This window comes from Protopterus annectens, chromosome 3.part1 (genome assembly GCF_019279795.1).
Source record: "Protopterus annectens isolate FY-2018-M chromosome 3.part1, PAN1.0, whole genome shotgun sequence".
Lineage (NCBI taxonomy): Eukaryota > Metazoa > Chordata > Ceratodontiformes > Protopteridae > Protopterus > Protopterus annectens.
Genome location: NC_056732.1, coordinates 193,971,075 through 194,259,432, shown reverse-complemented (window position 1 = coordinate 194,259,432; position 288,358 = coordinate 193,971,075).

Sequence of the window (288,358 nt, the reverse complement as noted above, 5' to 3'; positions counted from 1 at the left end):
CATCAGTTTTTCAGTGCTTTTTTTACTATTAGCTAAGGGTTCAATATCTAATGCAAATAGTAAAGGGGAAATAGATCCCCTTGCTTTGTGCCATTGTTTAAAGTGAATCCTTGATTATTGGAAAATCCAATTTTAACATATGCTTTGGTGTCTCCATACAGGTTTTTAAATATTCCAATTAATTGTTCTCCAAATGCAAATGCTTCTAAAGTTTTAAACAAGTAGCTCTGACCTACAGATTCAAAAGCTTTCTCAACATCTATGCTAATTAGGACCAATTTATTGTTCGTTCCTTTTAATAAAGCTAAGATAGTTACTGCCTTTTTATATTATCATACGTTAATCTACTGACTATAAATCCTGTTTGATCTTTATTAATCTACTACATCTCTCACTCTTGTAGCGAAGAAAGAAGTATTTTATAGTCTATGTTTAATAATGAAATAGGTCTATATGAAGTAACTAATTTATTATCCCTTCCTTGTTTAAGTATAGGTGAGATTACAGAAAATTTCTATGAGGGAGGAATTATTTTGTCTCTGAATTATTCTAAAAATGTCACTCAATAATTCTAAAATATTTAATGGAAGCAGACTATAGAATTCCATACTTAAACCAAATAACCCTGGAGCTTTCCCATTTTCCCTTTTTTAAAGCTTCCTTAATTTCTATTAGGGTGATAAGCCTATTCAACAGAGATATTTGTTGGTCATTAAATTAATTAGTAACATTTTTATTTAAATATTTGTTAATGTTCTAATTATCAGAATTACTATTTTTATCTTTATTAAGATCCTCATGGATTGTTTTTAATATTTTTTAAATATTAAGCATTTACTCTATGTCTAAAGTAAGCTTATTAGTGTGAGGATTATGGATACTATTGATACTATTGATTTGTGATTTTTTTCCTTAACATCATACTTCTATTAGCTAATCTATGCAGATTTTTGAAGTCATTGCATAACTGTGCAATTTTAATTTTTCTAAAGATATCTCCACTTTATGTGTTAAAACTGTTTGCTATTTTGTTATTATTTTTAATTACTATAGTATCATCTAATTTCTTTGTTTATAGTTCAAACTTTGCTTTGCATATTTTATCTTGTATTTCTAACAAATCTTTATCCCACTCTTTTATTTTATTACTAGCCCATCTTCCCATTCTATTTTTAATATGACTTAACTAATCTCACCTTTATCATTCAAAAATAAAAAAAAAACTCTCAATTTGTTCTTTAAAGTAACTCTTATTTTTTTAAAGTTCATCATATATACTGGGATTCTATAAATAATCTGAAATTTCCTTATATCCATTAATATAGTAATACTTAGTGCATCATGGTCAGATAAAGGACAAGGACTTGTTTAAAAATAATTCACTTTATTAAGTAAATGTGTAGAGGCATACATCTTATCAGTTCTAGTTTGCATCCCATGTGAATACGAATAATGAGTTATCTTCTGCTTTTACTATTAAATCAACTAAATTAATATTACCAATCCATCTGTTTAGTGCTTTAGCTGATGGCATAATTTTAGGTTTCTTTGTTCACTGGTATCCTGTATAGTAGATATACAGTTAAAATCCCCTCCTAAAATTAAACTACCCATTCCAATGACTCTGTAGTAGGTTTAAGTGATCTTAAGCCACTATTGCACCTATTCCAGGGATCCAGTAAAAATTAACTAGTGTATAGAGTTTGCCATTGTATTTAATTATTACAAATGTATGCATTCATTTGGGATCATTAATGGATTCCATAACCTTAGGCATTACAGTAGATTTTCTCCAAAGTATAATAGTTTCTCTAATTCTTTTGTTAAAGTTATTTAAATATTGTATATATCTTTCTCTATCAAGTTAGTCTCTTGCAAGAATATAATGTCTCCACTATTTAATTTTAGATATCTCTTTAGTGATTTACGTTTGTTGTCATTATTTAATATATTTACATTAATAGATAATAGATTAACACTATCCATACTGCATATTGAAAAAAGATTTATTTTAAAATACTATATGACACATTTATCCAGCATGTTAATTTAATTGTGGATATGATTCTAATGATTTCCTCCAATAATATCTTTACATTTCATATTTTTTTAATTCTCCTTTCTAGAAACTAAACTACTAAAACTCATAAATAACAAAAACAAGTCTACAAGTGTAACTAACTGTATATATTACTACTAAAACGCAACCTACAATGAATGCCAAAGTTCCAAAATTGCCCATTGAATAGAAAATTTACTATATTATCGCTCTACCTACCTATAACCTAAATGTTCATCAAAAAAAAAAAAAAAAAAACTAGCCAAAAGCTACCATGACATAAATAATTTATATATTGTTATACATAAGTTACAAATAATAACAGGATATTAATTCAGTTATATATTTTGTCATTTAAAACTATTCCCACAATTACTATAGAAAAGTTTAATAATCCTCTTATATTAATCACAAATATTACATAATCCAAGTGTACTAAATACCTATTTATGTAATAGTAATATAAATTATCCATTAAATTTTCCTAAATTATTCATTCATTCCATATTAGGATAACTAAATCTATAAATAAATAAGAAGAACAGAGTAGGACCTGAAGAGATAAAGAGATCTGTAAACTTACAGATGACAAATAATCTTATACTAAACTATTATACAAAAGGAAAATTAATATGCATGTGTATTCATCATGCTAAAATATATAGGGTTCCTATTACATGATCAAGTGCTAGAAATAGCAAACGATCGTTTGTCAAACCCAAATGCACAAAACCTTAGAATATCAAAGGAACGGATCAGCAATTTTTTCCCAGGGTAAATAATGCTGGGCCTTTCTCCAGACTTTGCTGTTTTCTTCACTGTGGTGTGATCTCGGAGTTTATATATTTAAGGTTGGGAGGTGTGGGGAGTGATGCGCCCGACTCTATGTTCCCTGTACATTTTTTTTTTATCAACGAATTTTTTTTTTCCTGGGAAAAAAATTACTGATCCATTTCTTTGACATTTTGTGGTTTCATGCATTTGGGTTCAATAATAAATTGATCACTATTTCTAGCATTTGATTATATAATATGAACCCAGATATATATACCTATTTTATAGATCTAACAAAAGCTCTTAATTAATTTTAAAAGTACAAGTGTTTCCGTCTTAATTTTTTAACACTCTTAGTATGATAAATATCAAAATATTTAATAATTCTTTAGCATATTAAACTAATTCATAAAATATGTACATTACTGAGGTCAAATAGGATGTCTTGCTATTTCTATGGACTAAAAAATATAGTCTATATTGTGTTAGAAAGTTACAATGTGCTTAATTCAAAACACTTTCTCCCTTTCTGGGTTCAAACGTATTGAAAAATCTGCTTTACTTTCTAGCAAAATGGATGTACTGATTCAGCAATATAGCATTCAGATTTCATCTGACTTATAATTTGAGTTATTTCAGGTAGTCTTAGTGAAGCTAATAACATATAATATGCAAAATGTTTCAACATTCACATGACTAAGCTTCACATTTCAGCTTTTCAGGATATTTTCAAACATTTTAATACAATTTTCGATATAAATTCTATGAGATCTTGTACTTTCACATTTCTGCCATATGCAGATATATGTAATACATGTCTTTCTTATAAGCAGTTTATTTATATATATTTTTCTATCTTATTTTCTCACTAATATTGTATGTTATTAAACATCACTTATATTTCTGAAATTTCCCATCAAAGCGCTTTAATCATCAGTTCTCTATTAGAGATTATATTATGTCTATATATTTCTTAACTTATTGATACTACTCTTTTATTAATCTTACATAGTAGATATTTTATTCCTTGTGCATGTACATATTATTCATAAGATGTTTATGGTTCTTTTTAATTTTTGTATTACAAACAATCTTGACTATATATATATAAAATATTTCCTGCTTGATGAATGTGAATGTGCATTTTTAGCCATTGTAAATAGCTGTTCTGATTCAAACTTCAAATACTGACATTAGAATTTAATTGCAGCATATAAAAATTATAACTCACAGCACACAACAGCTGCTAATTTCCTCTGTAGGTTTCTCATTCTTCTTAATTCATTTAAACTGTTCTGATCAGTAACAAACATCCCAATTTTGATTCTTTCCATTAATTTGTACAGTTAGAGTTAATAACACTCCGGCATAAGCTGTTAGCATTTAGTAAAATCTAAGCAAATTATATGTCAGCAACAGCTCAATACAAAACCTTACTATAGCTTTTATTTTACCAAATATTCCCATCTAAAAATATTTAAAAAATATGTTATTTTGAGTAGTTTTCTCACATATATACTTATAAAAAGAAGAAAAAAAGAAAATTCATTTTTATTTTTATTGACATCAGTGATGAACTCTGACCTAGATTTTCTTCAGAACAGCTCAAGGTGGGAAGCAAGGCAAGCAAGAATCCAGCATTCTGACTCATCTGGAACACTCTTCTGTTCCCAAGCATTTTCTAAGCATTATTTGCCTCATAAATGACCTGTGAAAGGCATGTGTCTTACTAGAACAAAGAAAACAAAATCCCCAGCACTTTAACATTTCCAATTAGCATATTACTTAGACCTGATGTTCAGTTAACCCAGCAATGCACATACTATGCAGAGTTAAACAAATAAAATAAAATTCTTAACTTATATGGTCTTAAAGTTACCAATTCTATTGCTTATAATTTAATGACATTCATTTACAGAAATATTTATTTAACATTTATAAAATGCATTCATACGTTTAGTTAAGTTAGTCATTGTAAGTACAGTAAAACAGTAAATCTAACCATTTATAGTCCTTGTCATGAAAAATGTTTTAGCTTAAAATACAAATACATATATTTTGAAGCTTAAAGTCCAGCACAAACCTTTTACTTAAAGGGTAAATCTATTGTTTCAGAAAATAAAAGTCCTGCACTCAGAGAATAAAAGTCACTTGTTTTTTTAAGATTTTTAATTTTAGAAGCCGTTTTCCAGGAACTCAGCTCACTCTGTCTCTTGAAGGATATCTATTTCTTCAGTATTATTAAGGATTTTATTTTTGTTAACGAAAGTGGATGTGTCCTCTAGTGTGTCAAATATTTTAGTTCCTTCAGAGAGAAATAATTTGATGTTTGCAGGAAAAACCAAAGTAGCTTTAATATTGCTCTTTTTAAGTTCCTTAATCAGTGGTAAGCATGAGTTATTTTATTCATTACTATACTTAAATAATAATTGTCAAATCTGATCACATGTTCACCTATTTTAATCTGTGGGCTGGACCATACTGTTTTTAATAGTTGATCTTTTTCTAAGCTGGACATACACTTAACTATAATTGAATGTGGTGGTGAGATTTCTTCTTCAAAGGTACTCTCAGGGGATCTATGTACCCTTTCAGTATCAAAAGATATAGTTTCATAGAGATTGTTTTATGCAGCCAGGTTTTTAAATTTACTTATTGTCTCCCTCATACCTTTCAAGTATGCCATAAATTCTAATGTTATTTCATCTCAGTCTCTTTTCTAAAACATTAACTTTATCTATGTGCCCGTTATTTTCTTTTAAAATAAATTCAATCTGAGACTCTCGTTCATGATGATTTAAAGCTTCTTCCATACTGCTGATTTGTGTACTTTGTTTTTTCATAAGAATTTCTAAATGTTCCATTTTATTTCTGGTCTCTTATTTGAAGCTTTCTAGTTTGGTATCCAGTTTGTCTATTTAAAGTAATACATCCTGCACAATAGAGATTAGTGACTGGATGTCTTTTTTTAACACAAGAATCTGGAGTACCATTTCTTGAGTAGGTCATGTTGACGTTGCCTTTCTCTTAACCAAGCAGGTGACATTCTAACAGGAAAATTATAACTTTTGAAGAACTTGAAGCTATAAATCTTTTCTCTGACTATTAGTAAATAAAATTAACTAATGTGTATATCCATATTTTAATTTTTTGATTATATTTTCTGTCAGAGAAAAGTTTCATCCACAGAGCTTTCACCAATTGCTGCACTCAGCCATATTGGACATGCCCCCCCCCCCTCTATATTTTCCAGCTAAGGATGCATTTGTTACTTAAGTTTTACCATTTTTAACAGTATTAGTTTCTCAGTTTGTTGTTGCTTATTTTAGATACAAAACAAGCAGACTGATGACGTTCTGTCTTTTTAGAAAGTGTTTCCTTATTGTTTTGTGTTCTGTAATTAAACACAGATGTTCTCATTCATGTCAGATTTATGCATATGTGTGTGTGTGTGTGTGTGTGTGTGTGTGTGTGTGTGTGTGTGTGTGTGTGTGTGTGTGTGTGTGTGTGTGTGTGTGTGTGTGTGTGTGTGTGTGTGTGTGTATATATATATATATATATATATATATATATATATATATATATATATATATATATATATATATATATATATATATATATATATATATCTATATATATGTGTGTGTGTGTGTGTGTGTATAAAACAACAAAAAAATGTATTCAGCACTAGTATAAGTATCTCTAAAGTCTGTTGTATTGCAGCATAATGCAAAAAGAGACCATTTCCATTATAAATTATCTCAAAATGCTGTTATCAAACAGAAAATCTGGGTGAAAAAATGTAGCCAAAAACTTCCTTTTAAATTTCCCAATAAATGTAAATAATCTTCAGAATTCTTGTTGTCTTCAGCATAAAATAATGTATCCAGAAGCTTCGAACAATCTTCAGAGCACTTACTGCTTTCAGCATAGCATAATGTATCCAAAGGCTTCCTTTTAAACTTCCAATAAATGTAAACAGTCTTCAGAGTACATGCTGTTTGAAAACAGTTAATCCAGCATGAAATAATGTATTCAGTGCTGCTGAAGAGAAAAACAAAACAGCAGATCAGTTCACCTCATTGACATCTACAGCAGCACTGAATAGTGCTGTTTTGAAGTTTGTCTGATGCCTGCTGTCCTAAATGTAACCATTTGATATAAGGATGTCATTTTAATATATGTTGTGCACTGGTGAGATTAAAAATGGGAAGTTTAAAAGAAAGCTTCTGGATACATTATTTCATGCTGAATTAACTGTTCGAAAACAGCAAGTACTCTGAAGACTGTATATTTAATGGAAGCTTAAAAGTAAGCTTTTGGATACATTATTCTGTGCTGAAAGCAGTAAGCTCTCTGAGGACTGTTTGAAGCTTCTGGATACATTATTTTATGCTGAAAACAGTAAGCACTCTGAAGACTGTTTAAAAGGAAGTTTTTGGCAAAATTTTTTAGATGCAGATTTTCTGTTTAATAATAGCATTTTGAGATTATTTATAAAGGTAATGGACACTTTTTGCATTATGCTGCATTACAACAGACTTTAGAGATATTTATACTAGTGCAGGATACATCTTTTCCTTGTTGGTGTTGTACTTTGAATCTTTGCACAGTAGTGGGTACATGCACCACTTATGAGTTGTGCTGTATGTGTGTGTGTGTGTGTGTGTGTGTGTGTGTGTGTGTGTGTGTGTGTGTGTGTGTGTGTGTGTGTATATATATATATATATATATATATATAGTTTACTATTAAAATGGCAAACAGACATGCTCTGCAGATGGAAAACTCAAAACATGGATTTTCGAATGTCCATCTTGCTGAACATCTCCGTGTTGAAAGTTCATATCAGGAAATGCACAACACATTCACTGATATGAACACAAAGTACTGTACAGAGATCAAGGTACAGTGCTGTTTGGGAAATTCATCCCTTTCCTCACTCTAGTGCGATCTCGGAGTTGGAATATATAGTTAGCAAGGGTTGTGAGGGCACAGGGGGGCTTGCCCCCCTGCAAAACATGATGTGAGATGTAGGAGTTTAGTTTACTTGCACTGGTGTTTGATTTTAATGTCGAATCTGCTGAATTTGTTTAGCTGATTCAACATTGTGATTTGTTGAATTTTTTTTTGTACTTCTTATTCGGTGCGGTGGTGGTGCTGCAGTAGCATTGTCGCCTCACAGTAAGACATCCTGTTCGATTCTCAGCTAGAGCGTCTTCTGTGTGGCGACATGTGTGAATGGGCATACCTTCATTGAAGGTTGTGCGTCAGGGCCGGCAACTTGGCACATAAAAATCTACTGTCAATCATTAGTGGACCAGAGTTCTGCTGTGGCGACCCCTAACTGGGAAAAGCCGAAAGACACAACAACAACTTCTTATTCATTGTTGTGAGTGGGAAGTATCTTGTCCCGCAACATTTTCATAGTAAACCTATATATATATATATATATATATATATATATATATATATATATATATGATTGTGTATCATTTTGTTGAAGTTATCTTTGACTTGAAGCACAAATGGGCAAAAAAAAACATGACTGAAAGTAGATTTAACTGAAGGTACATCTGAGTGAAAAGCTATTTTACTGAATACAACACATATACATTCATTTTTTTTTTTGCAGGGAAGCAAGTGCCTCTTCATACCCCAAAATGGAGTTTCTGACCACCATTGTCTCCTTAGTTATACATTGTAACTCAGTAGGTACATACCAGTGTAGAAATATAAAACACCACGCAAGGTAAATCAGTGATGTCACACAAACATAAACATTTGTAAATCTGGAGGTACAACATGATAGTGGGCATTGCCAATCCACACAAATCTTCTAAATTATGCCACTGAAATACTCCAGTGAACAAAAGCAACACCAAAAATACCACCTATAGACATCTACACTTTTCATTAAAATGGCTTTTAAGTCAAATGGAGTTTCAGTCATTTTTTTTTTCAATCATTTGTGCATCAGTCAAAGCTACCTTTGATGAAATTATATAATCTACCAGAACAGTTGTTACTTTGTTTCTGAACACATTCCTGTTTGAATTGAATGCAATGAAAGCACTTAAACTCAATTGTTTTTAAATATTAAACCTGGTTTGCAGTCTAAGTGACATCTGGTATGGCATTCTTTTTATGTTTTGGTTACTTTTGAAGAAATGATAAACAATCATCGATAGATACTTACACACACATACACACACACACACACACACATATATATATATATATATATATATATGTATATATATATATATATATATATATATATATATATATGGTATATACGTATATATTGATATAGCTATAGATGTATGTACACACACACACACACACACACACACACACACACACACACACACACACACACACACACACATATGTATATATATATGTGTGTAGATAGATAGCAATACAGCACCCAAAATAGAAGCTCAAAACAATATATTATAAACAAAGCATGCTCAAAAGAAAAATATAAACAAACCAGGTTCCCTCCTCAAAGATGAGCTTCTTCTGTACTACTTGAACTTTGTAACATAGTCACCTGTATAATTTTTCTGGGGGAAATAGAAAATGATTATCATATCTAAATAATTAAGAATCCATCTTATAATGAATTTATATAATTGACAAACAATAATAATTATACAGTCACTCAACCTAAATAATAAAGACTAAAACACTAGTATGAACCTATAGTTTTACATGACTTGTATACTATTCAGAAACATGTATTTAGGAATTTTGGTTACAATCTCACATCTGAGTCTGACCAAAGAACTGCTTTCAAGATTTAAAAAGTCAACAAAATATGGTATTGGCAAATGTTGGTAAAGGTAGGGGTGTGGTGTTATGGGCTAAAATAGAATATAAATTTGAAGCTTATAAATAAAGAAATGATTTACAGACATGTTTAAATTTAGATTTGGATCCATCAGATATGTTTAAAAAATCTTTTGACATCTAGTGAGGAAATCTAGTCAAGTAACATAGCAGATGATTCAAAGATCAGGGCTATAATCACTAACTCAGAAGAACATAAAAACAATGCAGCATTAGTTAGATGCTGTATTTGGTCATCCAAATATAACAGATTGGTGTTTAATCAATAAAATTTAGCATATTGCAGTCTGGTAATAAAAATCAGAACTACACAGATGCCATGGATAATCACATAATACCAATGGAAGATACAGTAAGAAACTTAGGGGCTAATTACTGACAAAACTCGTAAAATAGATGCTAATGTTTCAGCCATGGTGAAAAGATGCAACAGCATTTTTGGAGATATTTTTAGAACAACAGATGGAAGAAGCAGAGAAGCAAAGAAGTGCTACTGCCCTTATTCGGAAATTTGGTTAGACCAGTTATTGAATATTGTGGTTTAGTCTGTCCATACAGTCAGGGTAGTTAGGTAAAACCCAGAAATCAATCACCAGAAATACTGCAGGAATGACAGTATTATTATTTATTATTTATTCAGTTTCATTTGTTGACCATGGAAGTCCAACTGGGTGTAGAACCCCTTTTCAGCAGTGGCCTGAGGAGAAAAGCACCATTGGTACTATATAATGGAAATTAGCACAGGTAAGTTAAACATTATTGTCATCTGTGACATTGCAATATTAGAAAATTGTACACAGTAGCATATATTGAAGTGGATGTCATTGCATAAAACAATATGGAATAAAATAATTCATTCACAGTAGTACAGGCACACTGGTATAATATATTAACATTGGCATAATCAGAATATTATGTTAAAATGGAATATATTATATACTAGCATTTGGAACAGCTATGAACATGGATATGCATGCATAGACATATAGACAGCTGTATTAAAGTGCTAGTGAAACAAGTCATGCAGGTAGCACTAGGGTAATGCATTCTTTAGGTGGTAGAGTAGTAAGTAGGTAACAGCAGTTCAAATAAATGTTAGTGTAAGAACAGAGGGTATTGCAGTAGTTACAAAAGAACTATATATATTTTATTTACAACTGAATAAGATTCAATGTTTATTACTAAGGCCCAAGAGAGATGCAGAAAAATGCTGGTAAGAGAGAGGGGTTGTTTTTGTTAGAGTTAACCTCATGAGGAACAAAAACATAGCCAGAGGTACTTGAGATGGTCTTTTAGTAGATCTTTGAAAGGGAACCAGTTGCTTGTTTTCTCTTAGTGTTAGAGGTATATGATTTTCCTGTATTGGTGTAATAAATGATTCCTAACATTGCAGTTGCATTAATATGCAATTTACTGAAGTGAAAGCAGATAAGCAGATTGTAAAGTTCAGTATGTCACATCTGTTAAACATTGTGTGCAGGAATATGTGATCACAGAATGCAAGCAAAAACATATACACTATTTTTAATTACATCTTTGCTATGTATGGAGAATATTATAATTCATTTACTGGCTTGATATCTATACAAGAACAGTACAATATAGAAATGAATGCATAAGTGACTCCAGTTATGTGTCCAGTACAAAAAGTGCCAATGATACTAAGAGAAAATTTATAGTGGAATTGAAGTGTATGGTAGGCATTGGTTTATTTCCAGACAAACTACACTTACCCTTGGAATCAGTAGTATAGTGACTCCTGACAAAAATGTGGATGTTTCTTAATGCACAAGGCCTGAACAAGGGAATTTTAAGGAAATATCACCACTTGAAAACAACTGTAGATGTGGTGTAGGTAATGACCAAAGTGAAATATTTTCAGAAACAAATACCAGTCAAGTTTTAGGCCTAATCAAGTTGGAACCTTATACGTCCAGAGTGAGCACCATTAGTGCCCAATGGGAAATTATAGCTTGCTCTCCATTTTGAATTTGTTCATCTGCAGGAGTATTTCACTGAATTGTAACAGAGTTTCAAATGTTCGGAGTGTGACATAAACATCTCAAATGGCATCTTGGTGTGGTCAAAACCACAGAAAAATATGACACAAAACTAAAAAGACTGCTTGGCTGATAAATCTCAACAATTTAAAACTAAACAAGGGCAAATGTCAACTATGTATAACTAGTATTCATCACATCTGTAAAAACTATGAGAAAAATCTAGCCAAGCTAGAGTCTCCACTGTGTGATTCCTTACTGTCTTGTTTTATTGGCACATGGGATATATGCAAATGACCCGTTAAGGACATCAGGTGTTTCAGTTATATGGCAGTTCTGAATGCTCATGACTTCTTTTCCCTTTTTAAGTCTGTTATGGACAAATTCAGGTCAATAAAATCAAACTCCACTAGCTGTGGACATGCATGTTTCAGCCTTCTTATGGCCTCATCAGATGTCCACAGCTAATGAAGTTTGGCTTTATTGGCCTGAATTTGTCCTTAAAAGACTTAAAAAGAAAAAAAAGTCATGGGCATTTGAATTGCCATATAACTGAAACATCTCCTGTTCTAAAGGGGTCATTTGCATATACTCCATGTGCCTCTGTTACAAGAGGTTTAAGGAATCACACAGTAGAAACTCAAGATTGGCTAGATTTGTCTTGCAGTTTTTGCTGATTGTTTTGTTTTTGTGACCTTTATGCTCATTGATTTAGTATTCAGTGCATGGAATAAGTATTAATTAACCAAGGACTTCAAACAGTCTGGTAACTGGTTTAGAGGCTTAAGGAACTGATAAGCTGTTTTCTGTAGGACAGTGGTACAAGGTTCCATTATGTCAGTTTCCATTGCCTAACTGTGTGACTCTGACCAAGTTACTTAACCAGGCACTGGTCCTAGGCTGAGTCTGAAAAAGCTCCATGGAGATCAGAGAAAAAAGGATGTTGAAATACATGGAGCATCCTTCCAATAAGCATTCCCAATATAGTGTGACACGTATCCCTATTCATTCCAAATATGTTTTATGTATCAATGGTACTAAGATTTTTTTTTCTGAAACAGCTAGTGATTGAAATCAGTTACTATAATACTATGATGTAATCACTTAGTGGTGGTGCAGTTGATACCAGCCTGTCTGATACGGGCACAGTGCTGCTACAAAAGTGCAAGCCTGTTATTTCTGGCTGTAGAACCATGACAAGATGAGCAGACTTAATACACTCAGATTCAGAGAAGTAGTTGGTTATAGCATATGGGTGGACAAATTTTATGAGGACATTTACAACATGTCTGTCACTGTGACATCAGAATATAAACCATTGTAGAATGTATTTCACAATCCATTATGCTAAGTTTCACTGTACCTGCAAAAGGTGGCATTGTTATTGCAATATTTTGACCTAAATGTATTATACAAACCAGCGAAAAATGAGTATTTCAATAGCATTATTTAGATATGCCCCAAGGGATACAAGGAAGATTGTCTGCATCATGATTTAGAAGTTGTCTCAACTATTCCCTGTCTCCTGATGTCAGAAGACTTTGCCTATCATACTTAACTTCTTCTTTCAGCTTTTCCCGGTTAGGGGTCACCACAGCGGATCACCTGTCTGCTCATGATTGGCAGTAGAGTTTTACGGTGTTGAGTTGCCAGCCCGGCACCCAACCTTCCACAGAAGGCACACACATACATGCATTCACACCTAGGGCCAATTTAGAGTGTCCAATCCACCTACAGTATGTCTTGGGATTTGGGAGGAAACTGGATCACCCGGAGGAAACCCAAGCGACCACAGGGAGAACATGCAGACTCCACACAGAAGGCATCCCAGTCGAGGGTCGAACCGGAGAACCTCTTGCTGTGAGCCAACAACACTAACCGCTGCACCACCATGGCCGCCTGCCTATCATACTTAACAAGATATGAAATTACAAATGAATATATTGTGGTGCTCTCAGTATGGCTGGATGAAAAGAAAACAAGTTCAATTACCAGTGTGGACATATTTTACCTTGCATGATAAGAACCATATGTTGCAAGGACTGATGTTGAAATCCAAATGAATTTACCAAACTGAGTACACGACAGACTGCTGAACAAAGTCCATGAAGTGCTTTAGAACATTGCTAAGCAATAGGGAAGACACAGGAAATAGCTTTTGACCTACCATGTCTCATCAGATGGAACTCATGGTAAAGAAATGACAAATTTGCAAAGTTTCACTAAAGAGACTCTAAGGATGAGGATGATATGCGACTTTATAAAATACCAGATAGTCCGTTTTATAAACTAAACGATTTGCTTTAGCTCAAGAACAGCCAGTAGTTGATGTATGTAGACTACAAGTCAATTCAAAATAGTCAGAAGTCATGAAACTAAGATATCCATCTTTACAATCAAGAATCAGACTGAGGAAATCCATTTTTTAATGAAATGGCATTTCTCTTACTTTCATCCTAGACAAAGGTCTATTGTTCATCAGGCAAAAAGTTTATGCATTTTCAAAAAATGTGAATTTCAACATAACACTTCTGCTCTAAAGCATCCCCAGTCACATGGATTGTTTAAAGAGTCATATGGTCATACAAAATAAGAACAATTTAATTCCAGTTCCGAACAAAACTGCTATATAACTCTACTTGAGTATAAAATATACCTTTACAACCAATGGGCTACTGATGAGAAGGAAAATGAAGACAATGTTACCAACCTCACTGGTTCTAATTTAGCCACATAATATGTCAAATGTTCAGTCTTTCTGGCTGAAGGTTCAGTAAAAACAAGAAACATAAAATGGCAGATCACCTAAATATTTAAGGTAGAGAGAGAGAGAGAGAAACAGAATACAGAATTTACCTGACCAATACTTGTTACAAGAAGCTGTTGTGATTTGTCAAGCAAACACAGAGGGTTCCTGTAATGCCAAGGGTAAGGATACCCTAAATCTTAGACATAACTGAAAGCAATTATACAGGACTGGAGTCTTCTCAGTCCAGAATGCTGTGCTACCTGTAAGAAATCCATTCAGTTTGTGACACAATTCTAAGAGGAAGAGACTCTTCCTGGCTTGTTCAGCAGTCCTGATCATGACCCTATATCAGCCAGTATACCTAATGATTAAAGGGAAAGCTTTAAATTATTTGATGATGACAGACAGGACTGTTGTACCCACTGTGATGTCTCCTACTAGCAGTCATTCTAAAATATTTAGATTTGATAGACTGATAAGCCATCTAAATGGAATGATTTGGCAACATCTTATGAGAGCCAGGATGGATTTATATGTCTGCTTTCTAGTCTTTTAATGTCTTACCATTGCAAAGCCTTCTTGCATTTTAGTTGTGTTACAATGAAACTCCATTATTCAAATATCTACAGTGCCCTGTACTACTTTAATTCCAGCAAAAAAGGGTAGTTAAAAAATTCATGATAAAATTAAAACTTAGTACATAAACTGCCAAATTTCTTGATAAAATTAAAACTTGGTAAGTAACCTATAATTTTTAGTATAAGACACCTTCATTTCCTTCTTAAAACATAGAAAATGAACTTTCTTAAAGTACAAACATGTAAATTCAGCCACACAAGACTTTAATGCAGTATTTCTAACAATATTTAATGAACAAGCCCCATTAAACTCATCAAGGCCCAACCTGTCCCCTGGTTTACTAAATGAGCCAAACAACTAAATAGAACTTTGAAAGGATGGCTTTTAAGGAGAAAACCACAGAATTATCAGAAATACAGAAGCCTGTGCAAACCTACAGAAATCTCTCATAAAATCAGTTAAAACACTTCTATTTTAACCTTCTAGAAAAACAACAGCAAAACCCCAAAAAATCTGGTCAACCGTACGCAACTTCCCATAATCAGGCAAGGCATTCCAGATCAATCCATATCCATCAGGTGCTAATGAAAGTATCGCTTCTAAATTCAGTAGTCATTTCATACAGACAGCAACATCTCTTCTCAAGGATGATACACCAACTCTACTCTGCAACCCCAAAATAAACAGTAGAATTCAAGCAACTCTTTTTCTCTCAAACCTGTTTCAATCTCAACAATGACAATATATCTTCTTAAACTGAAACTGGCTACCCAAAAAGTGAAAACCTTCCCTCACATTATTTATTTATTTATTCACTGGCATGTGATTACTGGGAAAGTCTGATTGGGTAGAAGCCCATTTTCAATGGAGGCCCCGGAAGAAAAGCTCTGTATTATAACAAGACATTTTAAAACAATAGTTTTGCAATCTTCAAAAATAAAACAAAAATGTTTGAAGCTTAAATAATTATAACAAATTAGACATAATATATAAACATTAGTTAAAAATCAATGCAAAGTATATAACAATCACTTAATATTTATAGAAATTGTAAAGTTTGTAGAGAAATTAAAGGTAAATTAGTTTAATCCAAATAGGAATTGCAATATAAAGTTAGGGACAATAGGCTTATGGTATATTTAGAGAGAAAGTCAGAGAAGTGAATAAGACAGCAGTAAGGATGTAAGTGAAGAAGAGAGAGTAAGGAAGTATAAGGGATTAAAGGATACCTGTTCACATTTAGGGATATAGTTTATCCTGGATTTGAGCAAGAGCAGAGCCAGATTTTAGCTAGGAAGTCTTTCAGAGTAGTCTTGAAAATGGGAGGAAGAGTACAGACCTGATGGATACGAGTAAGGACTTCATGCCCTAGCAACCTTGTAAGAGTACAGACAATGCCCAGCAGATTTGCTAGGTGTGTAGCCAGACAGGAGTTTTTGGTCACTGGACTGCAATCATACCTCTCAACCTCTTACAGCAAGAAATATGGACAAAGCCATATATAAAAGTGGGATAAAAGCCCCAAAATAGGGACAATGTTTAAATATTGCTCTTATAAACTTAGAACGTTGATAGAAAGCAGGTTTTCAATAAGCATGTATTTTCTGAAGGGTATAAAGTCTGAAATTCAAATGTCTGTCATTATTTTCTAACTTCAGTGTTTAATGATGTGCCACTAATTTGCCAGAAAAATGCAATTTTATGAAAAACAGACCAAAAATATGAGGCAACAATCTGGACATTCCGCAAAAATCTGTACAGTTGAGCGGTATGATTCACAATGACTGACTGGGAACATAGTTGTGTAGAATTTTTTTTAGTGCTGGATGCTGGATAATTTTATAGGTGGTAAAAAGTTGTGCATATGTTAATTGATGTGGCAGTTGTAACCAATTTAAGCTTTTCAGTGTTATACAGTGGTGGGTTCTGAAAGGGGTATGTGCTGCAAATTTAGCAACTTTGCTATAACAATGTCAATGTTTTAATGTTTGTGAAGCCTGAGGCCTGGTAAGAATGGGAGCTCCATAAAGAAGAGTGTGGAGGAGAAAAGTAGTGGCAAGGGTAATTTTAGTTGTGTCACTGAGAATTTTTTTGGCTCTGTAAAACATCCCTTGTTTTTCATGAGTTTTTCTTATGCAATTTTGTGTATGCAGGTCAAATGTAAGATTATCATCTACTATAAGCCATAATAGTTTTCTATGAGAATTGACTCCAATAGTTGTATTATTGAGAGACAGGACTTTAAATTTTGTTTTTTTCATGAGAGAGGGATTTAGAAAAAAAGTAGTAATTTGGTCTTTTTTTGGGTTGAGCATGAGTTATAAATTATGAAGCCATATTTCAGTGGCTGTTTAAGCTTCCTGAGTAATTTTTTGGAGGTGCAGCATATTGTCAGATGTGCAAATGAGAATGAAATCATTCATATTGTATTAGGGTGGCCTGTTATGGGGAAGTATAGAGGGTGTTGGTGAAAATGTTAAAGAAGATGGGACCAAGGACAGAGCCTTGCGGTTCACTGGTGGTGACTGTGAGGTAAGGAGAGAGCATGGAGTCACATTTTACTGATTGATACTTATTGGACATGTAACTTTTGAACCACAGAAGGGTGGGCTAAGAAAGACTTATTGAGGACATTTGAAGTAGAAGTTTGCTGTGACAAACTGAGTCAAAGGCTTTAGAGAAGTCTAGAAATAAGGAGAAGACTAGTTTGCCATTATCTCTAGCTTTATTGACAGTATCAATATAGGTTTGAAGGGCAGTGCTAGCACTATGGGAAGGACAGAAGCCATGTTGTGTATGGGATTAGAGTTCTTCCTGCAGGAGACAGTCTAGCAATTGTTTTTGAATACATTTTTCAAGTATGTTGGTGAGGGGGCAATAAGTTTGGAATAGGTCTAAATTATTAATGTCTGTTGAATTTCTTCATTTTTGCAGAGGGATAATGTGTGACTTTTCAGAGAGATTGCACATGGGATTCCTGGACTGACCTATTTATAAGGATTGAGACAGGATAGGCAATTCTACTGGCTGCTATTTTTAGGTACTCATTTAATGGTCATCAGCTGAAGAAGAGCACAGTTTAAGTTTGTTTAAATTGTTACATCTGTGTGCCGCCTCCAGGTGCATGTGCAGTTAACTCCTACTGACACCTCTAGGTGTCAAATATTGCTTGTTCGTATTTGCATCAATAATTCCAAAACCATGCTATGTACAAGGTTTTAAAATATTTCATCTTAAAGCCTACACAATGGCAAACTCAACTGTATTAATATTTGATCTTTGTCTAGTGCAGAAAAATATATATTAACTATTATTTTTCTGATATTAATTTATATAGATATAATTTTCACATTTTTTTCCAAATATCTCAACAACCAAGTAACACAGACAGAACTCCTTAGCCTCATATGAAAGCTCTTTGTAAGATGAATAAAATGCTGCTGACAGTGTGTGTAACGTGAGTGGTTGCTGAGATGTTGTAAGCTGCTTACAAAATATTACAAATGTAATAGCTACTGTCTTTACTGAGACTTATAAAATCCATTTTAAGACCTAGAACCTAAAGAATACTACCACTATAAAAACACTTTGTGCTGAATAGTTGGTCATTTATACTTCTTACATAACCCCTAGGGTTCCAGAGTGAACATTTGTTTGAAATGTGAGGACATCATTTGATTCTGTCAAAAGGCTCAGGCTCCACCCACTGGAAGTTACAGTGCAAACTTCCTGAGCTCCATTGGAGTGAATGTGTTTAGTGTAGTTTTGTATGGGGTGTGGGTGAAAGTGAATGTGATGATATGTGGCTGTTTGGCAAGGTTGGGATTAGATGTTGAGGAATGCCTAGTTAGAGATGCTATACTATCTATGAAATAAGAGTTGGAGTGTATTGCAGTTTCGAGTGGTGAGTTATCGGGAGACAGGTTTGGGTTGAATTTGTAGCCAGGATGTAAGATTTCTTTAATGTATGTCCAAAATATTTTAGGGTAGTGTTTAGTATTATTCTGAAAGTTATTATAGTATACCTTTTCCCTTCATTTATTTGTTTTATAGTACAAATTAGTATGTTTGCAAAGCATTCTGATGTTTTCAATATATTGAGGTGTTTTATAATTTTGCCATTCCTTCGATGCTTTTTCTCTATCCTGCATTAGCATTCCACTCTTTTTGGATAGTAAAATTGTTTTCATTCTCTTCCCTTCTGTCTGATATTTACACCTAATTGATACAGCTGAATTGATCCTTCTATTGCTATTTAATGTCTCTGTTCCTGCAATTACACAGATCCTCCTTTCAATCTATCTAATTTCCTTTCTTAGCTATTCCACTTTTTCTCCTTTCCTTACATACTTTTCTTCTATGTTCCTGGAAAATATTATGTTGCCACCCTAAACTCTCTAAAAAAAATGCTATCATACTATGCAGCATATCCTTTTTCCTTACTCATTTTTCTTTCTTTCTTTTTCTCCTCTTTCTTTGTCTTTCCTTGTCTCACTTCCCCTTCATCTGCCATTGTTGAAACTCATCACCATTTCCTTACTTAGTCTATACCGCTACAATTAAGATAGAACTTGCTTTTCTTATCTCACTACCTCTTCTTCTGCCATTGCATTCTCTCATCAGCATTTCCATACTGATTTTGTACTATCTTAATCTTTATTAAACCTACTTTATCACCCTCTAACATTTCTTCCAACTAATGATTTGTATTTTTACCTTCACTCTAATTCCCCATTTGTTAATGTTTCCTACCACCACCCTATCTTTATATTAATACATAGATCAAATCTTATAATGACTCACCTTGATTTTGTACAAAATTGCATACCCTTATTATTTTACAGTTTTGCATTTATTCAAATGTATCTATTGGCAAACTTTGTAACAGCTTTAACTTAATTAATTTGTTATAGTTCTTCAAATTCCATCCTTTATTTTTATAATTACCTAAAACTTAAAAGTGCTGTATTGCTTTTTGTCTAGTGTATGTGTGTTTAACATATTTCCCCTTTATTATGCTTTGTCATAAGTATTTTTATAATTGCATTGTAGCTATTATCTCTAGGCATCCACCGAAAAGGGGTTACTTGTTGCCAGGTAGTATATTCCAGTAAACAAAATGGAAATAAATAATTTGCTAAAAATGAACTTTAACTACAAGGTATAGTTTGATACGTTATATCCTTAAATGTTAAAACTAGGAAGTTATTTATTATGAAAGCCCCTGGGTTTTCTATACAACTTTATATTAAGTGCTAAGACCATTTTTCCAAACTGAGAGCATGCATAGACTATCATACTCCCAAAAGTGCCATTTCCTACTGTAGCTAGTGATATTTGGCTGATTACAGATATAGCCTCCATTTCTAAGTTTTAAAAACAATTATCTATGATCAATCCCTGCATTTAGAAATATGTCTTATTATCTGACAAATATTATCAATGTTGCCTAAAAGCAACATTCCAACAGCAGTTTGCTCTCTTCTGAATCAAATTGTAAGGAATATGGAAGAAGGCCTTCTGACAGGGGCAATTTTTCTTTATCTAAAAAGTGTCCTTGAAGTATCAATCACCTTAAAGTACAGAAAAGGCTTTCTTGCTGTGGATTCTCTATAGAAGTAATGTAATTGTTCAGCAACTGCCCTTCAAAGAAGGCACTCAGGTTCATAGGCTATAATATTGACATTGATACAGGTAGACATACTAATGAATTTATTCAGGGATCACAGATTAGCCCAATGTTCTTCAGGAACAATTTGCACAGAGACATTTTACAGGTCAACTGCATCATATATGCTGATGATATTATTATCACTTATCATAGATCCACCCTCATAAACTGCATCATATATGCTGATGATATTATTATCACTTATTGAAAAATGTATTTTATGGTTCCAAAAGCACTGTGCTGTTACTCTGATGCTTACTGTGATGGATTTGAAGTCTTCTTAAGACACTCAGTCTTGCTGGCTGGATTCTGCTGAAATCAAAGTCTGGTTATAGTTGCATTCACAGTCTGTTGCATACAGAAACTTGTAGAATATACACTGATGAGAGAATATACTTTGCAGCACCTGTCTATAAGAGCAGTAGCCAATAACTTTTATAATAAACCACACGTACTTCTGTTACAGCTTCAGAAAATGTTCTACTTTATTTCTCATATAGTACAGATGATGTGAGAGATATAACATTTACCTCAGGACAAAATGTGTCCCTACCATGCCCCTAACATAACTAGATTTAATGCAGACTTTGTATATATTTTTAGTTAAACACACACCCTCTTGGTTTTGGAAAGATACTACCTTGATGACGCAAATGCTGACACATCTGTTCTTGTGCAAATGCTGATAAGTAAACTGTCTTCAAGGAAATGCCTTGTGGATTAGAAAAGCACATTTTTAAACTTTCTTAGAAAAACATGTCCTGTTGTCAGTTCTTTAAAGAAAGCAAATTGCATTCTTATTATGTCTGTAAGAAGTCAGCTTTCTTGATGTGTGTGTGTAATACACTCATATGCAAGTTCCTTATTTTTTAAGCCACAGTCATTTAGTATGGATACTAATCACATATTATTAAACTATGTTTCTGCATTTAAGTAAGCTTTATCTTATTCTTATTTATGTTGCATATTTGTAGCAAAGTTACATTCAACCTTAATATCTTGTTGAGCAGAATCTTACACTTATCATAGATCCACCCTCATAAACTGCATCATATATGCTGATATTATTATCACTTATCATAGAACCACCCTTATATTAAAAGCAGCATTTCAAAATGACTTTAGCTCAATCTACAACTGTTTGTCTGACAACAAATTAACTATCAATCCACAGAAGTGCTACAGAAATGCCACTTGGTATCCATAAAAATATAATATGCACATATTTTAACTATTAATGGCTGTTTGCCTTTTTTTCAAATGCAAGTCAACAAAGGTATTTAATAGTTTTTCTTGACCAAAATCTATCCGTTCATTAGTATTCCAAAAATCAAGCAGCAACACTAAGTCGTTTCAATATTTCATACACATTTCTTCATCTTCTTGCAACAAGATAATTGTTTCCCTATTATATGATTGAAGACGCATTCTTTCAAATGTGTCTTGATTGAACCTGAAAGCACAAAACGGCAAAATACTGAAACGGCATATAAGCTAATTCTTTCCCTGGGAAAGAAATTGATTGGCTGCCTTTGTTATTTTGCCATTTTCACCACTGTAGTGCGATTGCAGAGTTGGTATATTTAAGTAGGGGGGTGTGGGGGCACAGCCCCTGATGTATGGGATGTGGGGGGCACAGCCTCCCACTTTATGTCATGTTTTAAAGTTTTTTTTTTCTTTTTTGGAACAGTGATTTTTTTTCCCTGGGAAAAAAATTGCTGTTCTAAGTGTTCAGGATTGTAAGCTTTCGCTTACATGAGGTCGATAAATCAGCGTTCACTTTTTTTTTTTTTTAAGCGTTTGCTGATTTAATATAGACCCAATAATCTCATCCAATTAACATTCTACTGTCCACAGCTTAGTATTCCCTGCCTATAATCACCTTGCTCTCTCTCTCTACAGCATTTATTCACATATTTAAGTGCAGAAAACACCACTGGTTGAAAATGAAAATGAAAAACCTTGTAAAATATAAAGGATGATTACTTGCACATCTTAACTGTGCATTGATATGTGCTCATCTTCATATTATTGTTAAAGACTAGATGCTTATTATTTAAAAAATAACTATGTGATAAATTTTTTCTGCTTTTAACATTGTAAATTGTTTGCATGTGTTGTAACCTTGTAAATATTCACTTCTTAATATTTGCATGTATTTTAATAACCGTATACTGTTATATAATGTGTTTACACAATGACTCAGGCAATGGCTGAAAAGAGTCTCCAGTAAATTACAGTAAAATATATTTTTCAGCCAGTTAAGAAATGTTAAACTAAATACATTTTAAAAATTGCATGGCATTATTTTTGTCTGTTTTTAGACTACATACGATTGTATATATCATGTGATTTCTATAATTTAGAATACTGTAGAATACTGTACATTTTTGTGTAATGAACAGGCATTACACTTTAAGGAAGGGATGTAATATACAGTGCAGCCTCTTTTTATGTGTCCCATATGGCCACAGTACATGCAGAGTGTCATGTGATGCAGTCTTGCTTCTTCAGTTGCTGCTATGATAGTAAACTGCATTGATTCTTACCTATTATGTCCAAAAATATGCTATCCTTAAACTTCACTGAGTTATAAAACAATCTCCCGGATTTACTAAACTTCTGTGCAGGAGTAGCTTAGTCCTGCATGGAAGCACCCATTTAGGAGCAGGACGGCAGCGTACCATGCATATTAATAAGGCAAGCTGCCCAAGCTCCTAGGTTTACATGGAGCGTGTAAGAGTGCAGGGGGTTTGTATGAGAGCAGAGGTCTCAGAATAAACATGCCCCTGCAATGTAGAACAGCAGAAAGGGTTAAGGAATGAGTGAGACCACTCATAGATGTCCGCATATCCCCACCAGCAGTCCCCCATGTATGCAACAGTACATATAAATAAAATGAAGAAACCCTTTTAAATTTCTTTAAAAATCCAATTAAAGCTAACCACAGGTACGTGGGTGTGCCCATCATTTCACTACGGTTAAAGCAGCTTAAAAGGCTGAAGAGGATAACAAGGAAGTTATATGCAAATGAAGCAGCTGAGCAATAGTGTAGTGGGCAGAGAATTTGCCTTATGCGCAGGCATTCCTGGTTTGAGTCCCATTGCAGCACATTCTGTTTTCCATGGTAAAGCACGTTATGATCAATATTTTTGTTGCAAAACCCACTAAATAACATATATTTATGAAGTGGAGTACTGCAGGAAATGCACATGTGAAGTGTCAGTGTCATAATGAATAAGGCACTAGTAAGCAGGTTTCAGCACAAATAAGCAGTAGTAAGCATATTTAAGTACTAGTAAGTGGGTTTAAGTGTGTTTGCGCAGGGCTAAGCAATGCCTACACGGGCTAAGCAATTCTGAAGCTAACTCTCTGTAAGCAAATGCAATGGCAGGTTAGCAGTGCTTACCATTGTGCATACCTGCTTATAAGTGCTCAAAAGTACATTAATCACTCTGTATCCAACAGCCCTTGTTCTGCCCATCCACAAAATAAATAGTCATGGAGGTCTCGAACCCAGGATCCTATACACAATATTCTCAGTAGTTATCCACCAAGCCAACACAGAAGTACAGAAGAATGAGGTAGTAGTAAACATGTCCTCACCATAGTATAACCAAACTGAACCTGTAAAAGGCACCTGTATACAGTCATATGTGCCATAACCCACTACATAACATAAATATGTGAACTGGAGTACAGCAGTAAGCCCAAACATGAGGTGTAATTGTAATAAAGTGTCGAAGTCCCCAATTAAACACAAGGACCCCACAGAGTGTACGTACACATCAATCAGGGATAAAAGGCATACATATAAGGTGTAATGAATAATAACATAATGTCAAAAAGGCATTAAAATGAATGTGTAATGTAGGCAACACTAAGCATTGCACAGGCCAGCTTAGGAGGTGTGAGCAATGTGTAGACCAGCTAACTCTTAGTGGCCAGTGGTATACCCCTTTAAACAATGCCAACCTTAGGTAAGCAGGTTTGCCCATAACTTAGCCTTTTCAAAACTGGCCAATCATGGAAAAGTGTGGAATATTGGCCCTACTTAAACCCAAGAGGCATTAATACAGATCATAACTGGTTTTAGCTTCCCCTTGCAGGCACTATGGCAGTAAGGGAAGAAGGAGTGTGCTTCTGGGCACTGCACTGGAGCATCCAGGAGTCCAAGGTCATGGCAGGACTCCTAGTTAAAGACCATGCACAGAGACTGCTGCAGGGCCAGTACCAGGGCTCTCAATATAAGATGGAGGCCTGGGACTGTCTCACCCATGACCTCATCAGTGCCACTGGCATACTCCGAACTGGTGAGCAGGTCAGGCACCACTATGCTGACCTGAAGCGGCAGAAGGGGGACCTCTTGGAGGAGTGGCTCTAAGAGGCTAGAACATCAGGGGATGTTTCAGACATGCTCTGCCTAATCTACAATGTATGAACTGTACCTGTATACTATGTATGTGTTCTGCTTATGTTCCAAATATCAGCTGTACATCACAAATCTATTAATTACCTTTATTTTTAAATTAATATTTTTTTGTTTGTCCTCGCCACTGTAGCTGTTGATGTGCTGCATACCACTGTAAAAACATGTCTTTTGTAATTTGTGTGTATACTGATCATGTCTAAATAACTAAATGTATCTGTCATTTTTTCTTTGTGGACCTTTTCTCCCTGGGCATCTACTGAAAAAGGGCCTTTTCGACTCAGTCAGAAACCCCAGATTAACAAATGTAAAATAAATAAAAATAAATAAATGTGTAAGTATCACCCAGTATGTGTGTAATAAGTGCCAGATCAGGTATATCATGGAAAGGTATGGCTAAATATTCCTCTTATGTCCCCCACAGCTGCAACAGAGCAACCCCTCTCCTTGGGGTTAGAGTGTCCAAATCTACCTCCAAATTCAGTGTATATGCACAGCTGTTGCTGTAGAAAAAAATGGGCTGCTATCGACCTTCCCTGCATCCTTCCTGCACATCCCTAGCTATTTTCCCTACTGTCTTTCCCTCTTTGCGTCCCTTTTGTCACCATTTTCCTATCAACCCCTTTTTCTTTTCTTTTAAAATAATTAGCTCATGGGTAAGTGGCAGTAAGCATTTTTAAGCAGCAGTAAGCGGGTTTAAACCTGTTTGTGCAGGAGTAAGCAATGCCTACACATGTTAAGCAATTTAGAAGCTGAGTATAAGAAACTGCAACCAGAAGTTAGCAGTGCTTACCTCCGCACAAACATGCGCAAACTCACTTGCAACTGATTTAAAGTGCCTTAATCACTCTGTATCCAATGGCCCGTGTTCTGTCCAGCAACAAAATAAACAGCCTCTACAAGCCTCGAACCCAGGACCCTGCACACCATAGACAAAGTGATTTACCACTAAGCCATACCAGATATACATAAATCGGATGTTTTCAGAGATGCATCATCCAGCCCAGTCATGCAACAATAAAGAGAATGTATACCAACATCTAGATGCATATGTGTGTGTAAATATATTAATATCTAAACAGATACAACATATCTATATATGTATCTATATATATATATATATATATATATATATATATATATATATATATATAAATTTAGAAATATATACACATATATAAATATGTATGAACATATATACATGCAAATGCCTACATCGACACATATATATGTCTACACCTATATGTCTACATATATACAGCAAGTTACATACATGTAAGCAGATATATATATCTATGTAGGTATATAAGGACATAATTATATATATATATATATATATATATATATATATATATATATATATACATATATTTATGTAAGCTATATATATATATATATATATAATATATATATATATATATATAATATATATATATATATATATATATATATATATATATATATATATCCATATTGGTATATATGGACATACATGTGTAGATATGTATGGAAGATTAACTAAATCATAAATGTCCACATGCACCATTAATGGGGTTGAGAGGCCCCAAACAATATACATCTTGTACGAATAGGTATACTCCCCCACAGCCAAACACATCTGCCTGCAATACACTACCAAGTGTTGCAGATTCCATAACCAGGTCCTGACACGTCATGGGCACAAGATGTTAACCATACTACATCCCACCTGTATGATCAGACTGGTATTGGTAACATATCATGCAGTACAGTCTGACTCCCATAGGAAATGTAAAATGTGGAAGCTAGCAACATCCTCAGGATACATATACACAGACACATATATGCAGATACAGATACACACACACACACACACACACACACATATATATATATATATATATATATATATATATATATATATATATATATATATATGGATCCCCTTCAAAATCCTGAAAGCTCAAAATCCTGAATCTCAAAATCCTGAACTCAAAATCCTGAAAGCTCAAAATCCTGAAAACTCAAAATCCTGAAAACTCATAATACTGAATCTCAGAATACCGAAAAACATACAGGACACCAACGCAGACTGTATTGCAGCAACACTACACTGCACATACACTACTATCTATCCACTTACCCTAACCCAGACCCTAACCCTAAGGTCCATCACTATCGCACACTCACCTCACCTGTGCCCTAACCCTAACTCACTTAACCCGCCCCTAACCCCAAATTCTGTCACTATCGCACAATCACCTCACCCGCACCCTAACCCTAACTCACTTAACCCGCCCCTAACCCTAACATCCATCGCACACTCACCTCACCTGTGCCCTAACCCTAACTCACTTAACCGCCTAACCCCAAATTCTGTCACTATCGCACAATCACCTCACCAAGACCCTAACCCTAACTCACTTAACCGCCCTAACCCTAACATCCATCACAATCACACTTACCTGACCTGCTCCCTAACCCGAATGTCCGCACAATCACACATCAGTGTTGGTGTCCTGTATGTTTTTCAGTATTATGAGATTCAGTATTATGAGTTTTCAGGATTTTGAGCTTTAAGGATTTTGAGTCCGGGATTTTGAGATTCAGGATTTTGAGCTTTCAGGATTTTGAATGGGACCTATATATATATATATATATATATATATATATATATATATATATATATATATATATGTATATATATACATGCACACACATGTGACTACACATACATACGCAGAGATATGTACATTAAGAAACTCATGTAGTAGGCGCACACAGTATGGAACAGCCACTATGCCTACAGTTAACACCGTAACAACTGGACACTGAATGAGCCTCCCATACAAATGACATATGTTGCCTGCAACATATACCCACAGAGAGGTCATAGGATAAAACACCACACACAGGTTTGCATAAATGCAATACCTTTATTTGTGTACTATTACAGATGTATATGCCATGTCATATAGCTGTTCAGACACTGACATCCATATAAACAGAGTAATGCAACTGTGAAACAGTTCTACTAATACATTAGTCTGGAAAGGTCCACAACTGTTGCTGTCCAGGCCAAGCCCTTCAAATCATACAATAGTAATGACAGACTGGGCCACAAGATACCACACAATTAGCAGTAAGTGATGCAGATGTATAGTCCAGCAGCCCCTATCTACACTCTGTACACAATCACTAGGTGGTACAGATTTCAGCTGGCCAAATGGGATGTAACAGATAAATAACATGGCATAACTGACACCATCACAGACACACTGGCAAACAGAACAGTCTGTATGGCAGAAGACAGTAAGCCTGTAGTAACCCACTTTATGTAAGTAATGTCAAGATAGGTGAAATGTATGGTACTGTACATCCAGATACCTTATGGCAGCCCACCCCTGATACCCCCACATTTTGTAACAGCCTAGGTTATGTATGGTGCATCCCCCCTAGACTCAGTACTACAGGGCCATATACCACTTTACATACACTGGCCTCTGGAGTGCATATGGGCACACATGTATTGTGTAGGTGAAGCCCACACATATATGGCTCCAGCCCCACCATATGTGTGGTGGATACAACAGCAGTGGACTGCTAGCAGGAATGGCAGTGTGGTATAAGTATATGTGTATATGTATCACTATCTGCATATGTGTAGACATATAATGCTCTGTATATTTATATATCTGGGTGTGTATATGCATATCTATGTACATATACACACCCATCTATATATGCCGATATGTACATGTGTAATTATCTATATAGATATCTGGATAATCATATGTACATATATATAGTCACCATATGTCCTGAACATGGGGTGTAGCACTACCTCAGCCCTTATAGTCCCAACCCCGTAGTCCAAGGGGATGTCGGTATGTATAGCAGGTATATTAGTAGACTACTGGTACTGTAATAGGGATTGACTTCACAGACATGGTGTGTGTGAGAGGTCACATCTGCTTTTCACATGTGCACCATTGGCTACTGACAGACACCCTAAGGTCATCATAGTACAGTACCGCTGCAAGCACGTAATGCTCCTGTGGACTACAGCAGAGATATTGGCCAATAGATGTGGGCATTCTGACACACTCTGTACAGTCTAGAGGTATACACAGAACCCCTTAGTGCAGAACTTGTGGACCAAGCCTGACAATATGAATGTTAACAACCATGTAGATGGGCATTACACATAATGACTGGTATACATTTGCCCCCATAGGTTATACATTCACACACCCCTGTCTGTCCTGACACATAATAACTGCAGGCACAGAGGTGCCATGGCCACATACTACCCACTAGATATTGACATACATCTGTACAGCATCCCACCGCTCCATCTGACATCCATGACTGTTAAGGGAGGCCTGGCAGCAGTATATCTGGCAAGTATCTGCACATGACATCTCACTGGGTAAGTACACCAAGCTGCTAGGCATGTAACAAAGCACTGTGCAGGCTACAGGCAGACTGGCTCAACACTGGCCTACATCTCCTATGGGGGAATGCACATGTGCCTGCATATATAGCAGGCTCTACAGGCATGTCACAGCACAGGGTAAGATACACCTGTATGGAAGTACATAACCACAACAAATGTGAACACAGCCACAGCCACATTTGGTAAGCTAGTATAATATTACAGTATATGGACTATCTGTTCAACACCATCCTCATATGTGCCACTCACACACTAACCCTACATATACTGGGCTGCTACACAATGTGGCCTGATGCCTGTCTGTGGTATGGGACATGTGTGTGTATGGCCCTACAAACATGTAAGCCAATACGGTAACATAAAGTGGAGCAGCATGTAACATCAGATAGGACGGGACCTAGAACGATGATATCTACCACAGTCTGTACACAGGCCAAGGTACATATTGACAATACACACACTGTCGTCATTCACCATAAGTACACAGACCTTAGTACTGTACAAACAATCACAGAATGTCCAGGTTATGTCATCAAATATAACCCCTACTGTACATAACATGTGTAACAGTCTGATATCTCACTGGCTTGTTACCAGATATGATGACACTAATTATGGTGTACAGCACATATGCACCTCTTAATGCATGGCATATATACAAAGGTTGACAGAGTTGTGGCTGGAACCACATACACAAGGCCAATATTCACATGTTGCTGTGATAACATTGTACATTTACTGTTTTAACAGGGTTTGTCGCAACATATGTCCTATGTGGGATATGAATTCAGTAACTGTCTCAGCTTTCAACATCTACAGACTGCAATCCTCACACTACCTTCTGCAGTTCACAGATACATGCTCTGTGGGTAACACATGAAACCAAAGGCACCACACACTGCCCAGTCTGCAGATGACCCTACAGATGGGGAGTCCTCATAAAACAGAACTGACATGACAGGTATTAATACCTGTGGAACAGCCATATCCGCACACACCCTGTTAAACCAACAGTACTCTGAATGCAGTATAGCAGCACTTACACTCTATAGTCAGGTCAGGCACATCCTTCTCCTGTGTGTTGGCTTGTTTCCACAGTGTATGTTATCAGAGGTCAATCCCCAATCCATCTGAGATGCTGTTTGCCAAACAACAGCTTGAGTTCCTGCTCACAGTGAATGGAAAGGCCCAACATCAACATGATGTTCCTAGATAGTGGAGTGTGTTTCCATGCAATTGGCTATGGGAATGTTACCACAGCTGTTCCACATGCAGTCAGCTAGGGGAGGGCTGCAATTCATGCAGAGGCCATCAGCTGATCATAAGCATCACTTAAAATGCACATGCTCCTGCCTAAGCAAAGCAGGTGTAGGTCTCCACATCCACCAGTGAGGGAGTGAGAGAGGCAGACAGAGGCAATGACAAGTCAGGGAGTGGTGGGAGAGTAAAACTTAAGCATGTTTGTGTCACACACTTGCCAGCACAGGGTATCAAACCCCTGATGACTATGTAGTGCTATCACAGTCCTATGCAGTTATGGAATGCATCACATAGGTTATCTGTTGTGGAGTCCTCAGAACATATATGTGATGGTGAGTGACATCTGCAACAGGGATATGGCAGCTATACGGTAGGTGAAGTACATGTGCCTGTCCGCATGAACAGGTGACAGCATCAACACAGCCACACTCTCACAGGGATGCACACATATTGACACACTTGGCAGGGCCAGGGATACAGCTCATCACCAGTGAGATTGCCACAACACATTATTGTGTATGTATCATATGCACCACATGGGTCATACGGAGGTTATATCGGCAAAGGGTATGGGGAGGTGTTTGACATCAGACAGCATGCTTCAGTATGCAACTGGGGGTTGTAGTGGGTGTGGATGTGACCATATGCATCATACACCACACACACAAACACACAGGGTGCCAGTACTGACATGCATGGGTGCATTTCTGCAGGGGTATGTGATGGTCGACTGTGCCAGATGGCTGCTATACAAGGCTAGGTGATGGGTATACCTTGGCATCAGGCCACATGACAATGGTCTGTATTGTGGCTCCGGGCTGTGGTTTCTGCATTTGCCCTCACAGGTGGGTATTGTATCCACCGTCCAGTCACCTGTGTGACTATTGCATGTGGCCAATGCTGTGCATCACTTGCCATGTATGTGTTCCTAAGTTCATAACATGGACAGTGTCTGGGATGTGCACACCTTCCACATGCATGTACAGTGACATGTGGAACTGTACCTGGGGTGTCTGGACCATGTTGTATATACAGATTATTATCAGATGTGCCAGTCTTGGCCACCTGTGGCAGGAACTGGTAATGGACAGCAGGTTAACCCTGCACCTACATTGATAGTATGCTGATGGCATTCTCTGGTGTCAGTGGCATCTGTCCATACAGGGCATGTTTTCAGGCATGGTATGTCCTTTGTGGGTCACATGTGATGACACCACAGGTGTTGCAGGTGTCTCATGGGGAACATGGGGAAGGTGCACTGTCTGCATGTATGTGCCTATTGGACAGATGAACAGGGTGCCATGCCCTCTGTAGGCCACTGAAATCACTCCATAGTTACTATCGGTCGCTAATATGTAGTGTACTACACACATTGCCTCAGCATGTGTGTGTGTGTGTGTGTGTGTGTGTGTGTGTGTGTGTGTGTGTGTGTGTGTGTGTGTGTGTGTGTGTATGCATGTGTGTGTGTGTGTGTGTGTGTGTGTGTGTGTGTGTGTGTGTGTGTGTGTGTGTGTGTGTGTGTGTGTATGGGACATGGGTTAAGAGTTTTCTCTGGGTAATACTGGGGTTGCTAACTGTGATTGCCTGGCCTTGATGACACATGTATGGGTATGGATTTGCACCCCAGCCTCTTGGCTATTTCACATCTGTTATCCCAGTACAGTGGACATTGTGATATACACTATGGCCACCATATAAAACATTTGCAAAACCGACACCACATTGGGCCCTAGTGTCACACACTCACATTCACCTCCACACAGGACACAAGTTACAGACACGCACACACCTACCATGTCCGCAAGTACAACCCCTATCTACCTATTTTATTATACTGTAGCACTATGCAGTTATAGTACGCACCACAGATATAACTGGAATACTCCTTCCCCAAAGGTGTATATCACATTGGATGACATCAGCAGGATTGCCAAAGTAGGGTATTTGACATGTACTGAGTGTGACTAGCCTAAAATGCATTGCTCCCTACACAGAGATTGAAACACACACAAAACATCCACAACTGACATGTGTGGGTATAGGTATAGGTATAGAACCCTTCACAGGGGTCTATATCACACTACAGCATGGAGCTGTAATAAGACGCACCACAGGGATTACTGAAAAACTCCTTCCCCAAAGGTGTATTTCACAATGAATGACATCAGCAGGATTGCCAAAGTAGGCCATTTGACATGTACTGAGTGTGACTAGCCTAAAATGCATTGCTCCCTATATAGTGATCGTAACACACACAAAACATCCACAACTGACACGTGTGGTTATTGAACCCCTAACAGAGATCTATAACACACTACAGCATGGCTCTGTTATAGAATGCACCATGGGGATTACTGAAGAACTCTTTCCCCAAAGGTGTATTTCACAATGAATGACATCAGCAGGATTGCCAAAGTAGGGCATTTGACATGTACTCAGTGTGAGTAGCCTAAAATGCATTGCTCCCTACACAGAGACTGAAACACACACAAAATATCCACAACCAACATGTGTGGGTATAGAACCCCTAACAGAGGTCTATCGCACACTGCTGTAGTATGCAGTTATGGCACTTGCGATGGAGAAAACTGGGCTACCTTCATCCCATAGGTGTATTTCTACGTAGAGGACATCAGCAGCCTTGCAAAAGTAGAGCATACTGAGTGTGTCTACCCTAAAAAGCATTGTTCTTTACACAGGCAGGGTCAGACAGACACACACACACTTGTCAGGTGGATGACATCAGCAGCCTTACCAACGTAGAGCATTTAAATTGTAGGGGGTGTGACCCCTAAAAAGCATTGCTTTCTATACAGACAGGGTCAGACAGGCACACACACCCATACACACACACACACACACACACACACACACACACACACACACACACACACACACACACACACACACACACACACACACACACTTCCCAAGTCTGGGATTAGAACACCTACCTAACTAATTTTTCATACTACAGCAGTACACAGTCATAGGACATGCTACGGAGATTACTGGGCAAAAACCTCCCCAGATGTGATTTTCTAGGTAGATGACATCAGTGGCCTTACCAAAGGAGAGCATTTCAGTTGTAGGGAGTGTGACTACCCTAAAAAACACTGCTCTCTACACAGACAAAGCTAGACAGCACACAGACAAACACACACAGTTGCCAAGGCTGGGGTTAGAATTCCTACCTAACTAGTTTATTATAGTACAGCAATATGCAGTTATGGGATGCGCCATGGATATTACTGAGCTGAAGCTCTCCCAAAGGTGTATTTCACAGTGGATAACCTCAGCATGCTTGTCATAGTGGGGCTATGGGGCGGGCAGTGTGTATGCATGGGCCATAACCCATTCATCTAGGGGTTGACACGCCACATGTGGGCACAACCTGGGTCACATTTCACAGGTACGTGTATACAGCTGCTAGATGACTACTTCCTTGAACAGTCATGTTGCACAGCTGGCACGTGCACCATATACTCTGTAATGCTTTCAAATACCGGTGGCTAGTATCTGCAGTGAGTGACATCTGACCCTCGTGTGGTTGTGGCCCTTTGGCTGTGTGCTGGGTAGGACAGGCCTGGATGGCTCATTGTCACAGTCACCCTCTTCCACACATCTATGTATGTTTACCTTTGGCTTATTATAGTGTGTTGTCCTTACATATATGACTGCATTCCTATCCACTGTGTGTGCAAAGCATGAGTGATGCATACTGAGGAGTGTCTGCGCTAACATCTGCAACTGCCAGATATGTCTGGTCCACTGGTATTTGCAGACATGGCCTTCATGTGTGTGAGCATGCCCAGTATGACCTTTCAGTATGTTGTTGACTGACATTGCCTTCATTTCTCTAAGTGTGTGGGCATGCCCAGTATGGCTGTCTGTATGCCCAGTATGGCTGTCTGTATTGAATGTGTGGATTGAGTCCAGGTCGTTTGTACTGCAGTGCTGACCTTTGTGCTGTACACCTACAGGTAGCATGCTGTCTCTGCATTTGGCATTGACTGTTACTACATTTCTGCATAGGATGGGGGGGCACACCTGACTATTTCTTCATTTCTACACAGGATTGGGGGGGCACATCTGACTATGACTACATTTCTATGTAGGATGGGGGGGCACACCTGACACTTGTACACATTTGCTAGGACTGTACTAGTATGTCAGGTACTCCATTTCAGTCTGTAGTCTTACCTATCGTGCTGACTAGAGACGTACCTGTGTACTACAGATCTTAGCTTTTAATTACCTACATATTAGTTTCTGAATTCCTACCCTTCAGAACTGACATCCCACTGCCTGACCTGCTGTAGTCTGTCTGTGTAGGCCTCGGGGGGGGGGGTTCATAGGCCTCATTCAGAGGCCATAGCACAGCCTTTGTTTGTGTTTGTCTACACATCTCCTGCTGGCTGTGACTGTTGTTGGGTATGTGAATGCCCCTGACTGGGATGTGTGAATCACTTACCTTGTGGGTGTCCCAGTATTTAGGGTGGTGCTGCAGGGCTGTAGGATGCACATAGTACACTCCCTACACATGGTTAAGCACAGGTAGTGTAAAGTTTGGCATCCGTTTACTGTATGTGAGAGTCAGAGAGAGGTGTTATTCCCTGGGTTCCTCCTATGTCAGTGCTTGTGCTATGCATTGCCTTTTTGACAAGGCCAGAGCATACTGGGCATGCCTCCTTCTGCCTACTGTGCAGGCCTTGACAATGGTGGGGGGGGGCTGTGTGACTCTGCCCCGTGCTGTTCCTGCTGCAGCTGTGTGTCCAGGCACCAGAACTGTGACTTGAGCATCCCAAACACACACTCTACTATAATTCTGGTCTGTGCGTGTGCCTCATTATGGAGTTCTTGTTCGAGTGTGTGTGCATTTCTGATGGGTGTCATCAGCCATGGCCCCAGTGCTTATCCAGCATCCCCACTAGGTGACATCAGGGATGTCCCCATTGACAAATCTTTGGTACAGCTGCGTCAGATGCCAGATCTGGGAATAGTGATAGCTTCCAGGGCAGCCAGCATACACATTCATTATTATGCCCTGGGCATCGCACACAACCTGGCAGTTGATGGAGGTGAAGTCCTTGCGGTTGATGTAGACCCTACCCCGCTCACCGGGTGGTGCTTTGATGCATATGTGAGTGCAGTCTATAGCACCCACTACCTCAGGATATTCTGCTATTTGGTGGAACAGCGGCACGTTGCTGGCCAACGCCTCATGGGTGTTGGGGAAATATATGTACTCACTGACATTTGCTGACATGTTATCCAGGAACTGGTGGAGTACCCTGGATGCTGATGCCTGTGAAATCCCCATCATATCCCCAGTTGACATTTGGAAGGTACCTATGGCTAGTATTCATAGGCCTACACATACCTTGTTATCCACTGGGATGGGTTCCCCTCTGTTAGTTCTGTGTGTCAGGCATGGCCGGCACAGCTCAACAATTTGCTGTAGGAGGTCCCTGTCCACTCTATAGTGCTCCACTATCTCCAGCTCATGTTGCCCCTTGTAGGTTACCCTGGGTCTGTACACTCTTCTCCATCTCCTCACTGTGGGTTGGTCAACAGCATTCACATCCTCACCACCCTCAGCCTCCTCCACACGTTGTTGTATGATAGCTATTGCAGCCCCTATCAATTTGCTGTTGTGAGTGTTAAACGTTCCCCGCTTGTTTACACCGGTGTGGGAAAAACCAGAGGGGAAGGCGTTTCCATAGTTTATAGTACTGTTCTTGGCTGGGCTGGTCTACTGTTTGTGTAACTGGCTGATTCTGATACATTTCACTTGCCAGCTAAGCTAGTTCTCCTTGATTAAATTCCTACTGCTGTTTTCCCTTCCCATTGCCTCCCTGTTTAAGCTCATGCACACGCCGCTCAAACAGAGTGCTCAAATGTGCACACTGCTGCTATTTCCTGGTTTAACTTCTTTTTTCTTCCTGTAAAACCCAGTGCATGGTGCACACACCCACTTAGGCTTTGTAAAGAGTGCTAGGCAGGTTTAGACACACCCAGAGCACACCCGAGCCACAAGGCTCCAATCTGCTTACAGTATGCCTGACACACACCCCCATGATGTCAACTAACTCCTAGGCTTGCACCAAGCTATTCCTACTCTTACACTGTTGGGACCTGGCTCACATGCTGGGGAAAACTGGGATTCACTATCCTTCCCCTCATTTGCATAGAATTGCTTGCTAATGCAGTTACATGTCTCACACTGATGCAGTTACATGTCTCACACTGAACCCCCCCCCCCCACTTAGCAGCCACTACTCACTGGTCATGTTGTCTTCTGCATGCCAATGACTTGCATGGCAGAATACTGATTTTAGTTAGGAAGCTTAATGTAGGTTCATTTTGTTATTTTCCCCCCGATCCTGTTTGCGTGCCGCTGCCCTATGCTTAAACAGCCGAGATCGGCTAAAAAAAATAAAAGTTGATGTCTGTATTTTTTTGTGTTTTCAATGCCAGTGGCCTTATACTTGGCCATTGGCATGCTTACTACATGATATGCAACCTTTATCTGGAGCTGTCACAGCTCCGTTTTGGATTTTGCAGAAATGTACTCAGTTACTAACCAAATACATTTCTGCAGATAGCACTAGTCCTGCACGGACTGATGCAAGCTTCCTGGATTGCAATATCAACTCATTTGCATAGATTTCTCCTGCAAATGGGGTGATTTGTATACCAGGGTTTAGTCCGTGCAGGATTAGTGCAGGAGCGCTCGTGCACGCCCTTGCAGGCTGTTCCTGGATCGCATGGCAGACATATTGCTTGCTTGAACTCCTGCACCGATCTTGCACGCCATACAAGCTTTTGAGAATCTGGGGGAATGAGTTATGCCTTTCTGAATATTCTGTTCCAAAAAAAAAAGTTTATATAAAAACCTTAGAAAAAAGAAAAGCACATTTAGTTCTTTTTTTTTTTTTGTATTTTGTAGGTGGCAAGCCCCCCAGCATCTCTGTGTATACAAATTATATGGTCACATTGTAGTGTAGAAAAAGAAAGAAAACACCAAAAGTGCTACTGACTCACACAGTACAACACTATTATAAAATATACTGCAGTATTAAAAAAGAGCAACAGATGTTCGATTACACATGCCTCAATGAAATGGAGATACACTACATAATGTCTATGCTTTGCTATAAACCTGAACTGCTTCAGCCAAAACTGAGCCAAACATCAGTTTTGCAAACTAAGCATGATTTCAGTGAATGTTTAATTGTAGTACAATGACAGGTTGTCATCTACAGCAAAGTGTATAGTATTCTTCATGCAGACTTTGTTGTTTTTGGAGATTGGACATATTTCTGACTTTCTATATGATCGTTTTAATGTGCTCCCCTCCATAATTTGTGGTTGGGCTTTGCAGCAGCAGTTCTAAATTTGTTCCGTCATAGAAACGTATCAAGAAAGGAAGTTAATAGTGATTTCAGTTTCAGAAGGAGTATGATGCAAGCAGCAATTTCTTATTGCAAAGGGATCCTTTGTCACTCAGCTGGTTATCAGCATTGAACTGAGTACATTATAAATGCAGTGACTTCTTTGTTCTGTCTTCAATGACATGTTGCTGCACTGCTTCTGTTTTTAGTTTTTAAAGAAATTTTGATATAATTTTGAAAATTTTCCCTCCTTTTTGTATCATCAACTTTTTTGTGTATTTTGTATCTTTTTTTGTGTTCATATTCAGGATTTAGAAGCATAGAAAATGCAATGCAATTAGGTAAAGTGTCTATGCCTTGAAGCACTGTGCTGGGGATGGTACTGACAATCTGTGATTAGGAGAACATATGGTGTAATTTCATAGTATAACACAATGAGGCCTGATGGATTTATGCTTTATTATGCAATGCTTCTCACCATAACACAGCAGAATGATAATGAGCCATGCATTAAGCTGACATTCCATATGATTCACAAAAGAGGGGGTCACATACCTCTATGACCAGTTACATACTAATATTTTGTAGTGTACAACCAGGCAGTGTTTTCCCACTAAGTCAACAATTCCTCTAGTTTCTGCTAAATATTATGCGTGCTGCTATATTTTCTTCAAAGTAATATTATTCTATATGTTTTTGTAACTGTTACCTTCCACTTCTTTCATTTAACTTGCCTCTTTTGCCTCATCCAGCCTGATATTTGTGTCCTTTTCTTCTCATTTGTATCAATTATTTGACTAAACACTTAAAATTTGATGAGACAGGCTAAGATTTTTCTCCTGCTTATCTATGCCAATCCTTCCCTGGTTAGATTACATATTTTCTGATGAAATGACTAAACCGAACATTTAAGATTCTGTTTACACCTCTAGAAACAAGCAAACAATATCAATATTTACTTGATCCCCTACATGCCTGCAAATTGATGCTCAGTTCACAGTTATACCAAGGCTTTGTGCTTTCAGCAGTAATTCATCCAAATGGTGAAACCTATGTTACACAATGTTATAGATAGGTTGTACCACAAGCAATGTTGTTATGTATGGAATACACTAGACAATCTCAAAGTACTGAAATGTCGAATTTCAGTACTTTGAGAATGAATAGTCGAAAGTGCAGTTACACAAAACTGCACTATGTTGAATGCGGAAATGTCAAATCCGCTATTGTGCTGTCATGTTCATGACGTGCGGTGCGGTTTGTGGATTTATCTGGGATTGCAGAAAAGTGGTGCTCTGTGTAAGGGTATTGGGTAGGGATTTTAGTGTGTGTGAGTGTGTGTAGTGATGTTTTTTGTGTGTTTGTGTGTTTGTGTGTTTAGTGTGACCTCGAAGTTAGAATATATAAGTAGGGGGGTGTGCGGGGAGCAGGAGGGCTTGCCCCCCTGCTTATAGGTAGGGTAGGTGTGGTTGTGTGTGTTGTTTTGTTTGTTTTATTGTAGTTAGGTAGGTGTATGTGTGCGTGTTTATGTGCTGGTTTGTGTGTGTGTGTGTGTGTGTGTGTGTGTGTGTGTGTGTGTGTATGGCTGCGATTGTGCTATTTGCAGTTTTGGGTGTTCGGGTATGTGGGTTTTCGACTATTTCATCTCGAAATACTGAAATTCGACATTGCAGTATTTCGAGATTCTCTAGTGAATCCTATGTATGACATTTGTCCAAGTCCTGTCCCTTGATTTATACATTTATGTAGTTCTTCCTGTGCTTTTTCAGCCAGGCTGGCAATTCCTATCTGGCTAATGACAGACAAAATACTAAGAAGGCATGTGATCTCTTTGTTGCTCCTTCCTCAAGATCTAGCCACCTGATAATGGAATTTTCTGTCTGAGATTTCTCATTTACTTTCTTGGTCTCCTTGCATTCATCCTGCAGGTGTCCCCTGAAGTTGTTTATCATTAGATTACTGTTGCAGTAGTTTCCAACTATATGGGATGTGTCCTACCAAGAACTGGATGTCTGACCAGTATACAAAAACTGGATGTCTAACCAGTATACAAAAACTAGGGTTGTGCACCTTCCTTTTACCCATATGTCTGTTGGAACACATATATAAAAGGGGACCACCAGTGTGAAAATTCAGAGCTTTTTTACCATAGAAGACTTAAATCAGACATTTGTCTCCACTGCAGATTCAATTCAGCAGTTGAATAGTACATCAGCCTTTGGCAAGATAAAATGCCCCTCAGAGGACCTTCCTTTTATTTTTGACAGAAAAGTTGTGATAAATGTTTCTTATGTCTGTCAGAAAGGGATTATCACATGGTTTATCTTCTTTATTTAGAAGAATCCCATGAAGTCCAGTCTTGTGAGATTCATTGGTCTTTACAGTTAAACCTACTCAGTCAACTGTGTAGCCCAAATATTTATTTTCTGGAAAGTGGCACCTAAATGCTCTTGCTCCTTCTGAACAGAATGTTGCTGTCCATCAGCTGACATCTTCCTTCCAATGAAATGGAAGAAAAAGTTTTCAAAAGAGGATTTTGAAGCAATCCTTCCTGAAGTCTCTCTTCTCCAGTCACAGACTAACAATTCTGCTGCAGCCATTTTAGATACCTCAGACTATCGATTAAAGGTTCCCAACCTCTTTGGCACTGCTCTTCCTAGACATTAGGCTGTCACAGAGAAGGAAGAACATTGTTTGCAGATACTGGAAGGTACAGAAGGTATTCTTCAGAATTTAGTGTGGGAGGAGATGGCTAGCTCTCTTAAGGGGGTGCAAGCACTAAATACTCCCAAGACCATTAATTTATATACCCCCATGAAAAAAAATCTCAAAGAAATGTTCCCGCTTCTTCCACTACATCTATTGCAAAGTGTTTTCGGAATGAATGGTATAATTTTGTTAAGGGGCTTTTCAAGATATTCAGTCTATGCAGCCTTCTTTTTTTGTTCAAGGGGATCAATGTGCAAAGAACTTGGATCAAATATCAAACAGAAACATATAAACCTCTAGAAGATGATGGCTTTTGTAAAAACATTAAGAGCCTTGCAAAGACTATGGACTACAGGATCACTGCTTGTTATTACAGACAACATCACATTGATGTGGTACATAAACAAATAAGGGGGATCAGGTTTAACACATTTTGCAGACTGGTCATGATCACCAAATAACAACCCAGCAGAAGCTCTCCCTTCAGGTAACCAATATTTCATCAGAGCAGAACACTTAATGACTCTGAGCATATCTGAGACAGACTTTCAGGAATGGATGTTACACCCAGAGTTCTTCAAGAAGAATGTCCAACTGTGAGGAAATCCTTAAGTTAATCTGTTTGCCTCTATTTCCAGCAGGCAGTTAAATAAGATCTGTTTCAGAACACCTTACAGAAAGACCTGGGAAAGGGGATGCAGTTAATTTACTCACAGCATTTTTTCAACTGCCAATAGATTAACAAAATTGTAGTGAAACACCGTTTGGTGACAGTGGAGGTTTCCATTTTTTCACTGTTGTCTGGGTGCCAATGAAGGGTTTGTCTTCCACATTGGGAGGGGGGTGCATTGGAGCAAGCCACCTTGTAAAAAAGTTTATTTCCAAAGAGTGTTGAAGGTTGTTTCAGCAGAATTTCTTTGATCTAACAGCAGTCATACAAATGTCTGTTGATAGATGGACATGAATCCTGGAAAACAGATGCTAACTCTTTTCTGCACATAGGACTGGACCTCTCTGTTCCCTCCTTTGTTTCCTTTGATAATCAGAGGTCTTCTAAAGATACAGAAGGGCTCTCCAAAGGTACTTCTATTAACTCCCCCTTGGCCCAGACAACATTGGTTCTCCTTTCTCATGAAACTGGCCAAGGGAAATTACCACAGTCTTCCTCACACAGGGGGCTTACACAGGCAAGGGGGTCACTCATCCACATCAACCTGCAGTCCCTACATGTCTGGTTGATAGGATTTTGTTCCCAATTAGGCACAGTTTTTTGAGGGTGTGTAGTAGGTGTAAAAGGAGGCTAGACTATAAAACCTGCTACAAAAAATTATATTTGACAAAATGGAAGAGGTTTTCTAGTTGGTTCTAAAAGAGAGGTCAATATCCATCCAAGAAGTAGGTCTGTCTGCCTGTCCAGTGCTTGTGTGCATTGCTGGGATCAGGCTTGTCTTACACTTCTGTCAAGGTGCATTTATTAACCATTTCTGCTTGTCTACCATAGGTTTCTCCCTTTCTTCCATGTTCCAAGTAAAACAATTTCTGAAATGGTGTTACATATCTGTCCACCTAGAAAGCAGATGGTGCCATTATGGGATCTTAACTTTGTTCTGGAAAAGATAACCCTTCCACCTTTAGAACCAGCTTCTCAGGATGACCAGAAAGTCTTAACATGGAAGCCTGTTTTGTCCACTACTCTGACTTTGGCTAAAACAGTATCTGAATTCCAAGCTCTTATGACTGTCCAACCCTTCTTTATCTTCCGCAAGGGAAACCCTTCATTTATGCCCAAACTAATTTCTGAATTTACATTAAATCACTTTATCCAATTCTCTGTTTTCTTTCTTGAACCCGAAAACAGCGAAGAAAGGTTTCTTCATACTTTGTGTGTCTACAAGCAACTCAGACACTATTTGGACAAGACTAAGAACTTCAGAAATTTTGACCAGCTCTTTATGTCATTTGAGATATAATAAAAAGGACTTATGTTTTTTTAGATAGTTTCAAAATGATTACCCATGTCTAGCTATTATTGTTAGTCCCATCATGAAAGTGCTCCCCTTCAGACAGTCAAAACTTATTCTGCTATACCTGTGGCTACTTCTGGAGCCATTATGAAAATGTTAGATGCCAGAGCTATTCTAGGGGCAGCAACTTGGTCATTTGTACACACTTTTACTAAACATTATAACAATGACTTTTCTTCTAGGGCCAGACTTTCCTTTAATAGGTCTATTCTTCTTAGGTTCCTGGATTTCAGTCTTACTTCCTTCCTATCTAGGCTTTGACAATTGTCCCATATAGCTAAGAACTACAGCAACAGTGATCTAGTGATGAACAAAGTGCAGTTGTGTCAGTAAAACTTGTCATAACAGTAGATGTTTGAATATATCACTGTTGCAGTAATACCATCTTACCAGTCCATTTCCTAATTTTACTGATTTTTTATTCTTTTTCCAATACTTATATTTCTTATTATTTTCATTCCTTTGGCTGGGGTGGGCTTCCCTTTCCTTCTTTTTCAGCTGTGACATAGATTGTCTCTTTACATCATCTTTTATGTTGAGCACAAAGAAAACACCCAACGCCAGTTATTGAAAAGTGGCCAAACGCCTTATCCTTGGTAGAATATTTTCTATATAGATAGACATTTCTGCAACAGTCATCTGTTTGAATATCTGCTGTTATGGTAAGTCTTACTGACATGTGTGAAGACATCAGAGGAGGTGTGGTCAGGAATAAATGGAGAAGTGTGCCTTTCTACTACCACCCCCAGGCTATTTGAGACAACTACGCTCAGATTCTTCTAATTTTTGATAATTGGCAGTGGTAATGAATGCTGTGGCTTCTGTGTGTGAAAGAAGTGAGTCATGGCCAGTTCCGCATCAGAAACCCGTAATTACTTTATTACTTCGCTAGAAAAGAAAACAAGGAGCCAGTCCTTGGAGCTCCTAAACTGTTTTCACATGAAAATGTGCTTTAAAAATAGTGGATTTAAAAGTAACAATTTACTACCATGATGTTAACAATATAGAAATGAGATGCAGCAGTTAATAAAATACTGTAATCCTAGTAAATATTACTACTTTTACAACAATACTCCATTCGTCTTGATATCTGAGACATGTAGAAGGAATTACAATTTGAAGAAAACAATTGTTCTTCCAAGTATAGCACTATTAGCTATGAACCCATAAGCATCTCATTGTAAATCTAAGTGTAAATATATAACTTTTTTAACCTTTCTTGTTTAAAATTAATTTCAGTTGTTCAAAAAGGAGGACATTTTCAGGTTGTGCTTGCTCTGCTGAATACCATTTAAAGTATGCACGATATAATTGCATTTTAACATAGGTACAACTAGAAATAAGAACCAAACATGCAGCCTAGATTGTCTGAATAATTGGGTATCATGCAGGATAGTAATCAGATTCCCTGGTGTAGAAATATAGAATTTTTAAAACAAACTGCCTGATAAATATTCTGTGCTGGGATCATAAACTTACGCCTGGCCCATCTTCAGGCACAGATTGGCATATCAACTCTGTCAAAGTTGTAGTGGTGGTAACCACCCCCAGCTGTATTTCCACTTTATCCTTCTTAGTTTGCACTAAGCAGCTGTCCATTGCCCATACTGTTATTTGTTTTGGTATTGGAATCATTGCCCAACAGATTAAAGGAACTAATATGTCTTAACCCGACTCTCAACATTCCTGATTGTGACAAACTACTGCTAAATGAGTGAGTATCTTACATTCATCAATGAACTTCTACAGGGGTTTGTAGGTGTTCAGAAAGCAATAGCAAGTTTTAAATATTTCTCAAGCCTAAGAGAGCTCCACTTCCAAGAGGGAATGCTTTTATATTCTTCCTCTATACTAGTGGTTTCCATAGCAGAATGTCATTATATTGGAGGTGTCATATGGAGGTTGCACTGACAAGAGTTTTGCAAAGTGAATTTTATGATGTTCTGAAATAAGCTGGGGAAATAATATAGTACTTAGAATTGGGTAGTTCCTATATTCACAGCCACAGTTGTCCATTTGATTGCAAATCAGCTAGCCAACAGATTCTAGTAGGCTGAACACTATTCTCCACTCACCCACTGATATTAAACAGCTTCTGCAAGGGCTGAAATATGCACATACTGAGTGTACCAAAACTTGTGTAGGGCTAAAGGCAAAAATTATATCATAATAGCATTTGACAAAACATCAGCTCTCACCTTGTGTATTATAAATGTTACTCCTTTTCAGACAGACAACAGCTTAAGAGGCTTGCTTATGTGTCCAGTTCTCTCTCATCTGATCATCATGTTTATACCTTAGTCACAAAATTTTTCCATCTGTCTCAGTTAATTTGGAAAAGAATCACTACAGAATACAAATAATTCATCCTACTGCAGTACTGTTCCCTTACCAGACCCAACATGGAATAATACACTTCCTTTAGTATGTACATATTCAAGCATATCACTCAATTGGAGAAGCTCCACAGATTTCTAACCCAGAAAATGAAAGATTGTGAACCCTACAACTATCCTGAATGATTATCACAACCTTTCTTATACTCATTAGCCTGCAGCCTTCTTCAAGAGGATCTATGTCTCAGTTTTCAAGTGATGAAAGTCCCAAACCTATTGAACTTCCTGTTTCTTCACAAAAACTAGTGCCCTTCCAAACATCTATACTAGGGACCTAAAGCTACATTAACAAATAAAAAAGAATTAATTGAAAGATAGGCTCCATAACTCAAAGTATCCCTGAACAATAAAATAAATTGTCACTGCAGGTCAAAGAAAGTAAAAATTTGTCTACTTTTAAGACTATTCCTGCTGACGACATGGATGGACAGAAATTTCTACCAGTGTTGTAATGTATGGCCCTGCTCAGTCTTGGTAATGAGTACAACTAATGTGCTTGTAAAGATGTTTCTACTTAAAGGTGTGCATAAGGTGACATGTTATGGTCCCCACAATCTCTTGCCTGTGTGTTTAATACGCACTGCAGAAAACTTTAGCAAATCCTCTAAGGAGAAGATGGTTCCCATGCATAAGAAAGACTTCCTTAGCTACAACATTCTTCACAATTGGCCTAGGTCAAAGTTTATCAAGTGAGTTTTGTCACCAAGAAATTCATAAAAAGTTCTCAAGGTGCACCCACCCCAGGACTCCAAAACATTATTATAAATACTGGTTCAGATGGCTAGCAATCTGATAATTGTGAAACAGAATGCAGGATGCATCCAGTTTACATGAATGATGGTCATTGCAAAAAAAGCCAGTAGTATGGCATAGCTAGGAAATGGTGGTTACCGTGGGTTCAAGATTACATGATGTTGGGAATTGCTATGTGTGGTGCTATCTGAGCATGTACTGTGCCGTAATTCCAGGTTCTCCTCGTTATTTACTATACTATGTAGGAAAGACTGTGGGGACATTTTGTAAATGACTATATGAACACTCTTATGGCATTGCCACAAAAATCAAGCCAGTGCATTGTGTAGGCACATTACAAACTGCTGCACCGATGGCTTTCATTTCTGTATCCTTGAAGAAGTTCCTACTGACTCCAGATGTGGACACTGGGAATTAGGTTTGAAGTGCACAGACTAGCATGACAAATACACTGAGATGCTACCAACTCACCTGGGTTAACTCATTTTGGGTTTAGTAGCAGAATACTGAAAATTAGAGCTGTCAAACTGTGACAACTCTTACAGGACATTTTGGTAACACTGAATATACACTGACACCCTCCAGCAACCAGGATTTGTTTTTCAAATTTACCACATTCATATGCACAAGTGGTAACAAATGGACATTCTAATGCAGCTGGTCCAAATGGAACAAGTCTGACAGGATTGGTTTTGTCAGTTAATGCAGTAGCTTTGACTTTGACATTTGGATGCATTCTAATGCCTTTTCTTTTACTTCGACACCCAAACAGGTTGATGCAGGCCATACCAGTTTGATAAAAATTTTGAACAGAAATTATTTAAGGTCCACAACCAGCAACTAGACAATATGTACTTTCAGGAGTGTGTACAATGTAATATAGTACCAAAGGGGCTTAGGGCTTGGAAGTGCACTAATGGTGTCAAGCTGAATTTGTGTTTTTACAATGAAGTCATATTGCTTTATAGTAACACAGGCATTCATTTACTTAAATTAATAATAAAAGAAAATTAGAACAAAATCACAGTGCTTGACGATGATCTCAGGTCCCTAAATGAGTGTATAAGGGCAGATATTTCTTTCACTACCAATAAACAGCAGTTCTTTGGAATTTTTTCTGAAGTAGCCACTTATGTGAGTAAAAATAAAAACTGGAAAAATAAGAAGTTAAATCAGGATAAGGCTGATTATGAACAGAGTAAGACCTATCCCATTACAGGAACAAGAAGGGGTAGCTGGGTTGCTTCAGTCCATGACAATGAGAGTGCAGACAATGGAACTGAAGACATTTTGAATAATGATGTTTTGTTTTAAGATCCCCAAATAATAGGAGAGATTAGCCAGTTGCCAACAGAACTGCAACCATGGCTTAGGGACTGATTTGAAACACCAACACAGGGGGACATTTATTTATCCTCAGAGCAGGGGCAGAGGTCGGGGCAGATACAAGCATTAACTTTATATGAATTTGACTGTCAGATGCTCAAAGATTACACTATAATGGTCATTACTGGAACTAAAACTTTTAAAGTGTATAATCTTTCTAATGTGCAATTGTCTGATACATGTTAGTCATTATTTAAGAGATGTTTTTCATTCATTCCTAGTTTTAACTTGCATGTGGTAAATGCCTTAATACAGCTCATAATTCTGACTAGGCATTGTAATTTAAAATTATTTTTTGCTGGCAGGAATCATAATACTGATGTAGCACATACAGGGCTTGTAGGGCAAGAGTATTTTTACCACCCCCCTACCCTATGGTTACAATTTTTGAACAGGTTTGTGAGGGACAGTTCAGACAAGTATATTCATATCTTAAAAGAGTGGGATCTTTCAAATCATGAAAGGGAACTTCTTTCTAATCTTGTAAAAGATAGGAGTATTCGGTTTATGAAACTTGACAAGGGGGGAGGGTGGTCATTATGGATAGTATGGCTTTCTGACGTAAAATGGGCCAACTTTTACCTAATGAGAACACATATAAAAGGGTCAATTTGAATCAGATTAGTATTGCTTATGCAAGACTTGAGTTTGATTTGTAGGATATGGTCATGCAGGGTGAGATGACTAATGAGGAGTGGGAATATCTTAAGATTGAGGAACCTAAAGTGGCATCCATCTTTGGAATCCCTAAAATACACAAAGATTCCCATGACCCTGCCCTCCAACCTATTATTTCTGCAAAGGGATCAAAAACTGAACCCTTGGCTAAATTAGTCATCCTAAAGTGTAAACTTTAATATCCCAGGAGAAATATATTTTAAAAGATTCCTGGCAACTGCTGGTATTGTTACGTTCTGTTGAATACCTTGACTCTATCATTTTTATTACAGTGGACGTATTTGACTTGTTCACAGTAATTCCCCATTAAATTGGTACTGAGTGACTCTCTACTTACATTTTTGAACACTCAACTATGTCATTGCATGATGCTTGGATAGTTACTGCATTACTGGAGATGGTTTTAAATAATATTTTTTTTTATTTTTGAAGGGGAATTTTTTCATCAGGTTTCTGGTGTTGCAATGGGCGACCAATATTGTCCTTGCAATATGGGAGAAAACTTAGGTATTCTCTCCTAGGTTCCTTTCCTTTGTTCACAGATACTTCTGATTTTTGGACAATGCTTTAATTTTATGGACTGGAACTGTGGAACAATGGTGCCATTTTTTGAACTTATGTCACAACAGTCTACAAGTTTTCTCAGGTTCTCCTACACTATTAATGAAATTAGTATAGATTTGTTAGACATCACATTAAGGAAGGACTTGGAGTCTAAGTGTTTTTCTTCTACCATCTACAGAAAAGAAACATTTTCTAATCCCTACCTCTACTATGATACTTGTCATCCCCACTTCCAGGAGAGATCAGTAGTCAAAGATCAGATGGTTAGATTATCTCGGTTAATTTCGATGATTCCGACTTTCAACAAGAGATACACCACCTCATTACAATGTTTAGTGGGAGGAGCTTTCCTTTATGTTTTTTAAAGAAAAGCTGAAGTAGTAAAACAGTGACAAGATCGATTTGCCCCAGTACTCAAGGGGAAGGTTGAGATCAATGCTAACTTGAACGAGTCTACCGTGGGAAGTAATTATGAACCAATCTTTTATTGTACAATTTAGCAACACTACTCAGCATTACATTAGTGTTGTAAGGACATTTTGGGATCTGGTTTATAGTACAGAAATAAAGAAAGTCTTAGGAAATGTTCATAAAGTAGTTTTTTCCAAGGGCAAGAATTTGAAAAATATTTATGAGTCTGTTACGAATAAGGTTGTGTGAAGTCACAGTAGTATGCATAAGTGTGGTAGCTGTAGATGGTGTAAGTTTATTCACGAAGCTCTTTACATAGTGATTCATGATTATTACAAAACTATTCTCTGTCCAGAGAAAGTAAATTGTAGCACTGGACATTTAGTGTATGTGGCATTATTGAATACCTGTAAAGCATTTTACATACAGAAAACTACTAGAAGATTACGTGATAGAATCAGGGAACACATGTACAATATTAAAAAACAAAATCTACTAATGCACTGTATAAACATTCCTGTATGTATACTAACTTTAAGATGTTTACTTTTTTGCCCTAGATAGGGTGTTGGTGTCCCCATTGTGTGGTGATATCGAGTCATTGTTAGAGAGTAAAGAGTTAAGTTGGCTGCTGAGGCTTAATGTCTCTCAACTGCCAGGTACAAATTATACTATTTCTGTTTCAAGTATATTGAAAATAAGAGCTAACTACCTCACCATAAAATTTTATTGTATGGTTTCTTCCATAGTCAGATTTTATTATGTTTATTATGTCTGTTACAGAGGGAGGTTCATTATTTAAAATACATTATTTATTCACAATATTAATAATATACATATTTAGAATATTACTTATTTATAACATTGGTTTTAAGATGTTTTAATTGCTTTTCAGTATTTTTCAGTGTATAATAAGCTGCACCTTTAAGAGTTTAGCATTTGTTATTAGTCACTTTCATCGATTGGCTGTCTATGTATATAAAAAGACTGTGGGCATTCAATTTCAATTTAATTACTCTGATGACATCTTGCTGTTTCACGTAAATAATGAAGGAATCGCTCAGTAACTAAGTTCTCGGTGTGCGAGTCTCATTGGTGACTTTTGTAATTTTTGGGTATCAGTGAAGTGTGACAACTGGGGGTGAAGTGGTCAACATAAAGACCTACTCCTTGTGCTGTTGCTCTTTAGGCAGACAGGTATGTGCCACCTATAGAGCCATAGCTGACTCATGAGGAGCTTGGTGTCTCTCCCCAGTCTGGTGCCCTTCAGTGTCAGAATAAGAAACAAAAAAAAAATTCTGTTCTCTGGTCTAGCACTCATTCCTCTTCTAAGGAGGAGTGACAAGTCCTAATGCCCTCCTGGTCTACCGTCCACCCTTACATTTACATCAGGAGCAAAAAAAATTAAAAAACAAAAATAGATCTGCTAATAACACCTCTGAAACATTGTACACAAGGTGGCTAACCCCTTTGCCCCACCATTGCTATGCTTCTGGCCACCTGTATGTAAATATACAGACTTACCTAGTATAATTACACTGAAACACATAGTAATAGGCCAGTTAGTGTACTGATACTCTGACATGGATTATCACCACCTCTGCATATGTAAGCCCTTTAAAGTACCCCACCACAGATATCAATTATATTTGACAGATAGTCTTACAGCAGGAACAACACATATCTGCAGGATGCACTCTAGTTTTGTCGCACATTCCAAAGACATGCAGTGGATGGATTGAACACTCTACATTGGCCATAGATGTGAGTGTGTGTGCAAGTGTGTGATATGGAAGAACAGCAGTTTCAAGGCTAGCCACCTGATGGTGTGAACCTTGGATCTATTATATTGTCACTGTTGAGTTGACATCCTGATCCCATGTAAAAAACTGGAAAAGGGGGTTGTGGATGGATGGACTAACAATATTTCCCCTTGCCACCTCTTCCACAGATATTATATTATCTCAACTTAAATGTCGGTGAAATATGGTAAATCATCTTTACAGGCCACTGACAATACCCCCACAAATATAAACATATATAATGAAAGACACCTTACAGTTGGGGCTAATCTCTGTTTTTTTCACTTCTACAGGCCATCAGGGTGGCATCATCACAGGTCATTATATTTGTGCTTGCACTGCTGTCCTGATCTGGATATGTCAAAACCTTGTCCTGGTCATACTAGGCATCTAGTTTCTAAAGCCCTTCCTGAATCCTAGATAGCTCAATTGATAGAGCATGGGACTGAAGCTCAATTGGCAGAACTAAAGATATTCAGTGGCCTTGTAGCTTGGGGTCATGAGTGCAAGTCCTCAGTGAGTGCCTTTAAGTATGTTCTGTGTTCTGTAGTTATCATGTTTGCTTCACATGAAGAGGGTGCTGGGTTCAATCCCAAATGAAGCAATTAAATTAGCAGTTTTTTTCAGAGGATTAAGGCTATGAGCTGCTAGCAAACCGGTTCATGTAGCCCAAGGTTTGACTCCCTCAACCTCCATTTACCTACTGTGTGACTCCAAGTAAGTTACTTATCCGGACAGACTCTATAAAATCGTGCTAGCCTTATCAACGTTTTTTGGGATCTCATGCATCATCAGACAACCTCATCATCCTCACCCTGTCCTGGCTGTAGAGCAGATGCTTTATTACTTTGGTCTATTTCATGCACTGGACAGCATTTTTCACTAGGCATTAGCAGAAGTAGGTACTGCTGAAGAAGAATATTTGAAAAATGTCAATAGTTTCACAGGGTATAAAATAGCAGCTAGTGGATACAATGAGTAGACAATGTGATTTATGAATTTTGAGTAACAGATATCATTGATGCACAGTTGCATGAGAATTAAATGCCACACTCACACATGCATGTTTCCTGCATCAGCATGCTGTCATTATATCCCCGATATGTGTTTTAGGGACAAGCAGCATTATTTGGCTTCCATACAAAATACCCTCATTAGATGTTTCAGAGGCATTTGTGGTAAATGGTCTCACTGGTCCATATACTACACACTTAGGAATATAACTGCACAGTTTGAGAAGAATGAATGGAAATGCACTATACAAAATATATGAGAAAACATATGTATGGTTCACAAATATGGAGCAAAGTACAAAAGGTGAAGGATTTTTATTTGGAAGTGTTTGTGTTCTTAAAGCTGTGCACTTTTTAATGATTTTCAAGTAATCTAAGTAAGAATTGTTTTGGTTTGTACTCTAATAAGAGTGGAGAAAGAACTTACCAATTTCCAGGCACCTGAGTGCTTGAAGAGCATCATGCTATTGGCCAGTGTGTTTGTTTGAATATTTTCAGCTTTTCTGTGTTGCTATAAATTGCCTGCATCTGTGCAGCCCATAGCTCATTTGCTGCAAGCTGCTACACACTAAACTAAAAGGCTACTAATTGTTGCAATTTTCTACTAGATTGACTAAAAGACTTGTCCTACAAGACCTTGGATAAGTACTTTTGTGTTCATACTGACATTTTACTGTAATAGTATGCTTTTTGTGACTTTTTTAGTAACACAGCTAAAAATTGCTTTGGTTTGTATTCTCAGGAGAGTAGATAAATAATTTAGCCATTTATATGCCTCTGATTGCTAAAGTGTGAAAAAATATTGTTTTTCCTATTGGCTAGTGTGTTTCTTTGAATATTTTAAGCTTTCCTGTGTTATTATAAATTTGCTGCATTTGCACAGGCATGCTTGTTACACAGACACATTAAACTGTGCACTGCACAGATGCAGGTATTTTGAGGCATAATTTTTCTATACCAAGTAACCTCTCCAAATCTTAGTGTGATTAGAGATCTGTATGTTATGAATGGCAGTGCAACATGCACTGTATGGATGCAAGTATCTTGACTGATAACCTTCTATATGTGATCAACCTCCCTCACTTTTTATTACAGTGCAACGAAGGGAATCCAAAAGTAAATAGAGCTAGTCGCATTTGAGATATGAGCTGAGCTAAGCTCCTGTTGTCTTTCAAATAATCCTAAGCAGCCTACTGCTGCTATACGATATCCAAATCAGCTGACAGCTGTTGTAAATTGCCCAAAGCAGACCGTAGCTGCTCTATGTGGATTATACTCTATAGCTCCTTAAAGGCACTGCATTGTCCATTGGCACAACTACCAAGTTAAGTTAAACTTCTTCATTTATTTCAGATAGGCTGTATACTTCTAACAACAAACCTAAATTGTATCATTTACTTCGTTAATAAATCTGTATAATATTCAGTTAAATTCTCCAAATCTCTGGACTATAATGGAAGGCCAGCCAGCTTGTCTTAATTCTCTTAGCAGCCTCATTGCAGTTGGCATCCTTAGACAGAGTAACAACTATCTGATGCTCATAGATAATGAACTTTTACTTAATACAAGACATTCTGTTTCTGAGAGATGCAAGTATTCTACAAACATGCAGGCCTCACTCTACCACAAAAGGCAGACTGTGATTAACACATACTTCTATGATCAGAATATACTTCTAGAACACTCTACACCAAACTACACTAAAATATGAATAAGCAGTGAAAATCTAACACAATATCATCTTCTGGACACTTACAACAAAGAGTCAACAAGATGTAATTCATATCCAGTTGAGTTATACTAGACCATCCCACAAATATAGTGATCTCTATAGTCAGGCATCAAGGACAGGGGATAGTGACCTGTGTTTCAGGTGCCAGGATCGCTTATGTCTCAAGTGTCCCTAAAGGTCTTTTACCTGATAAATACAACTACAGCATGGCGGTGGTCCATGTGGTGGTGAACAGCGCGGCACTCCAAACCCTGAGGGATCTGTAGAGAGGCATGTCAGAACTCACCATCTATATCATAAATGTAGGTAAGACTCTGGTCCTGACAAGAATCCTTTATTCTTGAAGAACGATGCCAAGGTATCACAAGATGGTTTTGGCAAATTGCTAAATAGTGGCATAATTCCATAGGGAATCAGTATGTATCAGCATGATACAGGAGGCTCAACAATCCTACATACTTTTGTAAGGATGGCCTTTAATTGCTGATCAATAAACTGGAACACATAATACTGCAACTGTTGGATATGCACAATAGTTCTTAGAGTTAATAAACAAAAACTCCTTGGACAAGATTGGTTAGCAGCCTTCTAGAGGGCATAATGTTCTTGACTTAGTCCTTGCAAAAATAGTTTCATAATGTACTTTTCTTCTGTTATCTCCTTTCTTGATTAATTTGGATCATATTCTACAGATCTTCACCTTCAAAATCTCTAAACCTGCTGATACCAATGTTGCAAAATTCAGAGATTTCACATGTGCAAACCTCATCAAATTCTTTGATGAAATTTCAAAATTCACTTATAGCAGCATCATCCCAGAAACTGCCACAGAAGGTAGCCTCACAAAGAGATAAATGCTCACTAAGACAAATGAATAGATCTGGCAGTCCCAATGAGATCTAAATATAATGGGAAATGTAAATACAACTGACATAGTGGTCCATCAGCATAAATAAACTCTAATATAAAGGGAAAAATCCTTCAAGTATATAGCAGCTCTGAAGACTCTCAAATCAAGAATAACATCTGAAAATTGATTAAGAAATTAACAAATACTATTGTTTACTAAGGCAGCACAGGTTAGCATCTGAAGCTAAAAATAATTACAAATCCTTCTTTGGCTGCATTAGAAAACTAAGAAATATCACCCAATATTGCTCCGAAGTTATTCATAGTGGCACTACTTATTGTTACCCAGTAAATACTGACAATATACTAGCAGACAAATTCAGTATGAGTTTTAATCATAGGTTCATAGGTTCATAGGTAGGTACTAGGCTATCGGCCCTGGGGACTATATAAACCTAGCCAAAAAAGTTCCCTGGCTTTCGCCACCCAAGGAAGTTATTTTCCTGTGCCCCTGTCTAGCAGAGCCACAGAAGTGATCCCTGGGGTAAATTTCCTATTTCCCATTCAATTGTCGAGATTTTTCTTAAAGAGGGCTAATGAGGAGCTTTGCTTGACATGAAAGGGTAGTCTGTTCCAGAGCATGGGAAGTCTCTGGGACAAGAACCTATCCCTCCAGCATGTTCTGTTTATTGTAGTGGCAAGGCTTAGGTCCCTGGAGCATGTGGTTCAGAGGGATTGGGATTTCTTTAAGTGTAGCATGTCCAATAGATCTGAGTTTGACATGGGTTTGTATGTTAGGCAGAGGTCACCTCTGAGCAGGCAATAAGCGATGGAGCAGAGCTGGAGTTTTTTTGAGACGGTCTGTGTATGGCATGTGTTTGAGGCCAGTAATCCTTTTACTGAGGTATTTCTGTGGCCTTTCTAGTTGTTATAGATGTCTTGCAAGGTACATGCCAAACAGGGCATTAATGAGGGATGAGTAGAGAGGAGCAATGACTTATTTTTTTCTGGAGGTGAACCCCTTTGTGATGAGGTGTGCCACATAGAAGGATTTCCTGACTACTGTGGCGATATGATTATCAGAGGAGAGACTACTGTCCACCTGTCTCTCAAGGTCTCTTATCACACTTTTGGTGTTTAGTAGGCTACTGCCTATGTGGTAGCTCATGGGAAAAGTGTTTTTCCCAAAGGGGATGACAATGCACTTCTTGGCTTTGAGCTTGAGGCCATGACTTTTACAGCAAGCATCAGTCTCAGTGAGGCCCCTTTGTGGAATTTCCACATCATTAGGCGATTCTATTATGGCACCTAGTTTGCAGTCATCTGCGACTTCATTAGCCAAAGACCTGCTGTATGAGCCTGGACTTCTGAGAAGCAGATGCTAAACAGGAGAGGACCTAGGACTGAGTCCTGTGGTACTCCACTTGTCACTGGTCTGAAGTTGGATTTGGAGTCGGCTACTTTCACTGTGTGGGTTCTGTCAGTGAGCCAGTTGGCCACCCATCTTTATGCCCAGTCTAGTGAGTTTATCTATAATTCCAGAGTGGGTGATGGTGTCAAAAGCCTTGGCAATGTCAAGCTAGGCTGCGTGCACCACCTTACCCTCTTCCATGGCTCTGGTGACTGCTTCAAGGAAGTCAATCAGGTTTAGGAGACATGACCTACTTTTTACAAATCCAAACTGAGTGGGGTTCAGAGTTTGGAGATTACCTATGTCCTTGTTTATAAGCTCCAAATGATACATTCCATGACCTTGCATACCAGGCTCGTCAGGCTAATGGGGCAGTAGTTCCTGGGGTCCATGGTGGTGCCCCATTTGTGGAGTTGGACAACCATTTCTGTACATCATTCAGTAGGCACAAAGCCTGAAGTGAGGCTATGATTGAACATGGTACTTAGGTGGGGTGCCAGTTCGTTCTGTAGTTCATGCAGAATGCAGCCTGAGATGTTGGAGGATAGAGTATTGGTTCTGTTGGGGATTGCACAATCCATGCACTCATGTATGTGCTTATACAGTGCATTTGTATAGGATTCAGCAGTCATACCTCTATTTTCCATCTGTATGCATGTCATGAAGTTTGTCACTTCTGTCATAAGTAGAATGAAGTTGGCTTTGGAGATGTTTTTTATAGTGGCTTCCTTAATGGGGGATGGGAGCGGTATATTGATGTCTAGGGTGATTAGCTTGTGGTCGGATCTGACCAGTGGGAGTTGACCTTTGGCATGGAACATCGGTTGCCCATACTGGTAATGACCAGGTCCATGATATTGCTGCCCCTGGTAGGGGTATGGGCAAGCTGATCCAGGGCATTGAAATTTATAAATTCCAGAAAGTGTTGAGCAAATGAGTTAGTAAATGAGTAGTTTTCCCAGTTGATGGTGGGGTAGCTGAAATCGCCCATTATTAGGGTATTGGGCTGTACCTTAATATTGCCCAGTATATCAAGAAATGTGGAGTGGGCATCCTGGGCATGGCATGGGATCTGTAACACGCTACAACCTGGATTGCAGTCTTTCCCAGTGTTAGTTGCACTTGGATAATTTTGGATGCATTATGTTGAGCAACTAGCCTGGAGGTGTGGATATCCTTAATGAATATGGACACACCTCTTCCTTTAGTGTTTTGATCCAGGTTAGGTGGCTGAAAGGTGTGGTTTGAGTTATAGCCTGGTAATGCAGGGATGCTCTCTGGAGCCTTGAACCAGGTCTCCATCACTGCACAGATGTCAATATTCTCCATTTTAAGGAGTACCTCGAGTGAGTAAGTTTTGAGGTTTAGACTTCTAGCATTGAGTAGCATTATCCTCAGATTTTGCTTGCGTATACTTACTACTGTGGTGAGTTTGTCATTTGAACCTTTCCTAGAAAAGGCACTATAGGGATGGCAAGAGCCTTAGCTAGTATCCAGTATCCAGAATCCCAGGTGCGACATTTGCAGGCCATCTCTGGCAAAGCATCATGGTCTGGCGATCATGTCATCCCAGGCAACAGACACTGGATCCCCTTAGAATGACACCAGAAGCTTAGCCAATTGTTGAAGTCAATCGTTTTGTCCTTGTATTGTGGTATCATTCTAGGAGATGGCAGGATGCTACTCAGGGCTAGGGTCATACCTGCCTGGACTACATGATCCGAGAGCTCCTCCATGTCTCTTTTCATAGTCCAGGGAGGTACGTCTCAGGTCATTCACACCAACATGGACAATGATAGAGTCATATTTGTACTTGTTGTGGAGTGACCTGAATGCTTGCCCTATGTGGCGGATCCTGGCACCTGACAGGCAGCTGACAGTAACTTTCTCCTTGTTTAGCCTGATGAGTGGGACATGAGTGTGGGGCAGCCACGGTAGTGCAGCGTTTAGCATTGTCGCCTCATAGCAAGAGGTTCTCCAGTTCGATCAATGGCTGGGGTGCCTTCTGTGCAGAGTCTGCATGTCCTCACTGTGGTTGCGTGGGTTTCCTCTGGGTGCTCTGGTTTCCTCCCACATCCCAAAGACATGCTGTAGGTGGATAGAACACTCTAAATTGGCCTTAAGCGTGAGTGTGTGCATGTGTGTGCCTTCTGTGGAAGGTTGGGTTCTGGGCTGGCAACTTGACACCATAAAACTCCACTGCCAATCATGAGTGGACAGGTGATCCACTGTGGTGACCCCTAACTGGGAAAAGCTGGAAGAAGAAGAAGTGGGGCATGAGTCTGCCTGACTATAGAGTCACCTGTGACTAGTGTGTTGGGTACGTTGTTTTGCCTTATGGGCTAAGACTGAGTGGCACACTGATTTTGTGGGCTATGTGTCATTTCAGTAGTGTTGGGTATGGTGGTTGCTTGCATTTCAGCTTTGGAAGTCTCTGTTGTTTGGGCAGATTTTTACTTGAGAGCCTCCTGCGAATGCAGGTGTGTGTTTTGTGTTATTATGTGTGGGTTTAGGTGGTGTAGGTTTTGATGGACTATGTGTTGAGTGTGGTGTAGTGCAGATGTTTACCTTCTCCTCTTGACTGTCTAGTTCAGTCTTGGCTGGAGAGAGCTTGTCTTCCAGTTTGGCTATATAAGTGCATCTCTCACAGTTTGTAGTGTTGGGTGGTATGAGGAGAGGGTTGTCAGTGTACATCAGGCAATTGCTACATTGCCCCAAGATGCCCAGATTCATCAGGTGGATGGGGAAAATACTGGAAGCTGACCCTTAGACATGCCTGGATAGGTGCTTATTAATTTAAGTGCTAAAAGCTGCTTTCCTTGTAACAAGTGAGGAAAGTTGAGTGCTGCAGTAATTTGTAGATTATTTAGTTCTTGGAATGAGTTTTGAAAAAGTGCTGAGCACAAGGAAACAGTTTTGAGTGCTAAAACTAGAAAACTGGCTAGTGTTAAGGGAAAATTAGAAGAGCAGACTTTCTGGCACCAGGAATAATTTAACACTAGCTAAAATGGCACTGTGTGATGCGCAAAACTGCGCAAACATGGGGTTTTAAACAGAATGATGAAATGGGTAGACATAGCCCAAAATGGCCAGTAAAACTACAGATTCTGAGCTGAAAACACTCCTCCAGTGACAGATAGGCTGCTTAAAGCTCACCGCTCTCACTGATGAACTGAGAAACTTCCTTCTATCTTAGTAAGGTCTGGGCAACACAGAAATTACAAAACAGCCTAGAATTCAGCAAAATCTGAAAACCGGACTCTACTTGTTATAGAAAGGTGGGAAATGAGTAGATAGATAGGATTTATTTTTCACAATTTAAAACAGATGCAGTAAAACAAATGCTTTTAACTTCAGAGATGACTATCCAAAGCCCACTAATCCCCAAAGATCTCAGATACCCCATTATCATCAAATAACACATACTAAAGGTACTTTCCAAGACAAACACTTTCTCTCTCGGACCTCATAATAAACTTGGCTGTTTAATAAACAACACTAAATGAACCCTGTCAGAATCACTCCTTATGCTATTTAACCTAAGTTTAGTTACTAGTTTTGTCCCTCAGGTTGGGCACAAACCAATAGTGATGTCACTCCATAAGGGTGGCCCCATCACTAACAAGGGAGTTAAAGACCCATCAACCTGACAAGTTTTATTTGCAAAGCCATGGTGCATATTATAACTAACCTTATAAACTACAACATTAATAATCTCATGCTAGACCCACAGCAGGTTGGCTTTGTTGCATTTCTTACTGTTGATGATGTCTGCACTAACAACAATTTCATCTATATCTTAAAAATGAAGAGAAATACTGTTTAGGGCACTCAGTAAATCATCTGCATATATACGTGTTTATGCAAAACATTCTGTCACTTGGTGTGCAACTTGCTAACTTTATTAGGGGACGTCAAACAAAATGCCATCCCTATAAATTATAGCAGATCAGATTTTCCACATTATAATTAAAAAAAAAAAAAAAAAAAAAAAAAAAAAAACAGAGCAACGGAAAGCCACTTAAACCTGATGACATCCATTCTCTGACTACCAGTTTAATCCATTTTGTGGTTGTGGGATAGACAGAGGGTATCATTTGAGTCAGTGGTAAAAGGCAGAGAAACTACTGCTGGTTGGAACACCAGCACATCAAAGGATGCACCATTATACTCACTTTCACATGAAAGGATGTACCCACACACTCACTTTCACATCAAAGGATGCACCCGCACACTCATTTTCACATGAATGGATCCACCCACACACTTACTTTCACATGAAAAGATGCATCCACACATTCACTTCCATATGAAAGGATCCTCCCACACACTCACTTTCACATGTATGGATTCTCACACGCACTTATTTTCACATGAAAGGATGCACCCACACACTCAATTTCAAATGAAAGGATGCTCCCACACACTCACTTTCACATGTAAGAATGCTCCCACACACTCACTTTCACATGAAAGGATGCACCCACACACTAATTTTCACATGAAAGATACTCCCACACACTCACTTTCACATGAAAGGACGTTCCCAGACACTCACTTTCACATGAAAGGATGCACCCCACACACTCATTTTCACATGAAAGGATGTACCCACGCACTCATTTTCATATGAAAGGATGCTCCCACACACTCACTTTGACATGAAAGGATGCACCCACAGATTCACTTTGACATGAAAGGATGCACCTATACACTCGCTTTTACATGAAAGGATGCTCCCACACACTCACTTTCACATGAAAGGATGTCCCCACACACTCACTTTTACATGAAAGGATGAACCCACACACTCACTATCACATGAAAGGACGCACCCACACACTCATTTTCACATGACAGGATGCTCCCACACACTCACTTTCACATGAAAGGATGCTCCCACACACTCACTATCACATGAAAGGATGCACCCACACACTCATTTTCACATGAAATGATGCTCCCACACATTCACTTGCACATGAAAGGATGCTCCCACACACTCATTTTCACATGAAAGGATGCTCCCACACACTCACTTTCACATGAAAGGATGCACCCATACAGTCACTTTTACATGAAAGGTTGCTCACACACACTCACTTTCACATGAAAGGATGCACCCATACAGTCACTTTCACATGGAAGGTTGCTCCCACACACTCATTTTCACATGAAAGGATGCTCCCACAACTCACTTTCACATGAAAGGATGCACCCATACACTCACTTTCACATGAAAGGATGCATACACACACTTACTTTGACATAAAAGGATGTGCCATCACACTCACTTTCACATGAAAGGATGCACCCACACACTCACTTTCACATGAAAGTATGCGCCCACACACTCACGTTCACATCAAAGGATGCTCCCACACACCACACTCATTTTCACATGAAAGGATGCACCCCCACATTCACTTTCACATGAAAGGATTCAACAACACACTCACTTTCACATCAAAGGATGTGCCCACACACTCCATTTCACATGAAAGGATGCAACAACATACTCACATTCACAACAAAGGATGAACCCACACACTCACTTTCACATCAAAGGATGTACCCAGAAACTCACTTTCACATCAAAGGATGCTCCCATACACTCACTTTCACATAGCACATGCACACCTATGGACAATGTGGAGGATGTCCAATTTACCTACACCACATCTCTGGAATGCAGAAAAAAAAAAAAAAACAGGAAAGTCTGGCAACAAGCCACCCAGAGAGGGACAATACAATTCTCTCTGGGTCTAATCATTGAGTGCCCACTAATCTAGTCCCAATACCTGAGTGTCCCGGATCTTGATCATTTCCAGAGCTTGCAAATCCTGATAACTGAAGTGATAGTGTAGCCTTTTTTTCTTTTCTACATGCAAGACTGTGCAAGCATAGAGGAGATGAAATGTATTACATTATATTATATTATATCGTCTGGCTCCCTTTTTCTTGTTTGTGGAATTTTGAAGATAATATAGAAAGGGGGTATCTTCTTGCAAAAATGCTTATTTGTGTTTTTTTGCATTATAACTTTGCAGGTAATTTTTGTGGTTGCTCAGTTACAAAGTGCACGGGCGTGTGTTTGTGCACGTGTGTGCGCACATGTATTTGTGTGTGTGTGTGTGTGTGTGTGTGTGTGTGTGTGTTTATGTTTGTGTGCATGTGAATTTCGGGTGATGCACTCAACAAAGCCTTCAACGTCTGTGATGTTGTGATAGTAAGCTGTATTGTTGTGTTGGTTCCTGACTGCATGTCCTATGATGACTTCTCCTGATCACAGACAGAGATAGAGCAAGCAGACTGTGCATTGAAGGTACATTAGCCTACAAGTGAAGTATAGAACTGACAAGTCTTGTTATATAGTTTTAATTCCCATATACTTGCTATGTCTGAATAATGTCTAGCGCCACAAAGAAATAGCAAAGAAAGGAACTTAGGATATTTATACAAAGGAAAAATCAACAAAAAGAACTGTGAGCTGGTCATTGTACACTCATGCACTAATAAAATACAACCTCAAGAAATAGACAGCAATTTTTTTTTTTTTCGGGCAAAGTCTAAATAATCCCTAGAAAATCTCCTAAAACAGCATGTTAATAATTAACACCTGAAACAGAATAGAAAAAAAATCTATAACATCCTGTCATATTTAAAAGACCACTATAATACAAAGAGTGTACTTCTAGATAAATTGAGTAGACCCTGTGTCTGACAGTGAACGTTGTGATGTCCCCAATCTGGGCCAGTAATCAAGGAGCCTGAATCCTCACCACTGACAATGGAGAGGTACGTTCACTTTGATCATAAATGGATACACTCAGTATTTCCAGATATAGACCTCTTTACATCAAGCACAGTTTCTCTTAATAGCACGCAGGGAACACATTGAGCCTGGAGTCTGGATTTCCCTATCTATCTCCCCCCAGGTCCCCAGTATGACTCCTCACGGCACAGCTTCAGACTTAAGTCCTCAGCTGAATGCCCAAGCGAAGTCCTCCACCAATCAATCTGTCAAACCAGTGCTTCATGTCAGACACTCTTTTAGATTTAATTTGCACACACACACACACCACACCACACACACACACACACACACACACACACACACACACACACACACACACACACACACACACACACACACACACACACACACCTAGGAAAGGCTGGGACAGATTACCTGCTCTAACAACTTTGCCCAGGCTATAAAGTAGATTCACTGCCACAAGTCAGTTGCTAAAAGGCTCTTAAAAGGGTATCCAATTATACTGAGTGAAATTAATAGTAATACAAATGGCAATGTTGACCAAACAGGAAGGCTTTCAGGAGCGCCAGAGTTATCACCAAATAAATATATGCAAATACTCTCAAAACTTAAATATTTTTTCTAAAGGGACCAGCCACAATGAAAAATTTAAATATATTTAATAATAAATAATAAAAGAACATGAAAATACTAAATATCTATTTACAGTAAACATCAGAGTTTCAGTCAGGAAATATTACAGTATCACAGATGAATAGATTCACACAGTTATAGAAAAACAGCACTTCTAATCAAACTATATTTTTCTGAGTAATCTAAAGAGAATTACTGTTCCTACTTATTGAACAGAGCAAGGCAAGATGACATGGTTGAGGGTCTTTCTAGTCAGGTTTCCAAGCACAGACTGCCCTTGAGACTTCAGTCTCCTCTAATACTAACCATTATTTCTGTATAGCATGACATCACATACATCTGGTCACCTGACGTCTGGTTCTGATGCTGTCATCAACACTAGAAGCTGACAAGATTTTAGCACCTATGTGTTACCATACACACAGACAGAGATTTGCTCAGATCTCCTGGAAGTCATAAAGCCATAAAACACTTCCCTTCTTCCTACAGGTGCTAATAAACCATACTGCTTAGAGAAAGTGCTCCTCTGGCTTCATTCAAAACTGTGGGATAACATCTTTATGACTTAACCAGTAAAGTAATTTCAGATATATTTTAAAGTTTGCTGCAGCTGGATTGTGATTAACCTCTGCTCTCTCAGTATCCTCTGTTGAAACATATATATTTAATTCTGTTACAATAATTCCTGCATATTTCTTTTCTTCCAGCAGGGCACACTGTTGATACATTTTAAACACAGAAATTTTACAAATAAATTTTCAACACAAGCATCTTTACAAATCAGTTTGCTACACAAATGACATATAATTATTTGCAAAATTCCAGCTAGCTGTGTTGGCATATGTTACACATTCACTGCCCCATTTCCCCTGGCATGGCTGGTAGTATCTCCCATTGTCACAAACTTACTATCAAATTTAGGTCACTGGCAGCAACAATTGACCACAACTATGTGAGATACAACACAACTACTTCAGTAGCTATTCAGTAGAATGGATACTTATAAAAACACCCTGGAGCAAGTGACATGAAAATGCAGAGCCAGGCAATGAAGATCACCTCACCTCAGGATCACATTGCATATAAACACATTCCTGTTACAGGAGATCATATTCCCATTTCCATGCTGCTTCTATATTAGATGCATATTTGCCTCACAGATAACTGCCACTTGCATTTACATGTTTAAGTTATTGCTACATCTCTCCTGCATTGTGTTAAGCAGCCTTTCCTGCCACTTTGCTGTGTATGAGTTCCTTCTCCTCATGTTGTTCATGTGTCTTGTATTGCTGGATCATTCATTGATTTTCCCCTTAAGCCAGAGATGGATTATGAGGCTTCTGGGTTACATGGAAGCTATAACCTCTCATAGCAAGGAAGCAGTATCAGGTAGGACTGAATCTTGGATGGAACATCAGACAATTGCTGGACATGTGAACATGTAAACACATCAAATGGCAGTTTCAGATGTTACCAAATCACTAACCTTCATGTCATTTGGATGTGGATTAAAACTGGAGATTCCAATAAAAACATTTCTGACATAGGGTCAGCACTGCACTAAGGCTCCACAGTAAAAAAATGAACTAGAGAAGCAAATACTGTGAGATGCACTGGTACAAACAGGACTTCTGTTCTGTGGTTTTCTACTGTACTTTTGTGTTGCGCCGCTTCTGAATGACTGCTTGATACTGAAGATGCTACAGCTGTCTGTCAAGTATATTAATAATGTGTATGGAAGTTGTGGTTTGCATGCTTAAGGTCCCTGTGGTTTTGTGTGTCTCTTTAACTTGCCTTTCACAGCTCTGTTTTAAATGTGCTATAGATGATTCCTTCCACATCTCCCTTGCAGCTACTGCACATTGCAGCTTATCTGTGATATTTCATTATACGACCTTGGCATTGTCTTACTGGTCTTAATATCCTGTTTGTATACTTTATTCTGACTGCTTTGTCTCATGCTGCTAGAATATGTTGCAGTACTGATTCCATTTTGTGTGTTTTATGTTGCTATTTTGACAAGTCCATTTGCTGAGTCTGACTACTATGCCTTATTATAGTTTTGTCCTGGGGTTGATGTTGGTTAATTTAATTATATTAGTATCCTTATTTATTTATTTACTTTATTTATTTTATATTTGTTGACTGGGTTTGTCCGACTGGGCTACGATTGCCCGTTTTCAGTGGAGGACCGAGGAGAAAAGCTTCAACAGAAAAATAGAAATTGTACATATTGAATACATATAGAATACATTCATCAGTACCACACATTACTGCATTACATTGTCATACATTACACTGTGGCAAATGAAATACATATAGAAATGCATTCATCAGAGGGATACATTCATAATTACATATTATATACATAATAGTGCAATAGTTACATAGCTGAAATATTTTACTAGTTATGTTTGTACAGTGAGGTAGCAAGAGGAGAAGATAAAGTAGTAAGCTTGTTTATTGAAGGGAAGGAAGAGAGAAGGGTATTAGAAAATTTTAGGGAAGTGTTTACAGGGGATAATTACATTGGCAGGTCTATTTTTCATGAAGGTATTTTTTGTAGCGGTTTTGAATTGATTGGGATGTTCAAGGGATCTTATATCTAGTGGTAGGCTACTCCAAGCCTTGGAAGGGTTAAAGCTATAGACTAGGTGACCCATATTGTTCCTTGGTTTGTAGATTTTTAGTAGGCCTTGTTCAGAACTGCAGAGTAATCTAGTGGGTAGGTAATGACAGATTAGAGATGAGATAGTTGGACAGAAAGAGGGTTTGTAGAGAATGGAGTGAATAATCTGAAACTGATTATACTGAAGCAGGTTAGGTAATTCTAGCCAATTTAGTTCTTTTAGTGAGAGACAGTGATGAGACTTGTAAGAATGGTGGGCAGCAAATCTTATGAGTTTCTTTGTTTTGCATTATTGTATTATTATTCTGATAACTGTACCTGCTCTGCTTTGCAATACCAAGAGACTTGCAGTCTATATGGTAAGTACTGTAAAAAGTAAAACATAATCATCTTCTCATATGTTCCTAGCTTAAATGTTGTTATTATCCTGCATATAGAAGGTTGTAGTATGTGTAACCACATATAAATGCAGGGATAATACCACCAAGGTTTTGGTCCTGCCATTTCCACCAGTGGTTTAGGTTCAGTTCCTGGTGCAGGTAACTGGAGATGCTGACTGAGAAGATGGGAGTGAGGGAGCTGTGCTGGCTTGTCCATCTTTGAGGGAATGCTGTGACAACATCATGCTAGGGGGAGGATCTCCTAGGGGAGGCAAGAAAATAACTCTGTTCCTTCCATGGTACACCACAGCCAAAATATACAAGCAAGAAAAACATATGCATACGAATGATACACATAAAGAACAGCACCATGTATACATTACACTTCATGGCCTAAGTTCATACAGAGGAGAAGAATGGTTTGGCACATATGAAAAAATCCTACCCTCCTCGGCTTTATGAAAGTCAAATTTTCCCGGAAATAAGGCCCATCACTATGGCATAATGCTAAATATTTATAGTTGTATACAAAGAGGTTTTAGCTTAAGAAATCATTATTATAAGTGGGTAGAGTGAATGGGAAGACAAATAAATGAACACATGATAAATAATAATAATTTAAAGCAATTATACTGTGGTACATTTTTAACTAAATATGTGTAAAATCTCATTTTAAATGAATGAGTGCAATGCTGTGCATTTTAGAGTATGATTCATTCACCATGCTGCACAAAAGGCTTATTATTAATGTAGTCTGTTTTCTAACCTTTTCCATTCTTTTTCTCTATCCCAGTTAACCCACTGCCTACTCCCTCGGTTACTATGTCCACCCAACCTTGAATCATTCAATTATTCCTTTCCAAGCTACACTTTAACTGTCACCGGAGGGCCCATGTACTCCTCAGAAAGTCAGGCTTGTAGTACTCTATAGTAGGGAGATTCCATGGAGAGCTGTGGTCCCTGGCACCATGTGCAATAATGTCACAATGCGGTGTCCTCCCCTTGTTAGGTAGACTAACTGGGAAGCTTCTAGTTTCCATCAGAGGTTTCTCCTAGGCCCACCATCTTGTACAGAAAAAGGTGATGTGTGACTACTTCACCTTATCTCCACAGACAACCTTATCCTTTAGATGGAGCCCGGTCCTAAACACAGACCCCAGCAACATGGACAATATACCCTAATGCATTGGCGATAGATTTTTATTTTAGGTACTTATTAAACTAACACAGTTTGCTTATAAGTTTGCATGTTATTGTTCTTGATGGTTGGAGTTAATGAGTTCCTTCAATGCCTGCTTGTTTTACACTGTTGCAATATTAGCTATAAAACTGGGAATACAATTTGATTGTTTTCAATTCACATTTTATACCTGTCTGAGTTCTGCCCTGCTATTATCATCCAAAGGTAGAGTCTGAAGAATTCACTAGCTGAGAGTGCTTCATTTTTCATGTTTATTCTAAATGAATCTTGATAATGGAGGGATATATCAGGTTTTGTTTAATCAATCACTGTGCAACACATTTCATAGCATCACATCAACAAAAGTTAAAATCACTACATTTTTAAAAAGCATTGAGACACCCATTTCTTAAAATATTGGAGCAAGCAACTTATACTAATATTATTTTCCTTGAATATTCTGCATTTCATGGCAATTATGTTACCAGGTATGCTTTTAACTTACTACTGCTACTACAATAGATAAGTGGGCTTGTTTTCTCTTTTAGAATTAAGGTTAGTGTACTCATTAGCAGACTGAGAAACATTTAAATAACACTTTAAGCCTAATTTTATTACTAGTGAGAATTGTAGTATTGCAGTCTATCTCACAGTACAGAACACAACTAGCACACATGCTTGCCCTAGTAACATAATATGCTCATACCTTGTACTGTATTTATTTCTTTTTCAAAATATAATGGCACTAATATATTTAATGGTGAAGTGAGTTTCTCATCTACCTGTGTACTTTGATGTTACCCAGTAAAAAAAATGTTTAGTTCACTTTTGACTAAACCAGTGGTTGGTGGAACAAAGGCATACAGAGCATGTTTTGTACTGGCTTCACTAGCTGAATATACAGAGAAATAGAGACATTTGACTTTAGTCTGTAGCTTTTCTCTTTATGCAAAGCATTAAATATGCTTCTCTTTCACAAGTGTAGAATTTATTTCATGTTGATGTCCTGTTGTTAGTGAATTAGGGTCACTATTATTTTGTTCAGAAGTTCTACCGCTATGATGGTTCAAAATGTTTAGGAATCTGATTAGTAGCGCAACAGTAAGTAACTACTGGAACAGATGTCTTGCAATTCCCCTAGCATGATTTTTTGATTTTATTCTTAATAAATAGCACCGTATTTACACTTCTATTCTACTTTATTAGTCAGTAGACTTTAACTGTAATTGTTGCATACCTTGCATTTACTTACCTAGAGTGATGCAGGTTGTTTGGCTTATTTTTGTCACACATTTATGGCAAATCCCATGGATTCAGAAAGAAGTTGTGGACCAAAGAGACCATTTCTGCTGTGTGGGAAAATCTGAAAGAGACATGTTAGCCACAATGAGGAAAGACCTTATTACCAGCTAATATGCTGTCTCCAGGCTGTCTGTAACTACTGCAAGTGCAAATCAGCACATTCTTGTAGTGGTTTCCTCTGGTAACCAGTGCATGTAGCTGGTTCATAACTCTGGGGCAGACTAAAGCAATATATACCATATTAAAATAATGCATACCATCCTTCACCAAGACTGTGCTCTTCCATGCATAGACTGGCAACTTTGTGCATCAGATATAGGCTGCCTAATTAACAGAGCACAGAGGTCAGTGTACAGTTATCACTATTTGTACCAGTGGGAAGGTTGGAGTGTCCAGTGTCATCTATAATGAAATGCGTGTGTCTAATATGAGTGAAACAAGCTTGCTGATGTGAGTGTCAGATATGTGGAGCTACAGTGAATTGGGCTGGAATGCTGTATGAGTGTGTGTATCCCGGAAACACAGCCTCAGTAGATGGTTCTACAGTGTGGTGAGCTCTTATAGACACATCCAGCCACAGGAGATGTGTGCTTGCAAACAGCACATGCCTTTCTCCACAGGAGTGGTTTCTTTTGTAAGGGTCATAGGTACTCTCCATCCCTTGCCGACAGGAAAAAGTGTTGTGTGAATGTCAATTATGGCCTGTGCTACTCCCTGTGCATGAATCCATGGTATCATGGATGCCCATATCTTACACTACTTCTCTGCACACTGGACAGTGGGGTGGAAGTGGTGGCCCTACATGTGCTTGAGCATTGCCTCCCCCCTTCTGCAATATACTTCATCACTGGAAACTGAGGTGGAGCAGCCATGGAAAGTCTGCTTGGATTACTTCCTATTTGTACAGGTTGGCCTGTGTTATGCAAGCTTCCTACTGAGCATGCCTGTGATGTTACATATATGGGACACACACTCCCTTAGGTAATCACATATAGCCCATAAAACACCAGTCATCACAGTGAAGACTTATGTGTTGTTAGCCTTTCTCTCTATGATGGCCCTGCATATTCACTGTGTCTAGACATTGAGACAGCTAGTTCAGGTGCAGGATGTTCATAGGATCATTGGATCATAGGATAATAATAGGCTATCAACCCGGAGGTCATTTTAAGCCTAGCCATTTCATCCCAATGTAATAATGAATTGATGGCCTGTTCCAAAGATGCAGCAGTCACTGGGAGATAAATCTGTCCCTCCAGTATGTCCTACTTAAGTTGCAGGCCATAACTAGATCCTGGAATGGGTAGCCCTATTCCAGTTTGATTTATGGATATGCAGCAGGTTCATTAGGTTTGGGTCTTGGATTGCTCTGTAGGCCAAGTATAAGTCCCTCCAAAGAAGTCTGTATGATACAGAATATAGTGACAGGGACTTTAGTCGGTCTGTGTAAGGCACATGCTGGACTCCATTGATCTTCTTTGTTAGAAAAGTCTGAGTCCTTTGTAATTGCTGCAGGTGCTTACTATGATACATGCCAAATGGGGTGTTACACTCAATTATGGACCAGATAAGTGCCAAGTATAGGGGGTTATAACTTCTTTTACTCTTGAGGTGATGCCTTTACTAATCAAGTGTGCTAAAGCTTTCTCTTACTGCAGTAGACACATGCTAGTCGAAGTTAAGGTCGCAGTCAACTTGTGATCCCAGGTCCCTTACCACTTCATGGGTACTTAGGGTATTGTTGATTTGATAGTGTGAGGGGGCATTGTTTGTGCCTAAGGGAATGATGATGCATTTCTTTGTATTCAGTTTGAGACTGTGACGAATACACCAGTTGTTGGTCTGAGTGAGATCCTCACGGAGTATACTGACATCATTTGGGGATTAAATGATTGCACTTAGTTTGCAGTCATCTGCAGACATGGTCAGTTACAACCCCTTAGTTTTGACCTGAACTTCTGAGAAGTATACACCAAATAGTAGGGGGCCAAGCACTGACCCCTGTGGTACCCCACTGATAACAGGTCTGCTGGTTGATGTGACATCACCCACTTTGATAGTGTATGTCTGGTTTGTGAGCCAGTTGGCAACCCATGTTACAACTAAGGGGTTTACATTCAGTTTGAAACTTTTATCAGTGATGACTGAATGTGGGATTGTATCAAAAGTCTTGGCCAGGTTGAGGTATGCTGTGTGCACAGATTTGTCCTCATCAATGGCCTTGGTCACATTTTCAAAGAAATCCACCAGAATTAACAGGCAGGATCTGCCCTTCAAGAAGCTGCATTGGGTAGGATCCAGGGTTTGGAGGTCACCTATGTCTTTATTTATGAGGTCTACAATTATATGTTCCATGGCCTTACAGATGAGGCTGGTCAAGCTTATTGGTATGTAATTACCCGGGTCTGTTATTAGGCCACCTTTGTGGAGGGGAATAACTGTTGCTGTTCCCCATTCTGTAGGGGCAAAACCTGTGGTTAGGGTATGATTGAAAAGGATACTTAGTGGTGATGCTAGTTCATGTTTTAACCTGTTTGGAAGACAGCCTGGGATGTTGTCTGGTCATACAGAGGCCGTGTTTTTTGCCTTGCTCAAGGCTTTGAAGACTTGCTCTTCAGATATGTAGGGTGAGGGGGGTTGGGGAAGGTTTGTTGTAAGCTAGGAGGGGATAAGGGAGTAAAATTTTCACCAAACCTATCCGCTAGCAGGTTTTCTATCTCTGTGGAGTCAGTGTGTGTGATACTGTTGGCCACTAGTTCTGCACATGCTTGGGTCCTACCCTTTAGGTTATGTAGCTGTAAAAGGCCTTCTGGTTACCCTTGGCTGTACTTGCTACGTTTCTCTCAAAGGATCCCTTGGAGGATTTGACATTTGTCTTATTTGCCTGTTGAGACCAAGGAGGGTGCTTTTCCATTGCTGCGCCATGCCTTTGCTTTCTTGGACAGTAACTTTGGTGTAGTTACCACTTCCAGCTTGAGGTGGGGCTTGAAATGCATTTATACTTTCGCTTAGGTGGGTATAGTTTGCCTTGCTGAAATGTTTTAGTCTGATTTCACCCTTTGTGAGTTATGGTGTGAGTGCTAGCTTGAAGGTGACTGATTTGTGGTCAGTTTTAACTAATGAGGGTCTGACAGTCGCGGCAGTGCATCTGTTTGACATGTTGGTGAGGGCCAGATCCAGAATGTTTATTCCCATTGTCAGGGTATGGACAATTTGTTCCAGGGCATTTGAATTAACAAAGTCATGGAATTTTTGCACTAGTGAGTTAGGGCTAGCACAGGTTTCCCAGTTGATGGTGGGATAATTGAAATCCACCATAACCAGTGCGTATGGGAAAATTTTGATTGTCTCTGGTTTGGTCAAGTAGGCTTCATGTGCATCATGATCCATTGGTGTCTATGGCTTTTGACCCAGTTTTCATCCCTATCTTCCTGTTGTTTGGTGGAGCTTGCAGCAAGCAACTGGGACTGCACTGCAGGGAGATACAGCCCTTACCAGTTTGCTCGGTCCACAACTTTCTATCCTTCTGTGTTTTCTTGTGTTTCTGGGTTGCATTTCTCAGGCACTGAGACATTGTCCACTGACTAGGATAGTGATCTGGACTCCACATTACCTGTAGCCAACTTTGACACCATTACCCCTGGCTGTACCTGTGTTCTGCTGCCAATATTGTCAAAGTCTGAGTAATCTCAGCCAGCTGTATCCATGGTGAAAGAACCTGATAACATGTCACTTGTGAAGATGTGTTTTGTTTTGCTGCAATATTCAGGATACATCCATGGCCTCATGAGGACTCAGGAAACCACCTGCCCATTCAGAGAGGTAGGGAACTCCTCCATCTCAGATAATGGTGGTTTAGTTGACAGACCACCTCTCACCGCCCTCAGCTCCTGTGCCGGGCAGCATTAATCATATCAGTCTGACTTGCTAATAATTTTTCGCCTCGGCTACCAATAGCATTTATGTTATACATCACAAGCATGTTCCTGAAAGTGCAGGTCAGATTTCTCATAGACGATCATTCATCAACCACAGAGTTGGAGATCCTGCAGTAAGATCTCATACACTGTATAGAGAACTTCCATTTACTTAGTTTGCCTTTTCTAACAATCTAAACTATCAGGAAAAAGAAATGTTAATGTAAAGATAAGCACATCATTAGATATCATACACCCACCTCTCATACAATCTATATTTGTTTCCTGTGTGCTGCATCTAGGTGACCCTAATGCATATCTGCAGATAGTATCACATAGACCTGCATACCCATGAGCACTCTTTGAATACTTGTAGTACAGTGGACCCACCAAAAAAAAAAAGTACAAATGGCAAACCCTGCAGCTGATGGCATCAGGAAATGACCTGCAACAATACTGCATAGTCAAATACCACCCAAGTGATGCATGCCAATGATCGATCTTCCAGAGAGCATGCTTTTGATAACACAGCTAGGTAACCATAGATGGCTGTCATGACTACATGAACAGAAGTGTAGCAAATGCAGAAACAGACAGAACTTGTTTAAGGGGATATTTGCTTCAGTGGCACTGCAGATACCTCTTTAAATAAGATGAAGCTGTGTGTTTCAGCTGCAGGGCATGTCATGCAGATACACAGATATATGTATTTATGGGCTACGGATGTTCTGATACACACTTCACTAACAGTATCCATTTTGTTGGTGGAATACGTACATAACAACCTGTAGTGTAGCTAATGTCAAGTAGGCAAAGTATACATACATAAGCTGTAGTGCAATCTCTCCTACAGCTGCTGTCCACCTGTGCTGTATCATTCTGTTGTATCCAGCATTATTATGCTTGTGAAAGTGTCTTTGCTGCCCCCTTCACACCCCCAAAAATCCTACAGATACTATCAGTATATAGTACAGGTTTGATATGAAGGGCAAGAGTGGGATTACCTCGCTCAAGAACTACTTGTACTGAGGGTTAGCATCCCACACACAGCCTTACACACCATATTTAGTGTAACTTGTACTCGTATAATTATTACCATTACTACCATTTGCACATATTAACACAATACATGCTGTAGAACTTTATTGTAGATGTGCTGATGGCTGTGAACCCTTCTGTGACAGGGTAATAACCTGTTTTTTGTAAAAATTCACAGTATTCTGTATGGATGCACCTCTAACTTAAAAAAAAAAAACACAAATGATTTCAGTAAGCCCATTAACTATGCAGTTTTAACCAGACATTTTAAAGGCAGCAAAGTGCAATATTTGAAGTCTCCATTAAACCCATAAATAAATGTAGCCTTTAGTAAAGTTTGTAAGGCAGTTAGAAAAACCTCTGTGATTGCTTGTATGTAATTTTGAGTTAGTATGGCTGCTGGGATTTATATTGTACAAACTAGAACAGTTCTGCTAATTAGGAACCGGATGGTGAATGTTACAGAGTAATTATTTCATGCATTATGTCTGTGGACCATGTCATGCTAGGGGGCTCCCTCAGTTTCATGCACTCACATGAACAACTGCAAAGTGCACTGAACATGCATATGCATGCATGGGCTGATCAATGACCCTTATGGGGGTCTGGGAAAAAACTATTTTCCCTTTGTAGTTGATGGAGGTGACAAAAAGCAAAACTGATCTGTTAGACAATGCACATATACCACACATTTCATGCCATCTTTCACACCCTACCACCACCCTACCATTTCAGCATTTTGTGCACTACAGCATGTTAACACATTCATATGTGATGCATGTCACATAGCAAACAATGTCAGTGTGCTGACCTTGAGAGGCCTACTGTAGTTCTGCATACTATGACTAATGAACAGCCATGGATTCAATGGCAATGAGTGCGAGAGTGGTCCCTGCTGCTGCAGCAAGGAAGCATAAAGACAATTGGGATTGCCCGACTGAAGACTCTTACCCATCATAAAGGGATACCTGGCGCAGTCTTGCCAGAGTGGTGTTTGATGCCAGTGCATGGTGTTTGATGCTAGTGGCATACCCTGCTCTAGTGAGCAGCACAGTTACCTCTACAGTGACCTGAGGAGTCACCATCTGTCCTCTTTGGCTGGTGAGAAGAAGAGGTCAGATTAAGGGCACACCAGATGTACTGCATCTGCCTAGTCTGGACAGACGTTGGTTGTTTGGCTGATAATTTGATGACTTTTTTCCTTCTGAGTTCAGGAGTCTATAGAGGAGAATAGTTTTCTATATTGGATGAGAATGGAGAAGCATTCTAAGTGCAAGTGTGTGTATTATTTCTTTTCATGTGGCAATTATAATTGCTTTCAGAGTGTCTTACTATACTGCTATGTGTCAGCAGGATGAGTGTCACTCTACAGGTAATACTGTCTATCTTAATGGAACAGGTATAACATACTTTGTCATATTCTGAATATGAGCATAGAGTTATACAGATTGTTTGTATGTTTAGACTTTGTGCTTTTTTTTTGCTGTATTCATGCTACACATAGGAGAATAACAACAGTCTGGCAGATGTACACAGAATAACCATGGTACAGATTGATGCTGTCTATAGGCAAACCATTAGTCTTTCCAGAAGATTACATCTCACATTTTTCCATTTCAGGACTAATGCCTGTGTTCCTCTCTTTTTCAGACAGTACATCCCTAGCATGCAGGCAGTTCTATCATACATGCAGCAGTTATGAGAGTGCACTGATATATAGTTTAACTGCCATAGTAATATTTAGCCATAGTAGTTGACTTTATATAATATGTATATGTGCCTTAAGCAAATGCTTATTTCTATCACCCCTCCCTTCCTTTGTCACTATCCTTTCTGTAATAATTATTTTCTGTTTGTTATTTTATTTTTCTCCATTTCTGTTTCTATTTTATGCAGCAGCTACTGACAATTTTTGCAACCACAGTGTCTAGCCCCTCAGTTGGGTCATCCATCCCATGCACATACTCCAGCTGCACCCCAGCCTGCCTTCCTGGTAGTTGCAGCACAGGGCAGCCAGGACCCCTCCTCTCTTGCCTCTGGTTGTGCTTCTCTAGTGGGGTGAATCATCATGGTACATATGTGAATTTCCATCTAGATGATTGATAACTAAACTTGGGCTGCACTACACTATAAGCTTTACCTAGGACTGGCACACTGTGGTCACACTAAATATGCTTCTAAATCCCATGCATGCATTAATGGAAGATTAATACATGTGGAAAGAGTTAACTTAAAAAAAATAATTTAATAAACTTGAATTGGAAGATGAAATTTTTAAATCAAAACACAGATTCACATTGGCCGAAATGTATAAGTTCTTTCCTAAGTCTACAGTTCATGGACACTCATTTTAGGTTAATAGTTTGTGGTAATGCAGAAAAAAATAATTAGAAGCAATAAACAGGGCTCCCTATTGAAATGCTGGCACCTGAAATACTGAGTACCGGCAAGTGAAAAAAGAGCAAAAACATAAGAGAAAAGCGAATCTTGAAAATAGCTCTTCTCCTTAAAACTTCTTTTTGCTTGCGGGGGGGGGGGGGGGTGCAAGCCTCCCTCACACCCTCCACCCCAAACATAAATATACCAAGTCTGAGATTGGCATACCGCAGAAAAGAGGGAATATCTCTGACTTAGTATATGTAAGTCTGTTCTTTCAGCCATTCAGTCTCCACTTTTCAGGATTCGCTCTAGCAGGTTCTAACATTTCAAATGGTTACTTGTAAATAGTCTGCAAGAAGGAAAAAAAATCTGGACTGACTGGTTACTGATTGCATAAGCAAGGAGTTCAATATGCACACAATTTATTAAGCAGCATTTTAAGATAACACAGTTTACAGAGTTAGAGAAAGCTTGACTTCCATTTTTTAATTTGTTCTTATTTATCTATTTAAACCTTAACTGCTGAAGTATTGTGGAACCCATGTGTTAACTTTTATTTTCCACGTTTAGCGTATTCTATCATTTAACAATGACTATTCACATTGAAGATTAAATCCATTAAGATGATTAAGTTGTCATTATCAATAGTACTTCTAACAGAAAAAATAAAACTCTTACAGTCTGGCAAAACTGTAATGTGCACATATTTAATTTGCAGTTAATTTTATACCTGTTCTCCTTAACTGGAAAACAACTACTCAGATGATATTTACATTTCTAGGACCAACAAAGTAGCCTGGACATCAAAACATCTATTAGCATTTTCTTCCCATCATCTAAGATACTAGAAATTGCATAAATCATGTGCCGATATTAGAACTTCATGTTAAGCTGAGTGTGTAAACAAACAAGTCCAGTCACAATAAATATTCTGTGTAAACCTTGACGAACAGTGAACTATACTAGCATACTGTTGGTAACCAACTATATTTTTCCACTTGCTTTCTACTCATTCAGTTGTATAGGAGCTTTAAGATCTAACACTACTTTATTCCTTGTCTTTTCACAAGTAAAATTTGTACCTATGTACCCCATGTATTACACATCAACTTATTGCGTTTGCAAATAGATGTGAAGAAATTAGTGGAACAAGGAACACCTTCTTTATGTCAAAAATGTTCTTATCAAAGTTGTCTTTTTCTCATATTTGTAATAATCTTAATGTTCCATGCCATACATAGAGGATTATGACTGGGTCTCCAATCATGACCAACTTATGTGCTAGAGATGTGGATGGCAAGTGTGGAGTGAAAATTGAGGGGAGACTCTGCACATTCATATTAAGAACACATGACAAGTGAGTTAGGATCAGAAAGACCTAATCATAATTCTTTTAGTACATTACTTTATTTGTTTTTATGTAGTACTAGCTACTGAGAAAAGCGTGTAGGGAGCACAAAGTGGTTTAGAACTTTACAAGGTGTAACGTACTTAGTGTTGTTTCACGGACTACAGCCAGAAATGAAGTGCATCTCTGTTACTATTAAAAGCTGTTGTACACTTTATGCTGATACTATCAAAAGAGAAGTGTGGCAATAATTTACAGCTTTTAAAACTGTTTTAGTTTCTCAGTGTTACTCTGAGGTGCCCATGGTCTATGCTCTAACAGGAAACTATAGACTTAACTGTTTTGAAAAGTCTTAATAAAACTTTATTCAGAAACTTCAGATGGTTAAAATAGCTGTGTTTTCCCAAACTTAAATTTAAATTGCAGTGCTCGATGAAGTATGATCAAATTCTACACTCTGCTGATAGAAGACCTGATCGTAGAGGCTTTTTAAGGTGAATATTGACTCTTTTTATACACTTATACAGCTGTTATTATCTGATATCACATTGCAACACACATGGCAACTACTATAGAACTGTCCTGGAATCACTTTGGCAGTTTTAAAAGCTGTAATACACCTTTGTGCTGCCACACTAATAAAAATAGGCTGGCTGAGTGATGTCTCTAACAGCTTTTAAAACTTTTATACAATACATATCATTCTTGGTGATTGTCTTTGTGGCAGTGATAAGTGTTTTAAAGCTATGCTGTAAATCACTACATTCTCCTACATTTTTTTTCTGTAAAGCAGCACATCAGAACAGCTGAAACTTTGTATACTGCAAATGATTTTGATCAGGTTTCCATGATCATAACTGCTTGCTTTTGCTCTTGACAGATGTTAATAGTCATCTGACAAGCTTTGTTTTCACTTCACTGTTACGATTAATTTCTTGACATCCATATCGCAAAACACATAAGTTTGATATGATTGAAAAGCTGAACATACTCCTGTATATTTTGAATACAAAGGTGATCACAATGTTCTGTATAGTGCATAGGCAGGGATTATTATGGTGAGAACTGATCAGTACAACACCTTTGCTGTAGTTTGTTTTTGTTACAGTAACTGCTGTTTTATTCACTTGTAGTTGTCAGATCCATATTGCTAAGTGGTGCAGGTATCAGCTATACATGTTCATGTTAAACAAATATATTGATCAGAAACTTTAACAGCACAGCATACACTCTAAATAAAAAAAAATATGCTGAAATTACATGCTGGCACTGTGACTGAGATGGTTGCTTTAAAACATTCAGAGGAGGTGGTTAAATTTCTAAACAATCCACAGTTGTGTTTCTTTCTAAACAGCTTGAGTATGACAAGATAGATAAACAGATGTTTATTCGCCTACTGATGTTCTCGAGTTTGATGACCCTGCCATTTTTTATATAAACAAGTTATGCAAAAAGAAGAAGATTTAACTCTCAAATTAAGTTTTATGTATTTTGTCCTTACTACAAGCTTCTACTTTGTTTTTAACACTGCACATTATTTTTCCACAGTCATTACTGAATTGTTAGTATGTATAAGGAATATAATGCCTCTGTCTACAGTTCTAAGCATGACTGCATGGACGGTGGTGAAATAAGATTTAAATAGTCATTTGTTGTGGGGGGTTTTGTCTCACACAACTCCAGCACAAACCATTTTGATGTTGTGCTTCTTAATTGGCTTTTCTAGCTCCTTCCTACTCTCTAAAATGTGAGGGTAAGAGCCCCACCTCCCCTTCCCATGCATGGAATTATATTGTTTGCAATTACTACTTTCAGACTAATGTTTCTCAGGTGCTGTGTAATTCATAGACCATGGGGTTCAACGTAAATAGTTTCCAGCCTATACTCCTTGAGTCTTGTCAAATGGCAAATTAGACAAACAAGATGGAATGTCTTTAAAAGGAATTACTGGTCTTAGAAATGGATTTTATTGGTTCAGGCTCCTTGTTACTACTCAGAGCAGTAGGGGTTTTATTCATACTGGTCCAAAGTAAATTCGTTCAGTTCACTTTTTCTTTCATCTGGGTTGTATCACTAAGCAGCATTACAGGCAACAGTATTATGTAATAGCTGTAGAAATATTTTTTTTGTGAATCCTGAATCCATTTCCTGAAGACTTAGAAAGTCTTCAGTGGGCATATGGGGCTATAGTAGTATATAAATTATACAACTGTATAAAATTTATAATGGGAATCAGATACCATATTATTTGACAGAAATAGAAATAGTAACCATCATACAGTATGTAGAGGATATTTGTCATAGAAACAGTAACAATCGTACAGTGTGTAGAGGATATTTGTCATAGAAACAGTAACAATCATACAGTGTGCAGAGGATATTTGGCTTGTTGTACTTACAAAGCCGTGGTCATTTCAAATATTACTGATTATATATTGCATTTTTAGATGTACACCGATATTGTCAAGATAGACAAACAGTGTACTGTACACAATGCCTATTACGTCTGTGGGTTTACTTATCATGAAGACTTAGATTTCTTGCCTGACCTGTTCAGTATGATGCTGCTGTGTGAATATATGTTCAGGAAGATGTTTGGTTTTATGACAAAGACTGAAGCCAAAGAATATCCAGTATGTAAATCTTGATATATTTGTTTATAGTTAATAATAAGGTCATACATGTGTCACTCTGTGCTGCAAAGATCCACTGGAAATGTTTATATCTACTGTGAGAGAGCCCCCAAAAGGCTTTTGGTTTTCAGTGTAGTGAAGTTTGCAGTTTTATTTATTCAGTAACTGTTAGAGGACATCAGATGTTTTATTTACTGATTGTTAATGCCATATTACCACTTTGCACATCTATGCAGTTTACAAATAAATTGTGAGTAGGTACAATGTTATATAGGGAATGGAGCATTGCAATTTCTCTCCAAAATCATGGAAAAGACAGGCACATTAAGCACCTTTCTAACATTAAAAGGGTGCTTATCAAGCATCTGTTAAGTAGGCCTCACTACTGTTGAGCTTTATTTTCCCTACTAGAACATTAACAGTTGTTGGCAACCACTACAGAAGAGGGTCAGGAAATACAAATTGTTTTACAATCTATTAAACAAAACACTCCATTCAACTCCCAGAAGGCAGTGTTTCATAGATGAATAAAGATTTTAACAGCTTTTGTGTTTCATTGATGAATAAAGATTTTAACAGCTTTTAAAGCCACTTGTGCTTCCCTTCTTCTTTGCTGGCACCTATCTGTGTGACAGTGTTTAGTCTCTTACAGCTCTCAAAGCTGTAAGACATGTAGTGCTCCTGCACTTTTTTTACACTACAATGAAAAATTATCATAATGCAGCTGTTCTATCTTCTCAAAATGGATGTTAATTTCACTTCTTAAACGTTGCTCTTCAGATGAATTATTCGATATGCATGTCTCAAATTACTAACAAGCTGGCTATGATCACAGACACAATCATAATCATCTATATAGCAAACTGCGATTATCTTCTCAGTTTTTATAGCACAGAGAGTTATTTATTTATTTATATGTATTTATTAATCAGATGGATGGAGTAGTCCTTGAACCCTTTATAGCCATGACTCAGGTGCATGCCACAGAAAAATTCCACAAATGTCATCTAGCTCATTTCATATCACCAAATTACATATAACTCACATCTTTATTTCAGGGCAGGATGTACAATATTCCACTCAAGTGAAATTAATGAGTTTTAATAAGGAATATGTAAAGTACTACTAATGGACAGAGGCAACTCCTAAATACTTTCTCCTTTGCATGAGTCCCCATTCAAATTCTTTGTGGTATGATCCCAGTTATTCTCATTAGGGGTAATACATAATTATTGACCATAGGATGGACAAGCCTAATCTATAACCAAATGGGATAGGTTATTTCAAGCAAAAAAGGAGGAAATTGGCTAGGCTTAAAATGGTCTGCAAGTGCAGCTAGCCTAGTACTTACCTATGAACCTATGAACCTATAAGCATGAGATAGAACATTAGAGATCTGAGCCAGCTATAAAGTAGCTATTCAATTAATAGTGTGGGAACGTACCCAGCCTATCTTTTGCCAATAAAGCACAAACATTTCTTTTAAGTGGTTAAGATGCTTCCTTTGAAATTATTTTAGATCAGTAGTTTGCTCATTTTCTAATATGAGCCTATCCCAACTTGCAGGAATAATTTTACTGAAACTTTTCCACCCATTTGTCAGATTGAATGAGTGCCAGATTTTTGAGCCAAGTTTTCTGAGAGCATCTTGCTGAAACAGGTAAGTAATTGGCATTATGAAATGAGACGCAGTGGTCTTCATAGTAAGGGGCTAGGCTGATGAACTAATGGATTGCCTTGACAGTTTTCTGAACTAAGTCAGTGTTGTGAGTTGAGTGCATTGAAAATTAGGGGCACTCCATACTTAAGCTTATGAATAATTACATTGGTAGCCATGCTAGTGGGCAGACCGCTGTTGAACATTGGAATCTGTGTTAATGGGTGGACCATCACACATGGCACAGCTCAATGTCATGTTTCACACCTTTATTGCTGTCTGCTGTAAGTAGTGCCAGTGTATCTGCCAATGGCTCTGTCTGCTTACAGTTGCACAAATGCAGTTGGTAAGGCTATATATGTTTGCAGAATACCAGTAAGATAAGATATATGAATTAGTGCCAATTCAGACATAGTTTGTAAGCTTGACTTTTGCAGACATGGCTGGTGATGGAGAGAATCATGATAAATGTAGAGTACAAAGATGGTGTGTTGAGGAGTCCAGGATATTTGTGGCATTTCTCATGAAATGCGGCAGTTGTAAGCTGTTGCAGGAGTATTTTACCAGGTCTCAGTATAAGGCTGGGGCTTGGGATAGTTAGCCAAGGCTGTCTCCAATGCAACTGGCCTTCCACAGAATGGAGAACAATGTCCTCACCACTATTGTGACCTTAGAAAGTGCAACCAGGACCTCGTAAGCCAAAGCATTGTGACTCATATCCTGTGTATGGCATGGCAGTTCCTAAGCCAAATCATTGTGACTCATATCCTGTGTATGACATGGCAGTCATCATGTAGCCAGCTAACGCACGTCCTCATTATGCTTTGCTATGTATGTGTCTTCTTTTTGTTCTCTACAGCTACATTGCTACAAACCAGGAGGTGCACCAGGGGAGATTAACTTACCTCAGGGAGGCACAGGGTAAGTATGAATCAAGTAAACATTAAAGCCGTAATACTATTTTCCTTACCTCAAGCATATGTCAGCATTCATCTGAAGCATGCATCAGTTCCCAAATTGGCAATAAGCATATCAGCTTTACTGTGTGTGGGTTCGGTACCCAGAGGCAGCATTTTTTTATAAGGTGATAATTATTTATAAGATTTTACCAGCACTCTGTCAAGAAGAATTACATTATGGTAATTTGTAATTATTACGTCAGATTGTCCAATCTATCATAGAGAAAGAAAGGCAGATATTTATTATATTGATCAGTGATATCTGTTTATTTAGTACCACATAAATACCTTTCTATCGTATATGGATGTTTCAAAGGTAAGCAATAGTAAATTATCACAGTTGTTTATGTATCATCAAATAAAAGTTTGTTTACGGTATATAGTACTGATACATGACATTTATCTAAATATCTCTTTTTTGTCTCCCTCACAACCTTGTCTCTTTCTTTATTGGGGGGGAGCTTATAATTCACTAATATTCTGCTGTGTGCATAACTTGGTGCTGTAAATCAATCATCAACAGCACAGAGAAGTACCCTGACTACTGTGGCTCAGCCTGCCATACCTCCACAGATGGCAGCACAGACTCACAGCACTTCAGAGTCACACCCTCGCAGTGTTTCCTGCGCAACACCTGCCATGCCTGCTCCAAGTACTTCAGGTAGCTCTGCCCTGGCTGTTGGTGTGGTGGTATCCTTCAGAGGCAGTAGTAGTAGAAGTGGTGATTTTACCACCCAGCAGAAGCTGACAGGGTTGGTGGAGGATTAACGGAGAGGGTCTTCAGTGCACATATTGGCAGTGTTGAAAGGGTCCTGCTCACATTGCAAAGATGATGGCTTGTCCAGTACTGATCTAGGGAGGAGCTGCAGGAGTCACTGATGACAATTTGAGAGTAAGGACTAGAGTCTCACTGTTCTCATACTGGATGTTGGTGCACCTCATATATGGATGTTTCAAAGGTAGGCAATAGTAAATTATCATAGTTGTTTATGTATCATAAACAACTACCTATACCTAATAATGGTGTCCCCTGACATTTTGTCTCCATCACCATCCCTGTATGTCTTGTATGCCCTGTATGTCTGCAGATGCTTCCTAACCTTCCCTACCTACCTGGCCCTCTCATCTCTTAGCACCTTTCCCAACATTCCCCGTTCTCTCCCAAAGATATGTAAAAAAAATGAGCACCTTTCCCTCAAACAAACTGAGCCGATACATAGCTCTCCACATTGCCTATGTGTCAGTCTAAAACAATTGATTTGGTCCAACTGGACATCAAAACTATTCCATTGTTGTCACACATCACTGGTGTGGTGACTCTGCTGAGTCATAAAACTGAGTGTAAAATTGTACATTGATGTTGTGAAGAAGTGGATAGTTATAGTTCTCTCACAAGACCCTCCTGCAAATTATTGTATTTTTTTCTTTGTGAGCTATCCTCTGCCTGCCAACGTCATTGTCACCATTATCCTATCCACTCGTTTTTTACATATTTAATGTGACCAAAAAATAGATTCACGCACAACACACTCGTGGTCAGAAATGGCACATAGAAAAGTCTTCATTTTATGTCCCTGGCAATAGTTTGGAGCTTGACATAGAGCAGCAATGCTAAGTGAAAGTGAATGCTGTTTAACCTCGTATTGCAAAAGCTGATGATCTTAATTTAATCCGCAGCAGTCCGGTTTCTTCCATGCAAATGTGCTTACATCTGCTGCACTATGGGAATACAGATTAAAGCCATACTAAAGGCATTACTGTGGTACAGCTAATGTAGCATTTATTAGGCTGCTGCATATATCCAACTAGCAGTTCATATGTCATATATTGTGATAATCATCTTGTTTGCAGCCTGCTTTTTTTGTCATAGTGTCATGAGTTTGATTACAGCAGTATGTCAGTATATTACTTTATGACAGTTTACATTCCCATCATATATTTAATTGCAAATGTTTGTATTTCTCTACATATAACACATTCCTTTAATGTAACTTTGGAATAATTTAGCAAGACATCATTTTCAAAAACACTGCAGCCTCAACAGGGGCCAAACCTTATCCTGATTAGGTAATCCTGTTTACTGCACTCCTGCTTCCCTTATTTGTACCTGTAGTAATCAGTTTATTGTCCAGAGCAGAACTGATTACTGATGATGTCATAAGTAAGACTAACACACTATGCAGATGTTCCTACATGCCCTACAAGACATATCTGTGCCATTTCTCTCTGTTCACCCCTTCTTTCATACATTTTTCAATGTGCTTCAATAGTGTTATTTTAAGGCTGATAAATAATTTCTTTGTGGCAGGGTGAGCGAGTCTCTAATGTGAAGTAAGTTTTTTTTATATAAATGGCATGAATTCTACTCTGGCCATCAGCTAATCGTTAATGACTGTTTTTAGTTCAGTAATGTAGTTGTATCTATTGGCTACAGATTGTTGTGAGACATCATCATCCTTCTTCGTCACTAAATAATTTTGTCGCTGCCTCCATGTCATCTTGACACTGTTTCATCCCCCTTCTGGATCATTATTTTTCCACCTCGAAGAATGCAGCTAATGCTAAATCGGGTTAAGATGCTTATAGCAATATATTTGAAACGGATTGCTTTCACATGCTTTACACTGTCTCATATCTCATTTTGTTCTGCTGTACAAAGCTATGTTTATTCAGTTTAATGTAAACTGAACAAGATGAATAGTTGGATGTACAGATAACCATGCTCAAAAGGGTGGTAAAGATGATTACATATAGTCATGTTTGCTGAAATCAGCTGTCAGCTATGACCTGTCACAATATACATTTATAATCATACCTCTCAACCTCTTACAGTAAGAAATCTGGACAAAGCCATAAATAAAAGTGGGACAAGGGCCCAAAAATAGGGACAATTTTTAAATATTATTCTTGCAAACTTAGAAAGTTAATAGAATAACAGGTTTTACATTAGCATGGATTTTCTGAATGGTATGAAGTCTGAAACTCAAATGTCTGTCATTATTTTTTAATTTTAATCTTTAATTTAATCTTCAATGATTTGCCAATAATTTGCCAGAAAAAAACACAATTTTGTGAGAAACAGACCAAAAATATGAGGCAAAAATCTGGACATTCTGCAAAAATCTGTACAGTTGAGAGGTATGCGATACTGTGCTAAGATAATACTCAGGTCTGAATTGCTTAGTGAAATGATGAAAATGTTTGGATACATATGATTGACAATGTGTCATTATGTTGTATTTGACTACTGTTTCTTTGCATATTGGCTGAACCCCTTTACTTAGCATATCATTTTCCTGCTGCTACACTAACCTGCCTGCTACCTGTTGTAAATGCTGTCTTGTAAAGATCTTTGCATACAAGTCAGTAACACAGCATACTGCTTACTACTGTTCTACGTCCAACACTTCAATATATGATTATGCATGCGCTAACACTTTGCCATCAGCAGTGCAAATCAGTTCAACAGTACTGCACTTAAACAGTAGAAGAAAACCTAAGAAGGGAGCATAGAATCATAATTTTCTGTTACACAAAGTTTCTATATCTGTATTACTGTTGTCCAAAAATGAAAATTCTTTAAAGATGTTAACTCACCTAATTAATTTTGGTGAAGTACTGTGTCTGCTCTACAGTGTTTACATTTGCACCGTGTTACCAACTTGGTTAATGTGTTCCCACCATTCATCACTGTCATTCTGCAGTGCACTGTCCTGTGTCAGACTTGCATGCTTGTCCTGCCAACGCACACAAGTATGAGACAATACAAGCATGCAATCATTACGACATGATGTCACAGGAATTTTTGATTGATAATCTAGTGTTCTGCAGCAGTCAATATTTATGTCATCCCATTACATATAACATGTCAATGTCTCTCACAGTATCACAATGTACAGTAAGGATCATCTGTACATTGCATTACCAAGGTATGTCATTACATGTGAAAATCACAGTGATATTACAGTTGGCTGTGCATGCGCATGCATTTGTTGCATGACCTGGGATGCACAGTACTATCTCTTCCAAACAGAGATCTTTGCAAATATTCCAATTTCACAGAGCTATTGTGCATATTCCCTGGTGGCGCTTGCAACTAATACATTGTTCTCTAGATTGTGTAAGTAGGTTAAGTAGGAGGTTCAGTGCGACTTGTGTAACACTGTGTGTATCATTTGGTGGTGAATCCACTTCCCCTGAAAATAATACATTTAAGGTTCTCTCAGGTCCCTTATCACTAATTTTATAGCCACATCATCTCTGGAACACACTGATGGAGTCATTCTTGCAAAAGTGCAATCTCTTCCATGAGAATCCAGGAAATCATACTGTTTAACCAATCTGGAGGTGCATTTATCTTTAATGAATATTGATATACCACCTCCTCTAGTTTTCACACCTTCCATTCGTTGTCTGAAGTGTGGTAGGAGGTGTAACCTGGTATGGCTGGGCTGCTCTCTACTGCGATGAACCAGGTCTCCTTGACTGCATAGATGTCAGTGCCTTCCAAGGTGAGGACTACTGCCAGTGAGTGCAGTTTCATGCTAAGACTCCTAGCATTTAGCAGCATAACCTTGAGGTTGTTTTTCGATAAAATTTTTACATCGGGAATTTTGTCCTTGTGACATTGCCTAAAAAAAAGCTATATGGGAGTGGCAAGAGCCTTTGTCAGTAGCCAAAATCCCAGGGGTGACAGATGAAGACCATCTCTGGCAAAGCATTAAGGTCTATCGATCATGTCATCCCAGGCTGACAGAAATTAGATCCCCTTAGAATGACGCCAGAAACTAAGCCAATTATTCAAGTCAATAATTTTCTGTTTATATTGTGGCATCATCCTAGGCAAGGACAATATGCTGCTCAAGGTGAGGGACATTCTTGCCTGTGACACACAATCAGAGAGCTTGATCATGTCTCTCCTCATGTAGTCTAGGGTGGTAAATCTCAAGTCATTCACAACAACATGTACTATGACTGAATCATAACTGTATTTTCTGTTGAGAGACTTGAGTGCCTGCATGATCTGATGAATCCTGGCACCAGAAAGACAGCTCACCATGACTTTCTCCTTGTTCAGCCTGGTGAGGGGGATGTCTGTGTGTCTCACTATAGAGTCTCCCATGACTAACATATTTGGAGTGGATGTGTGTTGCCTTGCAGGCTTTGATGACGAGACGCTTGTGTTTGTCATTATGTGTATTTATTGTACAGTTTAGAGACTTTTCATCATACACAACCAGCTTATACACAGTGGTGATGTCATCCATTTAACTGTGTATTGTCTCAGTTATACCTCAACAATGTCATGTAGCACTTGCATTTCAGGCACAAAAGTTTAGTTTTGATCTTGGGTAGTTACTTGAAATCCATCCATTAGTATTCAGGGTTATTGCGACTACACATGTTACTAAAGGTATTGTCATGCACATTGGCTTTGTATACATCCAGATGTTGGTCCCTCTTTATTGAGTGTAGTGACAACATGTCACATAGTAATGCTTTTATTCAGAGAAATGATGACATTGGCTTCCATTTTCCTTATGTTACATACACAGGAAATGTTATCCTGTATCACAAAGAAATGAGCCACCATGCTGTCTGTTGTTGACATTTTACAGCAATTACAGGCATACATATCCCTTGCAGGAAGTACATGATGTCATGCCTTCACATAACCATATGTCACACTTGTAGTTACATTTCTACCCAGGTGTATTCATTCTGGGAAATATCCATGCATTTTCTGTTGTTAAATGCTCATGTCTTCAACATCCATGTTCAGTGCCTACTACTACTAGCATTGATGGGGCTTATACTGTAATGCATGATTGACATGTATCACAGTTATAATTTGTCCAATGGCATTGTCACCAAAAAAGCCGCAAAGACGTTTTCAAATGCAGTCCACAGGTTTATTTAAAATAAATATAGCAACAAGTTAAAATGCACGCTTTTGTCCCACTATTACATTACAAGAAACTTTGTCAGATAAAGTAACCATTTTACCTAATTTATTTAAAACTTTCTTCATTCAATCAGATTGATCAAATTCATACACACCCTCATAAACAACCAATAGAAAATGTATGTATAAACATCCCCCCAAAGAGCCGATAAATTGCATTCAAAACTGATAAAAAAGTAAAAACCTTTTGAGTAGTATCACAATAAAATGATCATGTAAATCAAAGTGTAATAAATAAATAAATTATCTTCTTATAGCCTTCAACTTTAGAAGACATTTAATACACTCTGCTTCATTTAAACCTTGCCAGAAGTGGGCATTGAGGCATAGCTGCCAAACTAACTCTGCTTTTTCTAAAGGTATTGGTCATGCCCCTCCCCGTTCTGAAATTTTCAATGTTTCCAACACAATAAACCTGAATTCATGCCCATTGTTATTCATTATGCGTTTAGCCAAGGAGTTAGTTCCTTTCCATGAGCATATGTCACACAGGTGATCTCTCATTCTATTCTTTGGTTTTCGTTCAGTTTTGCCCAGGTAAAAACATGGGCATAATGAACAAATAGAACAGTACACAACTTTAACAGAATTACAACTTGGTCTACCTTGTTCTTTAATGTTGACATCATTAATAGTGATTTTACTCACTTCTAAAATGTACCTGCAGTACACACAGGTACCACACTTAGTCATAATCCCTGTCTTTCTCCGTTCAACAATTTTCTCAAAATTTTTTTTGAAATTCATATCCTTTTTTGTATACAAACATATGTTTATCCTGCACTCACTTTCTCACTTCATTGTCTCTCTCCAAAATTTTCCAGTTCTTAAATATAATGCCTCTAATATAATAACGATCCATGCTAAAGGTAGTTATGAAGGCATTCAGAAAATAATCATTTGAGTTTCCACCATTACTTGTTTGCTACTTAAATTAAAAGTGACATTCTCGTCTATCAAAGCATGTTTTGTAGGCTGTGTATCTGCCTGCTCAGAAAACACATTGTTATTGATCTTTTCACCCAATATGGGATTAAAGTGGCCATTGCCTTTCAAAACATTTCTGCTGTAAATCTATTTGTTGGTATGTCTTTCTTAATAAGGACATCCAAATATGGAATTTGATCATAATTCATCATGTGAGTAAATTTCAAAAATGTCATAGTTGTATTAATATTTTCTAAAAAAATCATTACTTCCTCGCTAGGGCCCTTCCACAAAATGAAAATGTCATCCAAAAAGCAGGTGTAGGTATCGCAATAGGAGAAAAAGGGGGAAGTGAATAAATAATTTTTCTCCCATTCTAACATAGCAATGTTGGCATACAACCCCCCACAGGAAGAGCCCATAGCTACATCTTCCTTCTGAAGATATAACTCTATATCAAATGTAATAAAATTAGCTCTCAACACCATATTCAGTAGTTGTTCATAAGTGTTAATCTGGTCCTGTGCCAAACCTCTACCTCTCAGGTAGTCACAGAACCATTCCTCACCAGTGTTGTGAGGTATAAGGGTATACAAATCCTTGACATCTATGGTAATAAATAGGTAATCCTTATTAAATCTAGCAGTGTCCAATCTTTTAAGGAAATCTCACGAGTTGACACACAAGTGGGGCTCATTTAGTACAAGCTTTTTAAATTTAAAATCCAAGAATTTTGCCAAATGATGTGTAATAGAACACCTGGTGTCCAGAATTGTGTGAATTGGGGGTTGTTTCACATTCGTATGGATTTTAGGTACTTCAAAGATGGTTTGAGTAATAGGATAGCTCACACTCAAATACTTATATTCTTCAATATTAATGGAATCATCTGTAAGTAGGTCTTATAAAAAAATTTTAATCCTACCATGAGTCACTTTAATTTATGTAGTACACAGAAAACAAGTAATGGTGGAAATTCAAATGATAATTTTCTGAATGCCTTTATAACTGCCTTTGACATGGAGAGTTATTATATTAGGGGCATTATATTTAAGAACTAGAAATTTTTGGAGAGAGACAATGAAGTATGGGAGCAAGTGGGGAATAAACCTATGTTTGTATACAAAAAAGGTATGAAATTCAGAAATATGTTTCAGAACAGTGCTGAACGGAGAAAGACAAGGATTATGACTAAGTGTGGTACCTGAAAAATTTCAGAATAGGGAAGGGCATGGCCAATACTTTTAGAAAAAGCAGAGTTCGTTTTTCAGCTACTTCTCAATGCCCGATTCTGGCCAGGTTTAAATGAAGCAGAGTGTATTAAAAGTCTTCTAAAGTTGAAGGCTATAAGAAGATAATTTATTTATTTATTTATTACACTTTGATGTGGGAAGCCGTGGTGGTACAGTGGTAGAGTTGTTTCCTCACAGCAAGAGGTTCTCCTGTTCGATTCTTGGCTAGAGTGGAGTCTGTATGTCCTCCCAGTGGTCGAGTGGCCTCCAAAAGACATGCGTGAATGGGCGTGCCTTTGCTGAAGGTTGGGCATTGGGCTGGCAACTTGGCACCATAAAAAAATCAACTGCCAATCATTAGCGGACCGGAGTTACACTGTAGCGACCCCTAACCAGGAAAAGCTGAGAAGACAAACAACAAATATTTATTACACTTTGATTTGCACGATCATTTTATTGTGATACTACTCAAAAGGTTTTTTTTTTTTTTTATTATTTATCAGTTTATCGACTCTTTGGGGGGATGTTTATACATAAATTTTCTATTGGTTGTTTATGAGGGTGTATATGAATTTGATCAATCTGATTGGATGAAGAAAGTTTTAAATATATTAAGTAAAATGGTTACTTTATCTGATGAAGTTCCTTGTAATATAATAGTGGGATGAAAGTGCTTATTCGTATCAACTTGTTGCTATATTCATTTTAAATAAACCTGTGGACTGCATTTGAAAATGTCTTGGTGGCATTTTTGGTGATATTTTTGTTCTGGTGTTTGGCACCATTTTGTTGTTCAATGGCACTGTGACAGACCTACACGATCCCTTACAGCCCAGATATTAGTTACCACACATACAGATGATGTAATGGTGGTTTGCCATACCAGATGTACAACTTCCACTGTGGTACATGAGGTTCAGTCAGATGTCAGTAGTCAGCAGACTCACATCACTTGCTGTTCAGTTCCTGACAGAGGCAGCATTATATGAATATAAAGCCATTAAAAAATGTATCTTATTTTTCTTATCCATTTTTGTGTTGAACAAAGACATACCATCACAGGTTGTGATCGCGTGGCATTGAAATGTTTATTTGGGGTATGTCATGCTGTGAGTCCTCCTGTGGCATGTGCATTGAATACTGGCATTTATAGCATACCTACACAAATATACTTATGTTCATTTCTGGGACAGTGTGTGCATCCTACATAATGGAGGTAGCTTCCTTGTCAAAGACAATCAGCTGTATCATAATGCTGAGTTTTGTGAGGACATTAACATGTGTAGGTCGTGTCTGGCATTCTGATTAACTCTGATTGTTCATATTATATGCATACTTCATGTGCTGACAACCACATTCAATATAATTTATTTTTGACAGCCTCCACTGTTATCTGATGTGACACAGCAGTCAACACAGGGGTCTGAAGAGTGCCTTGTATAATAGGCAGGGGTATGAATCTGCTAATATCTGTCTATCAGAATAGAGTGGCTTGTACACACTCACAGGCCAGCTTTTTCATGCATTGTCATGCCATGCATGTTATCAGTGTATCTTATATGGTATGCTAGAGCTGTCTGCAGTTGGTGCTCTTCCTTATGTGACTGATATGGATATGTCTGTGGTCCCTTGATTGTTATGCATCTCTCTGATATCTTTTCAGGCATGTGTTCTAACATGACATAACACAAATGTTTCTTAGGTCATTCATTGCTCATATGCATTACCTATTCACAACATAATTATGACCTGTACTGCATGTCGTCCTCTAGACATGTGCTTAATACTGCCATTGTTTCCATCACAATATACAGCTTAATGGCAGATGCGTGATTGCATAAACGTGTCTATCTGTTTGGAATGTGGGGTGACCATCAGGAGGTGTGATTGTTCCTCTGTTACAGCAAATTCTATTGCATTGCCAGTGTTTGATTGCTATGCTGTTACTGTTCCCTGTAATTTCATGTGAGTAAGCCCAGTATTAGTATGTCAGACATGTTTGCAAAGCAGCAAAGGTGATGCTGGACAACTGACATGTCATCTGCTCAGTCTTGACATTGTTCACTTATGTATGCTGTTCGTTATTAGATTGCCAGGTATTATTTACATAAACATATGACACTTGAATGTCTGTTACATGCTCATACATGATGAACCCCCTTTCCTTTTGTTGCCACAGTCATTTCTTTGCATAGACATGTTCATTTCTGAGTTACCTGAAATTACAGCTATCATGTCCTTTTGTTTTCACTGGTACTGTCAGCTTTCATATATCAAGTCCCTGTATATACATTCTTATATGCTATGAATATATTCTATGCATTCACCCCATAATGTATCTTCCATCCATAAGAATTGTTATCTGATGTCAACCATTTAATTAACATGAATGTCATAGCTACACTCCCATTTGTTACAATGCAGCTTTATGTCACTATCCTTTATCAGTAAATCGGTTATTATTTATTTATGTACCTGTGGTATTGACTTTCCTAGTAATTATCATTACATCAGTTTTGCATGTTTTATGTTATTAATGCTTCTTATACAATTTCATCACATTTGCCTGTGAGATGTGAGTACACTTTAAATATTTCCCTTCTGCAATATTACAATATGTTATTATATCACATTTTTCTGTACTTACTCCCCCATTTCACTTCCGCTCATTCTGTATTGTATCCCAGTACTTGCCTTATGTATGTAGAGGCTAAAATGTGTGCTCTTATCTCAGTACTACCTGTATGTGATCCTACATTGGTTGCTGCTGCATGTAAGCACCTTTCCATGGCTGCAAACACTATAGCTGGCCATGGCAAGGTGCTTGCATCCATGTAGGCCTGATGCGCAGCATGCATATTCGATTAGCGCTGCTGCAGCTGCTCATCTCACTAACAAGCTTACTCCATGTAGGTGCCATGCGGCATCTACATGATTGTTGATGAATCCCATAGTCTTCACAAGAAATGTTTGCCCAGAGAGAAGTCAGTCACAAATACCTTGTTTTTGTTCTTTTACTTAATATCATCAGTGAACTATACATGTTCATTAACTGACTTTAGGACTTTATCTGTACATTTCATTTTATGCTGTTTTTGTACACATTATTTTTTGTCACTAATAATAATCATGAAATATTTATAATGTATTGTGTGTTTCACAACTATCAAAATTCAATGGAAATACACACATTCACTGTATTTCATTTTGGTTGCAGATTAAGAAGGTGAAAAGGCATATACTTAGCTCTTAGTTGTGAATCTTTCACAAACACATCCACTTCATGCTTCAATGACTTACTGTGAGATGCATAGTATTCTACAACAGCTTAAATTCATAAGAATCTTTTGAAATTACATTTTATGTTAAGAATAATCATGCTGTTTATCAATATTTTTCCTAATGAAATTCTCTCTGTGACAGATATTATTCAAGTGTTGTAAGACTGCCAATTAAGAAAAAAATTCAATAAAACAAAACCTATACATAGTTTATTATGTGCTTTCAGACATAAGAATGTGGTGGTTTCCTTCTATTCATTAATTCATGTTTTCATAAAGCAGGGTTATAACCTTTAGCCCAAAGAATTTAGTCTTTCTTTTAATAATTCTTGCAGATATACAGATTTATTGCTGAATTGTTTGCAGTCAGTCAAATCGTGGTCATTTATTGCCAGAAATAACCTATTTTCTCCTTATTGTCATACTCACTGCATATTTTTGTTTCAGAATCAGTTGCAGTCAAACTTCTTTTGGCTAATAATAAACATCATTAACAATAAACAATTGCAGATGCTACCTTTGAGTGACCTTTGCATGCATACAGCTGCTGTAGTATTTAGACTTAATCAGTGTCAGATTCAAGTCAATGACAGTGAGCAGGCCAATGGGGATTAGGTAGATATCTTTATTGGCAGTATTAAGCTTGTATTCAAGGCTTACATTAGTTTAGATAATCCTATCATATTTTTCAAACGGTGGCTTCTTCTGATTTCACTAAGGTCCAAACCTATAGCTAGGATTCATGAATGAAAACACTATTTTTTAAGTATCTAGGCATTTTATTTGTTCAAGGATGGTAGATAACTACTCTTAAATCCACAAAACACCTCCTACAATACTGCCCAGTAGATGTCAGTCGGTCATTCTGGAAAGAATGCAGAGAGGACATACCAAAGAAACTGAACTTCTCAGTGCCTATGCACATTAAATGAGACATCACAAGTGTACTGCCTGCTGAAGGTTTGGAGGTGGAACAATGGAATAGTAAAACAGATAATTATGGAGTTTTGCTATGCCACAAGACCCGTGCTGTTCTTAGACTTGTAAAACTCCTAAATGAAAAAGGAGGAAAAAGTGCCTCAATTCAAACCAATAACTAAAAAAGTAGGGCCTCTTATGTAACTGCAATCTTATGTAATTGTATATTCACTTTTAAGACATTCAGTTTTATGAGTATCATTTAACATTATGCATTTTATATGTTTTATGTGCACATTACAGTTTTATTTGTACTCAAAGTACTATATGCACTTATTATTAAGTTTTTTAAATGTTTTTAAACAAGGTTTTTACATCTACTGCATTTTATTCCCATGCACTTAACAATGTTGTACTGTGGCTTTGAACTTGGGATTTTTGTTAATTGATTAATCAAGGACTATATAAAAATGGTGGTAGAGGGTGATATGCTCATCTGATGAAGTTGTACTGACGAAAACGCGGTGATTCAGTTAAGGCATTTGTTTTGTTGTGTTCTCATAGTTTGTATCTAATAAAGTTCATGGTTTTATCTGGTGAACCTTCCAGTGCCTTGTAAAACTTCTGCCAGCCATCAAATACTCATCCCCTCACCAAAGAATTGTCACAGGTGCATAGCGTTGCTTATACAGAAATACAAAGGAAAGCCTTGGTTTATAAAGACACTCAATATCCTGAAATACAATCTCGTAAGACATTCCATAGGGTAATGGCCAGAGAAATGATAGTGCAGGGAGAAGCAAGATAAAAATATAGGTAAATATTATATACTATAAATGTACACTGATTTGTTCTATGAGAAAATGCAAGAACCTCTGATTTTGTTTATACATGCTCCTATTGTTGTACTTGAAATAAAGGATTACAGCACACCATGAAAGCCATTAGTGTCCGAGTCACAGATTCCACCCAATATGTAGTTTATCTTACTTTTAGTGAATATTTTTTTTTTGTTTGTTTGTTTAATAAGGTAGATAACTGCTCAAAATGTACAAAGTTTAGGATCAGCCACATATGGTAAATACAAAATATGCAAACAGTACAAGGATACAAAACAAGAACTTATAAATAGTACAGAATGAAAAAAGTAACATTATACATTGATAAAAAGAGTGATATACATTTGTACAGGAAATGGTACAGAGAAATGATAATTAAAGTGTAACCTAAACTGCCAGAAAAAAATAGTAGGGGTATATAGGGTATATAGAAGAGGGAAAGCAGGGCTTCCCTATTAAATAAGCGAACGTTCAATATTTTGAATGCTGCTATATCGACAGCTAAATGTCGAAAATGCCAAATCCCGAACAAACAAAACAGTGATTTTTTTTCCTTGGGAAAAAAAATCACTGGTTCGCAAAAAAAAAAACACAAACACAAAATAAAGTGGGGGCCCCCCCCAATGTGGGGGGCTGTGCCCCCACACCCTCACTACTTAAATATATCAACTCCGAGATCGTACCACAGTGGAGGAAACTACAAAGTCCCAAAAACAACCCAGTGATTTTTTTTCCCTAGGAAAAAAATTGCTGTTCCATGTTTTTGGGATTTGGCCTTTTCAACATTTAGCTGTTGATAAAGCGACACTCGCAATATTGAACATTCACTTAAATAGTAGGGAACCAAAGCAGGTGTATTCATAGTATGCAGGATGTAGAAAGTGCAGTATTAAAGAAAGAAAGAAGTATATAACAGAAATGTAGCTAACATGGTAAAATAGAAATTCTGTACTGGAAATAGAAGCATTATTTAATAAGATCTGCTGTGAAGCAATTGTAAGGGGTATCTTTAAGCAGATAGATTTAGACTGAGCTCAAAATTTGGAGTAGGAGATAAAGTTCATTAATGCTGGAAGGTAGTAATTTCCTAATGCAGGCCCTTGAGTGGAACAGCTGTGTTTAGTAGAGTGAAGGTTACTTTTGTGTGTATGCAAAATTGGACCTGAATTTATTTGATTTCTCAAGAGGTTAGGAAAGGAACCTCAGTGTACTTTTAGTTCTAGAGTGAGGAAGCTTTCTAAATATATAGACTTAAATAGTTGTGAGTCTAGGTAGTTAGTCATTGTTTGATTTCTCAAGTGTTAGGCATTGATGACCACAGTATAGGGAGGTAGTTATTAAATGGCATATTTTATTGCTAAGAGTCTGTTGTACTTTAACATTTTCCTGTGAATTTAATGCAGTTAGAGGCAGATCATATTATAGTTGTGCAGAAGAAGTTAGAGGTATTTCTGGCCCACAAAAGTAGACAGTTAATTTTGTATCTAGTTGTGGTTAATTAAAAGTTGAGGGATTGTTTCAACCAGATTACAAGATACTTGTATATGTTAGTTGTCTCAATGCGTCCAAAGTTCATAGGTGATTAATAGGCTAACAACCTCTGGGGGGTCTTTTTAAGCCATGCTTTGCATGCCCAAATGTATCTGGCAGATTGATACTGTAGAGTTGTGTTATGGGTCATATTTAGACTTGGGCATGGGTTGTCAAGAATTTACATGCTGCGATTATCTTTTAGAGACATAGGTTCTAGACCAGGAGTAAGTTTCTCATGTCCCATCCACTAATCCCAGTTACCCTTGAACTGGGTTAGGGAAAAGCTATGCTTGATAAGGAGGGGTAGTTTGTTCCAGAGAAGAAGTTTCTGAGACACATACCTGCCCTCAATCACATCCTATTTATGTTGCAGGTGAGGTTTAGGTGCCTAGATCAGGTAATTCTGGTGCTATTTGTGGATATCCAACAAGTCCATCAGAACGAGATCAAAGGATACTTTTGTAAGTCAGGCACAGATCACCACTTAGCAGCATGTAGGATATCGAGTACAGGGACACGGCTTTGATGCAGTCCATGTAGGAATTGTTGTGTATGCCATATATCCTTTTTATAAGGAACCTCTGTGGATACTCCAGTTGTTGCATACACCTGGTCAGGTACATATCAAAGCAGGTGTTGTACTCAATGACTGAGGTGATGAAGGCTGAGTACAACAGAACAATCACATCCTTGGACCTAGATGCCATAATCTTGTTTATAAGCTGCTCAATATAACATGGTTTACTTACTACTACAGACACATGACCATAGTATCATAAGAGGTTACAAGGCTAATGGCCCTAGAGTCTTTTTAAGCCCAACCATTCATGCCCCGATTTTCCCAGTTATCAATACCAACAGACTAGAATGACTTTGGTATATTCTTGTGCCTTAGGGAATCTTCAAGCTGTCCCTGTCCATAAGTGTCACAGGTGACAAGTCAGGGATGAATCTGAGATTTCCCCATCCATTGATCCAAATAGCATTTGAACAGGCTTAGGGAAGAGCACTGCTTTAAATGAATGGGGAGTCTGTTCCAGAGAAGGGGTTATCTCTGAGACACATACCTGTCCCTCCAACATGTATTGTTTATGTCATAGACAAGGTTTAGATTCTTTGCTGAAGTAATTCAAGGCTTTTTTATTTTGCGAATTTGCAGCAGATCTATCAAGATGGCTCAGAGAATGTCTTGTAGGTTAGGTATAGATCACCCCTCAGCAGTCTTTAGGAGAGTGAATACAGGGACAGTGCTTTGAAGTGGTCCTCATATGACATGTTATTTACACACTGTATTCCTTTAGTGAAGAACCTGTGTGGCCACTCCAGCTGTTGCAAATGTCTGGTTAGGTACATGCTGAAGGGTGCACTGTACACAATTATTTGCCCATTATGATGGTCACAGGTCAGGTTGTCTTTTGTATGCATTCCTAGATCCCTGACTAGGTCTACTGTTAAGGTAGCTGTCTCCCCAAAGGTTAATATTATACATTTCTTGGCATTGAGTTTCAGATGCAGAAGCAGACTGGAGAGCTGACACCAGTTATTTGTTTGTGTCAGGCCTTCCTGAAGGGAATTTGTGTCAATGGGTGATTCTATGACTGCACTCAGTTTACAATTGTCTGCAAACTTGGTCAGCCAGAGGCAATTGACATTGGCCATGGCTTCATAAAAATAAGTGCCATAAAGAATGCCCCAGCACCAAGTCCTGAGGTACTCTGTTAGTGACTGGCTATTTGTGGAGTTAGACTCCCCTACCCCAACCTATTGGGTTCTATCTGTGAGCCAGCTGGCTATCCAGTGGGTGACATAGTGGTTTATACCTAATTTCATGAGTCTGTCAACAATGTCCCAGAGGGGTACTCTGTCAAAAATGTCTTGCTCATGGAAGGCAGCTTGCACTGTTTTCCCATCATCAGTTGCTTTTTTTTTTACCTTGAAGAAGTCCATCAGACTGAGTAGCTAGATCCAGTGACTGAAGTTTTCCTGTTTCATTGTTGATTTCCACTATTTTCCAAGAGCTTGGAGCATTAGACAGTTTCTCTCAAGTTTTAAAAAACATTGGGAGTATTTAGGAGCAGGAAATTAGTGTAAATCCATGTAATAAATGTGAGAAAATCTTCCTGAAGTTGAATTTGAATATTTGAAGCCAAGCTAAAGAAAAAAATGTTATGTACAGAAAGATGGGAAGTGCCACCATAGGAAGAAGATACTGTAGATTGGAAAGTCATAGATATACACACACATGCACAGACAGACATACGCGCGCACACACACACACACACACACACACACACACACACACACACACACACACACACACACACACACACACACACACATGCACGCACGCACGCACACACACACACACACACACACACATACCCACAAAGAAAAAAGAAGGGGAGGTGGTGGTGCTCATTCATATGACACAGGATGCACTGAAAAGATATACTTAAAGAAAGATTTGTCTAACAATAATTTGACAAATTATACACACCAGCATGATGTGCACAGCTGGAAGAGAAGATGTCACAAGTACATGAAGACCATGCAGACACAGAAAGGATATATATGTATATGGATTCATGTCAGTCCATCGACAGTTCAAAACAACGAAAGTCAGTACTGTGAAACGAAAGCATCGACCATTGAAAACATCGACAATACAGTCACGTAAAGTAAAGTAAGGTAAAGTCACAAAAACAAGTGCTAACATGGGTCCTGCAAGGGGGAAGTAAAGGATATGATATTGCGGAGTTTAGTATGGGTACAGTATCATATCATATCCTTTACTTCCCCCTTGCAGGACCCATGTTAGCACTTGTTTTTGTGACTTTACCTTACTTTACTTTACGTGACTGTTTTGTCGATGTTTTCAACGGTCGATGCTTTCGTTTCGCAGTACTGACTTTCATTGTTTTGAACTGTCGATGGACTGACATGAATCCATATATATATATATATATATATATATATATATATATATATATATATATAAAGAAAACTGACACTGGCAAAAATAAAATATTTAAACAAGAGAATGTATAAGCATTGGATGATGGCACAGCAGCTCCATGGTTAGGGATACTGCTTCAAAGTGCTTAGCTCTCCAGTTTGTTTCTTAGCTGTGGTTCCTTCTTTGTGGAGTATACATGTCTTCTTTGTGACCCTTGGGCATTAGTTGCATGTATTTGCTTCCTGTCACTTTCCAAAGATTTGGTAAGTGACCTGGCAATTCAATAAATACCTAAAAAAACAAAAAATGAGCACTAAATGTTGCGAATCCTAAGAAACAATTTATTGAAATAAAAGTTTAGCGCTTTCGTCAATTCAATTGACTTCTTCAGAACAAGAAAACATCATTCAAAATAGGTTTAAATAAGAAATACTATACAATAATTGGTTTTCCTTCCATGATAATATAACTTAAGGTTCCTGTTCATGAATATTTAATACAACTCATGAATATTAAATATTAAATTCATGGTATTTAGAGACATCCCAAAGACTGGTTCTTATAATACAATAATTTCAAAAAATATAAAAAAAGTATTTTTTTACAAAATTCTATGAAAATTGACCTGAACTCTTGAAAAGATTACTACAATATATGCAAACATTCAAAAATGCCCTCATTAATTTAAAAATATTAAAATATATGTATTATTACATATTGTATATGGATAGAAATAATAATAATAGAACTGTCAAACTTGTCCTGCCTTCTCTTTGAGAATAGGCAGAATGGTCAAATGTTCATTTACACCTGGGGGGAAGTTGGCAGCTAGCCTTAACTGCCATAATAATAATTCTTTTTTGTTAAAGATATTTTGCCGACCCCCCCCCCGGCTTCCACATAAACAAAATCAAGAATAGCAAACTTAAAGCCACAAAAATGAGCACATGACATACTATGCTTGTATAAGGCATTAGTTTCCTTCTTGCTTTTTATGTCATATAAATGTTCATATATCCTGGTTTTGAATAGCCTCTCTGTCTTTCCAACATAAAAGAAGAACAGGTGTTGCACCTAGCAATATACACCAACTTACTGGAAAGACACTTACCCCTTCTCAGAAATACAATACTTTTATTCTGATTCTCAATGTTAATAAAGCTATCCTGCAGAATATATGAACAGTAAGAACATCCACCACAATGTCTACTCCCACTTGATTTCATATGTGCACCTTGATGTTTGGTACCTCTCTCCAAAACTGATTTTAAATTGGAACCTATTTTAGTGGAAAAGATAGGTTTATCACCCACCACCTGGAACACTTCACTGTTGGTTTTAAAAATGTTCCAATTTTTACATATTATTCCCTTTACCTGAGAATACAGTGGACTATATTGGACAACACATGCTTGATGGAAATCAGTTTTATTATCTTTGTCAATCTTTATAGTTGTGTTTTTTGTTGTATTTAGTCCTTTACCCAACAATGGTGTGTATTTTTTACCCCATTCTTCCAAGACTCCTGTAAGAATATGATCAATAAACTCCCCTGGATAGCCCCTTTCAAGGAACATGTCCGTCAAAAATACAAATTCCTTGATCACATCACTTTTTAAAGATGTCATTCTAGCAATCCTGATTGTCTGACCTTTAATAATGCTTTTTTTCTCTAATATAGGGTGGTGACTATCAAAGTGTAAATAACTATTGCAGAAAGTATTTTTACGATAAATTCTGGAAACAAATTTATCTTGGTCCTTTAATATCTTGATGTCTAGGAAGTTGATCTCTTGGTCATGAAAATCAAAAGTGAATTTTAGAAAATTGGTAGTCTCATTTAAGTATTGGATGAATGATGGTATAGTTTCAGAAGTACCTTTCCACAGAATAAAAATATCATCCAAAAACCTGCTGTAAAATAATACATTAGAAAGAAACTCACTTTGAAATACATGCTCCCTTTCCCAACCTAAAAGGACCAGATTAGCGTACAAAAGGGCACAAGCCGCTCCCATCGCAACTCCTTTTAATTGTTGGAAATATTCTCCCTCAAAATATACATAGTTATTTTCCAGGATAAGACTCATTAATTCACATGTTAAATTAATTTCATCAGAAGTCAAAGAGGAACAAGTAAAGAGTATTTCTTCAAAAAACCTTAATTCTTCCTGTTTTGGAATACATGAGAATAAGTCCTGAACATCTATAGTGAGAAAAAAGCAGTTGGAACACCACAATTCACTTTTGAGTTGACCAACAAAATCCCAGGAGTCCTTTATTAGATGTGGAAACTGTTCCACAATATGTTTTAACTTCCTATGTACATATACCACCAAATTGTGTATTTTAGATCCTGCAGCTGCTACAATCGGCCTAAAGGGTGGTTTTTCAAGATTCTTGTGTACCTTAGGTATACCAAAAAAAACTGGAATTTTAGGATGTAAATTTAAAAGAAAATCATACTCTGTTTTAGAAATCCTTTGGTCCATAAGGTATTCATACAAAAAAACTATCCATCCTTTGGTATGAAATATGAATCTCATTTTTGAAACATGGAGAATAATTTTCAACATTGAACAGGATATCCTGCATAACATTGGTATAATCCTCGGAATTATATAATATAATTTCTCCACCTTTATCAGGTGTCATAATGCATATACTCCTGTCTTCTCTTAAATTTTTTAACAAACTTTTCTCTTTTTGACTTAAATTTGAAAATATTCTTCTTTTCTCCCCCTACATTTTGTAAATATCTTCCTTGACTATTCTTTCAAAAGCAGTGATAAGTGGATGGAAAGGGGGGTTAAAAGTATGACTTTTCTTAAATGTTTTATTAGGACTCTTGCTAGAATTATTAATATCCTTATCTGAAAACATTATTTTTAAATGTAATTCTCTCAAGTACAATTGTAAATCCACCATTGTTCCTGCTATATCCGGTATTTTAGTGGGGACATATTTAAATCCCTTAAAAAATAGGGTAAAAAATTCCTCAGTAATGATAGTTCCAGTATAATTGTATATATGAAACCCATTTAATGACTGTCGAACATTATTTTTTTGCTCAATTGAATCTGGTAAATCTACCACCTGGGAAGACCTTTGTGTTGCTGTACTGTTTTGCAATAAGTTTGATATGTCTCTTGTTTGCGACTGACTATTCTTTCTGAGCATCTCGGAAGTGGAAAATCCTGATAATCCACTGAAATGACCACATCCTCCTCCCTAAAATTTCCACCTTCAAGTGTTAAATCAAAATTTCCATTATCAACATCACCCTCGTCATGTGGTACATGAATTATGTAGCCATTCTCACCTTCATAACTGAAAACTAATTTGTCTATAGGATACACCTTACATTGCTTATACTGTCTAAAATCTCTATCCAGCTTTTTCACTTTTTTGTTAAATATATTGTCACATTTCTTTTCAACTCTACTAATAATTTTATAATAAAAATTCTCATATTGGGCAAACAATAAATCACTGAAAATCTTTTCATTCAGGTCGTTAACTTCCTTCTGAAGCCTTTTTTCCAGTTTTTCATAATAAAATATACTTTTATTAAATAGTTCCAACCCCCACTTGTCAAGCATGGTGGTAAAAGCTTTGATAATTTCAGTATCATAAAAAATTCCAAAAGGGAATTTAAAAGCCCTTAAACCTTGTGGAACCACGTTGTTCCTAATACATTCATTCATATAACAAATTTCCATCTGACACATTTTAAATTTAAATAACTTTTTTTCAAAGGTATAAATCATGTCCTTTAATGATTTTTACCTTGAATGTCCAGTATCTCTATTGTCAAAGGTCCAAGTTGCTGTTTTGGGACTCGAAGAAGAAAAAGAAAAATGTTTCTTGAACAAGGCGCCATAATGCTCTTTAACTTTGTTTCCCACGGAAGTATCTTTGGTACAAACAGTCTCCTTACAGGTACATGCAGAACAAACTGCGAACCAGCAGAACAAACCTTCGTATTTTGTTGAATATAATTATTGTCACCAGAATTTGGCTCTTTATTAGAGCGAACAAATTTACCAGTAGCATTGCAGTTAAAAACATGAGTACCTATAGGATGAATATCCTCTGGACGTGCTGAATTCAAATTAGCATTGTCGTCTGGTATAACCTCTATCTCTTGGTCAAAATGGACTGCACAATTATTTTTGGAGATGTTCCTAAAGGTAAAAGGAGCAGAACCATCTCTGTTTCCACCTATATGACTTCCCTCACAAGGGGAACACCATTCGGATTCACCGTGGTGGACCTGTACTGCCGCAATGACGTCACCACGTCCATTAAAGCGGCTAGGCGATGTGTTAGAACTGCAAGCTAGATTCTACTCACCTGCACATACATTGCCCTTTTTAGAAACATTTGTTTGAATAAAGCATCTAGAATCACAATGCCGTGGTTGAGAAAACTGTTCTATAAGCCGAGTTAATTCTCCCTTCAGGTCGGCCACATCCTTTTTAATTGATAAATGTTCATCTCGTTGGCCAGAATCAAAAATAGGAGATAGGTTTAAAGATTCTGGGGACTCCATAATGACCAGCACCACTAGATAAAACACCAAAACCAAACAAATGGTGCAATAGTGTTGAAAATTCAACTAAAAAAAACAAAAATGAGCACTAAATGTTGCGAATCCTCAGAAACAATTTATTGAAATAAAAGTTTAGCACTTTTGTCAATTTAATTGACTTCTTCAGAACAAGAAAACATCATTCAAAATAGGTTTAAATAAGGAATACTAAAAAATAATTGGTTCTCCTTCCACCAATAATATTACCTAAGGTTCCTGTTCATGAATATTTAATACAACTTATGAATATTAAATATTAAATACATGGTATTTAGAGATATCCCAAAGACTGGTTCTTATAATACAATAATTTCAAAAAATATAAAAAAAGTATTTTTGTTTACAAAATTCTATGAAAATCAGCCTGAACTCTTGAAAAGATTACTACAATATATGCAAACATTCAAAAATGCCCTCATTAATTTAAAAATATTAAAATACATGTATTATTACATATTGTATATGGATAGAAATAATAATAATAGAACTGTCAAACTTGTCCTGCCTTCTCTTTGAGAATAGGCAGAATGGTCAAATGTTCATTTAAACCTGGGGGGAAGTTGGCAGCTAGCCTTAACTGCCATAATAATTCTTTTTTGTTCAAGACATTTTGCCAATCCCCCCCCCCCCGGCTTCCACATAAACAAAATCAAGAATAGCAAACTTAAAGCCACAAAAATCAGCGCATGACATACTATGCTTGTATAAAGCATTAGTTTCCTTCTTGCTTTTTATGTCATATAAATGTTCATATATCCTGGTTTTGAATAGCCTCTCTGTCTTTCCAACATAAAAAGAAGAACAGGTGTTGCACCTAGCAATGAGAAGGGGGTAACTGTCTTTCCAGTAAGTTGGTGTATATTGCTAGGTGCAACACCTGTTCTTGAAATTCCACATTTGTCTGCATACAGTAATTTATTTGATCTGCCCCCTCTGGCCAGTTTGATAATGTAGTCCATCTTCAATATGAACAACAGTGGGCTCGGATCTGAACACTGATGCACACCCACTCCCATTGGGAACCCCTGTATGAGCCTGAACTATGCTCATACTTGTGTGATTTGATCCTTTTACATGGCTTGCTCTAATTTTACCATTGTCTCTTGGACTTTGAACCATCACAGGATTGCCCACATTAGCTTTTCTGTGAACCTGTCATATGCCTTCTCAACATCTAAGAATGCCCAGTTGGACTCTTTCCCCAGCTACAGCTTCTTCTCCATTATCTGTGTCACTGCAAACTTGGGGTCAGTTGTGCTGCATCATGATTTAACCTATCATGCAGTGTGAAAGGAACTTGATACCTGCGTACTTCCTGCAGATATCAGTGCCCCCTTTACCCTTGGACACTGTCACTAGAATGCTTATTCTCCAGTCATCTGTGATACACCTTAAATTAATGACAGTTGTATTTCTTTTCTTTACAACAAGAAATCAGATCAGAAATACAACTAGACATCTTTAAAGCTGTTATGACAGGGTCATTCAGCACCCAGCAAGGTTGTCTATTCAAAACAATTTAAAATGCTCACTTCCTTGATGTAGACTTTAATAACCTAGATCACTACCCAGGCTTAGTCGGTGAGCTCTCCTTAACGATCATTCAGTAAGGTCTTAGGCACCAACGCAACGAAGCTACTGTACTTTGAAGAATAAATACCAATAGAGCAAGAGATGTCTCAGTTGATCCGTTATATAAATATGATTCCTTTCATAATAAACTGTTAACTCTTGAAGCAATCCTGCTTTTAGACATAAGTTGAAGTCTTACTTTATCAAGCTTTCTAAGTTTAGAAGCTTCTGTCTATTTTAGATTTTGCTAGAAATTCTTTCAAATAAAGCAGTAGTTCCTCAATTGTTTTCTACATCAATATATTCTTCTTTGCCTATAATAAACCATGTATGCTTCACAAATGGATCTTATTTTGAGAAGGGTCACTGTAGCAGTGATTTTCAACATTTGAATCACTCACCAGCAAAGCTATATTGGTCTGGGTATTTTTTCATAGACGTCATTTTCCTTGTAAAAGGGTCATTCTTGGATATTTGAAGGAAAGGAAGGAAACATACTTTTTTATACGGCAAGTAGACTCCAAAAATTGTCTTCTCAAGTGAATAGCAAATGTTGGAGGTGTGCAGGTAACAAAGATGTGGCTGGGAACTTATTTTTGGGGAGTGCAATAAGCTGGCCGACTCAAGGGATTCTCTGCAAACCGCTCTGTTGGAGATGCTGGGTGAGTAGATTGGATTGACTGTGGAGATGATTTTTTTGAGCTATTATACAGAATCAGAATTGCCTAAACACAGTAAAGCCTTGCTGAGTCTAATTATGGTGGCTGCCAGAAAAACAATTACTAGAAAATGGAAACCATTTTACTCACCAACTTTACTAGAAGTAGTGAATATAGTAACAGAGATAAAACAACTGGAATTGAATTCTTTAGAAAAGGGACGGAGCAAACCACACAGAAAAAAATGGGGATTGTGGGAACAATTTATGCAGAGAAGGAACAAGGTTTAAGAGGCAGGATTTGAATGAGCCATGTAATGCAATGATTGGATAGATTATAAGTAATGTATAATGTTTGCAACTACAGTTGTTTCAATGGTGTCTGTGATGTATAATGTTTGCAACTAAAGTAGTGTCAATGTTTGTTTACCATTTATATAAATGTAAGAGTGCCTGTGCCATATGTGATAATTTAATAAATATGTTTAATGAAAAAAGGAAGAAAACATAAGAATTATAGTAAACAATCCTTTTCATAATCCCACTCAGCATAGACACCATCACAAAATACATACAAGACATAGCAGGGCACATCCTTCTCTTCTTCATCATATAAAGTGAAACACTAACAGCAGAGAAGATCCCACTGACCACAGTTTATGTATTAACTGAAGGCGTGGGTGACCAATATATAAGAAGACTTGACATGCACCTTCTTCTATTGTACTTGCATTGAAAAAGTGTTAACCACATTTCACCTGTTTATAGTTTCTCATTAATAGTATAACTAGCTAGAAGTTTATGAAGAATGTTCATGCATACATCTTCACCTGGGAATTCATCAAGATGGTATTATTTGCCTTTGAAAGCTATTAACAAGTGTGTTTATGGTAAATAAATTGACTCTAATCATGTTGACACCATTCTTTGTTTGGTCAGAGATCTGGTAATAACAGAACATCCTATAAAGTTACTTTAAAATGTAATGAGGCAGCAAGGTTGAAATGAATTAAAGCTGTTACACTATGTTTGATAAAAAAATTAAGTTAGTAAACATTCGAAAAAGAAACATCTGAAAGATAAAAGTAAAAAAGAAAAAAATAGAAGAGGAAAGGGAGAAATGAGTGAAAACCAATGAAAGTAAGAAATAAGTAAGAGAAAAATCAAAGCTATCCAAGTCCTTTAATGGAAATGTCACGTCTACAACTGGATTCCATGTCAGTGGTTACAAAGCTGATCACAGAGCCAATAAAGATAACCCACCAATGCCAGTATAAGTACTTATGAAAAAGACTACACTAACACCAGCACCTATGATGGTGCTTCAAAGGAACATTTCTGAATCATTATCGCCATGCACAGCTAAGGGAAGCTCTTGTGACAATGCTGATGGCTCAATCTTAGAAGAAGAGAATGACCTTGATATCAGTACAGTTGTCCTCCATTTTACAGCCTATTTTCTGCCTATTTCAGTTACAAACAGTTTGCTAAGCTGCATTTTATAAATTGGATAGTGAATAACAATCTGTTCTGGATCTTTCACAGGAAAGGGGAAATGTATTTCTAAGAAAGAAAGAAATTCGCCTCATATGAATTTTGGACATAGCAAGAACATTTATTTATATATCTAGTAATCTGTTAATTAAAATTTTATATGACCCTGCTCATTTGCTGACATATAAAATCTCATTGTTAAATTAAAATACAAGAGAGTATTCAAAATATTCTTGAGGGAGAAAACAAGAAAATATTTAAGGAACTTACATCATGTGAAATAGGTGCAGACTTGTTAAAATATGTATACAGTGCTAGTGATGCAATCCGTGGGGCATCCACTTCTGGATTAACACAGATAAATAATATCTGGTTTAGACCTCAGAGGCATACTAAGGGGGTACCAAACAGCAGTTGCTACATGGACCAGTGTCATGTAACTCACTATTTGGTAAACCTGTGCATGATATCCTTGGAGACTTGAGGAAAAAGAAGGAAAAATAAGAAGTAGACAATCCTTTTCAAACTTTTACTCACCACTAAGTAGACACCATCATAAAATGCATACAAGAGATAACGAGGTGTGTTCCTCCCTCATTCATCATATAAAGGAAAACACCAGCAACAGAGAAGATCCCACTGATCAGAGCTTCAATACATCTGATACTCCTTCCTCATCTATACACCTGCAGCAACCCTTTATTTTTTTTCTTTTTGTGTTTGATTAAATAAGTACTACCTCAGAGTGATGTGACTTTCATACAATTTCAAAATGTAATTCACAGGTTCATAGGTTCATAAGTGTGTACTAGGCTAATAGCCCTGGAGCCTTTACAAGCCTAGCCCATAGAAGTGCCCTGGCTTTGTGCCGCCCGACGTTAGTTCCCAGTGCCTCTCTCAAGTAGAGCCACTGGAGTGATCCCCAGGGTGAACTTTCTATTTACCATCTACTCATCAAGATTTCTCTTGAAGAGGGCCAGTGAGGTGCTCTGCTTAACATGTATGGGAAGTCTATTCCAGAGCCGGGGCAGTCTCTGGGTTATGAACCTGTCCTTTCAGCATGTTCTGTTGATTGTGGTAATGAGGTTGAGGTCAGTGGAGTATGTGGTGTGGAAAGACTGGGATTTCTTTAGATGCAGTATTTCTAACAGAGCTGGGTCAGACATGGCTTTGTAAGTCAAGCAGAGATTGTCTCTTAGTAGACAATATGAGACAGAGAATAGCTGGAGTTTGAGTCTCTCCATGTAGGACATGTTTATGGCCTAGGATCCTCTTTGTGAGGTACTTTTGTGGCCTTTCCAGCTGTTGCATGTGTCTATAAGGTACATGCCAAATGGGGCATTATACTCGATGATTGGGCTAATGAGGGAAGAGTAGAGAGAGAGGATGACCTCTTTCTTCCTGGATGCAAAACTCTTGGTAATGAGATGTGCCACATAGAAGGACATTCTGACCACAGTGGCAATGTGGTGGTCAAAGGAGAGGTTGCTGTTAACCTGTGTCCCCAGATCTCTTATAACGCCTTCAGTGTTCAGTGGGCTCCCATCGATGTGGTAATTAGTGGGAACTGAGTTTTTCCCAAAGGGGATAATGACTCATTTTTTGGCATTAAGCTTAAGGCCATGGTTTCGACACCAGTCATTAGTCTCAGTGAGGCCTTTCTGTAGGTTGTCTACATCACTTGGGGAGTTAATAATGGCCCCCAGCTTGCAGAAGTCTGTGAACTTGGTCAGCCAGAGTCCCTCCATGTTGGCCTGAACTTCTGAGAAGTAGATGCCAAACAGGAGAGGACCCAGGACCAAACTCTGTGGGACTCCATTCATGACTGGTCACCAGTCTGACTTGGAGTCCACTACTTTCACACTGTGGGTTCTATCTGTGAGCCAGTTTGCAATCTACCTAGTGATATAGGGGTTGATGCCTAGTTTGGTGAGTTTATCAATAATTCCTGAGTGGGGAATGGTATCAAAGGCCTTGGCCAGATCGAGGTAGGCTGTTTGAACTGCCTTGCCCTCATCCACATCTCTGGTGATTGACTCAAAGAAGTCAACCAGGATGAGCAGGCATTATCTACCTTTCACAAAACCAAATTACGTGGGATCTAGAGTTTGGAAATTCCCTATATCCTTGCTAATTAGGTCCATGATGATGCACTCCATAGCCTTACATATCAGACTCATCAAGCTAAAGGGGCAATAATTCCCAAGGTCTGTAGTAGCTCCCCCTTTATGGAGAAGGATGACTGTAGCAGTGAGCCATTCGGTAAGGACAAAGCCTGTGTTGAGGCTGTGACTGAACAGGGCACACAGATGTGGTGCCAGTTCACTTTGCAGTTCATGTAGAACACATTCAGGAATATTGTCGGGTCCCATGGAAGCTGTATTCTTGGCCTTGGACAATATAGCTTTAACCTGTGCTGCAGTAATGCTGGGTGCCTGGCATTCCTCCTGTATTGTGATTGGTCCTTTAGGGGGTGAGAGAGGGGTAAAGTTGGCACTGAGTCTGTTGACCAGTATCTTGGAAATATCTGTTGGCTCAGTATAGGAGGTACCATTGTGCATTAACTCAGAGAAAACATGGGTACTGCAGTGGAGATTCTTGATATAACTATAGAAGGATTTGTGATTGTTTTTAGTGTTTTCCGCAATTCTGCCTTCATAGTTGACTTCAGAGGTTTTGATGAGGGATCTCAACTTTTTGTTGAGGTTAATAAGGGAAGAGAAGCTTCAGGAACTACCTCATACATCTGTTAGACATCAAATATCACCTCATCAGAAGCAGGTTGTATAAAGAGTGAAAGACTAGTTGCAACTGAAAAAGGCAATGCAGTGAGTCCTCCTCTGTAAAAGGTGATGGTACACAATCTGATCAATGAACTTTGTGTTTGCCAGCAATAACAGCAATTCTATAACCCAGGGCTCTGAGACACATGTCATCATGCATCCTGATTGTTCATTATGCAAGACATCATGAAAGAAAACCTCAGTGGGTATTAAAGAATGTAGTAGATTAGGTATTTAGTTTGTACGGCAGAGAAGATGCTACTTTGGTGACAGGATCTCCTTAACTTAAGAAAGTACATGTCACTTCACTGTTCTCAAAGCTCTTTTGTAAACAATATCTGGGCACGATGCTGTTAAACCAATAATAAGGAAAGGTTCTGTATCTAAGACTGAAGTCATACCTCAGTCTTTCATCTTATAGGATTGCCTACTATAAAAGCTATGACCTGTTCTCTTCAGAAATATTTATCATTCCAAAGAAGACTAAAAGGACTGGTACAAGGAATATGTTCAAAATCAGTAAATGTTCATGATTTGGTCATCATCACAGGGTCAATACTCACTTAACTGGCATATTACAAGAATGACAGATAATTTTAATCATAATGTTGAAGCTAATCTAGCCTAATTTTCAGCTAAAGCAGATGTTTCTGTAATATTAGAACCCCTTCCTCCATCTCCCTCTCTCTGTTTGCAGCTGATAATTGACATACTAGCCTTTTATGGAGGGGTTCTACACTTAAGGACACTAAACCAGATTTTATTCACCATCCTGGGACTTTAAGTTTTATTTTGGAAAAACTGATGTTACTCTATCTGAATAATCAGATTCGCTGGACCTGATTATTACATATGGGATGTATAGCTTTAAGTTGGGGGCTGGGCATAATGGTTAAGGTGCTTACCTGAAAGACACAAGGTACCTTGTTTAATTCTCACCTTTGGGTTGGGGGTGTTATAGTGGTTACAGTATTACCTCACAGACACAAGATACAAGGTTTTTTTGGGGGGTGGGATAATAGTTAAGGTATTTTCCTTATGGACACAAGATACAAGGTTTGATTCAAACCTATATAAATATAGATCTTGGACAGGATTAGGTGAATCTAAACTCTAACATGATAGGTTAATTTTGAGCAGCAAATGGGATAATTGGCTAGGCTTAAAATGGTCTGCAACTGCAGGTAGCTTAGTACTAACCTATGATCCTATAAATGCTAATGAGCAAGCAGTATGTCATGTAATATACTTTCTCTACAGTAATCAGTTTGACATCTTCAGTGTCTCTCCTTTGTTTACCTACCATCTAGTCATCCTATTCTAGCAGAGTGAAAAGAATGTATCCAAAGGAGTGAAGAAATGCATTTGCTTTCATGTATTTTCTTTCATGTATTTGGAAGTAAAGAAGCAGAATACGTGACAAAAATGCTTTAACTGCATCCACTAAGAATTCCTCACTGCAAAGAAAGTAAGCAGTATGCTGGAAGCCTTTCATACCAAAATTCAGCTTCTTGAAGCTTGAAAAAGTTCTGTTTGCTGCATTTCTGTAAGCCACTGATGAAGAATCTTGGCCTGATGGTGTATGAATCTTTTCATAGGGTCATTGATTCATAGACTAATACAAAACTATTGATGCAGTGGACCATTGATAACCTAGCCATACTATCATAGGTTCATAGGTTCATACTAGGCTATCTGCCCTAGGGCATTTATAAGCCTAGCCAGAGTGTGTTTGGCTTTCGCCACCCATTTTAAATTAATTTTGCTATGCCCTTTTTCGAGGTTAGTATACTGTGCCTCTGTCTAACAGTGACACAGAAGTGATACCCGGGGTAAACTTATGATCCCCCATCCACTCATCAAGATTCCTCTTGAAGAGAGTCAATGAGGGACTCTGCCTAACCTGGACTGGGATTTTATTCCAGAGTGAAGGGAGTCTCTGGGTTATGAATCTGTCCCTCCAGCATATCCTATTTATTTCAGTGCTGAGGTTCAAGTCTCTCGATCGTGTAGCTCGATGGGATTTGGATTTTCTGAGGTGCAGCACGTCCATTAATTCCGGGTTGGACATGGCTTTATACGTCAGGCACAGATCGCCTCTGAGCATGCGGTATGCCACTGAGTAGAGCTGGAGTTTCTTTAACTGGGCAGCATATGGCATCTGTTTCAGCCCTTTGATCCTCTTGGTGAGGTACTTTTGGGTTCTTTTCAGTTGCTGCAGGTGTCTGCTAAGGTACATCCCAAAAGGGGCATTGTACTCAATTATGGACCTGATGAGGGATGAGTAAAGAGGCACGATGACCTCCCCTGATTTATATGTGAATCCCTTCATGATTAGGTGGGCTATATAAAATGTTTTTCTAACCACTTTGGCCATGTGGTTGTCAAATGAGAGATTGCTATCAACTTGGGTCCCCAGGTCCCTAATTACTTCTTCCGTACTTAATGGATTACCACTTATGTGGTAATTTGTGGGCACTTTGTTTTTGCCAAAGGGGATGACTATACACTTTTTGGCGTTTAGCTTGAGGCCATGGCTCTGGCACCAGTTGTCTGTTTCTATGAGGACCTTTTGGAGGATGCTTGTGTCGGCTGGAGAGTCGATTATGGCACCCAGTTTGCAGTCATCTGCGAATTTGGTCAGCCACAGTCCTTCCATGTTGGCCTGTACCGCTGAGAAATATATACCGAACAAGAGAGGTCCCAGGACTGAGCCTTGTGGGATGCCACTTGTAACTTGTTTGGAGTCTGACATGGCTCCAGCAATTCTAACCATGTGGGTTCTGTCCTTGAGCCAGTTTGCAACCCATCTAGTGACATAGGGGTTTATATTTAAGCTGGTGAGCTTATCTATAATGCCCGAGTGGGGTATTGTATCGAAGGCTTTTGCGAGTTCCAGGTAGGCTGTGTGGACCACCTTCCCCTTGTCAATGGCATTGGTGACTGTTTCAAAGAAATCAACCAGGTTTAAGAGGCAGGATCTGCCCTTAACAAAGCTGAACTGGGTAGGATCCAGTGTCTGTAGGTCCCCAATATCTTTATTTATAAGGTCCATGATGATCCTTTCCATAGCTTTGCAGACCAAGCTAATCAGGCTTATGGGGCGATAGTTTCCAGGATCCATTGAGGCACCACCTTTGTGGAGAGGGACCACTGTTGCTATACACCACTCTTTGGGTACATATCCTGTAGTAAGGCTGAGATTGAACAGTAGTTTTATGTTTGGGTTTAGCTCTTCTTGGAGTTCATGTAGGACGCAGCCCGGGACACTGTCTGGTCCCATTGATGCTGTGTTTTTTGCTTTGGAGAGGGTGGCTCTTACCTGAGCATCTGAGATGTCAGGGGGGGCAGCACTCTGCTGGGATAGATATTTGCCCTTTTAGTGGGGAGGGGGGGGTTTGCACTGAACCTGTCAGCTAGGATGTTGGCAATGTCTGTGGGTTCGGTGTATTTTTGTCATTTTGGACTAATTCTGAGCATATCTGGGAATTCCCACCCAGGTTCTTAACATAACTAAAGAAAGCGTTGTGATTATCCTTAGTGTCCTGTGCAATTTTTCTCTCAAAGCTGGCCTTAGATGATTTTATGAGTGCCCGTAGTTTTTTGCTAGTACTGATCAGAGATGCCTTCCCTTTTTGGGATTTTGCTCTATCATGTAGTAGCTTCCTCCTTCTATTGTATAGTTTGTTTATGGCTGGGGTCCACCAGACAGGACGTCTGCCTTTGGAGGATTGGGTCTTGGTTTTATTTGGGATTGCATGATCCATGCATTCCTGAAGGTGTTCATAGAATGCGTTTATAAAGGATTCTGTGGTCTGGGCCGTATTTTCCACAGGCCCGGGGGCTTTGAAGGATTCCACCTCGGTTTTGAGGAGTGTGAAATTTGCCATATTGTTGGCATCCATTGCCATAAATAATTTATTCCTAGCTTTAACCCATTTCAGTAATGGCTTGAGAGGCCAGACTCATGTTATTTACATTGCCCATCCATTCATCCAGGTTATGCTTAAAGAGGGTCAAAGAGTTCCTTCATTTTATATCCAAAGGAATTATATTCCATAAAAGACTGATTCTGTGGGATATACATCTAACTTGCCAGCATCTTCTATTTATGTCTTGACTGGACTTATGATCTCCTTAGTGGTTCTTTAGGATATTATTATTTTATGGATGCAGAGAAGGTTGCATAAGGCTGGATCTATCGAGGCTGTATTTGTTAGGCAGGGGTCACATCTTTAGAGTCTGTAGGAAACAGAAAAGAGAGAGAGCATTTTTATGGTTTTCTGGGTAGCTCAATTAAGATAGTTCCTTGATTATCTTAGTGAGAAGCCCTTGTTGTTTATCAAGTTAGGTCATATGCTTAGACAAGTACATACTAGAGGTACCATTATGCTGTATTATGGGCCTGATGAGGGAGAATAGAGAGGGGTCTTAACTACCTTAGGTCTAGAAGAAGGACCTCTTGTGATTAGTTCGGCTAGGTAAAAAGATTTTCTAACAGAAGTGGATACATGGAGCTCAACTGATGGTTCATTGTCAATGAAGTGCCCAGTTCCCTAAAGATTGAGTCAAGTTTAAAATGGGTATTGTCTATTTGGTAGGAACATGGGTGTCCAGTTTTGCCACACAATGCTGCATTTCTTGGCATTTAGTTTTAGGCTGTGGTCCAGGGACCACTTACTGGTATATGAGTCCATACAGAAGAATCTGGAATGTTGATGGGGAGTTAATGACAGCTCCTAGTTTGCAGTCCTGCTTCACACTGATGTAAATAGCATGTACAAATGCTGTACATAAAATTGTCGCTTTAATAATGTAGATTATTTTTTATTAGAGAGGATTCATGCATGTTTCAGTCAATTGAACCAGTTATGTAATTAAATGGTATACAAAGATGACAGTGGCGGCTGGTGGCTTCAAATCAAAGGGGGGCTGCAGGAGACAGCTGAATGGGTGGGGCCAATGGGAAGGGGTGTGGCCAACTAGAAAGGGGTGGGGCTGTGCTAAAAACTGCAAAAAATGGGACTTTAATTAAATATGCTGACCTGGGTGCCAAACCATCATCATGAGAGTCCAATCAAGACAAAAATTAAGTGTAGAAGAAAAAAAATATTTTAATGCATTGGCTACATGAAAGCTTACTTAATATCTAGATGGAAACAGAAAGGTTGTGAGGGATGAAAAAATAAATTACTTTTTAAATAAATCACTGGAATGCCAGTCAAAATCAAGTATAAAAAACAAGCAGCACTCAACTCAAATCACTTCTCCTTGCAATGTAGTTCTAATTATAATTTACATTCAGCTTTATAAAAGTACCAAGTAACATGCTGAAAGTAGCAATCTCTGTGATACCCCCCTTGTAAAAATGCTTCTTAGCCAAAAAAGACCTGCTGCCTAACAACAACTATCTACTTGTTGCATGGGGAAAATATGATCAAAGTAAAAAATGAACAGCAAACAAGAAACAAGCTCATGATAAATTGCTTAAAGGATTACTGCACAGGTTATGGTCCACACATGATAGACTGGCATTCTGTTTAGTTAACTGGTAAAGCCTGCAAAGATGACTGCAAGTCTCCAACAAATGTAATGAACTTCTGAAAATACTATAATCCTGTTCTTTATTACAGATACTCTCATATGCATTTCAATACCTAAGGCTTATATGCAATCTAGTTATGTAAATAATCTCTGCATGGCAAAAACAAAAAGGCTTTCAATGTTGGTAGTTCTTTAACAGTATGCTTATTAAAGCTTACTTGCATCTTACAGCCTCAGACAAGCTTACCTGATGATCATTAAAGCATTGCTACTTAAACACAGAGCAACAGGCACTGCAACAACATGCATTTTCTGAATAAGAAGAAGCATAAATCAACAGTATAAAAATATGACAGAAAACCAGAACATTCTGCAAAATCAAGGACAGATGAAAAGCCACTGTAGCACTTGTGTCTACCTTAGATGGGAGAATACACTGCACACTTACACTGCATAACTGCTCCTTGCCTTGCTTGGACACATCCAGAGTCACTACGTGGGGGAGTGGGGTGCAACACTCCCCCACGTAGTGACTCTATGTGTCCAGAGTCACTACGTGGGGGAGTGTTGCACCCCACTCCCCCACGTAGTGACTCTGGATGTGTCCAAGCAAGGCAAGGAGCAGTCAGAGTCACTACGTGGGGGAGTGGGGTGCAACACTCCCCCACGTAGTGACTCTGGACACATCCAGAGTCACTACGTGGAGGAGTGGGGTGCAACACTCCCCATGTAGTGACTCTGGACACATCCAGAGTCACTACATGGGGGAGTGGGGTGCAACATTCCCCCACGTAGTGACTCTGGATGTGTCCAAGCAAGGCAAGGACGTGGGGGAGTGTTGCACCCCACTCCCCCATGTAGTGACTCTGGACACATCCAGAGTCACTACATGGGGGAGTGGGGTGCAACACTCCCCCACGTAGTGACTCTGAATGTGGGGGAGTCACTACGTGGGGGAGTGTTGCACCCCACTCCCCCATGTAGTGACTCTGGACACACAACAAGTATGTCACAATTTGAAATGTCTCTGGTTGATGGTGATGGCCCTGACACATTTGTCATACCTCTCAACCTAAGAGCAAGAAATCTGGACAAATCCATAAATAGAAGTGGGAGAAATGCCCAAAAATAAGGACAATTTTTAAATATTGCTCTTATAAACCTAGAAAGATAATAGAATAGTAGGTCCTGCATTAGTATGAATTTTCTGAAGGGTATGAAATCTGAAACTCAAATGTCTGTCATTATTTTCTAACTTCAGTTTTAATGATTTGCCACTAATTTGTCAGAAAACCAAAATTTTATGAAAAACGGACCAAAAATGTGATGCAAAAATATAAAATAGCCACACAATATAGCTAGGAACCTATCAAAGAAGGGACACTTTTTTTAATATTAGTACTGTTAACTTGAGCAGCTGACAAAATAAGAGAATCTACATGCATTTCTGCAATTAAAAGTAATATATTACTCTGATCATTACAATTATTTATTAATTGTAAACCCTCCATGTTTTCTTCCAAATTTGCCATTTTGCAGAGGGTTTATTAGGGGGAGAGCAACATTCTGAGCCAAAATCAAGGACAGTTGAGAGGTTTGGATATACCTAATTCTATAAAGTGGTTTATTTACTTGTACCTCTCAACCTCTTAATGCAGGAAATCTGGACAAGGCCAAATATATTGGGGGAATATACAAACAGTACTAAAGATTGCTCTTGTATAAACTTAGACAGTTGACAGAATAACAGGTCTTGCTTTAGCATGCATTTTTCTGAAGGGTATGAATTCTGAAACTCAATGTCTGTCATTATTTAGTGACTTCATTCTTAAATGATTTGCCAGAAACCCACAAATGTTATGAGGAACAAACCAAAAATAAGAAGCAAAAATCTATTCATTCTGTAAAAATTTGGACAGTTGAGAAGTATAGTTCAGCCGGGGCTGAGTTTGCTGCCCTTCCCCCCTCAGAAAATCATGGTTGAATGGGGCTTCCCCCTGCAGTTATTCCATTGTCCCATTACTTGGCTATTTCACCCCATTTACCATAAACACTGTAATGTGTATACTGCTTTACTTCTAAGAATGTTTTGGATTTCATTTAAAAGTTTTATTTTACATTTTACAGTACAAACACAAATAGGCATCTGCTAAACAAAGCAATGCAGTTTCACAATGAAAATAGACTTAGCATTAAAACTTCTCTGCTCTTGAAACTCACATTTATTGAAACAGCATCGCAACTCACATTCAAAGAAAATACATCTGGCCACTGGCAAATAAATATTAACTTTGGGCTGTTTTCAAATCATAGGCTCCTTGCACAGGATACATACATTTATTCTTTGATACACTTTCCTGATTGTAATAAATTATATTCCTTGTATAATACAGTACATTTGTTAGAGGGCATTTTTAATGTATTGTTTTGAACATTTTTCTAGTAAACAATGAAACAAAATGCATGCACCAATAATGACAAAACTGTCCAATTCAGAACATTTCCGTCATAAAAGTCTACTCAAACTTCTACAATCCATCATTATCAGTAAATATGCACAATTTCTGCAGAAGTAAAAGTCATCTAAATAATTCCACATTAAAGAGATCTGTAACTGATGAAGAGGTTGCTGCTAGCACACAACTTTATATTTCATTGTTCCATCTACAAACAAAGTGCCTGTTGCTCTTGAGGAATAAATTGCCTATGCTACATTGAAAAAATGATAAGCTAGTAATGTTGCAGTAGGGAATGGATGGCAAACTGATAACATGTTCATTGTTACTGGGTATCTCCACCAAAGAGGACATTCTCAGGACTGCAGCATCCACTCCCTTTACAAGTACAATACAATGCAGTATCAGTAATGCATCTATATACTGTGGGAGTAGAACCCACAGTCTTCTGCATCAAAAGCAAGTACATTACCTGTTGTTCTATTAACAATGCAAGCTGACATACCATAAGCAGAACTAAACTTCTCTTCAAGCTCTCAGCACCTTGTAAAATGCACTCCACACTCAACTGTATGTCTCAACTTTGAAGCACAAGAAATCTGGAAAAAGCCAAAATTTACTGGGAGGGGACAAAAGCCCCAAAACTAAGGGCACATTTTAAACATTGCTTGCATAATCTTGGAAAGTTGCTATAATAAAATGCTGTTTTACCACCATGCATTTCACTAACAAGACTTGAACCCAGGACTCTGCATTACAGTCAGAGCAACATATCACAATGCCAAATCAGCTGCTTTTTGAAAGACCGGTAGACTGAAACTTAAATGGCTATCATTTAGTGAATTCAGTTCTCACCAGAGCTCTCAACTTCTTAGCACAAAGCACCTAGACAAAGCCATTAATGGGGGAATACAGCCCCCAAACATATTCAGTGAATTCATAGCTCTCAACCTGTTAGCAAAAAACCTGGACAAAGCCCATAATGGGGGAATATAGACCCAAAAATAGGGACAAACTTCAAATATTGATCTTATAAACAGAAAATTGCCAGAATAAAAGGCTTTGTTTTACCATGTACTTTCTGAAATTCAAATGCCTGTCATTATTTAGTGAATTCAAAATCCAGAAAAAACATAGATGTTATGAGGAACAGAGCAAAAATATGAGGCAAAACTTTAACAAGTGGTGGTGGCTAGGGAATTCAAGCTCTTGGTACCTCCTCCCAAGGTACAGGGTTTGCGTCTAGCCATCAGGTACATTTCCTGACTTCTTTCTAGCTACTGGGGCATTTCACACATGCACATCCTTCTGTTAGTATAAACAAGTACCTGCAGAGTTTCAGTCCAAATGCTGCAACTTCATTAATTCCAGCCAAGCTCCAGTTTCAAAATGAAAGCCCCATGGGAGCAAAGTCCTGTGTCCTTCCTGCAAGAGCAGGCTCCAGCCTGCAGACGTTACAGTCTGATCCCCTTCCAGTCTTTGCAGTTGTAACTGCATAGACTTCTGGGATCTTTGCTGTTGCAGGCTGTCTTCCTAATCTGGACTGTCTCACGAGCAGTCCAGATTCTGTGCACATGCTCTGGACTGGTTCAGTAGCAGTCCAGACTTGGGAAATACCACAAGTGTGCATGCATGATTTCCGGGACTCCCGTTTCTTGTTTTTATTTTTTTCTTTTGTTTTTATTTTTTCTTTCTTTTGTACAGCTGGGGGGGGGGGGCTTCAGTCTTGCAGCCTAATAGCACAAGCCACCCCTGAGACATGAGCTATAGGAAACAAGAGAATTCTCATAGAGGGGGAATGTTGCCTTGTGGTGTTATTTTGAGTAAGACAAATTTACTATCGACAAGAAAAAGTAAGAAAGAGGAAATGAGAACTTTTGTGTTGGATGCCCTGAATGTCAACAAGCAGACAGACCTCATACAGGCTTTAAAAACATTTGATTCCAATGTCTATCACAGAGGTGCCATTTGAATGTATTATGTGGATATTGAAGGGTCACTGGTAAAATGCAAGAATGGGTTTCAATACATTTTGGTTGTTTTGGACTACACAACTAAGTATTTTGAGACTTTTATATGTGCATAAATAAGTACTAGGCTAGCTGCCCTTATGTGTCATTTTAGGCCTAACCAGTTTTCCTTTTTTTTTCCAATTCACCTATCCCATTTCATTAGAGATTGGCCTTAACCATCCCATGGTTGATATTATATATTACAACTAACGAGAATAAATGGGATCATATCATAGATAATTAGGGAGGACCAATGTATGGGATAAAGCATTTTGATGCGGCCTGTGTTCATGGTAGTTTTCTTCTATGTAAGGGCGAGGTTAATACTAAAACTTTTTGTATGGAGTTAGTCGTGTTATTTTCCAGAATAAAGATACCGAAGGAAATACTCACAGACCAGAGGAGTCATTTAATGTCCAGAATAATGAATGTTGTTAGTTGTGCCAATGCCTTAGGATCAAGCAAGAAACTTTAATGTACCATGCCCAGACAGATGGGTTAGTGAAGCATTTTAACTTAACATTAAAATCCATACTTAGAAAAGTTATTGAGTAATGTGAATGTGGGACCAGTTAGTACCATACCTCCTGTTTGCCACTAATAGTTGCACAACAAACTTTGACAAGTTCAATCCTTTTGAGATATTACACAGAAGCCCCCTTAGCAGACTGTTAGATAGTGCCAGAAAAATTTGGGAAGAAGAGAAAAGGTACATTTACAAGTGTCATACATCACTATAGCCAATTACAATATAGGTGGAAAGTGGGGATTCCCATTATAAGGAATCATGTGGAAACAGCCCCAAGCAATAATACAAGGATTGTGTAACAGAAATACAAGAACAATGGAATTCAGAGCTAGAAACCCCTCTACTGAAAACAAATTTCTTGGCTAAATGACAAGGGATATATATATATATATATATATATATATATATATATATATATATATACTACAATGTTAAAAAGACCAGTAAGTAAAGGCCAGAACAAATACACAGTATTAATGTCCTGACACCATGGAAGGAAGCAACAACTTCTGCAGTTAGTTTTACAACATAGTTTTACAACAGAGACAAGTGGACCTGCTGAAGAAAGGAAACACCTCTATGCCTAAGTTTCAAGTAAATGACACACAACTTAAGCAAAATAAATGAAATAAGAGAGTTTCTATTAAGAAGCAAAGAAGTATTTTCAGAATTACCTGGCAAAACAGCCCTCAACATTTTTGGAATATTTTTGGGGAGAAGGTTAATGTAAAAACCTCATAGAATACTAGAATAATTGATAAATATTGTGTAGCAGTTAAGTACAAAAGTCCAAGAGTGAATACAACAACTCCATAGTGATTGTCCCAAGGCTTCGTGGAACAATAAGGTTCTGGTATACTTTCAGGAGCTCATTAGCATTTTGAAATTTGGCAGATACCTAACACATATGGTTAATGAAGTAATAGGAAAGTAAGCTGCATCACCATATTAGATCTTACAAAGGGATACATGCAAATTCCTCCAATTGTTGAAGCCAACACAATGACAAATTTTTCAACACCAGTGGGCCTATTCCAGTATGCTTTCCTTCATTTTCAGTTACACGGTGTCCCTGTACTCTTTGAAAGATTAACGAACAGAGTCCTTAAACTTCATGTCAATTTGCTGATACTTACTAGATGATGTAAAAATAAAATGTTCAAAGACATGCATCTGGAGTGTTTCTCCCCAAGCCTCCACTGAAAATTGGCTACATTCCAAGTCGGGCTTTCCCAGTTAACAAATGTTAAATAAATAAAAAATAAATAAATGTAATAATACACACAGAACATTGGGGCTTTCGTTTATATAAGGCACAGGCTGTACAAGATTCTTTGAGACAAGTCATGTTAACTGTCAATGCATCCAAAAATCAATATAGGCAAGACAGAGCTAAATATTATGGCCCAGAAAGAAAAATGGAGATTAGGACAAACTGGCCTATTTTTGGCCCCAAAACACAAGTGAGGGCATTCTTTGTTTTATCTGGATTCTAGCAAAAATGTGTACACCATTTTATATCAATAGCTTGCCTCATACAGATGTGGCCAAAGGGTAAATACCCACTAAAATAAAGTAGAAACTAGTGGTAGATAATGCCTATACTCTGCTGAAAAAATAAAATAAGAACCTGTACTCACCTCTCCAGTTTCCAATAATATCTTTCACAGTATATGTTGATGCATTAGAGATAAGCATACAGGCAGTCTTATCACAGAACATTGATGGGGAAGAACAGTCAGTGCCATGCTGTAGAGGAACAAAGTCCTAACTACAGTCCAGCCAACCCAGCTTCAAATAGCATCTGTAGAGACTCAGGCACTGACATGGATAGATGGGCATGCATTTGACCGGGTGGGTGGGGGCACATGCACTTGTATGCACCTTGTGGTGGATCCCTGGTGAAGCTGAGGATGCCTAGGGGGTGTGGTCTTAGGGAAGAGTAGATGGGGAATACTGGATAAATCACCATGGAGGCAGGAAAATATAATGTCTGCTATGGTGAGGACAGTGGATAGGGAAAGGATAGGGCATAAGAACAAAAAAAAAACACTCCTGAAAGCTGCATGATCAATTAACCGACTATCAATATAGAGTCATGAAGAACCCAGGGGAGGCTAAAAGTGGGTCTAGAAGACCCAGTGCATGAGGAGAGGAATTGATGATTAGCAAAAAAAAAAAAAAAACACTTTGATAGGGAAGAACACCCCACATACTTTTTGAGTTGAAAATGAAAACTGAGTAGAGCAGAAACCAGCTATGTCACTATTGCAAGGAATGGCATTAGGATCATTAATGTATAACTTACTGGCTAACAGTCCATTTTAGTTACAGACTTTGTTCCACTCCTGAGCCTGAACAGATAACAGGATGAGAACAGAAACCTATCTAGGTATGCACCTTCCTTGTAACCATTACAATTCAATGTGAAACGCAGGCCAGGTTCAACCTAGCATATTGCAGATGGCCTAAATAGGGAACACAGTCCATTGCTTGGGAGAGAAACCAAGGGTTTCAAGCTCAGAGGAGTGGCAGAGTAACACAGTGTGGAGGTTGTTCACAGAATTGAATTTCAAAATTATGTAACATAACTTAAATACTGCATGTAAGCAGCATAAGCAGAAACTGCTGTGTTAAAGTTAATGCACATAGTGGGGGTACATAAGAGCTATAAACAGAACCATTGGTTCGATGAGGTAAATACTTTTATATTAGCCAGAGGTGATTCCTGCATTGTTCAATTAATAACATGAATTGCATAATTAATTAATGTACAAAAGTGAGGTTTGCCCCCTTGTTCCACCTTACCCGTACATGCTTACCCTAATTCTATCCATGCTCCTTCCCTAATACTAACCTTACATGTTACCTGAGAAAAATCCTTCCTGTCACAATACTGCTACACATGACTAGACAAACAGACACATGCAAACAACACGTCTATCACTTAACGTCACCTGAACTTTAACCCTAAGAAATGCACACAAACACTCCTATTAAATATAGCCTTACTTTACCCTTACCCTAAACATAACCCAAACCGACTCACATATACACACTCCCACCCCTAATCTTAAATCCACACTTACCTCAGAAATCCCATGCATTTGACAAAATGCATATTTGACCTTCTCAGCACACCTGGCAAATATTCATCTGAATGAACAGTCAATCTAATGCTTATAACCCATACATATATATAAAAACTGCATGAAAAGCCCAGCCAAGCAAGAGTCGTCACTGTGTAATACCTTAAACCTCCTGTGGAGGCCCATAGCATGTATGCAGATGACCCCTTAAGGACATAAGGTGTTTCAGGTACATGGCTTCTGAATGCCCATGATTTTGTACTTTTTAAGTCTTTATGGATACATTCAAGCCAATAAAGCCAAACTTCACTAGCTGTGGATAAGCATGTTTCTGCCTTTTTAGTGACTTCATCGGTGCAGCATAAGTGGACTGTCTGGTTATACACAAAGCTTATATTAAGCTTGTACATCCTTAAGGGGTCATTTATATATATCCCATGGGCCATTTATCTATGTAGACAGATGTCCAACAACTCATCAAAAATAACATCCATTGAACTGCAACTGATCAAGCACAATTTGTCGATCAGCAGCAAATTGAAAAACACAAAAGAAAATAAAAAACTTGCTTTTTGCAGGGGGATAGCCCCCTTTATCCTCCATATGGAGGTTTGTGCCCCTTACACATCCTGCTAATCATATATACCAGCTCTGAGATCAGACTACATTGGGAAACGGGTAAATTCTTCAAGCCCCACTGTACCATGATCTCACAAAGAACAATGCAACTGTTGATTTTTGATCAGACAGATAGATATATAGATATATACAGGAGTAGTGTAGTTGATAGCTGTTATAGCAGACTGCATGTGATTGACTAAGCAGCTCATCGACAGATGTGGGAGTTTGAATAGTTCCAGGGATTGAGGAATATGTCCTTACACCATGTTTTTGCAATCTTGGGGTTAGTATAGATAACTAGCAGAGAGTCTATCGGGGGAAGTGGGGGGTTGCCTGCCCTGAAAAAATTATTTTTTTTACGTTTTCAAAAAGAAAAATGTTGCATGTTTTGAGTTTGGTTCTTGATGTATGTGTACTAGTGTAGTAATTTCATCATTTTTGATGTATACACACATTTATATATTTAAACTATATTGCTTTTCCATTGCTTAATTGATAGAGATATAAGCATCTGTATCTCTGCAGAAGCAGCCATTGCAGCCTAAGTAGGAGATGCATTTTCTCGTGGGTGCCCTGTAAGGAGACCAGTTGGTATAATGGATAAGGTCTTTGCCTCCTATGCAGAAGGTATAAGGTTCAATCCTAATCTCTGACCAATGTATGTTTGCATGTTCTCCCTGTGTCTCTGTGGGTTCCCCCTACATTTCAAAAGCATGCTGAGTCTTTCCACTCCAAACTCACCAAATAATGGAACTGTGGGCAACAGCTCAGACTCTACCTGGTGCCCTATAGGGGGAAGAGATGTATAGACCAACTGCTTTGGGCATCTACTGTGGTGTGGCAGAATCCTCAAGCTAGGAAAACATGGATCACAGACTGCGTGTCATGGTAGGGTTAGCCACTTTATGGTGTGAAATATGGGTCTCAGTGATTTGGTCATGTTTACTAATGGGCATGGATATTTGTCAGTGATAAGTGGGTTGAGGATCCAACCTATGCCAGGGGATCATGCTGATGTGCCCCTATATAGCTCAGCAGCTTAATAAGCTAATGGCCAAGATGGTGTCCAGCTGCCTATCCTGGGTTACCTGGGATAGCTCTATTGAGTGAAAGCTGGACATAAAACACTCAGTGTAGGTTCACTGATAGAATGCAATAGGGAGGAGGCTGGACATCCTATGTATCCAACAGGAAACAAGAGACAAGATGGAAGGGCAGTGCAGCAAAGCCATTTGGCTTGGATCTAGAGTCTACTCAGGAGAAAGACAGGAGAGGCACTAGGAATGGTTCATGGAAATTGTAATGAAAGGTATCAATTAGTGACAGACGCATGGCAATCAGACTCCAGTGTAATGATAGGGAATTATTCATATTATGCTCCACAGCAGAATTGTAATAATTAGTTAAAGAAGGCATTTAGAGGACCTGTAGACAAAGCAGGACAATATGAGTTGGTGTTGAAAATGGGTGACTTGAACAGACTGAACATGGATGAGACAACAGGAATAAAGAAAGAGAAGACAAGAACAGTCACAAGATTGACCAACATGCAGCTCAGGTAGACTTTCCCTTAGTAAGGAAAGGGCGCTGGAGTAGAATCAATGATTGCAAATTCATCTCCAGTGAAGCAGTCAGCTCACAGCATAAGCCACTGGTTGCCACAATCAGCTGCAACCAGGGGTCATAGAAGACTCTAACTGGAGAAAACGTACAACAGTTCAAGGAATTACTGAGGGCTCTAGCAGCTCCAAGAAGAGGAGGAAATAGGTGGAGATGTAGAAGAATGGTAGTGCCTCCAAACAGCATGTGTGTGAACTACAGAACAAATATGTGGCCGAGTCATATATGGAAATGAGGTACATAAGGAAAGCTGGTGGTGGAATGCAGAAGTCCAGGAAGTCATCGAAAGAAAGAAGGAGTGCAGGAAAAAGTGGGGGAGAGAAAAGACTGATCAGGCTAGGAAGGGCTACTGGTTAGCTGACAAAGAAGTTAAGAAAGGAGGTGCAGAAGAACAAGGTGTATGAGACACTCTACCAGCTTATGGAAAGTGACTCAGTAGGCACAAAGAAACTATATCAGGTTGCAAGATAGAGATAGAAAGATAAATAAGATAGTTGGGGATGCCAGAAACAACCTGCTCATAGCTCCCCCATAGAAGCTGTTGTACTGCCCCAGACACAGCCTACAATGAGAGAAGGAAAGGAGCCTACCCTAGAAGATGTAAGAATAACACTAAGGGAAATTAAGTCAGGGAAAGCAACAGGGTCAGATGAGGTCACAGCAGATATGATAAAGATGCCGGGTGAGACACGGGAGAAAAGGCTCCTGAGGGTAGCAGTACGAATAGAAAGGTGTATCCCAGATGACTGAAGAATAAGCATACTCATGCCAGTGTATAAGAACAAAGGGGACATCCACAACTGTGGGCAGTGCAGAGGTATCAAACTCCTGTCACATTGCATGAAAGTTATGGCGAGGGTGATTAATAAATGGATACTCAGTAACATGGAAGAGGAGCAGTTGTGATTCAGATCAGGAAGCAGCACAACTTACCCAATGTTTGCAGTGAGACATATAATTGAGAAGAAGCTAGATATGAGGAAAGAGTCCACCTGGGAATTCATAGACTTAAAGAAAGCATATGACAAGGTCCCAAGAAAGCGGATTTGGGCAGTAATGAGGAGGTTTGAAATCCCATGAACATTGGTATAGTTAGTGCAAGCTATGTACAAGTACCCAATGACTCAAATATGAACAGTGTTCGGTCTCACAGATGGGATCCCAGTGGGAGTGAGTGTGCATAAGAGTTTAGTTCTGAGACCACTGCTGTCCATACCGGTGATGGACTACATTAGCAAACAGGTTGGAGGTGAGAGATCAACAAAGTTGCTATATATAGATGATGTGGGATTACAAGCAGACTCTGACCAAAAATTTCAGCAAAGGCTAGGGGAATGGAAAGCAAAACTGAAAGCACATGGATGAAACTAAGTGCAGATAAGACAGTGGTAATGCAGCAAATTGGGGAAAACAGAAGAAGCTGAGAAATGAGATATAAGGGAAAATAGTGGAACAGGTTAATAGCTTCAGGTATCTGGGAGGGGTGGTTGAGGAGAAGGGAAGTCTGAATGAAGAGGTGAATGCTAGAATCAGAGGGGCTGCAGCTAATAGAGTCTCAGGTGTAGTCTATGACAGAAGAGTGCCATAGAGGATGAAAACTAAGGTGTATAAGACAGTGGTGCAACTAGTGCTACTGTATGGTACAGAAACCTGGGCAGTAAAGGCAGAGCAGATGAGGAAGCTGGAGGTGATGGAAATTAAGTGCCTGAGAAAGGTGATAGGGTGGGACAGATGAAGAAATGAGAAATAAGAGCAGAAGCCAAATTAGCTCCAATTGTAGAAAATGTCAAAGAAAACAGATTACTGTGGTTTGGACATGTAGAAAAGCAGAAGACAATCTGGTGAAGAAGATATGGGACAGACAGGAAGAAGGTAGGAGGAAATGAGGATGTCCAGCGAAGAGGTGGATGGATTGTGTGACAGAAGATCTGCAACAGGCAGGCATGAGTGTCAAAGAAGGCAGGGTGTGACATTGAACTGAGAGAGACGGTGACAGTTAACACAACACAAATGCAAAAAAACACTGCACTGTGATGTTCAAACTGATAATAAAATAATAAAATAGAAATAAAAGCACTGTTAGAAAGAATGAATCGACAAAATGTATTCCGGTTTCTTAAAAACGCAAATAATTCAGTCACTGTAACACCCCAAGCCCATGTAGAAAATGGGAAAAGGGGGGTTGCTGCTGCTGCTGCTGACGTCCTGTGAAAGGTACTGGAATTCCAGCATGGGTAGCCATGTCCACATCTCTCACAACTATATTCTTGCAGTTGAGGTCAGCATCCACCTACCCTTAGAACAGCAGAATCAGCAGCCTAGGAGCCACTAAATTCCTCACCCATTGAAAGTATCACTTTTCCCACCCCTCCAGCTTGACTTTTCCAGTTCCTGAGCCACAGATCAAACTCAGTTTATCTAGGGTACGTTCAGGGCTTCAGCCCTTTCTGCCTTCGGCCAAGTACACAAAAAGAAATTATCTGATGCTAGACCTAATGTTTACTGACAAATCCAGGAAGACTTTTACCCTGATACCACACTCATTGTCATTTAGTATTCACTCCTAAATATGTTTTCAGCAGTCTAATTAAATAATAAAATCTTTGTATAGCATTTCTACTACATTGCAAATCCTCAAGGAGAGAATCCATTCCAACAGGAGTTACAACAAATTAATTGGAATCACATACTATCCCCTGACCCAAATAAGCCCCTCATGAGCCATATACCTTTGAAAATACTGCACCATCATTTTTGAACAAAATGTTCTAGTCACCATACTCGGCAAAGACTAGGAGTACAAAGTTGGTTAAAACAGCACACCTTAAAGAGCAACACACATCATGCAAGAAAGCAATTGCTGAAGTATGTAAATAACCTGGAAGAAAGCTTATGGTTACGATACTATACATTGGTAATACAGCTATTACTGAACCTAAAGAACCAGCTACTCTGTTACTTAAGCAGTTTTCCTACTCCTTTATATTCTAATACCCTTACTCTATTATTGTAAAATCACAAATATGCACAATAACAAACCCCCATATTTATTCTTATTTTATTTTGTAAAAAAAAAAAAGACATTTAACTTACTACTCTAAATATTACTATTATACAGTTTTGACCTAAAATAGTTCAAAATTGCTGCATGCCACCACTAGTATGGATGCATACAAAATCGTTATATGCCTACGCAGTAGCTAGGAAAGTTATTAGAAAAAAGAATGAAAGAGAAATACAGCTCCTGCCTTTTCAAGATTCCCTAAACATAGCCACGGCTGTATGTCAAAATGAAACTGAATTAGTTAAACTTTGAAAGAAAAAAAAGTGGCCAAAGTTGCAAATGTTATTATACAAGTATGCAAAAAAGATTACAGATAGGTTGGATTAGTAAGTGTGTACTGTACTATGTGATAACTGAATCTTATTTACAATATATGAGGCATAAGAAAATAGTTACGCACTCTTGTAAACAGTTTCATGTGTTAAAATGTTGTTTACACTTTTTGATTATGAAAAAAAAATTGGCAAAAATGAATATTTAACCAGCTTTTTATGGGTATCACCTTCAGAGAGTAATGAAAGGAAAGCATGGTTGCCCTACTCCCAGAAATCAAGATAACAATAATAACAGAACATTGCAATTCCATTTATACCTTTCTCAAAGCCAAAGTCATGGAAAATATCATAACATAAATGCTGCACAAATTGATGGAAAATGGCATCTATCAGATGGTTTCAGTGTGCATAACAAAATCAACAGCCCTCTGAGTCCTATTGGATGGAATACACATTGGTGTGAACCACAGCTTGCTAACTGGTGTATAATTAACATGCACATGCAGTCATAAACATTTATTAAAGTCATATTTAGGTGCAGTACACTGCCTTGTTATTTAAAGTTTTAGGACAAAGACAGAAAATACCATATTCTTACCATGCAATATTTCAACAGGAGTGTGTCAGGGACCCATTCTAGACTGACTAGCATTTTCAATTTGTGTTTACACTGTCTAGCCATTATTGTCTTAGAGTCATTATTATAATCTCACAATCTATTTCATAGATTGCACCATAAGTGACAAATGGCTAGAAAAAATGTTGAGTCATCATGATAACATGGTTACAAAACAAGCAAGTAATTATAGCAAAACATGCACTATATAGAATAATGAAATGACTCAGCAAAACGTAAGCTGGTGAATAGGCAAATAACATTATTTAATGAAATTAATCAGAAAATTGCAAATTGTTAAGCAAATAATACTTCTAAATTATCTTCCAATAGAAGCCCACAGTGGTGCAGTGGGTAGTGTTGTTGCCTCCCAACAAGAGGTTCTCGTGTTCGATTTTTGGCTGGAGTGCCTTTGTGTAGAGTCTGCATGTCCTCCGCATGCTTGAGTGACATTTAAAGACATGAATGGGTGTGCCTTCTTTGAAGGTTGGGTATCAGGCTGGCACCTCAGCACCATAAAAACCCACTGCCAATCATAAGCAGACCAGAGTTCTGCTGTGGCAACCCCAACTGAGAAAAGCCAAAAGACATTCCCCCGGATTCACGAATCCTCCGTGTAAGACTAAATAAGTCTTACTCAGAGGCTGCAGTTGAACGGTATGACGTCAGTGTGCCATGAATATACATGAGGGCACGCTGACTCAACCATAAGTCTTACATGGACCGTGTACAAAAGCAGGGGGCGTGTCCGACTGCCAAGCAGTCTAAATGTCCACGCCCCTGCAAGGGTTCGAAAAGTAAAATGAAAACACACAAGAGCGAGTCCGTTCAAATGTCCTTGCACCCAACACCACACCCTCTGACATTGTAAACTCCCATCACAGTTATAAAAAGTAAAACATTAATTTTGTTTTTTTTAATTCCCAAAATAGCTGCCCGTATTTGCGCGTGTGTGCGTGGGTGTGCCCATTGCTTAGCTGCAGTTAGCAATTCTGACATGGAAGAGCATAAGAAAGAAATGTTTATATAAATCACACCAAATAGCAATAGCGTAATGGTAGAGTGTTCACACAAAGAAGAGGCATTCACGGTTTGAGTCCCACCACTCCCCTTCTTATTTATGTTTTAAATCAGTATATGAAATAATACCTGACATATATGATTAAAATATTAGTAAAAAGCAGTGAAATGGCCTATGTATCAGTGAACAAAATATATATTTTTAAAGGATCCTGATAATTGCCCGCTGTTAAGCAGCACTTTACCCAGTGCAATAGAGTTGCCCAGAGTTAAATAGCGCTTTACCCAGCGGAATAGAGTTGCCCATAGTTAAATAGCGCTTTACCCAGCGCAATAGAGTTGCCCATAGTTAAATAGCACTTTACCCAGTGCAATACAGATGCCCATAGTTAAATAGCACTGTACCCAGCACAATAGAGGTGCCCATAGCTAAATAGCGCTTTAACCAGTGCAATCTGTTTGCGTGGAAGTGCACCCAGTGCCAACCAGGGCACCGTAGGGCAACGTGGAGCAGCATACAGCAAAGTTGCTTAAACACAGCCACACCCCCTAGCATGTCTTAAAATAAAATGAATGACAAGATTCGAACCCAGGACTCTGTGCACCATAATCAAAGTACTGAACCACTAAGCTATGACAGCTTAGGAGAACCAGCCACTGTTAACATACATATACTTAGAAATGGTAGATTAACCATTACTAAGCAGGTCTGCAGTCAGCCGAGAATTTTCAAAAAACGGCCAATCACAAAAAAGTGCGGGAAATGCGGCATATTTAAGCCCCATAGGCAGGAATACTCGCCATAACTGATTGTAGCTCACATCTGCAGTTAGAATGGCTGGTGCTGGAGAGGGTACATGCTTCCAAGCGCAAAGTTGGGGCATCGAGGAATCGGAATACATGGTTTGGCTCCTTGTTCACCGTCATGAGTCAAGACTCCTGCAGGGCCAGTTCCAAGGGATGGAGTACAAGGCAGAGGCTTGGAACCAGTTAGCTCATGACCTCACCAGTGTCATAGGCATTCCTCGGACTGGCGAGCAGGTCCATCACCACCATGCAGACCTGAAGAGACAGAAGCAGGACCGCCTGAACCAATGGATACAGGAGGCTCGTGGGATGCAAGATGCCCCACAACTGAGTAGGTAACCATGAAATGCAGTATGTAAGAATTGATAATTGATTCTGTATAGTGGATAGGTATGTCTCAATATCCCTTCATTTACTTCACAGCTGCAGGTGACCGTGCTGCGAATCAACAAGCCTATGCAGATAGGCTGCTAAGGCTTCATCACCAGGCAGGTTAGTGATTATTCTGCATGTATTGTTATATAAAATAGGGGAGAGAGCATGAAAAAAAGTGTTGCAGTCCAATAATACAGCCATAAAATGCCCTAAATAAGTCCTCTGCATGTACTGTCATGTAAAAAAGTCAGAGAGCCAGAAAAAAAGAGTGTAGTAACCCGTTAAGAAAGGTACAATATGTCTGGAATAATATCTCTGCAGGTACTGTCATATAAAATAAGTGAGCAAGCCTGAAAAAGAGTGTTCTACCTATTAATAAAGGTATAATATGTCTTGAATATGCCTTCCATATGCACAGTTATATCAAATAAAGGAGCAAGCCTGTGGAAAAGTGTGTAATGTAATTAATAAAAGTATAAAACCCAGAGTGTGTCTGTGTCACTTACTTTGAAATGTTGTTGTACCCTTGCATTATACAAATAGTACTGTTTTAATAAGTGCTGGCAACCCAGAGTTGTGCAGTCCCATCTAAAGTGGGTGATGGAAGTGCTAGTAGCTGTGAAGCATATATACAGCCCTCAACAGTCAGTTACTGGCTGGCATGCATAAGTAAATCTGGGACATGAGTAGCATGATAATTTGTTCCCCATAAATGTGAGTGTGCTTCAAGAAATGCAGGGTTCTGTACAAATTGAAGTGAAAATGTCATGTGAAAACATCCAGATATGTAGATAAAGAAAAAATGAAATCAAGAAATATGTAGCAGTAACATCTGCATCTTGGACAGTTAGTATGTCAGATATAGGTCAGGTATATATTGAACTAGCCAAACCCATTACACAACCTAATGCATGTTGGCAAGTGTAATAATACATGTAGGGGATATACACTTGCAGTCACTAGGAATGTAGTGTAGACTAAAAGTACTTATAAGATGTTAATTGAGGTTTCTTTCTACACCCTACTGTATGTGCATAAACCATGCAATTCCACACCTCAATGGCTATGTGTAATCTCAAATATTTGTTGGGACATATGGCCTATTGTTCTATAAATATTTGCATTCACTTTGATGCATGTGCCCTATTCAAACACCACAGTCATGGTGTCCTCTTGCTACCAATCATCCCTGCATGCTGTTGGAATATCCACTGTCGTTCAATATATGCTTGTGTTATGCTTGCTGTTCAACTGTTGGAACTTTGGTGTGTTGGGTTAATGGGAATATTACTGCATGCTGTTACAACTAATCTGGAATGCTGTTGTTTATGTTGTAATTAAACACACCTAATCACAGAATGTATGGGAAGGCTGGTCCCAGCGGACCCACCTGTCCCTCCTCAGCTGGCGAGTGCACCTGGCACCAGCAAGTCCAATGCCCAGCCCGGGCTCCCCTCCTCCATTGGTCCTGTGCCACCTTTGGGTGGAAACGCTGCAGGGGATGGGGCTCATCCCCCCCCCCATGCAAGCTTGGGCGGAGAAGGGCCACCTGTCACCCTTCGAAGAGTTTGGGCTGTGGTGCATAGGGAGATCCAGCATTCAGTCGCTGATCCCCTATGCCAGCTCGAGGCGAGAGTGGCGCATCTACGGAGCCTGCCCGTCCTATGCAGCCCCCAGCACAGCCACCCTCAGGGCTGTGAAGGTGCAGTGGTGACTGCCCATGGGTGGGGATCTCAGTTCCACTGTTACCATCTGTGGGCTCATGGGCTTGCGATTTCCAAACATCCGTCCCCATCAATTGTGTTCACCCACCCCATGTGTCATACACCGCCCCTGTATGCATCTTGTTTGTCTTGTCTGTTAACCTCCTCAACCTACCTCCCCAAACATACCTACTTCCTCTACCTCACTTTCCACTCTCACCTGAAAAAAAAGTGAGTGTGCACATGTGTGCGCTTAGCTAAGCATCAAGCAAACCCGCGCAAACCCACTTACAACTGCTTAAAAGTGCGTTAGTCACTCTATGTCAGGGCCCTTGTTCTGCTCAGCAGCAAAAGAAAAAAACTCTGCCAGTCTCAATCCCCAGACCATTGACACAATAGACTGCATGAATTACCACTAAGCCACAGCAGATATACAAATAACTTGGTGCTGAAATAAATATATCACGCATTACAATGAGGGAATGTAAATAGAAATTGGAATGGCATAACACAAATCCTGTTCTGTTGGCATTTACCAGCAGTTGTTGTGGAATTGCATGACATGACTGTGAAAAGAGAACCAGCCATTCTAGCAGGGAATAATGTTACAGTAGCACCTTACAAACACCACACAGTATCAGACCAGGATAAACACTGGCAAAGTTGAATAGGGCAGAGGCCAGACTCCCCAACTGTCACTGCTTTACAGGGATGCCCCTAATTTGTAAACAAATGTTAGCTGTGCCCGTGAATTACTCTGAAAAGTACTAACATTAGGCAGAATAGTGGGGAATCACAATGAATAATGTCAATAGGTGAGAGTAGACACTACTTGCACATCAGAAAAGGTGTAGTAATACATATGCTCCGATTCCCAAGAAAGTCTCAACTGCAATATGTCTGTAATATATTGCAGGTGTATCTCACTTATATGTACCTTTCACTGAGGCCGTTCAAATATATACCTGAGAGTATCTGAGGCCTGGCAGAGGCAGAAACATACAGGCATATTAGCATTCATGCTGTTACACACTCTGCAAATAGCTTTGGAAGGAGTTCCACAAGCATGCCCTTATGTAGGAGTACAACACAGAAATATCACAGGATGTAGCCATGTACTGCTAGCAACCAACTGTGACAATGCCATTGTGCCACTGCTGAAAAGACTGGTGTGGTGCACAGACAAAGAATAATAGGCTAACCTCTAGCTACCATCTGGATATGTCCGCAGGTGGGAGCTATGCAGACAGGCTACTTGCCTTGATAGACTAACAGGTACACAGCAACCCTGTATGTTCAGCAAGATAAACCTCACACGATAATAAAAAATGCTCTTTGCAGTTCTCCACCCCTACCCAAAGGTACGACATACCTGTGTGTTCAGGCAAAAACAAGGGTGTAGGTAGGCATACTCAGTACTGAAATATATCCAGTTGTGTTGAGCAGCCAGTGCTAATGTCAACACAAACAAACCACAAACTGTTCAGAAGTGAGTAACTTAATAATTACAGTATAGCAGTTCACAAACAGTGCATGTGCCACAGAAATACATTGCAATAACCACATTTATATGGCTGTTAATCGTCTAATTCAGAAAGAAAGTACATACTCCCATGTATCCTGTGTTAGCATTTGGAGGGGTGAGTACATGTCTACACTGAGAAGTGTGTACTGGAAGCAGCAACATTCAGGTTTGAGTACAACATGCATATCACTGGCTACAACCCTAGCTTCAGATAAGAGACATATACCAACCTTCTGACTGACACAACGGTGTCCAGAGCAAACAAGCATGGGCCCCACCTTGGAAAGCTGAAAGGGCTACGCCTACCTAACCTAGCATTTTATAGCAGTGGGTTGCAATCACAGTGAGTACTGCAATCACCACACAGCAGGCTGCGTGCAATTACTGAATGGTGGGCAGCAATTGGTGCAGAGGCTGTCACATGCACATGTGCAGATACCTAGAAAAGCAGGCTGTACCTGCTGTCCACACATGCAATAATATCATTGCAGGAACAGGGAGATAGAGAGCGAGAGCGAGAGAGAAACAGAGACATAGACAGAGACACAGAGAAAAGAGACAGAAACAGAAACAAACAGAGAAAACCCAAAACAAACAACCAAAAAAAAAAAAAACCCAACAAAACAGTAACAACAGACGGAGCAGGGAAAACAAAGATAAGGTATATAACTCATATGTATGTGCCGGCATGTAGTAGATGTTCCTGAAGAGTACTCTACACACTGAAAATCATCCATATGTGGCAGCAGTACATATCTATCTGTATCTGCACATGTGCATAGGGCAAGGGACATACTGCAACTGTTAGTGAAGGGTGGACACATATATGTCGTTGAAGGTTGTTATGTGCATATATCTGTGTAGGTTGTAGTGTGAGGCATAGAAAACAGAATGCAGTGCTGATATATGTCATGTGGTGGTTAAAAGCCGTGGGACTGATTTGTCAGATCTGCTGCATTACAGCCAGTGAGGCCTGCTAAAGCTACATGGGCTGAGGACACCAATATGCATTCTGCACAACACTGTGCAATATAATCACATAACTGTACATCCCACAGCTGTCGCATAAGTGATATTCCCACCATGAAAGGTGGACTGTACATGTGCCTATATGTACATCTATATGTACAGCAATGGATGTGTACATGTATGTGTATGGATACGTATATATATATATATATATATATATATATATATATATATACATACATATAGAGAGAGAGAGAAAAAGAGAGACACGGGGTCATATGTACTGCAATAGGTGTGTGGTGACCAAGGCATGGACTGTAGACAAGTGCCGATACTGCAGTGCCATTCCTCCTTTCCAAAACACTGTACCCATTAACTACCACATAGGTAGAAATCTACCTAACACTGAAGGTGTGATAAGGGAACATGGGACACAGGTGGACAGTAGCCTCCCCTTTGATAAAGACAGTGCCACACTAGACTTGTAATCTGTCTATGTGGTATGTGTTATGATAACAGGTGTGTCATCTGGGGAAATATAGGTCAGTGTTCCCCTCTACTCATCACAATGCCCCGTGTGGTATGTACCTCACATGACAACTACAGCAAGTGGAAAGGCCACAGACATATCTCACAAAGGGTAATATTGGCCTCAAACAGATGCCCTATGCAGACTGACTCACAAAACCACAGCTAGACTGTATTGCATACCACCCACACAGAGGTGACCTCTGCCAGACATACAGAGGTATGTCAGACCCATAGCTGTGACAACCACCATGGCAACATATCACAATCCCTCCGGGCTACACGCTCTAGGGCCCTAAACCTCGTCAGCTCACTAAACAGCACATGCTGGAGGGATAGGTTCCTATCTCAGAGATATGCCATACTCTGGAATAGACCACCTAGCAATAGCAAACAAGGCTCCTCATTAGCAGTTGTCATAAATACCCCTGATGATTGTTTGGAAGATTGGTAATACACCCCAGGAATCCCTTCTGTGGTTCTGTTTGACAGAGGCAAGTGAAATCAAAGTACATGTGTGGCAAATGCCAGGGTAGCATATGGCTAGGCTGCTGTAGGCCCTAGGGCCAATAGTATCTCACCTACCTATGACACTATGCACTCACACATGTACTCAATGCAATACCTGCTATGTGAGGTTGAATAAGTGTAATGCTGAATGTGTGCAAGGTCTGTAAAGGTGTGATAGCGTAGTGTGAAAATGTATCTGACATGGTAGTGTCTATCCTAGCTGTGAGGCCAACAAAAGATGTGTATGTTATTGTTAGGCAGACACAGTAGTATGGCATATGATGTGACGTAGTTCCTTGTTGACGACTGTGGTGTTCCATTGTAGGCTAAAGCAATACATGTATGCTTAGTGAGTTGTACTGCTGGTGAATCCGACTCCCATATGAACTGTAGTACTACCTGAAGCTGTAGGCCTAAGCAGCACAGTACAGTGTGTGTTCACATTGCTTGGAAACACTGTCTTGTGTGTTTCCTGTAGTCAGCACAGAGGACATAACTCAGGCATAAGGGTTTGTAAGTAGTGGCACACAGTACTGTATGGTACACAGGTAAAGCTCATCTGTGTTGGCATACAGTGGTGTGTTGCATGTTTGTCTGATGTGTGTGTAGTTATGCCTGTACCATGGCCGCAATCATATGTGTGTTACAGGGTATACGTGTGTATCTAGCAAAATATATACTCTGTTACAGCAGTATGCCACCTATATTAACAACTGTGCACATATGTTAGGCAGGGCTATGGCATCAATGACTAGGATGGCTTACTGGTACTGCTGTAACTGTACTTTACATTCATTGCAATGGATGACATCTTTGTTTGTGCATTAGTGTGATATATACCCCTGTGGCGAGGTTGTGCATTGTGTCACAAACAATGTGCCGGGTACTGTTGTGTAGTGGTTTGATATATAGAGTGTGCCAGGCACTGATAGACAGTTGTGGCCTGAGAACCAACATGTGGTATTGAACGTGTGTTTCCTCTGACAGACAAATGGATGGTATATATGGCAGTGAAGTAATATCTGTGGTTAAGGGTGTAAAGTGTGCCACAGGACTCGCTCACACATATTGTTCATTTCTCTTTCAGCCTGATGGCCCACCAACGTAACCCTTCTTACACAGCAGCGGAGGAAGAGGTGATCCAGCAAAGCCTGGTGCAGCACTACACACTGTTGTTTTCCAGAAGCAGCCAGCACCGGCATGAGAGGACCGCACTGTGGCAAGATCTTGTTCGTTGGGAAAATGGCATAGGCATGCATAACCGGACATATGAGCAGGTACGCCATCACTGCAGTGATTTAATTAGACATGTCTGGCGGCGTGCGTCTGATATCCATAGACAACAGCTTGCCACAGGTGGTAGGGTGGCCATTCATCCCCCCCTCACAAGAGTGGAGGAGCTGCTCCTAAGCGTGTTGGCTCCTGGACAACAACAACAGCTCCCACAGACATGTGTTGTCATGGAGGCTGGAGCCACCCAGCATGTTGACATGGAGCGTGCAGGTAACATGCCCTATCTGTAGACTACAGTTACCTGTATTGTTAGATTATGTCTACGTGAGATGTGTGCTGTGTGTTTAGCAGTTGTGCTGCCTAGTGTTGTGCAGTACTGATATTTGGAATATTATCTGTAGACCTGTGACTGTCGGCTGTTGTTCTACAGTAGTTTAGCAAACCCACAGTAGCAATGCCACAGTTGTGACCAATGACGAACTCTCTCATATTCTCGTAGGTCCCTCTGGTGTGACAGCAGGGCAGATGATCCATGCTGGTGAGTGTGGTATAACTGCAATGTTGGTAATGAAATGTGCATGTCATAGGTGAGGTGTAGGCCATGTAGACGTAACATACCTGTGCATAATGCATGCCATGCATGTTTGCTGTAAGACATTGCACAGCTCAGTAATGTCAGTAGCTGCCTCAATGACATGCAATACACAGATCATCAGGCACAGTTGTGGCAACACCGTACTGCACATTGGATAGGCATAGTTGCTACAGCTGTACACAACATAACACATTTATCATACGCAGTACACCTCAACATGCTACATATGGCGTTATCACACACCTGCTGTAAGGTCACACTTCAGTATTCTACATGTCATCCACACACACATGATAAACCTCAAGGGCAGAGGCCTATCATGGGGCTGTGCAACACTCTTCAACACATAACACAGTCATGTTAGGCAATGCTCCCTATTGGGCACCCACACACCCATGTACAAAGTGGCTGTGTAATTTTGAATGTAGCCACAGCACTGCAGTTCAGGTACAGCATGCTAGGCGGTGGTCTGTCACACATTAGTAGCTGTGAGTGAACACATGATGCATGATGATGATGGCTCATGGTACTACACCCCATCCAGTTACAGTGACCATGGTACTACACATAGTCATTGCTTTGCACCTCAATGTTGTGTGTGTGTGCAAACATATGCACCTGTACACAATATGCATAGCATGTTGTGTGTGTGCTTACATATGCCAGTATACACAATATGCATGGCAGTCGCCATCTGTACAAAGTGACACATATATGTCCTGGAATGCTATTGGGTGTATAGGTCACATGGCACACATTGGGTATGTGTGGTGTTTAATGTTGCAGTCGTGTAGCATGCCATGTCATGGCTGGCACCGTCATATCTGCAATATGTCCCACACTCACCATAACCACTGTACAATGGCCATGTCGAGTATTTGGATTCATTCATGTCTACATGCACCACTCATCCTGTGTGTGTACATAGCATGCATGTGCTACACCTGTGCCCGGTATTATCTGCTATGGACACAGACACTGTAATCAGACATGGAAATCTATGTGTCACACAGATAACACATGCAGCCATGGTATGTATACCTGTGAGTGATGGTGCACAGGACATTGCAGAGCTGATAATACTTGAACAGCAATGTTGTGTCCATGTACACATTGTATTCCAGGGTGTAGCCAATCACTGAAGAACTACACACATGCATCAAAGTCATGTATACTGTCATAAAATAGGGCTGTCTACACTCGCACTGCATGGTCTTGAGCAACACATATTCTGCATGCTGACACGTGTGAGGTGACTGTTTGCCTTGTGATACTGTCACCCACCTTCACCCACTATTGAGTATGTGTTGGATTGCTGGTGTGTGTGTATCTGCTGTAGTGAGGAGTGTATTTGTGTGCATGTGTTCATGTGTGCATATGTGCATGTGTTCATGTGTTCATGTGTTCATGTGTGCATGTGTGCATGTGTTCATGTGTGCATGTGTGCATGTGTTCATGTGTGCATTTGTTCATGTGTTCATGTGTGCATGTGTGCATGTGTGCATGAGTGCATGTGTGCTTGTGTTCATGTGTGAATGTGTGCTAACATCATGTACAGATTGTAAAGTGTGTTTCCTGTCTTCCTCTCACAGGTGCTGAGTTTGGGGTGGCTGAATGCAGCAGGGAACCTGAAGTCACTGCCACAAATAGTGGAGATGATGAGACATGTATTGTGGCACAGGCAGGTTTGACAGGGTCTGTCGTTGGTCCACCAATTGACAGTACACAGCGTTCCACCCCATCTATGTGCACACTCATACTGCCAATACATCCCTCATCATCAATGGCCTTAGCCGAGGGACAGCATACAGTTGGCATTGACCAGAATACTGTGGTGCCCATGGCACTTGCATCCCCTTACAGCAGCCATACCCAAATTTCTGGAATGGTACCACATAGGCAGATGTCCAGGGGTTCTTGGGGGAGCACCGCTGGTCATATTGCCCCTGGCAGACGTGCCCTCACAGGTCTTACAACCTCGAGTATGTTCTGGGCTGTAATGCAGTCACAGGCATGTATGGAACGGTACACCAGACAGGGACTAAGGGTGCAGAGGGCCCATTACACCGCTATCAATGACAGCATCCGTGACCTTGCTGGTGCCATCCGGAATTACACCGAGGCCATTGATAGACGTTGGGGGGAGACATTAGATGCTCTCCACTATGTGTTTTCCATGAGCCAGGACTGTGCGGGATGGTTGAGATGTCGACGAGGATGCATGCCAGCAGCCCCAGCAATGCTGGGGCTGGCCTTTCGATTGACCATCCTAGTAGACCACGTGCATGTGGCTCTGGCCAGTCCCAGTAGAGACATGGGTCCACTCAACATACCTCTGCCTCTGATGATAGTACCCAGTCAGGGTTGGTACCCGATACTGTCCGTAGCACCCTTGCCAGGCACAGCTACTGTGTCCATGGCCGGAGACAGTGATCTGTACAAGCCTGGCAGGTACATTCTGTGGTTGTCTCACAACCTCCCGTATAAGGCAGCCACATGGTGGAGCTGTGTGCATGCAGACATGCACACATTAACCAAACAACTAGGGCTCACACATGCACACACACATTACATCAACATTGGCCCATGCTATACTGTTGTCCCTCTCACACACACACACACACACACACACACACACACACACACACACACACACACACACACACAGACATGTTGATTGGATGGGTCAGTGTCGGGCTCTGGCAAACCAACAACACACCCTGTGCATATGATGACACCTGTGCCACCTCCTGTTATCTGTAACATTGATGCAGGAACAGGCTAACATGGTGCTGATGCACAGGGTGACATTATAGCAGTGTAGCAATATTAGCAAGTTGTCAACAGGAAAGTGTAATGATATCCTTGTAGGTATATCTGACAAGGCATGATGCATCAAAGCTCTGATTGTCAATGTAGCATAGTTTACACCAGTGTTAGGTCTGAGTATGTATTGTCCACCCATGTGCCACTTGGCTGAAGTGTATAGTGTTGCCAGCATGTGTTAGTGAGTGGACAGTATGTGTGTGATGTGTGCAGTACAGATTAGCAGGTGTACATCTGTGAACATGGTGGGTGCACACTGTCTGCATGTATGTGCATAGTGGACACATGGGACGTGTGACATGCCCTGTTTTACACATTGTTAACATCTCATAGTATCTCTCGATGGCCAGTATGCATTCTACTACAGATATGTACTAACATGCGTACACATGTGTTTATGACATGGGTTGACACTATGCTGTGGGTGATACTGTTAATATCTGTCAATGTTTTGCATTCTGGTAGTATACACAACCTCAACAGCATGATTATAACCAATCATTAGATGATGTCCTGACAACTGACACACAGTTATAGGGAACTCAGTAACAGTGGGATCCTTCCGGTACTGTACTATAACAGAAACCAATGGTATTGACCGCCACCCGTTCCTGGGACCACACCTGTTTGGCATATAGGCCTCTTAGGTACATGCAAACACACTAGGGATATGTCCATCCACATCTGGAAATGCATGCATTGGCCTACAATGCATTCTCTGGATGGGACACATATCCTACACAAGGGTATCATACAGACAGATACTTGTTGTCCGACACATGCTGTATTGCACTAAGCTGACTATGGCATAGTCATCCACAGTTACTATACATACTATCCCGACAGTACCACATAGGTGGTAGCCCCCAACATGTATGTTGGGTACCAATGTGCACCTACAGCCACGTGTTATGTCATCTGTCCCTTGGTATCCACATATCCAGAGGTATTGTGGAGTCCCTCGGTGTATCACATAAGACATTAGGGGCCTGAATGCATATCCACAAGGCTGTTGTACACCTATAATGACTGTCCATTATTGCCAGTCGTTGTTGTGTATGAACATGTCTGACATATACCCCACTACTCTATAGTAACTGTCATGGGTGTGTGTGGCACAGATGACCTTGGCCACAGATCACTACAGTGGCTGGCCTTGTCATATACATACATATGTGACCTACGATCTGAGAAGCAGCGGCACAATCTGTCAAAGGAAACAAATGTATTCGTGTAGTATGCAGGCTTCACACCTATGTACTAATTGAGGTCACATGTACATATATTTATTTGCCACACAGATACCTGATGTGTGCAATGCACATACTATTTTAATTCTGATATGTCATACCATAGTAAAAGCAAAACCCACACCGCATTGACCAACAGTGTCACACACACTCAGCAATTTCAGGTTTCAAACCCCTACCTAACTATGTTATGATACTAGAAAAATACGCATTAACACGGCACGCTATATGCTTGACTGGTTGATTTGCTTTTTCCTCCTATATGTGTAGGATGCTGACATCATCAGACTTTCCAAAGAGGAATGTACCTCTTTTAATGTGTTTTCTCAGTCTCCAAAAAGTCCACTCCTCTCAAAAGAAATCACACACATACAGTCAGCAACTGCAGGATTCCAACCCCTACCTAACTATGTTATGATACTAGAGAGATACGCATTAACACAACATGCTGTATGCCTTACTGGGTGTTTTCGTTTCTCCTGCTATATTTGTAGGATGCTGACATCATCAGACTTTCCAAAGAGGAATGTACCTCTTTTAATGTGTTTTCCCAGTCTCCAAAAAGGGACCTCTTCTTAAAGGAAATCACACACACACACCCATGCACACACAGTAAGCAATTGAGGATTCAACCCCCCTACCTAACTATATAATGATATTCGAGAGATACTCATTAACACGGTGTGCTATATACTTGACTGGGTGTTTTGTTTCCTCCTGCTATATTTGTAGGATGCTGACATCATCAGACTTTCCAAAGAGGAATGTACCTCTTTTAATGTGTTTTCCCAGTCTCCAAAAGGGCACTTCTCTCAAAAGAAATCACACACATACACACACCCCCACCACACACAGTCAGCAATTGCAGGATTCAACCCCCTACCTACCTAGGTTATGGTACTAGAAAGTTACACATTAACACAACACACTACATGCCTTACTGGGTGGTTTTGTTTCTTCTGCTATATTTGTAGGATGCTGACATCATCAGACTTTCCAAAGAGGACTGTACCTCTTTTAATGTGTTTTCCCAGTCTCCAAAAACGGCACTCCTCTCAAAAGAAATTGCACACGTACACACTCAGTCTGCAATTGCAGGATTCAACCCCCTACCTATCTATGTTATGATACTAGAGAGATATGCATTAACACAATGCACTACATGCCTTACTGGGTGGTTTATTTTCTCCTGCTATATTTGTAGGATGCTGACATCATCAGACTGGACATGGTAATGTGTGTACACTTTGTTTTATGCAATCCCAGGAATGAGCCATATGGGTCAGAAGGTGTCAACAGCTTGAACAGGACCACATAATTCTTAGCTTGTGTGATCTATCTGTGGACAAATTGACATTCCTTCATATGTCAACACATATTTATGCACAGCTTGTTGGTTTTGTAGGTACGACATGCATCTGGGATGTTGATAAAGGGCTATTCAAAGTCTATGTGAGACATGTGTAGCTCCGTTCAGTGATGTATGTCCTGGGTGGCTGCCTTGCAAACAGTCTAGCATGTTTGGGAACCATGATCTGCACATGAACATACCACAGTTGGTAGGGTTGTGTGTTTGTCAGCTTCCAATAGCTCTGTTTATGACTTCAACCATGATGGACTCCATGGCCTTGCAGATCAGACTTCATAGGCTTACTGGACTATACTTCCCATGGTGTGTTGTGCACCAACACTTGTGGGGAGTGCCATATGTTGCTGTAACACATTCAACAGTTCCAGATATTGTGAAGAGGGTGAGGCTCAACAGACTATTCAGGTGCAGGGTCTGTTTGTTCTGTAGTTCATTCATGACACATATAGGGAAACAATGTAATCCAATTGCTGCCATGCTTTCGGCTTTGGGGGGAGCTGTTCACCCATTCTTCATGTGATATCTCCTGGTATGATGATAGGGACTTTCGTCAGTGGGAGGTGGGTATGTATATATAGGCCTGTCTGACAGGATGTCGCCATTGTCAGTCAGGTACAGTTGGCCCTGACTCAGGACATATATGAGTGTGTACATTGCTATTTATGACATAGCTGAAGGAGGCGTCATGATTCCGTCTGGACTCCTTCGCAGCTACTCTTTACAAAACACCAACAAACCTGAGCACTAATCCCTGTTATACTCTTTTACACACTTAACACCCTACTGATCCTTTGTGATCAGTCTACAGAGTATGTCATCATAATATCATGGCATGTCCAGGGGTCAGTTTTGTGTGTACTCTCCAGTCCAGCTGGTGAATATTGTGTTTTGACACAATGTCACAACTGCCTCATGAACACAGAAAACCCTCTCCTCCTCCCAACAAACTCAGATATATGTAAGAGATGCAACTATATAGACATGCAGGAGGCTGAGCTCTCTCGACCCATGACTGGCACAGTCTATCAGGTGGTGAAGGTAACCACACACACCACATATCAGTCTCACATAAACCTATAGCGACAGCAATCAAACCACATTATCACACATAAACATACTTGGACGCTCTAAATAAACTCTGCCTAAGCAGCAGAGGCCTCCAAAGCAGACACACAAACAACTGCTACCCCACTACAATACCCACATATCACATAGTTCACAATGCCAGTGTGCCACACAGTCACTGCCCTTTGGGCTAAACAACACACCTAATACATTTGTAATAGGTGACACTTATTGTCAGACACACTGACGTCCCACTCACCAGGCTGAACAAGGGGATGGTCACTTTGAGCTGTCTGTTGGGTGCCAGGATCCGCCACATAAGACATGCACTCAGGTCATTCCAAACCAAGTACAGAAATGGCTCCATCATTGTCCATGCTGGTGCATAAAACCTCAGACGTTCCTCCCTGGACCACATGACATGATACATAGAGGAACTCTCTGATCATGTAGCCCAGGCCAGTATGACCCTGACCTTGTGTAGCATCTTACACTCACCAAGTATGATGTCACAGTATACAGACAAACTTATCACGTTTAACAGTTGGCTAACATATTGGTGTCATTCAAAGGGGATCCAGTGTCTGTCAGCCTGGGGTGACATGCTCAACATGCCACGTAGCTTCGCTATGGACTGCTTGGACCTGTCACCCTTGGACTTTCGAATACTGGCTAAGGCTCTTGCTACCACCATAGTGCCTTTTTTAAGCAGGGCTCAAAAGACAAACCCACCTCCATAGACATTACAGAGTAAATGAAACTAAGGGTAATGCTGCTCAGCACCAGATGTGTTACCCTCAAATTGCGCCCACTCAGGATTCTCCTCAGTATGGAGAATAGCGATATCTGTGCACTAACAGACACCTAATTCAGGCTCACAAATGCACATCAGCACTACCAGGTTATATTTCATACTATGCTTTCTGACCACAAGACTCGGAACGGCCAACACAAATAGGGGGAGTATCCATATACATCCCAGATACACACACCTCCAGGTTAGTAGCACTGCACGAAGCATCGCAGACCATACATATGCAACTAACATTGTGCAAAACTGCCTTTCAGTTTGTTTCCTGCTACAGACCACCCTCCCAAACTCAGGAACCACACTCGGCTTTCCTGGGAACACTGGAGAATATGAAGGTCTCCCCAAACACCATTATATTGGGTGACTTCAAATACCCAAACATTGACTGGAGGTACTACTCAAGCCCCAACACCCTCACCCAACAGTTGCTACTATTTGTAAACTTATATGCTATGGCACAACCGGTCACCACACCCACAAGAGGTGAAAACATATTGGACCTGATCATCACCAACATGGGGACTCTATGTTCCACACCAGCGATATACCCCTCATTGGTAAGGTCAGAACATACATTTATCTCACTGGACATCCATATGCCGTCCCAACACCCATCCTGGGTAATCTTCGTGAACTTCTCAAAAGCAAACATCTCACTTATCCAAACCAAGATGGTATCCTTCAGAGACTCTGGGACAGTGGTAAATATGGCTCAGACTGCTGAATCCTTTACATACACATTATATGGACACCTAGTAGACTCCATTGATCGTGCTATCCCAAATAACAACAAGACTCACTCCTCCAATGGCAGGGGACCTGTCTGGTAGACCCCAGCCATTAATAAGCTATACAACGAAAGGAGGAAGATACTACATGATAGAGCACAATCCCAGACAGGGAAGGCATCTGTGATTTGTACTAGAAGACAGCTATGATCACTCATGAATTTATCTAAGGCCCGCTTCTAATGGACAATTGCACCAGACATGTAGGACAATCACAAGGCCTACTTCAGTTATGTCAGGAACCTGGGTGGACACTCACTGATATGCTGTGAGTTACTGCATACTGACTAAACATACCCTGAACCCACTGACATTGCCAACATCCTGGCAAACAGGTTCAGTGCAGATGTCTCCCCCCATCTCCCCTAAGGAGCAACTATACATCCCAACAGAGTGTAACCTCCCTGACATCACAAATAAACAGGTGAGTGCTGCCCTCCCCAAAGTGGACAACACAGCATCAATGGGACCAGACGGTGTCCCGGCCTGCGTCTTACACGAGCTTCATGATGGACGTAACCCTCACATTAAGTCACTGTTCAATATCAGAGTTACTACAGGATATGTACCCAAGGAATGGCATACAGCGACAGTGGTCCCGCTCCACAGAGTTGGTGCCACAACGGACCACAGACAATATAGCCCTATAAGCCTGACTAGCCTGTTCTGCAAAGCTATGGAGCGTATTGTCATGGGACTCATACACATAGACATCGGGAACCTACAGACACTGTGTCCTACACATTTCAGCGTTGTGGGCAGATCTTGCTTCTTGAACCTGTTTGTATTCTTTAAACAGTTACCAGGTCCATCGACGTAGGGACGGTTGTCCACGCAGCCTACCTGGACCTTGCAAAACCCTTCAACACAATACCCCACTCGGCCATTATGCATAGGCTCACCAGTGTCGATATCGACACATATCTCACATGATGGATTGCTACCTGGATCAGGGATAGCACCCACATGGTCAGTATTGCATGTGCCATGTCTGACTATACACCATCTACATGTGACATCCCACAAGGCTCAGTCCTGGGACCTCTCTTGTTCAGTATATATTTGTCTGATGTACAGGCTAACACAGGAGGAATATGGCTGACCATGTTCGCAGATGACTGCAAACTGGGTGCCATAATCAACTCTCCAGCTGGCACATGCATACTTAAACAGGGTCTCACAGAGATGGATGACTGGTGCCTGAGCCAGGGCCTACAGCTAAATGCCATTAGTTGCATAGTCATCCCCTTTGGCAATAACAACATGCCCACACATTACCACATAGGTAGTAATCCATTACATATGGTAGGAGTTGTTAAGGGTTTCGGGATACGACTTGTTTGTACTCTCGCCTTTGACAATCACGTTGCCAAAGTGGTTAAACAGACCTTCTATATAGCCCACCTTATCCCATATGGTTTCACATCTAGATCAAGTGAGGTCATTGTGCCCCTATACTCATCACGACCATGCTTGGGTATAATGCCACATTTGGGACGTACCTTACCTGACAACTGCAGCAACTGTAATGGCCACAAAAGTTCCTCAACAAGCAGATCTAGGGACTCACATGGATGCCCTGTACAGTTCGGATACAGTAACTCCAGCTCTACTCAGTCGCTTACCGCCTACTCGGATGTGATGTGTGCCTGTTGTTTACGGAAATATCCAACCCAGAATTAATGGACATGCCCCACTTCAGGATATCCGACTCCCTTGGAGCTACACACTCCAGGGACATATACCTCAGCACAGATGTTAATAGGACATGCTGGAGGGACAGATTCTTATCCCAGAGGCTCCACTCACTCCGGATTGTAATCCCGGTTTCACATAGGCAGAGCCACCCACTGACCAGCTACAGGAGACATCTTGAGAAGTGGATGGGTGATCGTATGTTTACTCCTGGGATATCTTCTGGGTCCCTGCTAGACAGAGGCACACTAGCCTAAACGTACATGGGCTATCTTGTGTGACCTACTATTCAAATGCACAGTGTAGTAATCTGACAGGGTTGCAAAAGCCAAACACTCTGGCTAGGCTTGTACATGCCCTAGGGCAGATAACCCAGTATTGACCTCCAAACCTATGATAATGTTCGGGATGCACACTGTTTATTGATGATACTGTTTGCAGGTTTTTATCGTCTTTGCTTTCCTACTTTCTATGAACAACTTAGGTATAAGCAGAACATATTTGAATATGACAGGGTTCCATTATATTATATATGTGTCTGTTGTCATATAACTGTGTGCACATGGCAGATTGCTGGATAGTGAGAGGTTCCTGGGTTAACACATGCAACTGCCAGATATGTGTGGCCCACTGCTGTACTCAGACATGGCCTAAGTGTGTGAGCATGCCCAGTTCAGGCTTTCCGTGTTTTGTTGCCTGACATTTGTCTCATTTATTCAAGTGTGTGAGCATGTCCAGTGTGACCTTTCAGTATGTTGCTGTCTGAGGTTCACTGCATTTGTTGATGTGTGTGAACATGACCAGTATTAACATTTATACTGTGTGTGTTGAAAGTCAGGTTCTATTCTTACTGCAGGACTCACCTTTGTGTCATAACTAGACAGGGATTATGCTGTGCCTGCATGGTTTCCATGAGATACTTTGCATAGACTTATCAACATTTCTTCATACAGGCTGACCATTGCAATACTGTCATGGTTTAGTGGTTCAGTACTATGACTATAGTGCACAATATCCTGGGTTCGAAGGCCCATCACTGCTTTATATTTTCATACTGAGCAGAACAGACTGCTTAAGGACCAGTAGAACAAATATGAGCATGTTGGCTTTTGTTCAGCTGTGCCCTACTTAGCCCAAGCTTGTCCGACATTGGTCAATATTAACCAACATTGCTGGACGTTGCCCAATATTACTGAACATTGACCACAGTTGTGCTGGTTGGTGTGTGTGATTTTGTTTGCATATACTACATGGTGGTAAATGCTGTTTAGCACTGCTTTATATTGCTTAACACATGGCAATCATGTCTCAGGTGGTGCTGCAGGGCTGCCTATGTCGGATGCACATACTACACTCCCTATACATGTTTGAAAGCAGGTAGTGTCAACTTAGGCATCCCTTTTACTATATGTGCGAGTCAGAGAGAGGTATCATTTCCAGAGTTCCTACTGAGCCAGTGTATGTGCTATGTGTTGCCTCTTTGCCAAGGCCAAAGCATACTGGGCATGCCTCCTTCTGCCTACTGGGGCAGGCTCAGGTTGTTCCTCCTCCGAGTCATGCTCTGCCTGTGATGGCCTTGGCAATGGTGGGGGGCTGTTTGGCCCAGGCCTATGCTGGTCCTGCTGCAGCTGTTTTCACAGGATCATATTATGTAGCATAGCACATATCATGACAATTTGGGTACATGTAGTTGGTGAGTACTGCAAGGCTCCACCGCATGTTTCCAGGCACCGGAACCATGACTTGAGCAGCCCAAATACATGCTCGATTACATTTTGTGTTTGTGCGTGTGCCTCATTATGGCGTTCCTGTTCAGGTGTGTGTGCATTTCTGATGGGTGTCATCAGCCACGTCTCCAGTGCGTAGCCAGCATCCCCCACTAGGTGACCATGTGGGATGTCCCCTTGGCAAATGTCTGATACAGCTGCGTCAGATGCCAGATATGGGAATCATGGTAGCTTCCAGGGCAGCCAGCACACACATTCAGTATTATGCCCTGGGCATCACACATGACCTGGCAGTTGATGGAGGGGAAGCCCTTGCGGTTGAAGTAGACCCTACCCCGCTCACCAGCTGGTGGTTTGATGCGTATGTGTGTGCACTCTATTGCACCCACTACCTCAGGGTATTCCGCTATTTGCTGGAAGAGATGCATATTGCTGGTCAATACCTCACGGGAATTAGGGAAAATTCATGATCACCGACATGTGCTGACATGGCATCCAGGAACTGGTGCAGTACCCTGGATGCTGATGCCTGTGATATCTCCATCATATCACCAGTTGGTCTCTGGAAGGCACCTGTTGCTAATATTCTTAGGCCGACACATACCTTGGTTTCCATTGGGATCGGTTCCCCTCTGTTGGTTCTGTGTGTGAGGTGTGGCCTGCACAGCTCAACAATTTTCTGCAAGAGATCTCTGTCCACTCTATAGCGGTCCACTATCTCCAGCTCATGTAACCCCTGGTAGGTTACCCTGGGCCTGTACACTCTTCTCAGTCTCCTCACTGTGGGTTGTCCAGCAGCATTCGCATTGTCAACACCCTCAGCATGTTGCATATGTAGCCTTATAACAGCAATGGCAGCCCCTAACATTTCTTTGTCTCAGTAAAGCTTTTTCAGTTTTCACTTCTATTAGCTTACGGCAGTGTTGCAGTGTCTCTTGAGAGAAACATAATGGACTGTTGTTTGCAGAGTTTTAAGTGCTGGGCTGGGCTAGTGTACTGCCTGTGTAATTGCCTGATTCTGATTGTTTTCACCTGCTAGCTCTGCTAGTACTCCCTGGTAGCTTCCTACTATTTGTTGTGCTTCCTTTTTCCTTTCTGTTTCCTCGGGGGGGGGGGGCAGCACCGCACACACAAGCACAAACACGCGCACACCAGCTCACACACACGCACACATGCTTACACAGACTAAAATGTGCTTATTCTTGTTAAAACGCGTGCACACCAGTGCAAACGCGCTTACAACTCTTTAAACAGCCTTATACATGCTTACTCTGGCTTAAACGCGTGCACTCACACTTACACATGCGCACTCTGTTTTACTCGGGTTTACACATGCGCACACACACGCATACCCACTCAGCAAGAAACTTTGGTGTTATCCACGGCATACACCTTCCATTTCTTTCCTTTCCCTAGCCTACCTGTTGACACACCTCTTTCCATGATGTGTAAATGACAGCTGACACATGCTACTCTGTTCCAATGAGCTTCACTTCTTTCATACATACCCCCCTCGTGATGTCACCTATCTTCTACTCTGTTACTCCCCTTATCCTACTCCTACACTCCACTGACTGTGCTCATTTGCTATGTAAACTTGCGATTCGCTATCCTAACCCTCATTTACATAGGATTGCCTAGTTACATCTCTTAGACTGAGCTTCCCCCCTTAGCAACCTCTACTCGGAGGCCATGTTGTCTTCAGCCTGCCATTTACTTGCATTGTACATTAACAATTTCAATAAAATCCACATTTGTGGGTTTTAATTTTTAGTATTCTGGGTTTTAGAGTGCAGCCCATTTGCACGGCACTGCGCTACGCTTAAACATCGGAAATCGGCGAAAAAAAATAAAATATTTTTATTTTCATATTGCATCAGGAAACATTTCACATGGCCGATATTTGGCCATTGGCATGCTTCCTGCACTGGATGCAACCTTTATTTGGCGCTGTCACGGCTCTGTTTTTCTATTTGCAGAACGGTACTCAGTTGTCAACTGAGTACATTTCTGCAAATAACACTGCTCTTACTCGGACAGGTCTGGGTTTCCTGAATCGCAAATCTACTGCATTTGCACGCCTTTCACCTGCAGTTGAGGTAATTTGCATATCCCAGCCCTGTCCGTGTAAGAGCCGTTTTACACTCCCCTACAGGCTGTTCCTGGATCGCTCATCGGACATTATGGCTGCATGGAGTCTTACTCTACTCTAAGACTCCGTGCAAGCCTTCGTGAATCCGGCCCTAGAACTTTGGCCCATGACACCCATCAGAAATGCACACACACACACACACACACACACACACACACACACACACACACACACATGCGTGCGCACACACAAACACGCACATACACACACGCACACAGACACGAAGAAGGATACAACAATGTCCATGCTCAAACTAGAAACATCATAGAACATGTGTTTGGTATGCTGTAGTCATGGTTCCATTATCTAGACACAACAGGGGGTGCAGAATTTCTTACAGCCTGTGCCATGTTGCACAATATCATCTTGAGGAATCATGGGGATAGCAAGGGCCAGAACAACACATGTATGGACCATAGGTGGGGCAACACCTCCCACACATATAAACAAGGATTCTGAGGGAGAATCTCCAGCTGCAAAGGTAGCTGGCAGACACAGGTGTGCAAAATATGCCCTTGCCCTAGCTAAGAAACATAAGATACCACACACACTCATCAGTTAAGACTCAAAGGTTAGCACACACACACCCATCAACTAAGAGGCAAATGATAGCACACACACTCTCCAATAAATGAATACACATAACTACCTAAGCAGTGCACATACAAATATTAAAAGTGATGCCATCTAACATCCACAGACATTACTTATCCATGTACAGATTCATCAGACAGAGACAGGCCCAAAGCACATGACTCCTAACTGCAGTAATGCCAAGGTAAGTGTAGAACCTGTAGTTTACAAAAAAATATGTTAGATGATAAACCACCTGCATACTGTCAATCTTGTATCTGTCCACTCTGTGAATCAGACATATTTACAACCCAAGTCAAACCCAAATGAGCAAAGCCCCTGTTGATGTAGTAAAAGCTGTAAATGCAGGGCCTTTGGCCCCTTAACACAGTTTCTCTGTGGTTCGAATCCATATAGTGTGAAGGGACTGCAGAAATTATTATTCTAGATGCAGGAATAACTTCCATCATAACTTTATATGCTTTTTTCTGTTTCTTGCCATGTGCACTTGCTTGCTGTTGAGAGGCTCACACTCAAGCTTACCTGCTTAGGAAAGAAAGTGAAAAATTGTATTTGGGCATCCATCTTTAGTGCAAACAGACTTAGCAGTGATGTGAGGATGCCAGCGCTCTGGACTGAGTGGACAACGTCACCTGCTGTCTAACTGTGTCTGTGGCATGAGGTATAATTGAAATTACTTTAGAGATAGAACAATGATGATCCAGGGTTCAAAGCTAAATGATACTTATTTGTCACAAAGGTTGTTAACACTTTGATTAGGAAGTTAACACTACATACAAATGGCTATCATAATTATGTTTATTGCAATACATATCTCATTAATGCTTTGATAATTAATTTTTGTAAGTAGCATATGTCATTACTGAGTTGCATATGAAACAGCTGAATGTGTGTACAATTGTTTATGCAGGATATTTTTGACAATGAAATAAAAATCCACTTGCATAGCTATGGTTTGCAGAATGCCAAAGTTAACATCATCTTCTCCCCTCCATAGCCCAGCTCTATGTATAAAACAGTATGTGTTCTGAAGTATGTATGAATCATACTCCAACCTGTATTGCTCAGCATATGAAAGTCTATCCATCTGACATATATTTGCAGACAGTCAAACTGCCTCTTTCATGGGAATGCATTTCTCGGGATTTCTTAAAGTCCAACATATAAAGACCTGTCTGAAGTATATCTCCATTCATACTGAATGCAGTTTATCTGTAATGAAGATGTTGAAATGGAGTTCTCCTATAGCACTGACAAATAATCACCTTGTTGGAAACTTGTGCATTATTTCCTTCTTTGGTTTGATTCCCACTTTAGTCAACTAACTTTTTGCAGTGTGTCATTCCCGAAAGGTATGTGCCAAGTCATCCCATTTAACCTCCAAAACACCAAGAGTAACAAGCCAAGCCACTGAAACTGTCAGCATTGACCATCTCAAAAAGTGTGAATAGGTTGAGCATCACACATGGCAAATCACACTGCCATGTTTCACACCTTCATTGCTGTTTGCCAAAATACCTTCTTCTTTGCTTACAAATGTCTCTGTGTGCATACCATCATGCAAACGCAGTTGGTATGGTTGTGCATGTGTGCGAACTAGCTGTTAAATGTAAGACTGGAATTTGGTATATACTTAAGAGTTGCTGCTTGACTTCTGCAAGCATGGCTAGTGTGGAAAATGATGGCTCTGAATTTAGAGCACAAAGACAGAGTGTTGAGGAGTCCAGGATATTTGTGGCACTCCTTGTGAAGTTTTACAGCCGTAGGTTGCTGCAGCAGGACTATACTGGGTCTCAGTATAAGAATGAGGCTTGGAATGGAATAGCCAATGCTGTCACCAGTACAACTGTCTTCCCATGCACTAGAGAGAATTGTCATCATCACTACAGTGACCTGAAATGATACAAGAAGGACCTCCTTAGCTGATGGGAGGATGAGTTTAGGACTGCTGACATCCCACAGCTGTGTAAGTATCCTGAACTATCTGTATTAAATGGTATGGAGTACTGTACCCAGTCAAGACTATTATTCAGTATGATTTCATGTCTCTTCTTGTCTTCTTCTGTTTTGTGCAGCTGCTGAAGACATTGCAGTGAGCCATGAGGCACATGAAGAGAGGTTAACTCACCTCACAGAGGCATGGGGTATGTATGTATCAGGTCTTGCTGTAAGCCTATTAAGTATTGTAATTGAATGCAATATGTCAATTCTGAAATAAATAGTTGTATTTATGATATCATAGTAGTGCAACTGATTAATGGTACAACACAGTAAGACCTTCCCATTACACCTGGATGTCGAAAGGTATATAAACTGGATAATCATAGCAGTTTATGTTCTCAGATTATATAGTCATTTGATATGCCATGGATATAATTTTCTCTGTTTTGTGTCTCACCCCACCCCTTTTTCTCATTTTTTTTCTTTTTTTGGGGGGAGGGGGTATTTTATATGGCTTAAAAATGTTCTGTTTTATTTTCTGCTTACAAAACCTAGCATACAGCACAGAGAGGTAGACCGACCACTGTGTATAAGCCCGTCATCCCTCCTCAGTTTGCAGCACTGACACTCACCACTTCAGGGTCCCAAGCTGTCAGCTCTGCCTCCACAACCCCTAACCTACCTGCCCCATCTACATCAGGTAACTCTACCCTGACAGCTGTTGCACTGGTACCCTCAAGGAGTAATATCAGTGCAGGTTGTGATTTTGTCACCCATCAAGAACTGATAGGGCTGGTGGAGAGTGTTATGGAAAGGGGCCTCTGTGCCCCTCTTGATTGTTTGTGTGTGAATGCAAATAAATGCAGGAGTATCTTAGACCACTTAGTATTGACTATATTTAGAATTGCACACAGCTGTAGAAGTCGTGACACAGCTTATGTTATCCTTTCAAAAGATGCAGTATGGCTGATATGCAATCAGACTTCTCATGTGATGCATGTGCATAATACGTTTGTTTATACATTGTGCCAGTACATAGATAGAGAGTTTGAATACAGGAATGACTGTCATTTGTGACTGTGTGTCTTCCTCTTACTGTGCAGAACAGGCTGCAAATAAATATATGATGTACTTCTATACAGTGTCTTTGTGCTATGCAACCACTTTTTAAAGAAAACATGAAGGTAATATACAGTGATGATGTCATACATTGAAATGTGCAGTTTCATGGTTGTCAACTAAATCTGCAGTTACACTTGTGTTTCAGCAAACCTTCATTAGCCTGTGATGTAAGCTACATATTTTAAATCCCAACATCACTGTTTGCAGTCAGTGTACATGTTGTTAACAGTCTTGTCACCCACATGTGCTATGCTGATGTGTAGATGTCGGTTCCTGTTACAAGAGTTTATTCTGCATTTCCTTTCTAAAGGCTGTATTGAAGACTGATGCAGTCATTTAAATAGATGGTCATTGCATAACAGTTGCAGTGTGACATCTCTTTGTGAATGTGGACATGAGACAATGTAATGTATGTTGTTGCCAATGTAGGGCATGTGTTCCAGTACAGGATTATATCCACATTGTACATAATCACTGTTCTACCATCATAGTAAAAACAGCAAGGGGCTACAGGTGAGTTTGGGTACACCTAGCATCAGGCAATGTTGTCTGACATACTATTTCTAACTAATTACAGGGACACATATTCTTTTATTCATACACATGATGTTATGTTTTCACATTACCACAAATATTACAATTGGTGATGCTCTGTGTCTATATTACATAATCAAACTTTTAAAAGTTCAAACATCATATGGTTGACACCATATGATCAAACTTTTAAAAGTTCAAAAATATAATTAAACAAAAAAGCAAAGAAAAAAACTACCTGAACAGTTTAAGCAGGGGGTAAAGCCACCCTGCACGTCCCCCACCCCCCGCTCTTTAAATATACCAACTCCAAGATTACACTACAGTGCAGAAAAGGGAAATCTTTCCATTCTGCACTGTACGGAAATCTCCGTTGAAATGTTCAAACTTTTAAATGTTCGATCATATGGTGTCAATCATATGATGTTCGAATATTTAAAAGTTCAACGTGATATAGACCCGATGCTCTTATACCATGGCACATACATTTATCCCACTATAGTGCTGATTATATCAACTCTTAGGCAAGTATTCCAAATCAGCACTGAGTGACTGCAAGCATTTGTGTCCTTAACTGCTCTGCAGGAAAGACATTCCTTAAATTTTACTTTGTATGTATAGAGTGGCAGAGGCCTCCCCCATTCATTTTAGCAGCAAATAAAGTGTAGCTGATTGAATGACTTTACATAGGTGGAGTTTAACAGCTGTGATAACAGTTACACTGTGGCACATATGATTCAAAACCATATTGTTAGTTGGAGGAGTTGTGCAGCTTAATGTTCAATTCTAGCAGAGGGACTTATTGTGTGTGAACGTACTAATGTTACATAACAACCATTACATAATATCAGCTTTATCACCTGGATGGTCAGTGCAGTGTTGCAAAGGTTAATGTTGTCACCTCACAGCAAGAGGTTCTCTGATTCGATTCTCAGCTGGTGTGCCTTCTGTGTGTAGTCTGCATGTCCTCCCTATCTTCATGTGGCTTTCCTCTGGGTACTCAGGTTTCCTTCCACATTCCAAAGACATGCATCTGGAACATTCCTCCCCAGGCTTCCTCTGAAAATAGGCCCTTTCCTCGTCAGACTTTCTCGGTCAACAAATGTTAAATAAATAAAATAATTAAAATACGTTGCACAAACACATGTGAATGTAGCTTTGGATTTCATGTCAGCAGACATTTGCTCTGCCAATGTCATAGTGAGAGTACTACTGTGGTGCATGCATTGAGTACTGTGATGTACCCATGTGTGCTCCAGTTCTTCAGTGGTATGTGTGCAGACATACAGAGAAGCATTCCTTGACAATGGAACACTGGTATAGGACTGATCCCAATTATCTGCACATGAGAATACTCATTTAATTGCCATCAATCTGACATGCTGATATAATATTCATTTTCAGGGATCCTTTCTTAATTCGCATATTGATTTCATTTGTTTGTTATAATACCAATTGCTACCTCCTATGGCAGATGCCAACAATACACAGATGTGGGAATACATGGAATCACAGTCCGGTGTTTGCATTTGTTCTCATCTGTCTGCACAGTAACACTGTCAGGCAGGAGTGCCTTATGCAAGGGTATTATGTAAGTCACACTCTCTTCCCACATTTGAAACACCAAACACACCTACATATGGAATGAATAACTATTAGAATATTGAGGTGCATATTTCCTTTCAAGGTTGATCCTCCTCATACATGTGTTAGGCCTATTTCTTTGGTGTAAACATTTAAACTACAGGTCAGTGCTGATATTGATGGGATGAGTTTGATTCTTGCAAAAGGAGATTGTGGCTTCTGAGCCATTCCTATTCTTCATCATGTTATAATGATGTAATGCATGCTCTACAAATATCCCATAATGTATGTATTGCAAAACTGTATTATTACAAATTTGTCTTTGTGACATAATCACATTCATATCAATTATCATACTAGAATTTGACCGTTCACCCTTCCCTCTGACATATTTCTGTGTATATTTGTTTGATTTCTGTGCACATTGTCCTCAGTACACTTTTCCTGTCTGGTAACCCATGTATTGTACTTGCCTTTGCTGTCTCACATTCCCTGTCACTTATTACTGTATTCATATGTTTCATTTACATGCACAGTACACTCAGTACACTTTACTTTCCTGTGTACAGAATGCATTATTTCCCTTATGTTGCTCTTTGCGCTGTCTGCACATGCACACTTGACAGGTTTGCACATAAACAAACCTGTTTGTTTACTGTTTGTACTCATGCAGCATGGTTTCCTGGCTGCCAACACTATTGCTGGCCACGGAAACGTTCTTGTATTTGTGTTAGCTTGATGAGCAGCATGCATGTGTGATTAGCACAGCTGATCATCATGCTAACACGTAAACATTGTGTATGCTGCTCACGAAGCCTACACAACTGTTCAGGAATCACAGGGAACATTTTCCATAATCTATCTCTTCATTTTTTTCTTTCTTTGTATTTTAATTTTTGTAACTTACATGTGATAGTTAATATGTGCTGTTTTACATTGTATTGTATTATATGATATCTTGCAAGATTTTTTTAACTGTGGAGATTTTCTCCCTAGGCCTCCACTAAAAAGGGGGCTGTCATGGCCCAGTTGGACTCTCCAAGTAAACAAATGCTAATAAATATATATTTTTTATCTCTGGGTATAAATTTGACCTGTCTTCCATGTTTCTGTCTGGGTATTGATTAATTTGAAATCCCTTCCTGGCTGGACCTTATAATGTAATAATACATTTGTATATCAATTCTAGTAACTAGTGTTGCACAGTATTCCATGAATGCTAGTTTGAAAAATAGGCTGAATGGGAAGTTGTCTGATTACTCCAATAATGGGAGGTAGACAACATTTTTGTGATATCACAGCAGTGCTCTGTTATCTGTGACAATTTCATAATGCTTCCTAGCAGGGCAGCTCAATTAGAACATTAAAATATCAAACTGGACGGTCTGATCCTGGTTGAGGTAGAAGGACAGTGTTTGTGGTAAAGGCTTAAGATTCAGGAAACAGCAACATAAAAATTATAGTTTACAAGCCATACATAAATGGCAAATCATTTTTCTTTCCAGGGTGTTTGCAATATTTGTGTAGAACAACTAAGTATTAAAATCAGTGTTTAAGATTTCTGCCTCACATTTCCAATATGATGGGTTTAGTCTTGATCTTCTGTCACTAACACTGCATAGTTTACATGTTCTCTGTGTTTCTTCATGGGCTTTCGGCTGGCAATTTATTTTCACATACCTCTCAAAAACATTTAGTTTGTCTACTTTAAAGAGTCTGTATTTTTACTGTTCTGACATACGACATAACTGAAAAGGATCTATACCTCTCAATTGTCCAGATTCCACAGAATGTCCAGATTTTCACCTCATATTTTTGGCCTGTTTTTTATAAAAGTGCGGTTTTCTGACAAATCACTGGCAAACCATTGAGGACTAAAGTCAGAAGATAGTGACAGACATTTGACATTCAGACTTCATTTCCTTCAGAAAATTCATGCTAATGCAAAACCTGTTATTCTATCAACTTTCTAAGCTTGTAAGAGCAATATTTAAAAAGCACCCTTGTTTTTGTACCTTTCTCCCCCCATTATTTGTGGCTTTGTCCATATTTCTTGCTCTAAGAGGTAGAGAGGTATGTGATCAGTTATTTTACTCAGTTAACAAATGACCACATTAAAATAATAAAAAAGAATACTCATCAATTTGAATGAACATGCACCTTCTAAAACTAATGGGCTGGATTCACGAAGGCTTGCATGGAGTCTAAGAGTAGAGTAAGACTCCATGCAGCCAACATGTCCGCCGAGCGATCCAGGAACAGCTGGTAGGGGCGTGCAACAGAGCTCCTAAAATGAGTCCTACACGGACAGGGCTTGGATATGCAAATTACCTCAACTGCAGGTGAAAGCTATGCAAATGAGGTAAATTTGTGATCCAGGAAACCTGAACCTGTCCGAGTGGGAGTAGTGTTATTTGCAGAAATGTACTCAGTTGACAACTGAGTACGGTTCTGCAAATAGCAAAACGGAGCTGTGACAGCTCCAAAAAAAGGATGCATTTACATGAGGAAGCATGCCAATGGCCATTGGCAATGTTAAGTGATGCAAAATAAAAAAAAATAACTTTTTTTTTTCATCCCGATCTCCGGGGTTTAAGCATAGCACAGTGCCGTGCAAACTCTCTGTGCTCTAAAAACCAGAAAATCAATAATGAAGATCCACAAATGTGGATTTTACCGAGTAGAGGTTGCCAAAGAGGGAAGCTCAGTCTAAGATATATAACCAAGCATTAGTAGGCAATCCTATCTAAATGAGCATTAGTATAGTGAATCGCAAGTTTACATTGCAAATGAGCACAGTCAGTGGAGTGTAGGAGTAGGATATGGGGAGTAACAGAGTAGAAGATAGGTGACATCACGAGGGGGGTATGTATGAAAGAAGTGAAGCTCATTGGAGCAGAGTGGCATGTGTCAGCTGTCATTTACACATCATGGAAAGAGGTGTGTCAACAGGTAGGCTAGGGAAAGGCAAGAAATGGAAGGTGTATGCCGTGGATAGCACCAACGTTTCTTGCTGAGCGAGTATGCATGTGTGTGCGCGTGTGTAAACCCGAGTAAAACAGTGTGCGCGTGTGTAAGCGTGAGTGCTCGCGTTTAAGCCGGAGTAAGCATGTATAAGGCTGTTTAAAGAGTTGTAAGCACGTTTGCGCTGGTGTGCAAGCGGTTTAACCCAAATAAGCAAGTTTTAGTCCATGTAAGCATGTGTGCACACATGTTAGCTGCTGTGCACATGTTTGCGCTTGTGTGCTTGATGCCCCCCTGAGGAAACAGAAAGGAAAAAGGAAGCGCAACAAATAGTAGGAAGCTACCAGGGAGTACTAGCAGAGCTAGCAGGTGAAAACAATCAGAATCAGGCAATTACACAGGCATTACACTAGCCCAGCCCAGCCTAGCACTTAAAACTCTGCAAACAACAGTCCATTATGTTTCTCACAACAGACACTGCAGTAAGCTAATAGAAGTGAAAACTGAAAAAGCTTTACTGAGACATAGAAATGTTAGGAGCTGCCATTGCTGTTATAAGGCGACATATGCAACATGCTGAGGGGTGGTGACAATGGAAATGCTGCTGGACAACCCACAGTGAGGAGACTGAGAAGAGTGCACAGGCCCAGGTTAACCTACCAGGGGCTACATGAGCTGGAGATAGTGGAGCGCTATAGAGTGGACAGAGACCTCCTGCAGCAAATTGTTGAGCTGTGCAGGCCACGCTTCACACACAGAACCAACAGAGGGGAACCCATCCCAGTGGAAACCAAGGTATGTGTTGGCCTAAGAATATTAGCAACAGGTACCTTCTAGAGACCAACTGGTGGTATGATGGGGATATCACAGGCATCAGCATCCAGGGTACTACACCAGTTCCTGGATGCCATGTCAGCACATGTCGGTGATCATGTATATTTCCCCAATTCCCGTGAGGTATTGGCCAGCAATATGCATCTCTTCCAGCAAATAGCGGAATACCCTGAGGTAGTGAGTGCAATAGACTGCACGCACATATGCATCAAAGCACCAGCAGGCGAGTGGGGTAGGGTCTACTTCAATCGCAAGGGCTTCCCCTCCATCAACTGCCAGGTTGTGTGTGATACTGAATGTGTGTGTAGGCTGCCCTGGAAGCTACCATGATTCCCATATCTGGCATCTGACACAGCTGTACCAGACATTTGCCAATGGGGACATCCCACATGGTCACCTAGTGGGGGAAGCTGGCTATGCACTGGAGCCGTGGCTGATGACACCCATCAGAAACGCACACACACCTGAACAGGAACGCCATAATGAGGCACACGCACAAACACGTAATGTAATAGAGCATGTGTTTGGGCTGCTCAAGTCATGGTTCCGGTGCCTGGACACATCTGGTGGAGCCTTGCAGTACTCACCAACTACATCTACCCAAATTGTCATGGTATGTGCTATGCTACATAATATGATCCTGCAAAAACAGCTGCAGCAGAACCAGCATAGGCCTGGGCCAAACAGCCACCCACCATTGCCAAGGCCATCACAGGCAGAGCATGACTCAGAGGAGGAACAACATGAGCCTGCCCCAGTAGGCAGAAGGAAGTGTGCCCAGTATGCTTTGGCCTTGGCAAAGAGGCAACGCATAGCACATACACTGGCTCAGTAGGAACTCTGGAAATGATACCTCTCTCCAACTCACACATATAGTAAAAGGGATGCCTAAGTTGACACTACCTGCTTTCAAACATGTACAGGGAGTGTAGTATGTGTATCCGACAAAGGCAGCCCTGCAGCACCACCTAAGGCATGATTGCTATGTGTTAAGCAATATAAAGTAGTGCTAAACAGCATTTACCACCATGTAGTATATGCAAACAAAATTGCACACACCAACTAGCACAACTGTGGTCAATGTTCAGTAATATTGGGCCACGTCCAGCAATGTTGGTGAATATTGAGCAATGTCGGATAAGCCTAGTCTAAGTAGGGCATAGCTGAACAAAAGCCAACATGCTCATATTTGCTTAACTGGTCCTTAAGCAGTCTGGTCTGCTCAGTATGAAAATATAAAGAAGTGATGGGCCTCGAACCCAGCATACTGTGCACTATAGTCAAAGTAATGAACCACTAAGCCATGACAGCATTGCGGTGGTCAGCCTGTATGAAGGAATGTTGATAAGTCTATGCAAAGTATTTCATGGAAACCCTGCAGGCACAGCATAATCCTTGTCGAGTTATGACATAAAGGTGAGTCCTGCAGTGAGAACAGAACCTGACTTCCAGCACACACAGTATGAATGTTAATATCGGCCATGTTCACACACATCAACAAATGTAGTGGACCTCAGATAGCAACATACTGAAAGGTCACACTGGGCATGCTCACACACTTGAATAAATGAGACAAATGTCAGGCAACAAAACACGGAATGGCAGAACTGGGCATGCTCACATACTTAGGCCATGTCTGAGTACAGCAGTGGGCACGCATATCTGACAGTTGGATGTGTTAACCCAGGAACCTGTCACTATTCAGCAATCTGCTCTGTGCACACAGTTATATGACAACAGAGACATCTATATCATAGTGGAACCCTGTCATAATCAAATATGTTCTGCAGATACCGAAGTTGTTCATAGAAACTGGTAAAGCAAAGATGATAAAGACCTGCAAACAGTATCAGCAATAAACATTGTGCATCTTGAACATTAGCATAGGTGCAGAGGTCGATACTAGGCTATCTGCCCTGGGGCATGTACAAGCCTAGCCAGAATGTGTTTGGCATTCGCAGACCTGTCAGATTACTACACTGTGTGTGTGAATAGTAGGTCACACAAGATAGCCCATGTACGTTTAGGCTAGTATGCCTCTGTCTAGCAGGGACACAGAAGATATCCCAGGGGTAAACGTACGATCACCCATACAGTCGTCAAGATGTCTCCAGTAGGTGACCAGTGGGTGGCTCTGTCTATGTGAAACTGGGAATACATTCTGGAGTGAGTGGAGCCTCTGGGATAAGAATCTGTCCCTCCACAATGTCCTATTAACATCTGTGCTGAGGTATATGCCCCTAGAGTGTGTAGCTCCAAGGGAGTTGGATATCCTGAGATGGAGCATGTCCAGTAATTCTTGGTTGGGTATATCCGTAAACAACAGGCACACATCATATCTGAGTAGGTGATAAGCGACTGAGTAGAGCTGGAGTTACTGCATCTGAACTGTGCAGGGCATCTGTGTGAGTCCCTACAACTGTGTGGTGATGAACTTCCGTGGCCAGCACAGTTGCTGCAGGTGTCGGGTAAGGTACACCCCAAATGTGGCATTGTAACCAAGCATGGATGTGATGAGTATAGGGGCACAATGACCTCACTCGATCTAGATGTGAAACCATATGGGATAAGGTGGCCACATAGAAGGTGTGTCCAACCACTTAGGCAACGTGAATGTCAAAGGCGACAGTACGAACAAGTCATGCCCCAAACCCCTAACAACTCCTACCGTATGTAATGGAGTACTACCTATGTGGTAATGTGTGGGCATGTTGTTATTCCCAAAGGGGATGACTATGCAACTAATGGCATTTAGCTGTAGGCCATGGCTCAGACACCAGTCATCCATCTCTGTGAGACCCTGTTTGAGTATGCATGTGGCAGCTGGAGAGTTGATCATGGTACCCAGTTTGCAGTCAAGTGCAAACATGTTCAGCCATATTCCCCCTGTGGTAGTCTGTACATCAGACAAATATATACTGAACAAGAGAGGTCCCAGGACTGAGCCGTGTGGGATGCCACTTGTAACTGGTGTATAGTCAGACATGGCACCTGCAATTCTGACCATGTGGGTGCTATCCCTGATCCAGGTATCCATCCATCATGTGAGATATATGTCCATATCGACGCTGGTGAGCCTATGCATAATGGCCCAGTGGGTTATTGTGTTGATGGGTTTTGCAAGGTTCAGGTAGGCTGTATGGACAGCTGTCCCTATGTTGATGGACCTGTTAGCCGTTTAAAGAATACAAATAGGTTCAAGAGGCAAGATCTGCCCACAGCAACGCTGAAATGTGTCCGTAGGTTCCCGAAGTCTATGTGTATGAGTCCCATGACAATACACTCCATAGCTTTGCAGAACAGGCTACTTAGGCTTATAGGGCAATATTGTCTGTGGTCTGTTGTGGCACCAACTCTGTGGAGTGGGACCACTGTCACTGTATGCCATTCCTTGGGTACATATCCTGTGGTAACTCCAATATTAAACAGTGATGTAATGTGAGGGTTACGTCTGTCATGATGCTCGTGTAAGATGCAGGCTGGCACACCATCTGGTCACAATGATACTGTGATGTACGCTTTGGGGAGGGCAGCACTAACCTGTTACTGTGTGATGTCAGGGAGGTTATACTCTGTTGGGATGGATAGTTGCTCCTTAGGGGGGATGGGTGGGAGACATCTGCACTGAACCTGTTTGCCAGGATGTTGGCAATGCCAGTGGGTCCAGGCTAGGTTTAGTCAGTATGCAGTAACTCACAGCATGTCAGTGAGTGTCCATCCAGGTTCCTGACATAACTGAAGAAGGCTGTGTGATAGTCCTACATGTCTGTTGCAATTGTCTGGTAGAAGCGGCACTTAGAAAAGTTCATGAGTGATCATAGCTGTCTGGTAGTACAGATCACAGATGCCTTCCCAGTCTGGGATTGTGCTCTATCATGTAGTAGCTTCTTCCTGATGTTGCACAGCTTATTAATGGCTGGGGTCTACCAGACAGGTCCCCTGCCATTGGAGTAGTGAATTCTGTTGTTACTTGGGATAGCACAATCCATGCAGTCCACTAGGTGTCTATAGAATGTGTATGTAAAGGATGCAGCAGTGTGAGACGTATTTGCCACTGTCTCAGGGTCTCTGAAAGATACCACCTTGCTGCAGTGAAGTGAGACGTTGGCTCATGAGAAGTTCACCAAGATTACCCAGGATGGGTGTGTGGAGGGTATATGTATGTCCAGTGAGATACATGTATGTTCTGACCTTACCAATGTGGGGTATATCGCTGTTGTGGAACATAGAGTCCCCATGTTGGTGATGATCAGGTCCAATATGTATTCCCCCTTGTGGCTGTGCTGACTGGTTGTGCCAAAGCATATGAGTCTACAAATTGTAGCGACTGTTGGGTGAGGGTGTCGGGGCTTGAGTAGTATCCCCAGTCAATATTTGTGTATATGAAGTCACACAATATAATGTTGTTTGTGGAGACCTTCATATTCTTCATAGTTCCCACGAAAGCCGAGTGTGGTTCCTGAGTTTGGGAGTGTGTTCTGTAGCAGGCAACAAACTGAAAGGCAGTATTGCACAATGGTGGTTGTATATGTATGGTCTGTGATGCTTTGTGCAGTGCTACTAACACGGAGGTGTGTGTATCTGTGATGTATATGGATACTCCCCCTAGTTGTGTTGTCTGCTCCAAGGCTTGTTGTCAGACAGCATGGTATGAAACATAACCTGGTAGTGCTGGTGTGCATAAGCGAGCCTGAACCAGGCGTCTGTCAGTGCACAGATATCGCTATCCTCCATACTGAGGAGAGTCCTGGGTGGCCGCAATATGAGGTTAACACAACTGTTGTTGAGCAGAATTACCCTTAGTTTCATTTAACCTGTAATGTCTATGGAGGTGGGTTTGTCTTCTGAGCCCTGCTTAAAAAAGGCACTATGGTGGTAGCAAGAGCCTTAGCCAGCATTCCAAAGTCCAAGGGTGACAGTTGCAAGCTGTCCATAGTGAAGCTACGTGGCATGTTGAGCATGTCACCATAGGCTGACAGACACTGTATCCCCTATGAATTAAACAAATTTGTTAGGCAACTGTTAAATGTGATATGTGTGTCCGTATACTGTGACATCATAATTGGTGGGTGTAAGATGCTAGACAAGGTCAGGGTCATACTGGCCTGGGCTACATGATCAGAGTGTTCCTCCAAGTATCATGTCATGTGGTCCAGGGAGTAACGTCTGAGGTTATACACACCAGCATGAACAATGATGGTGCCAGTCCTGTACTTGCTTTGGAGTGACCTGACTGCCTGTGTTATGCGGCAGATCCTGGCACCCAACAGACAGGCCAAAGTAACTATTCCCTTGTTAGGGCTAGTGAGTGGTACGTCAGTGCATCTGACAATAAGTGTCGCCTATTACAAGTGTATTAGATGTGTTGTTTAGCCTGAAGGGCAGTGACTGTGTGGCACACTGACATTGTGAACTATGTGATATGTGGGTATTGTAGTGGGGTAGCAGGTGTGTGTGTCTGCTTTGGAGGCCTCTGATGCTTAGGTAAAGTACATGTACAGCATCTGAGTATGTCTATGTGTGATAATGTGGACTGAGTGCTGTTGCTAGAGGATATGTGAGACTGATATGTAGCGGGTGTGGTTACATTCACCACCTGGTAGACTGTGCCAGTCATGGGTCGAGAGTGTTCAGTACCCTGTATGTCTATATAGGTGCATCTCACACATATATCTGAGTTTGTCAGGAGGAGGAGAGGGGTGTCTGTGTACATGAGGCAGATGTGACATTGTGTCAATATCACAATATCCACCAGCTGGACTGGAGAGTACAGACGAAACTGACCCCTGGACATGCCAGGATATTATCATGACATACTCTGTAGCCTGATCACAAAGGATCAGTAGGGTGTTAAGCGTGTAAAAGAGTATAACAGGGATTAGTGCTCATGTTCATTGGTGTTTTGTAAAGAGTAGCTGAGAAGGAGTCCAAACTGAATCATGACACCTCCTTCAGCTATGTCATAAATAGCAATGTACACCCATATATTCCTGAGTTAGGGCCAACTGTACCTGAGTGACAATGCCGACATCATGACAGACAGGCCCATATGTACATACCCACCTCCCACTGACAATAGTCCATATCATCATACCTGGAGATATCACATGTAGAATGGATGAGCAGCTACCCCCACTGCCAAAAGCATGGCAGTAAGTAGAATACATTGATTCCCAATATGTGTCATGCACAAACTACAGAACAAACAGATCATGCACCTGAACAGTCAGCTAAGCCTCGCCCACTACACAGGATGTGGAACCATTGAATGTGTCACAGCTACATATGGCACTCCTCACAAGTGTTTGTGCACAACACACCATGGGAAGTCAAGTCCAGTACGCCTATGAAGTCTGATCTGCAAGGTCATGGAGTCCATCATGGTTGCAGTCATAAACAGAGCTATTGGAAGCTGACATACACACAACCCTACCAACTGTGGTATGTTCATGTGTGGATCATGGTTCCGAAACATGCTAGACTGTTTGCAAGGCAGCCACCCAGGACATACATCAATGAACAAATCTACACGTGTCACATAGACTTTGAATAGCCCTTTATCAACATCCCAGACACATGTAGTATCCACAAAACCAACAAGCTGTGCATAAATATGTGTTGACATATGACGGAATGTCAGTGTGTCCACAGATAGATCACACAAGGTAAGGATTCTGAGGTCTTGTTCAAGCTGTTGACACCTGCTGACCCACATGGACCATTCCTGGAATGGCATAAAACAAAGTGTACACACATCACCATGTACAGTCTGATGATGTCACCATCCTATAAATACAGCAGAAGAAGGGAAATCAGCCAATAAAGCAAACAGCGCGCGTGTTAATGCGTCTCTCTCTAGTATCATAACATAGTTAGGTAGGGGTTTGAATCCTGCAAACAGTGAGTGTGTGTGTGTGTGTGTGTGTGTGTGTGTGTGTGTGGGGTGCATGTATGTGTGCAGTTTCCTTTGCGAGGTATCCCTTTTTGGAGACTGGGAAAACTCACTAAAAGAGGTACATTCCTCTTTGGAAAGTCTGATGATGTCACCATCCTACAAATACAGCAGGAGAAGGGATGTCACCCAACAAAGCAAATAACATGCTGTGTTAATGCGTCTCCCTGTAGTATGATAACAGAGTTAGGTAGGGGTTTGAATCCTATAAACAGTGTGTGTGTGGGGGGGGGTGTGTATCTATGCAATTGTCTTTGAAAGGAGTGCCCTTTTTGGAGACTGGGGAAAACACAATAAAAGTGGTACATTCCTCTTTGGAAAGACTGATGATGTCACCATCCTACAAATACAGCCGGAGAAGGGAACTCACCCAGTAAAGCAGATAGCGTGCCGTGTGAATGTATTGCTCTCTACTATCATAACATAGCTAGTAGGGGTTTGAATCCTGCAAATGCTGACTGTGTGTGTTAATGCGGTGTGCGTTTTGCTTTTACTATGGTATGACATAGTATGATTACAACAGTAAGTGCATTGCACACATCAGGTATCTGTGTGGCAAATATATATGTGTACATGTCCCCTCAATCAGTACATAGGTGTGAAGCCTGCATACTACATGAATACATTTATTTCCATTGACAGGTTGTGCTGCTGCTTCTCAGATCGTAGGTCACATATGTATGTATCTGACAAGGCTGTTCACTGTCGTGTTCTGTGGCCAAGGTCATCTGTGGCACACACACCCATGACAGTTACTTAATAGTGTGAGTGAGGGCATATGTCTGGGGTATATGTCAGACATGGTCATACACAACAAAGACTGCCAAGAATGGACAGTCTTTATAGGTGTATGACTGCCTTGTGGATATGCATTCAGGCCACTAATGTCTTATGTGATACACCTTGGGACTCCTCAATACCTATGGATATGTGGATACCAAGGGACACATGACATAACATGAGGCTGTATGTACACATTGGTACCCAACATACATGTTGAGGGCTACCACCTATGTGGTACTGATGGGATAGTATGTATAGTACATGAGGATGACTATGCCATAGTCGGCTTACTGCTATACAGCATGTATCAGACAACAGGTATCTGTCTGTATGATACCCTTGTGTAGGATATGCGTCCCATCCAGGGAATGCATTGTAGGCCAATGCATGCATTTCCAGATTTGGATGGACACATCCCTAGTGTGTTTGCATGTACCTAAGGGGGCTATATGCCAAACAGGTGTGGTCACAGGAATGGGTGGCAGTTATTACCACTGGTTAGTGTTATAGTGTTGCACCAGAAGGATCCAATTGTTACTGAGTTCCCTACGACTGTGTGTCATTTGTCAAGACATCATCCAATGATTGCTTATAGTCATGCTGTTGAGGTTGTGTATACTACCAGACCGCAAATCATTGACAGATATTAACGGTATCACCCACAGCATAGTGTCAACCCATGTCATACACAAGTCTACCCATGTTAGTACATAACTGTAGTGGAATGCATACTGGCCATTGAAAGATGCAATGGGATGTTAATAATGTGTACAATAAGGTATGCCACACGTCCCATGTGTCCACTATGCACGTACATGCAGACAGTGTGCACCCACCATGCTCACAGATGTACACTTGCTAATTTATATGCACACATCACACACGTACTGTCCACTCACTAACACATGCTGGCAACACATTACACTTCAGCCAAGTGGCACATGGGTGGACAATACATACTCAGACCTAACAGTGGTGTAAACAATGCTACATTGACAATCAGAGCTTTGATGCATAATGTCCGCTCAGATATACCTACAACCTCCTATTATTGCTACACTGCTATAGTGTCACCCTGTGCATCGGCACTATGTTAGCCTGTCCCTCTGTCAATGATGCAGATGACAGGAGGCGACACAGGTATCATCATATGCACAGGGCGTTATGTTGTTTGCCAGAGCCTGACATTGACCCATCCAATCGACATGTTTGTGTGTGTGTGTGTGTGTGTGTGTGTGTGTGGGTGTGTGTGTGTGTGTGTGTGTGTGTGTGTGAGGGACAACAGTAAAGCATGGGCCAATGTTGATGTAATGTGTGTGTGTATGTGTGAGCCCTAGTTGTTTGGTTAATGTGTGTGTGTGTCTGCATGCACACAGCTCCACCATGTGGCTGCCATATATGGTAGTTTGTGGGACAGCCACAGACTGTACCAGCTAGGCTGTACAGATCGCTGTCTCCGGCCACGGACACAGTACCTGTGCCTGGCAGGGGTGCTATGGACAGTATCGGGTAACAACCCTGACTGTGCACTGTCATCAGAGGCAGAGGTATGACAACTGGACGCATGTCCCTGCTGGGACTGGCCAGAGCCATGTGTACGTGGTCTACTGGGAAGGTCAATGGACAGGCCAGTCCCAGCATTGCTGAGGCTGGTACTGCCACTACGGGAGTGGCTGTGAACTGTGGGCCATCCGCAACCACTGCCAGCTGTTGCTGTTGCTGGCACGCGTCCGCGCTGATGTCACAACCTTCCCGCATGGTCTTGGCTCATGGAAGACATGTTGTGGAGGGCATCTAATGTCTCCCCCCAACATCTATCAATGACCTCGGTGTAAGTCCAGATGGCACTGGCAAGGTCACGGATGCTGTCATTGATAGCGGTGTAATGTACCCTCTGTGCCCTAAGTCCCTGCTTGGTGTACAGTTCCATATGTGCCTGAGCCTGCATTACAGCCCAGAACATACTGGTCGTCGTAAGACCTGTGAGGGCACGCCCCTCCAGGGGCAATATGACCAGTGGTGCTCCCCCGAGAACCCCTGGACCTCCGCCTATGTGGTACCGTTCCAAGTCTATGGCTATGGCTGCTGTGAGGGGATGCAAGTGCCATGGGTACCACACTCTCCTGGTCAATGCCAACTGTATGCTGTCCCTCGCCTATGGCCATTAGTGGTGAGGGATGTATTGACAGTATGAGTGTGCACATAGATGGGGTTGAACGCTGTGTACTGTCAATTGGCGGACCAACGACAGACCCTGTCAAATCTTCCTGTGCCAATATACATGTGTCATCATCACCACTATTTGTGACAGTGGCTTCAGGTTGCCTGCTGCTTTCACCAACCTCTAACTCAGCACCGGTGAGAGGAAGACAGGAAACACACGTTACGGACTGCACATGCACACATGCACACATGCACATATGAACACATGAACACATGCACACATGCACACACGAACACATGCAGACATGCACACATGCACACATGCACACATGAACACATGCACACATGGACACATGCACACATGCACACATGAACACTAATACACACCTCACTACAGCACATACACACACATACCAGCAATCCAACACATACTCTATAGTGGGTGCAGGTGGCTGTCAGTATCACAAGGTAGACAGTCACCACACATGTGTCAGCATGCAGAATATGTGTTGCACAAGACCATGCAGTGCAAGTGCAGACACCCCTATTAAATGACAGTATATATGGCTTTGATGCAACTGTGTAGTTGTTCAGTGATTGGCTACACCCTGGAACACAATGTGTACATGGACACAACATTGCTGTGCAGGTATTATCAGCTCTGCAATGCCCTGTGCACCATCACTCACAAGTATACATGCCATTGCTGCATGTGTTATCTGTGTGACACATAGATATCCATGTCTGACTGCAGTGTCTGTGTCCATAGCAGATAATAGTGGGCACAGGTGTAGCACATGCATGCTATGTACACACACGGGATGTGCGGTGCATGTTGATGTGAAGGAATCCCAATGCTCGACATGGCCAGTGTACAGTGGTTATGGTGAGTGTGGAACATTTTGCAGATATGTGGGTGCCAGACATGGCATGGCATGCTACACGACTGCAACATTAAACACCACACACACCCAATGTGTGTCAAGTGACCTATACACCCACTAGCATTCCAGGACATATCTGTGACACGTTGTGTGGATGGTGACTGCTGTGCATATTGTGTATACTGGCATATGTAAGCACACAGACAACATGCTATGCATATTGTGTATAGGTGCATATGTTTGCACACACACAACACTGAGGTGCAAAGCAATGACTGCTATGAGCAGTACTGTGGTCACTGTAACTGGATGGGGTGTAGTACCCTGTGCCATCATCAACATGCATCTTGTGGTCACTCACAGCTACTAATGTGTGCAAGACCACTGCCTAGCATGCTGTACCTGAACTGCAGTGCCATGGCTATGTTCACAATTACACAGCCACCTTGTACATGGGAGTGTGAGGTGCCCAATAGGGAGCATTGCCTAACATGACTGTGATATGTGTTGCAGAGTGTTGCACAGCCCCATGATAGGCCTCTACCCCTGAGGTACATCATGTGTGTCTGCATGACATGTGGGATACTGAAGTGTGACCTTACAGCGGGTGTGTGGTAATGCCAAATGTAGCATGTTTTCGTGTACTGTGCATGATAAATGTGTTCTGTTGTGTACAGCTGTAGCAACTATGCATATCCAATGTGCAGTACAGTGTTGTCACAATTGTGTCTGCTGCACAGTGCACTGCATGTGATTGAGGCAGCTACTGACCTTACTGAGATGATTGATGTCTCACAGCAAACATGCACAGCATGCATTATGCGTAGGTGTGTTACGTGTACATGGCCTACACCTCCCCTATGACATGCACATTTCATTACCAATATTAAAGTGTTAACACACTCACCAGCATGTATTGTCTGCCCTGTTGTCACACCAAAGGAACCTAGAAAAATATGACACAGTTTGTCAGTGGCCACAACAGTGGCATTGCTACTGTGAGTGTGCTAAACGACAGTGGAACAACAGCTAACAGTCACAGGTGTACAGATACTATTCCAAATATCAGTATTGCACACGTTAGGCAGCACAACTGCTAAACACACAGTACACATCCCATATATGCATATTCTAACAATACAGGCAACGGTAGTCTACAGCTAAGGCATATTACCTGCACACTCCATGTCATCCTGCTGCATGGCTCCGGCCTCCATAATGACACATGTGTGATGCTGTTGCTGCTGTAGGCCAGGAGCCACCACGTTTAGGAGCAGGTCCTCCACTCTGGTGATGGGGGGATGTATGGCGGCCCCACCACCTGTTGCCTATGGATATCAGACGCACACCGCCGGACATGTCTAATTAAATCACTGCAGTGATGGCGTACCTGCTCATATGTCCAGTTATGCATGCCTATGTCATTTACCCAGCGAACAAGGTCTTGCCACAGTGCAGTACGGTCATGCTGGTGCTGGCTGGCACTGGAAAAAAGCAGGTTATAGTGTTGCACCAGGCTGTTCAGAATGTCTTGCTCCTCTGCAGCTGAATAAGATGGATTACATTGATGAGCCATAACCCTGGAAGACAATTAAACGATATGTGTGAGCATGTCATGTGGCACACTTAACATTATGAAGTATAGATATCACTTAACTGCCATATATAGCATCTATCTGTCTATCAGAGGATACACACATTCAATACCACATATCAGTGCTCAGCCCACAACTGACTGACAGTGCCTGCAACACTCCACATAACACACGAGTATACACCAGTAGTCGGCACACTGTTTGGGATACAATGCACAACCTCGCCCCAGGGGTATATATCAAGCTAATGCATGAAGAAATATGTCATCCAATGCAATGAATGTCATGTACATTTACAGTATTACCGGTAAACTACCCTAGTCTTTGATGCCATTCCCCTACCTAACATATGTGCACGGTTGTTAATATAGCTGGCATACTGCTGTAACAGAGTATACATGTTGCTAGGTACACACATATACCCTGTAACACACATGTCATTGCAGGCATGGTACAGACATCATTAAACACACATCAGACATACATACAACACACAAATGTATGCCGACACAGATGAGCATTACCTGTGTACCTTATAGTACTGTGTGCCCCTACTTACAGATACCTATGCCTGTGGTATGCAATCTGTGCAGACTACAGGAAACACACAAGATAGTGTTACCAGGGACTGTGAACATACACCATACTGTGCTGTTTAGGCCTACAGCTTCAGATAGTACAACAGTTCATATGTGAGCTGGAGTAACCAGCAGTACCACTTACCGAGCATACATGTATTGCTTCAGCCTACATTGGGACACCACAGTCGTACACAAAGAACTACATCACAACATATGCCATCCTACTATGTCTGCATCCCAATAACTGACACATCTTTCTCCGGCCTCACACCTAGGACACAAACTACCATGACAGACACAATCTCACACTAAGCTATCACACCTTTACAAACCTTGCACACAGTCACTGTCACACTCTTTCGCCTCACATAGCAGGTATTGCACTGAGTACATGTGTATGTGCATTGTGTCATAGGTAGGTAATACGCTATTGGCCCTAGGGCCTAGAGCAACCTAGCCATATGTTACCCTGGCCTTTGACATACATGTAATGTGATTTCACTTGCTCCTGTCAACCGGATACACAGAGGTGACTCCCAGGGTATATTACCTATCTCCAAAACAATCATCAGGGGTATGTATGACATCTGTTAATGAGGAGCCTTGTTTGTTCATGCTGGGTGGTTTAGTCCAGAGTATGGCATATTTGTGGATAGGAACCTGTACCTCCAGCATGTGCTGTTTAGTGAGGTGACAAGGATTAGAGCCCTAGGTCATGTAGCCCGGAGGGATTGTGAGGTGTTGTCATGGTGGTTGGCCAACTGCTATGGGTGTGACATACCTCGTATGTCCGGCAGTGGTAACCTCTGGGTGGGCGGTATGCAACGCACTCTAGCTGTGGTTTGTGAGTCAGTCTGCATAGGACATGTGTTTGAGGGCAGTATTACTCTTTGTTATGTATGTCTGTGGCCTTTCCACTTGCTGTAGTTGTCATGTGAGGTACATACCACATGGGGCATTGTGATGAGTAGAGGGGAACACCGACCTATATTTCCCTAGATGACACGCCTTTTGTGATGACACGTACCATGTAGACAGATTACATTACTACTGTGGCACTGTGATTATCAAAGGGGAGCCTACTGTCCACCTGTGTCCCGTGTCCCCTTCTGACACCATCAGTGTTAGGAAGGCTACCACCTATGTGGCAGTTACTGCGTAAGGTGTTTTGGAATGGGGTATGGCACTGCAGTATCAACACTGGTGTTCAGTCCATGCCTTGGACAACAGGCACCTATTGTAGTACATATGACTCTGTGTCTCCCTCACTCTCTCTCATATATATATATATCTATATATCTATCTATCTATATATATATATATATATATATATATATATATATATATATATATATATATATATACACACATACATATATATATATATATATATATATATATATATATACACATACATATATATATATATATATATATATATATATATATATATATATATACATACATATCTATCCATATCTATCCGTATCTATCCATATCTATACATATCTATACATATCTATACATATCCATACATATCTAGATATATATCTATATATATATCTACATATATCCATATATATCGATATATATCTATATATATGTATATATATATATATATATATATATATATATATCGATATATATCTATATTTATCCATATATATCCATATATATCTAAATATATCCATATAGATATCTATATATCTATACACACACACATATATATATATATATATATATATATATATATATATATATATATATGTATATATACACATACATGTAAGCATCCATTGCTGTACATATAGCTGCACATATAGGCACATATACTGCCTACCTTTCATGGTGGGGATGTCAATTATGCAACAGTTGTGAGACATACGGTTATGTAATACTATTGCACAATGTTGTGCAGAATGCATTCTGCTGTCCTCAGGCCGTATAGCTGTTGCAGGCCTCACTGCCTGTAGCTCAGTCCCACAGTGTTTAACACCACATGACATATCCGGCACTGCTTGCTTTTTGCAATGCCACACACTACAACCTACATACATATGTGCACATAACAGCCTTCAACAACATACTTATGTCTAGCCTTCACTAACAGTTGCAGTATGTCCCTTGCCCTATGCAAATGTGCATGTACATATAGATACGGACTGCTGCCACATATGGATGATTCACAGTATGTAGAGTACCCTTCAGACACATCTGTCAGATGTCAGCAAATACATAATAGTTACATACCTTACCTTTGTATTCCTCACCCCCATCTCTTGTAGGTGCTGTTTTTTATTATTTATTTATTTATTTATTTATTTATTTTGGTTTTGTTTCCTCTGCGTGTTGCTGTTTGTTTTCAGCATCTGTCTCCTTCTGCCTGTTTGTGTCTGTCTGTCTCTGTCTGTCTCTCTCGCTCATGCTCTCTCTCTCTCTCTCTCTCCCAGTTGTTGCAATGATATTATTGCATGTGTGGACAGCAGATGCAGGCTGCTTTTCTAGGTATCTACACATGTGTATGTGATGGCCTCTGCACCAATTGGTGCCCACAATTTAGTAATTGCATGCAGCCTGCTGTGTGGTAATTGCAGTTCTCACTGTGATTTCAGGACACTGCTATAAAATGGTAGGTTAGGTAGGCGTAGCCCTTTCAGTTTTGCAAGGTGGGGATCATGCTTGTTTGCTGTGGATACTGTTGTCTCAGGCAGAAGGTTGGTATATGTCTCATATCTGAAGCTGGGTTGTAACCAGTGAAATGCATGTTGTACTGATACCTGACTGTTGCTTCTTCCAGTACACTCTTCTCGGTGTGTAGGTTTACTCACACCTCCTAATGCTAACACTGGATACATGGGAGTATGTACTTTCTTTTCGATTTAGAGAATTAACTGGTATACAACAGTAGTTATTGCAATGTATTCCTATGGCTTTCCTATTTTCTCTTTACATTCACTCATTGTAAGGCATGTTATATTTCTTTCAGCACCAAGTTATTGCATATCTGCTGTGGTGTAGTGGTACTTCATGCAGACTGTTGAGTCCAAGGTCCCGGGTTCGAGACTGACAAGGTTTTTTATTTTGCTGCTTAACAGTACAAGGGCCTTGTCATACAGAGTGACTAAGGCACTTTTAAGCAGTTGTAAGCGTGTTTGCGCGGGTTTGCGCAACACTTAGCAATGCTTAGCTAAGCGCACACAAGCTCACACTTGTGCACCCCCGCTAACTACTGCTTAAAAGTGCTTACTCCCACTAACCACCACACTAATTTCTTTTAAAGAAAAGAAAATGGGGAGATAGGAAAGTGGTGAAAAAGGGGGCACAAAGAGGGAAAGACAGTAGGGAAACCAGCTCGGGATGTGCAGGATGGGTGTATGGAAGGTCCATATCTGCCCATTTCTTTACCAGCAACAGCTGCGCATATGTTGGAAATCTGGTGTGAAATTTGAAACCTTCCACCCCTGAGAGAGGGGTGAGGACAGCAAAATATGTTGTACTGCCAATAAGAATTATCAGTTTACATATCCAGTGGGCATGTGTGCAAATTGTACAGCTATGTATGGGGCGTAATTTTTTTGTGGGAACAGGTTGCCCTTTTTTTTAATTTTTTTTTCAGGTGAGAGTGGAATGTGAGGTAGAGAAAGTAGGTATATTTGGGGAGGTAGGTTGGGGAAGTAAACAGACAAGACAAACCAAATGCATACAGGGGCAGAGTTTGACACATGGGGTGGATGAACACAATTGACGGGGAAGGATGTTTGGAAATCGCAAGCCCATGAACCCACAGATGGTAACAGTGGAACTGAGATCCCCACGCATGGGCAGTCACCACTGCACCTTCACAGCCCCGAGGAAGGCTGTGCTGTGTGCTGTGTAGGATGGGCAGGCTCACCCGAGAGATGCACCACTCTTGCCTCGAGCTGGCATAGAGGATCAGCGACTGAATGCTGGATCTCCCTACGCACCACTGCCCGGACCCTAGCAAGGGTGACAGGTGGCCCTCCTCCGCCCACGCTTGCATGGGGGGGACAAGCCCCATCCCCTGCAGCGCTTCCACCCGAAGGTGGCACAGGGCCAATGGAGGAGGGCAGCCCGGGCTGGGCACCAGAGCCGCTGGTGCCAGGTGAACTCGCCAACTGAAGAAAGACAGGTGGGTCTGCTGGGACTGGCCTTCCCATACGTTCTGGGATTAGGTGTGTTTAATTACAACATAAACAACAGCATTCCAGATTAGTTGTAACAGCATGCAGTAATTTTCCCATTAACCCAACACACCAAGGTTCCAACAGGTGAACAGCAAGCATAACACATGCATATATTGAACCACAGTGGATATTCCAACAGCATGCAGGGATGTTTGGTACCAGCAGGCCACCATGAACGTGGTGTTTGAACAGGGCACATACATCAACATCAATGCAAATATTTATAAAACAATAGGACATATGTCCCAACAAATATTTAAGATTACACATACCCATTGAGGTGTGGAATTGCATGGTTTATGCACATATGGTAGGGTGTAGAAAAAACCTCGGTTAACATCTTATAATGACCTTTTAGTCTGCACTACATTCTCAGTGACTGCAAGTGTATATCCCCTACCTGTATTATTACACTTGTCACCATACATTAGGTTGTGTCATGGGTTTGGCTAGTTCGATATATGCCTGATCTATATCTGACAGACTAACTGTCCAGGATGCAGATGTTACTGCTACATATTTCTTGTTTGCATTTATATTTCATTATCTACATATCTGGGATGTTTTCACATGACATTTTCACTTCAATTTGTACAGCATCCTGCATTTCTTGACACACACTCACATTTCTGGTGAATAATTACATGCTACACGTGTGCCAGGTTTACTTATTCATGCCAGCCAGTAACTGACTATTGTGGACTGTATATATGTTTCACAGCTACTAGCACTTCCATCATAGATTCATAGATTCATAGATTCATAGATTAGTACTAAGCTAACGGCCCTTGTGTGCCATTTTAAGCCTAGCCAATTATCCCTTGTGAGGCTCAAACCCTGCACCTTGTGTTTGTAAGGCAAACACCTTAACCATTAAGCCACCCTCCCAACCCACCCATCACCCACTTTATATGGGACTGCATAACTCTGGGTTGCCAGCACATTTTCAAATAGTACTGTTTGTATAATGCAAGGGTACAACATTTCAGACTCTGTGACACAGACACACTCTGGGTTTTAGACCTTTATTAATGACATTGCACACTTTTCCACAGGCTCACTCCTTTATTTGTTTTAACAGTGTTTATGGCAGACATGTTCAAAACATATTATACCTTTATTAATAGGTTAGAACAATCTTTTTTCAGGCTCACTCACTTATGTTATATGACAGTGCCTGCAGAGATATTATTCTAGACATATGTTACCTTTCTTAATGGGTTACTACACTCTTTTTCTGCCTCTCTGATGTTTGTATCTGACAGTACATGCAGAGGACTTATTCAGGCAATTCTATGGCTGTTTTATTGGACTACAACACTTTCTTTCATGCTCTCTCCCATATTTTATATAACAATACATGCAGAATAATCACTAACCTGCCTGATGGCGCAGCCTTAACAGCCTATCAGCATAGGCTTGCTGATTCGTAGCATGGTCACCTGCAGCTGTAAAGTAAATGAAGGGATATTGAGACATACCTATTCATTATACATACTCCATTATCAATTCTTACATACTGCATTCCATGACTACATACTCAGTTGTGGGGCATTCTGCACCCCGTGGGCCTCCTGTATCCACTGGTTCAGGCAGTCCTGCTTTCGTCTCTTCAGGTCTGCATGGTGGTGATGGACCTGCTCACCAGTCCGAGGAACACCTGTGGCACTGGTGAGGTCACGAGCTAACCGGTTCCAAGCCTCTGCCATATACTCCGTCCCTTGGAACTGGCCCTGCAGGAGTCTTGACTCGTGATGGTGGACAAGGAGCCAGACCATGTATTTGGACTCCTCGATGCCCCAACGTTGCGCTCGGAAGCGTGAATCCTCTCCTGCACCTGCCATTCTGACTGCAAATGTGAGATACAATCAGTTATGGCAAGTATTCCTGCCTATGGGGCTTAAATATGCCACATTTCCTGCAATTTTTTGTGATTGGCCATTTTGTAAAATTCTCGGCTGACTGCAGACCTGCTTAATAATGGTTAAACTACCATTCGTAAGTTTATGAATGTTAATAGTGGCAACTTCCCCTATGTTGTCATGGCATAGTGGTTCTGTACTTTGATTATGATGCACAGGGTTCTGGGTTCGAACCTGGTCATTCTTTTATTTTAATACTGTCTAGACAGACTAGGGGTGTGGCTGCATTTAAGCAGCTTAGCTCTATGTTGCTCCACGGTTCCCTACGGTGCCCTGGCTGGCGCGGCACGCACGTCCGCGCAAACACATTGCGCTGGGTAAAGCGCTTTTAAACTTTGGGCAACTCTATTGCGCTGGGTAAAGTGCTATTAAACTATGGGCAACTCTGTTTAGCTGGGTAAAGTGCTGTTAAACTATGGGCACCTCTGTTTAGCTGGGTAGAGCGCTATTAGACTATGGGCACCTGTGTTTAGCTGTGTAAAGTGTTGCTTAACACCAGGCTATTATATATCTGGGTCCTTTAAAAATATATATTTTGTTCACTGATACATTGGCCATGTCACTGCTTTTAATAAAATTTTAATCATATATGTCTGGTATTATGTCAAATACTGATTTAAAACATAAATAAGAAGGGGAGTGGTGGGACTCGAACCGTGAATGCCTTCTCTTTGTGCATACACTCTACCATTACGCTATTGCAATTTGGTGTGATTTACATAAACATTCTTTCTTATGCTCTTCCATGTCAGAATTGCTAACTCTAGCTAAGCAATGGGCACACCTGCACACACACGTGCAAATACGGGCAGCTATATCGTGGATTTAAAAAAATATATATAATTATTTACTTTATATAAGTGTGATGGGGGTTTACAGTGTCAGGGAGTGTGGTGTTGGGTGCAAGTACATTTGAGCGAACTCGCTGTTGTGTGTTGACATTATGCTTTTTAAAACTTTGCAGGGGCGTGCACATTTAGACTGCTCGGCAATCGGACACACCCCCTGCTTTCCTACTCAGTCCGTGTAAGAGTTACGGTTGAGTCAGCGTGCCCTCATGAATATTCATGGCATGCTGACATCAAACTCTTCAACTGCAGCCTCCGAGTAAGACTTATTAAGTCTTACATGGAGAATTAGTGAATCCGGGGGCTAGTGTACAACCTGCATCACTCAGTAGATGGCCTTGAGGAACATTGCCCCTAGTAAACCTTAAGTAAAGCTGTAAGGTGTGCCATATGTGTGAGTTATGGTAACTGCATGGGTTGCCTGGACAGACACTGAGGATGATCTCTTGGGCATCACAGACAACCTGGCAGTTGACTGAATGGAACCCCTTCCTGTTGATGAATGCCCTTCCCTATTCACCAGGTAGGGCTTTTATTTCTATGTGAGTGCAGTCTATAGTGCTCAAGACTTCAGGGTACTATTCTATTGCATTGAATTCCTGCATTGTTCTAGCTCTCTGCTCTGGTGTGTGTATGAAAAATAGATGGAATGTGAGGCCTGTGCACTCATAGTATATTTATTTATTTTATTTATTTATTTGCCATTTGTTAACCAGGTTAGTTTGGCTGGGCAGGAGCCCTTTTTCAGCAGAGACCGGAGGAGAAAAGCTCCAGTACGGCAAAGAATTTACACATACAATCAAATCAGCCTTTCAACATAACAATTAAGAAAAGTAACATAATAGCATAGACTTTATACAATTGGTAAAGTATTTACATAATCAAAATAGCAATTAAACATACAATCAAGAAGAGGTAAATACTGCAAGAATAGATTACACACTTTTTTTGAACATAGAAATATACTATGGTATGCCTTACAATCACAGGATGAATGTCAAAATTCAATAAAATTGAAATGGGAAAATACTAAACTAAGCCTGGGTTTAGTGAAGTGTACAGATGTTGGAGTGAGAGATCCAGGCAGAAGAATGAAAAGGAGGAGGAAGGTTACGGAATGGAAGAGGGAGGTATAGTACGAAGATTGGAGTATAGTGGAAGGAAAAGGTCACAGAGCTGGAGAGTCTGGAGATTCAGATAGGAATAGAAATCAGTGAGAGATTAATAGGACAAGGGGGGCAGAGTGGGGAGGGATTGGGAAAAAAGGGGGGGCAGTAGAATCAGGGTTCAAGTGGGTTCTTTTCAGGGGCAGTTCCAGGAGTTAAGCAGATATTCTTTTATAGAAAGTTTGACGTTTGCTGAGTTTTGGATAGTTCTGATGTGGAGAGGGAGTTGCTTCCAAGAGGAGCTAAGAGAGTGGCTATATATAATTTTCCCTATAGCTTTGTTAGGTTTGGTGATTTGAAGGAGGTATTGGTCTGAGCTACAAAGTTCACAATTAGGGACATAAGGAGAGATGATCGTTGCTAGAGATGGACAGGCAGTGGGTTGATGGAAGATAGTATGAGTAAGAAGGAGGTGAGATAGGAGGAATTGATTATGGAGTTCTAACCAGTGGAGTTTTTTAAGGGAAGGCAGTGGTGTGAGTGATAGGGAAGGTTAGCAGCAAATCTTGCGATTTTGTTGTAGGCAAGTTCAGGTTTGGTTGACAAGTTTTAGGGAGGTTAGTGAAAATTGGGGTGGTGTATAGTAGGGTAGGCAGTAGGTAGGCTTGAGCTAGGGACTTATATTCTTGTGTTAGGAATTTTTTATTTCTGTATAGTAATCCACATTTTTGGTGTGTCTTCTTGATGCAGTTATAGATGTGGGTGTCAAATTTAAGTTCGTCATCTATAAAAACACTGAGGAGTTTAGTGTGAGATTCAACCTTAATAGTAGTGTTGTTTAGAGAAGAGACTGAAAAGGAGGTTTTAAGTTGTTGGAGGGACTTGGGGAGGAAGAGAAGTAGTTTTGTTTTGTTGGGGTTAAGGAGCAGTTGGTTAGTAGTGAGCCATCTTTCAAATGAGTGGAGGGTACCTTGTGTGAGGGTGAGTAGGTGGGATAGACCGTCAGAGGTTGTGTTGATGGTAGAGTCATCGGCATATTGTATGAGTGTGGAGAGGGGGCATGATTAGTATAGATTATTAGTGAAGATGTTAAATAATAGTGGGTCAAGGATGGAGCCTTGCGGAACAACAGTTTGTACAGGGAGGAAAGTAGAGGTTGCAGAGAGCCATTTGACTGATTGTGCTCTGTTAGATAGGTATGAAGGGAACCAGGCTACAGTAGAGATAGAGAGATTAAAGTGGGAGAGCTTGGAGAGAAGGAGTTTATGAGACACAGTCTCAAATGCTTTTGAAAGGTCGAGGAAGAGGCATGACACTAATTTGTTAGTATTAAGAGATGTTGCAATAGAGTTGGTGAAGGACAGAAGTGCTGTGTTTGTGCTATGATGTGGTCGGAAAACCATGCTGAGTTGGAGTGAAGAGATTTTCCTGAATGAGGTATGAGATGAGCTGCTTGTGTACGCACTTTTCCAGAATCTTAGACGGGGGATAGAATTGCGATGCACCCGGAATTGGAAGGTGTCAGTGGAGTTACCTCCTTTATGTAATGGTATAATATAGGGCTTTTTCCAAATATTAGGGACAAGATTTTCTTGAACTAACCTATTGATGAGGACAGAGACAGGATAGGAGATAGAAGGGGCAGCGAGATTGAGGTATAGAGGAGGCAGGTTATCAGCAGAAGGGGAGCAGCATTTTAGTTTGTAGAGTACAGATCTGATGATGGAGGTGGGAGCAGGATTGATAGAGAAAGGAGTTTTGTGGGGGGGGAGGGAGTCAAGGTCGCTATCCTTGTTTGGTTTAATTAGGTTTTGTATAGAGTTAATGAAGAAGGAGTTCAGCAGAGAGGTGGTTTCAAGTGGAGAGCTGTTAGGGGATGGGTTGGGAGGAGATGGGTTCTGTGGGTGTAAGAGCTTGTTGATGGTACTCCAGAATTTTTTTGGGGTTTGAGTGGGGGCTTCTTTGTTGATCTAGGTAGAAGGATATTTTGTCAAGGGTGACACTTTTTTGCAGAGTTCTGTAGTTCCCTATAGTTTTGGACACTAGAGTGTGTTTTGAGTTTATTCCAGACCTTCCAAGCATTGTCTCTCTTTTTCGTGAGGGAGAGAGCTTCTCTGCTTAACCAGGGAGCATAGCTAGTTTTAACCCTGACTTTCTGATAGGGGCCAGAGAGTGTAGGGTAAGTAAGATTCTGTTGAATTGAAGAACAGCTTCTTCGAGGGGGAGGTTGAGGAGGAAAAGCAAATTTATACAGGAAAGTGTTTGGTTAAATATATCAGGATTGAAATTAGATAGATTACAATGATCTCTATATTTTTGAGGTTTAAGAGGTTGAGATAGGTGATGTTGGATGGAGGCTGGGTGATTGTCACTAATAGTATCAGGTAGTGTGGAGGCATTATGATAGTGATTGGAATGAGAGGTAAGTATCCAGTTAAGGGTGGAGCTAGTGTTGGGAATGTTGATTACATCAAATAGGGGAGCTAATGAGTTGGGAGAAACCATATAACCATATAGATTAATGGTCTCATTGGGACAGTTTGAGGTAGGAGTATTCCAGATGATGTTAACATCCCCAAGAATAATTGTTTCATAGGAGATGGTTTCAGAGATCCAGGCAAGGAAGTGTTCTAGTGTGGGGATGTTATTGCCAGGAGGTATATATTGCAGCAACGGCTAACTTTTTATACCTGTTTAAATTACAGTTGACTATGAGAATCTCAGCTGGGTGAAAGCTGGGGGGGGAGTAAGGTAGGGGGTGGACTGAGAATTTTTCAGAATAAAGTATGGTTACCCCACCACCTTTTTTAGTTGAGCAGCAGCAAGCCCTAACATTACTTTTTTTTCTGAGTGGGATTCTGGCTATAGTCCAATAGTTTTTGTTATTCATGGCAAAAGGCTACACCATCTCTATGTGGTTATTTTATAGCTTCCTGAATAGTCCTGCCATATTGGATTGTTTCATTAGCATGTAATTCAGCTCATCATGCTTTCATTAGCAGACTCTGCTGTTAATCTTTGTTTGACAGCTCTACATGATGTATAGAGCCATTTAATGAATACAAAATGGCACACTATCATGTGTATGCATCGCAGCATGACACACAATAGCAATATGAAAATTAGATGTCCATGAATCTGGGCCATTATATTCCACAAAGTTATATTTTAGTTTTACTGTAACAATGATAAGCTATTTGGTCTTCAGATGGAAGCCCAGAAGCATAGATTATGCAAGAAGACCAACCAAGCACAACAGACAGAGGACAGAGTTGTAGCAACATTTAGCCAGAAGAAGAGTGGCAAGAGCATAGTTTAGAATCCAAGAGGTGGGTCCTCAGTTTGCTTTGAAATATATTGGATTTATAATTTTTCTTAGGACTTGTGGGAGAGTAATCTTACATTTTGGATATCTATGAGGCATACATTGCTAGTAAAAACAAACAATCCTATTCTGCTTCAAAATAAGATTCAAAAGACACTTCAATTGCAGTGCTTCATGCATATGTAGATCCCAACCTCCTTAAAATAACCCATCAACAGTTCATCCATCTTATGCTTAACTAAGCCAGAACATAATAACACAGCATATATGTGGAAATATCACAACACAGAAGGATTCCTTAGATGTCATCAAATGCTTAACTGTCTTTCTCAAGAGCTCTCAGAATGTCTTCTAACTCTTAATGGAATCTAAACCATACAGATTTTCTCCTTGCATTTTTGCAGAAAAAGTATATTTCTGCTGAAAATTTATATATTAAGTCCTTACTGGAAAACTGGAAGATTTAACAAGAAAAATTGGTTAACATCAAAGAATTTCAGGATTTGTGCTAGGCTAAACTGGTTCTCTGGATAAACAAATCAGAAAGTGTCAAATCTATCACTCCACATAAACCCAACTAATCTAGTTGCTGTTATAGCAGTGTTACTGCATTTCAAGATAGGGTATGCTAACAACATCTTGAGTTAATGCAGCTAGTTTCTCAACAAAACAAGAAACTACAAGGGTATAATTTCAGTATCTCTGATCTATACTGAATATTTTAAGAACCAAAGATATGATTCGAAGCTCATTTTCATAACCACTGTAAGGTACTTGAGGAAAGTAGGTGCTTTAGAAGACAAAAGTTAAATATGATTATTCATTTAGTTTCATAAGCTTTTACTAGGCTATCAACCTCAACAGCCTTTTTAAGCCTAACCGTGCATCACAAATCTCTGACTAGTTCTGGTACCATTGACAAGTGTAAGCAGGGGCTTGAGAGATGAAACATTTACAAGCAGGGGCCAGGGAGGTGAACCATTTATTGGCTGCCTGTGTCCATTAGAGAAATAGGTGCCAAACCAGGGATGAATTTCCAGTTCCCCATCCAATTGTCCAAGGTACACTTGAATTGAGCTATGGAGGACACAGGACAAGAGTTTCACATGGCTGGTGAGCCTCCTCCAGAGAAGGGGTAGTCTATGGTATACATTCCTGTCTCTCCAGCAGTTCCTATTTATATCACAGGTAAGGATTAAGTCTTTAGAATGGGCAATTTTGGTGCTGTTTGTTTTGTAGATATGCAGGAAGTCTATCAGGGTGGGGACTTGCATGCCAGTCTTCATTGAAAAAAAAGTAATGGCCACAATTCTTTTCTTCTGGAAATACCTTGGGCTAATATGCTTTAACCAGTGTGGTTAGAAATAACACATTGGGACCTGCAAGATTCCCTGTCAGGGTTAACTGCACTTTCAGGATCAGCTTTTATTACATTCTTGTCTTTTTAGCCTAATCAGAAAATCCTTCCAATGGTAATGGGAGAAAACTCCTGTTCTTTTCAAACACACCTGCGTGCTGTGGAACCATGCTAATTTCTATTTGGTCTACAAAAATAAGCACTATCCTTCAATAATGCAACATTGCAGGAAAACCAGTTTCAGAATTACATTACTCCTTACTATCTTACAATTTGTTGGAAGCTTTTTATCTTCAGGAACCAGATTATGTTGGTCATGGAAATATCTAGAGCTAGATTATGTTGGCCAATAAAGCATTTTTTTCATCTTCTTACTGAATTAATAACAATAAATCAAAGACAGACAAAAACATTTTCAAAAGAGGAAACCCCTCAGGAGATAAAAGCAAATTAGAGTGAACAGTGATAAAGGCAAATAAAGTTAGAGAAGATGGGATGAAATTATTTCCTAACAGCAAGAACTAAGGAGACACTTTTTTACATTATCCTTGGTTTTAAAGGCCAATTTTGCAGTATATAACTGGTAATATCCTGATTCTTTATGCCTACATAAGCACTGTAGTTGTAAAATGCATACAGCACAGGTTAGTATATGCCTCAACCTTGTCACAGACTTGAAAGAGAAGCTCTTGTATTTTTTTTCTTATTTAACCTTTTCATGACAATAGGTCTACTAACTTTCTTTACTTTTTGAAAGTGATGCTAATGGTCAGCATGGTTAGTTCCTAAATACATCAGTTTGACAAATAAACCTAATAATGAAGAGTACATTTTAGGTGGGCATGTAAAACACTTGAAATACATCACAGACTCTTCTAAGTAATACTATAACAGCATTATTGTAGACTACTGTCAGTTAACCTTTCAACTAAATCTAAATTAAGACTTATAGAGAGTGTGCTGGATGCTTTTCATGTAGGCTTTACTGGAAAAGCACACTCAGTCTCTGGCATAGATTGCTGTGAGGAAAAAGTTAGCTTGTTTTTGCTTTCTTATATTTTGTATTGTTTAATTGCCATCTTCTATTTTGTGTATTCTGGGGTATTTTCTTTATACTGTGTTTTACTTGTATTCTGCTTTTAATTGTTTCTTTAGACTGGGAAAGAGATCACAGTTATGTCTTCTGTGAGAATAACAGAGATTCAGTTTCCCCCCACCCTCATGCTGTTATGTTTTTAAATTCAGCTGTCTTTCCAATTGCCTGCATCTTATATATTATTTTGACCACATATTTCTTTCCGTCTCCTCTTTCATTGACTTTTGTGAGTAAGCACAAAATTATCATTTTGTGAAATCACTCTCCTTCAGTTTTTTAAATTTATTGACCATCCTGCTGTATTCCCTAGGGCCAGAATACAAAGTGTCCACCCCCTTCCAATCTATATTGCTCTTTTAAAATTAGTGGCTCTCCACTTAGCTTGCTAAAGCTTAAGCTGCCCCCTCTTTCATATCTAACTATTTAGTGCACACTGCAACTCTTAGGATATTAATCCATTTTTCTATCTTACCCTTAAAATCTGCAACATCATATTTAAAAAACACCACTTACTGGAGAGCCCACATTCTGCCTCTCAGCAAACATCTTGGGATTAGTGCTTCTGCTTAGCTCCTGGTTAAAGAAGGAGCATAGGGACATTATTTCCTGGAAACCATTGATCACCAGAAAGCCAGATAACTGCTTCATATGTGCAGCTTGGAATTTGTTCTTATATTTTGCTCCTGGTTAGAGAAGGAGCAGATGACACTCATTCCTGACTGTTTCGGATTGGGCAGTGAGTGTCTGTGTTAGGCCTTCCTGACTGATCTGGTTCCTATTCAAGGCATCTACCAGAATAAGGCTACAGCAAGTGTACAGATCCCTGCATCATCTGGACAAGACTGTTGATCACTGAAGAGCCTGTGGCCTGCTTATCATCTTGGGATTGCTGCTGTTTTGCTTCTAGTGAGAGAAGAAACACAAGAGCATTATATCCCAGCAGAGTGAAGCTATAGTGAGACCAGCACTAATAGTAGACAGGCAGTAGCCAATCAGGTGGCTCCTCTCTTTTCACCATTCTTGATAAAGTTAATTCTTTCTTTTCAGTAAGTACTGCTTGATTAGTTGCTGTCTAAACTAACTTCAGAATATCTTCCTAAATACTTCATCCATAAGTCATCAGGGTCTACTTATTAGTTTCCCCTCAATTGTTTGGCAATGCCTTACATAGGAGCAGATGCCTTGAGTTGACATTTTTTCCTGTAAAAACACCCTTGAAATTTCACCAGTACCTAGCTGCACACAGTCCATCTAGTTTGCAATGACAAGCACTGCCCCCAGATTTACAAACCAGATACACCTGACATTACTTTATATTATCACTCCAACTGTCAAATCAATAGAAAAGAGTTTGTTGCAATAGATGTGAACTTTCCCACTATCTCCATTACCAGCTTGGTGACAACCAGTTAATTCTTAAACAAATTGATATGGTATGTGAGAGATTTACTTACTCAATGTCACTGGAGGCAAAGCTCTCAGATAAAAGCACAACTAATGTCAATCAGGTTGTCAGTAATACACACGCTGCACCCATCACACACAGTTCTGAGCAGACACATAAACCCACATATGCTTAGGCACTTAAATGCAATGTTCCTAAATCTCAAAGGCCTTCTAGATGAAGTACACATAACAAAACACCTCAGCAGCCCTGAATGCACTCTTTCAAAACAACACTCACATCAACACATACAGGTACATTTCATGGAGCCTTTAATTCTAAGCCCATAAGGCAAGTCATCACACAATCTAACATTCTAGTCATTGGAGACTCCATTGTGAGACACACTAATGTCTCTCTTACCAGGCAGAGTAAGGAGAAAGTCTTTCTCGCTTGCTTATTAGGGGCCAGGATTCACCACATTACTCATGCACTTAGGCCATTGGACCAGAAGTACCAGTATGATTTTGTCATAGTGTATGTGAGTGTAAATGAATTGAGACATGCCTCCCTAGACTATATGAAGAGAAACATCATGGAGCTCTTAGAATATATGTTTGAGGCTGGTATGAGCCTAACATTGAGCAGCATTTTACCTTATCAAAGGATGATTTCACAATATGAACAGAAGATGACTAACTTTAAAAATTAGCTTAATTTCTGGTATCATTGTAATATTTTTCAGCATAGAAGGAGATGGTCAACCATTCATGCTGCTTTGCCAGAGATGGTCAGAACCTCTCCCCCTCTAGGCTTTTAAATATTAGCTAAAACATTGTTCTCCCCATAGTGTCTTTTTTTCAGGCAATGCCAAATTCAAAGTACTTCTGACATAGCAAATCAAAAACAAAAAAAAATCTAAAGGTGTTACTGCTCAATCCTTGGAGTCGAATCAAGAAACTCCACTCCCTACAAGCTCTCCATACCCCAGAGAATGCTGATGTTTGTGATGTTTCTGAGACATGGTTTAAAGCTGTGGAGTGCACAATGGCAGTGCAAAGCTATAATGCCTTCTACACATTTAGACCAGGTACAATGCAGACAGTGACTAGAGGTGGAGATGTCTCAATTTACATTGGAAAAATATATACCTCAAGACTGGTCAAACAGGACAATACACTTGAGCTTCTCCATGTTCAAATCACCAAAGGCAAAATCCCATACCAGATCCTTGCAAGCTATAGGTCCCTCTCTATGACCCAGGAAACCCATAACTTGTATTTAAACTTACTGGAAACATCCACAGTCCAACCCAATACCATAGTCATACATTTACCCAGCTATTAACTGAAAATTGTATATGACACCTGAAAACTTAATTTTTGTTACTGCATTTATATGGTGCTGCTTACTGTGATGGATTTGAAGTCTTATTAAGACACTCAGTCTTGCTGGCTGGATGCTACTGAAATCAAAGTCTAGTTATAGCTGCATTCACAGTCTGTGGCATACAGAAACTTGCAGAATATACACTGATGAGATAATATACTTTGCAGCACCTGTCTTTAAGAGCAGTAACCAATAACTTTTATAATAAACCACACGTACTTCTCTTACAGCTTCAGAAAATGTTCTACTTTACTTCTCATATAGTACAGATGATGTGTGAGATATAACATTTACCTCAGGACAAATTTGTCCCTACGAATACCCCTAACATAGCTGGATTTAATACAGAATTTATATATATTTTTAGTTAAGCACTCCCACTTGGTTTTGGAAAGATACTGCCTTGATGACGCAAATGCTGACACATCTGTTCTTCTGCAAATGCTGATAAGTAAACTGTCTTCAAGGAAATGCCTTGTGGATTAGAAAAGCATATTTTTAAACTTTCTTAGAAAAACATGTCCTGTTGTCAGTTCTTTAAAGAAAGCAAATTACATTCTTGTCATGTCTGTAAGAAGTCAGCTTTCTTGATGTGTGTGTAATACACTCATAAGCAAGTTCCTTATTTTTTTAAGCCGCAGTTATTTAGTATGGATGCTAATCACATATTACTAAACTCTGTTTCTGCATTTAAGCAAGCTTTATTTTATACTTATTTATGTAGCATATTTGTAGTAAAGTTACTTTCAACCTTAGTATATTGTTGAGCATAGTCTTACAATTCCCCTCTTTTTATTTTAAAAATACTCAAAACACTTTATACTTATATGTATTTTTGATCATATTATATACAAAACATATTAAGAAACAAATTCTTTAGTCTTCTTTTAATACACAAATCAAAATGCAATTTTACATAGTTAATACAATGATATCAAGTATTACTACTAAAACTGAATGCATTTAACAACTTTTTTTACAGACCATTCTGTGAAAATATTTTATCAGTTATGAGCTGTGTCTGCTTTAGTTTTATTTTTTAACTTGATTATTTTATTCTTTTGCAATCATAGAATTTAATTTATGACTGGGTACTCTTTTATTAACTCTCTGCACCTGTTGAATTAAATCTTTAATTTTATTGATTATTTTATATCAAAAGATTAGAGATAGGCTAATATCTATAAGAGACAAGAACTATGTGCTACTCCAAGCATTTATACACTGCTGAAAATATACAGTTTCAATGTCATTTTAACCATAACATTGTGGTCATGTCTCTGAACTGTCCATTAACATATTGGTAAAGTACTGAACTGGGCTTGGATAATAAATATTTGAATGCAATTATTTCAATATATTTAATACTTGAGGATTTAAAAAAAAACATGATGTATATACTAAAGAATGCTATGTACATATTAGTCCATTAGCTGTATGAGTACAATATTTTAATATAATTTTCCTCTAACTGGGATAACCAATACTAGTACAGATAAAATGATGGTCCAAATACCAATAATACAACTCCAGCTTTCAGGCATTTCAATCTAGAAGCTATCCTGGACCCATTTTTTGAACATGGTTTTTCATACGTATTCATTACAAAAATTAATTACATTTGTACTGAATTATTTTGTATTTGTATATACAAAGACTGTAAAGTACACTTAGTCCATTCTTACAAATTTAGTAACATTAACATCAAGCAAAATCTTGGAAAATTCTTATGTTTCTTTAGAAGTAGCTACTGAAATTGCCACCAGAGGCAACTATATACCCAGAAATTAGAAACATTTATGCTTTTTGCATACCAACATTGTCTTGCCAAAAACATATTAAAAATATTGACCATTCATGCTCAATTTTTACATATCTTTACTCTCTCTTGTATAGCTTTACAGTTTAACAGGTTGAAAATACAATTTAATACTAAACAATACAATAATAACTAGAATGATAGCTATTAGCAACATGCAAAATATGTTATCCTGTCAGGTTTAATCTGTTTACCAATATTTCTAATGCACTAATACCTGTTTTCCCTCCCCCTGAAAGAGTATTGTCAAGAAGGAATGAGATATTTCTTCCTGTAGCTTTATTTTACAATACTGCTCACACAGTCAGTGTAAAACTGAGAAAGTACCCCTCCCCCTGTAGTATTGCACTATTGTTTATTTGCTTTATAATGTATGCCAGCCCATCACTTTGGTTATACATTTGCTTTATTATGTTATTAAACTATAGACCTTTGTCTGATTTGATCATCCTTTCTGTTGCCTTTGCTGTCTACTTCTAATAGTAGTTATTTGTACCCTCCTGTACAATTGATTTGAACTGTATGTATACTGTAACCCATCTGCTGGCTATACTTGATGTAATTGAAGTTTTTTATTTTTATCAGTGACATATATGCACAATTGTGATATATTACAATTAGCAAATAATGTTGCATATGAACATTTTAACAATTATGTTTTAATAACAATAGGTTTTTAGAAAAAGTCAAGCCACTTGTCAGGCAATCAGTCTTGTTTCTTATCTTATCTGCTCAACATTTCCTGTAACTTTGTTACCTCACAGCAAGAGGTTCTCCCGTTCTATTCTCGGCTTGGCTTGGGAGTGCCTTCTGTGTGGAGTCTGCATGTCCACCCCACTATGGGTACCGTTCGAAAGACATGCGTGCGTAAATGAGCGTGCCTTCATTGAAGGTTTGGCGTCAAGCTGGCACCTAGGCATTTCATAAAAATCTACTGCCAATCATTAGCGGACTGGAGTTCTGCTGTGGTGACCCCTTACCAGCAAAAATCAGAAAGACAAACAACAACAACAACAACATTTCCTGTAACTATTCATCCAATCTAGGAAGGTCTGAGCTCACATTTCAGTTAACCCTTTTAGCATTTTTCCTTTAATCATCTGTTAGTAAAATGCAGTTATAAAACACTTCGTATTATATTTGTGATTTGCATAATTATGCAAACTAAACATTATTTTACAATCAGCTTACATATTTTTTAACTTTTGATTTCAGTATTTTTTTATTTATTTAACTGCTCTGACATTTATTTTACAAAACTGACTAATACCATCTGTGATTTTATTTCTTTTTAAAATTCAGAACTTTAACTGTTTGGTGTGGTGTTACTATACAATTATAAAAAAAAAATTAAAAAAATAAATAGATATTTATATTTATATTTATATTATTTATATTTGCTGTTGTCTGCCTGTTATTCTTGTGCATTGTATAAAAAGAAAATACATGCATGTCAGTCTTGTCACTTTAAATCTTTATACAAGCATGTCAGTGTTGTGACTTTAAATCTTTACTCTTATTAACTATTTTTATTTACTTTGTATACACTAGAACTGTTTTGTTTACCTTTTGACTGTGCTATGAGAATGGCATTCATATATTCCACTTTACTGTAGTGCTGATAAATATCTTGTTTTAATTGAATGGAAGTTTTAAACATTTGAGAATGATTTGTATTTTACTATCCTACCATGTATGCTTAACCATTTCAAAACACAAACATATTATAAAATATATCTCTTTTGTAAAGATCAGCTGTAGTTTCCTGCTCATTCCCAATATATGTAGGAAGTCAGTCCTAGTTAGTTTAGCTAATCTATTTTCTTCATCTTGTAACTGCTGTTCAAGAGTCTCCTCATGGTCTGCCTGATATGTCACAGGAACCTGTTCTGCTGAATCTGAAACTCCTATGCACTTTTGAAAAAATATCTGTATAACTTGTCTAAGCTTCCTGAACTCATTGTGTCTGTCTCTTAGAAGTTTATCACATTCTTTTGTAACAAAATATACTAGAGGTCCTCCTGTCAGTAACTGATTTGAATCACATGTGGTGACAGCACATAACTGTTCAACATCTGAATATAATAGAAACTCTTTAATCTTAGTTAATTTTTTATCATGAACAGACCTGTTTCCACAGTCTATTGTTTTAGCAATATCATGCAATACTTTTTATGGCATAATACACAAAATGCAGTTTTTGTTGATTGACATAATAAACATTTGTCATACTCTGCATGGTTTTCTTTGAGATACCAGTCAAATATTGTAATACATTTGCATAATGTCTTACTATCAACCTGCCCTAATAACGTTTTACATTTACTAATATGCTGTATATACCAACATTACAATTTACTAAGGCTTGGTTTACTCCTACACAAATTCTATCTAATAATATCCATATTGTCTAATAACATCCAAAATGTCTAATAATATGCAAACTGTCTAATAGCATCCATACTAAAAATGTGACACAGAAAAAAGTCTTACCAGTTAGCAAGAAAACAGGTGATCAAGCTGTTGTTGCTGATGGCTGGAAATTTTTCAGAGTCACTTGAGAAGCTGGTGAAGCACAACAGGCAGTGGACTGCTGTGAAAGTAGATGCCCACCTTTTCTTGGAGAATTTATGGCACTGTGACTTTCCTGAACTAGTCTCACTGGATTTAGATGTCTAAAAAAGTTTACTGCTGCAAGCTGCATAAACTGGAATACTTTGTTTAAAAAAATTACACATATGTACAACTGTTAGTTACTGCAGTTTGACTGAAGTAACCCTCTGCAGGGCTTACCCTTCCCTCTGTGTTCGAATGCAGGTAGGCTTGCCATTGAAAAATTAATTTTAAGGTGCCAAAACACTGTGCTGTTACTGTAATGGATATGAAGTCTTATTAAGACACTCAGTCTTGCTGGCTGGATGCTGCTGAAATCAAAGTCTAGTTATAGTTGCATTCACAGTCTGTGGCATACAGAAACTTGCAGAATATACACTGATGAGAGAATATACTTTGCAGCCCCCCTGTCTTTAAGAGCAGTAACCAATAACTTTTATAATAAAACACACATACTTCTGTTACAGCTTCAGAAAATGTTCTACTTTACTTCTCATATAGTACAGATGATGTGAGAGATATAACAGGACAAATGTGTCCCTACCAATACCCCTAACATAACTGGATTTAATACAGAATTTATATATATTTTTAGTTAAGCACTCCCTCTTGGTTTTGGAAAGATACTGCCTTGATGACGCAAATGCTGACACATCTGTTCTTGTGCAAATGCTGATAAGTAAACTGTCTTCAAGGAAACGCCTTGTGGATTAGAAAAGCATATTTTTAAACTTTCTTAGAAAAACATGTCATGTTGTCAGTTCTTTAAAGAAAGCAAATTAAATTCTTGTCATGTCTTTAAGAAGTCAGCTTTCTTGATGTGTGTAATACACTCATAAGCAAGTTCCTTATTTTTTTAAGCCACAGTCATTTAGTATGGATACTAATCACATATTACTAAACTCTGTTTCTGCATTTAAGCAAGCTTTATTTTTATACTTATTAATGTTGCTTATTTGTAGCAAAGTTAGTTTCAACCTTAGTTTATTGTTGAGCGTAATATTACAACACCAAGCATGCTAGCACAGAGATTCCTGGATTTTGTAAACACAAACTACCTGGACCAGACTGTCGGTGCACTGACAGGGGTGCAAACATATTGAATCTGGGCCTCACTAATAATGGAGAGTGCTGCACACCCCGTAGTGTAATGTCTTTTCTCTAAGGTCAGACCACAAAATGGTCTCCTTTGAAGTAAAATAAAACCTGGAACGACAGCTAACCCTGGAATGTTCAGGAACTCCTCTAAGGCTAACTCCCTATTATTAAGTGATAGCCTGGCAAAATGTAAATCCCCCATAAACCCTGAGAACACTGCTGCCTACACAGAACTGTTCACAGAAGCCCATTATAAGCATGTTAATAGCTGCATAGAGGCAGCTATACCCACCAGGAAGAAGTACATAACTAACTCAAAAAGCATGTCACCCTAGTGAAATCACATTAGGCTGTATAAAAGAAAGAAAGAAAATCATTATGCGGCATAACATCCAGCAGGATAAAAACACTCTAATTAAACTAAACAAACAACTCAGAGGACAAATAAAGTCTACCAAAGCCAAATTTGTTTTCCCAGGCCAGGGAAACCCATAAAGCATTGTTTAACTATGTCCACAACCTCAAAGGCAATACTCTGTGTTAATGGCACCACCTATTCTGAGACAGAAAATATAGCAAACCTACTGGCCAACAAATTCAGCTCTAACTTTCCCCCTCTCTCTCCCTCAACATCCCCCCAGGAAATGCCATCAAATATAATCCCCCCTACTGTCACTAAGGAACAGCTCCTCAATGATCTCTCTAAGGCAATGAAAACTACATAAATGGGTCCAGACAATATCCCAAGATGTCTTCCAAAGAGCATGAAATAAGACCCATCAGGTGGTCTGGAATTGCTATATAACTGTATCCTGTAAATAGGCTTCATGCCTTATGAATGTAGAACAGCAACAGTCATCCATTTGCACTAAAGTAGGCCATTTACACACCCTGGAAATTATAGACCCACAAGTCTCACTTGTCACATATGCAAAGCCATGGAAAGAATTGTCATAGAAATGATCAGTAATGACATAGGATGCCTCCATATACTGGACCCAACACAATCTGGTTTCATCAAGTGGAGGTAATGCTTACTCAACCTGGTGGATTTCTTTGAGAAAGTCACCAAAGCAATGGATGAAGGCAAAACAGTTTACACTGCCTACCTTCACCTAGCCAAGGCATTTGACACAATACCCCACTCAGGCATTGTTGACAAGCTAAAGAGATTAGGTGTAAACCTTTATATTACCCAGTGGATAGCCAGCTGGCTCACAGACAAAACCCAGGAATTTAGAACCGGGGAGTCCACCTCTACAAAGTGGCCATTCACAAGCTGAGTCCCTCAGAGATTAGTCCTGTGACTGGTCCTTTTTCACATTTACTTCTCTGAAGTCAAGACCAATGACAAGGGCCTCTGGCTGACTAAATTTGCAGATGACTGCAAATTAGGAGCAGTCATAGAATCCCCCACCAACACACATATTATTCAGGAAGGGCTGACACGGACAAATAACTTGTGTCAGAGCTATAGACTAAAACTAAATACCAAGAAGTACATAATAGTGTCCTTTAGGAAGTCATCCACCCCTGGTGACTATCATATTGACAACACACCCCTATGAGATGACCCAGTAGTCAGGAACATGGGGAGACACATAGACAACAATTTAGCCTTTGACCATCACATGTCTACAGTAGTGAGGAAATCATTCTGTGTTGTGCAACTTAGAAACAAGGATATGGCATCCAGGTACAAGGAGCTCAAGATTCCATTGTATTCAGTATTCATCAGACCTATCATTGAGTTCAATGCCTCCTTTGGTATGTATCTAACCAGGCACATCCAACAACTGTAACATCCACAGAGGTTCCTTATAAAAATAACTATGGGACATAAGTAACATGTCTCTCTGAGACCAATGACTTATGTTGGACCCATGGCCTAAAGCTTAACTCCAAAAAATGCGTTATCATCCCCTTTGGAAAAAAGCTCAGTTCCCATGAACTACTATGTTGATGGGAGCCCACTGAACACTGAAGGGGGCCATAAGAGATCTGGGATCCCAGGTCGACAACCACCTCACCTTTGACCACCACATTGCCACTGTGGTCATAAAGTCCTTCTATGTGGAAAATCTTATAACCAAAGGTTTCACATCCAGGAAGAAAGAGGTCATCATCCCTCTCTACTCATGCCTCATTAGACCAGTCATCGAATATAACACCCCATTTGGCATGTACCTGACCAGACACCTACAACAGCTGGAGAGGCCACAAAAGTACCTCTCAAAAAAGGATCCTAGGCCTAAAACACATGTCCTACATGGACAAACTCAAGAAAGTTCAGCTGTTCTCAGTCTCTTATCATCTACTTAGAGGTGATCTCTGCTTGACTTAGAAAGCCATGTCTGACCCAGCCCTACTTGAAATGCTACACCTAAAGAAATCCCAATCCCCCCATGCCACACACTGCAGAGATCACAACCTCATTACCATAATTAACAGAACATGCTGGAGGGTCAAGTTCATCTCCCAAAGACTGCCCATACTGTGGAATAAGCTTCCCATTCATGTCAAGCAGAGTACCTCACTGGCCTTCTTCAAGATAAATCTTGATGAGTGGATGGGTAATAGAATGTTCACTCCAGAGATCACTCCAGTTGCCCTATTGGATAGAGTCACTGTGAACTAACATTGGGTGGCACGGTGTTTCAGCAATTTTTTGGGGCTAGGCTTGTAAAGGCTCCAGGGCCATTAGTCTAGTACACACCTATGAACCTATGTGTTATACAGACCACCTCAAGGTCCTATCCCTGCATTCAGTCTCCTAAAGACTGTTGAGGAGAGATATATGCCTGGCATACAAAGCATTGTCAGATTCCATCTTGATGGACCTCCTGTATATCCAGAAATCAAACTGCACCAGAATTATCCCTTCTAAAGACTTAATCCTTGCCTGTGATATAAACAAGACTGACTGGAAAGACAGGTATGTATCCCAGAGACCACACCATCTCTGGAACAGGCTTCCCACCATTAACCAATTCAAGTGTAACTTGGACAATTGGATGGGGAACAGGAAATTCATTCCTGGTTTAGCACCTATGTCTATAATGGACACAGGCAACCTATAAATGGTTCATCTTCCAGACCCCTGCTTGAAAATTGTTCATCTCCCAACTCATTGCTAACATTTATCAAGGGTAGCAGAACTTGTCAGAGATTTGGGAAGCATGGCTAGGCTTAAAAAGGCCCTTGTGGTTGTTAGCCAGGTATACACTTATGAACTTATTTAAGTGCTGCTTGAAATGTGTTATTCATTTCAGAAGTGCTGGTTGAAAGCTTCAAGTAATTGTGTATCAACCGCCAGCTATATGTCCATGAATATATAATGCTTTGCTACTACAACAGTAAACATATTGTAAAATCCCAACGACAAAAAAAATTCTGTAGAATGCAATGCTCTAGATACTGCTCTGAAGTTGGTAGACTAAGGAGGGAGAGAGGCCACTATCTGACAATTTGTAAATAACTGTATAGAGTAAATGTCTTGCTTTTTTAGCACATTGCCATAAGTATCTAGTCTACTGTTTTCAAGGTGAATGGACCATAACTTTTTGTTCACAGCAGTCAGCACATCAGTGTGTTTCTAGAAAAGATATGATCTGATATTAAAGGGGGCGAGATAAGCTCAGGCAGTTTGCACTGCTTTGCTTATGTGTTAGGACACAGACAAACCCACAACTGCCCTATTTGGAATATTAACAACTATAATAGTCTGAAAAGGTTAGTTCTGATGACAAAATCTACAAAGCTTCATGCGCATATAATAGCACAGGATCATTTAGAATTAGATGGTTACTCTTATTTGGTTTCCAAAAAACATCTGCATGTATGCGTGAAAAAGCAGTTACTGGGTAAATATAAGTCAGTGATGTGTAGCTGAGAATCACTAAAGAAACGTTCTAAAATAGGTATACCCTGAGCATTTCAACTGTCCCTCAGAAATCATAATTAAAATGTCTGACCTTAGTCTTTTACCTAAACATTGCAATAGCCTTCACAACATTTCTTCTGATCTACAAAGAGAATACAATCACTATAACAAAGTTTAAATAAATGGGACATTCCAACTTTGCAGCCATGTTTTTCTTATGGTGCCAGTTATGATTATCATAAATAATCGAATGTTTTCTAGAGTCCTTCTGCTGTATCTTCCCATGATAAAATTGTGACAAGAGTAAGAGTGCAGATATTGTTAGTTCCTGAATCTTTTACATGTTTTCCTGGAGGGAGGGGTGTAATAGAAACTGATGATGTTTGCAGTAAACAATGAAAAGTCATAGCAATACTACAATAAAACACACAGCTTAACTGCATATCAGTATACTCAAAGTCAGCCTGTAATAAAATGTAAATATTACTGCCTCCATACAAAAGACCCTGAAGGAAGATGTATATAATTCAAAATTCTATACACTGCAAACCATGCTCAGGGACTCAAAGCCCAGTTGGAAGGAAAGTTTTCAAAGGGAAGCAAACCAAAAGAATATAGACTGAAAATTCATTAAAACATGCCTTTGGAAGTATAAGTTCTAAAGAATTTCTTTCAATTGATTAATCTGAATGGGAAACATCAGGAGGTAAACTGGCAAAGGGAGATGATGAAAAATTATTATTTCATGAGGCATGCCAAGAAACTGAAGCAACTTTGACTAGAAAAAACACGTTTCAGTTGCATTTAATATCAGAGCATCCTTTCAGAATAGGTGAGAAGGCTGCCACCTAATTTACATCCTTGCAAGTCAGGAAGAAGGAACACAGAAATGTAAATGAATGAATACACAGCAGACTCAGAATAGCTAATATGTTTTTTAATGACAGGAGTGATGGCTCTACAATTTCAATGTTTTACACATGCCATTTAATTAAAATTTTTAAAGCTGCCTGTAGATAAGAACAGTTAGTCTGTGCTGTGTATCTGTTAGAGGCTGCAAAGTAAAACCACAATGCAGTTCACAACCCACTTTGAATCTTAAGATCAATATAATAAATAATCTGGACTTGTAATCAAAATCACAACCTTACATCAGCAGGAATAGTTTGCACTGTATAGTCAGAGCAAAGGGCAGTAAATGCAAGAGAGAAAGCAAAGGTACTTCAGTAGGCTGAATGAATGAAATAAAAAGATGTTCCCTGGGATTCATTAACAATCGTGAGATACTGTGTTAAGCCTACATGGTGTAAGCATTTTCGAGCTATGAGCAGCACTGTTAATTGAATATGCATGCTACTCATCATGTCTATATGTCTGCAATCACTTTTCATGGCCATCAATAGTGTTCACAGCCATGGAATGGTGCTTGCAAGCATGAGCTAAGAATGTAAACAAAATGGCTTGCATATAAGCAATGCTCACATACAGGCACATGTTGTAATCAGATATATTAAGGGCAAGTACAGAAAAAGAACACAGATGGAGGGTAAGTAAAATGGGGGAATTGTAAGCACATTGTGTTAAAATGCATGATTAATTAATGTTGATGGGGAAAATGTTCAAAGTATACACATATGCTGCAAGCAAAGGTGACAGAGTGTATCATTATCATGATCTTCTTTAGGCTGTTCCCGTTAGGGGTCACCACAGCAGATCATCTGTTTCCATTTCTTCCTGTCCTCTGCATCTTACTCTGTCACACCAACCACCTGCATGTCCTCTCTCACCACATCCATTAACCTTATCTTAGGCCTTCCACTTTTCCTGTTACCTGGTAGCTTCATCCTTAGCATCTTTTTCCCAATATACTCAGCATCTCTCCACAGCACATGTCCAAACCAATATAATCTTGCCTCTCTGGCTTTGTCTCCAAACCTTCCAACCTGGGCTGACCCTCTAATATACTTATTCCTAATCCTGTCCACTCTCGTCACACCCAGTGCAAATCTTAACATCTTTAACACTGTCCAACTCCTGCCTTTTTGTCAGTATCACTGTTTCCAACCCATATGACATAGCTGGTCTCACTACCCTCTTGTAGACCTTCCCTTTCACTCTTATTGGTACTCATCTGTCACAAATCACTCCTGACATTCTTCTCCACCCACTCCATCCTGCCTGTACTCTCTTCTTCACCTCTCTTCCACACTCACCGTTACTCTGAACTACTGATCCCAAGTATTTAAACTCATCCACCTTCACCACCTCTCCACCTTGCATCCTCAGTATTCCTCTATCCTCCCTCTCATTCACACATATATATTCTGTCTTAGTCCTGCTGACCTTCATTCCTCTTCTTTCTAGAGCATATCTCCAACTCTCCAGGGTCTCCTCCACCTGTTCCCTAGTCTCACTACAGGTCACAGTGTCATCTGCAAACATCATAGTCCATGGTGACTCCTGTATGATGTCGTCTGTCAACCTGTCCATCACCATTGCAAATAAGAAAGGGCTCAGAGCCGATCCTTGATGTAATCCCACCTTCACCTTAAATGCATCTGTCACACTATCCTCGTACATATCCTGTACCACTCTTACATACTTCTCTGACACTCCCGACTTCCTCATACAATACCACAACTCCTCTCAAGGCACCCTGTCATATGCTTTCTCTAAGTCTACAAAAACACAATGCAACTCCTTCTGACCTTCTCTGTACTTCTCCATCAATACTCTCAGAGCAAACATCACATCTGCAGTGCTCTTTCCTGGCATGAAACCATACTGCTGATCACTAATCATTACGTCCCTTCTTAACCTAGCTTCCACTACTCTTTCCCATAACTTCATGCTGTGACTGATCAATTTAATCCCTCTGTAGTTACTACAGCTCCGTATATCACCCTTATTCTTAAAAATCGGTACCAAAACACTTTTTCTCCATTCCTCAGGCATCCTCTCACTTTCCAAGATTTCATTAAACAATCTGTTTAGAAACTCCACTGCCATTTCACCTAAACACCTCCATGCTTCCAAAGGTATGTCATCTGGACCAGCAGCCTTTCCATTCTCCATCCTCTTCATAGCTATCCTTACTTCCTCCTTTCTAATCCACTGCACTTCATGATTCACTATCCGCACATCATCCAACCTTCTCCCCCTCTCATTCTCTTCGTTCATCAACCCTTCAAAGTACTCTTTCCATCTGATCAACACACTCTCCTTGCTTGTGAGTACGTTTCCCTCATTATCTTTTATCACCCTTACCTGCTGCACATCTTTCCTAGCTCAGTCCCTTTGTCTAGCCAGTTGGTACAGGTCCTTTTCTCCCTACTTAGTGTCCAACCTTTCATACAAGTCTTCTCATGCCTTATTCTTAGCCTTTGCCATGCACCTCATCTCCTTATACTTCTGTCCACTTTCTTCATCTCTCTAACAATCCCACTTCTTCTATGCCGGCCTCTTTCTCTGTATACTCTCCTGTACTTCCTCATTCCACCACCATGTCTCCTTGTCGTCCTTCCTCTGTCCAGATGTCATACCAAGCACCTTTCTAGCCATCTCCCTTACTAGCTCTGCTGTAGTTACCCAGCTATTTGGTAACTCTTCATTGCCACCCAGTGCCTGTCTTAAGTCTTCCCTGAACTCCACCTCACAATTACCCTTTTTCAATTTCCACCATTTGATCATTGGTGCTGCCCTTACATTCCTCTTCCTCTTCTTGATCACCAATGTCATCCTACAAACCACCATCCTATGCTGCCTAACTACACTTTCCCCGGTCACCACTTTACAGCCTCCAATCTCCTTCAAACTGGCCCTCCTACATAAGATATAATCCACCTGTGTGCATCTTCCTTCACTCTTGTATGTCACCCTATGCTACTCCCTCTTGTTAAAATATGTATTCACCACAACAATGTCCATCCGTTTGTGCAAAATCCACTACCATCTGACCTGCTGCATTCCTTTGGTTAACACCATAGCTACCCATCACTTCCTCATCCCCTATTTTCCCTTCACCAACATGCCCATTGAAATCTGCTCCAATCACCACTCTCTCACCCTTGGGTACAGTCATCACCACTTCATCCAACTCACTCCAAAATTTTTCTTTCTCATCCATCACACTCACCCAACTTGTGGAGCATATGCACTAACAACATTCATCATTACACCATCAATTTTCAACTTCATAAACAACACTCTATATGACACTCTTTTCACCTCCAAAACACTCTTAGCATACTGTTCCATCAGGATAACTCCTACACCATTTCTCCTCCCATCCACACAATGATAAAACAATTTTAACCCACCTCTGATACACCTAGCCTTACTCCCCTTCCATCTGGTCTCTTGCACACACAATATACCAACCTTCCTTCTGTCCATCATATTGGCTAGCAATCTTCCTATACCAGTCATACTGCCAACATTCAATATTCTGACTCTCACTACCACAGTCCTAGCCTTTCTCCTCTCTTCCTGCCTTTAGCCATGCCTTCCCCCTCTACTCCTCCTTCGGCCAACAGTAGCCCAATTTCCACCAGCCCCTTGTTGTCTAACAGTACTGGTGGCAGTTGTTGTTAACGTGGGCCTCGACCAATCCAGTATGTAAATATTTACTGCTGTCCGCATGAATGATTTGGCAAAGTTTTATGCCAGATGCCCTTCCTGATGCAACCCTCCCCATTTATCCGGGCTTGGGACCGGCATAAAGAAATGCACTGGCTTGTGCATTCCCAGTGGTTGGGTTTGTGACAAATTGTATAAGAAGCATTTTTGTCATAATCCTGCAATATTGATGTAAGGATAATTAATGTCAATGACAATCTCACAGTTATGTACATAAATAAAAACAGACATGCTAATAAAAGATGTGATGGGGATATAAAGCTGAAGTGTAAAAAAAAGACTGAAAATGTAATATCCATGTTAATTAAAGGGTGAGTTAACCATTAGCAAGGATAGAAGAGAAATTATCAGATTATTGCATAGACTGTAGTTATTGCATATGAGATGTATATAAAGGAAATTTATGCATACAAGCTGATACCACTACTGTGTTCCCAAAGGACCTCACAGCTGTCATATCAGGTACATCAGATATGCACATGTTTTTGTAAAGAAACGACAGTGGCACCTAAAGGAAAGGCACTCATCATGTCCGAGTATGTAATAGGCAAGCAAGTGTTGTATAGTTATATAAATATTAAATGGTAATCTGATAAAACAGCATATATAAGTGAAAAATGACAAGACAGATCTGATGACATGTCATGAGCCTGCCTTTTCCATTGGTGGTTTGCAAACATCTCTGACATCATAATAATGGGCATGCTCACACAGAACTACATGGAACGGTAATATAACAACAAATCAACAGCAGCAACACAATAGACAGTGTTGTAACAGAGGACCAATCAAAGTTTGTCATGGCAGCATGCCATATAGTAAGAAATGTTTAAGGAATCTCCCATCTACCATTAAGCCGTAGAGCAAGATGAAAACAACTGCAGTAATAAACATGTGTCAGCATGAAGATATGCAATACAGAGCATAATTATCTTGTGAATAGGTAATGCATGTGAGCAATGAATGCCATAAGAAACACTCACATCATGCAATTTTGAGCACATGCCAGGACAGATATCAGAAAGATGCATAACAATCATAGTCACCACAGAAATACGCATATCAGTATGTTAGCATTATGTAATCACTGTGTGGCCAAAAAGTTATTTTCCCTTTAGATGCTAGGATTTGTTAGTGTCACAGAGTGCTACTGTAAATCCATCTCATAATTAGAAGTATACATAAAGGTGGTTGTGAGGTGGCCAATGGACTATGAAAGTAACCACAGTCACACTATTTAAGCAGTGATGGAAGTGAACTACCTATCCATTCATTTACACCACCTTTACAACACATTTTCAGCAGCCAGGATCACAGAACATTAATGAGCACAGGTGGGACATACAGCATCTGTGAAGGGATGACAGCAGCAATGCATTGCTAAGGGGATGTGCCTGGTAACCACCATCTCAGGTTGTACAGTTTGCCACTTCAAATGTGTGTAAAACAATCCTGAATTCATTGCAGTTACACTTGTAAAAGGTAAGGACTACTGCATTCAAACCTCCTACCAACTTATTTACACATTGTAGAGAACAGTGCAAGACATGCAAGCACCATAGGAGAAATCTGACATTTAAATAGCAACAGTTCATTGTGAAGTAATTATGTCATCACTATGTTACACCAGGGGTGTAGGCAGACCATAAAATGTTGTAATTATGTGCTCTTATTGCTGCCTCACAAAACATCTGTCATTTTAAAAATGGAAATGTTCTCCCCCTATCTCACTTAACAAATGTTTGTATTCACTTTCCCTGTAAAAATATTAAATGGATATTTTTACAATCTATGACACTCATATTGAAACATTATTTTACGTATTTATGGACAGAGTATGACCTAAAAACATATTTTCTTTAGAAAACTGTACTCAGTATAGTACAATCAGTATGCATAGCTATACTCTTGTGTTCCAAAGAAGTTGTGCATTTGAAAGGTGGGAATTATGGGATGGCAGAGTAATGTAGCAGTGTAAAATGTTTATCCAGAGTAAAAGTAGATTGAAGATATGCTCACCTAACTATAAAAAAATAAACATGCACACATACACGCGCATGCGCATGCACACAAGTCTTTCATGCTGGGCATCCAAACTGCCTACATATGTAGTTATACAATAGAGAGAGCACTGTTTTAGTTACAATTTCCATAGGAGAAGACTAACATAACCATGGGAAATACGACATTTGAATTTTCTAATATCCACTGCTTGGACGAGATGGCACTATGAATTACAGGGTGTGCAAGAAATGCATATATATGCATGGGACAAAATAGCATCACTATGATTCTCAGATATATTAACAGCCTTCTCTACTTAAAAGTAGATACTGTCCATAATGTGCATTTTCCACATTATGGGATGACATATATATACCTTGGGATTCATTAACTGTCATGTAAGTGCTGTTCTATATCTACACAATGTAAGCATGTTAGCACAATGAACACCATCGCTAATTGAATATGCATGCTGCACATTCCTACACATTTCAACCACCTTTTGTGGCCAGCAATAGTATTTGTAGGCATGGAAGAACCTTTCTCCTGCAATGTCAGCGATATCAGAAATGAACATGTTTTTGGAAAGAAATGATAGTGGCACCTATAGGAAAGGTGCTCATCACCTATGATCACGTAATAGACAAGCAAGTGGTGTATATATAAATGCTACATGCTAGTCTAATGACAAACAACATACATAAGTGACAAATGACAAAGACAGAGTGGATGACATGTCAGGTATCTAGGTTTGCCATTGCTGATTTACAAATATGTTTGACATAGTAATACTGGGGATGTAATTACAGGGAACAGTAATATAACAACAATTCAACAGCTACAACACAATAGAACATGTTGTAACAGAAGACCAGTTACAGTTTCTGATGGTCTGGCAGCATGTCATACAGTATGAAATGTTTATGAAATCACTCATCCACCATTAAGCTGTATAGAGTGATACAAAGTATTTCAGTATTAAAGACATGTCTGGAAGAAGACATACAAGGCAGAGCATAATTAGCTCTTGAACAGGTAATGTATATGATCAAAGAACAACATAAGAAACATTTGCATCCTGTCATTTTCAAACACATGGCAGAAGGATATCAGAGATGTGTAACAATCATGGTCACAACAGAAATATGTGTATTGGTGATATAAGGAAGCACACCACTATCATATCATATAAGCTGTGCTTGGCTATTCAACTGTGGCTGGCTGCAAGATTTGGAGTGCTTTTAAGACCATCTGCAAATACAAAGCTGATATAAGTATATATTTTTTTACACTTTCTCTAACTGTTTCAGTGATATTTAACAGTCTTGTGCTGCTTTTATTTATTTTGTTGAATTTATCACTGCTTTTCAGCCTGCACTTGTTAAAGAAATTCCATATGTTTGTTACTGTACTGCTCTTAAGTTGTTGTTTTAACAGTATAGTGCAAAAGTTGTTTTGTGAACATATCTCAAGGTTAGTGAACTTATTTCCAAGGATCCTTGAGGCTGTAGGAATCTTCTATTCTGATTGGGTCTCCATTTTATTTAGGTTCATAGGTTCATAGGTTGGTACTAGGCTATCAGCCCTAGGGCCTATACAAGCCTAGCCATAACAATTCCCTGGCTATTTCTTCCCACACTATTTACTTCCCTGGACCCCTGTCTAACAGGGTGACTGACGTGATCCCTGGGATGAATTTCCTTTCTCCCATCCAAACGTCAAGGCTCCTTATGAAGAGGACCAAAGAGGCACTCTGCTTGACATGTATGGGCAATCTATTCCAGAGTCTGGGGAGTCTCTGGGTCAGGAACCTATCCCTCCAGCATGTTTTGTTTATTGTGATGACAAGGTTTAGCTCCCTGGAGCATGTGGCTCTGAGGGATTGGCATTTCTTTAAGTGTAGCATATCCAATAGCTCTGGGTTTGACATGGCCTTGTGTGTTAAGCAAAGATCACCTCTGAGTAGACAATATGCAACAGAGTATAGCTGGAGTTTTTTAAGGCAGTCAGCGTAGGGCATCTGCTTTAGGCCTGTGATTCTTTTAGTGAGGTATTTCTGTGGCCTTTCCAGTTGTTGCAGATGTCTTGAGAGATACATACCAAACGGGGCATTGTATTCTATAATGGGTCTAATGAGGGATGAGTACAGTGGGACAATGATCAGTAGTTCCAGGTGGGAACTACTGAGCAATAGCCTTCTGTGTTCTTATCATATTGCCTGAGGATTTTACTTTAGAAAAGTCTTTCATCTTGCTGGTATAAAATAATTACATTTTGTAACATTCGATTTTTTTGTGCCTGGCTGTTCACCCGTGGCAGGCTGCAAGATTTGAAATGCTTCTAAGACCATCTGGAAATACAAAGCTGATATAAGGACATATATATATATATATATATATATATATATATATATATATATATATATATATGTATATATATATATATATATATATATATATACACACACACATTTTTTTTTTTTTTGCATTTGCTCTAACTGTTTCAGTGATATTTAACAATTTTGTGCTGCATTATTTACTTGGTTAAATTTATCACTTCTCTTCAGCCTGCACTTTTTAAAGAAATTCAATCTGCTTGTTACTGTACTGCTCTTATGTTGTTGTTTTAGTATTATTCTGCAAAAGCTGTGTTTTGTGAACATATCTCAGGGTTAGTGAATTTATTTCCAATGATCTTTGATAGTGCAGAAATCCTTTTCTGTTTTGATCCTGTCTCCATTTTATTTTTCTTACCCACCTGATCAGCTGTTGTTGTATTCTTAAAATTTGGTGGCTTTTGAGTTGCCCGCCTCTACTATAAATTTGATATTGGACACTGCTCCCAGGCACATCGCATCAGTTCATTCTACTGAGTACAGTCAGATTGTTTGAGAAGGCCCACCCCCTTAGTTTCTTAACCTTGAATTATCTTTTTTCCCCTCCCCTTCTACTTATCTAAAATAACTACGCTTTATTCAGTTGTTTGTAATGTATTTGTATTTCCTCCTACTTTATTACTTTGCTTTGCTTTTGCTGCTTGTTCTTAAAGTGTTCAATTGCATTTATTTTGCTGCATTTATTACTGCTTGTTAGTAGCCTGATTAAATTGTAATTGTTATTCTGAGCCTCTTAGTTTTTGTTTAAGGACTTGGGCTTCAGGGCAGTTATTTAGATTAAGAAGGTTTGTGGGCTACACTCTTGTGGAGGAGAGGGAAGCCACTGCTCTTCTGAGCTGGGAATTGCTGGGTGAAGGCTTATTGTGCCTGTTATTCTAAGTGTCTTTGTGCTGGTATAAAGACTTGGGTTCCAAACCAGTTATTTTACATTAGGAAGATTTGTGGTATAAACTCTTGTGGCAGGAGAGTGTAGCCTACACCCTTCTAAGCTGGGAATTGCTGGTTGAAGGCTCATTGTGTCTGCTATTCTGAAAATGTCTTAGTTCTGGTTTAAGCACTTGGGCTCCAAACCAGTTGTTTTACATTGGGAGGGTTGTGGTCTTGACTCTTGTGGCAGAAGAGTGTAGCTCCCACCCTTCTAAACTGGGAATTGTTGATGAAGGCATATTATGCCTGTTATTCTAATTGCCTTTATTCTGGTTTAAGCACTTCAGTTCTAAACCAGTTACTTTACATTAGCAGGAATAATGGTCTAAACTCATGTGGTAGGAGAGGATAGACTACACCCTTCTAAGCTGGAAATGTCTGGTCAAATGCCTATTTTTGTCTATTATTCTGAAGTGTCTTAGTTCTGGCTTAAGCACTTCAGCTCCAGTTGTTTTACATTAGGAGGGTTTATGGTCTAGACTCTTGTGGTGGTAGAGTGTAGCCTACACTCTTCTAAGCTGAGAATTGCCAGTGAATTGGTACTTTATTTAAACTGTTTTTTTGTTGTTGTGACTGTGATTTTATTCTCTTTGAATTTCTAGTAATCCTGTTTTTATAGCATAGGCCAGATTCAAACTGAGATTCTGAAAGGTTTAAGTCATCTTTTGCTTCCAATTAATTATAAGTGTCTATTTTTCCTCTTATATTGCACTTTTAATTTGTATTTGCATTCTACTCTCTGTTTGAATTTTCTGAATTTTTTGTCACATTTTACTGTATACTGTATTAGTTCAGCTGCAGTATAGCCCAGTTCCCGATTTTCTGTTTCTGTGTCTGTTTTGTAACTTCTGAGCATCAAATTCAAGCCAACTTTGTTGGTGAAGGCCCTTCTGTCCCATTGTGGGAGGAGAGTGCTGTCTGCATCTCATCTAATCAAGAGTGATTGGACTAGAGCTTAGAGAGGGTGTCCTTATTGGCTAATTTGAGTTAAAAGGGTTATTTCTTTCTTATTTAAGCCCCACATTTATGTTTGTTTGTGTGTAGTGCTCCATCATGCACTGCCACATAATTGCTGTTACCATTGGTGGTTATAGTCACAAACATTTTGCTTGGTCAAATTTCCCTTAGCACTTTGCTTGTGGCCCTCCAGAGGTTTCATGTGGCCCTGCTCTACTGTCAGGTGGAACACTAAGCATAACCTAAGCACTGTACCAACACACCTCTCACCCACTAGCCATTCCTAAGTGTGACCTCTTTTTCTAACCATATACATTTACCTAACAATATGGACAGACAACTACCCACAGTTTCTCCAGCCGGCTTGGTCAACATGGGCATCCTGAGGTAGTGTAGCAACTGCCTCATGTTCACCAACAACCTCTACTTCTAGTCCACACAAATTCAGCATGTGAGAGATGCAACTATATTAAGAACCTTGAATACATGCTCTTTCACACACCAGTCAGTACATATGCCAATGAGTGGGTTGTCAGCATGCACACCTCACCTCCTACTCCAACCAAACCCACATCACACATACCTACATATGCAGAGGTCCTCACTAGAAACATACCAAAACACCAGAGACCTCCCAATCACTAACATAGGCATGCTACACATAATACTTACTCTGCAAAACACAATACACATAGTTGCTCAAGCACCAGTGTCTCACCTGCCAAGCCCTTAAGGCAAAACCCAAAACCAAACATATTAGTCACTGGTGATTCCATTGTGAGACACACAGATGTCCTTCTCACCAGGCTGGATAAGGAGAAAGTCATGGTCAGCTGTCTATCAAGTGCCAGGATACATCATATCACACATGCACTCAAATCTCTCCTCAATAGGTGCTGTTATGACTCCATCATAGTCCAAGTTGGTGTGAATGACTTGAGATGTGCCTCTCTTGACTAAATGGAGAGACATGACTGAGCTTTTGGACTATGTATCTCAGGCAGGTATGTCCCTAGCCTTAAGAAGCATTTTACTTTCACCTATGATGATACCTCAATACAAACAGAATATTATTGACTTCAGTAATTGGATTAGTTTCTGGTTTCATTCTAAGGAGATCCAGTATCTGTCACCCTGGGATGACATGATCAACAGACCTTGATGCTTTGCCAAAGATGGTCTTCATCTATAACTCCTGAGATTTTGGCTACTGGCTAAGGTTCTTGTCTTTTTTAGGAAGTGTATCAAGAACAAAATTCCTGAGGTAAAAACTCCATTTAAAAACAAACCCAAGGTTATGTTGCTAAATGGTAGGATTCTTAACACAAAACTGCACTCACTGGAAGCAGTCCTCACCCTTGAAGATGCAGACATATGTGCAGTCACAAGGACCTGGTTTAAGGCTGTGGAGAGCACCCCAGCCAACTAGGTTACAACTTCTTCTACACGTTCAGACCACAAACTCTAGGTGTGAAAACTAAAGGAGGTGGTGTATCATATTCATTAAAAATAAATACACCCCCAGATTGGTTAAACAGTATGATTCCCTGGAGATACTTCAGGTGAAATTAACTGCTGGTACAACATCTATTCAAGTCATTGCCAGCTACAGGAACTCCTCCTTGAATCAGGACACCCACGCTTCCTATTTTGATCTACTTGGGTCTACCAAGATACATCGGAGCATCATGGTTTTGGGTGACTTTAACTACCCATCCATTGACTGGGTAAATTACTCATGCTCAATCCCACTTGGCCAGAGGTTCCTCAACTTCATTAATTCCAATGCCCTGGACCAGATGGTTGACACCCTCACAAGAGGTGGCAACATCCTGGATCTAGAACTTACTAATATGTGGGACCACTGTAGCACCCCACTGTGAGGTCTGACCACAAATCAGTCTCATTCAAAGTAACTATCACACCTGCCCCCCCCCCCCCCCCCCCAGCAGGGACTAAACTCAAAAACTTCTCCAAAGCAGATTATAACCTCTTACGGGATGGTATAAATAGCTTCATTGCACCTCCCCCCTCAGATGGAATTGGAAATTATGTTGAGTTCAACATCAGTGCTTTATACAAACACCTGATAATTGCATTACCTCACCTGTACCTGATAGGACCAAAACAAGCTCCTCAGGGAAGAGCAAACTTGCTGGTGGTCAACTGTCATTAACAGGCTTTATAATAAGAGGAAGAAATTGCTGTCTAAAGTAAGAGGGACTGAACCCTAAACTGGAAGCACTCCCTCCTTAGTTTGCTTGTGAAGTCCTCCAAAGCAAACTATGAATCCAAATTAGCTTCCTCAACTAAGGACAACCATTAGGCATTCTTTAATTGCATCTGTAACCTAAAACGAAGGGCCCATATTTGTGCCGAACTGGTAGTTAATGATACCACATATACTGAGTATGTGGACATAGCTAACCTGTTGGCTGACAGGTTCTGTGAAAGCTTCATTTCCCTGTCTCCACCACAAGGCCAAAACACAGCACCTATAGGACCTGATAACATTCCAGGCTGTATCCTACATGGGTTCCAACAAGAATTAGCAACACCATTGGGTACTCTTTTTAATGTCTAAGCACCAGCTTCATCCCAGCTGAATGGAAAATGGCCACCTTTATTCTTTGCACAAAAGTGGTGCTTCCACTGACCCTGAGCACTATAGACCTATAAGCCTGACTAGCCATTTCTGCAAGGCCATGAGTAAATCATCATGGACCTTATCAAAATGATATAGACAATCTCCAAACACTTGACCCTACTCAGTTTGGATTTATCAAAGGGAAATCATGCCTGTTAAACCTGGTGGACTTCTCTGAGACAGTCACCAAGGCTCTGGATGAGAGGAAATATGTGCATGCAGCCTACCTAGACTTAGCCAAGGCATTTGACACTATACCCCAGTCAGGCATCATTGACAAACTCACTCAGCTAGTTATCGACCCTTATATCATTAGATGGGTCACTAACTGGCTCACTGATAGAACCCATATAGTCAAAATAGGGGAATCCACCTCCAACAGCAAACCTGTGATAGAACCCATATAGTCAAAACAGGGGAATCCACCTCCAACAGCAGACCTGTAACCATTGGTGTTCCACATGGATCAGTCCTGGGACCTCTACTATTTGGAATATATGTCTCTGAAGTACAAGCAAAAACTAAAGGTCTGTCCCTATCAAAGCTTACTGATTACTGCAAACTGGGAGTGGTCATAGTCTCCAAATGATGTCAATGTCCTACAAGAGGGTCTTACACAAACAAATGATTGGTGCCAAATTCATGGCCTTAAACTTAATGCAAAAATGTATTATCATCCCTTTCAGTAAGGGTGATGTTCCTTGTAACTACCACATCAATAGCATCACCTTAAGTACGCACTCACTAGTGAGAGACCTGGGCACACAGGTTTACAGCAACTTAATCTTTGACCACCACATCTCCACAGTAGTAAGAAGGGCATTCTATATTACTCATCTCATAAGTTAGGGCATTGCCTCCAGAAAAAATAAGTTATAACCTTCCTGTACTCTTCCCTCTTCAGGCCAATAATTGAGTACAATGCCCCTTTTGGTATGCAACTTTGCAAGCACCTGCAGCAATTGGAGAGACCACAGAAGTTCTTCACAAGGAAAATTCAAGTCTTCGGCACCTGCCCTATGTGGATTGTCTGAAATCACTACCACTTTATTCTGTTTCATACAGACTACTCACAGGAGATGTCTGCCTTCCATACAAGGCAATCTCTGACCCTGCTTTATTGGAAATGCTGCATATCCATAAGTCAAATGGTACATGTGGTTACTCACTCTGAAGACCTTAACCTGGTATATGAGATTAACAGAACCTGCTGGAGGGGCATATTTGTCTCCCAGAGGTGACCACATCTTTGGAACAGACTCCCACTTCATGGAAACAGAGCACCTCATTGGCTCTCTTCAAATGCAATCTGGACAATTGGATGGGTAACCGTAAATTCACCAAAGAGGTTCCACCTGTGTACCTGTTGGACATGGGCAATAGGTGCTGATTGTGGAAATAAGGGTAGAACTTGGCTGGGCTTGTACAGGCCCTAGGGCCATTAGCCTAGTAACTACCTATGATGTTATGATCCTATGATGCCCTACTTGGTAGAAAAATGCCTGAAAAAGGTGGCTCTTTGAGTGTGTGTAAGCTACTGTTGTCTGACACATTTGTTTGACAGACAAATTGAAACAGATTGAAACCCTATCTGTTATATAAGGCTCACTCCAGATCTCTGTATTAACTGCATGTGCCACATCAGATGGCAATGGGGGCTTTCACAAATACCTGAACTGAAAGTGTAAGTTAATACAGGAAGTATGAATATAATATGGACACTTGGATTTATTCGCAATGCTGGAAAGGAGCAACACATGTAACTGTCCACATAACACAGAACATTACAATATGACTGCTTCTTTGACAAGGAAGCTGTAGCTGTTTCCATCATATAGGACACACACTGTCCTAGAATTGAACTACAGTCTGTCTGTCTAGGTATGTTATACAAGCCAGAACTCAATACACATGCCATAGTAGCATTCACAGCACAGCATGCCCCGAGTAAACATTTCACTGCCATGCAATCACAAGCTGTGATGATATATCATTTTCTAACATAAAAATGAATATGAATAACTAGATATAATGATGTTTATATAGTGTCAGCATATTCATATTATGCTGCCCATGTTAGGAATTGAACACCAAGCCATGTGATTCTATTGACTAATGGCATCTAGATAAACCACAAGCACCATAGTGGATGTCTTAAAACTATTATGACAATCCACCTATACTAATTTATTACATCAGATGTTTGTGTGGTAAACAATCTCTGAGAAGAAAGAGAAGGTGGAAGACTCTCACACTGTAAATGGGCAGATTATAATTGTGGAAGATGCCATTCAGGTATTACAGTATAAGGCACAAAAAGCACTTAGCAGTACTGAATGTGGTGTTGAACACATGAACATTTGATGCAGGCACATATTTTACAGGACAAATACACAGTGGTAGGAATGTCAGTATAATTGTGAGATATTTCATTATGTGAAGGCATTAAATCATGTTATTGCTACAAGGGATATATGTGCCTGTAATTGCTGTAGTATGTCAACAAGAGGCAGCATGTTGTCTCATTCCCTCATGCCAGAGGATGACACTTCCTACATACATTATGTAAGGAAAATAAAATCAAATGTCATTACTCTAAATAAAAGCATTGTTATCTGAAAATCATCCTAAACATGTACAAAGCAAATGTGCTTGACAACAGTGACATGTACAGTCACAATAACACTGACACAACATAGTCTTAGCAGTACTGGATAAACTGCAAATGTCTATCCAAGATCACAAGCTAAACATCATTGCCTGAATAACAAGCACCACAAGTGTCACATGTTTGTGTGGTGCTTGTGATTCTTTGCCTGAATCATAAGCAACACACAACCATGTTGAAGTACAGCTGAAACAGTGGACATTCAAATGAATGACATCATCACTGTTCATTAGCTGGATATTTATGCTAAAATGTGTTCAAAGTGCCCAATAACACTGTACAAGTGCACATCATATATATATTTCAGAATAGTATAAACAGTATGATGGTAAAAGACACTCTCACAGCTGGACTCAGACATCCTACATATGTAGTTACACAATATACAAAGCACACTATCAAAGTCAGGCAACATGGAGGAATTTGCAATTTAAATGAGACATGGTGCAGACATGTCAGTAGCATGTGACCATAGTGTGGCCAAAATGTTGTTTTCTCTGGGGATACTAGGATTTGCTAGTGTCATAGAGTGCCACTGTAATTCAATCTCATAATTAAAAAATAACATAAATGTGGTTGTGATGTGGCCAATAGTATATGACAGTAGTACTTGTTACACTACTGAAGCAGTGATGGATTTGATCCACCTACTTATCCACTTACACCATCTATACAGTACATTATCAGTAGCCAGTGCCACAGGAGAATATTGTTGTTTCTTTCAGCTTTTCCCGGTTAGGGGTCGCCACAGTGGAACTCCAGTCTGCTAATGATTGGCAGTAGATTTTTACGTGCCGAGTTGCCAGCCCTGACGAAATCAAGACATACAGTATCTATGAAGGGATGACATCAGCAGCATTTTACTAAGGAGAGGTATCTGGTAAAATTAAGTTTACAGTCAATCACTGGTTGTAAACATTGCCACTGAAAAGGCGTGTAAAGCAATAATTCCTTCATTTGCAGTCACACCTATAGAAGTTAGGCACTGCTATATTTTAACATCCTACCTATCCAGTAACACATTATAGAAAATAATGTAAGGCATGCAAGAACCAGAGGAGAAGTCTGACATTTAAATAGCTTCAGTTCACTTGCAAAACAATGTCGCCATCATTGTGTTGAACCAGGGGTATAGGTAGCAGTTGTTTGTTCTTACTCATGCCACACAAAATACCTGCCATTTGAAGAATGTAAACATTCTGCCCCCACACTACTTAACGAATGGTTACATCCATTTTGATAAAAAACACATTAAATTGATATTTTTTAAACCATGAGAATGTTATTTGAAGCATTAATTTATACTTTTGTGGACAGAGTATTGCCTAAAAAACAATGTTTTCTTTACATAATTATAGAAAATTGTAATAATTGCAATACAAACAGTATGCATAGCTACATATTTGTGTTGCAAAGAAGTTGTGGATATGAAAGGTGGGCTTAGGGGATGGTGTAGTCATCTATCATTTTAAAATATTTATTCAGAGTATAGATCGATTAAACACATGCCCACCTAACTGCAAACACCCTCAAACACTAACACACATATTCCATGTTGAGCATTAAACCTCCCACCTATCTATGTTACACAATCTAAGGAGCACTATATTAGTAGCAAACACCACAGGAAAGTTATGAATCTTAAGGGGAGAGAGTGTACTTTTGTCAGGATGACATCATTAGTTTATTTCATACAGGAAGTTTCTTTAAAAATTAGTATAAGTGCCCTTTGTGCATAATTAAACTTATTTTCTTCAGGAGAAGTGTAGACAGCCATAAGCATTACATACACACACACACACACACACACACACACACACACACACACACACACACACACACACACACACGCACACGCACAAGTCTTCTATGGTGGGCATTGAAACTCCCATCTATCTAGTTTTACAACCTAGTTAGCACAGTAATAATTGCAAATGCCACAGGAGAAATCAAACTTGTAGGGGGTGAGACCTCATCAGTGTGTATCAATAAAAAATGTGTATAAGGGAGCTGTTTTCCATTTCAATGCAGGCTCTTCAGGGGGAGTGGAGACAGAAACAAGCATTAGACACATACATGCATGTTTTCCATGTTGGGCATCAAACCACCTACTTATTTTGTTAGGCAATCTAGAGAGCACAGTACTAATTGTAAACACCACAGGATAAGTCTGATTTTTAAGTGGAGAGAAAGCACTTTTGTCAGGATGACCTCATCAGTGTGCATCATACAGGATTTTTCAGTAAAAAGTGGGATAATTCAGCTGTGAGAACAGTGAAATGTATTTTTCTCAGGGGAAGGATATACAGCAGCAGTAAGTGTTTTACACATACATGCGCACACACACACACACACCCACACACACCCACACACACCCACACACACACACACACACACACACACACACACACACACACACACACACACACACACACGCACACACACGCACACACACGCACACACACACACACACACACACACACACACACATATGCAAAGTCTTTTATATTGGGCACCAAACCTCCTTCCGATTTAGTTATACAATATAGAGAGCAATGCACTAATTGCAAGAACCACAAGATAAGTCTGACTGTTAAGGGGATAGCATGCACTTTTGTTATAGGATCATAGGAAGTTACTACACTAAAATCTCTAGAACCTTTTTAAGCCTAGCCTTTCATGCCCCAATTCAGGTGATAGTGACCTTATCAGTGTGTTTCTTGCAGCATGCTGCAGTAAAAGACTGGGATGAGGGAGTTGTGAGAACACTTAAGTGCATTCTTCTTAGAAGAAGTGTATAGTGCACCAACTGTTGCATACAGGCTCACAGATACATGCAAGTCTTTCATGTAGAGCATTGAGCCTCCTACCTATTTAGGTTACATAATCTAGTGAACACTGTACTAGTTGTAATTGCCACATGGGAAGTTGGACTTGTAAGAGGAGAAAGTGCACTTTTGTCAGGATGACCTCAACATCTGTCTCATGCAGGATGTTGCTGTAAAAATTGGGATAAAGGAGTTGTAAGAACAATTGCATTTATTCTTCTTAGAAGAACTGTGTACAGAAGCAAGTGTTACACAAACTCTCACAGACACATAAGCCTTCCCTGTTGGGCATTGAACTTCCTAACTTTTTATGTTACACAAACTAGATAGCACTGTGCCAACTGCAAGCACCACATGAGAAGTATGACACTTAAGGGAAGAGAGTGCACTTTTGTCAGGATAACCTTGACAGTGTGACTCATACAGGATGTCGCTGTAAAAATTGGGATAAGAGAGTCATGAGAACAGTGAAATGCATTCTTCTTAGAAGAAATGTATACAGCACCAAGTGTTACATGCAGTCTCACACATACACAGATGCACACAACCATCCATGCTGTGCATTGAATCTCCTGCTTATCTTAGTTATACTATCTAGAGAGCTGTGTACTAGTTGTAAGCACCACAGGAGAAGTTTGACCCCCTACAGAAAGAGAGTGCAGTTGTGTCAGGATGGCCTCATCAATGTTTCTCATACACGAACTTGCTGTAAAAATTGGGATAAGAGAGTTGTGAGAAGTGTTAATTGAATTCTTCTCAGGAGAAGCATATATGGCATCAAGGGTTGCACAGTCACAGACACACACACACACACACACACACACACACACACACACACACACACACACACACACACACACACACACACATATGTCTTGCACATTGAGTATTGAACTTCCTATCTATTTAGTTACCCTATCTAGTGAGCATACTATTAGTCACAAGTACCGCAGGAGAAGACAGACAATACGTATATGAAATTGGGCATTGCTATATATATGTAAAAGCACTGTTTGGAAAAGATAGTACTATGCATCACAGGTTGTGCAAAATGCATATGTGTGCAAGGGAAACTGCTACATCTCTATGACTGTTACATGCAATGACATACTTTTATAATGAAATATAGATACTGTCATTACTTTACATTGCATTACTGTAAGGGATATTGACATGTTCCACATGATGGGATGGCATGCACATTGACTGTTACACACTGATGGATTATCAAGCAAAACTTCCTGTGACTTCATGTTAGGATGATTGCACACTTGTATTGTCTCATACCTGCACTATGTGCATTGGCAATACAAACATGCAAGCTGTACATAAGGCAGTGCACTGCAAAATGGCAGTAATGTATTCTGTAAGAATAGTTTAACCAAACTGATAACACAGTGCAAGTATAAACACTGTGCAGCAGACATATACTTTGAATGAAATAAGTGAGTGAACATAATTCTGAAATCAAAAATCAGCTGTTGACAAAAGTAAGATAAACATACAAACATTGTGTAACAGAAAATTATAATTCTTTGATTTTTCTCTTTTTTATTGTACTGTTTGAGGACAGCTCAGCTAAGCTGATTTGCAAAGCTGATTGTAAAGTGTTAGCATATACATAATTGTATCTTTAAGTGTTGAACTTACAATGGTAATTAGCAGTACTCTATTTTGCTCTGTGCTGAGTTCTGTTCAAAGATCTGTACAAGACAGACTTCACAATAGGTAGGAGCAGGATAATGATGTGTTAAGTGAAGGTTCAACTAATATTTACAGCCACAGGAGTGAAACAAAACATCATGAAACATTTTTTATCCATGTATATTTGAACATTTACAACATGCCAAAAATCATCTTTTCGTATTATGTTAGAACACCATGTAGAAAGTCACAATTGTGATAGTTACTATTTGACAGCAGATTTTAACAAATGTAAATATATGTATTCCTCTTCATTACCCCTTTGATCATGGTAATCCATACATCCAATTCTTCATCTTGTTCAACATTGCATTAAGCTGATTAAACATAGCACAGTGAAGTTGTGTAACAAAGTAATTCTGATGAAGGCAATAAAATCACAAGCTATTGCCACACAGCTTCCTTATGCAATTTTTTACAGAAGCATTTAGGCATAGTTGCATTTGTTGTCCAGCGACAGACACTGCTCAAATTGAAAGGTGGAAGATTAATGATAGAGAAGGGAGAAGACACATAGACGGTATGAGAAGGAGACTGGGAGAAAGTACACTATGACAAAAGAAGTATACTGGTGGCTCATAACAATATGCAGCCAACAAGAAAACATAAAATCTGAAGTAGGAGATTCATTTGTCTGCAACCTGTGGGTTATGGATCCGATATCGGATCCGAACCGGCATGGTTTACCAGCTATGGATCTGAGCTCTCAGCTCCTCCCCTCACCCATAATGCCCTGCTCTCCCTACATGACCCCAGATCTAGTTTGCCGCTGGTGACCAGATTGGTGTTCTTGAGCTCTTCAGCTAAGTGGTTTTATAAAGTTCTTCTAGTGTTAAAATTTAATTGTTTTTGAAAGTTGAGTGAAAGTTTAGGATTCCCTATTTGATAGTTATACTTGTTTAGTGATTTAATATTTTTTTACTTAGTTTCTCTCCCCTCGCTGGTAGCGTAGTGTGTGTTTGGGCCTGTTGTGTGTTTAGTTACTTTTACTTTTTACCTTTAGTTTAAGTAATTTTTTAGCTCTTAGGATGTCAGAACAACCTAGGGCTGTTTTTTCAAAGTGTTCCGAGTGTGGCCATAAGCTTTCCCCTGCTAATGGCCACACTCGGTGCGTTCGATGCCATGGGGTTGAACACCTCACTTCTGGATGTTCCATTTGTGCAGGGTTCAACCCCAGGGCATTGAAGGAGCGGAGGTCTAAGCTGGTCCTGGCAGGACTTTTGCCCCCGGACTTGGCTCCGGCCTCCGCTCCTTCGGGGGGAACCGTTTCTACGGTTACCTCCTCTCCAGCTCCCCCTCCTCCTCCTGGGATTCAACCTCCCTGTAGTGGTTCGGAGGAGAGGGAAGCTAGAAAGAAGGACCGGAGGGAGAAGCACCATAAGCGGCGGGCCGAGACCTCTGTTTCGGCCCCGCCTGCCAAGCAGGCTTCTCCTCCGGCCTCCTTGTCTGCTGGTTCTCCCCCTCCTCGGCTCCGGTCACCCGTGTGCTTTTCACCGGGACCTGAGGAGGAGGAGACCCGATCTCCATCGAGGCTATCCAGGAGGCACTCAAGGCCTACCTCGGTAGCCTCGTCGAGATCGACCTATAGCTTGTCAGACGCTGATCTGGACCGGATGATGAGAAGGTTCATCCAGGCCCAGATGCAGATGGGAGTGCTCTTGCCTCCCCCTCTGGGGAGCTCGACCCTTTCTTTAAACCTATTGCTCCTTCTCTGACCCGCTACCCGGGTTCGGAGCAGTTGGAGCTGAGCAGCTTCGGAGCCGGGGGTGGGTCGGAGCCGACAGTACTCGGTACTTCGGATCCGACCCTGCCCTCGAGTGCTTCGGATCCGACCTCTCAGAGCCTGGATCCGAGCTTCGGATCCGGGGGGATCAGTGCTCCTTCGGCACCATCTGTGTCAGAGCGCACTGTCCCCTCGGATCCGAGCGCTTCGGCGCCAGCTCCGATCCACTCCTCGGATCCGAGGGGGAGCCGATTGTCGGATCCTTTGGTCGAAGTCGGCTCCCCTTCGGCGTTTGATGTAGTGGAGAGGGCCCTGTTGAGGGTCTCCGTCCCGCGCTCCATCTGTACTGGGTCAGGCTTCCACCATCCGGCCTTTGGGACAGCCCGCTCCTTTGCCCCAAGTTGTTCCTTTGGAACAGGTCACTGTTTGCGAGGTGTCCTCTGACAGCCCCCCCGGAGGATGTTCCCCGCAAACATACGTGCAAAAGGAGGCACATTGACTCCCCCAAGTCTCTCACAGAAGACACGGACTTGGAGGAAGGGGAAGGCTCCCCAAGATCACCCCCTGAGGATGTCTCATTTGGAGACATCATGGAAATGCTCCGCATAAGGGGGGGGTGGTCTGCCCCCAAGTCTTCCTCGGATGAGTCTGTGTTCTTGGAGGCATTTGAAGCAGAACCGTCTACCTCTTGGGTGTCCCCTCCTGCCGAACCCCTGGTGGACCTTATTACCACCAGGGCGTGGAAGGAACCGGACACCGTGGAGCCAATCCCAAAAAGGCCCGACCATATTCTCAGTCCCCCGGCTGACCGTGCCCATTGGAGTAAGGGGCCTCCGGTAGATGCCATGTTGACGGCGGCTGCCACCAAGAGGGAACTTGCTCAGGAGAGTCCCTCAGTCCACCCCGCGAGCAAGGAGTCTCGGATGATGGACCGCTTGGGGAAGTGGATGTTTAGTTCAGCGACCTTCTCAGTGAGGGCCCTGAACTACCTGGCACATGTGATTAGGATGCAGCGCGATCTTATAAAAGAATACGCTGCATCCCCCCCAGAGTCCATGTCGGAGGAGGCAAAGTGCTGCACTCCACCCGTATGGCCACTCTCAGGTCCGTCACTAATACCTCTATGCGGCTACTGTCCCATGCTACGGAAGGTGCCGCTAGAGCCGCAGGGGCAGGCCTAGTTACCAGACGTCAGGCCTGGCTCCGTCATTGTGATTTCACGGAGCCCTTCAAGGCGTCATTTGCAAACGCCCCTTTCGATGGTTCTGCCCTCTTTGGCAAAACTGTTCGTGATACTTTGACCCAGAGCGAAAAGGACGGGAAGACGCTGTCTGCCATCGGAATCCGCTTCTCTGTACCCCAAAGGCCCTATTCTAGGAACCAAAAGGGTCAGAAGAAGATGTGGTTCTGGAAGTCGCAGCAATCCCAGCCTGCTCCGGACAACCAGTCCTTCCGTGGCAGAGGAGGACAGGGTGGACGCCGCCCCAGGGGCAGAGGGGCTTCCAGGAACTTCGGGTCCAGAGAACCCTTCTCTGAACAGCCCGCGCAGCAGCCCTGAAGGGTTGCCCAGCTGCTCCACTCTGGAGGCAGTCGGGGGACATTTTCCGGAGCACCTAGCGGCATGGGAGTCCATAACATCAGACCGCTGGGTCCTCCAGATCATATCCAGAGGATACCGTATCCCCTTTCGTCACATGCCAAAATTGAAGTCCCTCCCCGACGTTCCACCCGGTCAGTGGGAGGCCGCTTTGGCAGAAATTGGCCATCTGCTAAAGAAAAGAGCCATCCAGCCCATCCCCCCAGACCAGATCAGATCAGGGTTCTACTCCAGGTTCTTTTTAGTGCCAAAAAAGACGGGGGATCTAAGACCAATTTTAGACCTTTCACTCTTGAACCTGGCAGTTCCCAAGGAGAAATTCTGAATGGTTACGTTGCAGTCTATTCTCCCCCTTCTGGGAGAAAACCACTGGATGTGCTCCATAGACCTCAAGGATGCGTACTACCATATACTAATGGACAGGCGCTCCAGGAGGTTTCTCCGCTTCCGGCTGGGAGCCAGTCACTACCAATTCTGGGTCCTTCCCTTTGGTCTCACCACAGCCCCCAGGGTCTTCACCAAAGTATTAGCAGTGGTAGCGGCCCACCTGAGGCTTCAGGGGGTGCAGGTCTTTTCCTACCTGGACGACTGGCTTCTCACCGCCCCAACAAGGCATCTACTACTATTGGCGCGAGACTCCTTTCTCCATCTTGCTCCTCATCTGGGCATCACAATAAACACAAAAAAATCCAACCTAGCACCCACGCAGTTCATAGATTTTATAGGTGCCAGGTTAGGCACGAGGAGATTAAGAGCCTTCCTCACTGCGGACAGAGTTCAAAATTTGCAGCTCCAGGTGCGGGCCATTCTCCACTCAAACTCAGTTCCGGCTGAGTTGGTCCTGAGGGCCCTAGGGTCCATGGCGGCAGCGATAGCGCTTCTTCCTCTCACCAGGTTCAATATGCGCATCCTTCAATGGACACTCCTAGTTCAGTGGTCGTATCTTGCTCTTCCTATGCATCATCCCATTGCGATCAGCAAGGCTTGCAAGCGGTCCCTCCTGTGGTGGCTACACTCTCCAGATCTCCACGGAGGCCGCCCCTTTTGTGCTTCCCCCCCTCTCGCCACGGTGACCACGGACACCTCCCGCCTCGGGTGGGGGGGGCATTTTGCAGGCCGGATGGTCCAAGGCACGTGGAACGATTCAGAGACCTCACTGCATATCAACGTTCTAGAGATGAGAGCAGTGCTCTTAGCGTTGCTAGCACTTCAGGCCTTTCTTCCCTTGGGAACAATTGCGATTCAATCGGACAACATGTCTGTTGTCTGGTATATCAACAAACAAGGAGGAACCAGGTCTTACCCTCTTTGTCGAGAAGCCATGAGAGTGTGGGAATGGGCAATCTCCACCAACCGCTTTCTCATAGCAACGCATATTCCGGGTCGGTCCAACATCCTGGCGGACAAACTCAGTCGCACCATTCTCACCCCTTACGAGTGGTCTCTCAATACTCAGGTAGCGGAACGCATCTTCGCACGGTGGGGAACTCCTTGTTGCGATCTTTTTGCGTCTCCCTCAAACACCAAGTGCGACAGTTTTTTTTGCTCTAATACCTCCTCCCGGAGGTACCCCAAGAGACGCTCTGGTACATGCTTGGCCACCCGGTCTTCTTTATGCTTATCCCCCCTTGCCTCTGATGCTCCAAGTTCTTCAGAAAGCCTCTCGGTTGGGGTGCAGAATGATTCTCATTGCCCCATTCTGGCCTCGACAGATCTGGTTCCCCTTCCTAAAGTCTCACTCAGTGAATCCTCCTTGGATTCTAGATCCCATTCCGGATCTGATATCTCATCCTTCCCGCTTATCACCCCCGAACCTGGACAACCTGAAGCTGACCGCTTGGCTGCTCCAGTTCCACTCCTGATCAGGACTCCAGGTATTTCATCCCCTGTTAAGGCCATCCTGGTGGCGGCTCATAAACCATCCACTAGGAAAGTCTACCGCAGTAAGTGGAAACGGTTCTCCTTGTGGGCGGAGCGGCAAGGCCTAAACCCCTCACAGTTCCCCTTCCTCTGGTGCTTGACTTCTTAACCACTCTTTTTAATGATGGTGCCAGCAGTTCCACGGTCAAAGTACAACTTGCGGCAATTTCACATTATCATATTGGTCATGACTCCAGTCCACTGATGTCTGCCAAATTGTGTAAGATTTTCCTAAAAGGTACTTTCCTTCTCAGGCCCCCTGTAAAGCAAGTGGTTCCTCCTTGGGACCTTTCTTTGGTCCTCCAGGCCTTGACCGCTCCCCTTGAACCGGCGGCTACGGTGGATCTGAAATTCTTATCTTTCAAGACGGCCTTTTAGTAGCCATTACCTCGGCCAAGAGAGTCTCAGAACTTCAAGCATTATCAGCCAAACCTCCTTACTTGGTCTTTCATCCGGACCGTGTTTACCTCAGGACCAACCCATCCTTTCTTCCTAAGGTAGCTTCTGAAGCAAACATTAATCAATCCATTAACCTCCCTGTTTTCTTTCCTAAATACCAAAACAAGGGTGAATACAAGCTTCATTCCTTAGATGTTCACAGGCAACTTAGATTTTATCTAAACAGGACGGCTGGTCATAGGCAATCCGACCAGTCGTTCATTTCCTTTGCTAAATTTAATTTGGGCAAGCCAATTTCTAAAGTCTCATTATCTCGCTGGATTTCACAATGCATCTTTTTGGCTTATCAAGCTTCTGGAAGGCCCGCACCGGAGGGTGTACATGCCCATTCAACCCGGTCAGTCTCTACCTCGGCGGCCTTTAAGGCTAGGATTCCTCTAGATGATATTTGTGCAGCAGCCACTTGGGCTTCATCTCATACCTTTATTTCCCACTACAAGTTGGATCTTACATCCTTTGGCTCCGCGGTGCTCCGGTATATCCTTCCATGATGGCGGCCCAGGATTCAGGTAGCTGGGGACTCTGTCCCACAGGTTGCAGACAAATGAATCTCCTACTTCAGATTTAGAAGTTATGTACTCACCATAACGTTCCATTTGAGTAGGTGTATTCATTTGTCTGCAACCATCCCGCCCTCCTATCCCCCTGGCCTTTTTCAGTTTCCTGCATATTATGTGTTACCCTTTTCAGGGTGTTCATGCTGTTGGCAAACTCGATCTGAGGTCATGTAGGGAGAGCAGGGCATTATGGGTGAGGGGAGGAGCTGAGAGCTCGGATCCATAGCTGGTAAACCATGCCGGTTCGGATCCGATATCGGATCCATAACCCACAGGTTGCAGACAAATGAATACACCTACTCAGATGGAACGTTATGGTGAGTACATAACTTCTAATTAGTGTTCCAAACAGGCAGTAACACTTAGATATTTTGTTGATATCATAAATCAATGTACATGCAGACATTTTGATAAGTCTCTTCTCCTAGACACACCCTCAGTAGGTGAATATCAAATAGGCGAGACTGTGAAAGCTGATTGTTCCTGCAGTCAGAGTACTCATAGACAACTGCAAGCTATTAACAGGGAACTCTTCTCAGTGCTGGCCCTTGCATTGCTAAGACCTGTAATTCTGTATGCCCTGACACCATTTTTACATTCCCTTTACATTGTCCAGATTTTTGTATTAGGAATGCGAATGATTTTACAACTCATTTGCACACTCACAGTGCTGACAGGGCTGACACTGCATTATATGAAGGTAATCATGTAGCTAATGCACTTGCATCATATTGTGGAGACAGTCTTGAAACACAAAGCTTGATACTGCTAGTAAAACAAGATATTGGGAGATTTATCTATTTTCTACAGTCCTTTATTTTCAAGGTATGTTGCTATTTCTAAGCTAATACTTTTAGTTGAACCTTAGAATGTGTTTTACAGTGATTGCTGAAAAACATATTTATTATTTTGCATTGTTTATGTTTATCCCTTTTGCCATAGCCATGTCTGCATTTCTAAAATTATGCTCCTGAATGCTACACAACAAATTATTTTATTATGTATGTTATGTTCACACACTTATTGCAAATAATTTTAATGTAAGCATGAGTGTGTGTGTGTCTGTGTGTATGTGTGTGTGTGTGTGTGTGTGGGGTTGATTTACCCTGTCTCCATTTGCCTATCATTTAGCTCAAAGAAAATTAGTTAAACTGGCAATGTCTAAAGGTCAATTGTTGTGTGTTTACTTTTTTCACAAATAAATAAAAAGAAAGACTACTATGTAAGTTTTGAGGAAGTTGTTGATAATGATGTGCAGCATTCATAGCTATGTCAAATGGTGTCCCTGGCAAAACCTCACCTGTGCCCATTTCCAGACTGAGCCACAGACAAAGCAAAAACTCTTAAGATTTGTCAAACATTCCTTGGCTTACTATTGGGTAAGCAATTTCCAATATTGCTTGCAGACCTGAAAATCAAGAAGCTCTTGGCAACTCTTAAACATTGCCTATCACTCCCCCTAGCAACACAAATGACTGCCATTTAGGCAACCATGATCACAGTTGTGGCTGCTTAATGATTGCATATACTGTTTGCATGAACTGACTCGTACTTCTCTGACAGTGCCAATAACATTGTCTGAGAACTTTGCATTTAGGGTAACTGCTCCCACCTTTGCCAATAAACTGGCTACAGTTCTGTCAGCAAGAAGCAACCTATACTTGCCTAACATCTGTAAGTGTGTGCTTTCTAGGCACTTTGGGTTCTGTATGATTATTCCTAGGAGAAGGGGTAATGGGGAGAACACACATAGAAAATATAGTAAAAAACAAAAAATACTAAAACCACTGTTAAGCTAGAAGACAAACCTTAAGACAGCTACAAATATAGTCCTGAGCATTGTAGGATAAAAACTACCCTGACATGTCTAACTGTCTCCTTTATGAAATCACAAACAAGGAACAAACATACAGCTGGGGTGGCCAAATGTGCATCAGAATGCAGCAACTAAGACAAAAAATAAACTAAAAAGTTCATTCTTAGGCATATCATGATATGAGTATTATCTGTGATGCATCACCACCCTGAGGGATGGTCTTGGTTTTCAGAAATTATGATGTCCACACATGGCTACAAGAACAGGCATTTTGTGTGTAAAAGCAGTGACATTTGCCAACATGGCCTGCATTGTATGCAGCAGCCTGGAAACTGATAGTAACAAGCATGAATGGAGTATTCTTTTATGCACAACAGATTATACCTCCAACATGCAATTATGCAACTGAGGCAATTTTCTTGGAAAGTAAATGGAAATGTACTTACAGTTTTTACTTCAGAAAGCTAAAGTTGCAAACCCTATTGGCACAGAAGGATAACAGCCTGATTTCAGTCCAGGAGACCACTGACTGCCTAGTGTCTCTTGTATCTGCTATAGCTGGTGTCATAGAAGAGAGGACTGACAAGGCTTTGAATATTCACCCGACCTCTGAGCGGAGGGAATAAGGAGGCATGCTGTGATGGCTGGCCAGTTGCTGACTCTTGTCTTGTGGTGGCCAAGAGAGCAGGTATTAGTGAGCAGCCCAGTATGGGAAGGGTTTAAATGTTGTCATCTTTGAATATGGATGATATCAATCCTAATCAATGCCTCATAATGTGTAGTGCCTTACAGGAACTTGGCATGTAAGACTGAGGTCAGGCCTCCACCTGCACAGGCTTTTAGTTGCTTTGTCTGATGCAGTATAATTGTCTTCTATAGCTGCTCCAGTGCTGGAAATCAGAACATGCACAGTCCCTGATAGTGAAAAGGTACTTTGGACCACAGAATTGGAAAACAAACCCCCCCCTCTCCTTAAGGCAGGCTGCTGAGACATGTCCTAGGATGGTGGGATGCACCATATAAGGTAGAAACTATGTGCTGTGTTAGGAGCTGAATCACCAGTAGCTTACCTAACACATTCTAATGCCGAAAGCAATACTGAGACACAAGTTGGATTGATATAAAAAGCAAAATTTCAGTGCAGAACTCCAAGTTATATTTCTGAAATATGTAACAGAAAGTGTTTATCATTTGAGTATTGCTGAATCCAGCCCTTGCTGGTACAGTGACTGGTTATCTAAATTTGGAAACATTCACTTCCTTTACTGATGATCCCTTGATGTTATCACAGATCTCATATCTCTGCACTTGTGGCCTTCCATTCCAAGGACACAGATCTAGTAATGCTCAACCTGTCATTGAATGTTGGATACGTCTGAAATGTTACTGCAGGATCTTTAGAAGATGGTTGCATGACATTATAAAAAAAGATAAAGCTTTCCAAATGGAGATGGTGAAAAATCTTATGGAAAGCACAAAACTGTGATCAGAAGTTCATGAGCACTTGTCTGCCTGTAATCAGAGATTGAGTGCATTTGAGTGAACAAGTCCTACATATCAACCATGCAAGTTAAGTCCTACATATCAACCATGCAAGTTAAGTGATTTCTCATACCCCCTGTGTCTTATCAGAGTCATATCCTAGAAAAGAAAAATATTTTTTTCCAGAAATGTATTTGCCTTTTACCTTTCTTCAGCCACTTTGGAATAATAAAACAACTTTTTGAAACACTGTGCTAAATTAAGTTTGCCCTGGTCCACTTCAATAAAAACAACAAAGAATGACATTTGATGACCTTTATTAAGCTACCATAAATGTGATTGTTAACCAATATTTATTACTTTCAACCAAAGCATGACCCAGGTGATAATAGCATCCATGTAAGAAAACATAAAATAAAATAACCATAAGGGCAGCGTAACCACACACCCTTGAATAAGCAGTGTCCCCCACTTGCTCAGTTATCCTTGCACTAACAAGGCAGCGTTACACCACTCACCTTCAATTTATTGAATTACACCATCAACCCAATAAGCAGCTCTGCTTGCTTATTAACTTATCCACAGAGCAGCCACTCACTTTCCTTCTCAACTCATTGAATTGCACATCCAACACCAGAAGGGGAACAGAATAGGGCAAACCTGCCCCTCTTCTCTGCCTTACCCAAAATGAAGTAACCACAATCCCCACTAATAAAAAGGGGGAGGAAGGGAGGGTAGCAAGTTCATGCCAAAAAATGTGACTCCTACCTCAGTTACACTTAACAAACCCTTTAAGCCCCTCTGTACCCTTACCTCATTTCCTCCCTAACATCCCTCCATCCCATTTAACCCTATCTTCCCTTTATCCCCTTAATTCTGGCTACTCTATTTATTTATCCCCACTTGAAGATGTCCCAGGACAAAATGGTCTGTTCCAAACCTCATTTGTCCTGGTCCACTTCAATAAAAACACAACACCAAATGACATTTGACGACCTTTATTAAACTTCCATAAACATGATTGTTAACCAATATTTATTACTTTCAAACAAAACATGGCCCAGGTGATAACAACACCCATGGAAGAAAACATAAAATAAAATAACCATAAGGGCAGCATAACCACTCACCCTTGAATAAGCAGCACCCCCCATTTGCTCACTTATCCTTGCACTAACAAGGCAGCGTTACACCGCTCACCTTCAATTTATTGAATTACACCACCAACCAAATAAGCAGCTCTGCTTGCTTATTAACTTATCTACAGAGCAACCACTCACTTTCATTCCCAACTTATTGAATTGCACATCCAACACCAGAGGGGAGAACAGAAGAGGGCAAATCTGCCCCTCTTCTCCACCCACCAGCCTGGCCAGTTTGCTCCCCCTCTCACTGACCAAATTTCCCACAATCTAAAGGCCATTAAAGGCATAAAGCCAAACATCATCAGGGTACCCAATCTTGCCTAACCAGACTGTACCCATGCCATCACCTCTCAATCCCCATCACACCAGCAAAACTATTCAGTTACCGAAGCAACCAAAACAAGCCACTGATCCCTCTCCAATGTTAAAATAACAAACATAAACTCAAGATGTAGTATAACCATACTCTTGTTACCCACCTACCATACCAGTAAAATGTTTTAATTCTCTCAGAATCTATACCCCAACTAGACTAGCAAACACTGAGCTTATTGCCACTTGAAACCATGCAAAGGTAATAGCATACCCTCACGACATATTGCAGCCTGTTTACTGCCCAATGAAGTAATAACCACATGAAATCACTTTCAAATCTCATTTAATAACAATCTTGCCATCACACCAATACCCATGTAAACAAGCTGCTTGCATCACCATCAAGGCCTTAAACAGCACAATTCCAAATGCACCACAAACTGTAAAACCAAGCCAGACAAAACTAACTAAACACAAAGTACACCAAAATTTGAAATGCCAACTGGCACCAGACACACCAGGTCAGTGACTAGTCATCACCATCCAGAATGTGGTAAAATAATCCAACCCTACCTCCTGTAAAACTGCAGTAACTCGAAGTTAAAATCCTCCTACACAAAATGCACCAGCTAACTCACCAGCCTGAGCCAGCGTATTCAATGCAACCCATTAATCCTGACCAAGATAACACCCCCTTTACCAAAAACTTTCCTATAAATGAGCCCCTTAATCCTGCCACAATCATGTAATCCTATCCATCATCTGACATGCCTCACCTCACCCAATATCTCCTTCAACAGTAACCATAACTTGGTATGCTCCTATGGTAATCTGTCCACCTGACCATTCCAAGGAAAACCCCAACTACCAATAAGACAGTGTGGAATTCAACCCTAATGATTCCCGCACAAGATAAAATAATAAAAACAACCCCCAAGACAGAGATTGCCTTAAGGCTGCAGGAAAGAAAAACACAAAAATGAACAAATAAACAACACCATATACAGCTGCACTGCTGGAAAGCCATGACTGCTCCATCAGCTGATACATTCCTCAGCATCCTCTCTCACCTGTCAAGTGCACATTCCTTCAGACCACCAAATAATGCCCGCTCAGCACGTTCCCATTGCGACCTCAGTGTGATCGGTAAAGAAGAAACTGTAAATACTCCACCCACGTAAAATCAATATTTAATGACATAATGCACCACCAAAGGCATAGCTCTTCCATCAAATCTATGAAATGCACACATTACTGAATGCGAAACCCCCATGCAACTTAATGATGTCTTAACAAAATTCCTCATAAAGTTTCTGCCTACCACCCACATTCATGATACAATTGATACCCATGTGAAATAAAACAAATTCATAGCATCAAAAGGCCTCCTCTATAAATAAAATTATCACTTTAACCATCCCAGGAGGTTTCTCAACAAAGTTGTTTACCAATAATTAGGGCAGGGGAAAGTTAAAACCACAAAATGTGTCAACAAATTGCCAATCCCCATGACCAGCCCTATCCATCTACCCCCAAAGGACATGCCAGTGAATTAACCCAAAGGCAACTCCCTGGTAAAATACACCAACTTATTGACCCCTAAATGCACCCCAAACACTAAGCCCATTTCCCCACATATCCCCCACAACACCTACATACCTAGAGTGCTCCATCAAACCCTACCTAATCTTAAGTCATACATACCGAACTGCCTCTTATCAGCTCAGAGTCAAAGTCACAAATTAATGGGTAACTTAAATTCAGCATAGAGTGCCCACCCACGTTCATCTTGAAATAGATCATTAGGTACTGTATGTAAAACAAATTGAACTTGATATACCCAAACCACCACATATCTGAGCAAGACTCCAAATACTCAACATCCCCAGTTGTCCCTCTAACCCATCATCCAAACAACCCTCCAAATTATGCCCCCCAAGCCCAACAACTCCTATAAAATGTGTAAACAAAATGCAAATCCACATGACCAATCCTATCCTCCTGCTCCAAGAGCCATTCCAATGAATTTCCCAGAGGCAATCCAATGGTAAATTACACCAATGTATTAACCCCTTCTGGTACCAATGCAAATCCCATGAACAGTCCAATACACCTACCCATAGCCTCCTTAATCCACCACTTACCCTTAAATTCCCCTTTAAAGCTTCCTATTAATGCATCACCTCTGCATCCAACAGAAATGCTAATTTAGCCCAAACACTCACTTACCTGCAATGCTCCCAGAAACTCTACTTATCCTTAAATTGCACCTGAAACATACAAACTAAATAACCTACCCCTTCCTACACCACTGTAGCTTCACAAACACTAACTTCCTTGTAAGAAACAAATAGTCCTACTTTTTGGCCCCAGAACTCCTTGATTCAATAAATAAAATCAAAGTCACACACACAATGCACACTCACCGGAATGAGTAAGTAAATTGACATTGGTACCTATGACCTCATTCGCTGCAGCTCCAGCAATTGAAAACCTCTTTGTAGCAACCTCCATCACCTAAGAAGATCACATCCTTCAGGGCACCGGCTGATACTACCTCTGCACTGATTATGAGTGACTGCCTTACATAGCACGCTAACATCTAAAACACCCAACATGACACCACCATCTGCAAAGAAAGAGAAAAACGTAAATCATCTGAAATACAAACACATTTGAAGACCACCTGCCCCTCCACACTGGTTCCCTCAGTATAACGATATAGGCACAAGTAAGGTTTAATCACTTCCCATACTTTCCAAACCTCCACTAATAAACTATGGCCCTCTGCCACAAAATGCACCCATGATTTTTTTTTCTTTTCTTTCTTTTTTCCCCCTTTTCCTTTACTACTCTTACCAGAAATAGGGACGTATTTTAAATATTGCTCTTATAAACTTAGAAAGTTGCTAGAGTAACAGGATCTGAATTAATATACATTTTCTGAGGGATTTGATGTCTGAAACTTACATGTATGTCATTATTCAGTGACTTCACTCATCAGCTCATCCCTGTGGTTTGATCAGACCCCATCTTATGAGGAATAGCCCAAAATATGAGGCAAAATCTGAACAGTTGAGAGGTATGACCACCACACTGCTTCCTCCAACTTAACCTGTCATGCTGATGAAATTGTTTGCATTCGCATGAGTTACCTGAAGGATCCATAGTTCGCAGCTCCCCTGTCTGCCATTATTCATACATATCTATATATATATATATATATATATATATATATATATATATATATATATATATATAAAATCTGTGACATGCCCCACTGATTCCACTAACTGTTCTACACTGAAGTGACACTTCTCCTTACACTGTGCCTTTGCATGTATATCTGTTCTCTGCATGAATATCTGTGCAGTGATTTGTAAAAAAAAACAAAACAAAACAAAGTACCACCACCACCACCAGCACTCGAATAACAGCCAGTACTGCACCACGCATGCACAAGGAGGCACAGATAACATCTTACAGCCCACGAAAACCAGTCACTGTTCACCCCTTTTGGGGCAATCTGGACATCGTGTGTAAATCTGCTGTAACAAGGGCCCAAAACAGGAAGGACTTCACACATGTCTCACACTACCCCAAATGCATCCTCTGAAAGACAAAACATCTTAAACACCACTGCACCACCGCCCAATGGCTTCCAAAGAGACTATCCCAATAATCCACAAACAACACCTCCAACACGATCGCACAAAATTAGAAAATTGTGATTATGGCAGTCCCCCTCCCCAACCCCGATCGTTAAAGGACTGTGTTTATTGACTTGATCGGAACCTTCAGTACTGTAAACCCTACACCACTCCTACAAATCTCAATAAACTTAATGTGGACTACCTTCAGTGTGATGTTTCAAAAAGTACCTACAAATCAAAACATTCTAAAGTCCATTTCAGCAATACAGTCTCAGATTATGCATCCTCAATATTGGGGTCCCTTAGAGGTCCATCATAGACACTTACTATTGTCCATCTACATAAAAGATCTCATCTGCCATATACCCTAAATAAATTTGTTAATGTACACCGATGACCTATTGCTCCTACAATATAGGTAGACTCACCTTGCCCTACAACAAAAGTCCATCTCAATTTCACCATGATTGCCACTGGACATATCAAAATTACCTCCTAATGAATCCCACATAATGTAATGCCACACTGTTTGCAACTGTCCAAAAACTAAAAAACATACCCCATGTGCAACTGCAGACACAAATCATGTTATTACAGGTCGCGGAGCAACAGTATCGTGGTGTAATATGTAATTCCTCATTCACAATTGCACAGCATATAGAATGAAATTCTAAACAGCATAGTATAATAGGTATTATATCAAAGTCTGTGTTATTGATATACTGGAGAGAGTACAAGGATTCAACATTCAAGAAATAACAGCAAGTATTATGAAGAAGATAGGTCTAATTCTTTGGGCAGTAAGAATTGGAGCTTTACATGAGGAGTGTAACTGAAAATTAAGTAACTAGGATGCTTTTGAAGGAAAACCCAAAATAAAGCTTTTGCTGTTTTTCCTTTGGTTAACAATACTATTTAATTTAGTACTTTCAAGTTTATAAAAGCAAATAAACCACGGAGCTACCATGTGATGAATGAAGCAGTAATACGAAGAAATAATCCAAAAGAACAGTTCTTGGTTGTACTAATTGATGAATGAGACCTATATATATCTTGGTATGTTTTAGATTGTATATGTTACTAGGTCTGAAGAAGCTTTTTATCGAAAGCGCTCACCTCTTTTATAATAAATCTGAGTTTTTACCCTGGTTCGTGCGTGGATATCACTAGTTGTTGCTATTGGACTGAAGCTGAGAACTGTTCTTTTGGATTATTTCTTCGTATTACTGCTTCATTCATCACATGGTAGCTCCGTGGTTTATTTGCTTTTATATTTTATTGTCGTTTGTTTGTAACTACGGAGCTTTCACCCCTGGTTTACTGACTACCTTGCTCTTCATTATTATACTTTCAAGTTTATGTTTATATATAGCCTTCCAATTTGTTAAAAAGTACAATCACCTTGATAAATCAATAACAGTTTTTTGAAGATTCTATCCTGTCATCTCATTTACCTCTCATGCTTACTGCACAACACATTACAACCATCCACCACCCCAGTTCAACTTCCAGAAACCATTTGTCCCGACAGAAGCTGTTTTTTTTTTTACTCCCCAACCCCATCAACCCTGTGCAGCCTATACCACCACTGTAGGCAAATGTGTTTCATCCACATAAGGCACGAAAGAAACAAAATGAACGAGGAAACACGGTCTATGGACAATCATCACCCAGGCATGCACAGTGACTACAAGCACTAAACATGGGTCCCTGCAAGCCTGGGAACATCATAACTGCTTTTCCCAAAAGAAGACCTGGCACTTGCATTTCTGGCAAAAGCCACCATGTAAAGAAAACGGATCGACTCTGTTGAAGGAAGAGTTCCTCTTCCTCAGCGGTACCAGCGATTTTACCGTCATTACAGCAGTGCAAGAAAACAGCTTTTGTGTTACCATGCATTCCTTCAGGTTATAAAACCCATACTTGTCTCCACCATTTTAGCAAATGCAACTTCATTGGAACAGCAATTGTGTAAAAGATGTACGAGTTAAAATTAGCAAGAGTTCTATAACAAGTAAGCACACTGTGCAAAGCCATTCCATTAAGATAGCCACTGTGCTGAGAGGAACAAAACAACAACAAAAGGCATGCCCAAATGGGAGAGACAGCTAAGCACCTGCTTCATCCAATGCACTGATAACCTGGTAACAGCAACACCTAAAAAAAACCCTTCTCACCAAGTCCCCCAAACACCATGACATTAAAAAAAAAAAAAAATACCTATACAAAACACCTGCCCCTGACCTACCCAACCTCCACCAATAACCCAAGGCTTACCTCCTCACAGGAATACCTATAGGTCATCCTGGGCATGAACTCACCTTAGCAAGTTTACTCCAAAAATGTGACTCCTACCTCAGTTACACTTAACAAAACCCTTTAAGCCCCTCCCTACCCTTACCTCATTTCCTCCCTAACATCCCTCCATCCCATTTAACCCTATCTTCCCCTTATCCTCTTAATAACAGCTACTCTCTTTATCTATCCCCGCTTGAGGATGTCCCAGGACAAAATGGTCTGATCCAAACCTCATTTCTCCTATTGAACAGCTGTGTAAAAATAAGGAAGAGTCGCCTTTTTTAAACTGTTCAAAATAATAGAAAAATGAAGTTTCTAGCAGCTCTAGTTCAAAAGCTTTTGATAATTTGCTGATCCTCTCTGCTGTAGACCATTCCTATTTGTTTTAAATCTAGTTTCTCATAGCTGGATTTCAAGTGTAAAATGATATTACATGCCTTGTAACCGAATAACTAGTTCCTCAAACCAATGGAGCAGGCCTGTAATTCTGAAAATGAATATGGGAAATGAAACAATAAAGAAAGTAATAAACAAGTATGTCAGACACAAAACATTCCTAAAGAAACAGGATTTAGATGTAGATAAGGTGGAAGACAGGTATTAGACTTGCTGCCTTATTCTTGACAGGCATTGAAATCGATTTAAACAATGGATGATTTTTCAAGACCCCTATTTACCTGTGAGAGAAGCAATACTAATAACTAAACTGACTGGAAATGCTGAAACACTCCATACTGGATACATCTATTTCAAACCCAGGGACACCAAGAAATCAGCAGTAGATACACATTAAGGTGGCACAAGAGGAACTCTGCTCATGAAGTTATAGTACCTGGGGAGTTTCCAGGCTCCTTGGTGTAAGCTAATCAAATAAAAACATTGCATTGCTTCCAGAATCTCCTATTTGAGGATTGCTCAGCTAATAACTGCACCAAATAACAAGGAAGAAGTATCTGAACTACAAGCATGCTAGACTGAATAGTTAGCAATGAAATATGCAAGGGCTGATTTTTTGATTTTTTTTAAATATATTTCTACATTAGTCATCTTGTTTTAGATACTTTTCAAGCTGTTGAGAAGCATAAACACAACAGGACTCTTTATATCCACATCAGTGACCTCATTGTTACAGTCATGGTCTACAAATGTAAACTACCTCCAAAAATTAAAAGGACATCCTTTATTTATAGTATTAAAAGCATTCTTATTATCATTAATGTTAAACATATCGAGTGGAAATGTAAAGTCAAACACAATATATCAACTCTGCTCTGGATATACTAAGTATCTTTCTCAACAACCTAGTTGACAAGGATGTTCCCAGAGGTAGCATTTGGCTACAGAACAACTCATTCACCTAGGAGTCAGTTGTGAGGAAAAGCCTAGCGCATTGTGACAAGGTGTGAAGAGTTTATAAGCAAATCAAAACAAATACCACTGCCAACAACTAAACAGAAAAGCGACGTAGGATTGCTTCAAGAACTTACAAAAAGTCAACTTAATTTAGTTGGCTTCTAGACTGCTACTAGGCTAGCAATACATTTGGTAAAATAAAATCTACCACTGAATGTCCTCACAACTTTTCAATACCTGAGGATCCTGCTAAAATGTCTGCAGGCTACTTTACACCTATAATATCACAGTATGCAACAAAAGATAACAGCTCCTTAAACACCTCTGTGCTATCAAATCTAGCTTTACTTGCATTCTTCTTTTAACATGTGACTATAGTCAACATAAAGAAACATTACTTCCTGTGAAAACATGTCTGTCTAAACTGAAAGAAGATGATCTATTACCTCTGCATCTAAAAGCATAATATAACTAATGTCTATAATCAAACACCCAATTCTGAGTTAAAAATATACCACTAAATATCAAATAGACTCAGAGATATAACTTTGTATTAATTTTCTCCACAATAGGCCGATATGGTCATTAGAATGTGCCATCCTGTCAGTGTGATGCCCCTGTACTCGCCCAGTAAGCAGAGTTCCTCCCTAACCCAATTCAAGTGCAACTTGGACAATTGGATGGGAAACTAGAAATTCATCCCTGGTTTGGCACCTATTTCTCTAATGGACACAGGTAACCTGTAAATTGTTCATCTCCCAGGCCCATGCTTACACTTATTAAGGGTAGTAGAACTTGTCAGAGATTTGGAATGCATGGTTAGGCTTAAAAAGGCTCTTGTGGTCCTTAGCCTAGTAAACACCTATGAATCTATGAACCTATGAATCTATAATCCATGTTCTGAGAACAGCTGCCATGTTACTAAGGACTGACATAAAGTAAAATAATTTTGTGCATGATGGTATCATTGAGTGTGGTTGTACCCAGCTATCATACTAACCAAATAATCACAGAGAGCACTGGGGATTGTGGTAGAACTAATCATCCATATGCCTCCTGTCTTTACTGTTCCTAAGTAAGCAAGGAGTCTATTTTGGAAATGAAAACTGTCATCTTGGTAAAAGGTTAGCAAACATTTTTGGTAATTTCCCAGAAAGTCTACCAATAACAAATCCTGTTCCAAATGTAAAAAGGCTGGACAAGCCTCCTCCACATAAACAACCTTTTTTGTACTGTAGGCCATTCTTATTGTAAAGTCTATAAATGTGATAAACTGACTTTTAAACACAAGTGTTTGCTACTCATTTTCATATAACATGAACCCTAATAACACACTTTTATGGCATAGAATATATCTTCACCAAAGGCATGTGTCTTGTTCCATACAAGCACCTGTAATATAACTGCTCTCTCCCAGGTAATAGTTTAGAAACGTATAATTAGTGCCCGGTCTAATTTCAATTTAATATGAACTGTAATGTTTTCATATAGCTGAGAAGTCACCATTAATATGAACTGTAATGTTTTCATATAGCTGAGAAGTCACCATATGTACACATGGGTACGCAATCATAGATCTTATACCTCACCATATTGTGGTTCTCCACAACGTTAGAATTTTCATGATTCACCATATAGTAGGCAGAATGAAACATTAACAAAGACATTTGATTAATTCTTCACCATATTCTGTAGTATGTAATCAGCTGGTGTAGTCTTTATTACAAATATTTTGAAAAATGAAACATAATATTTTACCCAGTTCAAAGAATTGCTCATTTGTATGGTTAGTAATTCACTTTAAACCAGCTCAGATGTATGACTGACTTTTTTATATAGTTAAAACTCTGCTGAATACTTATGGATATTAATATTTCTGCATGATAAACATTTTGTCACATTCTGTGATATCTAAACATTTGCATCACCATTCATTATCATTCACTCATAAGTTTATAAGACTTGTGTAACCATATGGTTACTACCTTACTATACTGATGTCCAACCTGGTAGCAACCCTTTCATATAGTTAATACTTTACCATATTTCACCATATGTGAATTGCTTCCTTAAACGTCTTAATGAATCATAAAGTTACATTGCATCCTAGCTGTATTAAAACATTGTATTTATATTTTGGCATGTCTGGTACAACCAAATGCCATCTTTTCTAAACATTTTGAGTAGATGTTATCGCAAAGCTTTTTTGTTACAGGCACTTGCTTGAAGATATATAGCTTGGATGCATATTCTAATAATTAGGCACTCACCAAGTGTCTGTGTCACAGTTTACCCTTTTCAATAATATTCTGGGTAAACATTCTGAGAAACTTTCACTTTACTGAAAATTTCGCTCCTACATAGAGCAGTTATTCAAGTAGAACTATCATGTTTCTCAAGCCATATTGGAACTAGGACTGCATAAGCAATCAGAATGTCTTCATTAGATTCACATTTTCTTCCCAATCATCCTCTAATAGTCCAGAAATATCAATATTGTGCAGTCTTACTGTCTTTGTCTGAACCTGCTTAACCTGAAATTGCATTAATTGCAGTGATAGTTCCTATACTTCATCCAGATTTTCTAAAAAAATCAATATACGATTAGCCCAAAATACTTTCAGTGGAGCAGGAAATTTCAATTCATAATTCATTATACTGTAACATTCTTTGTTTACACTCTTTTATCACTTCCTCAATTGTCAGTTCACTTCAGAATAATGATGTTCAACATACTAGTTGCCCAGCCACTAACAGTTTTTGACAGTTTGCCACATATGCCATTGTACTTGCTCTTTCCTGAAACATATCTAGTTTCAATAATTATTGGTCTAAACTTCTAAAACTCAACATCTGATTTTGGTATTCACATATACCTTGCCATTAACGTACCAATGGTTTACTTTTGCAAGCTTGTCATGTTCACCATCTCCATTTTCATGTAGTCCATCATATCTGACCCTTCCACATTTTCCAAGACTCCGTACGACCCTGACATTTACCTCAACACTTTGCCCATTCCAAATAACTAAAGTTCTGCCTACTCAGTTTCCTTTCCTGTCTCTACTGCCTTTTGCCAATTCTCAATTATTTGATGTTTAAAATGCCCCACATTCATTTGCTGATCATGAAGGTACTGTAAATCATCCAATGCAATCTTTTCCAGACATTTTAAGTATTCCATGAACAGTGCTGTCAAATTCTACAATTTAATCCGTATTGCCTCCGGAAGGTTTGCCACCTCTGTGATGTGCAAAAATACCAGTTTCCCTGGATCTGTTTTGGATTAAAATGAAGCAGGATGATCGCTCTGCTCAGATTTATGACATATTCCATTGCCAGTTTGATCACTTCTGTTACTCATTCTGTTTTATACATCATCATCAAATGACAAGCAATGCATTCAGTTTCCTCTGTGCACTGCATAAACTAGTTTTAATACTGAATTTAGTGGTTTTAATTATTGGAGCACTCAAGAAGGCAGGTAACTTCATGAAGTATAATGTGACTTCCAAGAAAGTTTTCCTTTTCACTTTCATGATATGGTATCAAGAAATGGCAGTAAACTTAGTTAAGAACCGATAAAGTAAAATTTATAAAATTTAGGAGATGTCAATGGCTGTACAAAATGCATCCTCGTAAATTTTATGGTTTCTTTAATTTGTTCTTTCTCAATTTTCAACATATTAATGATATGATTTTGTTTTATGAACTAAATTAGTGCAATTATTTTACAAACATGCTACAGAAATGCAATTTTGCAAAGATACAATAGTTTAATTTTTGTAGTGAAAGGATAGTGAGAATGTATACTTCAAGGGGTGAGGCCTCATACATCCCAAGCTGAATAGTTCAACCTGGAGCATTGACAACTGGTTTAATACAAGCAAATATTCACCACACAAAATACAGACATTTGGTTTGACAATCATTTCTAATTTTAGAATACATTCTGTTCATGACTTTTCCAATTATATCATGCAATGCTACTGTGTAATACCTGACAGGTCAGTTTCACAGTCATTCGTAAAATGTCCCTATATAACAGAACTGCAAAAAGGTTGTGTTCAAATTTCAAGAAGAATTTTGAAATGTTAGACTGGAAGGAATTTAAAATATGGCAACATTTTAAACAATGACTGGATGCTAATAACAATATCATATTGTAATACTAGCGGACCAGAGTGACAGACTGCTGTTTAGACAGAGTACTTGCATCACTGCTGATGTGAATGGAGCTGCACAACTTCATTCTGAAGGGTAAGTCATCACTTATGGAGCAAAAGTATTTACACAGTAGGAAAATATTACACAGTAGCATTTATATTTTATATATTGTATCTGTGGAGCCTTTCTCCCCAGGACTCCACTGAAAATGGACTCTTTCATCCCAATGGACCATCCCGGAAAGCAAGCTTCAAATAAATAAATAAATAAAAATCACATATTCGGTCAAATTATACTTTTGGCAGTGTCAAAGTTCATGGCATGGTAGGCACAGCTGCTGGGATTTTTATTGCGCTTTGACCTCTGGGCTTTCCTGCATCACTTGTTTGCCTTTATTGATTCTTTTTTCCCTGCAGTGAATTGCAGACATTGTGATAATGGTCGATTATCTGGGTTATCCCACCTCCTTTTGTGGAAACCCTTTTTTGCAGTGACTATAATCTACTTCCAGTAATATGATAGAGGTGAAAAGATGAGGATAGCAGGAAATGGAAGCTTGTCATATATCAGACATTAATCAGATCAGTGTTTTTGCTGTAAGTATAAAATCCTACTCTGATGGTGTGCATGAAGGGTACCACCACACTTGGATCCATGCACAAAATCCTGTCTGCACTGTTTTTTTACATATCAAACTGGAGTGTTATAGGTCTTTACTAGTTGCCATCCCAGCTGTTCTATCCCCCACACCCTTTACAAGATATAGGATCTAAGGACTCCAGTCATTAATTATTGTGTCCACTAACTGAGGATGCAGCTGCCCATGTTGCTTTTGGAACTTTTGCCACCTCCATTACAACTGTGTTCTCTTCTCCTGTACGACAGACTGGCCCCATGAACTGCATGCTGTACAACTTGAAGGAAAGGAATGAAAACTTATAATGTTCATTGGTTCTTATTTTCATAGGTTGGTGCTAGGCTATCAGCCCTAGGGCCTTTACAAGCCTAACCATAACAATTCCCTGGATATTATTTCCCAGAATATCTACTTCCCTGGTCCCCTGTCTAGCAGGGTGACTGATGTGATCCCTGGGGTGAATTGTCTATCTCCCATCCAGTCGTCAAGGTTTCCTTTAAAGAGGGCCAAAGAGGCGCTTAGCTTGACATGAATGGGCAGTCTATTCCAGAGTATGGGGAGTCTCTGGGTCAGGAACCTATCCCTCCAGCATGTTTTGTTCATTGTGATAACCAGGTTTAGATCCCTGGAGTATGTGGCTCTGAGGGATTAGGATTTCTTTAAGTGTAGCATGTCCAACAGTACTGGGTTTGACATGGCCTTGTATGTTAAGCAGAGATCACCTCTGAGTAGGTGATATGTGACAGATTATAGCTGGAGGTTTTTTAGACGGTCAGCACAGGGCATCTGCTTTAGGCCTCTAATTCTTTGAGTGAGGTATTTCTGTGGCCTTTCCAGTTGTTGCAGATGTCTTGTGAGGTACATACCAAATGGGGCATTGTACTCTATAATGGGTCTAATGAGGGATGAGTACAGTGGGACAATGACCTCCTTTTTACTGGATGAAAAACCCTTAGTGATGAGGTGTGCCACATAGAAGAATTTCCTGACTGTTGTGGCTATGTGGTTATCAAAGGTGAGACCAGTGTCCACCTGGGTCCCTAAGTCCCTTTTTTCAGTGTTTAGCATATTGTCACTTATGTGGTAATTCATGGGTACATGGTTTTCCCAAAGGGGATAGCTATACATTTCTTGGCATTGAGCTTGAGCCCATGGCTCTGGTACTAAGAATCTTTTTCTGTAAGGCTCTTTTGTAGAATATCCGCATCATTTGGGGATTCAGTAATGGCTCCCAGTTTGCAGACATCTGCAAACTTTGTTAGGCAAAGTCCCTTAGTGCTGGCCTGTACTTCAGAGAAGTAGATGTCAAACAAGAGCGGTCCCAGGACTGAACCCTGAGGTACTCGCTTGTCACTTGCCTGGAGCTGGATTTTGAGTCGGCACCTTTTACAGTGTGGGTTCTGTCAGTAAGCCAGTTGGCAACTCATCGAGTGACGTAGGGATTAATGCCCAGCTTAGTAAGTTTATCTGTGATACCAGAGTGAGGGATGGTGTTGAAGGCCTTGGCGATGTCCAGATAGGCTGTGTGGACCGCCTTTCCCTCGTCCATGGCTCTGGAGACTGATTTGAAGAAGCCAAACAGGTTGAGAAGACAAGATTGGCCCTTTACGAAACCAAACTGGGTGGGTTCCAGTGTTTGAAGGTTGCCAATGTCTTTGTTTATAAGTTCCATGATAATGCGTTCCATGGCTTTGCAGATCAGGCTCATCAGATTGATGGGACAATAGTTCCCAGGATCCAAGGTGGATCCCCCCCTTCTGGAGTGGGATAACTGTAGCTGTGAGCCACTCATTGGGTACAAAGCCTGAGGTGAGGCTGTGATTAAACATGACTTAGGTGAGGTGCCAGTTCATGTTGTAGTTCATGTAGTACACAGCCCGGGATGTCATCTGGTCCCATGGATGCTGTATTCTTAGCTTTGGAGCATGTGTTTTTTACCTGTGTGGCCGTGATTACTGGAATTTGGCAATCTTTTGGTATTGAGATGTGCCCTTTATGGGTGAGAGGGGGGTGAAGATGGCACTGAATCGATCTGCCAGGATATTGGCAATATCCTTGGGATCAGTATATTTAATGCCATTTTATTGTAGCTCAGAGCAGATCATTGCCATTTAGATTCTTGACATAATTATAGAATGCATTGTGGTTGTCCTTGGAATCTTTGGCAATTTTATTTTCGTAACTAGCTTTGGAGGATTTTATGAGGGAGTGTTTTGCATCCTGGGATTTTCCTCTTTTCTGCAACAGTTTCTTCCTTCTGTTGTATAGTTTGTTTATGGCAGGGGACCACCAGATTGGGTTCCTTTTTTTGGAGGAGACCGTCTTGGTTCTGTTTGGAATGGCATGATTCATGCACGAGTGAATGTGCTCATACAGTGCCTTAGTGTAGGATTCAGCAGTTGAACTTTCATTTCCTGTCTGCATGGGAGTCATGAAGTTTGTCACTTATGACTTGAGTAGCATGAAGTTGGCTTTGGAGAAGTTTTTTATGGAGGTTTCCCTACTGGGGGGTGGGATGTGGATGTCAAGGGTGATTAGCTTATGGTCAGACCTGACCAACGAGGGGGTGACCACTGATGTGGAGCATCAATCTCCCATGTTGGTAATGACCAGGTCTAGGATATTTGAGCCCCTGCTGGACTACGGATTAGTTGGTCCAGGGCATTGGAATTTATGAATTCCAAGAACCATTGAGCAAAGGTGTTGGTACCTGAGTAGTTTTCCCAATTAATGGCAGTGTAGTTGAAATCACCCAGTATTAGGGTGTTTGGTTGTATCTTAATATTTTCTAGTATGTTTAGAAAGGAGTAGTGAGAATCTTGGGGCATGGTGGGGGATCTGTAGCAAGCTACAATTTGGATTGCAGTCTTATCTAGTGTTAGTTGCACCTGGAGAATATCAGATGCATTGTGTTGGGCAACTAGCCTGGAGGTGTGAATATCCTTGGTGAATATGGACAGTCCTCCACCTTTAGTGTTTCAGTCCTGGCTTTGTGGTTGAAAAGTGTGGTAAGAGTTGTAGCCTGGTATTGCAGGGGTGGTCTCTGGAGCCTTGAACCAGGTCTCAGTTACTGCTCAGATATCGATGTCCTCCATTTTTAGGAGTGCCTCGAGAGAGTGCATTTTGAGGTTTAGACTTCTAGCATTGAGTACCATTACCTTCAGATTTTGCATGCTTATATCTGTTACGGTCGTGGTTTTGTCCTTTGAGCCTTGCCTAAAAAGGCACTATAGGGGTGGTTGTGAAGAACTGGTTGCCAAATTGAATGTAGGCTTATAACTACAGCAATTATAAATACTTACTTACAAAATTTTCAAACTACTGACATTAAGAAAAAAGTTCTACTAACTATGGCACTGTGACTGCATAATTCTGTCCTAGTGCTGATTATAGAATCAATATGCGAAAACTCTTTCTGGCTTTGAATTATTCATTCAAATAGCATTACTTAGGAGGTGAGTTCTAGACATTGTTGAAAATGGTCTACGATGTTGGAAATGGTCAGGTTGTAGTCATCCATTAGAAAGTAATGAAATTGTACCAGTTTTGGATAAATCTATCAAATAGTAAAACATAATCTCAATCCTTAAAGCAGATCTTGCAACACTGAATGATAATATGGTCAATGGGGGAGTTCAGTAGTATATCGTCACTCGAAGATAGGGGGCGTGAGATGTGTATGCTCCGTATTCATTACTTTAATGTTTTAAAAACATAACTGGCACACATCTAGATTTCATGGACTTGGCAGTAGTATAGGTATGAAAATAGCTGTTAGTAGACTTTTTACACTGGGGAAGTTGGTTGCCTCCACTGTCATGAAAATAGCTGTTAGTAGACTTCTTACACTGGGGAAGTTGGTTGCCTCCACTGTCAGGGTATGGACAAGTGAGATCATTCTACTTATTAAAACATTCTTACAGAGTGGAATTTATTTGGCACCAGAGGATTTTGCTCATGTATTTATCATTACTAGCACCCACAGTATCGCTGGAGAGATACTATTTATAATAGTTGTGGCTTTGACACCTCCTATTTTCATTAAAAAGAGCATGCAGCTAAGGAGATAACTCACAGTAACATTACCAACAATTGGTTGATGGCGTCTCCACTATCTATGATCTTAATGCGTTGTGGTTTAGGTACATCTATTCTTTCTCAAGAATCTGCAATAAGTCTGCTGTGCCGCTTGAGCTAGTTATACATCTACCACTTATGATTCCGCTTTTTGTTGGGAAAGGAACTTTCATGCTTCATGGACATTAAATTCCTGTCCTCATCATTAACTAACTTTTTAATTATTACAAAAATCAGGTATGCTGAAATTCAGTCAGAACAACAAAGCTCTTTCCTAATCATACAGTTCATAAAATGCTGGGTTAGGCCAGGGTATAGGAAATCCCTATTCAAATGTCTCTTTACAAACCAATACGTTGTTTGTGAATGCATTCAATCTAACTAAAAAATGCAGTGCTACAAAACTAAAGCTTGTTTGGCTCACAATAATGGTTACTATGAGAACATAGCAAGTAGTGAAGACTTTCAGAGGCTTATGATAGAAATGAAAGCTTATTGTTTAAACAAATAATAATACCCTTGTTGATTTTGTTACAATGTATTGTATTAAAGTAGGAGATGCATATCATCTTCAGGTTCACCATTTTGAAAAAAGTGCTCTTTACATGACATTTGTCACAATCAAATTCATCAGCTTTCATACAGAAATGCATATACACTTAGTGGAACTGTCGACTGTGCAATCATTAGAGTGTTAAGCCAATGTCCTCTACTCTTACTTGTTTGACTTTTCCTCTTTGAAGTTATATTTGATGGTATCGCTGTGTATGATTTTGGGTTGTTCATTTAGTTTTAAATTATTGCATGATGGTACTATATGAACATTCACTTGCTTTCCTTTTTTCTGACACAACCAAAATATTGTGGAACAACTTACTTCAGAAGACTTTGTAAAAAAACTTTGAGAAAGAAGGCTCATCCTGGTACTACCAGGGTGCCAAAATAAGCCATGCTCCTGCAGGCTGGAGTACCACTGAAGAATTATTTGAGTGAATACACAGGATTCTGAAATACAATTGTTAGGTTCATAGGTTCATAGGGTTTCAAATATGGAGCACATCCAAGGTATAGGACAACACAATGTGTCAAATACTAATAATCTGATGCACCTTACTAGGCTATTTCAGTATAACAAATTCTTAATGGAAAGCCTACCTTGCTCAAAAGATATGAAGTAAAGTTTGTTGTAAATATTTTGATAAGTACATGCCATCTAGACATGGCATACTGTGCTATATGTTGGAAAAATATTTATGCATCGTAGAAGTTTAGCTTCGGGTCTGCTTTTCTGAGGTAATATGATGTAATGGCCATTTAGTAAGTCCATTTTGAAAAACTGAAAAGAAAAGAAAGCATACCTTATTCACCTGGACTGTGTTACCTACATTGTGAATGGTCAAAGTTGCTGATCAGTGCCAAAGTCCACTAAAATTGTTTTTAAAAACACAGATCAAATAGTATAATCACTAAACCAAACCATCATATCCAGATCTAACATTTCTTTTTAGGTTCCAAGATTATTGTCCTGACAATGGTAGAGAAATCAGAAGATTTGATGCAGATGGCAGACCTATGGTCAATTATGGATTTCTAAATAAAGCAATTTAAGCTACAGACCTGCACTCCCCTTCCATTGTAACACCTTCTTATCATTATGCCTTGACAACAAATAAATTCTTCTTCTTCTTTTGATCTGCAGTCTGACACCCTCTTTTGGAAGCAATTCTTCATAATGGGAAAACACAGAAAACTTCTAAACATAGCCTGTAACATTTTAAACACAATGAATGCAACAAAAATGAGATTGTACCTAATGCCATGTGCTATTTCCTCCTTTGTTAAACAACGTTGGTGCATCTTCATCGATTGTGACCCAGAAAAATACATCAGGCTTCAGAAATACAGTTTGTTGTCATTCCTGTACTTCTTAATAGACATAAAGCTTTATTTTGTTATTAACATCAAGTACATACTCTGAAAAAGGTACCACATATGATGACTCCAGAAAACACTCCACATTACCTCTGAAAATCTAACAGCTGACTCAGTTGTTTGGGATTTGGAAATGTATGTGGACAGTGACTTAACTTTTGACCAGTATATGTCTATTGTTGTAAGAAAGTCCTTCTGTATTGCACAGCTTATAAAGAAAGGGATTATGTCTAGATCAAGGGTTTCATCATTCCCCTCTACTCAGCTGCCATTAGGCTGATCTTTGAATATAATACCCCTCTCGGCATGCATTTGTCCAAACACATGCAACAACTGGAACCCCCGCAGAAATACTTTAATAAATAGATACAAAGCCTAAACAGCATGTTCAATATGGACTGCCTCAAAACCTTGTCACTGTACTCTAGACTGCTAAGAGGTGACCTGTGTCTGGCATAAAAGGCACCCTCCGACCCATTACTGACGGACTTGCTGCATATCAGCAAGTCAAGTGGCATCAAAAATACTCAGTTTAGGGATCTAAGCCACTTCTGCAACATCAACAGAATAGTTTGGAGAGACAGGTGTATTTCGCAGATGATACTGCTGCTATGGAACAGACTCTCTGTCCACATATAACAAAGTGCATCCTTATTCCTTTTCAAGCACAACTTAGATCTATGTATGATGGGATACAGAAAATTTACCACAGGACTGCCTCCTTTCTACTAATGGACAGATGCAGCTCCTTAATGCTTTATCTTATGAATGGGTTCCCTCAAATTATCCATGGTATGATCCCAGTTATTCTCTTTAGTGGTAATACATAGGTATCAACCATGGGATGGTTAAGGCCAATCTATAACCAAATGGGATAGGTTATTTTGAGCACAAAAAGGAAAACTGGCTCAAAAGCAGCTAGTCTAGAACTTTCCTATGAAACTATGAACCTTTGAAAACTACTGCACTCACAACAATTTTCTTACTGAACCCAATGTTAAAAGATGTAAGTCAGTGGTTCTCAGTTATCAGCTTCATTGTGCTGAATGTATTTATGGTGCTGTAATTCTTAAGGCTCCAAACACATTTTATACTCTGCTGTGAGCAAGGAAAACATTATAAAGACATTCTGAAGGTATGTTTGTTGACATCATCAGTCAGGAGCAGATGGCAATCCACCAACACCAATCTAATTGGTACCACAATTTCCCTCAGTGAGAATACGCCTAGAGTGAAACAAACTAGCATTGCAGCTGAAATGACATAGCACAAAATGAAAGGGAGGGAAACAAAATCCCTGAATAACTCTTACAGAAGATAAATATTTACTTTTTGTATAGCTCTATGAATGTATGGATTACTGAGACACCTCCTAGACCATTAGTACATCATTGGAAGAGATCATGCTTGAACGGAAAGATTGCCACTGATAATGATGATTATGATGACAATGAAGATTCTTCCTTGACAGAGATTTCAGAGCCTTTCCACCCTCTGAAACCTCTACTACTTAAGTTAATCTTCTAGTTGTGAGTTTCACTGCCATTTCCCTTGACTCCCCCTTCCACTTTTCCTGTTTAGTGGTTTACATCATTATCATCATAATCCATTTCTTTTTCTCATTTTTACATGAGGTTTTGGTGTTGCATTAACTGTTGCCACCTCTTTTGATTCAGAGCCACTATTACCCCACTCCACAGTCACACCTAACTGTCACAGGTCTTCTCATGCAGTTCATCCACCCCATGGCTGGATGTCCTCATCTCCACTTGACTTCTTCCTTTCTCACCAATATGTCCTTTACAAAATCATGTTTATTATTTATTTATTTACATTTGTTTACAAGCAAAGATAAACTAGGACTTAAAACCCCTTTACAGAGGGGACACTGGGAGAAAAGCTCCATGGTTACATATTCAAAGTTATGACAATAATCTTCAGACCTGAAAAATAGCTGAAGTCCTACTTTCCAGCATATGTCCAGACCCCCTTAATGTTTTCTTCCTAGTCTTTTTGGCCATTGAATCTACTTTGGTTTGAGGTCGGATGTCCTCATTTTTTCATCTGTTCCAAATTGTATGTCATACTAACCATTTCTGGCACTTCACTTATATCACCTCAAGCTTCTTTATCTGCACTGCCTTCACTGCTCAAGTGTCTGTGGCATACAGGTACACTAGTAGCATCATTGCTTTGAACATTTTACTTTTCATCTTCCTTGATACTTATCTGTCTTATACTGCCCCTGACATTTTGTGCCACTTGGCAAAGCACCTCTGATTCTAGTTTTGACCTTCTTATTCATATTTCTCTTCTTCTCGTCTATACCTCACACATTCTTAAAATTGTTAACTGTTAGCACTATTTACACATCTATCTCAGTTTTTATCTTCCTCAAAACTACTTCCCAAGTTTTGCATGTCATTCTGCTATTATCTAATATGCATTGTGTATTATCTTGATTTCAGATATACACATCCAAAACAAAAGGCTCATTAAATATTATTCAGTTAATTTACTGCTCACTTCTAACAGGCACTCAGACTTTCATAATACTCCGACCTGTTCCATTTGATGGAGTTCCTGTTTAGAGTCTGACACAGCAGTTCCTCTGACAACCTGTGTGTGAGTCTGAAGACTCAGACCAGTAGATAGTAAGATGGGAGCTCAGCAGTTTGGGTTTAGTACAACCAAATCAATGTTTGTAGTGAAACAGTCAGTGGAGAAGAAACTAAAGACAAGGAAAGAGTCCAAGTGGGCATTTCTAGACATAAGGAAATCATATGGTTAGGTCCCAGGAAGACTAGCTTGGGCAGTCTTCCAATGGATTGAAGTCCTGGAAACATTGGCAGAATTAGTGAGGCTGTATATAAGGAGCCAATGACATAAATACTACTGGCAAACCAGCGGAATGAGGGGTTTCTAGAAAGGAGCAGATGTGCATCAGGGATTAGCTTTGAGCCCACTCCCATTCATACTGGTGATGGCCTGGACCAAGAAATAGGGCAGGAACAGGAATTTCAGCAAATGACCGGGGCTTGGAATCCAAAACTGAAGGCGTATGTGATGGTACTAAACACATACATGATAGTAGTCATGGCAGCAAATGAAGAAAATCAGAAGTAGCTGAAATTTGAGATAGAAGATAAATAGTTTCTCATTTTCCTTTTTGTGCCGTCTGTAGTCTGCCCAGCACCTCCCTGACATGCTGAAGGTGCTCTTTCCGGGAATGGGTGTAGATGGCAATATCATCTAGGTAAGCAAGGGCAAACCCTCCTGCTAGGATATGAACTACCAGCCTCTGGAAAGTTGCTGTGGCATTTTTCATCCCAAGGGCATCTTTGTAAACTCATAGAAGCCAAAAGGAGTCACAAAGGCTGACTTCTCTCTAGGACTGGGAGTCAAGGGCACCTGCCAGTAACCCTTGGTAAGATCAATGGTTGTAAGAAACTTAGCCCCATCAAGCTGCTTTAGGGTTTCATCTGCCCTAGGCATGGGGTAAGCATCTGACTCTGTGTGACTATTTAATATCCTGTAGGCCACACAGAACCTGGTGTTGCCATCTTACTTTTGCACCAGGACCACTGAGGAGGCCCAGGGACTGTTGGACTCTTGAATTACCCCTAGTTCCAACATTTCCTGCACCTCCTCCCTCAGAGTATGTCTGACTCTCTCAGGCACCCTATAAGGGACCTGCCTAATAGGCCTTCAGGGTCCTGCATCCACCTGGTGCTGCACCAGGTGGGTGCATCCTGGTTTCCCAGTGAACATGTCCCCAAAGTCCTGTAACTCTGCTCTGATTTCTCGAACCCGGGTAGGAGATAGTTGCTGGGACATTGCTTCCCCTTCCACTGAGGTGTCATTCCAAGCCTCACTGAAGAGATCAGTCACCAGATCTTCCTCAGACTCCTTCTGCAATCCACTGCAAATACCCAGCACAAGGGCCCATGGTAAGGTTTCATCATGTTAACATAGTGCAATGTGTGCTCCTGCCTCCTGCCTAGCAGTTCTACCATGTAGTTAACATCACTTACATTTCTTACCACCTTGTAGGGTCCCTCCCAAGCTGCTTGCAGCTTGTTGTGTCTGACAGGAATGAGAACCATTACCTGCTGCCCTACAGCATTCTCTCTAGCTCAAGCATTCCTGTCACACCATATCATTTTCTGTTGTTGGGCTTCTGCCAGGTTCTCCTGGGCCAAGCCCATGTGTTCCCTGAGCCTTATCCTGAGGTTTAGGATATATGCAAACAATCTTCCTGGGATATTCACACCCACCTTGTCACTCATTTCGAATTAAATCTAGAGGTCCCCCTCACACTATGCCCATATAACAACTCAATGGGTGAAAAATCTGTGGATTCCTTGGAAAACTCTCTTTAAGCAAACAAGAGATGGGACAAATATTTGTCCTACTCCATCTTAAACTGGTCTGCAAATGCCCATAGCATGGACCTGATTGTAGAGTTTAATGTTTCAACAAGACCATTAGTCTGAGGATGGTAAGGAATGGTCTTCAGGTGCTTCACCCCACAGCACTTCTACAGACAAGCCAGCAGGTCTGACATGAAATTAGCACCTCTGTTAGTCAGTATTTCTTTTGGGAAATCTACCCTGCTGAAAATCTCTAACAAAGCATTTGTCACCTTTTCTGTCTCAATGGTGGACAAAGCCACTGCATCAGGGTATCTTGTAGCATAACCTACCACCACTAGTATATATTTTTTCCCTGTGGAACTTGGGGTACCCAGAGGCCCCACAATATCCATAGCTACCCCCTGAAATGGCTCCTCAGTTACAGGCAAAGGCATCAAAGGAGCTCTTACCTTGTCTCCTGCCTTGTCTACCTTTTGGCACTGCTCTCAGGTCCTGCAATACCCTGTTACATCTCTGGAAATTCCATGTCAATAGAAGTTCTGCATAATACATCTCTTTGTACATTTTATGCCCATATGACCTGCAAAGGGAATATCATGGACTATGGCTAGAAGCGCCAGATGGTAGGCTCTAGGCACTACCAACTGCTGTATCCTCTCACCTTCTAGCCCCCCCTCAGGGGTACACACTCTATACAGTAATGTTTTGTCCAAGTATACAGATTCCCCCTTCCCTTGAGAATCAGGTGCCTCACTAGCTACCTGCCTCAGGCCTTGCAATGTAGGGTCTGAGAGCTTAGCCTGTCTCAACTCTCTCTTTGTAACCCTTCCCAGCTCCTCTTTACACAGGAAGTCTGACATCCTCTGACAGCAGTGCCTCACTGTCAGCCTGGGTATTACTACTCACCTCTACCTTTGCAGTCACTCTGTCCAAGGGAACATCAGCACCCACAAGCAGCTGTGGCTCACCTTCAGTCTCACTGCTAGAGCATAGCTCCCTCCCTGAAGTAACCACCTCACCAGTCCTGGCAACAAGTATGTGGTCTGACTGGATCTGCCCCAGGCTACCAGACCCACATGCTTGTCTCCTAGCCTGACTGCATATAACTACATAAACACATGGTACTACCTCATCTAAATCTTTCCCTATCAGGACATCCGCAGGATGGTATTTTGGACTCCTGTTGTCTCAAGACAACCTGCTATTAGCATTTTGTCCTTCACACTTACTGTCTCTCTCATCTTTTGTTCCCCACCTTGCCTATGTGGACATCTATATGCCACATGGCCCCACTAATTGCATTCAAAACATTTAACCCTAGGTCCTGGATGTGTATCTGGACTAGTGGCTTCCCCTACTACTGGCAGATTCTGTTGAGACAGTCTGGGCTGCCCACCATGGGTTCCTTTAGACCCATGAGCAGTACTCGGGGTCCCTTTCCTGTGCAGGGATGCCCTGCTGGTTAGGTATAAGTCTCCCGTCTTCTTCAACTCATCTGAAGTAGCACATTGTCCATCAGCTAACCAGATCCTCATGTCCTCAGGCAAAGTGCTAAGGGCTTCTTACCTCACCAAAAGGTTTGCCAGCCCTTCAAAAGTGGTGACCTGACATCCACTCACCGACCTATGAAAATAAGTGCTTAGTTCAGCAACATATTCACACACATATCATCTGCCTTGCGTCTATGCACACAAAACCTTTTCCTATAAGTTTCAGGTGTTAGCTTAAAAAATTCTAACAAACAATTCTTTACAACATTATAGTTAAAACAATTAATGTCAGACATTTTGGACAAAATAGTTACAGCTTTACCATGGAGTAAGGGAATTAGGAGCCATACCCAGAGCCTTTGGTCAACATCATACTGTTTACTTACCCTCTCAAAAATGTGAATGAAACTATCAAAATTATCCGCCTCTGTAAACTGTGGAAGAAATTTACTGACCTTTTGTGCTTCTGGTGTCCGGTTACTCCCTTCCCCATTATCTCCATGACTGTGGCAAAGAGTCAGCATCTTCTTTTCATGCTGCCTCTGCCTTTCCTTCTCCTCAGCTTCCAGGCATAGCAGTTTCTCATTCTCCTCAGCCTGTAGATGCCTCATCTCTCTGCTGCTTCTTTTTCCAAATGCCTGGCCTCCATCTCAAGTCTCTTTAGCTCCAGATGTATTTTTAAGTCCTCTGCAGAAAGGTTGAGCTGTCCATTCTCTGAGTGTTGTACATTTGCACAGCCAGTCTGTGTGTCCTCCTGATTGCTGTTTTCTGATGCAGCTCTGACCAAAGTTGTAAGCATGTTTGCCTTAGTCAGGTTTCCATGGACCATTCCCTTAGCCTGGCACATCTCAGCCAACTGGCTCCTTGACAGCTTGTCATACTCCTCTGCTGACATGCTTGCCTGCTTTCCCTGACTAACTAAGCTAACAAATAAATAAAACAATTGTGATCTGAACTCTGAATATTCACTGTGTGGCTGATTTAAAGTACAAAAACACCTTCAGTGATCACTGTGCACAAGCTACAGGAATTCACTATCCTCACTACTATAAACCAATTGCCAACCAATTAATATGTGGTGTGGAAATCCTACCACTGCCACCAATTAATATGTGACACCCATGCACTGGCCCAGCAATGAAGGAGCCTCAATCCTCACCACTAACACCAGTAAGGGGCGTCCACATTGGGAAGGATAAGAAATACACACACAGTAAAGTACAATTTCCCTTAAGAGCACACAGATATCACAGTTGATCTGGGGCTGGTTTCTCCCTTTCTCTCAGGATCCCCAATAAGACTCCGCACTGGCACAGCTATAGGGTATAAGTCTCAGCTTAGTGGTCAAGCTAAAACCTCCAGCACTCTCTCTGTCCAACCAATGCTTTGTGTCCCTGCCTAAGTAGCTGACACACACACATTTTGAGATATGAGTTATATTCAAACACACAGACACTCCTGGGAAAGGCTGGCACAGGTTTTCCAGTTATGCTCCCTTCTCTGCCAGGCTATAAGGTAGAAATCACTGCCACCAACCACTAATATTAGCTACTAATAAGGCCTTTACTAAATGGTGTCCAATTATTACTGTGCAATATTATTATCCAAATGGTAAGTGTGACTGAGCAGCAAGACTATTGGAGCGGCTTTGTACAGTATCACTATATACATGCAATGTAGTCTAGAGCATTAATTATCTCTATACAAAACAGCAACAGTTGAAAGGTTTAAAAATATTTAATAATAAATAATAAAAACACAAGATAATACTTTATTGTATCATTTTTATATATATATATATGAAATAATTATGGAGAAACCAAGGGTTTATAAGACAAGATAATACTTCTTACTACACAGTGCTAGTCAAGAGTTCAGAGATCATAGGAAAATGATTAAAATAATAAAGTAGAATAGTTCTGACATCAATACAGAAAAACAGCTAGACTAAACTTACTATTTTCTATCTATATCTAAGAGCAATCACAGTTCTAAATAAACTTATATAGAGAGCAAAGCAGAGTACTGGTGAGTTGTCGTCAGTTTAGACAAAATCCAAAATGCTCTCTCTCTCGCTCTCTGAGACAGTCTTTTAAATTGATAATGCAGTACTGCTTCACATTACATCATTCTTGACACTTCTCTTGTTTCTCAGGCTAACAGAAACTTAGAGTTTAATATAGCTTTGATCTTTCACGTGGTCAGGAAACCACAGTAATTAAAAGCATTATATATGTAAACTCTAGCAATTAACTCTGGTCTTAAAACAATAGAAAGAATTTGCTGGTTCAGACACCATGGCTCTGAGTTTGAGATCAAACTCATACATGACTTGACTTATTAGCTTTCTTCCAGCAGAGTGTACTGTTGTTACATTTATGATGTTTAACATTTAACATCATTTTCTTCCATTTAACAGAACAAACCTGTGGCTTATATTAATATTTACAAATTACAGAATTATCTACAACATTCTAGCTAGCTAGGCTGGCAGCCTTCACATATCTTCACAACTGTGATCAGATTTCTCACCTTCTCTTTGACTCTAACATCCACCACTTTCATCATCATTCTTACAGTGGAGGTGAGTACTTTTCTCTTCACTACTTGAACACCAGGGTCTGCAATGACTGTGGTTCTTCTTACCTTTGTTCAGTGTCTAGTCCTACTGCTCAGCGTGTTACGTACATACATACATACATACATACAAATATTTCAAGCACAGGTATTAATGCCCTTCTGGGTTGCCAATATACCAAAACACTTGTTCCCATAATAAGTGTCCAGACTGTTGTTAAAAATATCTAAACTAGTACTTGCTTTAATGTAATTTGGTAGTCAGTTTCATCCATCAGGTACTCTGTCAGAGAACCAATGAGTACACTTCTCATTCCTATAGAATCTTCTACATGGGTTGTCTGATGATTCTCTAGTACTTTTTGATAACCCCAAACATTCCCAGAGGTAGTTGTCACTAAATGCCCTATATACTTGAATAAGATCTCCTCTTAGATATCTGTAAGAGACACTGTACAAGTTCAGATATTTTAGTCTTTCATATACATTTTCACGGGTCTATATGACTACACCAAAAGATCAGAACAGTGAATGTATGTACATCGGCACATTTACGTCAATGTACATACTATGCGAAACACCTAAATAGCGAAAACCGGAACGCCAAACGTGTTTCATCATCATAATGCGCCACACATGTAAGTAAAATCTAAACTAAAATATTACATTAATTAGCTTTTGCAGGGGGGCAAGCTCCCCTGCACCCCCCATGTAGGGGGGGGTTTGCCCCCCACACCCCCCTACTTAAATATACCAACTCCAAGACCGCACTACAGTGGGGAAAAGGATATATTTCCTTATCCCCACCATCGTGCTGCTAGCTACGAAACACATTCGGCATTCCATTTTTCCGCTGTTTAGGTGTTTCACTCTGTATGTACATCAACGTAAATTTGTCGGTGTACATACATTCGCTGTTCTGATCTTTTGGTGTAGTCATATAGAACCCATTTTTATATCCATGGATGCCCTTGGCATATTTCCACTATACTCTTTCCAGTTTACTCATGTCTGTTGTCATCCTTATGTGTTTGTTTGTTAACTAGGGTAGTGGACTGATCTACGGGGACCCATTTCAGCCACAATCTGGAAGAAAATGTACATAGTTTATACAGAACTACAAGAGGTAAAACTAATAAAATATAAGTAAAATTTGCTAGATAGCAGAGAAGTACATGTAAGAAATAGAAACATAAGCAACAGATGTGAACCATCTTTCTTGCCTGAGTCAATTGGCCTGTATGCCACAGCTAACAAAAGTCTTTCCTTCCAATTTATGGACCAGCACCACAGCAAGTATTTCTTCTCCTTTTCATCTTCAGTTTCTTCAGCAGTGCATATCGTTTCACACCTTTTATGTCATTCTCTTTAATTTATACTTGGATTGGAAAGTGCCATATCCCAATTCCTCTTTAGTGCAATACTCAAGCCAGTAATAAACCTCTTGTAGGCCAAAATGCAGATATCTCATTCTAGTATAAGGCTCCTGATATGGAAATTAATAAAATTCCATTCATTATATCCTCCCTTTTCCTTTTATTTACATTTGATCTATCTTGCTTCCTAAGCACACTTTGCAGACTTCTGCATACCTTGCAGACTTTTCCCATTTTAACGCCTGATGCTTCTGCTTCCTCCCAACAGTTTATTTTCTCTTAGATAGACTTTTGTTTTAGTAAAAAGTATAAATAATAAATCAATAGAGTATAAAGGTCAGGTACACAGCACCAGATGCATGTTCATATTCAAGTGCAACCCGCTCCTAGTGTGTAGTCTCCGGTTACACCCAGCAACAAAACAAACAGCTCACTGAATTCTGCAACTCTTTTTATTCTTATTCTTCCCACATATGGCATTACAATGAATACAAAACTCATCATTACACCTTTTAAGTGTTTTTTGCATTGCACCACCTCTGTGATAGAGGCCGTGTCTCCCTACTCCTCAATTGCTTACATATACTAATTATGAGATCACTGTAACTTAAGAGTAAATGAGCTACTCTAATAAACAGCAACTGTCCACTTTGTGTATATTCCCTCATTATATTTTCACTTCTGCTGTTCTGAAGATTGCAGTTATGGATCACAGAATTTTAACACACTCAACTAATAAAGGTTCATGTAAAAAGTGACAGACCCACATATATTCCTCTAGAACTCTTCTTGTTTGTCTTTTCGGCTTTTCCTGGTTAAGGGTTGCCATAGCAGAACTCCAGTCCGCTAATGATTGGCAATAGATTTTTATGGTGCCAAGTTGCCAGCCCGATGCCCAACCTTCAGCAAAGGCACATCCATTCACGCATGTCTTTCGGAGGCTACTCGACCGTGGGGAGGACATGCAGACTCCACACAGAAGACACTCCAGCCGAGAATCGAACAGGAGAACCTCTTGCTGTGAGGCGACAATGCTACCGCTGTAGCGCTACGGCTCCCCTAGAACTCTTCTAAACTCCATTATTCAGTGTTCTACTTTTATTGCCTTATTTTGAGCATCTGTTCCTACATGCACGATCTTATGTGATATATTGTTTCATTTCTTGAATACCATTATAGTTACATTTTTCTTCCTTTAATCTGGCTATGATACAGTCCACATCAACTTTAAACCATTTTCTCGTTTAAATAACTGCAGCAAATTCTTCATGAAACCTGGTTTCCTTGTCTAAGAACTCTATCTCTTTGCTGTCAAGTCAAATCCAGCTCTTGTAGTGACCCTAGAAGGCATTCACAATGTTTACTGGGCAAGTAAAGCAAAGAAGTAGATTGCCCGGCCTTTCTTCCACACACACACACACACACACACACACACACACACACACACACACACACACACACACACACACACACACACATGCACACACATACAAACAAATTACAGACAATTTTGCATTGTCAGTCCACCTACCACATGTCTTTGTAATGTATGAGGACATCAGAGAACCTACAGAAAACCCACTACAACACTAAAAAGACATGTCGGCTCCTCAAGAGAAATCATACCAGCTGAGGACTGAACTGAAAAGAATGCTTTCTGTGAGATGATAATGTTACTCAATATACCATCCAATGAGAACAACAGTTGCATACCTCTCAACTCCTTTGCTCAAGAATTCTAAACACAGACAAAAATAATGGGGATGCAAATATTCAAAATCAGGGGCAGTTTTTTTTAAACAGTACTTAGCTTCTCTTAAATAAGTTAATAGAATAATACGTTTTGCACTAGTATGTCTTGTTTGGAAATATATAACTCTATTACCAAGCGACTGTGATCCTCAGAAACTTACAAAATAAATTACAAAAAAATATGATGGACAGGGCAAAAATCTGAATCAAAATCAGGGACCTTCTGCAAAATGATTCCACCTGATCCATAATTAATGTCTTCATTTTGCACTTTGTTCTAGGCCAGCAGTCACACTTACTCACTTCATGTGCATTCCGTACTCTTACGTTCTACAGATAACCTCAGTCGTCTATTTTTATCACCATTATACAATTCTTACTGACAACTGTCATATCTCATGTATCAGCAGGTTTGCATTCAAGAGCAATTGACAACCTTTGGTACTTCCGAGATACAGCTACACTTCCTTGGAAAGTGGTATGATTTTTTTCAGTACAACCAAAGTATGTAATACTTATTTCTTAGAATAGTCTTATTAAGTATCTAGACAATGCTGAAAACAACTTGGGGTTACTGTTTAACGCATGTAAGAAATTAATAATGAAATACAGCAGTCATGTCAATTCTTATTTTACAAATGATAGGATGTGCTGTCCTTGCACATATTTTGTTGTATTTTTGTTCCTTTTTTTGTTTTCTCTTCCTTTCCTTTCATATTTTTGTATTATTTTATTCATAAATGCTTTTTAAGCAGAGAATATGTATTAGATGACTGTCTTATAATATGCACTTGACATTTGCAACTGGAATTATGAGACATGCATTTTTCCAGACTGTGGTAGTTAATCTTACAAATTTTCTGAACCCTGAAGGGAGAAGAAGGTCACTACTTGACCTTCAGTGAAAACTGTAAATTGCAAAAGTGAGGTCAATTCTTGTGTTCAGACTAATGAGAGAGCCTATTATATGAAACTGAATGTGTGCAAGGAAATCTACCTGATGTAGATGAATTAAAGGTTACCCTTTCTCTGCCTTTTACCACTTGATCATTAAAACTGGAGAAATGTAAGGTGTCTGTCTTTATGTATACACAGGCATTTAAGTCAGAAGTGCCTCTTGATACTGTGGTCTCACAATAATCAGACAATGTAAATGTATGCTTAGACAGCTGGATTCATCAGACAAGAAAGGTTAAGTTTGGCTTGATGATACTCCAAGGAAGGTTTTAAGACTGCATGCTGTCTATTAAAATATGGAACCCTAGCTATATATTTGTCAGCAATGGGCTACCAGCATGACAGTGTGCACCTAAATGCAGGGATGAAACTTTATTAGTGCAGGAATGCATGACAAATACCTTACAGGCCATATTCCCCAAAAAGAAACTGCTGCTTAAATGTTGGTCACACACATTGATCGTACATTGCATTAATTTTCTAGAAATACAAACATCACACACACACACACACACACACACACACACACACACACACACACACACACACACACACACACACACGCATGCATATACACAAAAGTTATAAAACTAACTGCTTAGTTCTGTTTATTAGAATTTTATGGATAAATACTCTCACAGCCCTGATCCCATTAAGCATGCTCCTAGTTCTACATTAAAGTCCCAAAGTCTACTACTCCAAATCTTTTAATGCCCATAGAAATAATGTACTGTTTTCCACTAGACAGAGGGCATATTATCTTGTCTGAATTACTCTAAGAAGCAAAAGCCTATGCTCCAGGATCTACTGGTTTAATGTACACCATGCATCATTTTAACAGGTAATAATAAATACTGCACAACACCACCCCAACATCTACACATACACACACAAATACACACATACAAATACACACAAATACACACATACACACACACACACACACACACACACACACACACACACACACACACACACACACACACACACACACACACACACACACACACACACACACACACACACACACACACACACACACACACACACACACACACACACACACACACACACACACACACACACACACACATACACACCAGACAGGCACAGTGCCCAAGTCCTTTTGTTAGTCAGTTATTGGTTATCAAGCACCAGGCAATATATATATTATATATATATATATATATATATATATATATATATATATATATATATACATACATTTATATTTTTCACATTCACTTTGGTTGACAAAACAGATGGTCGACAGGTATCTGTGATCAACATTCTCCAGGGCTGGGGAATATGCCCTTACCTCATGGATTGTGCAGCTTCAGAGCTGGTAAATATAATTAGCAGGGGGTATTGTTTTCTTTTGCGTAGTCTGAGGTTCTGCCTTGAAGCTTGCACATTTGGATGTTGATAATTTTTTGCTACTTTTGTGGTTGATGTTTTTAGTGTGGATCTCTGAAGTTTAGATACATTTCAGTAGAGCCATAGATAGAGACATACTGTAGATAGATAGATGTTCCCTATAAAAGGCATGCTTCACCCTTTTTCAGTCTCTTAAGTAGAAACTAGTGGAGAGTTTATCTTATTAGTGGGTCTCCCTTATTTTATGCATCTCTTCCTGCTCTTTTCTTTCTGTTATGTCATTATAGACCATGCATTCCCTTCCTTCACCTTTCTCCTATTATTCTCATACTCTGTACTTTTTTATTTTCACCATCTGTTACCATTCTACTTATGTTTTCTTTGAATTTATTAGAGATTTCTCTGCTCCCCTTCTACTTAACCACTGTTACAGATTCTATACTGTTGTCGTCCCCCCAGTAGAAATGTACGTACACAGTTGTAGTTTGAATAAATCAGTGAAAACTCCAGGAAATAACTAAAAAGGTAATAATAATAAGCTCAAAAACAGATACAAAATCCTCACTAAAATTAAATATAAAAGCAAACATATAAAGGCATTTCAGACACTAGCTAGGATTCAGAAACAAATACTGCAATGGATTATGTGAAATTCCACCATCAGAAGTGAAGGACAGGTAAAGTTCAATTCAGAGACACAGGTAGTGTGTTTGTACCATTGGCTGGGTGAAATAACATGGTCAGCATTATATACAAGTGAGTGTACAATAATATGGAAATGAGTATCATAGTAATGAAATCAACTACAAGTGTAAATGAGGATGAGTAGCATGGCAGCATGATTCAGAAATACATAAGAAAAATTCATGATGCATCCCTTCAGTCAGCAAATTTGTACACCATCATTTATTTGTGAACAGATACAGAGACTGTTGTAAGATGGAGGGAGTAGCATTTACATTGGCTGAATAATATATGCTAGGTTTGTCCTTGCAGCTAGTATCTACAACAGTGTACATCAGTTCCCTGTGCATCACAGATGGATTCACCCTGCCTTTCATACCATCATCTCCATGGTTAGGACTTAGTCAGATTCTGTTGTGAGAATAGAAGAGCCATATGAGAGCTTGGTGACATTGCCATCCTCAAACAGATACAGTGTGATGTATGAAATATCAGTCCTTGTGGACACTATGATATGTACACGACTAAAGATTACTAATTATATGCTAGAAGAGCTCCAATAGTGATAGAGGAAGAAAAAAAGACAAAATGGCAGATTTGTGGTAGTCAGGGGCTATTGGCAAGGGAGGAAGATCTCAATGGCATGTATTTATATTCCACTAAAATCTGCTATTCTGGTGCTTAAGAAAATTTTGAGGGAAATAATCAGCTCTCAGCAGGGAATATTATTTGTAGGTTGGGACTGGAATTTGATTTGGAATAGTAAGGATGTGTCAGGGGACCTAGAAGGGATAATATAACAAAAGAGGGTAAATTTCTGAAGAAATTCAAGAACATACTTGGTATGGTAGGTGTGAATTCAATAGTAGGAACTCAGACAAAATTTAGATGTTATTCAGCAAAGTACAATAACTGGGTTAGACTAGCTAGAAATGATATTTCACAGGAACATTTGCATTTAATTGAAAGCTTCAACACACATCCAATAACTATTTCTGGTCATGTGTCAATAAAAACTAAGATAAAAATACAGGGTAACAAATTAAAAATAAGACGCCGGTGCTTTCTCACCTACCTGTTAAAAAGAGAGTTATTTAAGGAATGGGTAGTGGAAATTATTCGAGAGTTATTAGGGAAGACAGAAATATCTTCATAAACTGGCCTTGTAGCTCAGGGGTTAGAGCACTGGTCCAGGAAACCAGCGGTCATAGGTTCAAATCTCTTTTAGGCCTGTACCTGTTCTTTAGATCTGGCAGTTAGTGCAAACGATAAAAGCTCTAAGTTCTTGGTGAGGTGCTGCCTGCAGTAAATGGTACAGGGTTTAATTCTACCTACCTTCATCTGCTTACTGTGTTATTTTGAGACTTGTGCTGTGGCACTTGCATTAAGTACTTCATTCTCTAGCTGGTGTACTTAGGTGGGGTTCTAATCTCACTGCAGTCCATGTGTGTGTGTGTGTGTGTGTGTGTGTGTGTGTGTGTGTGTGTGTGTGTGTGTGTAGACAGAATAGTGTAACTGTGGATCCTACAGTCAGCATTACAGTCTCATGGAGTACAAATATTGTCTTGCAATTAGAGCAGAGGAGTAAAGCTCTGACTTGTTAATGAGGCTTCTACCTGTGCCAAGGGTGCAGGGTTGAAATTTTTATCTTATAGTGTTGGCATAATAGTTCAGGTGTTTAGCTTACAAACACAAGGTGTGGGGTTTGATTCTCACCTTTGGGAAGCATGGCAATGCACTAGGCTCATTAGAATAGAAATTACCTAGAAGGTGGGAGGTTAGCATAATGTTTCAGGTGTTTACCTTACAGACACAAGGTACTGTGTTTGATCCTCACTTAGGGTAATTGGCTAGGCTTAAAATGGCCCATAAGGGCGGTTAGCTTAGTATTAACCTAACCCAACCAATGGAGTTATAGCTAGTGACTGGGATAAAATGAAATGGAGTTTAAAAATCAGGGCTGAAATAAAAAATAAAGAGATATGGTTAAGAAGTAATATAAATTAGAGGGGGGGTGACAACAAGTAATGTATTGCAGAATAAGGTGAATCTCACAGAACAGGAGAAGGAGCAAATGCAGAGTGCTGAATAGAAAATAGGGGAGTATCTGGACAATATGCATGAGTTCAGAAAGATTGCGGGTAAGCAACTATTTTATTATAACAACTCCAGAGCACAAAACCTTTTAGCATGACTTAGGCAAAAGAACACTGAAAGGGAGGAGAAACATATAGGAGAAGTGTCTTGGAGGCGATCTCTGCTTGACTTACAAAGCCATGTCTGAACCAGCTCTGTTAGAAAAGCTACAGCTAAAGAAATCCCAATCTATCCGCACCACATGCTCCAAAGACTGCAACCGCATTACCACAATCCACAGAACAAACTGGAGGGACAGGGTCATAACCCAGAGACTGCCCATGCTATGGAATAGACTTCCCATACATGTCAAACAGAGCACCTCACTGCCACTGGAGTGATCCTTGCAGTGAACTTTCTATTTCCCATCCACTATTCAAGAGAAATCTTGATGAGTGGATGGGAAATAGAAAATTCACCCCAGGGATCACTCCAGTGGCTCTACTCGACAGAGGCACTGGGAACTAAGGTCAGATGGCACAATGGAAGGGTAATCCTATGGGCTAGGCTTGTAAAGGCTCCAGGGCCATTAGCCTAGTACACACCTATGAACCTATGCACCTTTGTATAATCAATCTTCAGGAAAGTCTACAGGAACAGATGGCATTCCTCTGTACATTTGGAAATTAGGATGAAAGAAAGTGATAAAGATCTAGGAGATTTTGTTTAGCAGTATTTAAAAGGAGGGGAAGCGCCAATATCTTGGAAGAAAGCTGGGGTGGCTGTGTTACCTAAGGATGGCAAAGACCCTTCAGATCCGGCTTTATGCAGGTGAATTTTAATTTTAAACCATGATTATAAAGTGTTTGCACCTGTACTAGCTAAAAGAATGACAATGATTTTGCCAAAATTGGTAGATATGGATCAGGGTGGTTTTGTGTTGGGGAGGCAAACATTTGACAATAATAGAACAATGATGATCCAGAGGTAAGCAGAATGAAAGAAAATACCTCTGTTATTGGTGGGTTTTGATGCGGAAAAAGCACTTGACAGAGTAAGCTATGATTTTATGAGAAGGGCATTGGAAGCATTTGCATTCCCTGATACAATAATAAGATTAATTAGAAGGATATATGAAGGATTGGAGGCAAGAATTAAAATGGGAGGGTTCCTCTCAGATAAGCTGTGTTTAAAGAGAAGAACCAGGCAGGGTGTCCTCTTCCCCCTTTGTTATTTACTTTATGTTTAGACCCTTTGACAAAGAAAATAAGGAACTCAGAAATACAAGGATATAATTGGTATGGTAAGCAAGAAAAGTTGGCATTATTTGCAGATGATATTATTTTTAACTGATAAATTCAGAAATGGATATTTCAGTGTTGTGGAACATTTTCAGACAGTTTCAAGTCTTTTCAGAATATAAAATTAATGAAGATAAAACGAAGGCTATAGCCATGAATTATGTAGCCACACATGAATTGGTTCTGTAATACCCATATTTATGGGGACATGATAAGATAAAGTATTTATGAGTATGGATTAAAAAAGGCTTCTGTTATGGCAGCTAAGGATATGTGGAAAGAGACTAAAGAAAAGATAATACAAAAATTGAGAAAATGAAAACTCTTATTTATGGATATGGATAGTAAGATACAAACAGTGAAAGTGTTTTAATTCCCTTTAGTCTTATACATGGGTCATAGTTATGTTTATCAACCCGAGGAGAAGTTGTGGACAATAATTAATAAATAATTGGAGAAATTTATCTTGGAGGGAAAGAGGCAAGAGTTAAGTGGAATAAGTTGATCCTACCAGTAGAACAAGGTGGTTACAATTTACCTGATTAGAAGAGATATTTTAGAGCTACACAGTTAAGGATCATGCGCATAATGGGTCTATAGCACTTTGTTGAACTTTCATTTTATCGAATAACTAATCATCGGACGCTAATTGTCAAAGTTCCTATTCAGCGAATGACCTAAACATTGAATTTAAATTCATAAATTGTTTTAGTTGGTCAACACAGTGAACATTAAATATGCTGTCACAGTTAACTTTTTTTACATTTCTTCCGGGGGGAGGGGCTGCACCCCCCTGCCCCCCAAACACCCTCTGTAAATTAAATATACTGACTCCAAAATTGCTCTACAATGAGGAAATGAGTATATCATGGCCAGTTGGCATATCAATCATACAACAATTTTTTTCAGGATGGTCAACTAAATCAATTTGACTCACATCTGGTATACATCACAGCAATTTGTATGGTCTGACTTCCCACAATGACGTTTTATTGGTGATGCCGGATACACCCTGGCAGCATGGCTCTAGACACCAGTAGTGAACCCCACACAGCATGTCTGAGAGGACATAGAATTCCACATTTTTGTAGAACTACAACACTGTCAAGTGTGTGTCTGCATTGTTGAAGGCATACTTCTGCTGTCTAGATTCATCAAGCAGTCTGTCAAAGTATGCTCCTAAGTCCTGCAGCAAGATATCCACTCTCTGCAATATCGAACAATGCAGTAGTACACAGACAGCAAGAGCAGAGGCCTGCATTTTGAAGAGTACACAGACCAGAGCCAGTGGCAGAGGATGTGTCATTTGAGAAGTTGTCAGAGGAATCAGTTTCAGTGGAAGATCATATGAGGCAGGGCTGGGCACAATACAATGCTGCACTGGTAAAGTAGTAATGTCTTGTCCACAGCTTTGGGCTGAAATAAACACAACAGAGACTAAAACTGATGCATACAGTACTACACTGCTCTAGTGTGCATTGATGGGCCACAGATTAGACATTACCCAACCCACATAACACTGTAAAGAGGGTAGGGGACAGTGGTCATCTGCACGGGTGGGAAGGGATACTATTATAGGGATCAGTAATATGCATATGAGTGGAAATGGAGATTAAGGATCTGGAAGGAGTGTTCTATATGGCAGCTGGGTCTCCTTTAAAATGAGGGGGTGGTGTTTCCTGAGGAGGTAGCTGGCCAGATGTTGTGGGTACTTGCTCAATGCTGGTTACAGAGGATACAGCTGCTACAAATATCATTAGTCTCAGGCAGATTTGGATTTGACAGATGTTGTGAGATCTCAGGTGAGAATAATCAAGGCTATGAACTTCCTTGGCCATGAGTGTGTCCCATCTGAGGTATGGCATTGATATCAGCACCTGCTGATAAAGACGACAGCGAACTGTGTAACAATGATTGTCTGACCAGTCTATGTATATGACTGTCTCAGACAGTGGCAGTGTTGTTGTTATGTCATGCTGCATCAGGATAGCCCCTTGTAAGAGATAATGTGGCAGTAGCAGCAAATGACCTTGAATTACCTGTCGTGTAGAAAGTGCCAACAGTGGATGCAGAAGACTGGTGATGATGAGAATGACATTGCCCCTTGTGTGATGAGGTAGCCACATAGAGGCAGTGGAGGCACGGATTTGCCTGTCCAACACACAATCCCTCAATGGATATATAGTATATCAGTCATCTCTGACATGGCAGTGATGGCATCTGTGTGTACCTGGATGGCTGCACTATAAATCCATTGTATAATTTCCATTGCCACACTCAGTTTGAGCAATAAGTTGGAGACATGGCATTGATAGGCAGTGGCCAGTCATTACAGAATGCTTTCTCCACACACTGTGGTGGAAACACTGCCTACTGTTGGTTGAAGAGCAGTGGATTGAGGGTGCCCTTTGTACTGGAGTACCAGGCATGACCTGTATTGTCATGCCCACTGTAGATTTGTGGGGCTTGTTCAACAGGAACAGAGCTGTGTCATTGGATGGGGTGGTAGTATGACTTTCATAATAGCCATTACTGATGTTGACAGTGTGCCCTCAAACTGTGCTAAAGCTAGATCATTGTCAGGCTTTGATGCAGCAGTGATATCAGGCATGACTTCTACCATGGTGGTGGACCCCATGAGTGTAGCTTCCATGAAAGCACACAGATAAGCACCCATGAATAAAACTGGTAATATGTCACATTCCTTTTCTCTCTAGTACTTCAGCAATATTATAGGCAGCAGTGTATGCCAGGAATGTAAGCAAACATGCCTTGTGGTGTATACCATGTTACAATAATTCCAGATTTGCACATAGGGGAGATATGGCAAAGTTCACCACCTGGCAGTTCACACCACTAGTGTGCCATGACAAAGTATTACTGACATACTGACATATGGAAATACCAACCTGGTATGTCTCTGAGAGAAGGAAGGGATCGTATTACCAGTGCAGCACCCACATCTAGGCCTCCACTGGGTATTAGTGTCTCCTGAGTCCATCTAGATTGGGATACCAGTAGCTATGCCATGTTGTTGATAGTGGAATAGGATGGCTGACCTCTCACCCAATGCCAGACTCTCCTGTGCAGTGGATTAGGTGTTCATACAGGCATGCAGAATCATACAACAGACGTATAGCATTGATCCACTGTGTCCACCTGCAGAGTTTCAACCCACAAGGCCACAACCATTACGCAACATATGTTCCCTGAAGGTCTATTCAGTCTTTTATTCATCCTCATGGAGAGAGCCAGTAGTAGCACTTCTGTTTTTGCCTTGGAGAATGTCTCTAGTCACTAATGCTGCTTTTTCATCACATATATTCCTTTACAGATATTCAAATATCTATGGTGAGTGAGCAGAAACAAATCTGTTCTCATGAGCTGCACAGCTACTGCAACCATGTGGCTGCACTGACTAAAAAACTACCATGCTTCCATTCTTCAGCATCATAGGCCCTGCCCCTATAGCAGATCATTAATGTGAGCATGTGGACTGACTATGTGGTAATGTATACCCTAATATCTGTCCACATTAATCTGTGTCCAACAAAACACAACTAATATGTTCCCCACATACTCACCCAGATCCTGTATTAGTTATTAGGTCTGGCCCCACCCCATTCAGTCCACTATATACCATACCGTACCTGAACCATTGTTGCAGTGTGTATGCATTCCAGCAGATCCCTCTTTGTCTGAACTGCCTTTCAGGCTCCATATGCAAATCACTCATTGCATTACAGTTGTATATTTAGTCAGCTACTAAAGCCTGGTCCTGTGCATTGCTTGCTGTCATTCACCATTTCAACCTTACTCATGCTCTGCATTTCTCTTTCAGCAAATTGTTGTGAATAACTCCACTCTCCAAGTACAAAAATGTTACACATAACCAGCCACCCCACCACCACCACTACCACTGGCCTGTTCATCCTTATCTTAGCAGATGTAGAATATTTCTGCTTTTTGAAGACAAATAGAAACCTTTTTTCCCATGATTAACTCAATGTACTTATAAAAGCAAATAGTGTGATGAATGTCATAATGGCAATGACTTTTATATTATGCTGTTTTGGTGCTCATAGCTTAAAAAGTATGTGAATGAGGTGATTTGGTTAATTATTTTTGCATTGCTCAGTTAGTGCTTTCTGTAAGCCATCCTATAGTGCAATTTGGGGTCTAGGCTTGTCCGTGCAAATGAGGTGACATGACATGACAGTCTTCTTGTAAATCACTCTGTGGCCTATAGGGTTGTCATGGCACATCAATGCCATGATTAGTAGTGTGTTGATAAGTAGCTGTACATTAAAATGGTATGAACAGGCACAGTGCTATAAGTGTACAGTGTGACACTGCTGCAACACTGGGCTATGTCTCACAGCTGTGCTACCCTTTGATGCATGTCATGTGGTTTCCGTAATACACATTGATGTGAATAAACTATCATTTTCCTCCTGGTATCCACATGTCAATTTGGCTATGGCTTTTGAAAGGGTTGCCATTCAAAGAGCTCTCAAATGGTGCAGGAAAGAGACAAAAATCTTTCTCCACCTTCTGCATAAGCACTACTGTGAGCACCTGCTGGGGAAATTCTTTGAGGGCCCTCAGTACAGGAGGGATGCCTGGTCCTGCCTTACATGTGTGGTGTTTGATCCCAAAGACATCTGATACTCTAATTAGCAGAGCTGGTATTGTTAAAGAGACTTGCATATGCACCATTCTGAATTTCTGCATCAATGGAAAGCAGAAATTAGAGAAGGAGCCAAAGTTATATAATAAGTAGGACACTTTTGTAATTGGTTATACATAGCTAGACATTATAGCACAGTTATGCAGTCACTGGCATTCATAGATACATTTTTTCTGTTTTTTTCTCTTTTGTCTGTCTGTTCAGCACCTACTGAAATAGGTGAAAATCCTCTGATATGCCAGAGGAAGCATGAACTCCTGTCCAGTCATCCAGTTACTTATGTGGGATTGGTGTTATACCTCCATATTTCTTAATCACTTGTTTCATTGGCGGTGTTTGCAGTGCTGCTGCTGTCGCAGTAATGCAGACTAGGTTGTTTTTTTTGTGTCATGTCCTTATCTCTCAGCCATGCTGTTCATGCCACCCATGCATAATATAATTGTCAGCCTGCAGTGGGTTGCATTATCCTGCCTTTCATACTGCGCATGCCTGTGTCAGTTTCTCCTCTGCTATTATTGGTCTAAATGTGTGGAAGGCACTGTAGCCATGCATTGCTGGAGTACTTAGCACAGCTTTAAATCAAGTCTCACTCACAGCACAGATGTCTACATTCTCCTGAGTGAGGAGGGTTTGCAGAGTGTGGAGTTTTTTTTATTTAAGTTCCTAGCATTAGCAGTAATACCTTAAGGTTGCTTGGAGATGTTTTCACTATGTTGATAGTTTTGTCTTTTTGCCATTGCCTAAAAAAAGGCACTGAGGGGTGGATACATTTTAGCCAATATCCAAAAGCCTAAGGGCTAACAGGTGTAGCCCATCTTTGGCAAACCAAAGTGGTCTGATTACCGTGTCCACTCATGGTGACAGATATTGGATCCCCTGGAGTGACACCAGAAACTAAGCCAATTAATAGGATCAATCATTCTATGTTTATACTGTGGCATAATTCTTGGTGAAGGTAGAATACTGTTCAATGAAGGTCGCATACCTGTGTGTGACACATACTTAGAAAGATCCATTATGTCACTTTTTATATAGTCCAGTGAGGTACATCTCAGGTCATTTACACCCACATGGACTATGATAGAATCATATTGGTACTTGGGGTGCAGTGACCTGAGCATGTGTGTGTGTGTGTGTGTGTGTGTGTGTGTGTGTGTGTGTGTGTGTGTGTGTGTGTGGTTCCAGATAGGCAACTAACTGTTATCTTCACCTTGTCTAACTTGGTGAGTGGGAAATCTGTGCGTCACACAGTGGATTCCCCAATGATAAAGGCATTAGGTGAAGTTTATGCTTTCCTTATTGGCTTTGCTGTTGGGGGGTCACTGGGTGTAGACATGATAGATGTTTGGTGTTTCTTTTGGTGTGTGTTTTAGTGATGAAGAGCGGTGTTGCTGTTAGATGGCTTTGGAGGTTTTTGGATTTGGGAAGGTTTCTTTGATTAGCATAAGGAAATCTGTGTGTGTGTGGAGAGCAGTATGTGTAAGGGATACAGTGTGGGTGTTCTTGACTACCTCATTTCTGTGCAAAACGTTTGCCTTCAAGGAAGTTGTGTATTTACATCTCTTACATATTGTGTTATTTTCTTTAATGATTAGCTGACTGTCTGGGAACATGAGACAATTGCTACATTGCCTTAGGATGTTCAAATCTACCAAGCTGGCTACAGGGGCAATATGAAATTACATAACCATGTTGTCCAGTCCTGTAATAGGGTCAGCTGTTTAGGATTAAGGATAGGGTTTTAACAGGGGTCTCATAGGGTAGTTTCTGGGGTTAAGGGCAAGATGTTATATAGTGCTAAGACATGGTATTGCTATTCTATACACAAAATAGTTTCTGGGGTTAAGGGCATGATGTCATATAGCACTTGGATATGGTACTGAAAGCTGGCTGCTCTAAAGTTAATGCTTAATGCCACAACTTTATATTGAATGTTTACAGTCTAGCCGTTTGCTACTATACAGGGCAGTGCTAACTGCTGCTGCATAGTGGGCAGCTCCATACAAGCTCACTTTATTTATAGCAGAGAAAAAAGCTTGAAAACTGACTCGTATGTCCTCTAGGCAACAAACAGCCATACTTTGAGTTCTCTGGAGTCTTTCGACGCTCAGAGAGACCACATAAACATCTTTTGAACCCAGATGGATGATCTTAAAATCTCTTAATGTTAAAGCATAGCAAACGTAACTCTCAAGTGCAAATTATAAAAAAAACAAACAAAAAAAAACAAACTACCAAATAACTAAGTTCCCTGCTAATTCTCCCTTCTTCAAGGCGATTTGCAGGCAAACATAACTAGAAACCAAACAAACAGAGGAATGATGATTTTTGCCATAAAATTCAATAAATGCTTTTGTTAGGAAAATGTATAACTGCAATGCAATATGTAGGCTTAGTGTATTAAAATATATAACTACAATATGCAGGTTTAGTGTATTAAGGGTTAAAAGGAGTTAATACATTTATTCTACTTATTCTGTGTGAAAATATGCAGCTGCTAGAAGTTCTGAAAAGAGAACAATGGATGTCTGTAAATCCACCATGGTCAGCAGAAAGTGTATTGAGGCCAGGACTGTACCTTGAATGTATCATATCAGAACTAGAGAAAGAATTGTGAGAAACTAAGGGAAGCTGAAACAAACTCAAGGCCAGGTTGTTTTTCTCAAAAAACATGTTTTTGCAAGACAGCAATTATTTGACCATGTCAGCAGCAAATCTAATAATAGTATCTTTCTGTGAACTTGTAGAAGACTGTATAAAAACTGTAGGCTGAACTATGGAAAATCAGTCAAACCTTGTACCTACATGCTTTGTTTCCTTACTGCAAGTAATAAAGGGTGCTTTGCTTGAATCTAACGTGCATTGATCTTTGTGTTTTCCTTTACAGATTGGTCCCTCGAGCCGGAAACCCTCTCTTCACCTTGGATCAGATGGCCAGGTGGCTGAAACCGTAAGGAGAAGAAACCAAATCAGTTCTTCTTATATGTAAAGTCCTCCGACTGAATTGTCATCAAAAGAGGCCAGCCACTTTCTGATCTGTGACTGAAGGACGGGTTTTCCGCGAATCGGCGATCAATCACATGGGCTCAGGTAAGGTGAATCTACTTTTTTTCTGTTTTAGGATCAGGGACTAGATGTGTATTGTTTTTTATCAGATTGTATTTTTCTTACAGTCAGGGATAAGAAAGGTACTGTCTTGTCATAGATCAGGAGAAACAGAATAAGTAGACTTTAGGTAGTCATTCTGAAGAGACTATAACAAAATCCGTGGTACACGTTAAAACTAAAGAATCAAGGTGAAGTTACATAACAATCAAAGGTAAGGGAAAATGGGTAATAACTGTGCAAAAACACCACGAGACCTACCGTTAACGGAAGATGCAAAATATATGCAGTCACAGCGTGCAGACAATGTTAGATACATTTCAAAATGGGTTATTAAATACAAATTTGATGGAAAATTGGAAAAATCCTCACTCATCAAACTTATTAAACAACTTAAAACTGATTCTAAAGGTCAGGTAAAAAAGCAACGACAGTTAGGAATTCCCCAGGCACATAGGTGGCTGGAGGAAGTAAACCGTAGGGACCAAAAGAACAAAGATTCAAAAACAATGTTTTTAGATAGGGAGGATAACAACCTAGTAATAGCAATAGCACCTCCGCCTCCTCCTCCCTTACCAGAATATGGAACAAGTAGACAGGTAGATCCACCTCCGCTATATCCTGTGCTCACTGAGGATAGGGACGCTATAAAACTAAAACTAGCTAAAATAAGGGATCCCATTGAAACTAGGTCCCGAACAAAAGCAGGTAATCAAGAGTCATGGCAGAAATTTAAAGACACACAATCTGCGGGAGAAGAAGAAGAGGAAATATGTCCACTCATAGAAGTACTGAACCCTCAGGCTGGGCAGGATAATCAGGATCCAACCATCTTAGTATATAGACCCTGGACTCCGGAAGATATCCGGAAAGCTACAGAAGGGATTCCCCATCCAAAAATTAATTTTAGAAAATTCTCAGATGATTTACAAGGAATGAGGCTGTTATAATTTAAATGGGAAAGAAATAGAAAGGTTAGTTCGACAAATTGTAGGGCCAGACTGGTACATGATTTGTGGCAATTGGAATCCTCATGATGCTGAACAAAAACCCCTTCCTCATAGCAGTGCAGATTTAGACTTACAGACCGTATCTCTGAAAAATGGAAACCTAGGGCAGACTGGACGTGCATTAATTAATGCATCCAACAGGAGGGTGAGACAGTTGACCAATATTTCGCTAGGCTGCTGGAATCTTTTAATAACCACTGTGGTATGCAGATCCCCGAAGATCAAAAACAAGATTCCCCATATGAACAGCAGTTAAAAAATGCATTTTTGAAAGGCAGTAGTACACCTATAAGCAGTTTCATTACAAAACATATGGTTGATCATCGAACTAGCAGGCTACAATCACTACTGGAATATGCTAGGCATGCTGAAAGGCATTTTAATAGCAAAAAGAAAAAGAAGGCTCAAGTATTTTCTGTAGAGGACGGAGCGAAAGTTTATGTAGTACACCCAGGAAAGAAGGGCAGGAACAATGCACAGGGAGGTAGGCAGTCTGATCAACGATCAGAAGACTTTGAAGGATGCAAGAAAAGGGGTGAATGTTTCAAATGTGGTAAAAAGGGACATTTGGCAAGGGATTGCAAGAAAAATAAGAAAGCAACTACGGAAGACAAGGAGGGTGAAGACTGACTATATGATAGCCAGGAATCATTATAAGGGGCTAGTGCAGAAAGGACAAATAAGAATGTGTAAAGGGAAACAGAGGAAGTACAGGGAACTGATGATAGTGAAGGAGAAAATGAAGTGCTAAACTTGGTGTTATTGAGCTTGGAGCTCTACTTAGCAGGTACTAAACCAGAAGTTATACTTTCGGTGGAAGGCAGGGATGTCAAATTATTGTGCGACTCAGGGGCATCACGAACCCTGATACACCCCTCCAAATTGCCAGGAAACTCAGAATCATCCGACTATATATTAGTCAAAGCAGCTAATGGGCAGCTATATCGGGAGCCCCTCTCCTGCAATATTACAATAACTGATCCTGTTTCGGGATTAACACAGAAAAGTAAGATTGTAGTTTCTGCAAAGTGTCCAGTGAATCTCTTGGGCGGGGATCTCATGCAGTTATTTGGTATAGCAGTAGTCCCAACCATGCAGGGAATGGAAGCACAGCAACAAACTGACACCTTTACGGTGCAATTGGGGGGGTGAAATATTTTATTGGTATAGTCAAGACTTGGTCACAACTGGTCCGGGGACTGTGACCAAGGAGCTGATGAATGTAGCCATCAGTAAGTTTCCCTCCCTCGACACTGATAAACAACACCTGTTACATTGTACCCTATATTTTTGTAATACACCAGGACCCGATAAGGAATATGAAGAAAAATTATTTAAGAATCATACAAATAGATTGATACTGCGTAACCTGTACTGGGACACATAAGGGAATAGTGTAGTCAGCTGTTCACTGCCTCAGGAATTTTTAACACTTTATAAATCTAATCGATTACCACATGTTAGCCTGACCAAGAATAAAAATATACAGTGGACAGAGCTAGGGGAGAAAGCCACAAAATGGGAGAAACAAACAGAACTGGAGCTGTCAGGACAGGGAATACAAGTACAAAAATTGAATTGGGGGACACAGACCAACCCAGCTGTGCACCTGCATTCTCTCGAAGACAGCTGATGGACACTCCTACTGAAGGAGGAAGAAAACGCCTTGCAAGATGTACCAGAGACTCTCTGGTCAACAGGGAAATCAGATGTAGGACTTATCCGTACAGCAGGGCCAGTTAATATCACACCGAAATCAGCATTTAGACCACAGAAAAGACAATACCCCTTAAGGAAATATGCAGAGGCAGGGATAAAACCTATCATAGCAGCATTACTTAAGGGAGGGTTACTAGTGGAATCTCCTGATTCTCCGTGTAATACACCTTTATTTCCAGTTAAAAAAGCCAATGGAGAATGGCGTATGGTCCAGGATTTGCAAGCTGTGAATGACGCAGCAATACCAAGGGCACCCATAGTGCCAGATCCACACACTCTGTTAAATGACTTAAAACCTCAACAAAAGTATTTCTCTGTGGTGGATATTAGTAACGCATTCTTTTCAATACTGATACACCCAGATAGCCAGTATTGGTTTGCATTCACATTTCAGGGAAAAAGATACACATATACACGACTACCACAGGGATATTGTGAGAGCCCTATGATATTCTCACAGGAAATGTCAAGTAACTTGGCAAGGTTTAATCCGCCGAAGGGTAGTCAGATTTTACTTTATGTTGATGACATTTTGTTAGCGGCCCCCACCCTGCAGGATTGTAGGGAAGATACAGTAGCACTTCTATGATTTTTAGCTGTTGTGGGACATAAAGTAAACAAAGACAAACTGCAGCTCTGGAAAAAACAGGTGAAGTACCTAGGATGTGTGATATCCAAGGAAGGTAGAACATTAGATGAGGACAGAAAAGTGGCAATCTTGCAGGCACCAAAGCCTACCACCAAGAAGGAAATGATGTCCTTCTTGGGAATGACTAATTTTTGTCGAAGCTGGATTCCAAACTATGCCTTGGAATCTGCACCCCTAACTGACCTTATATATAAGACACCCATGGCAGCACAAGATTTGTTACAATGGACATCAAAAGCAGAATCGGCTTTTTGTAAACTAAAACAATTAATAGCATCCTCTCTAGTTCTGGGATTACCAAATTATCATAAACGTTTTTTCCAGACTGTAGATTGCAAGCACAGTTATATGACATCAGTACTAACACAACAACATGGGGAAAAGCAACGTACTTTTGCTTACTATTCATCACAGCTGGACCCAGTGACACTGTCACTACCCCACTGTGTCCTGGCAGTTGTTGCAGCTGCAATGGCGGTACAGGCATCAGCTTCAGTAGTTTTGTTCCACCCCTTCACTTTGAGGGTACCCCATGCAGTCACAATTATCTTGTTGCAAGAAAAGGTGGCATTTCTTTCCCCTGCTAGGCATCTCTCCTGCATGACTATATTATTGAGCCAACCTCATATGACAATTGAACAATGCACTACTTTGAACCCTTCTACTCTGCTACCAACCCCTGCAGATGGCACACCGCACCACTGCCTGCAGGTAATTGAGCAAAAGACACTACCTAGAAAAGATCTCACAGATGTCCCCTTGGATAATGCCAAGGTGACATACTACATGGATGGCTTGTGCAAAAGGGGCCCTGCAGGACAGAACCTAGTAGGATATGCAGTAGTCTCTAATACTGAAGTTATAGAAGCAAAATCTTTACCGCACCATTTATCTGCACAGGCAGCAGAATTGATTGCCCTGACATGGGCATGTACTTTAGCAAAGGGTAAATGTGTAAACATTTTTACTGATAGCCAGTACTCTCCACTGTACATGTGTTTGCACAACAGTGGAAAAACCGGGGAATTATAACATCTACTGGCAAACCTATAAATCATGCACAGTTTATTTTAGATCTTTTAGAATCTATTCAGTTACCTCAGAAGGTGGCCATTCGCAAATGTGCAGCTCACACCAACAACAAGATAGGATTTCAAAAGGTAATGCAAGAGCTGGTACAGCTGCAAAACAAGCAGCTACAGAGGTATTTCTTTTAAATAAGGAATTACAACCCTCTGAAATTTTGAATCTGGACATGTTAAAAACAATGCAGACACTTGCTACACAAGCTGAAAAACAGCAATGGATAAAACGAGGAGCAGTCCTCAAAAATGGGCTATACATCTCTAAGGAAGGGAAACCAATACTACCCTCTAATTTGTTCCGTTATGCGGCATTGTTGAGCCATGGGCAGTGCCATGTCTCAACAGGGGGGAATGATAGAGCTGGTGAACCAAGTGTTCACAACATACGGATTTACAAACTATTCTAAAAAGTTTTGTTTAATGTGTCAGATTTGTAACAAACACCATGCACAGGGGGCGATAAAGCCCAAGCAAGGGAGTTTTTCCACACCACCATATCAGTTTCACACTATCTGTATGGATTTCATAGAATTGAACAAATGTGAGAATAAGAAGTATTGCCTTGTCATTATAGATATGTTTTCCAGATGGGTGGAAGCCTTTCCAACCAAAAACCCAGATGCAGCTACAGTGGCAAAAGTACTTGTTAAGGAAATTATTCCTAGGTTCGGCATTCTGGAGAGAATCTATAGTGACAATGGTACGCAGTTTGTAAATCAAACCATACAACAGCTGAGTAAGTTTTTTGGTATTTCTTTAAAAAAATCATTGTGCATATCATCCGCAGTCTGCAGGGCTGGTTGAAAGACATAATGGTATACTGAAAAGCAAACTGAGGAAATTGATAGCAGAGACAGGGAAAACCTGGCTGTACTGTTTACCCCTGGCAGTGTTGAACATGAGAACCGTCCCTACAGCAAAAGGACTGACTCCTTTTGAGAAGCTGTATGGGGGGGCTTATTACACACCCCAGTGGAAACCTCTCATGTCATCAGACCAGGAAGCTGATTTTATGTTAGCTGAATATATGAAAAAGTTGTTGAGTTCTAAACATCTGTTGCAGTTTAATTCTGTTTCAGGTCAAAAACAAACTGAAACATCGGAAGTGGCAGTGACGCCAGGAGACTGGGTGTGGATTAAAATCGTGAAGCAAAAGAACTGGGCATTGCCAAAGTGGGAAGGTCCTTACCAGGTGCTTCTTTCAACACCTACTGCAGTCAAAATAGCAGAGCGAGCTTCGTGGATACATCTGACGCACTGCAAGTTGGTGAAGAACTTCAAGCTGGACAAAGACCTTACCTCTCCATCGGGACCTTAAGCACAAAAGTCTGGCTACAAAGGGGGGGGTCAGATCAATAGGAACTGATCCGTCTCAAACCCAGTGAAGCAATCATCGGTGCTAAGGTCCTATAGGGCAGAGAGTAAGATCACGTGTCCTGGGCGAAGATGACGGAAGCAAGAAAGATCCAAATGCATCTGTTTGGAAGAGCCGGAGAAAACAGGAATATAGAACAACCATTTCCACAGAAATATTGCATGACCATCCTGTTGACTGTATTGGTAACTAATCTTTTTATTGTGGCCATTTCTCTTCTCAGCCACACAAAAAGAATGAAGTAAACATGCAAAGTGGCACCCAAATTTCAATACCTATCCGACTATTAAGCACGCTTATGCAGACACCCTCAATATCTCCAATTGCTGGGTCTGTGCAGCTATTCCTACTGCACATGGAGGAATACCCTTAATACAGATTCCCTTTAATATGAATCAAACCTGGCAAGCTTTACTGAAGGATGCAGTGAATGTGATATCGATTAAAAGAGTGACCCTATTTTTACCCAAGGCAAAAAGAGGAACAGTATGCTTTCAAAACTAAGGAAAAACAGAAGTTGGAAATAGCACCTGTAATATGACAGTGATACATCACTGTACTGGGAATTCCTGCGCCACGACAAATGAAGGCCAGCAATTACAGGTTGGCAATAGCAATGACTTTACTGAAAGGAAGAAAACGGTTGATGAAAATCAAATCGTGTATAGTAAAATGTTCTGGGCTATGACCCAACAAAAGCCCGGTAACTATAAAATCGGCAACATCTCAGTCGCAATTCCTGACTGCTACTTCATGTGTGGTGATAGAGCACATAAATGGCTACCAGGCAACTGGTCTGGAAGCTGTTTTCTGGCATATATGATTCCAGCAATACGACATGTATCGACACTACCCCAGGGGAAAATTCAAAATGTTCGAGAAATCAAGAAACCCGCTAATCCGGTGGGACAAATTGATGCATCCTGGATATATCACCATGATCTACCCATGTGAGTGACAAAGGACTGTTGCACATGGATCTGGGTGATGATGTCATATCTTGGGCGGGCATAATACCAGCATACAGAGCAGTGAAATCGATCTGGGAGCTGAGAAAACTATCCAAACTTCTTGAGACAATGAGTAATGCGACTTTTTCTGCCCTAGAATTGGTGACTGATGAACTCACAGCCATGAGGTTAGTGGTGCTTCAAAATCGCATTGCTCTCGACTTCACCCTAGCGGTGAAAGGAGGGTTGTGCGCTTTAATCCAGGAGGAGTGCTGTTCATTTATTCCTGACAACAAACATGAAATAGACAGTCACCTTGAAATAATTCAGCAAGTGTCGACCATGACCAAACCAGGACCGAATCCATTGACAGACTTTTTCCAAAATGGTTCGGGAGTTGGGGAAGCATCTTGATGAACATTCTGATTGCCATCTGTGTAGGGGCAGCCTTACTGATGGTGTGTGGATGCTGCTGCATCCCCTGTATAAAAGGACTAGTTGAAAATTTCATAGACACTTCAATTTCAAAGACTTTATATCAGAATGTTGAGTTAGAGGTACTGATTAAAAGCTGAAGAAATACTTTCACAAGCTTGAACTGAGTGACTCTCTAACTGCAAATCCTGAGTGGCAAATGGTTAAGGGAAGAAAAACTGTTTATGCTTGTTTTGAAAGTCAAATAAAGTATTAAAAGGGGGGAAAGGTTAGGAAAATGTATAACTGCAATGCAATATGTTGGCTTAGTGTATTAAAATATATAACTGCAATATGCAGGTTTAGTGTATTAAGGGTTAAAAGGAGTTAATACATTTATTCTGCTTATTCTGTGTGAAAATATGCAGCTGCTAGAAGCTCTGAAAAGAGAACAATGGATGTCTGTAAATCCACCATGGTCAGCAGAAAGTGTATTGAGGCCAGGACTGTACCTTGAATGTATCATATCAGAACTAGAGAAAGAATTGTGAGAAACTAAGGGAAGCTGAAACAAACTCAAGGCCAGGTTGTTTTTCTCAAAAAACATGTTTTTGCAAGACAGCAATTATTTGACCATGTCAGCAGTAAATCTAATAATAGCATCTTTCTGTGAACTTGTAGAAAACCTGTATAAAAACTGTAGGCTGAACTATGGAAAATCAGACAAACCTTGTACCTACATGCTTTGTCTCCTTGCTGCAAGTAATAAAGGGTGCCTTGCTTGAACCTAACGTGCATTGATCTTTGTGTTTTCCTTTATAGCTTTAAAATGCTGAAAAAACAATAATCATCACTGTATAGAGCAAGTACAAGTGCAGTAAACCAAGAAAAGATTCTTATCTTAGCCTGGATGGCTCTGGCTGAGTTTAAAGACTTTAATGTGTTTCTGAGCTATGTGAATCCAGTAACACAGAGTGTGTATGTCAATGGATTCATGTAAATTGATCTCATATATGTGTGGACAAGCTGCTCTGGAGTTGAGCCAAGCTGGCCCTAGGAATGTGCAAAGGTGTCTAATATAGCTCACATTTTCCTGTGCATAGAAAAAAATAAAACAAAATCAACACCATTTAGATTGCATAATGCTGATGTTCAATCCATGTTCATTGTGTATACTCTGACACATCTTATCACCTCAAAACACTCAGTAGTTTTCTTTAAAACCAAAGGGATGCCACACTACTTAAAAAATGTATACCTTCAGAAATTAATAATGCATGACCTTAATGTTAATTGTGCAAATAAGTGTTAAACCATCACTGTACAGAGCCAAGACCACATATAATGAAATGACAAAGTAATGATTTAATAAGTGACTTTCATTTGCCATAGCACAAAAATGTATACATATTTGATTAAAAAATTCTCCATATCTATTTGACAATGCAACTTGGTAAACCAGGCTTTCCAATAAAAGTAATTTAATGACTAATGACACTACATGATAGATGGGTTTGGTTATACTGGTGTCACACCCCAGATGGTGTGGTTTCTACCTTCTGAACCAAAGACCTGCAGTTACATTACATACTTATGAAGTAGAATGAATAGACGGTCCAACCACCAGGCTGTATAAAAACTTTTAATAAAACAATAAAACAGTAAAACAATGGGATTAGCGCTTTCGTGTATAGACTCTTAATCAGATAAATGACCACATTACATCACAGTATTTAAATGGGTGATAGCCAATCAAAAATCAATAATGTATCTTCCTCCTTTTCAAAATTGGCTTCAAGGGAATTAACCCATTCAAGCCAGGAGCTCTGTCTGCTGACAGTTCTATGATCCACTTTGTTTCATTAAACTCAGTGTAAGTCTCCACCTCTTACAGTAATTCTCATAATCTGCAACACTGAAAACTTAAAAACATGCCCTGGGTTTTCATTTATATGTTGAAACAATTCATTATGTGACTGTCCTAATCTTATATCTGATAGATGTTTCAATATTCTTTGTTTCAGCATACAATTAGTCTTCCCGACGTAAAAAGAGATATATGATTGGCACTGTGCAACATATACAACGTTTTAAGTTCTACAGTCTGCATACTGATTCATATAATACATTTTCTTAGTAACAGGATGTATAAAAGAATCTGTTACTAAAATGTAGGGACAGGCCTTGCAGCCTCTACACCTGTAAGTTCTCTTTCTATATGTATTGGTTTGTTGTGTCTTTCTAATTTCCCGGTAAAGCAAGCCCTTAAGATTACGATTCCTCTTAAAACAAAAAGAGGGATTCTGGCCCACTATGCCACTGATTTTGTCATCAGTCAACATCTTCCAATTCTGTTCCACTCTGTTACATATATCACCTATATCGGTGTTGTAAGTCAGCATCATATGCTGTATATTCCTATTACTCAGACCAGTCACATTGTCCACTGCCTCTGTATTGGTCTGTGTCACTTTTTCAGAAAACCAAAGTTGGGTCCTACCCCTTCTATATCTTGCACTATCTTCTATCATATTTGTCACTTTATCCTGTTTATACCCCCTTTTGACCAAATGTGAATTTAATCTTCCTAATTCCTGCTCAAACTGTTGATCATTGGTGCA